General features: G+C 40.3%; 2 protein-coding genes and 1 long non-coding RNA gene across 16 annotated transcripts; 1 reads left to right on the forward strand and 2 right to left on the reverse strand.

Moving 5' to 3' along the window:
* Positions 1–33,265: 33,265 nt before the first annotated feature.
* On the forward strand, positions 33,266–159,732 carry L3MBTL3 (L3MBTL histone methyl-lysine binding protein 3). 9 transcript variants are annotated; one of them, XM_023254343.2, is made up of 23 exons: positions 33,327–33,406; positions 36,995–37,060; positions 58,083–58,199; positions 64,916–65,027; positions 65,400–65,474; positions 66,962–67,121; positions 68,486–68,618; positions 70,692–70,776; positions 72,918–73,009; positions 75,148–75,252; positions 80,823–80,958; positions 82,894–82,985; positions 85,496–85,647; positions 96,956–97,032; positions 101,751–101,836; positions 104,106–104,216; positions 114,882–114,996; positions 116,326–116,428; positions 126,793–126,942; positions 139,167–139,246; positions 153,318–153,490; positions 153,709–153,771; positions 158,832–159,732. In XM_023254343.2, the coding sequence occupies exons 3-23, from the start codon at positions 58,098–58,100 to the stop codon at positions 158,973–158,975; spliced, it is 2,346 nt and encodes a 781-aa protein (XP_023110111.2). In that variant the 5' UTR covers positions 33,327–33,406; positions 36,995–37,060; positions 58,083–58,097; the 3' UTR covers positions 158,976–159,732. The 9 variants fall into 9 exon arrangements, with proteins under 9 accessions (XP_023110115.2, XP_023110111.2, XP_023110112.2 ...); XM_023254344.2 differs by lacking the exon at positions 33,327–33,406 and adding an exon at positions 34,155–34,238; XM_023254345.2 differs by lacking the exon at positions 33,327–33,406 and adding an exon at positions 34,375–34,495.
* On the reverse strand, positions 85,566–106,758 carry LOC109499892. 5 transcript variants are annotated; one of them, XR_006598282.1, is made up of 5 exons: positions 104,705–105,149; positions 97,692–98,588; positions 95,879–95,986; positions 91,736–91,906; positions 85,566–85,701 (listed from the first exon to the last, which is right to left on the reverse strand). It is a non-coding gene; the product is annotated as an uncharacterized LOC109499892 (long non-coding RNA). The 5 variants fall into 5 exon arrangements; XR_006598283.1 differs by lacking the exon at positions 85,566–85,701 and having other exon boundaries at positions 91,186–91,906; positions 104,705–105,148; XR_006598284.1 differs by lacking the exons at positions 85,566–85,701; positions 91,736–91,906 and adding an exon at positions 93,107–93,163 and having other exon boundaries at positions 104,705–105,148.
* Positions 159,733–163,099: 3,367 nt separating the features above from the next.
* On the reverse strand, positions 163,100–218,737 carry SAMD3 (sterile alpha motif domain containing 3). 2 transcript variants are annotated; one of them, XM_045058032.1, is made up of 11 exons: positions 218,624–218,737; positions 218,265–218,364; positions 217,402–217,591; positions 213,948–214,055; positions 196,614–196,799; positions 196,280–196,364; positions 188,011–188,178; positions 168,343–168,543; positions 164,624–164,795; positions 163,813–163,895; positions 163,100–163,585 (listed from the first exon to the last, which is right to left on the reverse strand). In XM_045058032.1, exons 2-11 carry the CDS (start codon positions 218,341–218,343, stop codon positions 163,301–163,303), a joined length of 1,557 nt encoding a protein of 518 aa, XP_044913967.1. In that variant the 5' UTR covers positions 218,344–218,364; positions 218,624–218,737; the 3' UTR covers positions 163,100–163,300. The 2 variants fall into 2 exon arrangements, with proteins under 2 accessions (XP_044913967.1, XP_023110117.2); XM_023254349.2 differs by lacking the exon at positions 218,624–218,737 and having other exon boundaries at positions 218,265–218,617.
* Between the last annotated feature and the right edge of the window lie 69,621 nt (positions 218,738–288,358).

The following is a 288,358-nucleotide window of genomic DNA, read 5'->3' on the forward strand; positions in this document are numbered from 1 at the left end:
CAAAGTTTATTACCAGAGATAAAGAGAAATATTTCATAATGATGAAAAGGACATTTGGTTAGGAAGAAACATATGTGTACACACCCAATAACTGGACCTCAAAATATATGAATGTACAAAAATCTATGGTGTGTTCATGCGATGTAATACTACGTAAGAATAAAAAGAAGATGTACGGATGGCAAACATAGGAAAATTCTCACCATCATTAAGCATTAGGGAAATACAAACTAAATCATAGTGTAATAGTACTATACACACATGCCCTGGAATAGTTAAAGTGATAAAGATTGACCACAGCAAACATTTAGAAAGATATGAAACAAATACTGCTCTCAGGAAAAATTGTACAACTGCCCTGGAAAACAGTGTGATAATTTCATGATCTCGTGGCTGGTGGATTCAAGCCCCGCATCAGGCTCTGTGCTGACAGCTCAGAGCCTGGATCCTGTTTTGGATTCTGTTTTCCCCCCACCTCTCTCTCTGCCCCTTCCCCACTCACACTCTGTCTCTGTCTCTTAAAAAATAAATAAACATTAAAAAAAATATTTAAAGTACGTGGCACAGAGAGGAAATGAAAGAAATGATTGCCTCCTGTTTTAGAAGAACCAGATTTTCAAAACCAAGCTTGATTCCCCACGTCCCATGAAACCTATACAGGTTTACCTTGGAGATATTGCAGGTTCAATTCCAGACCACCATAATACAGTAAATATCACAATGAAGAGAGTCAAGTGAATTTTTTGGTTTCCTGGTGCATAGAAAAGTTATGTTGATACTATCCTGTATACTATTAAATAAACTATCCTGTATACTATATAATAATAGCATTATGCCTGAAAAAAGAAAACAACACACACACCTTAATTAAATGATACTTTATTGCTGAAAAGCACTCACCATCAACTGAGCTTTCAGCAAGTCATCTTTGCTTGGGGATGGTCTTACCTTGATGCTGATGGCTGCTGACTGATCACCAAAGGTTGATGTAGCTGTAGCAATTTCTTAAAATAAGACAACAATGACATTTGCTGCATCAATTGACTCTTCCTTTCAGGAATGATTTTTCTGTTTGATAGCATTTTGCCCACAGTAGAACATCTTTCAAACTGGAGTCAATCCTCTCGACCACTGCCACTGCTTTATCAGCTTAATTTATGTAATATTCTAAATTCTTTTTTTTAATTTACTTATTTATTTTGAGAGCGAGTGAGGAGGGGCAAGAGAAGGGAGGGAGGGAGAGAGAGAGAGAATCTCAAGCACGCTCCACACTGTCAGCACAGAGAATGACATGGGACTCGATGTGAAGCTCAACGTGAGGCTCGAACCCATGAACCATGAGATCATGACCTGAGCCTAAGTCAAGAGTCAGACATTTAACTGACTGAGCCACCCAGGTGCCCCCTAAATTCTTTTGTTGTCATTTCAACAATTTTCACAGTATCTTCACCAACAGTAGATGCCATCTCAAGAAACTACTTTCTTTGCTCAACCATCAAAAGCAACTCATCTATTTAAGTTTGATCATGGGAGTGCAGCAATTTAGTTGTATCTTCAAACTCCACTTCTAATTCTAGTTCTCTTGCTATGTGACCTCACCTGCAGTTACCTCCTCTGCTGAAGTCTTGAATGCCTTAAAGTCATCCACGAAGGTTAGAATCGACTTCTTCCAGGGGCGCCTGGGTGGCTCTGTTGGTTGAGCATCCGATTTCGGCTCAGGTCATGATCTCATGGTTCATGAGTTCGAGCCCAGCATCGGGCTCTGTGCTGACAGCTTGGAGCCTGGAGCCTGCTTTGGATTCTATGTCTCCCTCTCTCTCTCTGCCCCTCTCTGGCGTGCACTCTGTCTCTGTCTCTGTCAAAAATAAATAAACGTTAAAAAATATTTTTAAAAAAGAATCAACTTCTTTAAAACTCTTGTTAATGTTGATATTTTGACTTCTGCCCATGAATCACGAATGTTCTTAATGGCATTTAGCATGGTAAATCCTTTCAAGTCTTTGATTTACTCTGCCCAGATCCATCAGAGAAGGCACTGCCTATGGCAGGTATAGCCTTACTAAATATATTTCTTAAATAATAAGACTTGAAAGTCAAAATTACTCCTTGATCCTTGGCCACAGAACAGATGCTGTGTTAACAGGTATGAAAACAACATTAATCTCATTGCCCATCTCCATCAGAGCTCTTGGGTGACCAGGTGCATTGTCAATGAGCAGTAATATTTTGAAAGGAATCTTTTTTTCTGAGCAGTAGGTCTCAATCGTGGGCTTAAAATATTCAGTAAATTATCTTGTAAGCAGATGTGCTGTCATCCAGCCTTTGTTGTTCCACTTACAATGCACAGGCAGAGTAGAGTTAGCATAATTCTTAAAGGCCCTAGGATTTTTGGAATTGTAAATGAGCACTGGCTTCAACTGAAAGTCACCAACTACATTAGCCCCCAACAAGAGAGACAGCCTGTCCTTTGAAGCTTTGAGGCCAGGCATTGACTTCTCTCTACTATGAAAGTCCAAATGGCAGCATCTTCCAATCTCAAGCTGTTTTGTCTGTATTTAAAGTCTGTTGTTTAGTGTAGTCACCCTCATGAATGATCATAGCTAGATCTTCCGGAGAACTTGCTGCAGCTTCTACATCAGCACTTACTGCTTCACCTTGCACTTTTCTGCTATGGAAATGGCTTCTTTCCTTAAACCTCATGAACTAACCTCTGTGAGCTTCAAACTTTTCTTCTGCAGCCGCCCCACCTCTCTCAGCCTTCATAGAATTGAAGAGAGTTAGGACCTTTCTCTGGACTGGGCTTTGGCTGAAGGGAATGTTGTGGCTGGTTTGATCTTCTATCCAGATCACTCAAATGTTCTCCCTATCAGCAATCAGGCTGTTTCACTTTCTTATCATTAGTGTGTTTATTGGAGTAACACTTTTAATTTCCTTCAAGAACTTTTCCCTTGCGTTCACAACTCGACTAACTGTTTGGCACAAGAGGCCTAGCTTTTGGCCCATCTCGACTTTCAACATGACTTCTTCACTCAGTTCAGTCACTTCTAGCTTTTGATTTAAAAGGAGAGACGTGTGACTCTTCCTTTCACTTGAATACTTCGAGGCTATTGTGGGGTTGTTAATGGGCCTAATTTCAATATTTTTGTGTCTCAGGGAATAGGGAAGCCTGAGGAGGGGCAGAGAGATGGGGGGCTAGCTGGTCAGTTATCCAATGGTGTCCCAAAACAATTACAGTAGTAACATCAAAAATCACTGATCGCAGATCACTGTGACAAATATAAGAATGAAAAAGTTTGAATATATTGTGAAAATTACCAAAATGTGACACAAAGACACGAAGTGAGCAAATACTGTTGGAAAAACAGTGCTGACGTGCTCAATGCGGGGCTGCAGCAAAACATTCATTTGTAAAAATCACAACATCTGTGAAATGCAAGAAAATAAGGTATGCCTATAATCTCATTCAGACTTCTCATGCTATGCATCCTGGGATTTTTGTTTATTTATTTGTTTAAGAAAATAGGTGACTATGTTTATGAAGTGAGAAATTTAGGGTTTATTTTAGTTGTCACTAAATTTGTCACTCAGCCAACAATATTTATTAACCACCCAGTGTGTAACAAGCACTTTTCTAGTCTCCAAGGATACTGTTGGGGAGTAGATAGGGAATAACTAAAATGTTTTTAGTTAGTGGTATGTATATCATTGTATGAATCCATCTATCTATCTATGTATCTATCTATCTATCTATCTACACACAAATCAAGTATAGTGAACTGACACACAATTTTGAAACATCTTGGAGTATTCTGCATGGTAACAAGACCCTAGAGTTCTACTTTCAGTTCTGCCAAAATTGATGTCATATTGGACATGTGAACTAATATTAGCTTTCTCATCTATAGAACAAAAGAGATTTGAACTATGTCACCTTTCAACTCTGAGACCTTCGGATGGGAAAATGTCTAAAGTCCTTTCCTGTTTTTTAAAATCATTAATTACATAGAGTATCTTTTCCACTAATTCTGGGTGTGCATTATTAATCAATTATAGGTCTGCAGGTTAGAAGAGTTTGGATTATGAATTATCATCTCAAACAAAAAAATTATTCATTCATTCACTCATTAAATATTCACTGAGCATGTCTATGTGTAAATAACTATGCTAAGTTCTAGATATAAAGTGAAAATCAAAACAATCTTGGTCCCTAAAAATAAAAAACAAGCAAACAAAAAACCAATCTTACTCCCTGACCTCATAGAATTTACTAGGTACAGGAGTTAAGAAAAAAGTCTTTCGATTTTGGAGGAAAATAAAGAATTCCATTTTTATAGGTGATGTCTGAGATACAGCCCAGTAGAAATGGCATGTGAGATAACCCAGGGAGATATCACCAGAGAGATATTCTTTAAATGCACGAGGCTGGATGTGGTTGAGCTGAACGAGCACATACAGTGGGAGGGAAAGAAATCACGGTCTAAATTTTTATGAAAGTTTTAAGATTTAAAGATTGGGCATTGGAAGAGTTGCCAACAAATCAGACTAAGAAGAGATGGGAAAGACAGAATGAAAACCAGAGTGTAGCATACCAAGTAGAGGGAATGATCAACTGTATCAGATACAAATTAAGTGAAAGAAGGACCCACTGAATTTGGGGAAAATTAAGGTCATTGATGCACTTGGCAAATGCACGTTTGGTGGGCGGGTTGAAGCAAGATAGAAAAGTGTTGAGAAGTAATGGGGGGTGAACAAGTTGAAAACGTAGGTGGACAATATCATAGAGAAAAGTGGTAGTTGGAAGGAAATATACGTTTGACAGGTTTTGTTGCTATTGTTTATCTGCTCTTTAGTGTGACTGTCTTTTGTGATATCAGGGCTAAAGGGAAGTTGATGATGAACGAAAGAGAGAATTGATGAATGAGAGCTCATAGACATTGAGCAATGCAACCCAAAGGAGAGTGGAAGGATTTGTCTTTGACACTTTAAAGAGGCTGAAAGTAGTGAAACTATGCAGTGGGTTTGTAAAGAATGGATAAAGGAGAGAGGCAGCATGATAGAAAGTTTAGGGGCCAGACTATGGGACAGGCTCAAATCCAACCGCTTCCATTTACTAGCTTGCTCAAGTTATGCTTTTCTGGACTTCCAATTTCTTCATCTCTAAAACAGAGGAAAAGTATTACCCCTGTTATAGATTTGTGAATTTATAAGTGAGTTAACATTTATAACAGCCCTTAAAAAATATCTGGCATAGGTGGTAGTTATTGTGGGGATGATAAAGAAGGTCCTGTTGACTTCTATTTGCTCCATGAAATGGGACAAAGACAAAAACAGTGTTAACCTCTCTAGGCTCAAAGTCATGCAAATAAACAATGAGACGATTTTTTTTTTCCTGTTAACTTGCTACAGATTTAAAAACTGTAATACCCAGTATTGGCAATGGCGAGTGAATCAGGCCTATACCTCCATGTCTGGTGAAAGCAGAACATATACATCATCTCCAGGAGGTAATTCGGTCATAGGAATCACAAGATTTTATGATGCCAGTAACACAGAGGTCCTCAGAGGAGGCGTGTGTGCTGTAAAGGGGGTAGAAAGTCCTGCTAGTTAGTTACATTTGACTCCATCCTCAGTTCCCTGATTGGTGAAACTCCTGGGTCCTCCCCCTGGTTCCTATTAATTTCTAGGTTTATGCTCTGTGGTGTAACTGGCCTCGGGCTCCTGTGTTTGTATGCTGTCTTTGTTTCTCTTTCCAACAATTCAGCTTCGTCAAGAGTCTCCCAAAAAAATCCACTAAGAGGGAGGGGGGGGGTCACATCCTTGGAGTACAGTCTTACATCTTATTTCTCTCTCTTATTCCCCACCACCCATTACCTCAGGGGGTTTAAAATTCTTCTCTATTGTGCAGAGCATTCCAGCTCTTCCATATTTTCCAGTTCCATAGTTGCATATTAAACCCTTCGGCGCAGGCGCCGAGAGTATTCTAAGACCTACTGTTACTGGAAGCATCATTATCAATGGCAAATTTTACTACTACCTCAGCAATTTCATTCCCAGAACTAAATAATCAGTATCATAATCGCCCAAACATTGTAAACAATTTAAATACTCAACAAAAAGGGTTAATAAATCATAATTACGTATCATATAATGGAATTTTAAACAACTATTAAAATATGATTTTGGAAAGAATTTAATATGGGCAAATTCTTGCGATGCAATTTTTTAATAAACTGAGGTACAAAGAATAAAACAACCAAAATGGGGTAGCCTTTAATCTCCCTTCCCATCAACATTTTAATAAAGAGTAATGCATATAGAAGGTTATAAAATTTAGGCAGTGCAGAAAGTTACAAAATGGAAAGGGAAAGCCTTATTTCCCTCCTTCCTCTCCCCTACTACCCTCTCCATATGAACAATTGCTTTTTTACTTCCTAATTTTAAAAGGCATAAATCTGCATAAATTCACATCTATCTTTATTTTAATTTTACACAAAGGACTATACAGTTTACATTGTGTTATAACTTTTTGTACTTATGATACGTTATAGAGCTCTTTCAATAATCAGCCTATATATGTATATGTATATGCTATATACACATTTTAAAATATGACATAGATAATATTCCACATTGTTCCATCATATTGATATATTCTAAATTATTTGACAAGTACCCTATTTTGGGAACTCTGGGTGCTATATTTGCTTCCAAAAATTGTTCCAATTTACACTCCAATTTATAGAGTTTTCCCACATTTTTATTGCATCCATACTGAGTGTCATTAAAATTTACACTATATATTTAAAAGGGAAAAAAAGCCCAATTTAAAAATGTAAATGAAGTCATTCAACTTCCAATTAATGAACAAGTACTAGGTGAACTTAAAAATCATGACATGGTAGGGGCAGCTGGGTGGCTCAGTTGGTTAAGCATCTGACTTTGGTTTGGGTCATGATCTTACAGTTCATCAGTTCTACCCCTGCATAAGGCTCCGCACTGATGGTGCAGAGCCTGCCTGAGATTCTCTCTCTCTCTGCTCCTCCCTCTCTCACACTTTTCTCTCTCTCAAAATAAGTAAAGAAACTTTAAATAAAAGAAAAATCACGACATGATACTACACTTTGTATAACAGAGAGCAGTAAGATACGATTCTCAGCCTCTGCCTTCAATCTAATAATCCAGAGGAGAGGAGGAAGATGAGAACAAGACACAATAAAACAAAGAGGGAAGAAAAAGAAAAAGAAGGAGAAATGATTTCCATGCTAAAACTAAAATGAAGAGCAGAACATGGAAGAAGAAATGATGTGTTTCCACTGGGCTTAGGAAAGCCTGCACAATACAGGTGCCATTTTACTTGGGGTTTTAAAAACAAACAGCTCCAGTTTGTTGATGCTTACTATGTACCACACGCTATGCCGATTTACTTTAAGTGCATCTTCTAATTTAATCTCCATCACCATACGAGGTAGATAAGAATTGCATAGTCCTTTATAAATAAGAAAATGGAACCTGAGCAAGCTTAATTGCTTAATGTCACACAGTTGTTGCCCCATACCTTCCATGTCCAGCTCATTTAAATCTCATAATGTTCCCCTGACGTAAGCACTGCTATTACCCCTTTTACAGGTGATAAAAATAAGACATGGAGGACTTAACTTATTTGTTCAAGGTCACAGGACAGACAAGTGGCAGAGCAGGGACGCACAGGGGGGCAATCTGATTCAGAGCCCCTTTGTCGATTCCTGTGGGAGGGAACAGGATGGGGGGAGTCACCGGAAGAGGAGAGCACTGCTTGAGCCTCAGTGTAAAGGATGGCTCTCGGATGGGCCAGACTCTGGAAGCACAGTGACCAGTAAGGGAGTTGTTCACGAGGGATTTAACAGGGCCAGTGTGGGTGGGAGCCGAATGAGTGTGCAGGAATGAGACACATGGCAGGGGTAGAATAGAGAAGACCCAAGGACTAATTAGGTGCCTCAGTCACAGCCTGCTCAGCCTTCACCTCCCTAAACTAAAATCACAGCTCACAGGTAGCCTTACATTCCTCTCCTCTGGGTTATTTTAGAGGCCTGTTTCCGGATGCTTCTGTTAGCTTTGCAATCACTCTTGTGCAGCGTGGGCTTGAGAAAAGACAGTGCTGGTGAACTTTGCAGATCAAATAGTTCTCCTCCCTCTCTCAATCACACACCAGTCATATGAGGTCAGGGTGGGGGGTATCGAGCAGGTTGCAAGAGAAATAGCCTCCTACCCTCCAATAGTTTCTAACAAGAATGAAGGGGTGGGTCCTAGTGACATATTTTCCAGATATCCTAACACTTGTTCTGCAGCATTTGACACGCCGGATTATTCCGTCCTTGAAACCCTACTAACTTCTACCATACTAGTCTTACTGATTTTCTTCTGTGGAGAGCAAGATGGGGTCACTCACGTCAAGCAGTGACTTATGCCAAGCTGTGACGTAAGCAGCCAAGGGCATTGCAGCTAAGACCTGATATCGCTGAAAGCGTCACAGGCTGATGACATCCAGAACTGATAACCAGCAAGCAGAACGAGAGGACGACTGCAAAGGCCCAAGACTGATTAAACCCCTTTAAAAAGGGAGGATTTTTGCAGCAAACTGTCAAGTCTCTCCAGACGCTGACCCTTTTATGTCTGATGACATTAAAAAAGCAACTGCCACCCAAGATTCTGCGCAACTGATCTCTGAACGTAGCAGAGATCTTCCACTGCCTCAACATAATAAGCAGCACACATCGAGAGCTGGCCTGGACCAGACCCAGGCCTCATCCCAACTGCATGCTCACTGACTGACTTCGCGTTTGGTTTGTTAACTCCTTACCCTTCGTTGTCTCTTGTTTGTCGTATGACTTTGTATTGGGCTTTGCCTGGTATGACGTGTATGAAGCCAAGTTAAATGTGTAGGGAAATGCCATTGAGTTTGGAATCCTGAACCTGCTTTACATTAACCTTGCTTTATGATTGAATAAAGCTGACACCGTGGAAAGACACAACTCGTGTGTGTGCCTTCATAGCGCGCTTGTGACATCCTCTTGCCTCTCTAACTTGCCTTTCCATTCCACTTAAACATGGTCTGTTCCTTCACCCGCCTGCCTCTTAAAGGACCAATGTGCCCCACGGTTTGTTCAGCATCCTTCGATTCTCCCTTGTCTGCTTCTGGTACAATCTCAAATAAATTCACTTAGAATCTTTTCATCATCAATTTACAGAAATAAGAGGACCTAAACTTCTTATTTATTTCACTATGTTCCTTCTGGAGAACATATTAAGCTTGTAATACTCATATAGCTTTGGCTAGAACTCATTTCTGAGAAGGTCACATGGGTCAACTTTACCTACTTCCTTTTCTCAGCGGGTCTGATGATTGGCTCCTTGACTACATTCATGCCTAGGCTTTTGCACTGCTTTCAGCTACTATGCATAAACACTTTATGTAGCCTAATCTAGTTATTAGGAATCTATATCAGTAGTTCCCAGATTTTACAGCCTATTGGAATCACTTAAGGATTCTTAAAAAAAAATACTGACACTCTGTCTCCACCCCAGACAGGCTGATTTAATTGGCATGTGGTGGGACTTAGACATTGGACTTTAAAAAAGCTTACCATATGGGGGTGCCAGGGTGGCTCAGTCAGTTGAGCATCTGACTTCGGCTAAGGTCTTGATCCCATGGTTCATGATTTTGACCCACGTTGGGCTGTGTGCTGACAGCTCAGAGCCTGGGGCCTACTTCAGATTCTGTGTCTCCCTCTCTCTCTGCCCCTCCCCTGCTCACGCTCTGTCTCTCTGTCTGTCTCTCTCTCTCTCTCTCTCTCAAAAGTAAATAAAAAAATAAAAAAAAAATTTAAAGCTTACCATATGATCCTAATGTGCAACAAAATTTGGAAACTACTACCTCCTTTGGTGGTTCTCACACCCAGTTACTCAATGGAAACACTTAGGAAGTTTCTTAAAAAAAAAAATGTGGATTTCTGAGTCCTACCTTAGGCCTCAGCCAGTGGTACTCAGCAATCTTGAGTTTGTAGAAGTCTTCTGGTGAACCGATACTGAGACTGACTTCCTGCCATGCATGCAACTTGGAGTGGGCCTTTATGGCTGGATTACTACTGTCTTCATTCCAGTTTTCTGAATGGCACCATAACATAACTGGCCCCTGTATCCGGAGAATGGTCTATAGCTTCTGTTCTGATCCATGTTTTTGCATTCAACTCATGTATATAAGATCCCGAAGACATTTGGCTGTCATCTCATGTACACTTCATTTTCAACTATGGCCATAATTGGATTGATAATTTTTTGTTTTGTGTTGTATTTCTCTTCTCTGCCTCATCCAGGTGAGTATCACCCTCATCTACACTGCTGTACAAGTCCCAAGTCTAGCCACCATCTTTGAATTCTCTTCTCTTAAGCCCACAGCTAATAGTAACTAAGTCTGCTGCACTAAATTCTATCCTGTTGGTTCTCTCCATTTTGCAGATTATAATCTATTTTAGATCCATATTATCTCCCAACCAGAGACCTTTTAATAACCTAGCTGATCTTTCTGCCCGCTGATTTCCTGACTGCTAATCTCAGCTTTCTTCAAATCTCAGCTAGATTCAAATCTAGCATACAAAGCGCTTCATGAGTTTTGCCTTCAGCCTCAGTTTCTCAGGACAAAGTTTCCCTTTCGTGTGAGTCACCTGGGACCCCTCTCAAGACCTGAACCAGATTCCCTGCAGGAAGAGCCCCAGCTATCTAATATTTAACAAGCCTTAGCTGATTCTGCTGGTCTCACAAGATGGAGAAACCCAGCCCTCAGACACTCCCATTCCTCTTGTCATTTTAGAAAGCCAATTTGCATGAGGTTTCCAGAATAAACTACACTGTGTCATGTCTACTGTGTCATTTGTCTGTGCCTTTCCACCTGGCTTACTTCTACTTATCCCGAAGGTCCTCTCATGGGGTGGAAGTCTCCTGACTCTTCAGGTGCCACTCTTCTGTGCTCTTCTGTATTTCTGCAACACCTCGCACCCATCCGTATTCCACCATTTGCCACCTTGTTATTTTCTTATCTAACTTCCCCACTAGAATTTGAATTCTTTGATGATACATACTACATCTTGGTTTTCTTTTTCTTTTTATCCCCAGATTCCAGCACAACGTTTTGCATAATAAATGTTTGTTGTATGCATTACTAGAAAATGTAAACAGAGGAGTCCATTATTAAGTAAACAGGGTTGTCAAAAGCCTGGGCAGATTTAGCAATACAGACAACTATCCGAATTTGAATTTAAGGCTGGAGGTCGTATACTAACAACAATTTAAAATACAAGCAGATATACACAGAGAGAATCATAGCGTAAGTACAGTGTCAGTCAAAATTTTAATTGCAAGTCGTAGACACTGATACAGGCTGATTAGAATGGAAAAGAAATGTATTGAAAGGTTATTGGGAAGCCGACAGAATTTCCAGGAAGACTAAGATGCCAGCTTTTGGAAACAGGCAGGAACAAAGGGAGGCTGAGCGGCTAGAATCACAGCCACTGCTGAACAATGGAGGCTGCAGCTCTTACACCTGTCTCTACCAGCACAGGGCACGATTATGCCTTTGGCACAGCTTCCAGAAACTGTTGCTGAGGCCGCTGCTGCTAAAATGAATTCTCCACTTCTCCTAGTCCTTGCCTCCCTCACTCCAGATTCAAATCTCAGAAGGGTTCTGGTGACTGGACAGGTTTAGGTCGGGGGGTGTGTGACACAGGGTGCAGCGAAAGCATACTTCTGGACTTCGTGCATGTGCAACAAAGGTTCAAACCTTGGAGAATTCTTCCAATAAAGGCAGGAGTTCAGATGCTGGGTAGACAATTAAAAAATTCATTTCTAATTTTATACAATATTATAAAATGGTAAAATTAATTAAAATCCTAGGGTTCTGTTAAATTAATTCCTGAGTAAAATAACAACATTCACTACATACTGTGACAACTGACTCAAGTCTTCAAGCAGCAATCACTGCAGCATAGATTCCTTCCAGAACTCCTGGAGAAGGAATAGGAATTCAGAGGAAAAAGTTAGGTTCCACATACTGGGAAGAGAGAGGACAGGGCTGGGCTAAAGGGTGTGGGTCAAGAGTTTTGTAACGGGGCAGATGGAACTGAAGCCAAAGAGTGTGGAAAAAAAGCATAAGTTGAAGATGATTGCCTCATACAGGGGGAAGTATTCAAGGTTAATTAGTTCATTTGCAATTTTATTTCTTTGTTTTCACTTAAAGAAAGTCTTCTTTGTCAAAGGGTATAGAACTTTAAAAACGTAAGCAATATTGAAAAATGCAAACAAGAAAGTTAAACATTAATCACTTCAAATCCTGCCCCTATGAAATGGCCATTAACAGTAGCAGAACATCATTTTAACCAACTCCGTACATGTGTTTACAGATAGAAGCGTCTGGACTGCCACATTACACTGCTCCAGAGGTCACCATTCATATAGAATGCACATTACAAAGGTAGACGACTAGATGGACGGATGGATTGATGGATGGATGGACTTTTGTTAAATGGTCTCATGTTAATAAAAGTAACAGTTTTGATTTTAATCAATACAGAAAAAGTTAGATCAATGACTTCAAAGATGTCTCTTCATCACAAAATACGTAATTTCCTCTGTAAAAAAAAAACCTAGCATTAAAAAAACAAGAGATGAAAATTGTTATTAAAAATATTTTTGTAATATCTATTTTTGAGAAAGAGAGAGAGAGAGAGTGCACCCATGCTAGCAGGGAAGGGGCAGAGAGAGAGGGAGACACAGAATCCTAAGCAGGTTCCAGGCTCTGAGCTGTGTCAGCACAGAGCCTGACGTGGGGCTCGAACCCACGAACAGTGAGATCATGACCTGAGTTGAAGTTGAACGCTTAACCAACTGAGCCATCCAGGCGTCCCCCCAAAAAATTGCTACTTTTTTGTTTCAACTAAGTGTTTGGTTTTAGACACTATCAGTAGACTCAGTGCTACGAGACATGAGAACTTGAGCACTCTTAAACTTCTTGTAACCTGCTCCTCTCAATTTTGTCATATCTGTGCATTGTTTTCCTTCTATCCTGTCAAGACTTCTGGTAGTTATGTTTGGTTGTCATTTTCCAGTATTCTGTAATGGAAATGGACTAATTGCTCAGCACATGTCCTTTTGCCATCTACTTATCCATTCCTTGGTTTTTTATTTTGACTCATTTTGTTATACAGTTCAATTTTTGTCATCAAATCAGTATATTTTTCTTTACAGGGAAAACTAAGTATATTCCCTGAAGTTTTCCTTGTTTAACTATGTTTTTTTTTTTTTTTTTTACTTACATGACACCATGCCTGGAAAAATGTTCTCTGATCCTGCTTTCTTTACTTCAGAACTTTTTACATTTCTCCATGGTCTCTGGTATTGATTATTGCTGTGGACAGAAGTGAGATGCCAGCCTTTTTTGTTGTTGTTGTTGTTGTTTTTCTTTTGTCGATTATTTGGGTTTTTTGCCTAGATATTAGATTATTTTTTAAATTAATTATTTTTATGTAAATTTTAGTTAGTTAACATACAGTGCAATATTGGTTTCTGGAGTAGAATTCAGTGATTCATCTCTTACATACATTACCCAGTGCGTATCACAAGTGCCCTCTTTAATACATATCACCTATCTGGCCCATCTCCAACCCATCTCCCTCCATCAACCCTAAGTTTGTTCTCTATCATTAAGAATCTCTCATGACTTGTTACCCTCTCTTCTCTTTCTACTCCCTCCTTCCCATATGTTCATCTGTTTTGTTTCTTTAATTCCACATATGAGTGACATCATACAGTATTCATCTTTCTCTGACTGACTTACTTCAGTTAGCCTAATACATTCTAGCTCAATCTATGTTTTTGTAAATGGCAAGATTTAATTCTTTTTGATGGCTGAGTAATATTCCATTATATATATATATATATATATATATATATATATATAACATTTAATTGTCTATTATATTATATATATTATAATATATATTATATATTCCCTGACCCTCAGTCAGGGAAAAAGAACTACTGCAAATTAAAGGCATTATAATGCATTTATAATGCCTTTATAATGCATTATAATGCCTTTAATTTGCAGTAGTTCTTTTTCCCTGACTGGGGAATTCCCAACAGGGAATGAGCTTCCCTGATGAAAAGAAACAGGTCAGCTGCAGGGCACCTGGGTGTTCAGTTGGTTAAGCGTCCGACTTTGGCTCAGGTCATGATCTCGAGGTTCGTCACTTTGTGCCCTGCGTCGGACTCTGTACTGACAGCTCAGAGCCTGGAGCCTATTTCAGATTCTGTGTCTCCCTCTATCTCTGCCCCTCCCCCACTCACTCTCTGTACCCCCCTGAAAAATAAATAAACATTAAAAAAATTAACAACAACAACAACAAAAGAAACAGGTCAGCTGCAATGGAATCCTTATAATATATAGTTATAATCTATAATATAAATACACATGTCTTCTTTTATCCATTCATCTGACTATTCGTTTTTATACTTTCCATACTTTCAGATTCAACAAGTAAGCCAGAAGTTTCCTGGAACGGAGAATTCCTTATCTAATTATTTTTATTCTTATTACAATTTGAGGTACAATTATTGCTATCATGACTTTGGCAGTCCTGAGAAAGAGTTTTCCAGCAACTTTGAAAAGTTAGGGTTATGAGTGTGGCAAGAAGAATGCCAGATGCTGTCTCTGATTCTGATTTTGTTTCTAGTTCCATTCTCTTTGTATTTTGTTCTTTTTCATGTTCAAGTAAGTCCTGTAGCTCTTCTTGGGTAGCTTGAAGTAATTCCCTGCACTGAACAATTGCTGAAAAGATGATGTAAAGAAGTAACAGGAGTAGAAATTATTGTTACTAGGGAGGAGAGTGCTCTTGGTGGAGGGTTGTAGCAAGTTCTGCACATAGCAAGTGTGGTAGACCAGATGTATTATCTGGAAATGAGTTTTGTGAGATTCTTTCTGCCTGGCCAATGGTCTGTGATTTGCGATAGGTAGATAGATAGATAGATAGATAGATAGATAGATATGGATAGAAGGATCTGAACAGAATTTTCTTTCTAGAATGAGTAGATGAGGTGGTTGGGAGTCCATGAAGGCAAAATACTTCTGCATAGGCCTCCCATGCAGAAATAATTTCTGTCATTTTGTTGAGGGAATCTACTTCCACCAAGAGGATTTGTATCTTAGGAAAGAAAAGGGGAAGATCCAGTAATAAAATAACAGGTGATATTGTGCCAGAGGTGCTTGTGGGTCAAGGGGCTTAAAATAATTATTCCAGATCCTTGCATCTACTTTGCCTGTATGCATGTGACATAAAAGCGTGTACACTGGACACGGATTTAGCAAAGTTAGAGTCATCAGAAATTCCAGAGGATCATTTCAAATAGTTTTAGTGGGCCACAGCACCTGTACATGGCGGAAGGATCGCATTTGTGGGTGTGTGTCTTATGCCAACACACGTATCTAGTTGGTTTGGTTAAAAAGTCTCTCACCTATCACTGGACCATACTGCTGGAGGCTCTGGATCCTGAGTAAGTGCTGTGCATATAAGCGTTGGTCGGCTTCCCTGGATTGTCTTCCTCAGCTCTGACAGAGGCTGAAAGATCACAAAGGGTTTGCATTAGAATATTTCTTGTGATAGGCTGGTCTTGTGCCTTATAGAGCAGTGTCTTTGTGGTTGTTGAGGCTCCTGTCTCTCATTAGCAATACAGAGCTCCCCTCTGCAGAAGCAAGACCAGTTCTCAAGTGTATAAGAGCTACTCACAGCTTGTAAGTGAGGCGTGGATGTATCTCAGGGTACTGAGCCCCTTTAATTTAATTCAAGAATTCTTAAAAGTTAGTTACCTATGGAAAAAAATTAGCAAATGGCCTGTAAAAGTTAAGATTTCCACCTTTTCTTGTAAAATGAGATATGATAGTCATGCCAAGTGTACATTTCCAACGGCATCACCAGATCCAGAGGTGCTAAGGAGAGCGGAGAAGTAGGTGTCTTTTTGACATGGGGCTGTGCTCCCCAGTTCACCAGGGTCCCCACCAGTTTTTATCGTCGCGATACAGAGGCCAGTGGTCAGTTCCCAGTTACGGTTACACTGGAACTTTTATGTCTCTTGTAGTAAAGTCAAGAGGAACATGACCTACCTCCTAGGCTTTACCTCTACCATAAGTGAAGACACTCAAGATAAACTGAGAGGATAATGGATTTCTTTTTCATAGCCTCCTTCACTTATTGATATTACCTGATGGGAAACTCTGAGCACCTGAGTTTATGACTGTTGCTTTAGAAGGGCAAGGTGGATCAGGTAGGTCAAGATCAGGATATACACAAACATGATGGTTAGATGTAGAAAAGGACAGTTCCTCCCATGTCACCAGTACTTATCTTTGTCATGTAGGAGTAAGGATGCTTAGGAGTAGGAATGAGACTCCTGGGGGGAGAAAAATCCTTGGTAATAAGGGACCATTGGATGTCTTTAGTTGTTTGCAGTCACATATAGCTTGCTGACTTTCCTCCCTGAATTCTACTCTTATCAAATTATGATGTGATTTTTTTTTAATTTTTTAAAAAAAATTTAACATTTATTTTTGAGAGAGACAGACAGAGCTTAAGCAGGGGAGGGGCAGAGAGAGAGGGAGACACAGAATCTGAAGCAGGCTCCAGGCTGTCAGCACAGAGCCTGATGCGGGCTCGAACCCACGGACGGTGAGATTATGACCTGAGCCGAAGTCAGATGCCCAACCAACTGAGCTACCCAGGTGCCTCTCTGATGTGATTTATTGTAAGTTCCCTGCTTAGTCTCCATGCCTCAACTACTATGCCAATTAGCAGTTTGTGTGTGAGCTTCACCGGTGACTCCAGGCTAAGCATCCTTATAAGCCGTGGTTCCAAAATCATCTGAGTTCCATACCAGCCAGCCACTTTGCAACTACGCAGTTATGTGAAATATTATCCTTGTATGAGTTGTCACCTCGCTTTCTTTGGTCCAGCTTTCAACTTCCTTACAGTTCTTAAAATTATTTTTAAATTTATCTTGGAATGACTAATACATTCCCTTGGTTCACATTCAAAAAGTAAAAAGGGCATATAGTGAAACGTCTTCCTCCCACACCTGTCCCTCAATCATCCAGTGCTCTTCACTGAAGGGAAATAATACCACCAGCCTCTAATGTATCACTTCAAAAATTATTTATGCAAATATTTCTCGAAGTGTGATCTGTGGACCCCTGGGGGTTTCCACGTTGCACTGAGGGAGTCTGTGAGATCAAAACCACTTCGTAATGGTAATGAGACATCATTTGCCATTTTCACCGTGGGCATTTGCCCTGGTGGCGCAAAAGCAACGGTGGACAAAATCACTGGAATTTTGACATGAACCAAGACGGTGCACTACACTGTACCAGGAACCATTGTAGTGTGAGCCACATGCTCACAGATGAAAACATTCAAATTTCACTTAATGTCTTTGCTGAGCAAGAAAAGCTAATAATTTTATTAAATCTTGACTCTTGAGTCAGTCTGATGCAAAAGCGAAGTACATAAAAAGTGCTTTTGCTGCATAGTAAAGTACTGGTTTAGCTCAAGGAAATGCATTTGCTGGTTGTTGGATTTGCAAACCCAACTGGCTGATTTTTCATGGAACGCCATTTTTTACTTGAAAGAATGACAAACTATGGTTATTCATACAAGTGTTTGGCGAACATTTCCTTGCAAATGAACAAAATGTGCCTGTTACTTCAAGAATAACAAATGATGGTGTGAGCTGCAAATTACTAAATTTGAGCTTTTAAATAGAAATTAGAATTTTGGAAAACTTGTATCCACCACTGTGAGCTCCATAGCTTCTCAGTATCTATAAACTGTTCTGGTGGAATTGCTGGTGAACTGGCAAATGCAATTTTTTGATATTGTAAAATGAGATGTATTAACATTTAAAAGATCTGTATAACTCAGAGGACTAATATTTCCCAAATGACCAATGCATAATCTTAAAAAAATCATGCATGGGTAAAAGAACCATCCAAAGTGGAAGGCAGACAATGGATTTCAACATAACCGGGTATGAATAGCTCTTTGATAGAGTTTCAGATACTAGATTGCAATTAACCTTTAAGAAACTACTAGTTGTTGAGTTTTGGTATAATATCAAAGAAGAATACCTACAATTATCTGGAAAAGTTGACAATACTTGTCTGCTTTCCAACCTCTTATCTGTGAGAAACCAGATCTTAATCCATATCAGTACATATATATCTTCCTTATTCTTTTTACGGCTATATATTATCTCTTTGTAAGAATAAACTATAATTTTTTTTTATTTTTTTTCAACGTTTATTTATTTTTGGGACAGAGAGAGACAGAGCATGAACGGGGGAGGGGCAGAGAGAGAGGGAGACACAGAATCGGAAACAGGCTCCAAGCTCTGAGCCATCAGCCCAGAGCCTGACGTGGGGCTCGAACTCACGGACCGCAAGATCGTGACCTGGCTGACGTCGGACGCTTAACCGACTGCGCCACCCAGGAGCCCCTATAATTTTTAAAACTACTCCCATACTGATACATTTTTTGCAACTTATTTTGTTCTTCTAAACAATGCTGCAGTAAGTGACCCTGTACCTATGTTATGTCACACACGTAGGGGCAAATCCATAGGACAAATTAGAAATGCTGGTCAAAGATTTAAGTGGATTTGTAATTTTGATATATGTTGCAAAACTTACAAACTCATGCTTTTTTTGAACAAAGTAAGTAATTTATGACAGCTTTATAAAAATAGATTGCATCAATGTTATATTAAATTGTGATCAGGTAAATATAACAGAATGGCATGTACATACACACATATGCAACTTACATGTTTGGGAGCAAAAATTGATTTAAAAGAATAAAAATTAAGAAAGGTGTAAAGTTGGGGCACTTGGATGGCTCAGTTAGTTAAGCATTCAACTTCAACTCAGGTCATGATCTCATGGTTTGGGAGTTCAAGCCCTGCATCGGGCTCTGTGCTGACAGCTCAGAGCCTGGAGCCTGCTTCGGATTTTGTGTCTCCCTCTCTCTCTCTGCCCCTCCCCGACTTGCACTCTATACCCCTCTCAAAAAAATAAAAAATTAAAAAATTAAAAAAAAAGAAAGGTGTAAAGTCTATTACAATATACAAAATATATTGTTGATTGTCCATTAATCTCCTATATCATGAAAGTAATTTGGGAGAGGCCGTAAGTTTTGGGCATTTGTTCAGTATTTAGCTGACATAATTTGACAACTTTTGCGTGAGGCCTTGAGGCAGCTGACACCAGTGAACTGCACCAGTGAACACAAGGCCTCACCATTTCTAAATTCCAAGTTCATGGTGGCCATGGGAGGAGATAGTGCTTGTCATTACAGAGGCAAGATTTCAGAGTGGGGTGGAGCTGTATTCCAGGCAAAGACTGATGGAGACAGACAAGGTGAGTTCTTGGGTTCTTGCTTGGATACTACAGGTGTTTACAGCTCATAGATATGGGCTAGTAAGTGATATAATGAAATATCTCGGGGGGTGGATTTTTTTAAAAATCTTAACATTTTCAAATAGTTTACAGAAATGAAAGTTCTTAGTTCCCTCCCCTCTGTCCCCAAACTAACCATCACAATTTTTCTTTTGGCATTTATTGATCTTTTGCTCATTACAGGGTGCCCTATATCTTCCATTCCATCTTCAGATATCAACTTAAATGCCATCTCCTCCAGCAAACGTCCCAAGTTTCCCTTGAACTCAACAAAATTATTTTTCTTCATACTCCCATAGGACTTTTTACTTTCTCTGCCATAGCATATATTATGATGTATTATAACTGCCTATTTATTTACAAGATTTACACTACATCTTACATCCTAATGGGAGTGCTGACATGTGTCTTATTCAATGCTTTTTTCCTAGAACCCAGGATAGTGCGGCATATAGTAGGCACTCAATAAATATTTGTCAAATTAATGAATAAACAGAAGGATTAATTTAGCTAGAACATGGGCTCGACGTATCTGGAAATTTTCATTTAAAGGCCCCAAATCTCCTAGCAACTATTGTATTTTATTAGTTCATTATTTTATTTTATTTTGGAGAGAGAGAGAGAGTGTGTGTGTGTGAGCAGGGGAGAGGGGCAGAGGGAGAGAGAGAATCTTAAGCAGACTCCACGCTCAGCACAGAGCCTGAGGAAGGGCTCAATCCCACAACCCTGGGATCATGACCTGAGCTGAAATCAAGAGTCAGATGCTCAGCCGACTGAGCCACCCAGGCGCCCCTCATAGCAGCTACTTTAAATAGCAATATTTTCACATCATTTGTTTTACTGTTTCATGTAAAATTCTAGCAACATAAATGCACATGATATCTCTAATGTGGATATAATATGGTTTGGTACAATATAGAAAGCTGTTTTTGGGGCACTTGGGTGGCTCAGTTGGTTATGCTTCTGATTCTTGGTTTTGGCTCAGGTCATGATCTCACAACTCGTGAGTTCAAGTCCCCATCAGGCTCTGTGCTGACAGCGTGGAGCCTGCTTGGGATTCTTTGCCTCCCTCTGTCTCTGCCCCTCCCCCGCTCTCTCTCTTTCTGTCTCTCTCAAAAATAAGTACACATTTTTTAATAATTAAAAAAATAAGAAAGCTATTTTTTCTCTGTTGTCTCTACTTTTCCTAGTGATATTAGTGCTATTTGCCTTACTTGCCATCAATGCAACTTTGAGCCAAAGAAGAGGAAAATGAATTCTCCACAAAGCAATAGGATAAATCACTTAAGAAAAATAGCAAACAATAAGTTAGTATAATATGCACATAACAGCCCGGTGAAAGCAGTCTTTAAATGGCGCTATTAAGTATGAGATTACTTTTCCATATTGACCAAAATTGATTTATTTTCCTTGGTTTGGTTTCTAAACTACCTTAGGCCAACCAAAGCAAATAGAATCTCAAGATATGGGGTAACTTATTATCATCTTTTAATTCCAAAAAAGCTTCCCATGTGTCAACTTACTGTGATCAAGGATCAAGTGAGGAGAAACTCTTGAAAAGACGAAGTGTCAGGAAGATGCTCCTTGCTACCTCTCCACTTTTCTGAAAGGCCAAATCCTATTCGTTTATTCTGAGAAGACTTCTCCCGTGCTTCCATTCCAGCCAGAACGTATTATTCCCTTTCCTGGGTTTTTCACCTATGTCCCTAGTTCTGTGTTTGATCTTGTGTCTTTGGGCAGAAAATGCACTTCTTGGGGGTCCATCCTGAGTTTTCTTGAGCGATCCAGCACAGTGACTCACATATGCTGATGGTCCGTAGGTATTTGTTGGATGCCTTACATCTCTGCGGTGACTTGCCCTATTGTCTATGTGGACATCTGATGTAGAGAACCAGGGCATTCAGAGCAGGTGGAAATATGAAGCCAAACTCTTAAAAATACAGAAAGGTTTCAGCAAGTACAAGAGGATTTAAATGAAGAGGGTAAGAATCATTTCAAGGACATCACAGCTTAACTTAAGCACTGGGGACAGACCTGGTTCAAATCTTGACATGAACATTTGTCAGTTTGTATTCTTTGCTAGAGGACTTAACCTCTCTAACCTTTAGTGTATTCATCTGCAAACTGAGGATAATAAGAGCAACTACCTATGTTAGGCAGAATTCTGAGATGGCCCCAAAGGTGTCCCCCAACTGGTACCTACACTCCCATTATAATTGCTTCTCCTTGACTATGGGAGGGACCTGTGATGGAATTTTACTCTGGTGATTAGAGCATGGTGTGTGATGAAAGTGAAGACATTTTTCAGATGAAATTAAGGCTCCTAATCATTTAACTTGGAGCTAATCGAAAAGGGAGATAATGCTGGGTGGGTCTGACCTAACTAGGTGAGCCCTTAAAAGGAGAGTCCAGGGTTTTCCTGAAGGGAAAGAGATTTTGCTGCCCTGCTTGAAGAAGCAAAATGCCTTGTTGTGAGAGGCCTAGAGATAGGGTCATGTAACAGAAACTGCAGCCTCCAGCTGATAGCCAGCAAGAGAAGGGAACTTCAGTCCTACAATCACAAGGTGCAGAATTCTGCCAACAACCGTGCAAACCTCAGAGGACTCCAAACCCCAGATGAGAGCTTAGCCCTGGCTGACATATTGACTGTAGCATTGAGAGACCCCCAATCTCAGGTATGCCTAGAGCCCTAACCCAAAGAAACTGCGATAATAAACATGTGTTATTTGTCAGCAGCTACACTCATGGCCATTTGTTATACAACCGAGGGAAACAAATAGGCCACCTTATGGGGAAAGTTTTTAGGTTATAAGCAACTGATTCTGGCTAACATTAGATTTTTTTAAAAAGCAGAATATATTGGAACACAATTTGGTATGTCAAAGGGTTGAAGGAAAAATTAGATGATCGGGCCTTGGGGTAACAGGGACCAGAGCTACTCTGAGGTTTGTATTCAGGAATTTTGGGGGGGGGTGTAGTTTGAAATAACTTACCTCCAACCACCATACCTTTGTCACTTGGCCCATGAATCAGATTCACCTGACAGTGTAATTGGCCTCACTTCCATTACCCACGCTTCCTTGAGGTCAGGACGTGTTAGAACTGACAGACCCCCCCCCCCCAAGACCACAGGGAATAAGACTGGGAGTTCCCTGGGAACCATGTGGTGATGTTAACGAAAGAAGAGGAAGGGAATCTGGGGAAGCCACAAACAAAATAAATGCCCCTTGGTCCTTATAGCGTTGTTGAGAAGACATGAGATAATACAGATAAAGTGCATAACACAGTTCTTGGCGCCCCGTAATCACTCAGTGAATTTTAACCGTAATTATTAAGCATGAGGGGGCCTGAACTTCATGTTGACAGTAAAATTAAGAACACTGTCTCTGAAGATGAAAAGAGAAATCCCATCCTGATGAGGGAAAAATTTCCCTAGCACTCAAGAAGACAGGCTTAAGTGCCTGTTGCTACCTTGATGATTTATAATTAAAGGGTTATCAGAGGATAGAAAGTTCTAGATTCCTAAGTGCTATTTGTGCTGATTATTGCCATGTACTCAAAACCAAACCAGCTATGAGACAGACTGCTTCAGACTCTGTGGGTCAGGGAGGGAAGCCAACTGATGGTGGCTATATGTCTTCTCACAAAACTCTTAATGGTTGGCTCACGGCTCTGCTTGTAAATATGCCGGACAGTGTCTAAGCCCAACCATCCATGTTTAAATTACGGCTTTCAATTTGAAATTTTAGAAAATTAATTCCAATATGAGATGATAGCCATGTTTACTAAGGACCATAAATAAAATCTGTATCAGCTGTGAGTACCTGGTATTGAGGGATGTGGTAGTGTTTTTGAGGTGGGCTTTCCTTTGACCTTTCAGTTGGTGAATGCCATTGGTCAGTAAACCCCTTCTGAGAGAGGCCCATCTAATCGGGTGGTGTCATTTCCAGCCTGGAACAGCACTGACGGCTGAATTTAACTTCCGTTCCATTCTGTTCTCCTCCGTAAGTATTTATTGAGCCCCCGTTATGCACAATGAACTGCATTAAGGGCTATGCTAGATTAAAAAAATGAATAGATGAGACAGAGCTCCTGCCCTTAGGGTATTTTATTATCTCAAAAGAGAGACAAAAGTTTACAAGGACCAGACACAATATGGAGCAGACTGTGGCAAGTGCTAAAATAGATACAGAGACAGAAGAAACCTTTAAATTTCCAGTGTAATTACCTGGACTTTTTCATGGTAGAGGTAGAATTTGAGCCTTTTTCAGTTTATATGTCCCTCTGGGACAGTTAGCACTTTATTTATTTATTTATTTATTTATTTACTTACTTACTTACTTTTTGAATTCCCAGTATCCAGAATAGTCCTTGACATTCAATATATGTGACTAAAAATATGAATTAGAAAAAAATTTAAATTGTAAAATACACGTAACATAAAATTGACCATTTCATTTTATTTTTAATGTTAATTTATTTTTGAGAGAGAGAGAGAGAGAGAGAGAGAGAGAGAGAGAGAGATACAGAGCACGAGTGGGGAAGGGACAGAGAGAGAGGGAGACACAGAATCAGAAGCAGGCTCCAGGCTCTGAGCTGTCAGCACAGAGCCCGACGCGGGGCTCAAACTCATGAACCACGAGATCATGACCTGAGCTGGAGTTGGACGCTTAACCAACTGAGCCACCCAGGTGCCCCCAAATTGACCGTTTTAACCATCTTTAATTGTACAGTACAGTGGTATTAAGTAAATTTGTACTGTTGCAAAACCATCACCACCATCCATCTTCAGAGTTTTTTTCATCTTGTAAAACTGAAACTCTGTACCCATTGAACAATAACTCCCCGTTTCCCCTCCTCCCTGCTCCTGGCAATCACCATTCTACTCTCTGTCTCTGTGAATTTGACTACTCTGGGTATCTCATAGAACTGGAATCCTACAGTACTTGTCCTTTGGTGGCTGGCTTAAGTCATGGAGCCTGTCTTCAAGGTTCATCCATGTTACAGCATGTGTCAGAATCTCCGTCCTGTTATAAGGCTTACTGATATTCCATTGTATGTATATATCACATTTCATGTATCCGTTCTGTTGATGGCCATTTGTGCTGTTCCCACCTTTTGGCTATTGTGAATATGCAATATGAAATATCTGTTCAAGTGAGTTAGAAATTTTGATACGTCATGGGGGAGCAGAGACAGGGCATTTTAAGCTTAGGAAATAGCATGAGCCAAAGCAAAGACAAGTAACAAGGCATTGGGCTTGCTTTGCATGGCTTCCTCGTGGTTTTGTGGGGTGTAGTACCTGAAGATGGAAAGATCCATCTATTCCAGTGCTTGAAGGGCACTAAGATGAACATTTTCTAAAGTTATGAGGAACCATTTAGGGATTCGGAGCAGGGGAGTAACATTACCTACTTTATACCTGAGGAAAGTAATTGTAGTGGAAAGGATATGGGTAGAGATACAGGGTAATAATCCTGGCAGGAGACAAAGTAGTAAAAGGCGGGAGAGGGTGTAGAGGAGAGATTATTACACAGGAACAATCAATAGGATCTGTCGACAACTGGACTTGGGTGGCAGGAAGAGGAAGTTGCACTTCAATCAGTGACTGAGAGAACAGTGACATTATAAACTGGGATGAAGAATGTGGAAGGAAGAAGCAGGCGAAACAATAGTTACCCTTTATTAAGCTCTTCTGAGTTAGGTGCCTTCCATGCATTATCTCATTTAATCTTGATAATGGTCCCTGAAGTAGGGGTTATTATACTTGGGGGGAACTCAGTTTGGGTAGATTAAGTTATGAAGCTCTGGTTAAGTGATAGAATTGGGACCCTCACTCAGTTGGAATTCCAAAGTTGAAGGCTTTGTTCTTATAACCCCCACACCATTCCATTGTCTTCAAACACATAGAATATACGTGTGGATTCATCTCTCAAGAAATCATAAATGTAGCTCAGTAGAATGATCACATACAAAAATAAAGTCCAGGAGTTCTTTACACAGTGGTGAGTTCTTCAAATGATGCTGGGTGAGTACATGAGTTCACTCAAGAGAGAATGTAGAGACAGAAGGGAAGGCCAGAAGCTAATTCCAGAAGCACTCATATTTATCAAGTGGGAGGGGGAAAAAGGACGAAGCCTGAGGGACAAGAGAACATTGAGAACAGTGAACTGGCAACGAGTTCGAATGAAAAGACAGTTTCAGAGAAGGGATTAGTCAACACTGCCAAATCTAGAATCTTAAATAGAAAGTGGACTGTGGTCAGTAGATTTGACATTTAGGAAGTCATTGGAGACTTTACAGAGAAGAGGGAATATATAGCAACGCCCATGGATTGAAGAATGAATGAGAGGTGAAGAAATGAAGAAAGTGAATGTAAACTACTTGTTTAAGAAGTTTGGCAGCAAAGCAAAGGAGAAATTATGGCACAGTATTTGAAAGGGCATAGAGTTGACAGAAGGTTTTCTTTTTCTGGATTGGGAAGATAAGCATGAGTATGTTTTTTGGCTGTGAAAAAGCCAGGGCAGAATAACGGACTGTAAATGTTGGGAGACTCATGAAAATTCGTGAAGTACTAGAGACAGTGTGACCAAGAGCGCAGTTAGAGGCACAGCCTGGGGAAGGAGTAGGGAAGTTTTCCCCTGGAGATGGGAGAGGAAAGGAGAGAGATTTGGAAGTCGAAGGAAAGAGTTGAAGGAGCTTGTGTTGGGAGAGAACGCTGGAGCGGAGTCTGACCTTGAGATGAGTAAACAGCTGATTTGGCCATGAAAGACGGAGTCAACTAGAGACAGATGAATAAATTATCCAGCTTAGCTGGGGACCCCTCTGAGTTAGGATTTTTTGTTTTGTTTTATTATTGAAGTTTAGTTGATATACAATGTTATGTTAGTTTCAGATGTGTAACATACTGAGTTAGCAATTATATACACGCTGTGAAATGTTCACCATGATAAGTATAGTTACCATCAGTTGCCATACAAAGTTATCACAATACGAAATATTTCAGTAAGATCATACAATGTATTACAAAGTTAATACAACGTTTGACTGTAATTCTGTAGTCAGTCAACTGAAATAGAGACTAAAGCTCAGGATCTATTTTTGGGCCAATACATTTCAGACTTTCTTGAAACTCCACAGGGACACCTGATTGGATTTTGGTGTTTTCCAAATCTCCTTAGCCTTCTTGTAGACGCTTAACTTAGATTACTCTTGACGGATTTCATCAATGGCATACTGATTTTTATCCATTTCTGTCCTCACTTTCTACAAATTCTAAGGGCATACATACAGAAACCGTCAACACATTGACACTGGGAAAGAACCGCTTTCTTGCAGAGATTTTCACAGAAAAATAGAAAAAGATTGTGTAACTACTCAGATATTGTAAAATACTTCAATACTGAATTTCAAAATTTTGTTCTTTAAAGACTTCAAACCCATTGAGAAACCTCAGTTTAAAAACCTTCCTATTGATTGTAGTTTCTGAAAGAGAACCAGGGCAAAGGCATAGCTAGTGTAATTTAAGATTGTCTTCTTCTCAAACACTGCCATTCCGTTCGACATTCTCCATGAACCAAGTCATGTTCCAGATTTTTTTTTTATATACAGTTACACTTATTGTATTTATGTGATGAATTCAAGTCCAGATAGAGGTATTAACGATGGGAACTGTGCCTCAGTTACCTCCCTTATGAAAGATAATGTAGGGATGTTATAACAAATATTTAGTTAAAAAACTGAGAAGGGCTTTGAAAATGTAAAAGTGTAATATAAATGCTAAATAAAGATAATATATTCTGAGCAGCAGGCTCCTTTGAAATAGGGCCTATGAATTCCATTAGCACTCTCTGTTTACATGCTTTTAGGAACTTTTAGGAGGATGTTACCCATGAGCATGTCTGAGACATGACACCCATGGCCCAGTTACCAGCTGGGGAAGAGGCAAGTAAAAGAACAGGTGTACTAATTTGTGTATTAGTATTTCCTTAAGTAACTCAATACATATTTTTCTCATAGTTAATGGTGTGTCGACACAATTCTGGATGCTAGCAATACTGCAGGAAACAAAAACAGGGTAAAACCCCAACTCTCAAGCTCACATTTTTGATTACTAAACCATGTGCCAAGGATTAGTCTTACGTAAGTCCATGAAATCATTATAACAGTTCTATTAGCTAGGTGCCATTCATATCCCCATTTTACAGATCTAGAAAGTGAGGTAAAATTCGCCTCTAATTTTGCACGTCGAATGGGAACAAGTCATACATCTTGCTGTTGCTTGGGTTCCTCTGTTTATCTATGTAATTCAAAAAATGACTCAATTTTCCATAAGGGATGGGGAATTACTATTGTTTTTAATTTTTAGTGTTTATTTAGTTTTGAGAGAAAGACACAGCACGAGCAGGGGAGGGGCAGAGAAAGACGGAGACACAGAATCCAAAGCAGGCTCCAGGCTCTGAGCTGTCAGCACAGAGCCCCATGAGGGGCTTGAACTCACGAGCCCGTGAGATCATGACCTGAGCCAAAACCAAGAGTCAGACACTTAAGCGACTGAGCCACTCCAGGGATGGGGAGTTATTTTGACAGTAGCAGTGAAGACAGAAATTATAGCCATGCAGGTAGGTCTTCATGGTCACCACAGAGCAGCCTGGCCTCTCCAAGACTAGAATGACCTTTGGAAATACGAGGTCATTCAGAGCCCACTAAAGCTCTGGGAACTTTATCTTTATCTGGCTGGCTAACTTCTGCTCTGCTCTACCTTATGATTTCTATTTATGCATAGTTTCTAATGCCTAATAGCTAATGAGCCTGCACTCTACCTGGTTCCCTTTGTGAATCGTTTAGTTTTTATAATACCTATCAACTAACTTTATCTTCAGCATTCCCAGCTCATATGGCCAAGTTTAAGAACATGACTGGTCCATTTCATCACTTTTATTCATATGGGAAAGCACTCCCTGCTGACTCATAGGCCACCGCTTGCTACTCAATTCAGTCCTTGGATTAAATGCCCTTTCCTAGACCAATCAGCTGTGGCCAGGAGGCCAGGTCAAATGGAAAGAACATTCTAGAACCAGGCTCTAAGGGTACCAGGAACTATCATCACAGACATGTTCTGAAGTCTGGCAGGTGCCTTCTAATATGATTAGTTATAAGGCTTCTGGATTTAGGCTTTAAATGAGTTAGTGTATTATGAAAAATCATAAATTATCTTTTTCCTTTGAATTTACAAGGCAGTCTACCATTCCATATTATTCTACTTTTTACGATATGTCTGTCATATTTCTATCTTTACTTTTGTATCTAAACAAAATGATAATAAATATTCACATCTATCCAGAAGCTCTTTCTATATTAATTTCCTTAGGATATTGAGAATGTGATACACATTATAATCCCTTCCTTACCTGATGAGTAATATACCCTTTTGCTTTTACCCTCAGCATTTCAATTACACTTTATCATCACAAGCCCCGTGTTAAGGATGTATGCAGATATATCACAGTAAAGATAACCAGGATCCAAATGAGAGCCCGTAATAAACATTTCAGTGTTATCTAGAACGCTAACAAGAACATCAAACTCAGCTCTTACAAATATCAGTCATAAGAATCTTGGCCAAATCAATGTTAACGCCATTTTTATACTTGGGAAAACATGGAGCACACAGTTATGTAGGCTAAAAAAAAATCAATAACTTGACTCATACTTAAAATTAAGATAATACATTAAAAAGATGATTTCAAGTATTATTCATTTAGAACATTTCTATGGAAAGATTCAATTTTACCTCAAGACTTGTGACCAACGGCACACGTTACAACATGGAGGGCTGGTGTCAGAAAAGCAGTTTGTGGCCATGAAGCAGATCAAAACTAGCCATTAGGGAATGGAACTCATGACCTTTGTCTCATTAGTACCAGGCTTAAACCAATGGAATGAGCTATAAACTGATAACATTCTGATACCTAGAGGATGGATGGGATTTTCACTCCTTAAAATTCCCTTTTTGGTTCCATATTATTTGTGCCAAAATACGACAATGTTCCTGTTCTGTGGGAACGATGCGGAAAGGACATGGCTTTCAAACCATGGCTTTCAAAGAGGCCTCAGAATTCAATTACTCTGTTTTCTTTGTCTAACTAGTGACAGAATTGAAGCCCTGATTCGTGAGGTGACCTGCCTAATGGTTCCCAGTAGGCGGTGGTAGAACTGGATTAGAACACAAATCTCCTGGACTTGACTCCAATTTCAATTTGTGAGGGATTGGCCCATGGAGGAGGTGATCCTTGACCTGTTCCAGGACAGGAAGAGTGAGTCCTATCAATGCAGACAAGCTTAGTGTTAGGAAAAGGGAGTTTAGGTTTTTAAATAAAACTTTACACAGAGTAGAGGTAACAGAATAGAGTACAGTGAGAGAGGTTTTAAATGACCTCACTGGGCGGTAGTGAGAAGCTTCAAAAACTCTCTGAAGAACGAATGCAGTGATTTATTTAAAATATTTTCTCTGTTGGGGCGCCTGGGTGGCTCAGTCGGTTAAACAGCTGACTTCGGCTCAGGTCATGATCTGGCGGTCCGTGAGTTCGAGCCCCGCGTCAGGCTCTGTGCTGACAGCTCAGAGCCTGGAGCCTGTTTCAGATTCTGTGTCTCCCTCTCTCTGACCCTCCCCCATTCATGCTCTGTCTCTCCCTGTCTCAAAAATAAATTAAAAATAATAATAATAATAATAAATGTTTAAATATTTTCTATGTCAAATAACTTTAGCTTCAGAATATTTAGGAATGGAGCACCCTGAAGTCATTTTGGGGGAATAAGCCTGTGTTTAGATAAATCAATACAAAGAATACTAAAGGAATGAGCTGATACTTTAGTTTGAGGTGTGAAGGAAATTGAAATCTCATCGGAAGGATGGATTTGGTTTGCAGGTGTGAGAGAATAGAGCAGGGTGGTATGGGAAGCGGGGAATGGTGGAGGATGGTGACATTAAGTGAAACTGGAAAGAAAGGATTCATCGTGAATTATTCGCCAGTAGCTGAATGGTGGAAGGGTGAAGGAACGGCAAAGAAGCTTCTACTAGTATATTGCCATGTAGGGAGCAGATGGAGAGAGGTCCTTTAAATAGTACCAGTGTATACGAAGAATACCACAGTTATCTAGATGCTAATACTGCATTCTGCCTCTATCTCAGGTGGTGGCACTAAAGGATTCTTTGTAGAAAAATGTGGTAGCAGTCTTATTTTTACATGTGAGTACCTTCAAAATATCTCCTACCCTGCACTACATCTTGGGAACAACTGAGATGAAATTTTTGAGGTTTTACTGATGATCTCTGGAGGAGAGAGGCAATATATTGCAGAAAGCCTCAACTCATCTTTATTTTTGTTAGTGAACCTCAGTAAGTGCACAGGTCCCAGGCAAGCCTTGCTCTCTATGTTTATTATTATTATTATTATTATTATTATTATTATTATTTTTGAGGGGGGTGGCACACAGAGGGAGACAGAGGATCTCCTAAGCAGGCTTTGTGCTGACAGCAGACAACCTGATGCGGGGCTCGAACTCACGAGCCCTGAGACCATGACCTGAGCTGAAGTCAGAGGCTTCACCACCTGAGCCATGCAGGCACTCCCAAGCCTAGCTCTCTAAGCCTTCAGACTCCTCTTCTTGGATCATTTTCCCAGAGGAAAAGTGGAACCACACAGCAAGGATGGTTGTCCTTCAAGCATCAGCTTAGCTATGACTTTTCCTGGAAAGCCAGTCCTTATTGCCACAGGTGCTCCTCAAACGTACTTGCTCCGCATACCTTACTACCACACACCGTACTAGAATGCAATGCCCAGCTTGCCAGACGTCTCTCTTGCCAGACTGAATTCCTTGTGGCCTAGTTTTTGTCTTCTGTTATTCCCTAGCACCTTGCAGAGTGCTTAGCACAGGTAGGCCATTAAGATAAATTTACACACTGATGAACCATCATCTCTGAAAATATATGTGAAACAGAAATATCATCCAAAACTTATCCAGAGAAAATAAATTGAAAATGGGGTTTTTACAAAGAAAAATCTCAAATTTAAGATTTCTATTTATTTTATTATTATTATTATTTTTTTTTTTTTTTTTGTGGTCTTCGTTTTGTACATAGTTCATGGCCTTTTTTTCCTGCTCCTCCTATAGTCTGCCTTTGGCCATTTCACTGCTTATTATTCAAGGGCTAGGGAGAAACGGAGAGAAGCTGAAATTCAGATCAGTTAATTAGGCTGTTTGGGAGCAGCCCTGAAAAGGGTTGGATGTAGTGGGTGAAATCAATAGTTAACTGGCCGTCTGAGATTATCTATAGCTCTCACTAACCCAGCCCGCTGCACTTCACACCCCTAAACCAAGGACTGCCCAACGGATGAAGCATATTTTCTAAGCTCATTTTCACTTCCTGGGTTTGTTCCTTTGTTCTTGAGTACATGGCAAGCCACATGTCCTGATTTTCAGTTTGGAGAATTTAGTCACTCTACCAACGGAAGAAACTGTGGGGTGGTCAGTTTCTCTAGGGTAATTTCATGGTCCTAAAGAAAGAAATTAACAGTTTATTTTCTGAAACCGGTTCAAGGAACATTCCTGAAGTAAGAAAATTCAATCAAGAAATAATATTACTTACATTTTGAGGAAGGATTTTTAATACAGCATTTCCATCTGTGATATATTTAAATTCTAGGCCTCAGGCAGCAATTTTGGGGAAAGGCCTCCTTCACCTTTTACGAGATGCAAAATAAATAGTCCACTCTGAGGGGTGGAGCCTTTCCCTCACTTTCCCACCCGTGCAAAATGTAAGACTTGCCTCTGCCATTCTTGAAATCACACGTGCTACTCTTTCCCCCCCCCCTCAAACCGCAAACTGTTATTGACATGAAAATGGCTATCACAACTTCAATTACTCAAATTGTTTTGCAATACTTGTGTCTGGTAGAAGAGGGGCATGGTGAGCTGGCCGAAAGGAGGCCTGCAGTCAATAAGTGGAAGGCCATCAATACTGAAAAACAATACTCTCCCTTGATCTAGTTTTGACGCCTTAACAAAGACAGGTTTTGCTATTTAGGACGACTCAGCCATCTTGACGACGACGGGGTACGCGAAGAGGGTAAGTCCTCCATGGGTTTATTGCCAGGGTAGGGTAACACTGCCTTCTAAGTTGATGAACCAATTCCAAGATCTTTCACAACAGAGGCCTAACATGTTGAAGCTATCAATAAAGACCAGCACTTCAGGAACCGAAAGATCAAGCAAGTTTTGCACACACACACTTTCCTATGCATGCTTCCAGTCCCCAAATAGGGGGAGGTTCCACCGTGTAAAAGCTTCAAACTTTATTTCTTATTTTTCATGACCTGTAGCATGCATGTAAGCCTTTGGGTAGTGTTTGTATAAGACTAAGGCCCACTCTTTAATGGCCGAATGAATACATGTACAGTGCGTGCTGGATTAGCTGCTTTGAGAATTGCCTTCAAAAAAAAAAAAAAAGTAAAGTGAAAAATAGACAAAGAAATCTATAACCTGAGCAGTCTTTCATATTTGCTTTGACTGCTCCTGAACCAGCTCTGAGCCGGGGACAAGGATATTGAAAAGATGCACCTGAAACAGTATCTGCGGGCAGCTGCATTTGCCAACCGGCTTTATTGCTGCTTTCCAGCGGCGAAGGCGCAGCAGCAGTAACAGGGAAGCCAGAGCGAGCCTCCCCGGCAGCGGCGGCGGCGGCGGCGGCGGCGGCACCAGCGCAGTTTCCCCTCTCCCCAGCCCTGACTCTACGCGCACATGCGCACTGCGCCCGCAGCCCTGGACCATTTGTCAGGACTACTCGTGAGACGGAGAAAAAAAAAAAGAGAAAATTTGGGGGTAAGAAGCGGTTGATCGGATCTAATCTCTAATTAATCAGAAGATTTGTCCGTGCCAAAGCCATTCATTTATTTTTCTGGGTGCGGATGAAAGTTAAGAGACCTATAGAGAGAAGGAAGCGCACCCTCGTCTTGTGAAACAGATCAGGGGAGGGGAAAGGACAGAAGGGGTTTCTCCCCCACTTCTCTGCGCCTCTGGGAAACAGGAGAAAACTTAATCCCGGGGAAAAAAGTGGGCAAGTGACTCGGAAACGGCTGGAGGGGGAGTCTCTGGGCATCTCACTCTCAAGTAGTGAGTGCGAGTGTGAAAGAGGAACAAAAGAGAGAGAAAAGAGAAAGGAAAAAATGGGGGGAGGAGAGACTTGTATTTTTTTCTTTGCGCGCACACGGGGAAGGGTGTGGGGGGCCGTGCGGAAGGGAGCCGGGGCGAGGCGGCCGCGTCGGGCTCTCGCCGGCGCGCAGGCGGCGGGATGCGTGTGGGCCCCCTCCCCCGCGCCCCCCGAGCTTGTCACTTTGGTCGCTTTCATGACACCGGGCGCGGGGTGGGGGAGCGCGGCGGCGCCGGGCTCCGCCGGGGTGCGTGCCCGAGTGGGCGCCGCGGAGCTGCAGCCCCGGGCGGCGAGCGCGGCCGCCGAGGCTGGGGCGGGAGAAGGGGGGGGAGGTTGCCGGCCGGGGGGGGGGCGGCGGCGCGGGGGCGGCCGGGGCGGCGGATCGGTGCGGCGGGAGGCGCGAGCCCCGCGCGCCGCCCCTGCGGCCCCCTCCGCCCGTGTGGCCTTTGTGCCGGGCGCGCACCGGAGAGCGAGCGAGTGAGCGAGCGAGCGCGAGAAGTACAAGTACGGGAGACCGAGGCAGTGGGAAAAGAGGCCGGGCCACTTTCTCCCCGCTCGGGCTGCGGAGAATGGACTGGTTGAATGTGCAGGCGCGTCTCCCCGGCGTGTGCAGTGTGTGTGCGCGGCGGAAAGGCCTCCCCGACTCCCACCGCGCACACGCACACTCACACGCACGCACACACTCGCGGACCCGCGGCGGGGCTCGGCGGCCGAGAGTTTGCGTTTTCTTCCTCGCCGCCTCCCCCTTCCCGACCGACTGTGTGAGAATTTCATATAGATCAGCTCCAATTTCCGCCATTTTGGGAAAGTTGCACAAAAATAAACCCTCCGGTTTATTTCTGCCCGAGGCAGGAAAGTGCTTCGGGAAGCAAGGCGGCGCGGGCCCGCCGCGGCCGTCCGCGCGGGGGAGGGCGCGGGCCGCGGGCCGGGCCGGGAGCCCGCGCCGTCGCGGCGTTCGCCCCGCTCCGTGCCGAGCCGCGCCGGCCGGGGTGCGGACGCGGGCGTGTGTCGGGAGGCGGCGGCGGTAGCGGCGGGCGGCGGCGGCCGCGCCGGGGCGGGGTGGGGGGAGGCGCGGGGCTGCTTTTCCTGCAACTTGTTTACGCCGCCCTTATATTGGGGGGACACGGAGGGGTCCGGGGCGGGCCGCCGCCCGCCTCGCGCCGCGTGCGTGTGCCGTTCCGGAATAATGGGTTTTGCACACTCGCGTCCTGGGCCCGGCGGGCCGTCCTCGCGCCGCGGCGGCCGGGCGGGGGGGAAGTAGAGGCCGGCGGGGGTGGGGATCGGGAAGCGCAGGAGCCGAGGCATCCGCCGCGCGCCCCGCGAGCTGGTGTGTGGTGGGGGTGGGGGGGGAGGAGAGGGAGGAAAACTTGGGAGCCCTGGAGGCGGTTGGGGGGGGCACGGTGGTACGGGCGGGGGGGAGGACGCAACTTTTGTGCTGGTGGTAAAACTTTAATTACCTTTAAAGAAAAAGGCCTTTTGATTACCTTCTCTCTCCACCCCCCCCCCGTTTCTGGTCAAAGCATGGCCCACAGTGCGACCGTGAGAGAAAGTTTAAAAGCAGGCGGTTTCCTCCCCGCCTTCTCCGCGGAGGGGTGGGGGTGTCTGTTTGTCCGTCTGCGCTCGGAGAGAGGTGGGGGTGACGAGCCGCTCTCCGGGGTCGCGAAGACCGTGGCCCTTACCCCACCCTTCCACGGGGAGACGAAGGTAAACGTCGCTTCAGTTTCCCTCCTCCCCGCCTTCCCCCCCCCCCCCGCTTCCTTTTCCTCCCCCTCCCCGCCGATTTTTTGAGGGGACCCAAAAAACGGAGTCTCTTTCCTTATGCAACTTCCTCGGGCGCTGTGAGCACAGCCCTTCCCCCTCCCTTGCATCCCTTGGCCCGCTCCTTTCCCACCTCGGGTCCACCGCCAGAAAAATGCATTATAAATCATGCAAAGTCCACGGAAACAAAAATAGATTTTTTTTTTAATTGTTCTAAGTTTAAGTTAAGGGAAACTGAGATGAGAAATAAGATTTTGGGCGGGGGGGTGGGGGGTGACGGCTGGGGCGAGTGCGTCGAATTTTAATTTTGATTTTCCTGGAGCGTTGTTTGTGATATCTTTATTGGTTTTGGGAGCCCGAGAGTCTCTGTACTGGCAAGTCGGTCGCGTGGATTTTTGCGCAAGTTTTTAGAAAAACACTGACTCGAGTAGAGCATTTCTCCGGAAAGTTTCAAGTGCAGCAAAATAGCGAACATGCAAAACTGGCCAAGGGGAGACCTCTAGTGGTTAAACGCTTCTTTAAGTTCGGAAGGCCGAGAGCAAAGTTTGGCCTTTGCTTGTAGCTACGTAGTCCGTTCAGACGTGGAAGTAATTAGACGACCTGAGCGAGCAGCCAGATGTGTGTGAATGGATGCCGATCAGAAATACAAGGTTTTAGTATCGGAGAGCAGATAAGTTCTGACGACCCAGACCCGGTGACTCGGATCCCTATTTGTTTATATGGGAAAAACACTTAGCTGTTATCTGTGATTTGAGATGGGTCTATAAACTGGGTTGGAAACAATTGTTTGTTTTTATATATTTATCCTTGCCTTTACCTTTGATCAACTTTTCATCAGGAGTCACAACGGGTCGTTTCATTTTGAATATTAATAAAAACGCAAAGTGTTTACAACTCTGAAAAAAATGAAAAAGTCCTTTGGTTGAAATTTGTCTTTTATTAAACTGATCATTTTATTTGCCAGTAAATAGAATTAAAGGCTGGTATTTAGTTTTTTAACCGTGCAGTTTCATACAGTCACAAAATAAATAGTATCTTTTAGTTCTAGGAGTGTAATTTTGTTTCACTAAGATCTTATTTCAGAATACTTTGTATAAGTTGTGATTTAAATATTTACATATATGGGAAAAAACTGCTTACATAATATCTATTCATTTGTCAATGTGTGTTGTGCAAAGTAACTTCAATTTTAAACATAAAGGCACTGAGAGAAATTAAAGTTGAATTAAATGATCCCTGTAACTTTTACCTGTGGGCGGTACAGTGGGGGAAAACTTTAGTTTAGGAATTTAGGATAAGGGTATAAATATGAATGATAAAACCCACTTCATCTCATCCAGAACTATTTTGTTTTTAGTATACTGAATGGTATTGTGTGCAATTATGCAATAAGTCAGCGATTCAAAAATGCAACGTATTAATTGTGGATGTGAAGTCTTCTTTTTTTACGACAGTGCATTGATTTTACTTTTCGTCTCTTTAAATTAATGCTGGACCTTTAGGAGAAGTCTTGGGGGTGGACAGCAATCCCAAAGACCACCAGACAGTTATTTCTTCACTGCCACTAGGTAAGATTTGCTTGTTAAACAAATTACTTGGTATACTTGGCAGCTGTTAAAAGCTGCAGTTGGGGGTCAGGAAGGAGAACGTGGAACAGGGTTGGCAGGAAGATACCATTTTGTGGGTGCTGCTTTGAATGCATGAAAGTCTTGACATTAAGTGTGATGAGGCTCAAATAAAACATTACGAAAAGTTGAGATTGTCCTGGAAAATTTTTGGACAGGCCCTTTTACTAGACTCTTAATTTGCATCTCAATTGTACCTGTTTTCTATGGCAAGTACATAGTTTTATTCTTTGGAATTGAAAAAATGGGAAAACTAGAAGCAAGCATTTGTAATTTAATGTAACTGTTATCACACAGTGACACGGAAGATTCTGGAACTTGTTAAAATTTTGTCGGTGAAATTTACAGTGAGAGCTTTGGGGCATTTAAGTAATTTAACTTCGGTGGCTCAAATCCAACATGGGCCGACTTGTGCCAGATGTCACGTCAAAGGTTTGTAGTGACTTTCCAGCATGTTAGCACAGACGTGTCAACTTTTGGACATACCCCTGCAAAGAATATAGCTGTTGTCTAATAAGATCTCTTTGGTAATTTTGGAGGGTGCTGGTTTGTCTCCAGTCATGCAGGGCCTGCTTTCAGGACAAAGGTTGTCCTCAGGCAAAAGGGTCAGTCCTCGTAAATAAAGCATCAAAGTATGTCCGCGCTACTCTACTGCTTTCTTCTATTTATACTCTTTTTTTTTTTTTAATTTTAATTGTAGAGAGAGCACGTGCAAGCGGGGGGAGGGGGGCAGAGGGAGAGAAAGAGGGAGAGAGAGAATCTTAAGTAGGATCCATGCTCAGTGCCGAGCCGACGTGGGGCTCTATCTCAAGACCGTGGGACCATGACCTGAGCTGCAACTGAGAGTCAGATGCTCAACCGACTGAGTTACCCGGATGCCCCTGTTTCTACTTTTTGTTTTCTTTCCTCCTTTTAATTTTTTCCTTTCCTTTTTTTTTTTTTTTTTTTGCTTCTTTTCCTTCTGTTTCTCTATCTTAAGTAATAAAGGAGTCACTGATTCTTGTTTGGCAAAAACAGCACAGAAGCAGTTAGCCTTACTTTTTATGAGTAGGACTAATAACCCTCATTGGACTACCTTATAACCAGGATAGGCATGATCTAGATGTCAAAACGGAATAATTACTGATGTAAAAATGATCATTAACAGGAATTTATTGTCATTTTCTGCTTGTGGATAGTCTTGAACGGCGTAATTAGCAAAACAAGTAGTTGGGGTCCATGTATATGATGCAGTAGAGACAGCGAGGCAGGAACAACCCCAAGAAGATCATGTAGACAGAAGTAGAGAGCAGGCAGAGTAAAAGGTGATTCCTAGGATGGTGAGTTCAGGCATGCTGAGTGGAAGACAGTGACAGTTTTTCTTCATTTGGGGAGTCATTGTGGCTGTGGATAGAGCGGTAGAGTGGGAATCAGAAGGCAAGTTAACCTCTAAATGTATCACGTTGTGTAAGTCACTTTACCTCTTCCAGCCTAGATTTCCCCATCTGGAACATGGGAGCAGGAGTGCTTGTCTTGCTTTCTTTGTTGAAAGGATAAAATAAAATAAGGGTTTGAGAACTACACAGAGTTATTCAAATGTTTGGTAGTCGTATTACCATTTTACCTTAGTCAGGCTTTGTGAAGGGCAGGAAGGAGGTTGTCAAGGGCAGAACAGAGTGATTTAATTCCTAGCTGAAATTATTAGGTTAGTTGCTGGTGTATATATTATATGGACTTGTCACAGTATTTCCAGGGGATATTTCTTTTCTTTAGGAAAAAGGTAGTTTATCTTTAATAGCGTCGGCTCATTGCAAGAAGGGACCGTGTTTTAATATGGTGCTGAATATAAACTGAAATTTATTTATCCCAACCTAGTCATTTAATAGGTAGGAGTAAGTGAAATAAATCAAATTTAAAATGATGCCTAATTGTGGAAATGGGAGGGTGGTGATAGTAGAAGGGTTGGTGTGAAGGGAATTCGTGTGCTGTAATTAATATTTTAGTTGCATGAATCTGCTGGGAAATGGAGATGAGAAAATAGGTAACTGGGGTAGGGAGGATTTACATGCTAGAGGTGGGAAAATGGGTCCTGCACGTGACTGTGGATTTAGGGAAAGGTCCTCACAGGGCTTCCCTTTACCCCACTTATGTTTTCCAGCCCCCTTTGCCACTTTATTCTAATTATAACCAACTATTACCTAGATAGGAAAAAATAAAGTCACAACTACTCTCTGTCATTATTCTAAACTCGCTGATAGTGAACTTGACAAACGCTGACAAGTTTTTGTTGGTTGTAGTTCATCTTTCTTCTCTTGTAGACTCTCCAATCAATGTTCTAAGAATTCAAAAACAATACTGTTGGAGAGAAGAAATAGGTGTCCTGTTGAATTAGTCCTTGAATAGTTGAGGATTGATTCTTGAATAATTTCCACTGGTTTGTTTGGTAGTTTATTTCCAAGAAATATATATTTCAACCAAGGTTCTTTGTAGTCAGATAGGGTTAGGATGGGAAATTTTTAATAGAATTTGCTTCATGTGGTGTGGGACAAGTGTACCCTTGGAGTCCTAAGGGTGGGTATCCTTAGTGATCCCTCTTGCAGTGTTTCTACTAGTTAACCAATTTTTAGTGAGCTCTTAAAGTGCTGAACACCAAAAGACTAGGTCTTTGCCCATGAGTTCCCTAGATCCTAACCCCAAGGACTGGGCTTAATCCTAAACTCTGTTAATAAGAGTATAGCAGCTGCACTTGGTACCAGTAGGAAAAAACAAGGGACCCAGCACTCTTGGGAACCAGCGAGTCTGGAAACCAGATTCCTGGGTTTACTGATGCAGGACAGTGCCATATAATTGTATATACATGGCACAATATAGCTCATCCTTTCTTGAGTGAGATCCTTTAAAATGACAAAGCATGGAAGAGACTGTCTGCTCCAGTATGTTTGTATCCTTTTCATGCATATTAGGCTGATCGCCTTTGTTATTTCCTACTGAAATTCAGGGCATCCGTAGAAGATATATTTTGTAAAGGACTTCATTACCCAGTGGGAATATTTTCAGGTTTGTTTTTTTGTTTTTTTTTTTTTGTTTTTTTTTTTTACTAAGGTAAATTATTTCACTGACACTTGAGGATATGAGTAAATAGTGGCAGACTATGAACTAGTTTGTACTGATTGTAGCAATAGCTATGCAACAAGGGGAGGAAAGCAAAACACCAGGAAAGGTACCCTTGCAATGTAACTGAGTCGGATTGATGAAGTCAAATCGAGAAAGACGTTAAAAAACTCCCCATTTACGAGACAGGGTGCTTGGGGGGATAGAACAAGGATGTTTGAGAAGAACTTAAGCGAAATTGGTCGATCTTGGCTGAGAGAACTTCTCGCGAGTCTTGGTTTCCTCAGAAGTGGACCTAGAATTGGTGACTTGAACCGTGATTGGAAGAATTACTTGTGTATTATACATAGTAGCAAAATGCTTACTTTATTATTATTTCTGTAAGGGTTCTGTGTCCGTCAACTAATATTTATTGAGCACCTATTTTTTAGAAGACTCAGGTAGGGAGTGCTTCACATAATCAACACGTAGAACAGAGTTGAATGAATGAAGGGTTAGGGCTCCAAAGCAATCAGCAGTCCTTGGCCTCAGCGTGTTCATAAATCTGGTTGAGGGGAGAACCCACACACATACAGTGATGAACAAAACAAAGCTGTGGTTGAGTGCTTGGGAAAGGTCGAGGTGAATGTGGTAAGTACTGTGGTAGTACCACTGGGTGTAGTGTCCAACCTGTTGCTAAGGGAAGGACCTGGGAGGGAGGGTGTTGTCTGCAAAACAGTGTCAAGTGTTGGTATGTTAGGTGTAATTGTATGTTGAGTGCCTTCTGAATGTCAAGCATTGAACTGGGCACTTTTTATATTCATTCGTTCATGCATCCATCCATTCATGCATCCAACAAATACTGAGTGCCTTCTGTCTGCCCAGGTACTGTTCTAGGCACTGAGTACTGTCTAATATTTTCACAAACTTTGAGCATTTGGTATTATTATTTCACTTTTGGAGCAATCTGGTGCTCAGAGATGTTTAGTAACTTGTCTAAGTTCATAACATGCAGTTTGAAAGGGGTGGAGCCGTGGAAAATGATACTGGTTTATGATTGTTTTGTTAAGGTTTCCAGTTTTCAAAAAAGCAATTCTTTGAATAGTTTTAAGAAAACACGTTTCCAGATTAATGTATTTGCTCTTACACATTTGTTTACTAAGATAAGCAATAGCAAACAGGTATCACAATAAATAATGGGGAGAGAACTCTATCTCTTTCCTTTTCCCTTTTTTTTTTTTCTTTTTTAAACCAAGCATTGAGAAAAAGACCAATTATTGAGTTGTACTGAAAAGAACACCTTGGCCTAGCTCATGGCCTTGAAATGATCACAAACTGTTAAGAAAACATAACTCAGATTAGGTTGAGAATTACTGGGCTTATTTATAAAGAGGTTCACTTGTTCTTTGTAGGAAGAGATGGGATGCGGCAGCGGGGTTAGTTCTGAAAAAAATGTAGATCAGTCAGTAGAATGGGACTTACGTTTTTTAAAGTGAACTTGAAAGATGATGGGATTTACTCAGAAGGCAGGATTGTAGAAGGAAGGAAGAAAATTTAATTGAGGGAGAGAGAAATTGGTGGTGAGAAACTTGGGGCAGGGCTGAATGTAGCATACTGGAATCAAAATTAAAAAAAAAAAACAGGAAATATGACTAATAATATATTCAACAACAGTGCTATGGTTACTGTTCTACTCCTTAACCAGAAGAGTATGCTCATGTTTGCCAAATGAAGTGAAGAGTCTCTATTTATTCATTGGCTAGTTCTGTGTTGCAACAGGAGTCAGATAGTATCTCCAGTGTGTGAGTTACGGTCCCTCAGGCAGAGCTTTAGTCTGACTTAGAAGGCTACCCCTGCATGCATTCATGAAGGGGTGATGGACTGCTTCTCCTCTAAGGAAGCTCTATCACCCTTTAAATTTTTTTAAATTTGTTTTTTTTTAATGTTTATTTATTTTTGAGACAGAGAGAGACAGAGCATGAATGGAGGAGGGTCAGAGAGAGAGGGAGACACAGAATCCGAAACAGGCTCCAGGCTCTGAGCTGTCAGCACAGAGCCCGACGCGGGGCTCGAACTCACAGACCGTGAGATCATGACCTGAGCCGAAGTCAGAAGCTCAACCGACTGAGCCACCCAGGTGCCCCCACCCTTTAAATTTTTTTGAGCACTTACTACATGCCAGGCTGTTTTAAGATTGGACAGTAGCTTTACATTCTGTGTAATTTTGCAGAATTAAACTACTTCGGTAGGAGAACATTTTGAGTAGGATTGTTCAGGCACCAAAATCATTCGATCATTTGCCCCCATCTGTTACACTGACTGAACCCTGAACTCTGAATTGAAATTCCTAAGAGGTCAGTCTGGTCAGGTGGTTGAGATCCACTTTGTGTTCCTGTTAGCTAGATTTGAGGCCTAGCTGTTCAGTCTGTTGATATGGAGTTTAGCTACCAATGGTTATCAACATAAACCTGTAGACTTGACTTCTGTGAAAGAAATAAAATCTGGTCACAGCTACTTTATTAGATACAAAAGAGAAATCAAGTGTAAATCTTAATTTTAGCTCTGTGTTCTATAAAAAATACGAAGCAGAGTAAGAAAAAAGAAGGTACTACTTTTAGCGTTTAAAAAATTATGAAATGAAATAAGAGAAAAGAACAAGATACTACTTTTAGTTTTTCTTTTTTGAGTTCATGCATATTTTGCATAACCATGGACATATCTGTGTCAGACAGGTTCTTGTTCTTTTTATGCCCTTTGAGTCCCTTTAATGGGTGTAAAATTTGTATTATGACCCTATTAGTGTAGTGATGTTGATGATATGTTAGCACTTGTCAGGATGTTTTTGCCTCAAACTGAGATATCTTCTACTCTGTACATTGAAAATGAACTTACCAATGAAAGCATTTGATGAGAGTGTGTTAAATATGCCATAGGCCTGTTAATGTCAGTTTGTGATTTCGTTTTCTGTGTACATTTTTTTTTCTTGAAAGGCATTTTTCATTTTCTGTTCCTCCTTTAGAGGAAGTAAGTAGGTTAGGCCACAGAATCTCAAATAATTCATCCTTCTTACAGTAACAAGCGGGAAGGCAGGAAGTTGAGATTTTTGTCAAGTTTGCTTTCAGTGACTACCCCTTTGCATAGAATCTTCATGGCAGAAAAGGTAGCAAATCAGATAAACCATGGCTGCATTCATAGGGTCTTTCTCATTAAAACATGACCAGGACATACAGGTTTTGAGAAAATATCAGTAAGAAGGAACCATCCTAATAACCAGTTTCACGTTTGAAGGAAGCATAGATCAGGCATCTACTATATAAGGATAGATGTGGGCAGAAGACCCAGATTCTCGAGGATTTGTTCTTGATGGTACAGAGATTTCATTTCTCACATTGAAATGATCTAGAGTTTTGCCTGCCTCAAATCTATGAACTTGGGCCCTGGGGGCAAAATTTCACATCTCTCCACAAAAGATCTCAATTCCAGGATGTGTGCAATTCAGAGTTCTTATCAGGCGGGTGAGTAGGGATATCAAAGCTGGTATCTGTCATGCTTGATTTGAAAGGAAAATTTTTCTTTGTAGCAATATGTGTTTGTTGAGAGATGCTTCAAGTGTGAGTTTAGATTTTTCTCTTATCCTTATTGAATAATCCTGTTTAAGAGGTTTGAATTTAACTTCTTTTGATGTGTTCTCCACTGACACTTAAATAAGGAGAGTTTCTTGGAGCAGTAATGTTACGCTTCTGCCAAAGAGATAAATAAATACTTAGCAGCATAGCTGTTAGTTAGAATTTCACCGGAGAATATGAGATAGATGGACAAATAAAGATCTTTTTTCTGATTTCCCCTGTCCCAAATTTCCACCCACAAGTAGTCTGTTGCATTTTCCCCTTCTCTTTTTATTCATTCATTTGATAAATTTCATTGATACCTACAGTGGATATTCATAAGGCATAAGGAAATGAATAAAGCAGGGTCTCTTTCTTCCAAAGCCTCCTCTCAGTAGATCATCATGATACAGTGTAACAAGGATTGTGATTGGGGTATAGATTCTCTCTTCCCAGTCCCACTTCTGGTATGTCACTTACACATACTCCAGTACTTGTACAGAGAGAGACTCATTCTAGTCTCCTTTTGGTAGGGGTGGGGGGGTTGGGGAGGTGGGATCCCATCTCTAGTTTTCATCTCTCTTTCTCCTCCCAGCCTTTTGCAGGTCCTGGAACCGCAGTCGATATGTGAGGAAGCTTTTATACTTCCTCGGCAAAAATATCCTTAAGGTTGCCAATGGACTACTCTTGGGTCATTGTTCGGAGATTATGTTCTTCTTACGTTTTTTGGTTGTTAGAATGTTCTTTCCTTTATAAGAGTGTGGCAGAACTAATAGCTACTGACCTTGTGTCAGTTTCCCAGATTCATTTGGAAATTGTACATGTCCATGAAATCCAGAGCCTTGCCATTGTTCTTAACCTCCCATTTTACTTTACCTTCACCTCTGGACTCCTGAGAAATCAAGTAGGGCGTGGTGGTGCAAAGGTCTTGGCCCTTGCAGTTATCATTCCTCTGTGCTGGTATGCTTTAGATATTGGGTGAACTGGTACTTGGAGGGAATATGGACACTGGAGAGCAATTTGTTTTCTTTTCTTCAGAAAACCACAGTTCTGTGTATTGAGTGTCTGCCATGTGCAAAAACACTCCCAGCATGCATAATTTAATTTAATTTAACTTTATTTTATTTTTTTAATGTTTGTCTATTTATTTTGCGAGAGAGAGAGCGTGCACAAGCAGAGAGGAAGGGAGAGAAAGAATCCCAAGGGGGTTCCGCACTATCAGCGCAGAGCCCTATGCGGGGCTCAGTATCATAAACCACGAGATTATGACCTGAGCTGAAATCAAGAGCCGGACGCTCAACCAGCTGAACCACCCAGCTGTTCCTACTTAGCGTGCATGATTTGGAAAAAAGTTTTTACATCTCTGTAAAGTGGCTCTTCCCATTCCATTTTATAGATGAAGGTGCCTAAGCCTCAGGAGAGGTGAGGTACCCTACCCAGGAATATGCAGTAATTTGTAAATTGTGAAGCCAGGATTCAAACATGGGTACTCTGGCTCCAGAACCCGTGCTTGCCAGCCTAGATTGGCTTCTGTGTTGACTGAAATACAACATACTGGGCGCTGTGGTATAGTCTGAGGGACACTGTCTTAGGAGATAAAAGTTTGTTTCTAGGCTGGGTGACTTCAGTTTTCTTGTCTGGAAAATGTAATCAGTCATAAGAGGTAGTTGTGAGGGTCAGATTGGTTGGTATTCTTGAGATCCTTTAAATTTTTTTTGAACGTTTTATTTATTTTTGAGACAGAGAGAGACAGAGCATGAATGGGGGAGGGGCAGAGAGAGAGGGAGACACAGAATCAGAAGCAGGCTCCAGGCTCTGAGCCATCAGCCCAGAGCCCGACGCGGGGCTCGAACTCACGGACCGTGAGATCATGACCTGAGCTGAAGTCGGCTGCTTAACTGACTGAGCCACCCAGGCGCCCCTATTGAGATCCTTTAAAATGACAAAGCATGGAAGAGACCGGCTGTTCCAGTGTGTCTCTGTCCCCTTCGTGCACATTAGGCTGATGGCCTTTGTCCGATTACCCCTTTGTAGCCTTGTGTTTGTGAGTATGTGCGTTCTCCCCTTGCAGGCTGTGTACCTGTCTCATGTCACGGAGGTACCGGCCATCGGAGAGTGAATCAGAAAACTGTAGACAGGCCTTAGGAGTCAGAGGCCGTATCTTTCTCAGAATCACTTTCTCCAGCCTCGACTTCAAGGGCTACAAGTCCTGAGGGCATTCCCCCGTTGTAGATACTATGAATCTCAATACTCGAATGCCGGTTGGGAACTAGGTCAGAAGGTGGCATCTGTAGTGGAATCTAACCTAAAGATGAATACATTTTTATCCTGTAAAACACTACCTCCTTTCATGTCATTTCCTGAATTTATTTTCCATCGCTCAGCATTTTCCCAAAGGTCGGACGCAGGGGGGTGGGAGGGCTCCATGGAATTCGATGTTCTGTGATAATAGAGTCACAAGGCCAAGTGACTGTGGGACGCTTTGGCGCGCTGCTGCTGAGGTACTCTGTACATCTCCTGGAGACCCTGAGGGGATCCCACATCTCTTCCAACAAAAAACTTGTTATCACAGGGCAGGAATCAATGGTCTCCTAAAAGTTGCGTTTTGAGGGACAGACTGGGGTACGTTGCCCTAGCCTTTCATCAAGTTTTGTTTCGAAGCCTTAGCCTGGCCTGCAGTGTGTAGTCAGACCAGCCTGGTGGCAGGGAGAGCCTGGCCTTCAGGCCCAACCCCCTCTGCTTATGGCGGACCTTCTCCATCATTTCAGAGGTATTGTTCTGTTAAGAAAGGTAATAGTCACGGGAAACAAAAGCAAAAATAAACCATTGGGACTACAAATAAAAAGCTTTTACAAAGAAAGGAAACCATTAACAAAACAAAAAGACATCCTACTGAATGGGAGAAGATGTTTGTAGATGATATATCCAATAAGGGATATCCAAAGTATAGAAAGAATTTCTACAACTTAACAACAACAAAAAATCCCAATCTGATTAAAAAACGGGCAGAGGACTTGACTAGACTTTTTTCCAAAGCGGACATGCAGATGGCCATCAGACAAATGAAATATGCTTGACATCACTAATCATTCAGGAAATGCAAATCAAAACCACAATGAGATAGCACCTCTTACCAGTCAGAATAGCTAGTATAACAAAGACAAGAAATAGCATGTAGTGTAAAGGGAACCTTCATGCATCGTTGGTGGGAATGCATTTTGATGCCGCCACTGTGGAAAATAGTAATGGAACTCCTCAAAAAATTAAAAATATATGTCCAGCAATTCTACCAGGTATTTACCCAAAGAAAACAAAAACACTAATTTGAAAAGATAACATACACCCCTGTGTTTATTTGGGCCTTATTTATAATAGCCACGATACAGAAACAACCCAAGTGTCCATCCATAGATGAATGGATAAAGAAGATGTGGTATATATACGGTGGAATATTACCCGGCCAAAAAAAAAAAAAGAAAGAAAGAAAGAATGAGACGTTGCCATTAGTGACAACACGGATGGACCCAGAGCATATAATGCTAAGTAAAACAGGTCAGACAGAGAGACACAAATACCACATGATTTCACTTGTATGTGGAATCTAAAAACAAATGAACAAAAAAACAGTCTTGTGCAAATAGAGAGCAGAATGCTGGTTGTCTAAGGGGAGGACGGTGAGGGGACGGGCAAAATAGATGAAAGGCATTAAAAGGTTAAAAAAAAAGCTAGTTGTCTTTTCTGGAGCTATGTAAATATGAGATATTATTATTATTAACAATAAAATACCTACTTTGATGTAGTGATCTTGAATCTTGTGATGCAGATTTTGAGTAAGTGCTCTACCGTAAGAGCTAGTATAGAAATAAAATTCAATGAAAGAAACGAAAGTAATTCTAGCTTTTTTTAAGGTCACTTGAGTAGCTTTCATGAACTCAAACAATTGTTAAACCAGATAATTATAATAAAAAGACAACAGTTTATTGATTGCTTACTATGTGGGAGGCAGTATGCTCAGGTATTACCTGATGTATCTCGTGGAATCCCCACCCGTGCCCACTTAAGAAAGGTTCCTCCATTCCCCACACTTTATAGGTGGGGGAATTGAGACTTCCAGAGATGAACTGCTCAGGAGCTACCCTTAGGTAATTATCAGATTTTGCCAAGTGAAAGGAAGCGGAGGAAGGGAGGGAAGTGGTTGAGGAAAGGCTGAGGGATAGAAGGGGGGACTGGTGAGAAGATGGCAGGTGTTAAGGATGATCCATGAAGTATTTGATGAGCACCTGTGAAAGGGTGACGAGGAGCTGGGTAGGTGGGGTTAGGGAGGCTCAAAGCAGTTTCCTAAGCCACATTAAGAAGGTGTTTAGCAGTGGAAAGCAGCTTTTTAGGTGATGTTACCGAATAATGATATTAGGACTTTTTGTAGGTCACAGTGTGCCAGATAGAGCATTTGGTTAGCGACTGATGATTTCTACAAAGTAAACAAAAAGCCAGCTTCAGTTGATGGTATGAAAGTGGGCATCTTAGCAGCAAGGCATTAGATGGACTTTTCTCACTGATACACGTTGCTCTGTATCTCTTTGCTGTGTTTCTTCTGCATAGTTTGCATTTTTGTTTGGTTCGCGGTAATGATTTTAGGGTTAACATTCCTGACTCTTTACAGAAGATAGGTTGCTCTGTTAACCCAAACTGATCAACACCAGGTGCTGATATCTCAGTTCTGTCATCTGACAGAATTTTAATCCGATTCTGCTTTTGAGGTGATGTTTACCCTCATAAGCACTTCCAATTCATAGCCATATCATCTCTACGCCTTATTTTTGAAAAATGTGCCTATTAACTATAAGACTACAAAATACAACCCTAAAAAAAGCAATTGTAGCATTATTGAAACAATTTGACTGCTTTTAGTGAACATTAGCTAGCCATTCTTCTCGAAATAATATTTTGAAACTGTGGTTTGAGCAGGAATGGCCTGGCTATAGGTAGCTGCCTTTCTTCATAATCTTTATTTCCCACCTTATCTGCAGATTGAGACTTTTGGTTTATAGGCAGTGCCCACTCTTTCAGTTTATTTTGAGCATCCTAGATTGGGTGGCTTATCTCTCAGGACTGTTAATCTTGTCTTCATCTCAGCCCCAGGTAGGTTCATCACCTTGCCGGTGCTGTAGGAGCTCAGCACTGGGGGAGTCCAAGCCCCTCACTCAGAGCCTCCGCCTTATCCACTCAGGGCAGAGATGAATGAAGGGATTGTATGAAGGGGGGGTCATGAAGGACACGCAAACTCTGTTTATCTCTTGTCAAAATAAGATAAGGGTAGATTCTTGACGTCTGTGAAGAATACATCCCAAGGCAATCGCCAATTCCCAAATTGAAAGAAATCATTGTAACATACAATTCCTTCCTTCAGATTGCAAAAGTATAACTGAAAAATGTAAATGATCTCTCTAGACCTGAACTACTTATCTTGCTTGATGAGCAATTTTTGTACTGTCTGGAGCACTTATTGAAACAAATTCACACATCTTTTCTACTTACTTCCTTTTGGAGCATTTGGTAGTTTTGTTCACACAATGTGTCTGAGTCATCATTACATTTGACATTTCAGTCTTTAATTTATCTGAAACTTCTATTTTGTGGCTAGGGCCTATCACTTTCATAAACATTTCCATACACCCCTCATTCTGTCATCAACACTAGAATCAACTAGCAGTTAATTGTGTTTGTTTCATTTCTTAACAAGAAACAGAGTTTTATCTTTTTATTCACAGTGGCCGTAGTGTAAGACTGAGTGCTGTGAATAAGGGCCTACCTGGACCTTGGCTGACCCAGCGGCTTGTCCTCGTCCCTCAGCTTTATGCATGTCTCATTCAGAATTGTGGCTTTGCAAAATGACAAATTACTAAATGTCATGGGAACTTCAGATGCTACTCAGGAATGGTAGAAACCATAAATAGTCTGTGAATGCCAGGAATCTACTGTATACTTCTGATACCTGAATTGTAGAGAAGCAAACCCTATCCTTCCTCTTCTCATCCATCTGTAGAGCTGGTGCATTTGCATATGTCGTTAAATACCTGCTATTTAAATTACCCAAGAGCTTTGGGGAAGTTGACTTCCCTTAGTGACTTCTGTGCTAAAGCTTCTGTTGTTGGCAGCAATAACAAGCTAACTATTTTCATGGGAAGACATGCCTTTTATTACGTGGACTATGCTAAATAAACCTGGAAAAGGATTTTAAAACATTTTTTTCATTAATTTATTTCTTTAAAAAACATTTACACAGTCAATAGGTGTGAAAGAATGTCCAGACAGTTTCCTCCCATGGCAGGCTTTTCAGCAAAGTATTGCTCCTTCCTGGAGTCAGCCACTGTTAGCAGTTTTTGAGGAATCCTTACAGAGAAAACGTATGCGTATACAAGTAATACACACACGTATATATACACGCATGTATATACACATATATGTATGTATGTACACACACACACACACACACACACACACACACACACACCCCTCCCCTTTTGTTTTATAGAAATGGTAGGAGTGCCCGGGTGGCTCACTTAGTTAAGCGTCTGATTTGATTTTGGCTCACATCATGATCTTGTGGTTCGTGAGATCGAGCCCTGCATCAGGCTCTGTGCTGAACGTACAGAGCCTGCTTGGGACTGACTCTCTCTCTCTCTCTCTCTCTCTCTCTCTCTCTCTCTCTCTCTCTCTCTCCCCTTTCCCCAAAGTGCATGCACATGTGCTGTCTCTCTCACTCGCTCTCTTGTTCTCTCTCTCTCTTTCTCTCTCATTCTCTCTCTCAAAATAAATAAACTTACAGAAAAAGAGAAATGGTAGCACACAGTTTTTATACCTTGCACAAAATTAGAGTATTAGTAGTGTCGTGGAGCTTTTTCTGTATCAGAATGTAAAGAGCTTCCTCACTGTTTTTTCTAATGGCATTATATACTGTATTGATGTACCACAGTTGTCCTTAGTCGATGGACTTTTGGATTGTTTTCCAGTTATTTTAACATTACAAACAGGCCCATGTGAGTATCTATAGAATAAATTTCTGTGAGTAGAACTACTGAATTGGAGGATACGTTCTTGGAAATTGATCTCCAGAGAGGTTGTTTTAATTTATAATGCCACTATCAATACATGAGCGGGCCTGGTTCCCCATATTCTCGTAACAGAATTTTTGAAAATATTAACGAATCTCCTCACTGCCTGATGTTTCTTGCAAACTAGTGTTATATGGTAGGCCGAGAATTCCAGAGACTGAGGAAGTTCATCCATTAGATACAGTGTCCCAAGGGAAAGGCAAGTTGCACAGCTTTGGTTTGGAGACAAGGAATCCTGCAGGAGAAAGATACAGAAGGTAATTCTGAGTACAGTGTTGCATGTCATTTAATCTGTCCTCCAGCCCTTTTGTTGGAGGCTTAGGGCAAGAAGATTGTAATAAAAATGAGTCAAAGTGACAGTGAACTGTTTCACAGAGGGGGGCTTTGGAAGTAGAATACATCTGAATAGGTGCCAGCAGTAATGGTGTCTGCCTTCAGGAAAGTCAATGGCTCCTAACAATGGGTGGCTCCTAACAATGGGCGTCCACAGAAGCACATTGGACATCAGAAGCCTTGATTTTAGCCATTTCCAGCCATGATATGAAAGCTAGTGGGAATCAAAAGCTGCATTGGTGTATTTGCTGGATATGTGAACTCCAAAGTGGTCCTTTTTGACGTCAGCAGTGGCTGGAGATCCTTAGGATTTAGAAGAGGTTATTGGGAGGAAAGTGGTAGATCTTGGCTGATAGCACAGAGGATCCCTCATGGGGCACTTTTAAGGTACTTCTTAGGAAACCTCGGCATCGTTAACAAGAGATTTGGGATGAGATTTTCTGCAGAATGAGAAATGCTGTCTGACCTGCACTGTGAGTGACTCTATTACCTACCTGCTTTTTATGGTCCGTGGAATATAGTTATGCATGGGATTGTGGAATAGTGCCAGGTGACAAAGAAAACATAAAACCTGTGCTTCTAAAAAATGTGCTTCATTCTTAGGAACCCAGCTAATTGCAGTGAAAAGACTTTGTATATATGCAAGTGCACACGCTTATGGAGGCTGAAAACCAGAGAGGGAGACTTAGGCTGTCATGAAGAAGCAGCTTCTGTGAAAATCATGCTGGTTGATGGCTGTTCTGTCTGATGAAGAGATGATAGAAAAATACCTAATCTGTCCTAGCCTTTCACACTTCCTGTGGTAGTGCAAGTAGCCCTTTTGCTTCAAAATCAGATAATGGGAAGGACCACACGGTAAATATTCTTATGCGAAAATATTTTATACAAATATCCACAAACCTTAGAACAATGAAGGGAAACAGTTTTTTAATAAATTTTAGATATGTGTTTATACATAAGGTACACTGTATAGCATTACCAATGTTTTGTATTTCCAAAAACGTGTCATGAGCATTTACTGCAGGTTTTGTACAGTGCTGACTTTCCTATTTCTTCTTTCTGCTCCTTCTAGTCACAGACAGGATTTTGCTGTTGTGAATTTTATGCATTTGTGTTTTAGGTGGGAAATTCGATTCCCATTGCATACGTGTCTTAATGACAATTTGTTAACACGCATGTATTTGATAATATTTTATTGAAAGGATACACATTGCACTGATATACATAAATCAACCACTTTGACCCTAGTAAACTGGTTTCTGGATTTGTCATGCCTGAGTAGTTACATAGAGAAAAGTTGGTTTAGCCAGATTCTTAGAGGGATAAGACTGAGACAAGACAAGACAATGGTTGGGGGGAAAAAAGCCCAGGATTGGAATCAGACTGACCTGGATTCAGATCTTGGGTATGCCACCAAATATGCTTTTGGGTGAATTACTGAACTCTGCAACTCACTTTCTTCAACGTATACTGGAAGGATAATAGAACCCATCTTTTAGTGAGACAGAAATAAATGAAATAATATATATAAATTGTGCTTTGAATCCTTTTCTGGAAGGTGAAATGGAATTAATAAATTACAAAGTATACGTATTATGTCTGACACTGAGTACCTGTGAATAAATGTTATTGTAATTAAAAAAGAACAGTAAAACTTTTCAATGGATCATTTGGGTTTTACCCAGTTTATCCACCAAGGGAAAAATTATTCTGTCTCTCTACTGTCTATCAAGAAAAAGTTGCCCCTCCTACAGCACTTACAAGGGAAGTCAATTTTGTTGCTGATCTCAAGCTAGGTAGGAGTCCTAGAGACCATAAGGACAAGTCGTAATTCACTTACTAATTCACTGTTTCTTAAATTAATCTCCTTCAAGCCTTCACATCTTAGTTCCTCTTTTAAGGATTAAGTCCTAATGGTAGTGAAATCTAGTGCGTCTTCAAATTCGGACTGTATAAATTTTGAAATGATCAGAAATAGACTTAATATATAACATTTGACACTGGCTCATTTAAAGAGGACAAAGGAAGAAAGAATAAGGAAGAAAGAATATGTCTAATAAACTTCAACAAAAGATAGCTACAATTCAGAGAAACACAGGTTTATTTTTTTTTCTATTGACCATTTAAAAATAAATATATTCTATATCTAAAGAGACTGCCCTTAAAATGTATTTCTTTTATGGAATTTTGCAAGCACACACAGAAGTAAGATGTAGTATAATAAACTGGGTCCCTCACACTTCTTGAGAATTACCAGCACGTTGCCTCTTTATTTTACCACTTCACGCTCTTGACTGATTTATGGCAAATTCCTAACTTAATCATTCCATCTGTCAATTTCAGTTGACAAGCATGAAGTCTCCTTTTAAAAGTGCATGCCGTGATCATCCCTCTAGAAAAAGCAGCATCTTTGTATATCATCAAATAGCCACTGGCATTTAGGCTTCCCTTCCTGTCTAACCTCCTGTCTAACCATCATCTTCTTCTTTAAAAAATAGGTTAGGGATGCCTGGGCGGCTTAGTTGGTTGAGCATCTGACTCTTCATTTCAGCTCAGGTCATGATCCCAGGGTTGTGGCATTGGTTGGGTTCCACACTGAGCATGGAGCCTACTTCAGCTTCTCCCTCTCTCTCCCTCTGTCCCCCTCTTGCGTGCACATGTGCGCGCTCTCTCTGTCTCTCTCTCTCTCTCAAAACCTAAAAATTAAAAAAAAAAAAAAAGTTTAAATCAGGGTCCAAACAGATCTATAAATTATGATACTGTGATTTATTAATGTCTTTTAAATCTCTTAATCTAAATTTTAGATTTCCTCTTCCATCTATTTTTTTGTTTGTTTGTTTTACTCTGTGCCTTCTGTGCATGTGTGTATCCATGTGGCCAAAGCCAGTTTTTATCCTACATAGCAGTGGCTCTCACACTCTTTGGTCTCAAGTCTCCTTGACACTCTTAAAGAATGATTGAAAACCCCAAGGAGCTGTTGTTTGTATGGGTTATATCTATTAATATCTACTGTATTCAAAATTAAAATAGATAATGTAAACTATGTATTTACTTTTCAAAATAACAGTAGCAGACTGATTATATTAACATGTGTCTGCACAATTTAAATGAAATGTAATCATAGTTTCCAAAATTAAAAAATGAGAGAAATGGCAGTGTTTTACATTTTTGCACATCTCTTTAATGCCTGGCTTAATAGAAGAGAGCTGGATTTTCATATCTGCATTCAGTCTGCATTCAGTCTGTTGCAGTATGTTGTTCTGGTTGAAGTGTGTGAAGAAAATCTGCTTCACACAGATGTGAGTTTGGAAAAGGGGAGGAGTATTTTTTTTCATTTAATGGTGGACATTCTTCTATGATACTACACCAAAAGTTGACAAGTGGTAGTTTCTTAAAGGTAAGTTGCAGTGGGCAGTCTGAAACCCTAACAATGAACTTTTCATACTGTGTTATATTAAAATCCATCGGTCTGTCACGTACTTTGATTGGATCCTTTACTCATGCATAATTTTGTGACGTCAAGCATTGGTTATTTGGAAAATACTGCATCACTGAATTATGCAAATCTCCCAGATGTTGACGTAGGTCAAATATAAAATATTTAAGAAATCCTGCTCATCAATATCACCACCCATCTCCTTAGAAAATATGTAGCAACTGGGAAGCTGTCAGGCTCATGGTGGTGGATACACGTTTTCCGGAATCATGATTATCCCTTGAATGTTCAAATGGATCTTCAGCAACAAATGCTGTCAGTGTTTTCCTTGATGTCAACAGGCTCGCCTCGTTTATTCTTGACAAAATATTTGCCACATAGCCAAACCCGAAGAAACGTAGTTTGTTAAATAAAAATGCGCTCCATGAAAAAAGCAGCTTGTTCAACTTGCATCTCAGACAGTTCACAGGTGCTTTCCCTTGGTACTCTGACGCACCAGAGCGCTTTATGGGTGCTTTCTATTTCACCACACAGAATGTTAAAAAGATACGTATTCAAATATCCAGACTTAATGAAAGTTACTATTTTGCTTCATCAAGGATGCTGTTTAGCGAAACCAGCATTTGTTTACCCGTCAGTACCTGGCGGTAAAGGCTGCAATGACTGCTGCCTACTTGGGAGCCGCTACTCCGACACTTTCACCCACTGTTGCTTTTGTACCATCCGCACAGATGTCAGCATAGCGCAGAAGGCAGATAATGTGTTAGTATTTTTATGAAAATGATTCTGACTTCTTGGACCTTCTGAAAAGGTCTCAGGTCTTCCCAGGGTCTGTGGACCACACTTAGAGGAATGTTGCTGAAGAGTTTCTGACAGTCTGAATTTTACTTCTTATATTAAAAAAAAATTTTTTTTATGTTTATGTTTGAGAGAGAGAGAGGGAGTGCAAGTGGGAGGAGGGGCAAAGAGAGAGGGAGACACAGAATCGGAAGCAGGCTCCAGGCTCCGAGCTGTCCGCACAGAGCCTGACATGGGGCTGGAACTCACGAACCATGAGATCATGACCTGAGCCAAAGTCGGATGCTTTACTGACTGAGCCACCCAGGTGCCCCATTTTGTATATTTTTATGGTGTGATTTTTACGTGTCCCTTTGTCTCAGGTATTTCCTGCAAATGGACTTGATCAGATTAGGTTTGATTTTGTTTTTTCATGGCAAGACTACTTCCTGAATGGTGTTGGGTTTGTATTCTTAGTAGTCATTGATAGCCATTGCCTGCAGCCATTAATGTATCAAGGATTGAAAATGGTAATGTTTCAGTTCTGTCATTCCTTCTTTATTTATTAGCAGGATTCTTTCTAAACTGAAACTTCCTCTCGCCATTGATTTGCGTTACCCTGGAATACAGTTTGCATGGATCTCATGCAATATAGACAGGATAAATCCTTGTTTCTTTTTCCAGATAATGAGTTGGTTGCTGTGTAGTCTTAAAAGGTGATCAGTAGGTGTTCTTGGTTTGTTTGTTTGTTTTCAATGTCAGTATGAACTCGCAGATTTAAACTTATTTGATGTGTTTCAATTCATGCAGCTACTATTCTTTGGCCAGCAGGAGCCTCTTCAGATTGGTTTCTAAGTTCTTTTGATATGATCTCTGTTGTCTTTGATAGCTTCCTTGCTTTTTTTTTTTTTTTTTTTTTTTGACAAGAAGTTCCAGACTCATCTTGCACATTTCCTGCCACTGAACAGAAATCAGCCCCTTCTCTGGGAAGACCTCAGAGAAGTGCTATTTAGAGCCCACAGTCTGAGCACTTGGCTGCTCATCACTGTTGATTGGTGGTTGTTTCTAGATTCTGTCAGTGGGCAAGGCTAGAAAACATGCAAATTTTTTTAAGATTAAAATGCATTAAAAGATTAAAATTTAGGGACACCTGGATGGCTCAATTGGTTAAGGGTCCAACTTTGGCTCAGGTCACGATCTCATGGTTTGTGAGCTTGAGCTCCACATTGGGTCTCAGCTCTCAGCGCAGAGCCCACTTCGGAGCCTCAGTCTCCATCTCTCTCTGTTCCTCCACCACTTGCGTGCAAAAATCTGTAAAAAAATTTTTTTTAATGTTTATTCAGTTTTGAGAGAGACAGAGTGTGAGGGGGGGAGGGGCATAAAGAGGGAGACACAGAATCCAAAGCAGGCTCTAGGCTCTGAGCTATTGGCACAGAGCCTGATGCAGGGCTCGAACCCATAAACCGTGAGATCATGATCTGAGCCGAAGTCAGACGCTTAACCAATTGAACCACCCAGGTGCCCCTAAAAAAAAAAAAAAAAAAAAGTTTAAAAATGCATCAAATTTAGGACTTTAATCCATCTTCCATTGCTTATCAATGACACCAACATAATTATTTCTTTTATTCCATACCACATAGACAACAGTCTCAGAATAACAGTCTCAATACAATTACTAACAATATGATTATGGAAAACTTTTGCAGTTTAGAAAAATGAAAATTAAACAGATTATCACAGTTTAGCTAGTTGACTTGGTGTTCTTAACATAGCCTTATTATTAGTGTTTGCTGTATATTTTAAGACTGTTTTCCTATTTTCCAGAACCTCAAATTGGTGGATATCTCAACTGAATTCAAAAAATCAATTCACTGAGAGAGTCAATCACACCATGTATTTGTTGAATTGATACAACAAACTTAACTGACAAATTAGCATAGATGATAGTCCTAATGGACTGGAATTTTCTTGTTCTTTTTTATCATCAAAAAGGTTTCATTTTGCTTATTAACATTTAATGTCTTGTCCTTTATCCATACCCACTGTGTCATCAATATCTTCAAACAACAACAACAAAACCCCCTACTTAGTGGACAAGAAATTCTGTTGATATATATCATGACTTTTTGTTTTAAGTGAATGTGCTATGAAACGGTGAATTCCTTTTTTAAGAATAGAAACATTGACACTTTACAAATTTTAGGTATATTCTTTCCTCTTTAATTTACCAGGGATTAGGGGGTGCTTGGGTGGCTCAGTTAAGTGACTCTTGATTTCGGCTCAGGTCATGTTCCCACGATTGGCGTGATTGATCCCCGTGACTGGCTGTGCAGTGACAGCACGGAGCCGGCTTAGATTCTCTCTCTCCTTGTCTCTGCCCCTCCCCTGCTCATGTGCGCATGCACACTCTGTCTTTCTCAAAGTAAATATTTTAAAAAATACATAAATTTACCAGGGATTGTACTAGAAAAAATGTTAGTGATATTTTCGAAGCACTTAATTCTAGATCTATGGATATAGGATATTGTGATCAAGAAAATTATGTAATTAAGGGAAACCAAAGCAGTGACCACTAAAATAAAAACTGATCTGTATGTACGGTATTTAATGATCTGCCTTTTTCCCCCTTCCAGGTTCCAAAATAAATCATGACTGAATCTGCCTCTAGCACAAGTGGTCAAGAATTTGATGTATTCAGTGTTATGGACTGGAAAGATGGAGTAGGCACGCTACCAGGAAGTGACTTAAAGGTAAGCTGTCTTTATTAAATACAATTATCTGTGTGTGCATCTGTGTGCTATTTGTTAAAAGGAGTTTGACTACATATGTAAAATAAGAATTAAAAGCATTAAGCATAATGCTCTAGGTCTTATATGATACTTAGACCTCTACAGTAAATTTTCAAGACAATTTGGAATGTTGACAAATTGGCCGAAGTCTTTGTCACTTGGGGTGGTGGATGAGAATATTTTGGCATATGCTTATTTTGCAGAAGTCGAATTATAGCTTCCAGGGGATCACCCTTGGTTTGACTTTATCATGACGGACAATAAATATGGAAATGGTAGGCTTAGAAGACCTGGCTTCATATATTTTGTAATAATGAACTTGAGAACTTTAAATGAATAACCACATTCCCTGTGCCCTAGTTTTCTCATTTGAAAACTGGATAATATTAAAATATTGAATAGACAGGACTATTCTCTTCCCTTAAATTATTTATACGATAAATATGAATTTTTATATAATCATTTGTTCAAAAGCTGGTCCTTCCTGTAAACCAGGCTGCTTTTATATAGAGGAGAACTCTCTTCAGAGAATGATGCTTCAGTGTGCCTCTTTACTACGTGCTTATCCTGCCCCTTTTCCCAAGGCTTCCCGAACCCACTCTAGGCCCACCTCTGCTGCCCTATGAAACAGTTACGCAAGCACTCATCCAGGAAGCCAGTCCACCCCACCTCTCAATTCTAATTTGCTTTTGCTCTAATCCTATCTCTGGGACCTTGAACCTGTCTGTGGCCTTTTAGACTTTGTTTGTACTTGGTCACTCAGGTTTTTGAACCTCTAATCACCCTAACTGGCTGTCAGTTGGCTTTTCCCTCTAGTGCTTGATGTTCTGGCCTATCTCGAATAGAAATTCCTGCCCCCTAATAATTGGCTTCCTGGAATCCAGTGGCTACTTGACGAGTATTTCAGCCAAGCCCAACCTAGTTCATCTTCAGTGGTGAGATTTGGACAGTCTGTCACTGGAAAAATACCCAGATTTTAGTTGGGTTAGGTTAAATTAAGTGCAGTGTGCCAACATATCTATCTGTTAAGCTTAACAAAAATATCGCAGTGAGGTTCAGTGAATTCTGAAAAGGAGATACGGTTTTTAGTTTTAGTTCTGTATGTCCTTGAACTAGTCAGTCAATCTCTTCAGGCCAGTTTCCTCTTTGGTAAAATAAGGAATTAAATGAATGCTAAGGACTTTATCTGCTCTAACATTCTCCAAATGTTCATCTGGATTAGATATGATGGGAATTGAGTGCTGAAATTTTTCAGAAAGAAAAACCGTTCCAGACGCTCATAATGTCAGCCTCATAGTAGCTATATGAGCTTTGTCAAGTTATTTAAATTCCCTAAGTTTCAGAATCTTTATGTATAAAATGAGGAAATAGAATCTATGTCACAAGGTGGTTATAAGGATTGAAAAATATAACATATGGAAAACATTTAACAAATTGTATTTTTTCTGGCTTTGTGATATATTATGTAAATTGCCTTTTTAAAATTGCTTTATTCTCATATTTTGCTTGTACATTTTTGTCCCTTCTTCTCACTTGCTTTTTTTTTTTGATGTCAGGTGGATGATGAAATTTATAATTTTTGTTCAGTTAGGTTTTGAACTTTCAATCCCTAAGAAATTTAAATTGCCTGAAGGTTTTCTAAGCAATAGATCTTAGGAATTAGCCTATTACTTTTATTAAGGTAATCAGGTAATTAAGCCACTTAGTGGGCATTACAATCTGGTTTATTTTATTTGACTTTTAGGCTCATCTAATTATGTGGGTAATTTCCATGTATCCAGTTCACTTCATGTACTGTAGACAGTATGAAACCCCACTTCTAAAAAAAAAATGAAAAAAAATTTCTACTTCATAACCATTTTTATCTGAAGAGATTCAGATAGTCAGTTGATTGTGTTAATTTAGGATTTCTGAATCACTTGCTCCTAATATTAATATCTGAGTTGCTTCAGAGATCTGATTGAGAAATTGATTTTTCACAAAATTAAGATATTAAAAAGAACTTTGAATGAAGCATGAAATTTGCTCTTTCACATCATGCTTTGCCTACTTTACATTATTTTTTTTATTTTATTTTTTTTAATGTTTTATTTTTGAGACAGAGAGAGACAGAGCATGAACGGGGGAGGGTCAGAGAGAGGGAGACACAGAATCTGAAACAGGCTCCAGGCTCTGAGCTGTCAGCACAGAGCCCGACGCGGGGCTCAAACTCACGGACCACGAGATCATGACCTGAGCCGAAGTCGGCCGCTTAACCGACTGAGCCCCCCTACTTTACATTATTGAAACTACTTTTTTGTAGTGGGTGTAGGCATGTAGATTTCCTAATAAAAAAGGTGCTATCCTAAGACAAGAAGCTCAGGTTAGTTCAGCCAGTACAATCAACTACTACATAGAAGTCAGTTTCTTATCATGTAAACAGGTTTTTATATGCTTCGGTTTATTACCATTTTGAAAGTATGTTTCTCTGTAAAAGCCTCATGATTGCTGGCCAAATTATATCACTCTTCTGCTTAAAAACTTTTAGCAGTTTCCTGTCTTTCGTGGCAAAGTCAGTCCCCTTAAGTTTACCCCAGAAGTTTTTGGTGATCTGGCCCCTACTTCCCTCTAGCTGTGTCTCGTTTCACTCCTCAGTGCCATCTTGTTTCCTTTCCAGCCCGGCTGTCTAGTTGAAGGCTTCAAACCTTCGTTCCTTTATACTGTTTCCCTTGCCCCTTTTCAGGGAGGCTAAACAGCCTTTATATAAAACAGAGCGCAAAAACTTTTTCCATTCAGGTGCAGTAGGGGAAAGAATAGAAAGCTTACTCTCTGATGAACACTTTATCTGTATCCTTGTATTTAATCCTTTCATTTAATCCTTTTGAGGTAGTTCCTATCATTGTTGTCAGTTTACAGATGGGAAAACAGAGGCCCAGAATGGTTAAATCATTTGCTCAAGGTCAAGATAATTGGCAGAACTAGGTCTAAAGCCAGGCTTTTCTGATACTGGAATCGATTCTCTTACCACTAGTATACTATAGTCTAAAGAGAGAAAATGTTTTCATATCAAAAGAGATACAGAGAAAATGTTATAGCGATTTAGAAGAGGTATCATTTTAGCTGGAGGGATCAGGAAGGCTTCGGGGAAGTAGTTGTCATATGAGCTTCAGGTACCCGAAAATAGGTCGGCATCTATATGAAGACTTTTGTGGGTCAGGGACAGCAGGCAAGAAAGAGACGGGCATCGAAAAGAAGGACTAGCATAAGAAAGTATAGTGTTAGGGGAGAACAGCAAGTGTCCAGGGGCCTCCTTGAAAATATTATAGTCATTAACAAGACATTTTTGTTTAAGCAAGCTTTGGAAACTGCACCGTTGCCTAATTATTCTATAAAATGGCAAACTAGTATTTGTAGACTAATATCTCAGGGCCAGCCGTAAGAACAGGCAGGCAATGAGCGGTAGCGGGAAGGTGCATGCTGGGGCTCCCTGTCCCTAAGCAATCTCTCTCCCTGAACTTGTAATGATGTCTGAAACTTACCCACAGAGGATTATTCCTCTGGGTCATAAGGATTTAGCCATTTGGAATCCCTCAGTAAAATGCAGATATACTCCTGAGAGCGATAGCATCTTATCTAGTAAGAATAGTTGCCACTTAACTGAGAGCAAGACCCTGCGGCAGCAGGGCAGAAACCCAACTGGAAACACCGTGCTCATAGTGCACAGTTTTGCTCGTTGTGATTAATGTTCAGAAAACTTTAGTTACCAAATATCTTTGCCCTTAAAACAGATTGGTAAATAGAACTCATATTTCGACATTGAAAGTAATAAAACAAAAATACTAACCTCAGCAGTGCCTTTTAAGGATCTGTTCTTAAAGATAGGCAAAAAGCAAAGGATCCTTTGCCTCTACAAGCAAAAATAAAGAGAATTGAATCAATTAAAGGTAGTTCAAGCCAGGCCAAACAAACCTTTGCAATCCCTTGTATCTTTCAGGCATAATTGTTTTCTGATTGACTTAGATGTTTCCACTAGTAGAACAAATTACAGTGTCAGCTGATGTGTTTGATGTGCTTATTTAATAAATTTCTTTTGTAGAGTTTATAATTTTGATGTTCTTGATTTGGAATGGAGTCACTCAATAGATTTTTATGCTGCTTTTTAGATGTCTAGGTTAAAAGAACTCATAACTTTGAAAAAAGAAATAAAAGTGATTATTTCAAGTTTCCATGGCTCCAAAACCATTCATGAAAGCATTACCCATTTCTGAGTGTTTTATTGGGGGGAAAAATGTTAGGGAATGTGTCAGTCTTTCTGGAATGCTATTTGTGGAACTCCAGTAATGTTAACAGCACCTAACAACCTATGTTGTCCAGCATTTTCAGCAGTACTAATATTGTGAAAGACAGTAAATCCAAGTTGAGAAGCCAGAAAAAAAAAAAAAAAAATTGATCCCTGTGGTTTTTTTTTGCATATGACAGGATACTTTGAAAACACTTTGCGGTTAATTTTTGAGATAAAGTAACTTGGTTAGAGTAATGTTCTTTACTTTTTCAAGGTTATAGGATGCCTTTGAGACTATGATGAAACTGAAGAACCCTATTCCCAGAAAAATATGTATGTGTCCATGACATCATTCTGTATGAATTTCATGGGATTCTTCAATCCCCTAAAGTCCAACTATAGATACCTGACTTACAGGAGTTAATTGTGTCCCTAAGTGTCATGACATCTTTCATTTGTACTTTGGCTATAGGTCAGTTACTGGCAATAAACATTATAAGGAAAAGACAACTAGGATTAATTGTTGTATTGTGGGGATATTACCTTTTAACTTTGAAAGTATTTGAGCTTAAAGCTTCCAAGTGTCATAACTCTGGATTTTTATTCAAAGATTCCACTCGGTGGTGTTCTCTTTCTCATTGTTGGAAATGCAGGGTGGCTTACAGTGTAGCAGTAATTTGGAAACTTACACCACAGGAGATTCTCCATGTGATGAAAATGGTGCTATTTTTCACATTTTGTATTTTTCAAATAAGTATCAATTAATATTGGCATCTAATAAAAGTAAAATTACCTACCTGGACTGAATTATAAAGGTGATGCCTAATGCCTTTTTAAACTTTGATTCAGAATTGATTGTCTGTGTTCTTCTTTACTATCATTAATTAGTAATCATTATGGCTTGTTTTTTCTGTTCTTGCCCAGTAGATGGTACTGTCAGCTTTATTTTGAAATATTCTGTTTTCAGAGTGGATCATTTAAAAATTTATTTTCCCCCCCAAAAGTAAAGTTATATTTAGCTCCTTTCCTCCCACTTAACTTTTTGCCACTTCCTAGCCTGACATTTTTAGGCGAACACACTCAGTATAGTATACACATGTTACCTGGGAACTTGTATCTGAAATATGTAATAGAAGAAACCATTTTCACTTTCCTCAACTATTTCAACTTCTTCAGTCTAAAAAGCTTTTAATTATTGTACACTGTGTGCATACAGTTACTTAAGGTGCTGTTTTTATCTGGTGGAAAGAATAATTAGTAATTTTTGTTTCAGCTTTTTCTGACTTGTACTCTGAATCTAGTTTGGTTAAGTGAATGATTCTGTTGGCATGTTGACTAAATAGATGTTTTAGATTGCAAAATGGAAGGTCTTAAGCCTAACTGCTACATATTTGCATACTCATATATTTCTGTGAAAGCTCTAAAAACGTTAAGCGAAAAGTCGTATAATCCTTTTGAATTGTGAACTTTCCAGTTCTTCATCAACTGTCAAAATTAGTGGATCCCTAATGTCATTCTATTTTATGGGAAAACAGAGGAATATGGAAAACTTTGAACTTCATCAATAGGAGAGTACACCTAGTTGTTTCAAAGAGGATGGAGGGGTCCCTGCACATAGATAGTGGGTAAGCCTTCAACATGCACACACAGTACAGCCAGACTGTTAGAGAAACATACTAGGTTTGCAGCTTGCCATGAGGTGAGAGGAAATTTTCAACATTTGGGGTCAAAATGTCCATGAAGTCAAAACGCCTGTACTTTTTGGCGATAGAATTGACCTGTAGCTAGCAGATTTGTTCAGATCTCATAGACGTTACCAGTTGTTTGGAGGATTAGAGGTGAATGGGGTGGAGAATTCCAAAGAGCAGTGAGAGAAAGAAGTGGAGAGTTGGGGGTCACATGGCTCACACTTCAGCCTTCCTCACCTACCTCCGGGAATATAAGGATATAGGCGTGCAGGTCATTATTTCCGGAATAGAGATTTCCTTCTCTTGGACTTAGGTGAGCTCGGGTGAGATAAGTTGATTCCTGGGAAGATAGTAATTCTCCTTTTAGTAATTTTGGTTACTAAGGAAGTAGTAATATGAAGTAGGAAACAAAAGTCTTAGCAACAACTGGTGTTCAGAATGATAGGCCACATTAAGTGAACTGGCATCTCTATAGCACAGTGCAGGGCTGGTTGTATGGTGCCTTAAGAAGTACCTTGCTGCTTTGTTCTGTTTTTACTTCCCCGAATCCCCAAATCTGTAAAATGCAGAGGGCTTACTGCTGGTAGAGGGCTTACCTAGATACAGTTGCTCAAATGAACGTTTAAAGTATAACTAATTTGCTTAAAGACTTTCTGTGTCCACCATGAAATGACTACTGTCCTGAGCACCTTTGTAAGTTTTGCCTCTTTCTACCATATTGTCGCTAGTTTCGGGTAAACGAGTTTGGAGCCCTGGAAGTTATCACAGATGAGAGCGAGATGGAAAATGTTAAAAAAGCAACAGCTACCACAACTTGGATGGTCCCAACTGCTCAGGAAGGTAAGACTGGGTCGTCTGCATTGCCATTTTCTTTCCTTTGAGAGTTTTAAAATAAGAATTACCTAGGTTTTACAATAGGCTGGAACTTTAAAGATCCTGGGTGATTTTCATGTCACGTGTTCTTAGGTGAATTTCTATAACAAAACTCATATGGAACCAACTTTTATATTTTAAAATAACTGTAAACTGTCTTCTTTCCTAATGCCAGATCTGTAATAGCACAAGGTTAATTGGAAATTATTACCAAGTAAATCCAGTGTTGCAATAGCCTACCCAGGTGATTTAGCCAAAAGCCTGCCACTTTTTTCTCATCTACTCCGATGGTTGTAACTAACACCTATATGCTGATGACTCCCAAATCTATATCTCCAGCCCCGACCTCTCCCCCGAGTTCCAGGCCCGTATTTCCACCTGCCTACTGGACATCTCCACCTGGATGTCCCACAGGTACCTCAAACTCCACATGTCTGAAATGCGATTCATTTTCTATTTCTTTCTCCCCTTCCCCCAAACCTGCTCTTTCTTCTGTAACCCATATTTCAGTTGATGGTAGCACCATCCCCCCAGTGGACAAGCAAGAAATCTAGGAGTCATCCTAAATTCGTTCTCCCCCAGCCCCATGGCCTGTTACTCCATCCTGTTGGTTTTTATTTCCTAAATATGTCTCAGATCTGGCTTCTTCTACTAATGACCACTGCCACTGCCTTAATGTAGGCCCTTAGCAGCTCTCACCTGGACTATTGCAGACTCCTCCTAGAGAATCACTCTGCTTCTAATTTCACCTAATTTATCCCGCACCTTCAAGTCAGAGGAACTTTTGTAGATTGCTTTTCTGACACTTCACTGACTTCGTGCTGTCTCTTTAGCTGAGCCTACAAGGATCTGGGTGGCACGCGCCCACCTGCTTGCCTTGTCTCTTCGCTCTCTGTTCTGTTCTCTGTACACCGTGTTCTGGCAGTGCCAGCAGCACTGGGTTCCATGGAATTCTCTCAATGCATCATGTGGTTTCACACTCCCTTGCCTTTGCTCTTGCTGCTGCTTCTGGCTCAGATGCCGTTTCCCTCTTTGTCCAGTTGGTTAATTTCTCTTGGCCTTCCAAACCCAGTTGAGGCTTTATATCAGAAAATCCTTCCCTGACCTCACCCCAGGCCGAGTGAATGACTTCTTCCTCTGTACTACTCCTGGAACTTGTTCATGCTTTGATTACTGCATGTATCACATTTTATTATAAGTATTGGTTTTCTTGTCTGTCTTCTCCTCTAGACTGTGAGCTCTCTGGGGCAAGGTCTATACTATCATTATCAGTGTCTAGCGTAAATTGGCACCTAATGTTTGCTGAATGCATGAGGAGCCTAACAATTCAGGGGGAAGGAAGTGTGAGTTCCTAAATGATTTGGGATAATTATGATTTAGGAGATCTGCTACCTTCAAAGTAAACTAGGTGTCGATTTAACCAATTTAGTAGAAAAAACCCACTCCTCAGAAGGTTGTAAACATGAAATAACATACATAAGCCTTTTTTGTCGGATACATCCATAAAATAGGATTCTGCAGATTACTAACAGTTTCATCTTCAAGTATAGTGAAGTATAGTATACTGTACTTCAAGTATAGTCAAGTATAATGAAATTTTCTTTATTTTACTTTGAACTCTGTAGAAAAAGCCTTAGACAAACTTTTATCTTTCCTGCAGAGTATTTTTTGTTGAGTAAATGATTTGAGTGGTTCCTGCCAAGCCCATCCTCTTCTCCCTCCCAAGCACAGTAGGTTGGTCATTCATTCATTCAGCAAATATTATCTTTTATTGTGTTGCTAACAAAATTATTAGAAGGAAAAGTTTGACTGTGTTTTGCAGTGTTTTCTGTCATGGTTCTAATTGTTTTTTCTGTGTGTGTTTTTTTTGTTTTTGTTCTTTTCCCCTTTTCGTCTTCTAGTCTTTTCAGAGAAGACTGGGATGCCTTTCAGGTTGAAGGATCCAGTGAAAGTAGAAGGGCTTCAATTCTGTGAGAACTGTTGTCAGTATGGCAATGTAGACGAGTGTCTTTCTGGAGGAAACTATTGCAGCCAGAATTGTGCCCGGCATATCAAAGACAAGTAGGTTTTTGCCCTGTTCCATCTATAAAATGGTTTTTTTTTTTAATTTATTTATTTTTAATTTTTTTTTTAATGTTTATGTTTGAGAGAGAAGGAGACAGAGTGTGAGCAGGGGAAGGACAGAGAGAGAGGGAGACAGAATCTGAAGCAGGCTCCAGGCTCTGAGCTGTCAGCACAGAGCCCGATGCGGGGCTCGAACTCACAGTCTGTGAGATCATGACCTGAGCTGAATTCGGACGCTTAACCGACTGAGCCACCCAGGCGCCCCTATAAAATGGGTTTTAGAGTCCAAGGTGCTAAGTAATACAGAGGCTCCCTGACATCTGTCACACCTTCATGCCCCTTTTTTCCCCCAGAGACTTTTCCTTTAGAGATCTGTGGACCCTGATCCCGTTACTGGACCTCCTGACTTCAGTCATGTCTGATCTTAGTTGTACTGCTTAAGTCCTACCTACAAGTACAACCTCTGCCTCTTTCTTTAGCCTTTTGATTCCAGTGAGTGCCCCTCTAGCAAGAGAATATTTAAATTTCTCTGGGCTACGTACATTTTGATGGTGCTGATGTTTATGGAAACAGAGTTTTGTTTTTATGTTGAGGGGCGTTCTTCAGTAACTCAGCTAAAACTCCACAGGTTGGGAACCAGCTGACTGAAGATGGCCATAGAGGGTGGCTTAATGAGTCACAATACTGTAGATTTCTGTAGACTGAAGATTATGAGACAGGGACGTCTGCTGTGGCTGGTGGTGCTATGTGACTCGGCCATCTGGGGACTGTCTGACAAAGTTCAGCTTATCACCAAGGTGTATTTCTTCATATAATTGTATAACACAAATAAGTGACTTGACACTTACATTTTAGTGGAATTTCCCAGGTATTTTAGCCAGGGTAGGCCTGGGAATTGTCTGTTTTTGCTGGCCAACTTTTATTTTACAAAGTTATACTTGGCCTTTTTTAGTTGCACTTGTCATTGTTAATAATTGCTAGATCTTTGCATTAAAATTGCCCCGAATACTAAAATATCTCTAAGTAATTGATTCTTTTATTAGTATGGATGGCAGATGTGAAAGACCAGTCATTTTAAACTTGTTAGAATCTGTTTCACATATAGTACTGATCTCCTTTTGAAATTAATATATAAGCTAGTTTCCATTTTCTGCTTTGAAGAGTCATATATGATAATGGTTTTAGGTGTTCCTTAGGTATGATATCCTAATGCCTACACTCTTCTCCTGGTGGTTAAATGTTTTTCCTTCTCCTGGTGGTTAAATGACTTTTTTTTTTTTTTAAGTTGCATGATAGTCACCATGTAGATGTTTGACAGGTATTGTTTTCCTGTCATTATTTTGGGTTTATAAATACAACAGAGATCAGAAGGAAGAAAGGGACGTAGGAGAGGACAATGAGGAAGAAGATCCTAAGTGTAGTCGGAAGAAGAAACCAAAATTATCTCTGAAAGCTGACTCCAAGGAGGATGGAGAAGATCGGGATGATGAAATGGTTAGTATCTCTGATGCAGCTACCAAAGAACTCAGGGTACTTTTTGTTGTTGTTGTTGTTTATTTATTTCTGAGAGAGAGAGAGAGAGAGAGAGAGGGCAAGCTAGGGAGGGGCAGAGAGAAGGAGAGAGAGAATCTGAAGCAGGCTCTGAGCTGTCAGTGCAGAGCCCGATGTGGGATTCAAACTCATGAACCGTGAGATCATGACCTGAGCCAAAGTTGGACGCTTAACCGACTGAGCCACCAGGTGCTCTGATACAGGGGCACTTCTTAAGAGAGTAACACCATGGTCAAAGGTGCTGGCTCTGCAGCCAGTTATCTGACTTCCAGGGCTGGTTCCATGACTCTCTGTGTTACCATCAACAAATTACCTGTCTAGCCTCTTTGGTATGTCACTGTCTGCATTTCAAAATGAGAATAATAAATAATAATACTCCTTCCTTAGGGTGAGGAAGTAAGATGTGCTGAAATTTATTACTGGAGAGAAAAGGCAACAGAAAAACCTTCAGTTGTACAAATGAATCTTTAATTCCTCTTGATGGCAAAAAATGTCAATCCCATTTTGGTAAATTGCAGACAGATCTCATAAAACTATGTGAGTAGGTAGAAAATGGCATATAAATGTCAGGTATATTTAGGGGAAACTAATTCCAAATGTGCTAATTAAAACATAAATATTGCTAAAGTACATATTAATGGTCCTATACGAAAAGAGAACTTTGAGGTCTTGAAGCATTTCCCTTCAGATCAATATCGAGCAACCAATTATTTGCTAGTCATTCTTCTAGGAGCTGGGAACACAGGGATGAACAGCATTAGGAGAATAGGGTCTCTCCTCGCAGGGACATCACATTCTTTTAAGGGGACATATAATAAACAGGAGACCTGTCAGCCTACGATAAATGCTACGGTGAGAAGTACAGGCGGGCATGAGAATTGATTCACTGCTTCCAGTTGGGTTCTCAGGGAGGCCTCCCAGAGAAGGTGGTATGAACTGTGTGATCTTGATGATAAGAAGGAGCCAGGTTTGTAAAAGTAGGAGTGAGGAGCCCCCTGGGCAATGGAGTGGCTAGGGAAGAGTCCCTAAGGTGAGAACATGTGTAATATGTTTTGTTGAGGAAATAAAGACAATATGGTTGACCCTTACAGGTGAAGGGAGGGTGGAGTAAGGTGAAGCTGAAGAGGTCCAGCTTATGTAATGCTTTATGATAAACCAGAATAATGGGGTTTCATTCTGTTTTGTGTGGGCTGGGACTGGAAAGTTGAAGGCAAGGGAATATGTTGATAGGGTTTACGTTTCCAAGTGATGGCTCTAGCTTTGATGTGTGACAGAATGGAATCAAGGAAGGCTGTTAGTTTATTGCAGTAGACTAGCTGAAAGGGCTGCGTAGGGTAGAAGTCACTGATTTCAGGGTAGATGTTAGAGGCAGGGTCATCAGGAAAGAGGAGTCAGGAATAACTCAAGTTTTGGCTTGAATAGTCGACTGGATAACGATGCCATTTATTGAAGATGGGAAGGCAAAACTGGAGTACAGAAGTTAGAGTCCTTTGGAATCAGGAGTTTGAGATGCTCGTTAGGCTTCCAAGTAGAGATCCCAGGTGGGCAGTCGGGTTCGTGAGTGTGGAGTCAGGGACGAGGTCAGGGGATATGACTGTGGATATTTGGCAGACAGATGATGTTTAAAACCCAGGAAGAGGGGTTTGATAGAGAAGAGAAAGGGACTGGATTGGAGGAGACATCAGCAAAGGGACTGAGAAAGATGGGCCAGTGGGGTGTGAGGAAAATCAGAACAAAGTGGTCAAGGAGCTACAAGAAGAAAGTGCTTCAAGAAGGCAGGAACAGTATCTGTGCAGTTCCAGAGTGTAATTCTTGGAAACGTTCTTATTTGGTAATGACCTCAGGCCAAAAGCAACACAGTTCTCATATGACCTATATTCTTACTTTCTTTAAAACTTACAAAGTGAAATTGAAGAAAAGTACAAAAAAGAATAATGCTTTCTGACAGCTCTCTAACTTTTCGTTGGTGCCAATTTCATGAGCTTGTAAAATCGTAATTCCCCTTTCTTGCTGTAGGAAAACAAACAAGACGGAAGAATCCTGAGGGGTTCGCAGAGAGCCCGAAGGAAAAGGCGAGGTGATTCGACTGTAATAAAGCAGGGTAAGTTGATGAAAGAAATGGTTTACTTGTGACTTTATGAAATGGAAAATATTTCACAAAGGTAGACATTTTAGTCTTAATTATAATGTACACAAGGGCCATTAAGGTATTGTTTTGGGTCTTTCTTTGATTAAATTTTGTCCATAAAAATCGGGGTTTGAAGAAGTAGATAAAGAAAAAAATGGAAATGAGTAACTTTTGAATAATGTCAGTGCAAACTTGAAAACGTCTTCCTACGTTTTTCTGTTGAGTAGGTTTTTTTCTCCTTCTGTGCATTTTCTAAAACCTTTGTCCTTATTTCCTAAGATTTTAAGGTTTTTTTTTTTGTTTTTTTTTTTTTTTTTTTTAAGTTTACTTATTTTGAGAGAGAGCACAAGCAGGGGAGGGCAGAGAAAGAGGGAGAGAGAGAATCCCAAGCAGGTTCTACACTGCCAGCGTGGAGCCCGATGCAGGACTCAAACTCACAAACCATGAGATCATGACCTGAGCCAAAATCAAGAGTCAGACGCTTAACTGACTGAGCCACCCAGGCGCCCCTAAGATTTTAAGTTTTTAATGTTTGATCTCAAACTTTAAACTCCTGATGTGGAACCTTTTTTGCTTCTTTCATTGTTCCTTGGGCAGCACTTTGTTTTCATGACAAATCCAGTCCTTGGACCCTTTCCTTTTGTACTTGACTGGATGAACTTGAACTCCATGTGCATCATGGCCCTTTGGCCACTTCCATGGAGGCCTCAGCAACCTCCACCAGGTTTTGTCTTGCCTTGTTGACTCATAGCATCTGCCTGCCAGCGTGTCACATGAGGTCACGCCACTCTATGCAGCCCCACTGCCGACCTCTCTGTTCATGCTGTCCCTGCAAATCGGGGCCGTGAACCCAGTGCGCCTTTCACTGCGTGGACGCCTTCCTGTCTTGTTCATCCCTCCATTTCTCAAATAAAGCGTGAACTACTCCCACCTGCCTCAGGCACACAGCCTGGCGTTTACATTCTCGGGGGACGTGACCTTCTGTTTTACATCACTGAGATTAGAGGGGGGTAAATTTCTCACTCTGCTCTCTGCCTCACGAGTGTTTTAACCTTCTTCTCTTCTACCTTCAGGGCCCTGACTCTTCTGGAACCTTGTTCCTTTAGTCATTTATTTTTCCCTGTTAGGTATTCAGATTTTTTTCTCTTCGAGCTCCATCTTAGCCCGTTCACATCTCATCCCCTAAATACCTTTCTCCCAGTTTTGCTACCCATCAAGCTATTATACTCTTCCCTCATTTCTATTATCTGTTAAATTAACCCAGAGTAAAAGTGATACTGGCTGGTTGCATGTCTTTATCACTTCTGTATTCTTTTGCTGCTCAAAATCTGGCCCTTGCTAAATTGATATCCACCCCCACCTCCCCCCGCCACCCCCAGATTAGCAGCCATTCCCTAAGTACTCAGTGCACTGCCCTCTTCCCAGTCCTCAGCTTCTTGATCTCAGGAAACTTTTTTTTTTTTTTCCAAATGTTTATTTATTTTTGAGAGAGCACTTGCAAGCAGGGTAAGGGCAGAGAGAGAGAGAATCAGGGGATCCAAAGCGGCCTCTGTGCTGATAGCAGCGAGCCTGAACTCAGAAACTGTAAGATCATGATCTGAGCCAAAGTAGGACACCTAACCAACTGAGCTACCCAGGTGCCCCAGGAAACATTTTTTTTTTAAAGTTTATTTATTTTGCGAGAGAGAGAGAGAGAGCGAGCGCATGCTCTCAAGTTGGGGAGGGGCAGAGAGAGAAGGAGAAAGAGAGAATCCCAACGCAGGGCTCAAACTCAGGAACCGCGAGATCATGACCTGAGCTGAAGTCAGACACTTAACCGACTGAGTCACCCAGTCGCCCCTCAGGAGGCATTTTTTGATCATCTCGTTTCATGATACTGTTCTATCTCGGTTTCCTGCTGTGTCTCCTTCTTTTATTCTAGGTTCTTCTGCAGCTACCGTTGTAACTGGTTGTACACCACAGTTTACTTCTTAGCTCTCGCTTCTTTGGGAGGCCTGGGAAGAGGCTGAGAAATACTGGGCATGGTAGTAGTCGGGGAAGTGAGACTTCACAGGATACCCCTTTGACTTCCTAGATTTGGAAACCCTATCATCTTCGTCTCACTTGCTTTTCAGGCTTGCCTCCTAAGGGAAAGAAAGCCTGGTGCTGGGCGTCCTACCTGGAAGAGGAAAAAGCTGTGGCAGTGCCAGCAAAGCTGTTCAAGGAGGTATGGGCGCTTCTAGAAAGCATTGTCTATAAGAGAGAAGACTCTGGAATTCTGATCTGGAATTAGCATTGATGTTTCCAGTATGTGTTTGGGAAATGTGACTTGGGATCATTTCTCAAGCATACGGTTTTCATGAGTGTATTTACACAGAGGAGTAACTCCAAGGGCAACTGACGTGCATGTGTACTCACAAGTCCTCCAACACACACGGATGGGCCCACATACAGACGCACGTGCTCTTTCGTCTCGACATTTACTGGGATTTCATTCATGACTTTTAAGAGGGATACCTCTACTATTGCTGCAAAGCTAGTAGATAAAGAAAAACCGGCATGAAATTTCGTGTCAACATTATGGCTTTGGGAGAAACAAAAACAAGTGACTGAGGTTTATATAATTTCTCAAGAAAAACCTAAAAGCAAGTTACCGTGTTACATTAACTGTAGTAAAAACATTTTGTCATAAGTGATTTAAAATCAGTTCGAATTATAGACACCAAGTGAAGTTCTGAGTAGGGGCTGCTGCCGCTGGGCTGAAGGGGCGGGGGGGGTCAGCAAACTTATTCTGTGAAAGAGCCAGAAGGTGTGTGTGTTAGGTTTTGTGGGGCATCAGGTCTCAGTTGCAGTGACTCAGTTATGTTGTTGTAATGAAAGCAGCTATAGACGATATATAAATGAAGGGCTACGGCTGTAGTCTACTAAAACTTTACTTACAAAAACAGGTTGAGGTTTGGAGTTGACTGAGAGAGGATAGTTTGCTGAACCCTGATTTAAATTATTTAATTATATTTAATTATGGTACATAATAAATCTGCTGATACCTTGGTATATATGCATTAACATAGGGAGTTTTTGTTTTGTTTTTAAATTTTTTAGTGTTTTATGTGTTTTTAAGAGAAAGTGAGCGAGCCTGGCGGAAGGAGAGGCAGAGAGAAAGGGAGACAGAATCCGAAGCAGGCTCCAGGCTCTGAGCTGTCAGCACAGAGCCCAAAGCAGGGCTTGAACCCACGAACCACAAGATCATGACCTGAGCCGAAGTCAGCCGCTTAACCAACTAAGCCACCCGGGTGCCCGGACATGGGGAGTTTTAAAAAAGTGAACAAAGAGTCGATGTTATAATGATTACATCTACATTGAGAATATTATTTAAACATAACTGTAATTACATATGAACTTGTTCTATATAATTATTTTCTGTAATTTTGATTCTTTGTCGACTAGACCTTTTTACACGTAAAAAAAAAAAAAAAAAGCTTAAATGCAGCTAATTACTCGAATCAGTAACACAGTCATGTAATCGACACTATAAAAGTACCAGAAGAATATGCAGTTTGTCCCTCAGAGCCCTGCCCTCCAGGTCCCAGGTCTGCCTCTCCTGAAGTGATTATCATTGCTTGCTCTTATATTCCCTTCTTACAAAATTCTGTGTCCAGATCAGCACAGACAGACACAGATCCTGTCCTCCCTGTCGTCAACCAAGGGGTAGCATATGTCACACATACTGTGTGTGTTTTTTTAGACTTTGTTTTTTTTTTTTAACTTAGTTTGGAAATCTCAGTTCGTTATGCCTTTCTTCATTCTTCTATAATAGTGCATCGCATGGCATCTTAGGTCTGTTCCATAACAAATTAAGCTACTCCCTATTGGTTGGCTTGTGTGTGTGTGTTAGTATAGGACACATATATCACACACACACAACACACACACACGTATGTTTTAGTGAATAGCCTTGTACACCTGTCATTTTGCACACACGTGGATATCGCTGTGCACTAATTTCCTAGAATTAGAATTCCTGAGACAAATAGAACGTCCTGTTTTATAGATATTGTGAAATTGCTACAGGTTGTGCCACTTTAATCCCTGCTCGTGATGTACGTATGTGCCTGTTTCTCTAGAGCCTTGCCACCACTGTGTAATCAAACATTGTGATCTTTATGAATCTGATTAGGTAACATATATTTGAGTGTAATTTTACTTTGTATGACTCTTACGAGTGAGGTTGAAAATCCCCCTTCTTTTGGGTTTTTAAGAGTTGTTTATGTATTTGGTTAGTCTTTATCTAAGAACGTTAATAATTCACACTTTAATTAGGCCTTCAGGAAAAAATACTAAAACTGCTGTCATTTTGCATTTTAGTATCAATCCTTTCCATATAACAAAAATGGGTTTAAAGTTGGCATGAAATTAGAAGGTGTGGACCCCGAGCATCAGTCCGTGTACTGTGTCCTCACTGTGGCTGAGGTAAGTTTGCTTTGTCTTTATTTCTGCAATAAAATGGTGGTTATGGGATTTTATTAATGGGGACAAGTGCCTTCTGCTGAGTACTTCTTTGCACCAGGCATGATGCTTATTGCTTTGTACGTGACCTCATTGAATCTTTGTAAGATTCATTTATAAGCTTTGCAGGTCCTGTTTTTTCATCCCTGTTTTATTGATAAAGGAACTGAGGTTCAGAGAGGCTAAGTGACATATACAAGGTCACACAGCCTCAAAGTGGTAGAACCAGGATTTGACCCCACGCTATCTGACTCCATAGCTTTGGTCATACTGTGGTTCCTTAATATAAAAAAACAGACCAATAGGTACTTACAAACTTTTAATTTTTTAATTTTTTGGTTTTTTTGTTTCAAGTTTTATTTAAGTTCCAGTTAATTAACATATAGTGTACTGTTAGTTTCAGGAGTAGAATTTAGTGATTCATCACTTAACACATAACACCCAGTTCTCATCCCAACCAGTGCCCTCCTCAATGCCCATCACCCATTTATCCCATCCCTCCACCCTCCTCTCCTCCAGCAACCCTCAGTTTGTTCTCTACAGTTTGCCCCTCTCTCTTTTTTTCCCCTCTATGTTCATCTGTTTTGTTTCTTAAATTCCACATATGAGTGAAATCATATGGTATTTGTCTTTCTCTGACTGACTTCCTTCGCTTAGCATAATACTCTAGCTCATATACTTTTTTTAGTATTTTGAGGTATCTCTGTGAAATTTTTCAGGAAAAATTGCCCAAGTCTATTTATATATAGCTTAGTCTAGTATATTCCTGAGAGCACTTCTTAGAATTTGTTTTTTTCTTCCTGTGCTAGTGTCCGACTTCCTTCCTCCCTTGAGCCAGGGGTATGTATCACTTGAAAATTCCCCCCAAAAGAGTAAGGTGGTCTTGTGTGTGTTAGTTTCAGTTATCATAGTATTCCTATAGTAGCTTAGGGAATTTGTAAGAAGCGTGGCTCCTGTGGAACACAGTGACATCTCCTACATGGACCATGACAGTTACAGTAAATAATGATACATAGTTACGTAGAGAGTACCATAGGACAATACCGTGCTTAGTATTTTCGCTAGTTCCCCACAAACAGTTGAGACAGCATTGTTCAGTAAATGTAGAAGCAGATTCAGTAAGTGTGGACTGCTTTTGAGACGTTTAGTTGTAAAAAAGAAGGGGATCTTTTTAAGGGGTGTGTGTGTGTGTGTGTGTGTGTGTGTGTGTGTGTGTTTCAACTCTTGATTTTGAAGGAGATCTGTTTTAGTTCGTCCAGTTTTTTTATTATAACAGTAATGTTTGCTCATCATGAAAACTTCAACTAGTGTAAGAATATATATAAATATATAAATATATGTATTTATTATAAAAAGTAAAAGTTCTCTATCACACCACCTTCTTTTCCTTATTCCATATCCCAAAGTTAATGACTCATGTTTCCTGCGTTCCCTCCAAATGTTTTCTCTGCTTGTAAAAATATGTACATTTTTCTCTTTTTTACATATAAATTGCACAACAATTCTGAAGCTTGCTTTTATGACGGTGTATCATATATTTTACATGCATATTGTTTTCCACCATCGAGTAGTAGTGCATTTTACTTATTTTCTGTTATTCATTTAATTTCTCTCAGATGGATGAACAATTGAGTGGTCTTTACTTTCTCTTTGTTCTCATTATTACAAACAGTGCCTTGTGAGCATGATTAAAATGGAAATTTTTGATGCACACAGCTACTTGTTGTTCCAAAAAGTTTATCAGTTGTTACAAAAAAAGTTTAACAGTTGTATGAGAATTTGTTTGCCTAAGCCTGAGAGATAGTCTCTATTTACTTTTCTTTGTCTTCCTCCCCGCCCCCCCCCCTTTTTTTTTTTTTTTTTTTTTTTTGCAATGGGAAGAGATTGGAGAGTGAATTCTGAAAAAAAAAGCAACTAGGGAGCAGAAGATTGGAAGGTTCAGAGAGAGCAGATCATTGATAAGGAGGGGATATGGGAAGATGAAATCCAGAGTACATGAGGAGGCCCACCCATTAGCCAGGAGCAGGACTCTCCTGTTGGGTTCTAACAGGGTGGGGGGTGGGGAGGATGTGCACATGCACGGGCAGGTCTGCTAGTTCGGAGACAGATGTGTGAGGGAGCTTCTTTGTCACGGAAGGTCCCGTGAAGGTGTACCTGAAGGAGGGTGAAAGGGCTGTTGTGAAGAATGGGAGAACTGGACAGGGCCATCTAGAAGGATTGCTACACAGCAGGGATGGAACAGGGAGTGTCTGCCGTCCAGGTGCATGTGATTCTCGTTTGTGGTAGTTGTAAGCCATGAATCGCAAATCCTGACCGTTGCCTCAAGGATTAGGTTCCCGGGAGCTTCTGGTCACATTTCCATCAGCCAAACGATATGTAACCTTGTTCATGTATATTTATGTTTAGTGACATCTTCTTTAGTATCTGTTGTTGGTTTATTAACATGGGGCTCAGCCAACAGCACCATAACTCAACGCCTGATGAAGCTGCCCTAACACACATCTTCTCCTTAAGGCGCGTCATCGCCTTCTTGCACTTAGGAGCACCAGCCAGTGCTTCGGCACTGTGCTCGGGGGCCGTTCCAAATAGCAGAATCACCCACAGGAAGCACAAATGTGAAAAACATAGCAGTAAGTAGATTGTACACAGGGTGTTCGGCGTACAGAATGAGATGTAAAACAAGAAGGCAGAGAGAGCATTGCCTTCTTCGACCTGAGCCGGGAACTCCAATGATAGGAGGCTCACAGTTTTCGCCACTCTGTGCCTGCATCTGTTCCCAGACACTGTGGGTACAGATGTTATCACGTAGGTGAAATCGCAGCTAGGAAGTCACAAATAATAAGGGTTAAGTGTATGTCTTCTCCCCCTCCCCGCCCCCCAGCAACATTCCCTAGACCAGGTATAGGTGCAGACTAGGTGGGTACTTGGGATAATGGAATTTTGTCAGGCATGTATTTTGGGAAGGAGGGAAGGACCTCGGGGCAACAATTTAAAGATGTTGGCAAGAAAATGTTTTCCGTGATTGCTAAGGACGGAAGGCCCACGGTGACAGGGGGATGCTAGGGGAAAAGTTGAAGAATCAGCGTGAGATGCTGAACTTCTCATTGAGGTTGAGGAGGAAGTGTATAGGGAGTAGCCGGGTTAGCCAGCTGAACAGGAGGATGTCTTCACAGGGCTGGACGCTTCCATAGTTGAGAGGCAGTGTAGTTTCTCCTGGGACAAGATTCATGAGAGTGTTTGAAGTGGAGAGGAAATGCAGGGAGCAGAGGAGCCAAGGTAGAGGATGAGTCATCCATTGTGTATGGCAGAACCACTCAGGATGGAGACGAAGAGAGTAAGCCAGAGCTTCGTGTCTGATGAGTGAGAAGCGATGTTGGGGAGGACAGCATGTGGGCTGATAAGGACGAGGTGGTGCAGCCACATTTCAAGGTACTCAGAGGAGCAGAGACCCTGGAGTGTGGTGCGGCCCGAGGCAGTAACCCCGCCTGGGTCTCAGAGGGAAGGAGGGGGAGAAGGAGCAGTCTCCACCTGAGGGAAGCCTTGACAGGGATGTGTGACATACGCTTTTGAACAAGGAGGCTGAGGATGTAGGAGGTTGTGTACCAAACCAGAGGGTTCCAGAGAGCACAAGACACAGTGGAGAGATTGTGGGGCCAGGAGGGAGAGGTTGACTCGGGAGGTGAAGCTCAGAGCAGTCGAATCCAGAGGGACTAGAGGGTTAAGGCACTCAGGAGGCTTGTTTCTTGGGCATTGACCAGAGTAGGTTGGCGTAGCTCTGGGGCTGAAGAGAGGAGCAGCCGCCGAGCTCCTTCTGGACGCGGGGTGGACATGGGCGGGGGCCATTGCTTACTGTTTATGAGAGATTGTACCTGCCTGGAACCCCACCTTGGCTGTGCAGAGGGACTCTAGTCTCCCTGGAGAGGAGTCCGCTCACTCGTAAATCTTATATATGTAACGTATCAAGACATTCCAATTGAAAAAATACTAACATATGAGTTAAACTATAAAAAGCCCATCATTTCCTTTTGACCTCTCCCTTTTCACTCCCACTTCTCAGAATAAATCATTGTTAATATTTTGGCATATATTCCCAGATGTTTTACTACTGTGAATTTACATTTATAGGTGTACGTGTAAGTACATACATAAATGTGCATGTATAAATACATATACTTACGTATATGTATGTGCACACGTAATGGCACGTGTACACATACACATAAAAATCTACATAGATTCACACAGAAGTAATTTTTCTCATAAACTGACTCATCCTGTGCAGTTTGTTTTTACCGCTTGAGGTTTTGTAAAGTTTACTATTTTGAGAGAGAGAGAGAATGCGTGTGCATATGTGTGCCCACGTGCACATGCAAGCGGGAGAGGAGGAGAGAGAGCAGCAGAGAATCCCAAGCAGGAACCACCTGACAGCGCAGAGCCTGACTTGGGGCTTGAACTCACAAACCTGTGAGATCGTGACCTGAGTTAAAATCAAGAGTCCGATGCTTAACTGACTGAACCACCCATGTGCCTCGCCACTTGAATTTAACAGTATGTTTCAGAGAACTTGCCATGGCAGGAAATAGACAGCTGCCTTATTATCTGGGGGTTGTTAATTGCCCTGGTTCTGTGCTCTAGTCTCAAGCTTCTTCTTCCGGCTTCTACAGGGCCAGGTGCTCCTGGCGTGTTGAGACGTCTGGTGCGTTGTGTGGTTCCACTTGAACACATCTGCTGTGCTAGTAGGAAGTAGATTGAGAGGCTGAACTTCTCATAAGAGCCCAAGGCAGAGTGTGACCCAGCTGAAGCCTCAAAAACCCATGTGACCTTTTTAAGTCAGAACTTCCTCAAGAGGGACCCTTTAGGCAGATGTATGGCCTCAGCATTCAACCCACATTCCGTGAAGTGGGTTCTTACTGGCATTCCAGGGAACCTGTGAATTGAGGAAGGCTTTTCTTTCTTTCTCCCAACCCAGCTACTGGTGGAGAGGAGAATCTGTTGATATCCCTCCGTGTACCGCCTTGGTCTGGCTGCATATCCCTGTCTGCAGAGCTTTATACAGGATAGGAGCCAGCATTCACACGGTGTATGGCAGGGCGCCCACCCCGGGACTCTGCTGGAGCTGCGCACCCGTGCTGGGCTGGCTCCATCCCGGCCGGCTCACCTTGGTGACTTATGCTGGTACAATATCAAGAATGGAGGGAGGACATGTACATGTGGGAAAATCATTCTTCTCCCAGGATCTGTGTGCTCCTGACACAACTGGGAATGAGGCCAAAGCAATGCGGCTCAGCTCTTCCCAATGCGTTGCCTTTGCCTTTAGAGGTTGGCAGTTTGTTCACTGGATTTTGTGGCTGTTAGTGAGCGTACTTTGATTAACGTAGGCCGTGTCATACTTGATGTCCATGTTAGTTTCTTTTTGCACTTAGATTAATACATTTTATCTTATTTTGTGAATAAATCTTGTACGCAGATATTCTGGGTATTTGGCGGGGGGTGTTGTTTGCCTTTTAGTCAGTCTTCGTGCTTCCCTATTTCAGGTGTGTGGATATCGGATAAAACTGCACTTTGATGGATATTCTGATTGCTATGACTTCTGGGTAAACGCGGATGCTCTCGATATTCACCCGGTTGGGTGGTGTGAGAAAACTGGCCACAAACTCCATCCTCCAAAAGGTGGTGTCACTTTTTTGTTTCATACTTTAAATTATGCAAAAACTTTTTTTAATTTATTAGTTAACTTATTTTTTATAGTAAATATAATTTATTGTCAAAAAACCTTTTTTCTTACATGGTGATTTGGAATTTTTAGGAATTCAGACTTTGTTAAGATGCACATAGGCCCAAATTCAAGCTCATTGTTCATGAAAAAAAACCCAAAAACGTGTATTAAAGTGACAGAAATGTAAAAAGTAGAACCCTACGTAAGAGAGTAAACTGTGTCCATGTACTTATTTGTATACAAAATAACATTTGACTGATACTTAATTTTGAGTATAAATTTTAGTTACAGATTTTTTTCATTTAGTCCCCCACCTATCGGCTCTAACCAGGGCTACACACAGTTGATCCTCGAATAACCCAGAGGTTAGGGGTGCCAACCCCCAGCAGAGTTGAAAATCCACATGTAACTTTTGACTTGCTAAAAACTTAATTACTAACAGCCTACTGTTGCCCAGGAGCTTTACTGGTATAACAGAGTCAATTAACGTATGTTTTGTAAATTACATATATTACACACTGTATTTTTACAATAAAGTCAGCTAGAGAAAAGGAAATGTTATAAAGAAAATCATAAGGATGAGTGGGCCTGTACCGTGCAAACCTGTGTTGTTCAGGGTCAAAGATACATATCCTTGAAAAAACAGATTTGAAAACTTTGTCCCAACGTGTTTACACGACTGAGCTTATCTACTGATATTTCATTATATAGAAAATCTTGAGAAATTATGAATTGAACTTATGGACCTTAATATTTAGGCACTTAGGAAGGAGAATGTAGTGCTAAAAGTTGATTTAGGTGGGGATTGAACTCATAGCAATTACATTTTTATTGCTGAGTTCTTTGTAATACAGTCTGCCAGTGGTTTTGCCTGTTTTGTGTTTACATAAAGATCCAAGAATAACAGATCCCATCTTTTTCAGCGCATCCTTAATGTATTTAATAGTATCTTATTTCCTTCCTTTTCAAGGGTTACATTTGGTATTGTTTACTTGATGTCAAAGATCCAGGTGACTGGTTTGATATTTTTGGCCTGTCTCGGGGCTGTTGCTTTTTAATGGACTAGCCGTCCTTTGGTTTTAAGTGAAAAATAATGTCAGACTAGCATTTTCAGACGGCTGAGGAAAAAATGAGAAAAAATGAGGGTGAAAAAGAAAATCTGTAAGCCTTTGTATAAATTGACCTCTTGTATACGGCGAATTATTAGCTATTCTTTTCATGCTGCCTTCCGAACTGTAACGGAAGGAGAAGAGAGCACATGAGCAGATAAAATAAAATGCTCAATTTCCTTTTTAAAGGAAATGTTGGCTTTAACAGCATTAAATGTGAAATTGTGAGCATTAAGGCAAGCACATTTCCATTATTGTAATTTGCCAGCATGCTTACTTCATAAATCTTGAATTGTCATTCTTGTGCTGATAGGCTGAAAAGATTTTATCTCTTTTATTACTGTTTTCTCCAGCTTCCCACTTGTTCTGACAAGTTAGTCTCCCAAAATAGAATAGGTGAGGGAAAAATAAATTTCCCCAGATTTTGACTCCTCCAGTTCACTAGTCTACTGCTGAGTAGTTCTGCCTAAGTACTGTTAGAAACAGCCTGGCAATGAGAAGTGTACCAGGGTATGATACATATTTGCTTCCTTTTGCCTTTTCTTTGTGTCTATTATCATTCATTCAGAACGGAAAATATAATACAATTTGTTGGGAATAAACACAGCCTGTGTAAGAAAAAAAAATCCACAGTTCTGAATTATGAGTTCAGTTTTGTCTGTTTAAAAAATCGATTATTTGATTTCAGCATGTTGGAGTTGTAGGTAAAAGTGGGAATGGAAACTTAAGTGTGAATTATTTTGATATTTTACTCAATCTGTATATATGTGCTTATCCAAGGTTATAAAGAAGAAGAATTTAATTGGCAGACCTATCTAAAGACATGCAAAGCCCAAGCTGCTCCCAAGTCATTATTTGAAAATCAGAATATAGTAAGTACATCCAAGATACTTTTCCTTTTAAAGGAGGTGACTTTTGAGTGTTTCATAGGATAAAGTATAAATGATAACAAGAGACTAAATATATTTTATTGCTTTGGTAAATAGAGCACTCTTCATTAAACTTTAAAATTAGCTTAAAATCATTGTGAATCAATGTTTTTTATAGGCATATCATGGTTGTTGTGTTTTATTGAATGGTAGAAGGCTACAGAGTTTGAAACCCAGGTGTAATTTACAGTCAAAGTGCATAACAGATTAAATTGACTCGGATATTTTATTGTTACTGTCACATGTTTCAAGTACTTTGAAATGGGATTCATGTGGTAGATGAATGTAGCCCAGTTCGGATTTGCTGCTGGGGAAGAGGATTTACCTTCACCCCGGCTTGTAGCTTTATTTTGCCTGTAACAGAAGCAAAGTCTGAATGTGTATGTATTTCCTACCTTTTTTGACCTGTATTCCCACTTTCCATTGCATGTTCCCTGTTGCACCTCTGAAGAGGCCCGTCATGTTCCACTCTTCTTCCTTGTCCAAGGTTTGGTCTAATTGGAATTAACAGAGAGCAAGCAGGTGCAAAGCCAAAATGTCCTCTTTTATAGCGGATAAAGGCTCAGTTGGAGTACCCGCATGGCCTCTGTCTGCTGACGAATGAGCTTCTTGATTCTGAGACCTAGAATTAATGAGATGTACTGGCCCTTCCGCCCCATCACCCAGGCCCAGGAGCACTAGAGCAGGGCAGGCCTGCACTCTTGCAGGTCTAGAGCATGCCCCTAGAGGAGCACAGTGTAAGCTCCATGCCCTCTAGGCCAGCTTACCCTTAAGAGTACGATGAGTTCCTCCTTTCAGATTCACCAGTCAGGTAACAGTGAGTGAGACTGCAGATAGAGACGATCTTGTTTCAATAATGGGATTCTCTCCAAAAGGAGATGAATATCAGGGGTGGGCAAGACCATCTCACCCACTCCAAACACCTTCCATTTGGGAAAGGATTTTAACCAGTTGTTTTGAGCATCTGTCTAATGGCTGAAAGATTCTCTGATCAAATTAGACATAAGCCACGTTGAATTAGAGAACTGAAGGGGTGTGTGTGTGTGTGTGTGTGTGTGTTTAGGTAACTAATAGAGCTAATGAGCCAGATTATTATTTTAAAATCTCATAATCGAGAGGAGAGCTTAATTGCCGAAATGTAAATACTGCGTTGTCAGCAGCTATTCTCTGTCAAGACAAGGGAGGAAGGTCAGTTAGGTGGAAAACTTAAGTGGCCCGCTCCACGTTTCCTAATCCCTGTCTGGATCTCTGATGTTGAGATCAGTCAGGGATTTGATTAACTGCCTTGAACCATCATCTTCAATTCTGTGCATTGCTAGCACATAACTGAATCTTGGGCTCTGTGTTTGGTATCCAAGAAGCAATTAATTTTTCTATTTCTGGATTCGTCTACCTCAGAATATTCAAATACCTGTGGTCAGAACCCTGGTAAATAATTTCAGGACTAAAATGTACTGTCCCAGTGTCTGTGCAGCATTAACGCCTGCTCCTTCTATTCATGTGGGATGTATGCTAACATTTTCAGTACGTGGCTGTCTACATTTTTGGAATGATAGCTGCATAATTATAGTAAAATGAGAGATAACATCTGTTCTGCTTAAAGTAGTTAGAATAGTATCTGTATACTTAAGTCTGGACAGAGCTTTTTCTTAAGAGGGATAGAAATAACACTCGTGTGTTATGATTGGCATAACTGATCCAAGTACATTTCTCCGAGTTCAGATAGATTTCCTCACACGAGATTCTAAGGAATGCTTACATTTTACTGCACCTCAAGCACTAAATCTTATTGAGCTATATTATTGTCTTAGTTCCACGTCCCAGATGGCTGGTAATGTTTGGCTTTCCTTATATTACCAACTGTTTTGAATGGCTGTATGTATCCAGCCAGTTCTTTTGGTGCTATTGTGAATAATATCTGTAGTGTTAGGTAAAAGTTGTAATAATTTGCAGCCTCTCATGTATGAAGATGACCTACTTTCAGTAGAGTACTCTTTTGAGAGAGCATTTCAGAAATGGGAGTGAACTTGTACTGACTCATACGCATTTCTAGCTTGATGAAGTGCATATTTTGCATGAAATAATTTTCATTGTTAAGTCTGTAATCAAGAACAAGAAAAACAAAAAGTGAACTAAATGGCGAAGAAAACTTGCCTAACTAGTATAGCTGTCTAACTGCGGTCCAAAACACATATTAAATTTAATTAAACTCTGTGAGGTTGTGGGTGTCTTAGTCTTGAGGTCCAGATAGTTATTTGGATGTACCAGTGAGGCATTTTTTCCCCCTTCTTGCTGCTTGTTGGAAATTGACCTGGCATAAAACTGGTACATGCTCTTTAAATTACGTGAACATAGCTGATGCATGCCAGGTCCTGGAGCAGGACGTGTAGAGAGGGTGCAGATCTTGCTGTTAAGTGTGTGCTTATCTCTAATTAAATCTGCACGTTTCGTAGACAGTGATCCCATCAGGCTTTCGAGTTGGAATGAAGCTTGAAGCCGTAGACAAAAAGAATCCTGCGTTCATCTGTGTTGCTACGGTGACAGATATGGTGGACAATCGTTTCCTGGTACATTTTGACAACTGGGATGAGAGCTATGACTATTGGTGAGACCTTTTCCATTGCTGTGTGCTTTGGTTCGCAGGTGTATTCAGGTCAACCTGGTACATGGTTGGAAAACAAAGATGATGCAGAGCTTGTAACAAAAAAGAGCAGTGGTCTGTCCCACTCTTTCACATTTCAGATTTTTCACTCTTTCCCTATTTCACATGGCATGTATTTCTAAATAGCAGCCTTCAGTTTAACTTTGTGCCTTGTATTTTCACTCACTTCCTGCTGCGGAAGTACAGTGTACCTTCCTCCCAGCACATGTGCACGTACAAGTGCATGCAGGTGCGTACCTCCCCCCTCATCCTGGGTGTCGTTTATTGTTTTCTGAGAAGACATGTTAATTTTCCTTCATATTTTTATTCCCCGTAGCAATTTTAACCATTTATAATTGCCAAATACAAACCTATTAATTGAGGAATATTGTTTTTAATCCTTAGAGTTTTAGGATATACTGCATTAAGTAATAGGAACAATATATTATAAACTTCTATAACTGTACTTAAAATAAAGTCATCATATTTTGATTAAGCAATGGGAATAATGATTCCCATATCTAATTCATGTTGATTGATCGTTACTATTCAGTTTCCTGGTGAAAGGCATTTCTGAAGTGTTTAATTTCTTCCTAGGACACTGGCGATGAGAACATTTTAGAGCAGTGACAGATATCTTTATAAAATATGGCTAACATTACAGTATTAACTGAATATTAATTTGTATAGGTATTGCTACATTTGAGGGAAGCTTGTTTCCTAACCTTACTTTTTAGCATGCATACGTTTAAAAATTGAGTAGAACCATCAATAATTAACATTACCCCTCAAATTGGATTCTTAGACACTCATCAGTTTTCCTTACACTGTTTTAAAAAGGAGAGGCATTGAAAGCCATTTGCCATTCACATTTTTAAAATGCTTTCTATTATGCATTATACATACTTTTTACAGATTTTTTTAAGTGTAGACAAGTAGTTCCATGATTACACCACACAGAGTCGAGTACTTTTGAATATTTTGGTGTGTTTTTCCTCAGCTTTTTTCTGCAAAGCATAATCTCCCGATAAGATGTCTTTTTACTCAGTTTGCCATAAACATTTTTATTGAAATATAGACCATTTCAAGCATGTACAAAGGTAGAATAAAAAAATGTACCCACACCCATTATACAACACTAACCGTTACCAATTTAACACAACCGTTACCATTTGTGTTTCTCACTCTTGTTCTCTCTGTATTCCTTCTCCTAAAATCCTAACTCCAGGATTGTTCTGAAGCAGATTTCAGTATCATAGCACTTCATCTGTGTATATTTCAGTATGTATCTTTTAAAGATAAGGATTCTTTTTCTTCAAATATGTAATGTTATGAATGCCATAATGTCACTAAATACTTAACCATTCTTCCCAATTGCCTTAGTTTTGTTTTTGTTTTTGTTTTGAGGTTTGATAGTTTTAGGTCCTATATAAGGTATACACTTTGTGATTGTTTTGATGTTTCACTTGATCTCTTTTAATAGATTTCTATTCCTCTCTATCCCTTCCCCTTGTAACTTTTTTTTTTTTAAACATTTATTTATTTTTGAGACAGAGAGAGAGAGCATGAACAGGGGAGGGTCAGAGAAAGAGGGAGACACAGAATCTGAAACAGGCTCCAGGCTCTGAGCTGTCAGCACAGAGCCTGACGCGGGGCTCGAACTCATGGACTGCGAGATCATGACCTGAGCCGAAGCCGGACGCTTAACTGACTGAGCCACCCAGGCGCCACTCCCCTTGTAACTTTTATTGAAGATATCACATCGTTTGTCCTGTTGAGTCTCCTATAGTCTGGATTTGCTAATTGAATTCTTGTATTGCTTACCATGTTCATCTGTTCCTCATAGTCCTTTTTCTTTTTAATGTTTATTTTTGAGAGAGATCGAGAGAGTGTGAGCGGGGGAGGGGCAGAGAGAGAGGGAGACACAGAATTTGAAGCAGGCTCCAGGCTCCCAGCTGTCAGCACAGAGCCCGACGCAGGGCTCAAACCCACAAACCGCAAGATCATGACCTAAGCAAAGCCAGACGCTCAACTGAGCCACCCAGGAGCCCCTGTTGCTCATAGTTCTTCTTGGTGGTTTTTGTTTCATTCAAAATTATCTATACCTAACTTGAATGAGTGAATGGATGAGAAAACTTTAAATTTAGTAACACTGCAAATCTGCTCTGGAGTCAAATGTGTTTCTCCCCTCCGGTGTTGGATGTACTGTGATGTTGGCAGTCCCAGAGTGATGACCAGATCCAATCCTGTCATTAATAAGGGACACTTTAGAGGCTCCTGGCTGGCTCAGTTGGAAGAGCTTGTGACCTTCTCAGGGTCATGAGTTCGAGCCCCATTCTGGATGTAGAGATTACTCAAATAAATTATAATTTAAAAAAAGAATGATACTTTAAAGCACTTGTTGGTTAAAATGAGCACTTTTGGTTTTAAAGTTCTGATTCATTTAGGGAGATTTTTGTTTTTTAGCTTTTGTCTGATTTAAACAAAATGGGTAAATGTTAGTGTGTTATTTTTGTGGTCTTAGAAGTATTAGAGAGTTTTAAAAGTGTAAGTCATTTATTTGACATGAGGTGTGTTTCCTTTAAAAACATTCTTCTAAAAAAATAAAAAATAAGTAAAAATAAAAACATTCTTCTAGAAAAAAGTAATGAAAAGCATGGAAGATTTTGTCACATTCAGTTTTCTTTGATTCCAAATGCCTGGGGAATAGGAAAGATCCTGGATTCTTTTTTTAGAAAGAGCAGAGAAGAAAATTGATCTCTTTTAGTACTGATTTTTATACTTTTATGAGCACAAACTAATTATTTTTAGGACAGAATGTACTTTGAGGAATTACTTATACTATTGACATGAAACCATATTTTATTAATTGTCAGAAGAAGAGTACAGTGTGTTCTCTTTCTCAATATCCAATTAAGGCACATTGAAAATTGCTAAAGTGCACTGGAATTTCTCCAGCTTTAGTAAATAGTATATTCTTTGATCTTTGAATTCTGGAATGGTTTTTATCTGCATAAATTACTTGTTTAGGTATGTAATTGAGGTTACAAATTGGATCGCTTTCCCAATTTAAAATAGTTGGGAAGTGAGATTGTTTTTTTCCCTTTGAAGTTTCTTTCTTTATTTTGAGAGAGCCAGAGAGTGAGAGTGGGGGAGGGGCAGAGAGAGGGGCAGACAGAGAGAATCCCAAGTAGGCTTGAGTGCAGAGCCTGATGTGGGACATTAACTCATGAACCATAAGATCATGACCTGAGCCGAAATCAAAAGTCAGATGCTTAATCGACTGAGCCACCCAGGCATCCCCCCCCCCTTTTTTTAAAAAGTTTATTTATTTAGATTTTTTTCCCCTTTGAATTGGATAGCGATCTTACCTCTTTTTACCTTAGTGGATATTGAAAACATATACAGTTGACCCTTGAACAGTGTTGGGGGTAGGAGCCCTCACCCCCAGTGCAGTCACAAATTTGTGTATAAGTTTTGACTCTCCCCATACTTAGCAGCCTACTGTTGACTGGAAGCCTTACTGATAACATAACCAGTTGATGAACTTGTATTTTGTAAAAGTATTATTTACTGTATTCTTACAATAAAGTAAGCTAGAGAAAAGAAAATGCTAGTAAAAAAATCATAAGGAAAACACATTTACAGTAGTGTACTATATTGAAAAAAAATACGTTAGTGAGCCCGTGCAGTTCAAACACCTGTTGTTCAAGGGGCACCTGTATAAGTCTGGGTACATTTGTGGTAAAACATATTTAGTTGCAATAAAACATTTTTTCCCTCCATAGAGGAAAATGGAAACTTAATGCAGGATTGAAGTCATTTTTTTTTTTTTTTTTTTTTTTTACGAAAGGAAAATACTGTATCTTAGAATAAAACTTGCTTTACCTCTAGGTTTCCTATGTGCTTTTATTCCTGGTAATTGTTAGCGGCTTAATTCTATCCCCTTGACAGTCATTAGACTAATTAATAATCCTAAGTATCTCAGAATAGACCTAGAAAGGGCTTGAAAGATGGGGAGGAAAGCAGCCATTGAGGTGAGGATGCCCCTGTGCGTAGGCTGTCCTCAACACCTGCTGCCCGAGGACTGGACTCCACGACAGAGCATGCTGTGTGAAGGAGCACCCCTCTCTTCCCCCAGGCACTGGCAAGGAACCTTCCTTGGGGAATTCTTATTTGCATGTGATCTGGTCTTTTGGGAACTGGGAAGGCATGGCAGGACTTAGCAGATGATGGAGTAGAATAGCTGTCACAACGGAATTACAGCTTCAGCTTTCCCTGAATCTCAGTCCAGTGTCCCAGTGAGGCAGGGCAGAAAAGTCAACAAGTAGATCAATGAAAACGAGAAGTACTGAGTTACTGAAGTAGAACAAGCATGGGGCTAGGACCTTTTCCTGATTGTCTCTAAGTGTACTCCAAACTTCAGTTTAATTTTAGTGATGGAGTTCTTTTACCTTTATAAATTGAGAGCAATAGCAATATTATGTGTCTCCTCAAAGTAGTGTTGAAGAGTTTGCAGCGTGTTGTTAATTTCTCTTTTTTTAAATACTTTTTAAAAATTTACTTATTTATTTAGAATAGAGAGCAGAGGAGGCACAGAGAGAGGGAGAGAGAGAATCCCAAGCAGGCTCCATGCGGTCAGTGCAGAGCCCTACTCGGGGCTTGAACTCACAAACCATGAGATCATGACCCGAGCCAAAATCAAGAGTCAGACGCTTAACACACTGAGCCACTCAGGCACCCCCTGTATTGTCAATTTCTGAGAGCAATGTCAAAGTTAAGAGTTTTGTCATCGTTGGGGAAGCATGGTTTGGTGGAGGTAATGAGTTAACGGAGATGAAAGGAATGTAGGTAGCTCTACGCTTCTGCCCTGAGGGGCTCAGGGTCTGTGGAAGGGTAGAAACACAAACACCACTGTCTAGGCTGCAGGGTAGGTGGTTTGTGCTTAGTTATTAGAACCCACCACTTCCCGTCTGAGGGGGCACGTGGAAGGAAGGACTGACTGACTCGCTGGAGGGTTCTTGGGGAAGGCTTATTGGAGGATGTAGGATTTGAGCTGGAGCATGAAGGATGATAGGAATTGGTACTTAGATGTTGGGATGGAATAGTCCTGGCCAAAGAAAGTATTTGCTTGTGTTTAGGCCCCAAGGGAGCAGACAAACGTATGTTTGGGGAATGGCAGCTAGTCTATTTGAGTGACTTTGTAGAAGGTTGAAGAGATGACTGTATGGGACTTCAGGCAAAGAGGTTTGGCCCTGAAGGTGAAAATTGATTATTGCTTGTTGGGTGGGTGGCAGGGTGGAGGGAGTCCACAGTCAGAGCAGGGTGTTCTGCACAAGGAGACGTTTGAACTTGGTTTTCAGGCTGAAGAAATGAGGCCACCGTGAGGATGGTAATTTGGGATACATGGTCCTGTAGGAGGGGCTAACGGGGAGAAATGAGTTCCCTTCCCTCTCAGCCCAGAGAAAATGAAGAAATGACAAAAATTTGAGTAGGGTAATGAGGTGGCATGTCCTTTATCTTTTCCACGGAGTCCGTGTGTTAGTGAAGAATCAGGTTTTAAGCTTGAAGCAAATTAATAATATTAAAACCAGCCACTGTGGGGAATGGGATTGGACATGAATTAGGGATGAAAGGAAGAACCAGATAACTCAGCCCTGTGAGGTTTGGGGTTTAGCAGTGAAACACAGAGTAACGGAGGCCCCTAAGAGTTAGCATATTGGAGCCAGGAAAGTGTCCCTGGGAAATAAGTTGACAGTCATGCCCTGGATTTAGGGAGCAGGCAAGGCCAAGTGTCCTGTATTTCTTCAAAGAATCGAAACCATTATGGCTTGAAATGAGGACTTGGATATTTTCCTTAAGGAAGCATCTTGAACTGTTCTTGTTTGACTCTCTGCCTAGATTTGCAGAACCCAGCATGTGTGCATTGTGTTCAGCTTTTGGCCAAGACTTGATAAAACCAGGATCTCTTTCTTTTCACCTGGAAGGCTTGGCAAAATCACTTATCCTCTTTAGATTTCCATGAAATGAATATATTTTAGCATCTGCTCACCTCATCCTTATAAACATGGGCTTTTCATGATTTCTTTCTTTGGTTTCTGACCTTTTTCAAAGTCCTCCAGTTGACTGACTGGATCTTTGCAGCCTTCATGAATAATTCGCACGTACTTGTGAAATGGACTTAAAAAAAAATATGTTTGACAGGACTTCTTTGATGATATACCTAAAAACCCAAAAGAAAGGAACAGTGATCGACTACCGAACTTTTCACCATTAGTTGTTCTTCTGTAATTACAATCCTTTCTGGTTACATTTCTGGTTTTGAACACTAGATGGGACTAAGAGATGACTTATTTTACAGTATTGGTAGCAGAAAGGATTTCCCAGCCTTCCAGCTTTATTCTAAATGAAGTGTTGTTGGCTGATGGACAGAGTAGATGAAAACAGGGCTATTTCTCTTTTCTCTCTTGAGACGGCTTCCTGTTTATTTTAAATGGTGCCTTTGATCGATATTTAGGCAACATTAAAACCTTAAAGATTCAAGTAGTACAGGAGCGTGTGGCCGAGATACACCACGGTATTTTCCTAAATTGCGATTTATAGAGAAACACAATAAAATCAAAGGAATTAGCAATGTCACATGTTCTTACTTTAATCACCACAAGCCTGGCAGGTAATTATAAAAACTATTTGATGGCTCTATTAGACTCCGAAGAAAAATATTAGAAATGTTGTATATGTTTTTTTTATTATTATTTTTAATGAGCCCTACGTGAATTACCACCTTTCTCTAAAAGAAAAACAATCTCTCTGAAGTTTATGCAATACATGATGAGTAATAATCCATGAGTGATTGTCTCCGAAAAGAATAGAATAGCTAGAAATAGAGCTTTATAGCCTTGTTTATACAGTTTATAACAGAATACTTTTATTTCGTTTCATTTCATTTCATTTCATTTCATTTCATTTCATTTCATTTCATTTCATTTCATTTCATTTCATTTCATTTCATTTCATTTCCAGTATAGTTAACATACAGTGTTATATTACTTTCAGGTGTATAATGTAGTGATCTAGCAGTTCTACCCATTACTCTCATCATGACAAATGTGTCCCTAATCCTGTTCACCTGTTTCACCCATCCCCTCACCGGACCTCCCCTCTGGTAACCATCAGTTTGTTCTCTAGTGTTAAGTCCATTTTTGGGTTTGTCTCTTTTTTCCCCTTTGTTTTCTTTCTTAAATTCCACATTTGAGTGAAGTCATATGGCATTTGTCTTTCTCTGACTTATTTTGCTTAACATTACACTTTCTAGATCCATCCATGTTGTTGTAAATGGCGAGATTTCATTCTTCTTTATGGCTGAGTAATATTCCATTGTGTATCATGGGATACCTTCTTGATCCATTCATCTTTTTTATCCATTCATCCAGTGATGGACATTTGGGCTACTTCCATAATTTTGCTATTGTAAATAATGCTGCAGTAAACAAAAGGACACATATATCCTTGTGAATTAGTGTTTTTGTATTCTGTGAATAAATAACCAAGAGTATGATGACTGGATCATAGGGTAGTTCTATTTTTAATATTTTGAGGAACTTCCGTACTGTTTTCCACAGTGGCTACACCAGTTTGCATTCCCACAACAGAATGCGTTTTAAGGAATTATATTAAAAAACATTTTATGAAAATATATCATTGTAAGAAATGTACCAATTGCTGTATGAACTTTGCATTGACCTAGCAGTGCTTGCTTTCCTTTCACATTTCTAAAATAATGACATACACAGACACACATAACCCTAATACATAGATTAAGAAAAATAATAGTGTGAGGAAGGGTGGTAGGAGAGAACAAGTGAATAAAGGGAGAGGAAAGAAGAAACCTTTATAAATATTTAAAGATATTTTTCAGTGAAATAATTCCGAGAAAAATCAACATTAAATTGGAGCTATCTCATCTCACTTGTTACTTACTGTTCAGGGCTACTAATGTGTAAGTTGGTTTGAAAGAGGTAACTATATCCCATTCACCTAGAGCATTTTTTAGAATGTTCTTTGTTTTTCACTAGTCATAAGATGTTTTTTATTCACCAGAAACTCTAACCACTGTGTTATCTTTCTGGCTTTCTATCTGTTAGTTTTCCATCCAGAGGGCTGTGTTGAGACTTGCTGATCTTTCAGGGTAGACTCAACAGATCTGGTTAAAAGAGCAGCACTGGACTCTTTGGCATCCATTAGACCACTGTTTTCCAAAGTGTGTTCTACAGAACACTGGTGTTCCACGTGATGTTAATGGATTGCCCACTAAAGCAGTGTTTCATAGTTAAGTATCTTTAGGAAATGCTAGGTTAAATAATTTGAAACTTGTTTGCTTATAGTATAATTTCACAGTCTTAAGGATGCTAATGATGCATTAAATATTTTGACCGTTTGGCCCTGATTTTCTTTTTTAACTTCATTACACCCTTTATGTTTGAGGACACCAATGAGGATTGTTCTACCAACTTTTTTTTTCTTTTTTTTTTTCTTTTTTTTGTCCTTTACAGATTTTAATTGTGATCTGTCTCTAGATACCTCTACATTTATTTTGTAGTATTGTTATAACTATTCCTTTGTAACTATAGCCTCCACTGCCTTATGTTGTGTTTGCCTGGCAAAACCCCAACCCTGGTTCAACTAACTTTGTGCCTACCTCATGCTTGTGCCTGAGTGGTTGAATGTGGCTAGAGAAAGGCACGACATGCTCACTGGTCTGACTTCACATTCATGACTGCTAACCTCCGGTGAGCCCTAAGGCCTGCCCCACAATCCTACTAAACAGACTCCTGTCTGTTCTTCCATACCACTCAGTTCCACTCCTTTTTCCCTCAGACGTCTCTTAACATCCATTTCCCACCCTCCCTCTCCACTGACAGCCTTGTGTCCTGGTCATTGAAGAAAAAGACAGTCAGGGGAGGCGTCCTCGTGCTCCCACTGTTGTCTGGTGGGTGTATTCCTGATCTCTACCCATCGACAGGACCCTCTCTGTGACGGTGGGTGTGCGCAGGGGCCCAGTCTCACACACAGGGTTCCATTTCCTCACCAGGTCATCCCTCTTTGTTGATTATTTCTACCAGTATCCAAACAGGAGAAAGGATTTGGCAGGTTTTTTTGATAACTGGGGAGCCCTAGCACATAGAACACTACCCTGATCATGGTAGTTGGTCAGCATGTATTTCTTGAATAAATGAAGTAATACTTCCCATCTTTTAAAAAGAGTTTTATTTTAAAGTAATTTTAAACTTAAAAAATAGTGTAGAGTGCGGTGCCTGGCTGGCTCAGTCGGTAAAGCATGCGATGCTTGATCTCACAGTCATGAGTTTGAGCCCCACGTTGGGGATAGAGTTTACTTTAAAAAAAGTAGTACAGAGAATTTACATATATTCTTCACTCAGCTTCCCCCTGAGTATCTCCCAACTTGAAAAAACAAAAACAAAAAACAAAAGTTTCCTTTGGCTAGCTAATGTTACAGGTCTCTGTTTCCTTTTAAAACAGCTACTTGAATGAATATGTTTTCTGTACCAGCTGACTCTGTCTGCTGTCCTTCCATTTTCTCTTAAACCCACCCTCTTCCAGCTTTTGCCCTTTCTTATTTCCAGCTCCACCAGAACAGCCCTTGCCAAGAATGTTAATGAACTTTACATTGGTAAATCCAGTAATCAGTTCTTGTTCTTTGATCTAGCGTGAGCATTTAACTTAGTTGATTTCTTTCTTCTTGCTTTCCTTCTCTTATTTTCTAGTCATTTCTTCTTGGGCTTCTTTGCCTCCTACTTCTGTTCTCTATACTCGTTCTCTGGATGGCCTCATCTCTGTTCATGACCTTAGACATCATCCCAAATGCTGATGCTCCCACAGTTACATCTTTACCCTTGATCTTGTGTTTGAACTCCAGATTTTCATGCTCATTATCTGTTTGACTTCTTTACCTGTTTGTCAAACATATTAATAAAACAAAAAGCAAAAACCTCTCCATTCACCATTTGGAATGCCATAGACTGTGTCTCTAGTCTTCCTATCTCAGGAAATGGTCCTACATTCTTCTGGTGGCCCCTGCCCCAAACCTTGGGATGTTCCTGACTTCTTCATATCACTCACATTCTGTATCAAATCTACCAGTATATCCTGTTGGTGCTTCCTTGAAAATACAGACCCAAAAACATGATCGCTTCTTATTATCTTCACCACCAGCACTCTGGTTCAGGCCTCCATCGTCAACTCTTGCAAAAGCCTCATCTCGGTTTCCAATGTGGTTAGCTGTCTGCAAAGCAGTCACAATAATTACTTTAAAAACATGAATTAGATTATGCCACTCTTCTGCCTAAAACCCCCTACATGATACTGTAGTAAACATCATTTTTCTCTGAATAAAATCCCAAGACCTTACCATGCCTAAAGGCCCTTCCTGATACTATTTCCTGTTCTCTGCTTCCCTCAGTGTGTTCCTGACCCATCTGTGAGACTCCCGCCCCACACACAGCCTTTGTACTTGCGTCCTCTCTGCATGGATTGGCTTTCTAGTGTGCATTTGAGTGGCTCAGTTCTTTCTCCACTTTCTTCAGGTGTCACCTTATTTGAGAGGCCGCCGTGACTGTGCCGTGTAAAGGAGTATCTTTCCATGTTTGCTCTCTGCTTCCTTCTTCCACCTCTTGTCTGCATCGCGTTGTGCCACCAGAGTATTTATTTTGTTAATTTGTTTCCTATCTCTTCCCGGAATACCGCAGACTCCACAAAAGCGGGAACTTCGTATGTGTTTTATGTGCTGCTGTCTCCTCAGTGCCTGTCCCAGTGTCTGGTGCATTATAAGCACTCAGTGTTTGAATGAGTGAGTGAGCAAATGAATGAATGAAACAAGTTGTGTGTACGATGAGGAATACATGGAACAAGTCTGATTAGGAGCAACGAATCAGATGCCAGATAAGGCATAGTGATAAAGAGGTCTTGCAAAAATACATGCCTGACTGAAGGAAAGACGAGAGAGAGGAGAAGAAAGAGGTGAGGAAAGGAAAGGAATACCTCCTCTTAATACCTGGCCGCTGCCATTCTAACAGATGATAGAAGCGTGTTTGTTTTTCGAGGGTGATCGAGCTTCGGGCTTCTCGCACGTTTGCCCTTAGAGATGCTGAAATAACTTTAGCTTGCCTGTGTATATGATTATTTATGTACACATTTATTTGTATTTGAGAATTGATCCTGATCGTTACAGTTTTGTGATTTATATAACCTACAGGTGTGAAGCATCGAGCCCACACATTCATCCAGTCGGGTGGTGTAAAGAACATAGAAGGACACTCATTACTCCTCCAGGTTTGTGTTTATTATGTGTCTAATACTATTCTTCATATGCATCAGGAGTCTGCAAACTTTTTCTGTAAAGGGCCAGATAGTACATAACTTTGGCTTTGTAGGCCACACATCTCTGTCACAACCACTCAATTCCAGTTTTAATGCACAAAGCAGCCCAGACGATAAGAAATGAATGGACATAGTTGCGCTGCAGTAAATCTTTACTTGCAAAGAACAGGCAGCTGGTCAGATGGTAGTTTGCTGACCCCTGATACACCTGAAAGTGTATACATTGGCTTGGTCCATAACAGAGTATCAAAGGTTGTCTTCTTTGGAAAATGAAAAGTTCTTTTTAAAAAGATCTTTATTTCCCAAGTTGTCATTCATTTCTAGACTTTTCGTTCATACACATTTAAATATATTATCTGACCACAGAAGTCAGGTGTCTAAAGCTTTAGTGAATGTAGAGAAGTGGACATAGGGGACCGCATTTGTGGGTGGAGCCTTGACCCACATGTCACAGTCAATTGTGACAAAAGTACAATGTTCACATTTAAGTGAGTACTTGAGGCTTTAGATTTTTTTTTTTTAACCTGGATCAGAACTTAAACATTCAGTTTTCCTTTTTCTATTGGAGTGTAGTCTCGAAAACAGATTTTGCACCTTTATGCTGGTAGTACCTCTTGTTCGTTTTCTGCAGTTTCCAGGTACTTCAGCCGTCTGCCTCTGGCCCCGCGGCCCCTTCTCAGCTTCGCTGTCTCTGTGATGGAGAACAGTGTACCTGCTGACAAATTGTTTCTTTGTTTTATGTCATGTTGAGTTTATTTTCTTATGCCAAAGAACGGATTCTTTGGCTTCATCATAACCAAGACAGTGAGTTTCCGAGTTGTGTCGCTGTTGAAGGTGCCAGGGCTATCACTGGGTGAAAAGACAGGGCCATCAACGGATACAGAGCATCAACTGCCCTGTTGCTTATGGGTACTCACGTGAGTGATGCAAACTTCCGTCATCACAGGCAAAGGGTAGCCCCTCGGCTGGCTAAGAGCTAATTTGTGGATGTTGCCGGCAGCACAGATGCATCAAAGCCTCAGTTTAGAGCTTCCGATACTTGTCTCATTCCATTCGAAAAGCTGATTTCATGGGGAAGCTTGTTTCCAGTTCCGTGGTGCTGTGTCTTTGTGTCTGATCACTTCCTCAGCCAGGGGACCAACCATCCCAGGGATGCCTGAGATGAGTCCCTTCGGCTTCCTGAGTTTTCTCCTAGGTTAAGGAACCAAAGCCCCTGTCCCTCACTGATTTGTAGAGCTGTTTTGAAGATGAAAGAGCTTTAACTTAAACCATAAAGTGTTAGTAAAGCAAGACATTAACAGTTGCCTGGCTCAGACATGGAGCTGCCTGGAAGGTTTTCCTGGACAGCTCTCCTGTGTCCTGTGCTTCACACACTGTTAGCAGTCAGTGAATGTCGATCGCACACTTACCTGGTGTCAGTGTTACCATCGGAGTTGCTGTAAGGATTTCCCAGTTTGGTATTGGTCCATTTTTTTTTCTTTACCACCTTTATGGTCATAATCAGAAGTCTGGTAAATAAACACAGAACCAGTGAGTAACAGTGCTTGGTTATGTCGTCACAGCAGTGGCTTAAGTACCGTGGGAACGGGTGGTGTAAGGCATGATTGCTGACTTCCAATGCGAAGCCGATCACCAAGTCCTCTGTCTCCCTCTGTGGACTTTCATATCAGCGGAAGAGAAGAAAAACATAGCTTTTTGACACATTTAAAAAATCTAAATTTCATGTTCAAAAGTGCCAAACACAGCAATATGAGTAAACACCACTGATTGTACACCTAAAAATGGTTAAAATCATATATTTTATATGCTGTATATTTTACCACACACACACACACACACACACACACACACACACACACACACACAAGTTTAAAAAGAAACTGTCAAATAACGGTTTGTAAGGCCTATGCGGATATTACCTTGGTGCTATGACAAAAAAGATGCCCTTTGTCCAGTCCCTGTCCCTGAGGGTAGCTTCCTGGCAGGGTCTCTGATGTCCCGTCTGAGAAGGACCCTAGTCACTTGCTGTTCCTAGACAGCAGCTCTTCTGCCCCTCCTGTTAATTCATGGATCAGCCCTGCTGGACTCCCCACGTTCATGTTTTTTTCCCAAATATGTAGCATTGTCTCCTGTTTCCAAAATTAAAGCCTTTATGACTTTTTAAAATGATTTTTATCTTGAATTATGCAATTATGCATTAATACATGCTTGTTTTTAAAAATTTAGAACGTTTGGGACACCTGGGTGGCTCAGTCGGTTAAGCGTCCGACTTCAGCTCAAGTCATGATCTCACAGCTCGTGAGTTCAGGCCCCGTGTCAGGCTCTGTGCTGACAGCTCAGGCTGGAGCCTGCTTCAGATTCTGTATGTGTGTGTCTCTCTCTGCCCCTTTCCCACTTGCGCTCTGTCTCTCTCTCTCTCAAAAATAAACATTAAAAAATTTTTTTAAATTTAGACTGAAAGTAGAGACAACAGTTGTTCTGTCTCATAATAGTTTGAGTTTGTCCTTGTATCTCTCCAGAAAAATCATTCTGCCTCTGTTTATACACAAACACCCATGCGTGTACAATCAGCTTTAATATTATTTAAACTGGGCAAGATACATTCCTTAAAAATATGTTGTAAAATATTTGTATTTATAGAAATATATTTGCATACTTTTTAAACTTTTATTTTGTGGGGCGCTTGGGTGGCTCAGTCGGTTAAGTGACTGACTTTGGCTCAGGTCATGATCTCACAGTTTGTGAGTTCGAGCCCTACATTGGGCTCTGTGCTGACAGCTCAGAACCTGGAGCCTGCTTCGGATTCTGTGTCTCCTCCTCTCTCTGCCCCTCCCCCACTCGCGCTCTGTCTGTCCCTCTCAAAAATAAATAAAACATTAAAAAAAAGTTTTAAGCTTTTACTTTGAAATAATTTCAAATGTACAGAAAAGTTGAAAGAATAGTATGGAAGTCATCGATACCCTTGACCCAGAGACTCATTCAAGTTCATCAGTTGTATCAGTGATGCCATTTGTAGCAAAAGGATCAGACATTGCACTCGGTTGTCATATCCCTCTACTCTCCTTCAGCTAGGCTCTCCTCGACTTTCATGACGTCAGTGTGTTTGGAAATTAGAGATTAGTCATTTTGTAGAATGCTGCTGAATTTGGGTATGCTTGGCGTTTCCTCATGATTGGATCCAGGTTCTGTATTTGGGCAGGAACATCACAGAAACAGCACCGTGTTCTCCCTGCATCCTGAGCGGATGTCAGTTTGTCTCACTATTGATCTTTTACTGCTAATTGACCAAGATGGTCAATTACTTCTTCACTTCTCCACTAACATAGTTATTTTTTTCTCTGTAAGTACTAAGTATTTTGTGGAGAGATACTTGGAGATTGTGTAAATACCCTGTGCTTCATCCCCATGTCACTCACTAGTTTTAACATCTGTTGATATTTCTCATATGAATTATTATTCTGACAGTTGCTAAATGCTAATTTTTTATACCATCATTCCTTGTACATAAGCAGTTGTTATTCTGCAGAGAATAGCTTTTTCATCTTCCTCTTTATTCATTGGTTAATTTATTTCTGTCTGCATGGATTCATATATTACTGTTTTCATCAAGGGGTTATAAGCCATAACCAGCATTGCTTACTTTCATGTCCCGATTTTCCCAGATTTGGTCCGTGGGAGTCCCTTTAAGTCAGTTACCATGTCCTTTGACATGTTCTTTGAGAACTTCATTCTTTCTGGCACAGCAAGGCTTATCTCGTACTTTCCCTGATTCAAGCTAAAATCTAAACAGTGGATGTGGTGATGGCTACGGGGTGACGCTGCCTCTGTTTCTCGGAGGATATAGTTAGGAAATACGTTCATGTAAAAAAGTTATATTTATGCACATTTCTGTACCTATTTCGACATTGAAAACAAAGAATTATATCCTTAGCTCCAATTCATATCCAAGACCACAAAGTTTATTCTAGTTTGCTACTTTCTCTATTTTTTCAGTCAGTGAGAAACCTGCCTTCCTTTATCTGCAGTATATTTACAAATTTTTTCAGTCCTTTTTAAGTAGCCAGTTTCCCACCACACTGAGTCACTATTAATTCCTGCTCATGTCTGCCTAATGGATTTTGGACTCTGGAGGAAACAAAAGGGGGCAGGAGGAAGGAGGGATAGTTCTTTCTGCATATTTTATTTTATGAATAGTGTTCCATGACTTGATTGTGCTTGTTTGACCTAACAGTATGATGACATATCTGGAATATTTCACATATTAGTGTATGTAAGTCTGCTTTATTCTTTTTAATAAATGCTTTCTATTTCATATGTACTATATATATATGTGCACATTTTCTGTATTATTATTAAACTTATTTTTACACTTTTTCATTGACAGCTGTGCATTTGTCTTTGTGTGCATGAGATTTTATATTAGTAGAAGTAGAATTGCACATTAAAGGGCATTTTTGTATATGTTATATTTTCATTAAAAGATAGAAGAGGAGTCATGATCAAGATGAAAGTAATTATTACAGTTAGGTCTGAGTGTGTTATTCACTGTAAAGTTATTTGGAACATGAACGTAATTTCCTAGATTATGGTAACAATATCTCATAATTTTATAGGTCAGTTTGTGGTTCTGTCGTTCTGGTTAAACCTAACAGGGTTTGCTTTTTTCTTAGGTTATCCAAATGTGAAACATTTTTCTTGGGATAAATACTTAGAAGAAACCAATTCTTTACCTGCCCCTGCAAGAGCTTTCAAAGTGGTGAGTTAATACATTTTGCACTATTTCATTCATTTGTGTTGGCAATAGTGTTCATTCATTGAAATTGCAGAACAGAGACGGTACTACTGAGCCAGAAAGAGGAAGAGGAGGGAAACAGACCACAAAAGATGTTTTTGACTTCTTACAGTTTTGAAAGTCAAAATTATTACAGAGATTTTTTTGTCGTTGGCCTCATTTTGAACTTGTCTCCATGGAAAATAACTGCTTGAATTGGTGTGGAATGAGTTGTGATCTTACAGCAAACTTCTGTTTTTCCAGCTAGATACTCCGAAAAACCGAAACAAGGCAGGACATTGTTTTCTAATAAAAATTGTGTTTGAGAATTCCTTTGGATTTGTTTGTGGCAAGCTGACATGCTGTTTTTCTTTTTATTGCTATTAATCAGCATGTTTGATTATCAAAATATAAGGCCATTTGCTTTTATTGTAGTATGTTTCTAACCCAGAGTCCTTGCATCTTACATATAACTTGTTAAGATTCAAAGGAAACCTCATTTCTCGGCAAGGGAAGAATAAGTGATGAGAGGCATTTTAAATTTTTTTCGTTTTTCTAACAACTTGCTTAATCATTTCTATTTTTTCATAAATTTAAAGAAGAATATGTTAAGAATTTTAAGAATGTTTTTAATGTAGCATAGTCTATCATAAGTAACACTTTTTAAAATGATTTATTGTGTATAAATTGCTAGGGTTTCTAATGATAGAATTAATTAGGGATATGGGCCCAAATAATAGGAAAAAAAAGAACATGAAATATTTTTGAGAAAAGAAGTATATTATGTGAAGAAAAGCCATGTAAAAGAATGTGTATGGTTCCATATGATAGTAAATTTAGAATTTAAAAATGGATAATTAGAGTTCTGCCTTACTTAGGAATTTTTACCCGACTCTCTAACTTTATCTCAAGCTATACAAAGAACCGCATTGCTCTTTGCTTGAACTCGATAAAATCGTATCGAGATCAGTCTGCATGTCTCGTGTCACACTGAGACCTGAGAGAAAACTACGATTTCCTTAGTTTGGCCTTTAGGTGCCTGGCATTGATTGTTTTTTATCCTTTGCGTAATTTTCACACTTAATTCTCGGAGCCACAGTTTTGTTACAACCACTTCACAGAACAGTGGTGTGAGGCTCAGATGGTTTAAGCAATTTACCCAACATACCCTTGAGCTTGCCTTCGACATCCTGCCACTTTTCCGGAGGTTTACAGGTTTCTGCTGAGTCCTGAGGTGGAGCTAGCTAAGGTGTGGGAGGAGAGGTCTTCCTTTCTCATTCCTGTTCTTACAAGAGTGATTTCATCCCATACGTTTTGATGGCTAATTTTCTTTTTCTAAAGACGTCTCCTGCTTTTTGTTCTCATGGCCATTTCTAGTCTCTGTCACATCTCTGCCACTTTAATGTTCTTTCTTCTGTTTTCATAAATAATTTTTATGCTTGTTGATTTTTGCCAAGATGCCTCCTCCTTTTTTTTTTTTTAAATTTTTTTTTCAACATTTTTATTTATTTTTGGGACAGAGAGAGAGCATGAACGGGGGAGGGGCAGAGAGAGAGGGAGACACAGAATCGGAAACAGGCTCCAGGCTCTGAGCCATCAGCCCAGAGTCTGACGCGGGGCTCGAACTCACGGACCGCGAGATCGTGACCTGGCTGAAGTCGGACGCTCAACCGACTGCGCCACCCAGGCGCCCCAACCTCCTTTTTTGTAAAAAGAATTTTTTTTAAAGTTTATTTATTTTTGAGAGAGAGACAGACAGAGCATGAGCAGGGGAGGGGCAGAGAGAGAGGGAGACACAGAATCCAAAGCAGGCTCCATGCTCTGAGCTGTCAGCACAGAGCCCGACGCAAGGCTCAAACTCACGAACGGTGAGATCACGACCTGAGCCAAAGTCAGAGGCTTAACTGACTGAGCCACCCAGGTGCCCCTCAAGACTCCTCCTTCTAACTAATGAGAAAAACTTCTTGCCTTCCCTATGCCTAATCAAATATCCACAATATTTTGCATTTTCTCTTAAGGTCTTTTGCTTTCTGTTTCCTCCGGCTGGGTGCTCAGGCTGTTTCTCTTGCTTCAGGGTTTGGCCGTGTGATTTGGGATTGTGTTTTTTTGATAAGGACAATGAGGTCCAAAGCTACTGTAGGAACTTGGGAGTTTGAAGGTCAATTCTGTAAATAGCTTATTATTCTGTCTTTGTGACACAGAGCCTACTTTCTCTTCCTCTGAATCTTACCATGTAAAATTTTCTGTATGGCAGAAACCTCCACATGGATTCCAGAAAAAAATGAAGCTTGAAGTCATAGACAAGAGAAATCCTATGTTTATTAGAGTAGCAACAGTTGCAGACACGGATGATCACCGAATAAAAGTGAGTGTTCTCTGTTGTGGTTCTGTTTTGTCTTTTGTTACAAGATAACTTGGATGGAAACTTCGGCAGATACTTAATTTGTGAAGTCCTAGAATTAAATCAGTAAGACTACAGGAATATGAAAATAAAGTGGCTGTACATCTTTGTCAGTATTTATCCAGTGTTTTCCTTTAATCTATGCAAGAAGTTCTCTTTAGTTATGACTGACATTTAATATGTCGTATCTACTTTCTTTTTCCGAGCACACACTCAGAATGTGAAAAGTCATAGATAAGAAAGGGATTTCTTCTGAATACAGTGCATCATTCTCCAATACAATGCTCTTTTTTTGAAAACTTGAAGATTAATTTTGATGGGGCTATATTAGATATAGAATTTTCAGAAGAAAAGTAAAGAAGGATAGCCCTTTCATATAGGACAAGGAAAGAGAAATGATTGTATAAGAAAGTCAGGTTTTAATTAGATTTGGATTAATAAAAGCGAAGTACCTCTCAGAGGGTAAGCGAATGTTCAGGAAGGTGGCTTCGGTCTGTCGTGTCCTGGGTGATGAAGTGAAGTGTAACAGCGGTTCCAGGTGAGCTAGAAGTTATCTCTGGTTCTGGCTTCTGTGTTTCCTTTGTCCTCAAACGAGAGCCCTGTTCATTCCACTTACTTCACTGTGAAAACAGCAAGATGTTAGATCTACGTGGTGTCTTGCCGGCCCTTACCAGCTAACAGCGCTCTTCCACTATTCAACATATGTGGTGGTGACAGTGCAGGGGGTTTATGTGACAACCACGATTTTATCTGGGAAGCGGAGGCTCAGGAAGAGTTGATGAATTACTTATTAATTCTGGCAGTGGCAGAACTAAGTCACAGCCCTAAACTCTAGGAGTTGAAATTTATGCTCTTTAAAAAAATAAATATTGGGGCGCTTGGGTGGCTCAGTCGGTTAAGCACCTGACTTCATTCAGGTCATGATCTCGCAGTTCATAGATTCGAGCCCCACATTGGGTTCAGCGCTGGCAGCTCGAAGCCTGGAGCCTGCTTCGGATTCTATGTCTCCCTCTCTGCCCCTCACCCCCTTACGCTCTCTCTCTTTCTCTCTCTCAAAAATAAATAAACATTAAAAACTTTAAAAGCAAATAAAAAATAAATCACATATTCAACTATCTGTAATGAGATAGTATATAAAAAATTATAGAAGAACATGGAAAACGTGTATCAATGTGGTTTTGTATAAAACAGAAATTTTAATGTTTAATTAGCTATTTTTAAGATTATATAATCATGCAGTGGTTTGGAAGTTATAAACAGTGCAGAGTCTGTTAACCTTTTTCAAGTGTATTTTCCTATTAATTGTCCTTGGTGTGATAGTAGAAGTCATAAAGCAATCAGAGTATTTTAGGACTAGAAGTATTTTTTAGATAACCTAGGCTAGTGATTCAAAGAAATGTAGAACTAAGCAAGATACTATTTTTAAAAATCAAATTGGTCAGAATTGAACAAAAAATAAGTGTTTTGGTTTAGGTTCCAGAAAAGTTTATTTTTTTCGTGTATTTTCTTGTATTTTTCTGTATTTTTTTTCATGTGTAGCTGGTAGGAATAGAATGTGTCTCGGCCACTAAAGAGCAGTTTGGTGAAACACAAAAGTCTTGAAGCTTGTTTACCCTTTAATTCAAGAATCTCAGTCCTAGGAATTTATGTTAGGAGAATTAACCAAAGGGAATATGCAAGGATAAAAACTATAAGGAAAACATAGCAGTTTATCGTATTTAAGATTGCAAACAAGCACAGTAAGCTATAGGTAAAGTAAATTACTGTATATGATGGTAAATATTTAAGAAAAATATTTAATATTGGCAAGTGAAAAAACTCAGGTTTACTATTCTGTATGATGTCTGGTATTGTTTTTTAAAGAATATTATGGAAAGAAACTTAACCAAAATAATGACAGTTCTTCTCTTGGGGTGCTAAGATTATGAGTGATTATAAATGATTTTTTATAATTCTAAATGAATTACAAATGATGAGGTTTTTGGTGTGGTTTTTTTGTTTTGTTTTTTTGTTTTTGTTTGTTTTGTTTTTAGTTACCTGGCTTCAGGAACACATATTAATTACTGTAATAGTAAAAAAAAAAAAAATTTAGATTAACTCTGATTTTACATGTGAGAACGTTTTTGACCCGGAGAGGTCAAGTACTCTAAAGTGGGTAGTTCAGTTAGTTAATAGGAAAAGTGTGGACTAACTTTTTAGTTAGCCAAATTCTCTTTCCAATACAACATCCTCGTTGTTTAACACCCAAAACAGAGCTGGCTATGAGGCGTGTAGTTGACAATTATCTTTTCACTGTTAGTGGTATAAATTTCATAGCTAAAGGTGAACCACTGAGCAAGTACCTGTGTGTTTATGAAGTCCTCAAAAGATCAGCGAACAGGTGACGATGACCCAGTTTCAGGATTCATCAGACTTCTGAGACTATAAAAAGCTTTCATTAGTAGGAGTTTTTCTAATGCTGTGGGAGATGACGAAGCAAGAATGTCTATCTTTATTATTCAGGAGGAGAAAGAGTATATAGAGACTAAGTCCTTAGCGCAGCTTAATATTTTAAGTTTCTTGGGTATAGAATCAACTCTTCAGCTAAATGAGATAAACCTTTTAGGCTACATGATGTAATATATTTTATGCCATAAGTGATTACAGGTAAACATTTTAAAACACTCATGTATTTCACCAGATGCTGAAAGAAAACAAGCAAAATGTTTTTGCTCTCATCTGTATGTTCTGGGGAGAGTTAGAACATACTACAGGCCCCGTCCCTCCCCACACTCACTTCTGCTTCCTCACAAGCAAGAACTTTCCTTTTTTTTTTTTTTTTTTTAGCTGCTGCTTCTGACATTTTATTCCTAATTTTCTGAAATAATATCTGTGTTCTGCTGTTTTCTCAGCCGCATCAATTTAGGTCCAGTGTATTTCCTTCCTGTTAGGGTAGTTCTGGATTAAGCTCTTACCATATCCGTTCCTTCACTGTATCTTTTCACTAGCGACTTCACATGTTTCTAAAATGTTTTCTCAGTCTTCTGTATTCATCTTTTCATGAGTAAATAAATCCTGTTGGCTGCTGAGCAGAACAGTTTTTTTCTTATGACATTTTTTTTTTCTGGAGTCAGTAATTTCTTGTGTTTTGTTTTTTTAAATTTTCTGTGCTCATAGAATCAGACGTTTACAAGTGCTCCAGTAAATCTGATGTGTCTTTCTATCAAAAGCCCAAGTGTATTTTTTTTAAATGGTATTTTTTTTAAATGGTTATTTATTTTTGACGGGGGGAGGGAAGGAGAGAACGAGCAGGGGAGAGGCAGAGAAAGAGAGGGAGAGAGAGAATCCCAAGCAGGTTCCACACACTGCCAGCACAGTGCCCAACCTGGGGCTTGAACCCACGAACCTTGAGATCATGACCTGAACCAAAATCGAGTCAGATGCTTGACCAACTGAACCGCCCGGGCGCCTCCAAGTGTATTTTTAATAAGCCTTCTGTCTGTATCTTTTCTTTCTTGACTCTTTTTCCTACAACTTAGCAGTCGCCTATGCTGCTATCTGGGTGGTTCTCTAAGCCTTATCCTGAGCTTTCATCCTGAGACTGCTCTTTGCTGGCAGACTATGTTGTGCTTTTCTTTCTTTATTTCTCTTTCTTTCTTTCTTTTTCTTTTCTTTTCTTTTCTTTTCTTTTCTTTTCTTTTCTTTTCTTTTCTTTTCTTTCTTTCTTCTGTTATTTCTTTCTTCCTTTATTTCTGTTTTTTTGAATCACATACTTGTTTTTCTTAGTGTTCTCTTATCATGTTGAAACACATCTTTTTGTAACCTTCTAAGAAAGGGTATATGAAAAGCATCTGCTTTTGGCTCCTTGCACATCTGGAAATATCAATATTACTAGTCTTACATTTGATTCATACTATGGCTAGGTGTAGAATTCTAGGTAGGGAGCCATTTTCCCTCAGAAATTGAAAGCCTTGTTCTGCTGTCTTTTCACATCCATACCGACTGACCTTAGACCTCTAAGGCCATACCAGTTGTTCTGCTCTGGGTGAGTACTCATGCAGAGTACTCGGGCTTTTTACTGTGGAGTTTCATGTCCTCCAGTTTTTGCACATGTTCCTTGTATTACTAGTTGATGACTCCCTGTTGTCATCCTGTGTCTTCTCTTTCTGGAAGTCCTGCAGCTCTGGTTGTTAAACCTTTTGAATTGACCCCTTGATTTTCTTATACTTTCTTTTTATGCTTCTCTGATTTTTTTATTCTACTTGTTTAGAGAGATATCTACTCTATTTTTCAAAACCTAGGTTGCTTTTTTTAAAAACTTTTTTAATGTTTATTTATCTTTCAGAGAGAGAATGTGTGAGTGGGGAGGGGCAGAGAGAGAGGGAGACAGAGGATCCAAAAGGGGCTCTGTGCTAACAACAGAGAGCTGAAGCCGGCCACTTAACTGAGCCACCCAGGCACCCCATGTTTTAAAAAATATTTTTATGTTGCATTTTTAATTACAATTCTGATTTTTTTAATTTTTGAGAGTTTTTTCCTATTTTCTAGCCTCCTCCCCCTTTTAAATGGCATCATCTTTTTATTTCTTGAAGCAATATTGTTTCTTATCTGAGGATACTAGTGATGGTTTTTCTTCTGTCCTCTGCTTATTTCCTCCAAATTTCCGCTGTCGTATTGGAGCCTCTCCTCAAATATCAAGTCCTTGACTGACCGTCTGCATTAAGAAAAGGCACTCATAAAGTTAACTGTTTTTCGTGGGTGGGACTTACAGACCAGCAGACTTCACCGTAAGAAAGCAAAAGAGCCTGCTTTTTCACAGGGACGTTCCTATTTGTTGGCATCTGGGTCCTTCTCTGGAGCCTGTCAGTTTCTTCCAGAGTCCTCCCTGGGGAAGAGTGAACCTGGCGGTCGCTGTGCGAGAAAGAGAAGGGCTGGGTTGGAATGTACGGCTCTTGGTTGTACAAGTTCCTGTGCTTTCTATCCAGCCCATTGCCCGTTCAGGTCTGTTCTAGAATTGAGAGCCTTGGGAATTTTTTTCTCTACAAGATAAATGTCTGCTCTTTGCCTGGGTTGTTGAAGGGGCAGTTACCATGGTGGGTGGAGTGGGGGAGCAGCCCGAGGGCGTGTAACTACTCCATATTGACTGTGAGTCAGTACTGCTGTGTTTCAGGACCCTTCTCTCCTGTGTGCTGCCTCCAGAGTGAGTCCTCCTTGGGGTCTGCAGCCAGTGGGCTCCAGGCCTGTTCTACAGACCCCTGGGCTGTGACCCACCCACCCTGTCCTGTAGGTCAACACTCTTCCTGTTTCCGCCCTCCACACACATCACTGTCACTTCTCACCCGTCAGCCACTTTTCTTCTCCATTGGTCCTTCTGGCTTTATACCTTTTCAAATATAGCTTTAATTTCAGAAGAGATTGGAGATAAGCCCCTGGGTCTAAAATGTGTTTTACTGAGTTGCCTTTCACATGAAAAGAAAATCCAACCAAATCTTTTTTCTCTTTCCTTTTTTTTTTTTTTTTTTTTTTTTTTTTTTTTTTTTTAAGGAATAGTGTGCTTTCTAAAATATTATCTGTCTCATTCTTGGTAAGCTGTCAGGAACATGTATTAAGGTTTGATAAAGGGTCCAAATGATGCTTCTGGGTGAAAATGTATCCAATTTCCTAAGCTATAATTTTAAATATGCGTGAGTTAAGTCTTTTTCACTATACTTCGATCCATTGCTGAATTGCTTTTATGTATAAGTATATTTAAAGTGGAACATTTGTATTATAAATATTTTGTGTGTCTTTTTGGGGTTTGTAAGATTTTTAAATATTTCATGTTGTATGTTTATCTTCCTTCCTTGTTGTTGTTTATTAGGCATTTGATTTCTTTTCAAAATAGTCCCCAGCAAGAGTAAAACTATCACTTAACATTACTCAAGTGTCTGATTTTTTGTTTGTTTAAAACTTCTTAATATGTCAGTGCCTGAAAAGTAAAAGTTACAAAAGATGAAGTTTAAAATTTTTTTTAGCGTTTATTTTTTTTTAATTTTTTTTAATGTTTACTTATTTTTGAGAGGGAGACACAGAGCATGAGTGGGGGAGGGGCAGAGAGAGAGGGAGACACAGAATCTGAAGCAGGCTCCAGGCTCTGAGCTGTCAGTGCAGAGCCCGACGCGGGGCTCGAACCCACGAACCTGGAGATCATGACCTGAGCTGAAGTCAGATGCTCAACAGACCAAGCCACCCGGGCACCCCGAATGTTTGTTTATTTTTGAGAGAGACAGAGACAGAGTGTGAGTGGGGCAGGGGCAGAGAGAAAGGGAGACAGAATCCAGAGCAGGCTCCAGGCTCTGAGCTGTCAGCACAGAGCCTGACACTGGGCTCGAACTCGCAAACTGTGAGATCATGACCTGAGCCGAAGTTGGATGCTTAGCCAACTGAGCCACCCAGATGCCCCACGAGAGATGAAGGTTTAAATCAATTATTTCATCTGAGCTTCTACAGTGAGAATTTCGATTAGGATTAATGTCAATGTTTGCATATATTAATTTTTACATAATTTCAAATAGCATTTTAAGTGTATTTGGTACTTCTCAGAATTTTATTGTTACCTCTGTTCATAATATCTAAACTAAATTTTATCTCTGAAATTGAACCCTTAAACTATTATAGTTCTCCAGATTGTCTACCAACCTAGATTATAGAAGGTATTAGATTTATCTATAGTATCTAAAGTGTATTAATCCTAGATAGATGACTTCTCATTGCCAAACTGAGATGTCAGTTTTAATGAAAACTAGGAAACATTGTGGCATCATCACCAGATATGATAGATCTACCATAAACATTTTTAAAGGTATGTGTGAGGAAACTTTAAAAAGAATCCTTTTATTTATGATGATATCAACAGTTTTAGGGACTATATCGATGTACAATAATGTACTATTTATATACATTGGATGCAGAACCAATTGAGCCCCCCAGAAAAGTTGGATGCAGAACAGATTGAGCCCCCCAGGTGCCCCAGTAGTATACAATTTGATATCCATGGGTCTCAGTTCTGAGTGCACACCAGAGTTACTTACAAGTTGAGTAAACGACCTCTGTGTGCATAGAACCCAAACCAAAGCTGTGGATTAAAATCTCCTAGGTAAGCTCAGCACTTTTTTTTTCTTTTTCCTTTATTTCTTCTTCCTTTTCATCATAGGTAATTCTGAAATGTATCTGGGGTGGAAAACCATTTATTTCTTAGGACTGAGTATGTTTGCTGTAGGAAGATACCTAATTTTTAAAAATTTAGCGGTTTATATACAACAAATGGAACATAGGTTATGTGAAACATTGATTCCAATATAAAAGAAATGGAATTTAGGAATAGTAAGATCGGAAAACATGAGAGTTTCACATTTCTAGTAAAATAATCACTTGATTAGCTGAGAATTAGAACATTTAAAACTTACTAAACACTCTAAGTTGTGTCTGCTTATTTATTGATGGCATTGATAGCATAAATGGATATTTTTACAAAATTACCATGAATGTCATTCTCACTGTTAGTTGAACACTGTTTTTGATCAGGGGAAAGGAAAGGGTTACTTTGAGTTAAGCACTTTTTTTTTTATTTTCAAGTGTTTGTTTATTTTTGAGAGAGAGAGAGAGAGAGAGAGAGAGAGAGAGAGAGACAGAGTGTGAGCAGGGGAGGGTCAGGGAGACAGGGAGATACAGAATCCGAAGCAGGCTCCAGGCTCCGAGCTGTCAGCACAGAGCCCGACACGGAGCTCGAACCCATGAACCGCGAGATCATGACCTGAGCCAAAGTCTGATGCTTAACCAACTTAGCCACCCCAGCGCCCCTAAGTACTTTTCTGTAAGTGCTGCTTTTATATTCAGTGTATGGGAAGATGATCAATTTTATTTGGGTCCTTGAATTTTAGGTTTGGTTACTCCTCCTAACTAGCTGTGTGAACTCTTCTTCTCTTTAAGATAATACGTATGGTTTCTTCCAGGTGTGGAATTCAGTGGGCTTTGATTCTAGGATTAATTGATTTCTAAGCTTGAGAAAGTGGATTCATTGCAAAGGATGTTATTTTAAATACACACACACACACACACACACACACACACACACACACACACACTTTAACAACTCTGTTCTATTCTGTCATACAAACATGCCATAATTTAGTTAGCCAGTCTCCTCATGATAGATACTCTGGTTGTTTTCTACTACAATGAGTTGGGTATTGAGGTTATTAAGTCAGAAGTGATATATTTTAAGTGACTGTTGTTGCAAATAGCTCTCTAGAAATACTTGCCAGTTAATACTTCTGTCAGCAGTCCTTGAGAAAGCTTTTTATGTTCATACTCTCCAGCTCTGGGAAACACCAAGATGGAACATTTTTGGCAGGTTGAAAGAATTGCATCTTGTGGTTTTAATTTGTAGGGGTTTTTTTAGTTATAAGTGAAATTGATTATCATTTTATATGTTTACTAATCATTTATATTTAGTTTCTTATTTATGAGCAATTTATATCTATTTTTCATCTTTCTATTGGGCTTTTAATCTTCTTATGCTGATATATGGTATTTGGATAAATTAAAGAACAGAGTACATTGTGACATATATAATAACTGTGTTTTTGAAGTTTCTCATGGATCGTCCTCCTTTTCTGTGGTAACATTTGCCACTGTGAAGTTTTAAATGTTCATGTAGTCAGGGGCGCCCGGATGGCTCAGTCAGTTAAGTGTCCGACTTCAGCTCAGGTCGTGATCTCATGGTTCATGAGTTCAAGCCCCACCTCAGGCTCTGTGCTGACAGCTCAGAGCCTGGAGCCTGCTTTGAATTCTGTGTCTCCCTCTCTCTCTGCCCCTTCCCCACTCACGCTCTGTCTCTCCCTCTCAAAAACAAACAGACATTAAAAAAATTTTTTTTCAATGTTCCTGTAGTCAAATTGAGCAGTCTTTTATGAGTTTTGAATTTGGTATCTTGCCTACTATGGTTTCCTACTCTTGAGATTACATATACATTCACTCCTGCATTGTTCTGGAACTTTTATTCAGTTTTACACATTTGTATTTTTTATCTATCTGGGATCTGTTGTCTTGTTAGTAAGGGATTCACAGACTTAAAAAGGTCTAGCTGGCAAATTTGATGTAATAGTGAAATATATATAGCCTTTCAGTATATCCTTTCATCCTAAAAAATAAAATACATGTAATACTTAAAAGACACATAGCTGATCCTTAGTGACCCTGCCTGAAAGACCAATAGCTCTTTCACACGGTGGCTGATAAAATGGCTCCGACCACCATATAAAACTTCTTTGAGAGATAGTGTAATTATTTCTGAGAGAAAAAATGATACTTAGACATGCATTTGATGGAGAGATATTTTATAAACCAGGTGTATTTCTAATAGGACATTGAATTTGTTTAAACAGACTTAAAAATATATTTTTTTAATGTTTATTCCTTTTTGAGAGAGAGAGAGAGAGAGAGAGACAGAGTACAAACAGGGTGGGGGGGGGGGGTAGGGATAGAGAGAGAGGGAGACGCAGAATCCGAAGCAGGCTCCAGGCTCCGTACTGTCAGCACAGAGCCTGATGCCAGCTCGAACTCACAGACCGTGAGATCCTGACCAGAGCCAAAGTCAACCACCCAGGCGCCCCTGTTTAAACAGCCTTTTCTTATGTGGATCCTGAGAAACTTAACAGAAACCCATGGGGGAGGGGAAGGAAAAAAAAAAGAGGTTAGAGTGGAAGAGAGCCAAAGCATAAGAGACTCTTAAAAACTGAGAACAAACTGAGGGTTGATGGGGGGTGGGAGGGAGGGGAGGGTGGGTGATGGGTATTGAGGAGGGCACCTGTTGGGATGAGCACTGGGTGTTGTATGGAAACCAATTTGACAATAAACTTCATATATTGAAAAAAATAAAAATAAAAAAAATAAACAGCCTTTTTAGCATAATTCTGGGAGAGTTGACATTTAAGTGAAAGGTACTCCTGCCTTTCTCCTCTCCACTCCCATCCTCCCTCCCTTCCTGATTTATTCGTTACTTAAGTAATATTTATTGGCTCTTTGGTGTGGCTCCTATGAAGACGTTATGTACTCATAACTCGTGTGTGTGTGTTGGAAGACACACATATCTATAAAAGTACCGCTGGAATGATGTCTTTGGCAAGACATTTATTGATGAACAGATCATTTGAAGATAGGTCGAAAGTCCCTTTTTTGGCATAGGGGAAATGAAGCAATTTAAATAAATTTTTAAAAAATGTTATTTGGTATTGAATCTACATACTTTTTTTTTTTAATTTTTTTTCAACGTTTTTATTTATTTTTGGGACAGAGAGAGACACAGCATGAACGGGGGAGGGGCAGAGAGAGAGGGAGACGCAGAATCGGAAACAGGCTCCAGGCTCCAGGCTCTGAGCCATCAGCCCAGAGCCCGACGCGGGGCTCGAACTCACAGAGGGCGAGATCGTGACCTGGCTGAAGTCAGACGCTCAACCGACTGCGCCACCCAGGCGCCCCACCGACTGCGCCACCCAGGCTCCCCTTGAATCTACATACTTTAGAAGAAAATAAAAATAGTTATATGGTGACTAGAACTTTAATGGTAGGAATCTTCTATGAATTGTACTGGTAATTTCCTTTTGTTTCCAGGTTCACTTTGATGGCTGGAACAGCTGCTATGATTACTGGGTAGATGCGGATTGCCCTGATATTCACCCTGTGGGCTGGTGTTCAAAAACCGGGCATCCTCTTCAGCCTCCTTTGAGTAAGAGACACAAGGATAACTTAAATTGAATGTTTCCATTTTCTTATGTAGGGTGCTTAATATTTTCTTTGCTCCTATCATTTTCTTTCTACTGTTTTCTCCCCTGTACGTTTGTTCTCCATGAATCCTGTTCTTCTTCCCACATTTTCCATTATGTGGTAGTCACAAAAACATAAAAGAAAAAAAATAATGTTTGAAAGCACAGTTTATGTAGATTTTTAAACTTTTATTTAGAAGGACTCATCACCTTTCAAAATTGGTACTGAATTTTTGGAAGACAGTTCTCTTAGGCTATTAAAGTCTAATGTATCAGTAGTGGCTTTATACTGTAGTTTTGCAAAATGTTACCATTGGGAGAAACTGGACAGAGTGTAAAAAGGCTCTCCCTATCTATTGTTGCTTAAAACTGCATGTGATTTACAGTAACCTCAGGGCAGAGTCCCTTTAAGTTCAATTTTTTTTTTTTAAATGTGCACTGCGGATTTGACATACTATGATTTCAACTTTGAAGGAAAGCCTATACATTGTAGCAGAAAATATGTAGAAAATACAGTAGATTATCGTGGGGTTTTTAAAAGTTTAGTGTGCAGTCCCCTGTTTTAGTGGCTTCACTTGTTTCCAGGTTCATGTACAAGCTGCATAAAAGTAAAGAAATCCACATGCATGCTGTTTGTTGCAGTATATTTAAAATAACAAACCTTGGAAACAAAGATTAGTTAAATTCTGGTGCACTCATGATACAGACACTGTGCAACAATCATAAAGAATATTATCATTGAGATGGAAAGATTTTTAAGACATGAAGTTAAAGACCAAAGAAAAAAATGTTTCAGAATAGTGCACGTTGGTGCTATCCCTTGTATGCGACAAAATGATACAAGACCAAATGATACAAGACCAAAGACTTGATACATGTGTATATATATATATTCATAGAGGTATATATGGGAATGCTTAGAACAGAGTCTAGCACATTACACAGGGACATAAGTGGTCAGCATAAGGGAGCATTATAAAACACGGAGGGGGTAGCATGTTTGAAATTTTCAGTGTACAAGTATTCGTAAACTAATTATATTATTTACTTGAAGATTGTTTAGCATCTCCTCATTAATTCATAATTAGGTATTTCTGGAATTTATAGCACTGATAGAGGGTTAGATCAAAGTGTACCATTTCGCTGTTGAAGAAAGATCAATAGTGTGAACAAAAGCATAGGGAAAATCTTTAAAGACTTTTAAGATATTTGTAATTTTTGTTTCACAGCCTTTGGTTAACTTTATGCCCCTTCCTTTCTCTTCTCTTTTTCTTCCCCTTGCTTTCTTATAGGCTCCTTAGAATTAATGGAAGCTTCAGAACATGGCGGATGCTCAACCCCAGGATGTAAAGGGATTGGTCATTTTAAGAGAGTGAGACACCTGGGCCCTCACAGGTATGTGGTGCTGCCACTGAAGTGGGAATTCCTTACGTGGTCAGATAGAAGGTGCCTGTCCCACCTGTGTGTAAGATCGTGGTTTCCATGCATAGTAAATACATGTGAGGTAGTTTTCTATAAAAAAAAAAAATGTGGTTACCATGGTGATCCTGGAAAAATGAGGAGTATGTCTTTAGTTAAGTGTTTCTGGGAGAAAATGCATTCACAGTTTAAAATAGGTTTGCTCTAGCTATTTGCCTTTTCTTGATAGCCAGACTAGTTGTATAGATACTTACCTTCTGAAAGAGTCACTCTGGGTTGACCGTTAATAATGAGAAGAGGGCAGGCCCTGTTTGGTAAAATCTGGTATGATTGGGGGACACAACAGTTTGAATAATGAGAGTTGAGATTATCACAGATTATCAGCACAGATCACAAGAAGCACAGATATGAATAGTCAAACTATGCACTGATTCAAAACAATATTTTTCAATATTTTTCTCTGACCCCCTCAGGAACTTCAAAAAGAAACCAAATTTATACATTAGAAATTTGATATACTGTTTAGGCAATGTGGGGGTCCTTGCAGACATTTAAAAATATATTACTGAACACTGAGGTTTTCAAGGAACAAAAGCATCACCTGTTTAGAGATGTATTAATCCTTTGTCAGTGTAGATGTTCTAACTGCAAGTTAATTGGATTGCCTAGTGAGGAAGGGGATCCCTTGTTTATCTAGTTTGTGCCCATTGTGAATCCAGGTCTTTTGAAAGATCTGAAGATTGTGCTGCCTGTGCCTCCAGGAGTTCATAGGAATTGTAAAATGGGTGTAATTATTTTCTCCTCTTTCTTTATTTCATCTCTGCATCCTCAAATATTGCTTATCTTCCTTCTGCAACACTCCTTGTGGGGTTTATATGGGATTCAGTCTGTTCCAGAGTAAATAGTGTGAACATAGGGTCCTGATTACATTTGCAGATATCCATTTAAAAATCCTTTTCAGTGTTTGTATAACTGCAAACCTGGAGTTACATGATTAGCTGGAAGAGTGTTAAAAATATCGTGTCTTAAAAGTTTGTTCAGTATTGCTGAGTGAAGGTGGCTGGATTATTTTCAGACGTGTTTTAAGTCTACATGCCAGAAATAACTCATTAGCATGCTAAATTTCCATTATATACTAATAAATTATTTCCTGCAGTAAATACTTTCGAGTTTTTTTCAATAATAACTCATGTTTATTGAGCATGTATTTACTCCACACGGCATACTGCTCTAATTGTTTTACAAGTATGAATAACCTTCAAAAAACCCCTATTAGTTTTAGTATTATTTTCTTCCAGTTTTTTTTATGTTCATTTATTTGTTTTGAGAGAGAGAGAGTGCTTGTGTGTGCAGTGGAGAGGGGCAGAGAGAGGGAATCTCAAGTAGGCCCTGTGCCCACAGCACAGAGCTTGATGTGAAGCTAGAGCTCACAACTGCGAGATCATGACCTGAGCCGAGATCAAGAAGTCATACAGAGAAAGACAGATACCATATGTTTTCACGTTTTCACTCTTGTGTGTATCCTGAGAAACTTAACAGAAGACCATGGGGGAGGGGAAGGAAAAAAAAAAAGTTACAGAGGGAGAGAGCCAAACCATAAGAGACTCTTAAAACCTGAGAACATGGGGCACCTGGGTGGCTCAGTCGGTTAAGCGTCCGACTTCAGCTCAGGTCATGATCTTGCGGTTTGTGGGTTCAAGCCCCGCGTCGGGTTCTGTGCTGACAGCTCAGAGCCTGGAGCCTGCTTCAGATTCTGTGTCTCCCTTTCTCTCTGCCCCTCTCCCGCTCACACTCTGTCTCTCTCTCTCTCTCTCTAAAAAATAAATAAACATTAAAATTAAAAAACAAACAAACAAAAGTGAGAACAATCTGAGGGTTGATGGGGAGTGGGAGGGAGGAGAGGGTGGGTGATGGGCATTGAGGAGGGCACCTGTTGGGATGAGCACTGGGTGTTGTATGGAAACCAACTTGAAAATAAATTTCATATAAAAAAAAAAAAGTTGGATGCTGAACTGACTGAGCCACCCAGGGGTGCCTTTTCCAAATTTCGATGAGGCCACTGTGGCACTGGAGAGACAGCTGGTGTGAGGAGAACAGGGAATGGCACCCAGTCTATCTGTGCTGTTGACCACTGCCCTCTGGCTGCCTCACAAGGCACTGCTCCATGAATTAGTTATAGACCCAACCTTCAAAGAACTCAGGGACTAATGGAAATATGAAAGCTACACATAATTTAATTTAAACATAAGATACAAAGCAGTAACTAATATTGAACCTTTGTCAAATGTACCTTTCTACTGCACAACCCCAAGATGTTCATTGGAGTGAAGGTAGTTTGCTCAAATTATGAAGGAAAAGAATAAAGAAGTCTTAAAATTGCATGAAAATTGAGATCACGCTATTGGGGTTCAGTTGAAAATTACAAAAAGAATTGTTTTGGCCTTCTGGGAAGGAAACCCACCTTACAGCAATGTCCATCATCTCTTTAGTAGTGCTTTAGGTCTGAGCAGAGAGGTTTGCTGTCACGGCAGGGTCTTTGGTGACAATCCTGTCCCCTGCCTGTTGGGCTGGCGCTCATTATGGCCACCTTTTCCCAACGGTGCCACTGACCTCTGGGGGTTCCTCAGCTGGGCCACAGCCATTTCACAAAGTTTAAGTGATTATGTTTGGAGCATTTCTTTAGAGATATGCAGTATTGTATTTGTGAAAAGGAGGGGGAAATTACAAGGAGAATCATGGAAGATTTTTATGGAGAAATGTGGTAATGAAACCTTTCAGTGGGGGCACCTGGGTGGCTCAGTCAGTTAAGCATTCGACTCTTGATATCAATTCCGGTCATGACCTCGCAGTTGTGAGATACAGCCCCACATCGGGCTCTGCACTGAGTGTGGAGCCTGTTTGGGATTCTCTCTCTCCCTCTCTCTGCCCCTCCCCAACTTGCACTCTGTCTCAAAGGAAAACAATCAACATTAAAGAAAAAGAAACCTTTGAGTGGAATTGGAACCAGTCCTTCTTCCACTCAAAGAAGTTGACCTCATGGCTTCAAAGACATGTGTTGATAAAGAAGCAGCGTTTGCTTCTGTGCCATACGGAGGGCACAACTAGCAGTTCTGTGGGTGAGTCCAGGCCAGAGTTATTGGTTGACAAGAGCCTCGGGATGCCATTCAAAGCACCCAACAGCCATTGTCAGGCCCTGCTGCATCGTCTCTTCCATTTTTCTTGGCCCTTTCGGCTGGCTCTCCTGAGTCTCCCTGGCTGTGCTGTCCGGTTTACAACACTCAGAGCTCTGTATGTGGAAGGATATTAATCCTTCACAGGCACAGCCGGTTTTCCATTTCATTAGTAGACTGTGGAAGAGCTGCAACATCATGGATATTCTTTGAAAGGTTCATTTCACTGGCACTTATTTTTGTCCTTGCTGAGAATGCTGTGTTTAGGAAAACATAATGAGAAAATTCTCTTTGGATTAATTTACTGAGAGACTACATAAATCAAAACATGCATTCTTTGCTTAGATAACAAGGAAAGTTGCTCTTTTAGCAAGAATAATCCATTTTATGAACACGTAAGCAAAAGGCTATGTTTTGACTAGCAGTTGTTGTTTGCCTCTCTGAAAAATTATAATAGTTGAATTTGATGTAAGAGGTGTTAGAAATAGAACATGTGTCTCGGCAGTGAAATTTGAGAGTGTTATGTTTTCAGATGTTGAAATGTAAATAATCAGTGAGTGAGTTGAATGTGGACATTATTCTTATCCCCAGGGATATTCAGTAGTCAGATTGCTTACTCCTGTCTCTAGCAAGGGAGCATTAATCTGGGTTTTATCATGGTGTTTCCCTTTGGTGATTCATTCATTTGGGCTACTGAAAGGTCAAAGAATGGGAAGTGATGAAAAGACAACTAACGTTATATGAAAGCAGATATTCTGCATATCTAGTGCCTTCAGAAGTAAATCTTTTCTACATAAGATTTGATCTTGGAGAAAATAAACAAGAAAAAAAAATGGAGAGTATTTCCAACAGCTTCTAAAAGGTACTGGTAAAGTCCATGGAAAGTTTTAAAAGTTAGTACCTTTGGACACACACCTGCACACTCTAAACAGCATATTATTTCAGCATCCATCCATCCATGCATCGAACATACACTTACTGAGTGCCTGCTTCGTGTCAGTGCTCAGTTAGGTGACGGGCTGCACAGAGGGAGGGTCCCTACCTCTAAGGAGGCCAGTCTGGTGTAAACAGATTTTTGTAGAGGTGTGAATGGAGTAGCACCCTTTTCCTGTAGGAAGCGGAGAGGCTTCACAAATGAGTCGTGTTACAGAGCTCTTAATGTTGTGGTTTATTTTTGCTGATGCACGTTTACGTCGTAGGGGTTAAGTGTTACTCCTCTTCTCCTGTTTGAGTAATCGTAACAGGTGAGGTTCATTGAGGACTTCCTGTGTTCCAGGCTGCGTGCCACACTTACCTGTGTGATCTCACTAAATCCTCACAGCAGCTCTGTGAAGCAGGTACTCTTGTCATCTCTGGTTTACAAGTGAAGACACAGGTTTGGAATCGTTACGTGCACGCCCAAGGGTCAGACAGTGGCAGAACCAGGATTCCACCCAGGCTTGTGTGGCTCTTAAGTCTCTCCTTGTAACTCCTGGACTCTCGCGTAAAGCACAGGGGCCTGATAGAGCCTGCCTCATGTTTTTTACAGGTTTTTGTCATGACAGAGTGTGACAATGACTATGCGATCATTTAGAAAACCTCAGGTGTTACCTAATTGTTTAAATAAACGTATTCTCAATGAAAAGGATTTTAAAGGTGACGTGGGGAGCAGTGAAGAAGACAGTCCTTCCACCTTTCCTAATAAGCTGGACCCGTCTTTCCTGGGAAAAACTGCCTCCTTAGAGGGGTTGGTGGGATATTTGTATGTAGAGCTGACAGGGAATTGTTTGCTAATAGAACAGGGTGTACTCTAATACAATTCGATGGTGGATAGTTGTGTAATCCTACGTGAATCTCTTCCTCTGCTCCCTGAGGAACTATGTAATGGTAAAGAGTTGCGTGTATATGTATACATGTGTGTACCCATGTATACGTGACATACGCTGCTTAGTACATGAGAAACTGGAGATGATTAGAAGCCTGGTGGGAACCCACTGTCTCCACAGAAGTTTGATCGGCACTGGTGAGTTGTGAAGTTACTGGCTTTTAAAACTGTATGAACTTTGTAAATGTGAGAACACGGAAACTGGCCAAGAGGTTAAGTATTGGCAGAATACATACTAGCTAGAGGACAGCAGCATCTGGCTAGAAGATGGTACTGAGATGGCTTGGGTTGTCACAGATTAAAGATAAGGACATTCTTTGCTACTGCAGGGTACTATCTGCCCCCATCCAGTGTGGCAGGGGACAGCCAGAGTTCAACATCTGACTCTGCCAAGAGCCGATGGACTGACCCTGAGCAAGTTCCCTTTTTTAAGCTCCGTTTCTACATCTGCAAAACGATCATTAGACAAGGAGCAGCTTCCTGGGGTTGTGGGAGTTAAGTGGGAAAGTGCAAGAAAAGCGCCTAGCGTGTGTGTGTGATGTGCTCGAGCCGCAGAAATTGCTGCTGTTAGCATCCTCATTTTACGAGTGAGAAGACGGAGCCTCACAAGTTGTGCTTACTCATCAGCCAGGAGTGGATGGAGCAGCAGAGCATGTTTAGCCCAGGTTCCTGATTTCTGTCCAGGGCACTGGTCACCCCTCTGGATGGTCATCCCTTATCCCTGGAGCACACTTCAGTTGCGTTTTGTGGCATCCCCCCACCCACCTTGTTTTTTATCTTCTCCCACTTTGGGAACCCACTGGCTTCCCCCTTTATCCCATAGCAGGTGTAAGAATGCTAGGTGTATAAACCCACTTTACTTCTCTCAGGGTTCGAGACTCAAAGAGAAGGTGTTAATGTAAAATTCGTAACTGATAGATCCTGCCTTGATAGATCCTCCTGACCCATTAGTAAATCCCTGTGTGGAGGGCTGCGATCACTTCCTCTACTTCAAGTTGAGAGTTTCGAATTCCTCTCTGGCCCTAAAAATCAAAACAGGCAGATTATGTAGACAGTAAGTCTTCTCCTGGTCTGCAGTCTTGCCAGTCTGTGAGCTGTCCAAGTTTCTCTGTGGGGATCTCAGAGAGAGAGAGAGAGAGAGAGAGAGAGAGAGAGAGAGAGAGATTCTTCCTTCACTTATTCAGCAGATAGGTAAAGGGGCTGCTCTCCTGGATCTTACATTCCAAGACTTGTCAATTATGACTCTAGTCTGTAGTTGGGGACGTAGCCCATCTAAGAATACCATGGATCTTCCCAGTGTGGGAGCGGGCGGGGTTAAGAACAGGACTCTATCATTTTCCTCACTTTCTTCATGTCTGATAAAACCTTAAGGTAGATGTACAGATAGATATTCAGTAACTGGAAAGCCAGGTGCTTCACTGTGAGGGAAACATGACGGTTACAGGATTCTAGGGATAGCAGTATACTGTTTGTTTGCCAAAAGAACTCAAAAGATTTGTATGTGGATTTTTCCCCCGCTGTCACAAAATGCTAAGAAGACAAATTTGCAATAAAAATACACAATGTGAAGAAAAAAGAATAGAACAGAGTTAAAGATGACAATGTGAGGCTTGGCTACTATGTTTCCTTTCTCGGGAACAGAGATTTGAGAATAGCGGGAGGAGCTGGCTGTATTTCTTTTTTCTTCAGAAGAAGGGAGTTCATTGAAGATGATGAATTTGGTTTTAAATTTTTTTTACGTTTTTATTTATTTTTGAGACAGAGAGAGACAGAGTACGAGCAGGGGAGGGGCAGAGAGAGAAGGAGAGACAGAATCCGAAGCAGGTTCCAGGCTCTGAGCTGTCAGCACAGAGCCCGATGCGGGGCTCGAACTCATGGACTGCGAGATCACGACCTGAGCGGAAGTCGGACGCTTAACCGACTGAGCCACCCAGGCGCCCCAATGATGAATTTGGTTTTAAACGTATTTATTATGAGGCGACCCTGGGACGTTTATATTTGGCCTGAAATCTGTTAAGAGTTTTATTTTTTTTATGTTCTGTTTTGCCTGAAATCAAGGTAAAAGTAAGGCAGGGCTCCCCCTCCCTCAGGGGAGCCTCGGGGAACAGGGCTTCTCCCCTTCTTCAGGCCTGTGGCAGTTACAGTGTGGACAGAAAACCCGAAATGTCCCTGAGCGGAGGCTGTCACCTGGGTCTTCCATCAGGACGAGTGATGGGAAGGCAGATCACACCTGCTGTGAAATTGGGGGTTGGGCGGGACATAGAAGACGGCTGGGCGTCTGCGGAGAGAGTGAGGGCCTCAGTCCCAGCAGCCCCATCGTGTGCAGACCGTGTCTGGGAGCAAGTGCTGGCTGGACCTTCCTTCCTGGGCAGGCCTGACGGCCCAGCCTTCCTGTGATTGGTCTGATGCCCTTGCGGTAACTTCACCTCGGCTCAGCGTAGGCAGAATCGGTTTTTGTCGCTTGTGTCCATAAACACGACTACACATAATCCCACGAAGGGGTCCATGAAGTACTCGAAGGATTATCGTTCCAAAGAGACGTTGGTTGGAGCTGGATTTTCCTTCCCATCACTTCTAAATGAATAAAAATGAGTTACAGCCGTGTGCCCATGCTGAGTAAGACGAATGAAATAGTATGCTTATCTTACCGAGCTACTAAGCACCATGTCTACTTGATTGTTTAATAAACATGACACGGTACTTGATCTCGTCCCCAAATCTGCCTCTGTCCTCGTCATTCTCATCTCAGGGGGGAAGAAAAAGAAAAGAAAAGGCGTTCCTGTTTCCATCCAGTTCCTCAAGCCAAAAGCCTAAAGGCCATTCTTAAATCCTTGTTTGAGGTCATTCCCTACTTCCCATCTACACACTGGCTCCCTTGAAGGGATCGCAGAGGTACCGTGACTGGCCCCTTTGCCTCTGTTTCAGCCACCCAAATCGAAGTCACCATGGTATCTTCACTCTTACATAACTTTTCTTGCTCCGATTCTGGCCCCTTGAAATCTTCTCTCCACAAAGCATCCTGAGGGATTGTTCTGAATTGTACATCAAATCATATCATTTCCTCATTTGAAGGTCCTCCAGCGGCTTCACCTCAAACTTAAACTAAGCATCGGAACTCCTGACCAGGGCCTACCGGGCCCTACACAATACTTCCCTTGCCTGCCACGAGTGTGTGCCCTCCCTTTGCTCACGCACCCGGCCATCGCTGGCCTCACCCCAGGCAGGCCGAGCTCTCCCTGTGTTGGCATTACCTTGCTGTTTCCTAGAATGCTCTTCCTCTGTGTTGACAGAGCAGGCTTCTTCCTGACCTCGAAGGCACCACTCAAAGGCTGCTGCTTCACAGAGCCTCTTCCTCCTGTACAGCCCTGTGACCCCTGTGACAGCCCCATGTTCTTTCTTCGGTCATACTCAGTGGCGTTTGTCACTGTGTAAAGTTGTCTGCTTTATATCTGCAATTGTGTAGTGCCCAACTTCCCCTAGAATATCGGCGACATGAGAGCAGAGATCTTGTCATTGTATTTTCCGTTGTGATTCCAGTGCCTAGAAAGATAATTAGCACTTAATAGATACTTGATAAATACTTGTTGAACAAATTAATGAAATAATTAAAGACAAGCCACCTAAGCATTTTAAGCCTTAGTTTGTCTCATGAGAAGCCCTCCTCATAGGGTGTCGTGAAAATTAAGTAAAACACTGAACGGAATGTACTTAGCACAGTGCTTGATATATAGTAAGTGCTCCATAAATATTACTAGTTATTTTTTTATTGTTGGGTTAGCACTATATACATTTTTGTCAACACGTGAGCATATGTTATTTATTTTTGTCTTTTGCATAGGTATCAGTGTAGCAGAATGTTTAGTTAAATAAAATTAAGATTGTATTTTAGCTTTCAAGATACCTGTGGTAGGTTTCATAGGCCATTATCAGAATCAGGAGCATTTTCAAACTCTTCCCTCCTTCTCCTAGGAGAGTGTATCTGGTTCTCTTGGTGGAAATAGACATACATAGTTTAAAATTTTTCCCTGGGTGATTATCACCTAGAGAGAAGAAAAGAACATATAAGACACTAGAATAATTTATCCAAGATCCAAACCACTTATAGATACAAGGAGACTTCCTAAAAAACAGAGGGGCAGGATGGGCATTTAGTTGGAGGGGTTCATTATGTATTGGAGGCCTGAGATTCAGAGGTTGCCCAGTTGTTCTGAAGATGGAAAGCTGAAGCCTACGCAGAGGATTATACTGACAATGTTGATTTAACAATTAGTGACCTAGATTTCCTTTGCATGAATAACAGAAATGATCCCCACATGGGACCTGAGAGACCAACCAGGAGTCCAGGGGTCACCGATAGAAGGGAAGTGAGATAGATGGGTCATTATCCAAGTTGGCATCTGGTCTCCTTTCCTGTCAGAAACAGGATTGACTACAGATAAATATATGTATTGCTTAGCGTATCAAGTGTACGTCTGGGCTTGGAGACAGGAACATGGGGGAATCCCCTTCCTTTGGAGGCCAACAGGAAATGAAATGAAGGAAATGAAATGGCCTATGGTGACCCTGAGCCTGAAGGATCACTTTAGGAAGCAGATCCGCTCCATCTGTCCATCAGTCTTTCTCTGTCCTACCTCTGACACCAACCCTCCCATGATGTCTTAAGCATTTGTCCCCTGGGGCTGATTGTTCCTACAGATACGCACAGCCTCTGCCCTTGGACCGTATACAGACAGAATCCTTCAGTGATCATTGCACAGTTGCAAAGATTTCATCAGGTTGTGTTCTGAACATCTAGTGCAAAGACATATTTTCTATCAGAATAGACTTAAATTATGTCTCAGAGATAAAATATTTCATACACTAGGGACACCTGGTGGCTTAGGTGGTTAAGTGTCCAACTCTTGATTTCAGTTCAGGTCATGATCTCACAGTTTGTGAGTTTGAGCCGCACGTTGGGCTCCTTGTTGATAGCAAAGAACCTGCTTGAGATTTTTTCTCTCTCCTTCTCACTCTTTCCGCCCCTCCCCCACTTGCGGCCTCTCCTCTCTCTCTCTCTCTCTCTCTCTCTCTTTCTCTTTCTCTTTCTCTTTCTCTTTCTCTTTCTCTTTCTCTTTCTCTCATTCTCAAAATAAATAAATAAACCTTAATAGAAACAAAAATATTCACAATGTATGTTTAATTCTACATATATACATATGTAAACATAACAGTTAAGTTTTAGAGTTGTATATTCTGTAGCCTGTCACTTTAATTAAAGTATGTTCTAATGGATGTTCTAAGAATATGCTTTTCTTTTAATATTTTAGTGCTGCCAACTGTCCCTATTCAGAAATCAATTTGAATAAAGACCGAATTTTCCCAGACCGCTTAAGTGGTGAGATGCCTCCGGCTAGTCCATCATTTCCAAGAAATAAAAGGGCAGACACAAATGAAATCTCTTCATCTCCTGAAATCAGGTAATTAAAGTGATAATATTAGTGATGTTTAGAAGTACTCTGGTTGAAAGAGGTTTTCTATCTCAGATGCTGTGTACTCTGTGGTTATCTTTTCTTGGGCATTATTGAAAATGCATTTCATTTCATGTAAAATGGTGGAGATAAGTTGTTGGACTTAAAAAATAATGGAGAGTTGATACAAGCATATGTAAATCAGACAGGCTTTCTTATTTATTCATCTTTTAGTCACACTTTGGGGGTGTTAGAAGTTTGGAAATTCATGCCAGTTCATGTTTCTGAATGAACTGATCGGTATATAGAGCCATCCTTTATGAGGAAGATGTCCGATTTTTTGTGAAAAATGGGTGTTCTTTTTCATGCCCATGCCAAGTACTCGCATATATGTTATTGCTTTTAATTATTAAGATGTTAATTGTAGTACAGTTGACCCTTGAATGACATGAGGGTTAGGGGCACTGACCCCTTCCCCCACACAGTTGAAAATCCAAGTATAATCTTTGAGTCCCAAAGAAACTGAACTACTAATAGCCTACTGTTTACTGTTGACCGAAAGCCTAGCCAGTTATGTAAGCAGTTCATTAACATGTATTTCATATGTTATGTGTATCATATACGGTATGCTTACAATAAACTAAGCTAGAGAAAAGAAAATGTTAATAAGAAAATCATAAATAAGAGAAAATACATTTACAGTAGTGTATGTATATTTATTGTAAAAAAAAAAAAGACATGTATAAGTGGACCTGCTTAGTTCAAACCCATGTTGTTAAAGGGTCAACTGTATAAGCTCAGGCATTTAGTTTTGATTTCACTTGTAGAGTTGAGTTAGTATGTTTTAAGCTCTAAGTAAGGTCTGTGCCCTTACATTAACTGAGGACACTACTCAAAAAATACAAAGCAGGGGCGCCTGGGTGGCGCAGTCGGTTAAGCGTCCGATTTCAGCCAGGTCACGATCTCGCGGTCTGTGGGTTCACGCCCCGCGTCGGGCTCTGGGCTGATGGCTCAGAGCCTGGAGCCTGTTTCCGATTCTGTGTCTCCCTCTCTCTCTGCCCCTCCCCCGTTCATGCTCTGTCTCTCTCTGTCCCAAAAATAAATAATAAACGTTGAAAAAAAAAAAAAAAACAAAGCAGATTAGTGGAAAGATATGCCTTAGTACTTAGGTTTTGGAAGTTTCTTTTATGGAGTATTTTAAAACCTAAGGCTATGTAGTTTTTTATTGAAATATTTTGTAACTTCCATTCTTATAGATGATAGATATAGGTGGACATTTTAATTAATAACTGATTCTAAATTCACAGCAGTGCTGTTGGAGTAATGGCATTTCAAGTCTCAGTATTCTCAGAGAAAGCAATTTTATCCTCTGGATGGCGGGGGGGAGCTAATTAATTAATAACAAGAAGAGGATTTTTTGTTTTTACCCTTAAATCCATGACTAATGAAACATAAACTCATTTTACCCAACCCAGCACTCCAAAGTGAGATCATATCATATATAAGGAACTTTAAGACAAATAAAGTACGAATTCATATAGTAACAATTACAGATACAGAGTTCATTGATTCTGACTCACAAGATGGTGTTTTTAAGAGATGCTTGCAGACATTTTGATATTTCAACCTAAATGCTTCATTATGCATGTTTGAAAAAACAACATGTTTCAAAATAACACAGATTTATTTACTTGTTTAAATTTTTAAATTTCTTCTTTAAAATTCTTGAAAAAATTGGCTTCAGATTATTTTGGTTTTTCCTACTGCAGGCAGTCACTAGTTCTCCCAGCAATCAGAATGGCACTTGGTATTTTAGATACAAATGATCATGAGATGGCAACATATAGTAGGTGTTAATAAAAGAAAAGTTGTTAACAAAAAGTGTATCTCGTGGCTTGAGGGTGGTTGATTTAAGGTAGAATTAACAGGGTAAAAGTTAGCTGGCTTCTCAGCTGTAAGTGAATCTGTATGAACATATTTAATATATTTTTTTCATTTTAAAAGTAAATATAAAGTTTTCGGATTATGATTTCTTTAACCTGGATTTAGGGATGAAACAGGGAACTGTGCAATGCTAAGAACTAGTAAGTAGTTCTAGTAAGTACTAGTAAGTATTACTAAGTAGTAAGCCCTCAGTAAATGTTAGTTTGTATTCATGTTGCAAGAAGAATAGGTTACTTAACTTGTTGCACCATATAAGAACTGTAAAAGAGTAGGGGCGCCTGGGTGGCGCAGTCGGTTGAGCGTCCGACTTCAGCCAGGTCACGATCTCGCGGTCCGTGAGTTTGAGCCCCACGTCGGGCTCTGGGCTGATGGCTCAGAGCCTGGAGCCTGTTTCTGATTCTGTGTCTCCTTCTCTCTCTGCCCCTCCCCCCGTTCATGCTCTGTCTCTCTCTGTCCCCCCCAAAAAATTAATTAAACGTTGAAATAAATAAATAAATAAATAAATAAATATAAATAAATAAATAAATAAATAAAAATAAAAAAAAAAAGAACTGTAAAAGAGTAAAAGAAAGGCTGGCCATTTCTTTGACATTCCTAGGTTAAACTTTGAATACGGCATTCAAGACGATTCTCTTAATACCAGGTTATGTTCTCTCTTCTTTTCCCATATTCGTCGCTCACATGGATGGAACTTTTTATTCAGGTTTTAACACATTTTCTTTGCATCCTTGGTAATAATTCACCAAATTTGGTAGCCAGACTGCACTGTATTTTTTCTTTTAAATGCACTTTGGCCCAGCGGGAGACCGTTTGCATGCCTAGAAGATGACCCTGAGACAAAGATTCGGTTGCATGTGGTTTATTTGGGAGGTGAGGCAGACATCAGGAGGGGAGTGAGGAAGTGAGATGGAGAAAGGAAGACGGCCAGTGAAAGCCTTGTCATCTCACCGATGACGGCTTGGAGACAGCAGGAACGCGGGCCTGCTGCGAACACTCTGGGCGTCCGTGTAAAGCACACATCGAGTCTTCCCAGCATAGGGATGGAGGAGCTGAGCTATTTAAGCCCTGGTTACCTCCAGCCGCAGAGTGAGGCTGCCGGGGGAGGGAGCACACGGCGATTCCCCCAGCACGACTGTCCTGACAGCATCTGCTCCGCCATTCCATTCACCCGTTTCGGATGCCAGAGGGTCACCAGAATGAGTGCTCTGCTGGCATTGCTTTTGATCTGGAAGCTGACGTAGCAAGGCCAGATAAATTAACAATGTGAGGAACATGTGTTCCTTTCGTGCAATAACCTTTATTATTTATTTATTTATTTATTTGTTTGTTTGTTTGTTTATTTAGGGGTGAGTGCAAGTGGGGGTGGGAGAGAGGATCTGCAGCAGGCTCTTGGCTGACAGGCTGACAGCAGTGAACCTGATGTGGGGCTTGAACTCATGAACTGCAAGATCATGACCTGAGCCAAAGTTGGACGCTCAACCCCCTGAGCCACCCAGGTGCCCCGTAACTGTTATTTTAAGGGCTATTTCACAGGCTGTCTGCTCAGGCTGGGCCCATAGATGACTCGCTCCACAGCAGTAGCTCCTAGACTTTGCATCGGATTCCCAGAGACCTCCTCAGAATTCAGATTTGGGAGCCCAGGTCAGCCCATGAAGAATCTTCCGGGCTAGAGCCTAAGAGTCTGCGTTTAAAACAGTTCTTTGGAAGTCTGTCTCCCTGCTTGACACTTTCAGTGACTTCCTATTACTCCTGAAATTGAGACCCTAATTCTGAATGTGGCCTGCAAGGTCCTGTGTTGTCTGGCCCGTGCCCAGCTCTCCAGCCTTGTCTCTGCCAGGCTCCTTTTTAAACTTAATGCTTCAGCCACCTCGGTTCTCAGACATCCTTTCTCTCTGCCTAGAGTCTCCGTGCCTGCCATCTCCTAGCTGGTCTCTCGTTTTGCAGGCTTCAGGTTCACTGTCATTTCCTCGGGGAAGCTTTGTCTGCTCTTCTAGAGTAGTTCACGTTCCTTATCACATACCTTCACAGCACACATCCCGATGCTGTAGACAGTTTGTGTCGATACTTCTACGTCTGCGTGCTTTGCTTGACAGTAAGCTCCACAAGGGCAGAGTCCACGTCTTCTCTGGTCCTGAGATATCCTCAGCACCAAGCACGCCACCTGGCACACAGTAAGGATGCAGGGTGACCTTGAATCATCCACCAGCCTTCAAAGGAGACCTATCAGTTGTATGACCTAAAAGGCAACAGCTGTGAAATGTTTTTTGTTCTGGTGAAACACCTGCATTCTCAACTTTGTTAGATTCCCGCACCAGATTTCTGTGGGCTGATTATTAAATGATGAGATGAATCCCCCAAATACATACTGGCATTCTTTTACGAATGAGGCAGTGCTTCCAACACTGTTGTCGTTTTAACTCCTGCCTCACGTAGAAAATACCACAGAAGTGACGACGCTTTTATATGGCGCACCAAGGGAGTGAACGGGGCTGCCTCTGGATGACCAGATGGTGGCCTTGGCTTCTGGGAGGGCTACAGGGAACTTGTAGAACTCAGAGCACTTGTTCTCAGGGATTCACGGTATCCGAGCTGGGAAGCTCTGCCCCACATTAAGATGGCATCACCTTGAGTCCTTTTGTAGGCACGCTGAATATTTAGGCCCGTTTTCCTGTAGCAGTTCGTCAAATGGATGGTTGGGTTATGAGTGCATTCCCAGCGTGGAGAGTCTGCAGTCCTTTTCAGTTGTATGTTGGTTCGTCAGAAGTGTGAGGAGTGTGTTGTGCCTCGTGTTTTCAGTGGGAAGAGGTTTTCCTCGCTGCGGGGGCCAGGGGGCGGGCAGCAGCTCATCTCTGCCCTCACAGCACTCCTGGCAGCCAGATGGTGAGGCAGGGGCCTCCCAGTCCATGGCGGACCTTGCCTGAGGACTGGTAACCGTAACCTGCACGTCTACCGCTCGGTAAAAGTATGTGTACATCTCTCTGGATCTTCATAAAACCTATGGGTTTCAAACTTCGTTTTGCATCAGAATCATCAGATGTTCGTTAAAATGCAGCTTTCGAATGATCACCTCCAGAGATGCTAATTCAGGAAATGTAAGGTGCCAGTCCCAGTTCATTTTTAACACGCACACCCAGGAGATGGGTGCAAGTGATCGATATACTAGGTTTTGAGAATTATTACTGAAGATAAACACCTTTCTCTGGAGTAATAATTCAGCATGTTGCCAATTGGGGAACATCGGCATCTATCCCACATGGCTTATTCTCATGAAATCTGTTCTGCAGCTGCTTGTAATTGCCTTTCTAAATTAGGTGCTATCTCTATTAAAAATCATGGAATGTTTCAAGCTCCCGTGTTGTTTAAGCCTGCTTAGACATAACCCCAGAAACATAATAAAGCATGCTTTAAATATCTGCCAAATGCTTGTGTTACCTTGCAAGGCAAATGCCTGTCGCTAACCTGAATCCCCTGAAAAATTTCAGTCTGTTCAGTTCATTATAGGCCATTAAAATGGGTTCTCAAATTGTAGGACCAGCGTTTCTACTCAGAATTACATTGAGCAGTTGCAGGAGTTGCAACTGTTAATCTGATTTCTGTTTCGAGGCTGAATCAGGTTTACGAGTCACGCCAAGAGCTAGTCTGTCGCTGAGGAGCGCTTCGTTATACAGACTGGGAAACAAGCTGACATAAACGTGAGACAATAAGCATATAAAAATCTCTTTACTTTGCAGAACCGCAAGATCAAGGAGAATAGCATCAATTTGGAGCCAAAAGTCCTAAAAGATGACAAATGCCGATTAGGAATCTTTACGAACTTTGTTTTGCTTTCTGAGACTTTCTGAGCCCGAGGGTTTGGCGTCAGCAACTGGAGAGAGTCCTTTTGGTGACTTACCATTACCTGGCTACGGAAAGCCTGTTTCCCCTTTCAGTCAGTGGGCTTTACCAGATGTGGAGCAGGAGCTGTGGAAATTCAAAAGTATTCCAGCTCTTGGACATCTGAGTCAAATCCGTGCAGTTGTGAGTGCGCACCAGAGAGAAGCTCATTTTGGGTTAAAACACTCACAGTTGTTAGTGCCAACCACTGCGATGCCAGGGCAGCCATTCAAAGTGTAAGGTGTGTGACTGTGTCATTGTTGTATGCCTGCGAAGTTGCTGGAACAGTAGTGTAACAGGGTCTCATTTTATCTCCTCGAATGGCATTGATTCCTGACTCAGGAAACTCTTTTACATATAGTGGAAAAGCAATGACATCTGTTCTCTTTTCTATGGCAACATGAAAGTAAGGTAGGCTTGCTCTTCCTATAATACAGGGTCTTTATTCCATAATGCTCACCTTACTGGTTAGGGCTTTTCATTTCATAAGAGGATTGATTGATTGATTGATTGATGATTGCTGAATTGTTTTCCGGAGGATTTTTCCTTGGCATTTTGGTAACATCCACTGTATTGATTCGTTCTATTACTTTTCTTCACCAACATATGTTCCTTATACTAAATAATAATTTAATAGGCTTATTAATCAAAATGTTTTATTTTTAGTCATTAGATAAATAGTAGACCATGTTTACCTCTCTTAGGCCATGTTTATGAAAACACTATTAAAACAACTGCTAATGTATCATCTCAAAAGGAATGAAATCTTGCCATTTGCAACTACATGGATGGAGCTAGAGTGTATTATGCTAAGAGAAATAAGTCAGTCAGAGAAAGACAAATACATGATTTCACTCATATGTGGAGTTTAAGAAACAAAACAGATGAACATAGGGGAAGGGAAGCAAAAATAAAAACAGGGAGACAAACTATAAGGATATCTTAAATACAGAGAACAAACTGAGGGTTTCTAGCAGGGTATTGGGTGGAAGGATGAGCAGTAAGGAGGGAACTTGTTGGGATGAGCACTGGGTGTTATGTTTAAGCGATGAATCACTAAACTCTATTCCTGAAATCATGATTACACTGTATATTAACTAACTTGGATTTAAATAAAAGTAAATAAATAAGTTTAAATTAAAAAATAAAAACCACTGCTAATGTATAATCTCAAAAAGAACTTAAATTTATTTATTTATTTATTTATTTATTTATTTATTTATTTATTTTAAATTAATGTTTATTTATTTTTGAGAGAGAGAGACACAGAGTGTGAGCAGGGGAGGGGCAGAGAGAGAGGGAGACACAGAATCTGAAGCAAGCTCTAGGCTCTGAGCTGTCAGCACAGAGCCCCATGTGGGGCTAGAACTCACAAAACACGAGATCATGACCTGAGCCAAAGTTGGATGCTTAACTGACTGAGCCATCCAGGCATCCCAAAAGGAACTTAATTTTAAAGACTATTTGGGGCACTTGGGTGGCTCAGCTCAGTCAGTTAAGTGTCCAGCTCTTGATTTCGGCTCAGGTCATATCTCTGGCTCGGGTCATGATCTTACCATTTGGGATGACAGTGTGGAGCCTGCTTGGGATTCTGTCTCCCTCTTTCTCTGCCCCTACTCCCCCCCCTCAAATAAAGAAACCTAAAGTAAAATAAAGACTCTTTATTCAAATCTTAACATAGACATAAAAGTTTTAATCCCGCTGGTTTTATTTGCCACCTTTTCTGAGTTGAAGATGGTAACTTCTTTGTCCTGAAGCTGTGCACGCACACACGCTTCTTCAATTGTAGGAGGCATTTGGAGACCGTTCAAGTACTCTTAGGAATCGTCTAAAGTACAAACCCTAAGATTCTCTTTCTCTGATTTTTTTTACCTGTGAGTGACCTCGGTCCAGAAATTTAAAAAAAGCAGAAGAATGCTGGGGGCATGCAAAGAGACCTCCTTTTCACGTCCAAAACAGAAATCCCTACATTTTTTATAGCTCCTGCTACTTTCCTTGTGTCTCCTCTCTTACTGGGGAGTACAGGTACTTTTCAGCTCTAACAAAACCCCTGTGCGACTAGAATGAACTCTGCGGAGAGAGAAGGCGGGGTTATTTCAAGCTAGGAGCCAAACCAGACTCATGCTGGATTTAGAGAGATGGCTGAAATCCCTGAATTGAAGCAAAATCATCGGTTCACATTTTTTTCAATATTGTTTTTTTTTTAACTTACTGGGGACTGACAGGCATAATTGGCTAGGGATTGTTTTTAAATGAAAAATAAACAAACTAGAAATACAGCTATTTGCATTCACATGCCATCCTCTTACTGTGTATTTACCCTTCTGATGTTTGTTTTGCTAATATTACTACAAAGCATATTTAGAGTAAGATAGACGGCTAAAGCATGACACGTTAATTACAGAGAAAAAGAGGATGCTGACTCATAAAGAATACATTTTTTCACTTGAGTGGATTCCACTGTCTTAATTAAAAGCCTAAAGAGTGTTCTTGAGTAGGGTTTTACCTATGATTGTATTTCAATTCAAGCTAAAGAAATGTTGAAATACATTGGTTCTCCACAGTTCTAAAATCTCAAGAGAAATTGCTGTATTCCAGGTACTTTTCTAGGTGTTTTGAACCTACGTTAGCTCACTTACTCTTCCTAGCACCTCACGTGGGGTAGGTGCTATTATTACACACCCATTCTACAAAACATAGAACCTCTCTTGGTTGCAGATTACACAGCTAACAGTAAATAACAGTAACAGACCTGGATTACAGTCTGTTACTGGATTACTGGATTACTGGATTACTACAGACCTAAATAGCAGACCTGGATTACAACCCAGGCAGTCTGGCTGCTGTCTGGGTGGTAACTGTTACTCTAAAAGCTAGTTTAAAACTTGAAGCAAACAGGTTACTTAAAGAAAACAAGTGACAGTAGATAATTTTATCACCAAATAGAAGTAATTGGTCAATAGTGGAAGCTGCTGTGTGTGCAGCACTTTCTGTCCATTTATTGAGTCCTTAAAATGCCTATGAGGACAAGGATGGATTTTCCTCATTTTACAGTTGGTGCAGCTGAGAAGTAGGGAAGTTCAGGAACTTGCTAGAGATCGTTTAGAATTAAGTAGCACAGCTAAAATTGCAGCCAAGCCTGTTCACTTCCAAAGACCATACGTGTACCCACGCTTTCTCCGTGTTACGATTCACTACCCCCATGCCCAATCAGCTTGTACCTCCTTCCTGAATAAAACTGTTGGCAATAGAAAGTGTTGATCAAGAGGAGAAAATAGAGGAGTTTTTATGTAGAGCAAAACAGTGGTATTAAAATACAGCAGAAAAATATTTTTGGTTGTCTTTTTTTTGAAGAAAATCTGTCAAGAAGCATATCTTGTACCACGTTCCAGAGAGTATTATGTTATCACAGAGCGTGGATGTTCTACTGTGGAAGTACCTTGTCCATAATTGGAAGACCTGTACAGCTAGAATAACTTTGTGCTTAGGAAACTGAATCCTAGATCAAGGATTTCATTCTTGCACAGAGAAAGAGCTCCATCACAGCACCTAGTCAGTCAGAATTAGCAATGAAAATCCTAACCTTGTAGGAGAGAGAAATACTGGTTGCCCAATTGAGAAACCAATTTTTATTTTAAATAAAATACAAAAAAAATAAGAATAAGATTCTTCATGCCTGACATTGTCAATAGGAGACTGATGTACTGTATTCTGGAAAAATGCAAGGGTAGAAACCTTGACTCTACTTCAAGGTAATTGAATTTAATTGTGGATTTTAGTGTCAGTAAGACCTGGTATGATACTTGCTCTACAGATTTGGCATGGACTTCTTTAAGTTTCAGTGGTTATAATGTTAACAGAACCTTCTTACAGTGATTGTTATGAAATATTGGACATAGGAAGAGCTCAGCCAGCCTTTGGTGCATAGTATGTTCTTAAAATTTTTCTTATTATTAACTTCTTCATTTCTGGATGTGCTTAATTAGGGTTCTGTTTACTTCAGTGGTTCTGTTCATCCATTTATTTTATAATGCTTGTTCTAGTAGACTGCTCAGATGACCCCACTGCCCCACCCCTCCAACTTTTTAGCTAAATGAAATATCATGTAGAACCCCCAAGGGACTTTTAGTCATTTTTAATTTTAAGGAATTAGCAGAATCAACATATTAAGTAGAAATAAAAACATCCAGTAAACGTTTCTTCTACAGGCCTTTATTTGAACTGTGTTTGGTAAAGATAAATATTCATGTTTATATATTCCCAAGTTTTATATAGGTTCAATTCAATGAAATATTATGAGTTAAAGTAGGGAAAATGGAAAGCGAACATCCTTCTATAATGAAGCAACATAAATGATGTAAGAAAATAGATAGCTTCCATTTTGCTTCTGTTGGGACGGATTATGGCAGATCCAGGCATGAAGAAATATTTTGGGTCAAAGGTCTTATTTTCTTTTTCTCTCTCTATGCTCTTCTAGAAAATGGTCCTTTTCTTACGTTTCATAAAATAAATCATTGGCATTGTATTTGGGCATAAGAATACAACAGAACTTTCTTCATACTTAAGTCTTATAACTTCATTTTAATAAAATTTACTTTAAGGAAAACTGTGCTTTATTGAAACCACAAAAATGTAAAACTATCATTAGTGGGCAATTCTGATCAGGAAAGCTGAATTACTCAGAAAATTCTGAGACTTAATGTTAACCTTTGACCTCAAAGCCTAAAGACAAAGAAGTTTGTCTTATTTTTTTTTCTTTTTTTCCTTTTCACAAACCATTCGTTAAAACTTTTAGGAAATCTACAGTAATGTAATTGGGATTTTTTTTATTACTTTGAAAAATGCCAATTTTAAACTATGCCACAGCACTGTATGATTTTCTTCCTAATAAATATTAATATAGTTATGCACAAACAACTTTTTTCAGTGGTCACAATAGATAGCTAGTGGGATAGATTTATGGACTCAAATAATATTATTTCTAATTTAGCATAAAACAAGTTTAGAAGATCACATAAGCTAATTTAAGCATAGTAAGCTGACTTTGGCATGTTCTAATTACCAAGTATAACTTTAGCACAGTCTTTACAGAGAAGGCAAACTTTTCTATTATCATTTCAGTTAATGTCCTATCTGCAATCATCAGTGGTATACCTCCTCTCCCAACTTTTATGGAATAAGAACCTCTATGTCTTTTAATTCTATTACTCTTGGGAAATGATTTGTTTTTATTTTGTAATAACAGTAATTCTTCCCCATTCTCAAATAAGCAGTATTCTTTAGCATTTGTGATAAGTTGTTTTTAGTATGAACTTAGCCAGGGAGTTCAGATCTCAATGAAATTTTACATGTGTCACTGGAAATGATCTTTCTAAGAAGTAGGGAACATGTATTTATTGCAGACTTACAGTGTGTTAGCATCATTGTGTTATCACCGTTCAGCTAGAGAATGAAATTAGTGCCTTTTTAATTAAGACAATACAACTTCTTTATATTTTGTTGGGACATTTGGTTTCGTGTGTATTTGCCTTTTTCTTAATTAAAACTTAACAGAAGTATGATCAGGGTCTTTAAGAAACTCAGGATATATTTATAAAGGTAACAACACATAAGAAACAATACGACATAAATATAGAGTATTATAAAGCATTAAAGTGTGTAAACCAGGTATCATAGCCTAGATAGTTCAGGAAATTGGAGAGTGGGATATATTTTGAACTCTGAGAATGGAATAGATTAGGTTGAAAAATTTCAAATACTTCAAATTTAGCTTTAAAGAAAATAGAGTTAGTTAGTCTGTGCTTAGTTCCCTTTAACGCCATTTTTGTCCCTGATTTAAGGATAAAGCTCTGAATTAAGATTGTAATGGTTCCATTCCATTTTACAGCATTGTTGGGATGTTTAGATTAGCATCAGGTCGTTCCTGGTCAGAAAGAGTCGGAATCAATACAGCCTACACATTTGACCTGGTTAAGCCAGGAAGAGCTTCCCAGAATTGAGTTTGCTTCTCCTGGGCCAGTCTCAGTGTCAATCCCAAATCCCAGAGCTAAGGTAGTTTGTATGCTACTTGATTAAATGGTAGGGGTTTCAAAATATTTTCTTTCCTTAAATTGTAGTTCGGTAACCAGTGAAACTCTTCATGAAAACATGCCCCAATTTGAAGTTGAATTATTCAGTAGCTACATTTGCTAACACGTAACATAGTTCACCTTAATACTGTTCTTAGCTTTAAAAATCTCTTTTCAGAACAGTAAATGAAAATTGGTAATAAAGAAAATGGATATTTATAGATGTTATTAGTAGGAGTTACATCTTAGTAGAACTAAAAATCCTTTCTCACAGTAGTGGTAATGTTTGTTTTTAAATTAAGAAAGACAATTGGTGAGATGCAGTGCTGAACACCTATTTTTTTTCAGAGACCAGCATCCTGATGATGTCAAAGAAGACTTTGAAGAGAGAACAGAAAGTGAAATGAGGACATCACATGAAGCCAGAGGTAGCCATAATCATCTTGTATTAGGGATGCATATTACTATGAATACTCATCAGAATCTAGTGGAATATAGCAGTCACTTTTATATTAAAGATAAACTTCATTTAGTTGATTTGTTGTGTTATCACAGGCTATAAAAGTTTACTGTTCAGGGTAGACAGTTGACCTTGAACAACATGGGTTTGAACTATGTGGGTCCATGTATACACAGATTTTTTTCTTAGTAAATACGGTACAGTCCTGTAAATGTATTTTCTCTTCTTTATGATTTTATTAATAACATTTTCTTTTATCTAGATTACTTTATTATAAGAATATAGTATTAGATACATATAATATACAAAATATGTGTTAATCAACTGGTTAGGTTATTGATAAGGCTTCTAGTCAACAATAGGCTATTAGCAGTTAAATTGTGGGGCAGGGGGAATCAAAAGTTACACACAAATTAAAAAAAAAAAGTTATACACAGATTTTTGGCTATCCAGGGGTAAGTGTCCTTAACCCATGCATTGCTCAAGGGTCAACTGTTGTATGTAATTTATAATGATATGGATTCATCTGTGATCTGTATTTACAGCTTCTCTCACATACTGTACAATATATATTATATATAAACTTTGGGTAATACTACATTTGGTTCTTGTCATATATTTCTATCGGGATTGTTGATGTCATTTGCTTCATATGCTTAAAGCTGATCTTAGAATGTGTATTGAAATCCAAATGGAATTAATATGGTCTTAATCTAATACCACAAAATGAAAAGAAAATCATTTGAACAAATATTTTAGGTCGTATTGGAGAAAATAATTTGTCTTACATCTTTGCTAAAAGGACATAATGATGGCTTAACTAAGTAATGAAATCATAATGACTGGTAGTCATAGTATAGATTGTATTTATAATTTACACAAAATTATTATTTTTTATGAGAAAGTGTTAGCCTGACTGTGAGTTTAATGATTGTCCCTGGGGACTTTGCATTTCATATGTATTTTTTGCTTTAGATTATTATGTAAGATTTGAGAATGGCACCTAATGACTGTTTGCCCGCTGTGTCCTATTCCACAAGTGATGCTTTGATTTCCATGTCTGATTTTTAGAAGGCAGTAATTTGTGATTAATTTAAAAGTTCCATCTCTGCTGTCGTCAGCATGTGCTGGTGTGTTTAATGTAGCCCTATATACAAACCCTACCAACGGCCAGGGTTTGAATCCCTGCCCTGCTACCTGCTAGCTGCGCGATTGTGGACATTTCACTGAAAACCTCTCAGTGCTTTTGCTTTTCTTTTCTTTTTTTTTTTTAAACTTTCTCAGCTCATTTATTAGCAGGTCATGATGACAAATCAAAGGTTCCCAACCAAATAGGAGTGCAGTTTGAGCCAGCTAAAGACAAAAAAGTCCAATTCTAAACAAATCTCAGTTGTTTCCATGCATTCACACTCTTAACATTCAAACTCTTCCTACGCTTATCTCAGAGATGTCTGTCGTGGCACTCCTGCCTGCATCTACCATCTTCTAGGAGCAGTAGTTTCTGTCTCTCTGAATCCTGGTTCCACCATTGAGTTTCAGTGAAATCTGCAGTGAAAATCAGTTCAACGGTTTCTTTTTTTTTTTTTTTTAATTTATTGTTGGTAATTAACCAATTCAATAAACACATGTAGTCCTTAATTCAAAAAACAGACACTAAGACGGACCCAGGATTAAATATTGGAGCTTAATGACTCTTTCTCACTCTTCTATGTGGCCATATTTTCCGAAACATTTTTCTTTTCTTTTTTTTCTTTTCTTTCTTTTCCTTCTTTTCTTTCTTTCTTTTCTTTCTTTTCTTTTCTTCTTTCTTTCTTTCTTCCTTCCTTCCTTCCTTCCTTCCTTTCTTCCTTCCTTCCTTTCTTCCTTCCTTCCTTCCTTCCTTCCTTCCTTCCTTCCTTCCTTCCTTTCAATTTACATCCAAGTTAGTTAGCATGTAGTGCAACAATGATTTCAGGAGTAGATTCCTTGGTGCCCCTTACCCATATAGCCCATCCCCCCTCCCACAACCCCTCCAGTAACCCTCTGTTTGTTCTCCTTATTTAGAGTCTCTTCTGTTTTGTCCCCCTCCCTGTTTATCTACCCAAAAGGATAATAATGATGGTAACTCCCTCCCACTTGTCATGACAATTAAGTGCATTTGCAACTCGCTTCAAACGGTGCCTGGCACATAGTAAGCACTATGCAAGTATTTGATTATTTTAAATGTTTCTGGCCACTTAGAAAGGAAGAAAAACATTTACTTTGTGAGGGTTGTGTCATCAAGGTATATTGGATTCTGGAACAAAGGTTTGTCTTTCCTTGTGGTTGGCGGTTAGGAGCACAGCCTTAATTACTGTCAGGGCTCCACCACTTACTGGCTGTGTGGCTGGCTCTCTGTTTCACTTTCCTCCTTTGTAAAGTTAATGTAGTAATAGTAGCCACATCATTGGATTGTCATGAGGATTAAATGCATCAGCTGCTGCTGCCGCTGGTAGGAGGGCAATAGTATTGCGATGACTGTTTATTGCATGGAATTGTCTCATTGAAAATTCAGATAGATTCATAATAGAATCTTAGGCTCTGAACTTTTGGAGAGAGTAATAATTTAATAAGCTCTTCAGTCTCTTCCTAACTTGGTGATTGAATTAACTTTTTATTTGATTTGCTGAGCTGATTTTAATAATTGTTTTCTGGAAAGAGTCTGGAGAATTATTTTTCTCTAATAGAGAATTTGGCTCGATTAACATATGATACGCATGGTGATCTCTCTTTATCTTTTCAAACTTTGTATATTTTCGTCCTGTTTTTCTCTATTTGAATTGCCTGAGTTTTTCTGTTTTATTCTTAACAGAAACACTACTAGAGTTCACATATAGCTCTTAATTATTGCTGTCACCTACAAAAGCTACAGTGCAATATGCATATGTTATTTACGATCTTACTTTTTCTTAGTAAAAGGGGCCTGATAAAATAAATTGATTTGAGAATTTTTTTTAAGTTTATTTATTTATTTTGAGAGAGAGAACACAAGCAAGGGGCAGAAGGAGAAGAAGAGAGAGAATCTCAGGCTCCATGCTGCCAGAGCAGAGCACAACTCGGGGCTCAGTCTCACAAACTGTGAGATCGTGACCTGAACCAAAGTCGAGAGTCAGATGCTTAACCGACTGAGCCACCCAGGCATCCCACTTTGAGAAATTTTGCTCATATGTTCCTAAGTGAGATTTGACTATTAATATCTCATCCATTTTTAGCCTCTTAAAATGAACTTGGTATCTTTCTTTCATTATCAAATTTTTGAAACATTTTATATAAAACTTTCATAAAACTAATTCCATCTATAGTGAAATCATGTTGTGATTATCAGCTGGTCTTTAAATCCAGGAACTTCTTTCAGTTCTAATTTTGGTTATTACTTATGCTCTATGTTTTCTCTCTGTTGACTGGTAATACCAATTATTCTTGAGTTAGAGCCAAGGGATTATATTTGTTTTCAAAATATTTAACCATTGGTTTTTGCACAAGACAATTAGCATCAACACTGATCTTAGTTCTGGAGGAGAGTTCTGGAAGCTCTCCACTATACCAAGAGTTATGCTTAGTTGCTGGATCTTTCGGAAGTCCAATAAGGACATGGCTGCATTGGGGGCTGGAAGGGGGCACTCTACCAACCAATATGGAAGTATTTTAATAACAAATATTTTTTGATGTTCTACTCATGTTTCTCAAGTTGAAATATCTTACTCAGCTTCTTGCTCTATCAAGTCTACTGCTTACTGCCTTTAACATGAATTTTAGCAGTGGCAGTTTTTATTTCCCTTTAATTTGCTACATTGACTTGTTCCCTTTCATAGCCTTTTTTTTTGTTTTGTAGGGGTCATATCCCCTTGTGCTTCACTAAAATCATGAAATTCCTCTGTCAAATAAATCAGTGCTCCTCTTCCGATGTTTTTGTCAGAGGCCCCATGGTGATTGTTCCCTATTTTAACGTTTTTGAATCCAGAGAATTTTTCCCAGGTCTTTTGTGAAGAACACTTACGACACTCCCATTTGGGTACCAGTAGAATTCTTCTTTCAAACATGAGCCTAGAGGTCAGGTAGCTATACCCCACCCCGGGTCTACATTCTTGAACCTCATAGATGCTCACCAGCAGTCATTCCCAGTCACATCCCTCCGGTGGCGGAAGGAGCCGTTCCCAAATCTAGCCTGTCTGGGGGGTGGTGCAAGGGATAGGAGAGAGCCCAGTGCAGTTTGTGTATTATTTAGGATAGAGGAGACTGAAAAAAAGCCACCTTAAGTTTCTTTATAACGGCAACAGGATTTAAGACTCAGTAGGTCCATGAGAACTATTTTATTTGGAGTCTGGGAGCAAATTGATATTTGAAAAAAAAAAAAAAACTTCCTCCTAAAAAAATCCTCCCACCCTGTTTCTTCAGTTAACTCAGGTTAATTCCTTGCAATATGTGTAATTATGAGCCCGTTTGTTTTTTTTAAGTTGATTTTATTTGGATAGAGAACAAGCACGAGTGGGAGGGGGCAGATAGAGAATCTCAAATAGGCTCTAGGCTCAGCACAGAGCTCGATGCAGGGCTCGATCCCACGACTGTGGGTGATCATGACCTGAGCTGATATCAGGTGTCAGATGCTTAACCAACTAGGCATCCCTGAGCTCTTTTATTTTTTTGTGATTCTCACCATGCACCTGAATTTGACCTTTGGGGACTTTCACTGAATATAATTTATCACTTTTTTCCTTTTTTTAAACTTCTATCTTTTTTAATAATTCATTCCCATCATTGTAGGAAAGACCTTTAATAAAGGATTCTATAAATTGGCCTTCATGTTTAAACTCTTGTAATCCTGGGAAAGGTACAGTTTTGTTTTCTCTCCTGCAAGTATTCTTTCTCTTGGGCTGCTGATAATGCAGAAAGAGTTGAATTCTATTTTGTAATGTAGTGTGCTAGATTCTCTCATAAAAAATCAGCCTTGCTTTTTGCTTCCATAGCAGTTGGTTTTTTATTTTGGTTGTTAACCTTGAAACGACCCTCAAGTATCTTTCATGCCCGAATTAAGTATCTTGGAGCTAATTTTACCTCCATTCCTTGATGCTATGATCCATTTATCTTACCCAATCACTGCTGTTGTTCATCTTTTTATATTCAGTCACCAGTTAGTAACTCCATTAAAAAAAATTGGGGGGCGAGGGAGTTGACAGATGTATTTCATTTCTTTTGTCTGGCCATATTCTTCTCACAATTAAGAGCATTATAGACTCATGGAATATTAGCCTGAAAGCATATTGACTCCTTTTCATTTTTGCTTTTTATGTCAAATGCACTCTCCATGATATGCCTTTCTTTCAAGATAGGAATAATTTCTCTCATTTGCGGACTTTACTATTTGCCAGACATCGGGATAAGCATTTTAAAAATATCATGTAATCCTCACAGCGATCCTGTTACCTTGATTTCACCAAGATAGAGCTCGCCAGTGGCAGAGCAGGAATTTGAATCCACATTTATCAGACTCTTAAACTCACCCTCTTGACTATAACCCTAGGAGGCGAAAGATCCACGCTGCCACCCTCTCACAGGGTGGCTTTGGGATCGTTCCTCACCTCACCTCACGGGTAGTTACCTCCTAGCACGGTTTTGAAACTAAAATGAAGCAAAGCATTTGGAGATTTTGGTCTCAACTTCTGTCGCTGGCTTAAAGGAATAGGGATGAGTCAAGCAACAGGTCAGTGGTAGCTTATGCTGTTGGCTTGTCAATTTAGCATCTGCAGAGTTGGAAGTAGGAACCCCACTCAGAGTATAGCAAGTAGCAGAGTCTGAAAGTAGCAGAGAGCATGAGTACTTCCTTTCTCCAGCCCACCATATAGTGGTTCTACTGGGTCTTAATGGAACGGTCCTGTAGGAAGCAGGTTCTCACACTCTGTGGTGGGGAGGACACCATAGTGGAAAGTAGTCTCTTTATACTGGGAGACTTCATGGCTGGTTTAGATGATGTTCCCATACTGAAGATTTATTATCTTGATTCTATGTGAAACATCGGAGGATATTTCTTTCAGGATCACCTTTATCAGAAAGGTCTTCTTACAAGGATTAATCTTTCACTTCACTTTTTCCTACCTTAAGCCAAAGCAAGGCTTTGGCTGTGCCCTCAACCAGAATTGAGAGGAGAGACATGGTGGGCAAATTTGTCGTTGCAAGTTCCTGCTTTGGGCAACTACATTATTATTTACTAAACTCCATTTCAGGGAAGTCTGCAAGGTGGGGCACATGAGTGGCTCAGTCGGCCAAGCACCTGACTCTTGAATTCGGCTCAGGTCATGGTCTCACAGTTCGTGAGACTGAGCCCCATATCGGGGCTTAGGATTCCCTCTCTCCCTCTCTGCCCCTCCTCTACTCGGGCTCCCTAGCTCTCTCCCTCTCTCTCAAAAGAAATAAACATTTTTTTTTTAAAAAGAAAGAAAGTCTGCTAGATATGCCGTATTGGCAGACTTTTCACAGTTTCTGATACAGTGTAAGTGCTGAATATGATTTCCATATAGTAAATTGTGACGTGAATAGAAGAGGCAGGCCTTTCTTTCCATTCTCCAGGTAGCAACCTATGGAAAATATTCCTCATTTGATAATTGTCTAGACAGATGCAATCACAGTAAAACCATTAATTCACCAAGTTATTTCTCTGGCACCACGGCCACGTAACATTTTCTTATTTCTGATATTAAGGAAGCCCAGCAATTGATGATGTTTTCACAGTACTTTCCCCAAAAGGCAGTAAATCGCTTTCCAAGTCACCAAAGTGGCTTCTGGTTTTTGTTACTTTTTTTTTAGTTTATTTATTACCAGCTTCTGGTTTTATATAACTTTCATTATCAAAATAACATGTTTATTATAGAATAACTAGCAAATACAGGGAATTAAAAAGAAAACCAAAATCACCTGTGATTTTATTTTCCAAGATACCAAAATTTCCTGAATTTTGGTATCTATTTTGCGGGACATTTTATATCTGAAGTAATATACAAACTGCTTTACAACCTGTGTTTTTTTAACTTTATAATATCCCAACCATTTTCACATAAATATTTATACTAATTAAAAGATAACATCAACTATTTCCTCGGTGGATAAATATAGCATCATTTAATGAACCCCTCTCTGTTGGGTATCTAGGCTAGGAGTTTCCCCTCTCTCACTGTTATAAGACAGTGTTGGAGTAATAAACCTTAGTCTTGATTAGGATTAGGTCTGTGTGTGAGTGTGACATAAAACATTCATAAGCGGGGGCGCCTGGGTGGCTCAGTCGGTTAAGCGTCTGACTTTGGCTCAGGTCATGATCTAGCGATCCGTGGGTTCAAGCCCCTCATCGGGCTCTGTGCTGATGGCTCAGAGCCTGGAGCCTGTTTCAGATTCTGTGTCTCCCTCTTTCTCTGACCCTCCCTTGTTCATGCTCTCTCTCTGTCTCAAAAATAAATAAATGTAAAAAAAAAAAAAAACCACTCATAAGTGACTTATGTCCAGTAAGAGCTGCTTATTTCTGTCTCACATAGAGCAAGTTCAGAGGTAGGTGGGCCAAGACTTCATGGTGCTCCACAGCACTGGGAAATCAGGCTCCATCCAGTTTTGTTGTTCCGTCCTGCAGAGTGTCTACTCCCAAGGCCATATGTTGGTCAGAAGTGGTTCTGGAGAGCTAGTCATTCAACCACCGTTGTGTCCAGGTGGAAGGAGGGTCAGTTCACGGAAGTAGTAGTGGGCGCCCTTACCGGGCTCTTATTCTTGAACGGCATTTTCTGTTTATATCCCATTAGTCACGTGACCGCATCTGGCCACAAGAGTGACTGGGACACGTAGTCTTCATTCTGGATACAGTTATGTACCCAGCAGAGAACCTCCATAGTGACTTTCTTACAGAGGATTGCCTAACATTTACACTTAATTAGGTCCTTACGATGAACTCTGAGACTGGGAATTGTCGAGTCAAAGGATAGGAACTCACAGGGAACCTGTTTCAAGTGAGAGAAAAGACTTGCCCCAGGTTCATCAGAGCTGAGTGTTTTGTAGTTACTTCACAGTGATGGTGATGATGAGAACGGAAAGCATCCTTCTGGCTCACCAAAAGGTGCGATCTTGCTGACGCACAACATCCTGCTGACCTTGGGGGTGCAGGTCCTGTGCAGGGAGTGAATGTTTGACATTACAGTGTACTTGGAGATCCTAACAGTACAGCCCCGTACTGTGCAATGTCTATGGCTCGTTGAGTCAGGAATCTTCGTGCTGCTGTGTTCTAAGACTGACAGCTACTTGCAGCTGGCCCTCGTGTGATTTCTGCCTACATTTCACTCTTCAAATTTGGCATTACAAATCTTCTCCTTTTGCCTCTTTTCTGATGGAACATTCTGGTCCTAATGCCTCCTCTACATGACCAGGAGGTCTTCAGTGTCTGTCTCAATCTGATTCTCATACATATATACATGTTTCACTTAAAAAATAATAATAATAAATAAAAAGAAAAAATAGCGATCATTTGATTGAATATGAGAATAGATTGATTTGTTCATGAACATAGTGAATATTGTTATTTATCTCTGCCTTGAACTATGTTTCTCATTTTAATGTACCGTAAGATTTCTCTTAATTCTTACCTTGCTACTTTTGAGGATGACACCCCAGTTCTGCAAATAAAATGTATCAATTATCGGACCAAGGATCAGGACAAATTAAAATTACTACTCTATAGTAATTTAGGCATTTTCAGCCAGCTTAAAAAATTTTTACCTTACATTTGCTTAAATATTTCTGTCCTAATTTATGTATATTCTAAGAAAACTAGAATGGAAACATTTTTTGAAGAAAGAAAAAAGATGTTGCTTTTCATTGGAGGGGAGATATTGATGGCCTTACCTTCCTAAGAGCCACTTTGAAGATATTCAGTATCCTGTTTATTTTTGTTGAGAATACTCCTTCTTTCTTTTTTTTTTTTTTTAATATTTATTTTTGAGAGAGAGTGGGAGACAGAGCACCAGTAGGGGAGGGGCAGAGAGAGAGGGAGACACAGAATCCGAAACAGGCTCCAGGTTCTGAGCTGTCAGCACAGAGCACGATGCAGGGCTGGAACTCATGAACTGCGAGATCATGACCTGAGCCAAAGTCAGACGCTCAACCAACTGAGCCAACCAGGTGCCCCTTTTCAATTCTTTTTTTTTTTTTAATATTTATTTTATTTTATTTTTTTATTTTTTAAATATTTATTTATTTTGAGAGAGAGAGAGAGTGAGCAAGCAGGGGAGGGTCAGAGAGAGGGAGACAGAGAATCCTAAGCAGGCTCCATGCTGACACAGAGCCTGACACAGGGCTCAATCCCACAAACCATGAAATCATGACCTGAGCTGACATCAAGAGTCGGATGTTTAGCTGACTGAACCACCCAGGTGCTAAAAAATAATTTGTTGAATCCCAAATTAAAAAAAAAAATTTATTGACTTAAGTAGTCTCTGTGCCCAACATGGGGCTCGAACTCACGACCCCAAGATCAAGAGTCACATGCTTTTCTGACTGAGCCAGGCACCTCCCTGTTCATCCTTCCTTCACTTTCTCAGATTATACCAGAAATACATATCCTTGATAGTCATAAAACAATAAAAGCCATTTAGACAATTTCTAAACAAAGTATAACCTTTCCTCATAATATTTTACTTTTGCAAGGATTAGTGAGAAATAGACTTGGAAATCATCCCCGGGCAGTTCTGTGCCCAGTGGTATAGAATTGAGTAGCCCTGAAGAACTGTGGAAGCACAAAACCAAAGGGGAGGGGGAGAAGGACGTTAGATCGTATGCCTTTGGGAACGTTTCATTTCAGGGAACTTCAAACATACAGAAAACTCTTGTAAAAGTGTTATTTTTCATGCAGATAAATAGTTTGAGAGGAGGGCGGTAAGAAATATGACCCTAGTGATAAAATGGTGGTAGCAGAAATGTCTTCTGGAACAAGGGCTTCGTTTTCTGGAGCACATTGTGCACGTTCAAACCTCCTCTTCCTTACTCTTGGCACTGGGCCGCCTACTTGAGCCAAAGTCTTTCACATTTATTTCAGTCTGATCGCATGTTAAAATGAAAACCTGGAGTCACATTTGTGTGCCATTCAAGGACTCAGATACACATTCACTTAAGTAAAGTTGTTTCTCTCTTTTTGGGACTGGGATCATAGCTAATACACTGTTATTTTCAGAAGAGATGGGACATTCTATATAGCTGGTAAACACTAGTTTTGCCTCATTCATTGGAAAACACCATTGGGCCTCAGGACATCAATCAGCCTGAAAGAATCAGCAAAAGGAAGGAAAGTCTTAAGTGAAAGATGCAGAGTTGGGTTTAGGTTTAGAATGATGTATGCGTCTAGACCTGTTTATATTATCTGCTTCAAAGACATGCAGGAGCCACCAGAAATAGGGGAGCTTTATGGTTTTTAGTCATTTCTTTAAGAATGGCTCCGTTGTTTTTCTAAAGAATAATAATGTAGCAACATTAGAAATGAACCGCGAATAAGACAACTTTAGCAGCAAATAGAATGGAGCTGCAGTGAAGGAGGGAACAGTGGCAAGTGTTAATAGAATAGAAACAGTTATATAATAAATGTGTCGCTTTGGAAAAGACCGACACTTATGTGGCAAGCAATCAGAGCACAAACCATAGAGTAGGCTCTACGGTTTTACTCTGGTGTGGAACTGGAAATCTTACCATTTCACAGTAGCCTGCCTCCTGAAAGATGCACAAATATTATATTTCAAATAATTAGCTGAACTCTTGGGAATGTCTGAGATTAAGCAATGTTTTTAAGTTACCCTGTATTTATATATGCTAAACAAAAGCATCTTGAACTCTGGGAAATTTAAAAATAATATATATATATATATATATATATATATATATATACACACACACACACACACACACACACACACACATATATACATATAATTATATAATATATATATATTCATGTGGAGCAGGTAAATTTTTCTGTATGAGCTCAACTCAGGTAGAGAGCGAGGACCAGTGGCTGTTAGCTTCAGTAAGATAGATTTTTTTTTTTTAAATAGTTCTAAGTTACTTCCTAATAGAGCAATTCAAAATTCAGATTAGGCTAGTTTAAAAGTTTTTGAGGAGCCACAATAGAACAATAAGAAAAAAATTTTTAAGAAACTGAAAACTTGAGATACAGAGGAATAAAATTAACGAAAGATGAGCAAGACCTCTACATGAAAATGGCAAGAGATAAAAGAGAAGTCATAAAGAAGTTCCAAAGCAATGGAGCGAAATACCTTGTTCTTGGATTGGAAGACTGGATATTGTGAAGAAGTCATTTTTCAAAACCAGATTGGTCTGTATTTAGTGGTAATCTCCATTTAAATCCTAGCGGGTTTTTTTTTTTCCACAAGCTTATCCTAAATTTTATATGGAGGTGCAGAGAGCTAAAGATAGCTGTGGCAGTCTTGAAAAAGACCTAGATCACAGACATCAGGACACTTATCAAGTGATAGTAATTAAAACCTATAGGTTGGTGTAAAGAGACCAGTGGGACAGAAGAGAGGATCTGAAGACACGTATTTATGTTAAAGCTGGCACTGTGGTACAGTGGGAACAGGGTGGTCTTTTCAATAAATCATGTTTGGGCAATTAGAAATCCATGTGGAAAAATAGATTAGGAATGCCAATCCTTATCTCATACCATGTCAGAATAAATTTCAGGTGGATTGAAATTTCAAGTGAAAGGTAAAACATAAAGTACTTAGGGAAAAACAGAGGAGACTAACTTTAGGACCTTGAGGTAAGCAAAGATTTCTTCAGTAGACCTACAAAAAGCACTAACCATAAAAGAAAAAAAGTAAGTTAAACTTCACTTACACCTAATTTCCAACAAAGGATTGTCGTAATACCTATTTCCAACAAAGGATTCCTATCCAGAGTGTGTGTGTGTGTGTGTGTGTGTGTGTGTATCTTCTACAAATCAGTAAGAAATAAGGCAAGATGGCCCAATGGAAAAAACGGGCATAAAACATAAATAATTCACAAAGGAGGTTCTCCATATGGCCAATAAGCATAGGAAAAGATTGTCAACTTCATTAGTTATCAGACAACTGCAATTATAACCACATGTGATACCACAACAAATTCACCAAAATGGTTAAAGTGTAAAAAGATAGACAATACCACATGTTATTGAAGATGGAAAGCATTTGTAACCCCCTTACACTGTTAGTGGATACATATTGCATAACTGTTTTTGGAAAACTGGCAGAATTTGTATATATATATATACACACACACACGCATGCACTACATATACATATACACATACACATACACAACAGAAATCATACATGTGTCCAAGAAAAGACTGGTACAGGTAATGTTCAAAGCAACACTGTTGGTAATAGCCAAAAATTAAAAACAACTAAAATGTCCATTAACTCCCAATTACTTGTGGAATGTTCATAACTATTGAAAAACCATACAGCAAAGAGCACATTCAACAAGCAATGTGGATGAATCTCATAATCAATGCTGTTGAGAGAAAGAAGCCAGAAACACCAAGATTTTCGTCTGAATGTAATTCAGAAGCAGGGTAAAGAACCTGTGGTGTTAGAAGTCAGGAAGGTGGTTGTCACCCTTGCTGGCCGGGGTGTAATTAGAAGGGGACACAGGAGGCTCTGGGTGTGCCGCCATGTTGTTTCTTGATCCTGGTGTTAGGTACATTGGTGTGTTCACTTTGTGAAAATTCTTTGAGCTGTACACTTAACGATTTGTCTACTTTTCTGTAAAGCTTACTCTTAAAAAAAAAAAAAAAAAACCTTAAAATAATCTTAGAGATACAAGCCAGTTTGAAATAGTCTCAGTGACACAAAAGCCTAAACTGGGTAACCATTTGGCAAAAACTTGTGGTGGAATTGAAGTTGCATTGTTTTTGTTTTTTTCATTGTTTTTAATGTTTATTTATTTTTGAGAGAGAGAGACAGAGTGTGAGAGGGGAAGGGGCAGAGAGAGAGAGGGAGACACAGAATCCAAAGCAGGCTCTAGGCTCTGAGCTGTCAGCACAGAGCCTGATGTGGGGCTCAAACTCGTGAACTGCAAGATCATGACCTGAGCCGAAGTCAGATGCTTAAGTGACTGAGCCACGCAGGCGCCCCGAAATTGAAGTAGCATTGTAACTGAGATGGTGTAGGGGTGGAGGAGAGTAAATGTAGAGGAGGAGTCTTTCTTCTGATGGGCTTTGAGTAAGTAGTTTTCAGAAAAGTTTTCTTTTCTAAAGGATCTTGAGATAATTACTGACAAACTCTAGAAGTCCCAGTGACATAAAATCATTTGCTAAGAAATGGCTGTTTTAGGAGAGCAGCAGTAAATATGTTTGGATTCAGAAGATCTGGCAGATGAATGGAATATTCTGTAGCTTTAATTTTGATCTTCACAAATACAAGAATGACAAAAGCATTTGCCTTTCTGTTTTATTTTTATTGCAATAATTTCATATCCCTTTAAAAAAATTAAGTAGGCTATTTAAAAAGCCAATGGGATTGGTAAACAGAAATTGAAAGATGAAACCAGGGCTGAGCTAAAAGGAAAGAACAGGTCTAGTAACACAGGGTAACCACAGTGGCTGGACTCCAGCATGTACAATTTGGTGGTTACTTTTAGGACATCCACAACTGAAAGGGACACAAAACCATTTCCTGAGGCTTGGATAGTCCTTTTCCTTGCCACTAAAGCTGGGAGGCAAGTATCTTTCATGAGACATTAAAGAGGCAACATTGTTAACATGACACATCTTCCATAAAGGGTAATGTAGCAAATGTGTAAGTTGAATTTACAGGTTGTTTCTTACCGTGACCTACCTTCTGTAAGGACAAAGGAGAGTGTAATTGTTCACTGGCAATAATGTTGAAAGGAAGCATGCTTTAAGTAGGTGCCGCCCACCAACTCATTATTTGGGGGAGACACCTGGCACTTGGGGCTGTCTTTGCGCCTTTTCAGAGCGTGAGTTCCGGTTTGTTTCAATCCAGCAGGTGCCCGGGAAGAACCTAGCCTACAACAAGCACAGCGCCGGTCGGCTGTCTTTCTGTCCTTTAAATCACCAATTCCATGTCTGCCCTTGCGCTGGGAGCAGCAGAGCAAACTTCTCCCCACCGTAGCTGGAATTCCTGCCAGTAAAGTTTCCAAATGGAGCACAGATGAGGTATATTTCATTTTCTTTGTCTGCCAGGAACTGGATATAGCAATTCTGGCTTCAGGAGCAGATACAGTGAATGTGTGTGGGGCTTAGTCTCTCTTCCTGAAAGGGAAGAAATTGTTCTGAGAGAAACAACTAACGCATGCAGGTTAAACATTTTGAACCTGTAGCACTTAGATTCGGGCTTCTGTTTTCAACTGCAATTGTTACCTTATTTTTGACAGGTGTCAGAGTTCATACAGAGCTTACCTGGCTGTGAAGAACACGGAAAGGTATTTAAAGATGAAGTAAGTGTCCCACTGAAATGCAGTGAACGGTTAGATGTTTTGAATTGGGAGAGGAGGGAAGAGAGCGCTGGTGTTGAAATTGACAGATTGGCTTGATGTTGTCTAACAAGCAGCATTCGTCATTTGTACACAGATGTCTTTCTATGAGATCGGATGTAACAGAAGTGTTTGTACCATTTTATGATGCTCCACAGCAGTAGCACCAGACCCGTTCCTAAAAAACAAACCACACACAAAAACCTTAATAGCATGCATTTTCTTATAGCACAGAAAGAAACCAAAGAGAGAGATAAGCAACATTTTGTTTTTAATACAGTGAAATTAGTTCCCATTATTTTATTTTCAAACATTACTTTAACAACACCAAGATTAAATTCATTTAATGTTATACTAAATATTACTGTTACTGCTAAAACAACCCCTTAGATCTTATACCTATCTCAGTAATGTTTATAATAACTGATAGTCATTACCGTCTGCATTTGGGAGATTAGTTTATCCTCTGCCTGCCCGAAACATCAAGATAAGAGATGCTTAATAATGTTATGACCTATATTGAACATTAAAACAAAAAAGAAATTGGCTTTAACTACCGTGCATGTAATGCTATTTGAGTATAGCAGACTCTGTTCTCACTAGAGCCCTTTAAAAATAAGCCCCTAGCCTGTCAGCGCCTCCAAGCAGAGCAGTCTGTTTTCACTCTCATCTTGGCTACCAGAAGGTCGAAAGAAGACCCAAGTAATCTCAGAAGGTTTTTCTATAGTTACAAGTATATATGCCTTCTTTGCCTCTGTGTAGCCTCAGCTGCTAAGAATAGCATACTTTCAATTAAGAGCCTTGCAAGATAAGCCTGGGTGGCTGAGCCGGTTAAGCGTCCGACTTCGGCTCAGGTCATGATCTCAAGGTCCGTGAGTTCGAGCCCCACGTCGTGCTCTGTGCTGACAGCTCGGAACCTGGAGCCTGCTCCAGATTCTGTGACTCCCTCTCTCTCTGCCCCTCCCCTGCTCATGCTGTCTCTGTCTCTCTCTCAAAAGTAAATAAACATTAAAAAAAAAAAAAAAGCCTGGCAAGAGTATCAAGACAGCTAAGGATCCAGGCATCGTCAGCATCATTACACTGTTAGTATTGTTTTGCTTTAGACAGAAGCCTGCTAAAGTATACGAGGATCTGATTTTCAGCATCCTTTTTTTCTGATTTATGTTCTTGTTTCAGGAATGTTTCATCTTCTTTCTAGTTGGTCTTTAATTGATAGTTGTTCAGATTTTGAGTTTCTTTCCTTAACTCCTAAATTCTAAGTGTCTTCACGGATCACACTCAGTTAATTTTCAGTCCCTGAACAGATTTAGACACCTGCAGGGAGCTGTTGTTCTCTCTGTGGGGAAAAAAAAAAAAAAAAAAAAAAAAGTCATGTAGTTGTTACCTGAGATAATGATAAAACATTTTTTTAAATAAGTTTATAGTACATCTATATTAGAACTGTTTTTCGTTCTGTTGATATCTAGACAATCCATATGGATTTGCTGTTATTTAGTTTCAGTAAGATTCAAGTTCAAATATGTTCTTTCTTTGAATATGCTTTCATGGCGTAGAAAAATGTATTCAAAGAAAGAACATATTTGAACTTGAACTTGAATCTTACTGAAACTAAATAACAGAGCAACAGTGTTCTCAAAGCCAGATCCTCTTTGTGAGGAGCGAGACAGTGATTGTTTGCATAGTCCTTCATTCCTCTATTTATTCATCCTATAAATTCCTGTGAAATTCATGTCTCACAAGGTCAGCAGGTGTTGGTTTTAAGGCCTAGAAGTAAACCATAAAACAAATCTAACTAAACCCTGGTAAGTCATCTCTAAGAGGCAAAGTACAGGTGTTAGGACGGGCTATGATTTGAACCATGCTTGACGTCACTTTCTCTTACACATTCTGCATCTACTCTGTTGAAAATCCTATTGGGCGTATTTTGGAAACATACAGGGATTCTGGCTGTGTCTCTGCCTTCATCACTGCCACTATGCTCTGAGCCCCTATCCTCACTCACCTGGATCAACACTGTAACGTCCTAACCAGTCTCCCTGCTTCTAATTTTGCTCTTCTACAGTCTGTTCCCAGCCTACCCAGAATGATCCTGCTCAAAATAAGTCAAATCATGTCACCCTTCCATTCGTAGCCTTCCAGTAAATAAAGCAGAATAAAAGCACAAATCCTCACAAGGGCCTGCCGTGACCTCTAGAGAGGCGAGAACCTCCTGACCTCGGCTTGCTCCGTCCTTGGCTTACCCTGTTTGTTGCACACACTGACCTTCTTGCCATTCTTCGTATTGTCCAGGCGCCTTCTGTGTCTGCCCTGCCTGGGATGCTGTTCCTCCAGACGTTCACATGCCGTGCTCCCTCTGCTCAGATGCCACCTTCTCAGTCATCCATCCTTGCCCCTGCTGCGCAGCCACCTCCCCACCCAGAGGTTTTCTTCATAGCACTGATCACCTTTTAGAATTTATTACTGTCAGCTCGTTACTAATTAACTTGCTTACCTATCATACTTTTTGATTACAGTCTCTCTTCCACTACTAGACCATAAACTTCACAGGGAGTTTTGGTTTACTCATTTGCTTGGTTTTGCTTATGTATCTCTTTTATTCTTTGCTGTATGCGCAGGCCCAAGAAGAGTGTCTGGAATGTGATGGGTGTTTAATAAGTGTGTGTTGAGTGAGCACGTTCATACCTTTACCCTCTGAGAAAGACACGCACACAGCATGTCACTGTGATTCGCAGAGTTAAAACATGGGGAGCAGAACCAGGAGTGCTGGAAAGAGTAATGAAATGGAAGGCCAGAATCCTGAGTTCCAAACCCTCCTTCAGAGTTTTGGGCCGTTAGCGAGATACTTAATCTCTAATCTCTGGAGTTAGAGCAGTTTATATACATCACAAAGGCAAACAGAAGCAAACCCAGTATTACACTGTGGTGATCACTGTGCTTAGAAAGTGCTTTCTCAAATTTAGTTTACTTCCTTCCAAATGAGGCTTGTCCATATGGTCACACGTTGGAGCAGCCTGTGTGAAATATACTGGCTGGCACCCGCCTCAAGCTGACTTTTTCTTTCCAGTGTAACCTTAAAAATAATCTACCAAAACTTCACCTTCTCACCCCACTCCTAGCTTTCAGGTTCCAGCCTTGCCATTCTCTAAATGTTTCTTTTCATCAGTCATCTGTCATGTTAAACTCTTATATAATCTCAAGAGACTCAGTAGGGCCCGAGGTTATAATAAATAATTCCATCTTTGCAATGAGCTCCTTGGGAACCGGTGTGTTAGTTGACCTTTTCATTAATGACTTAGAAGACTTCGATCAGACCGTTTATGCTACTAAGGTCTGCCTTGGTTGAGTGAAGTGTTAATAGATCTGCCTCTCTGCTTGGCCTTGCTTGACCCGAGAACTGTCAGAGCACAAGCAAATGAGACCAGAGCAAATGCTCCCCAAGAAGCAACAGAACATTTCTCTTATCTGCCACTGAACTTGTCTTCATTCGGAAATTTACGTGGGAGTGCCTTTCCTTCTAGGGTATGACAGACACTAAGATGCTTCCTTGCTGAAAATTGGGAAACTTCTTCCAAACAATCATTGCTTAAAGTTGCATAAGATGACCCTGGTACTGGTTAAAAGGATTTACAGGTTTGCTTTGTTATTAGAGGAAAGAGGAAAATCTTAAACAGCAGCTTAATTGTTTCAGCCTTTATTTAGTAAACTGTCTACAGAATTTAGAATGGTATGAGTTTGCTGAGGCTGCCATAACAAAGAACCACAAACCAGCAGTTTAAACAAGAGAAATGTATTGTCTCCCAGTTGTGGAGGCTGGAGGTCTGAAGAAGGCAAGAAGGCAAGGTTGTCAGCAGGATAGCTTCCTTCTGAGGTCAGAGGAAAACCTCTGTTCCAGGCCGCCCTCCTTGACTTGGAGATGCTGTTAAACCTTTTCCTCACAGTGTCTTCCCTCTATACGTGTCTGCCTCTGGCTCCAGATGTCCTCTTTTTTTTAAGGACTTCCATCATCTTGGATCACCCTACTCCAGTATGATCTCATCTTAACCGATTGCACCTGCAGTGACCCTGTTTCCAAATAAGGTCACATTCTGAGCTTCTTAGGGCCCTGTTAGGACTTCAGCAGGTGAATTTGGGACAGACACCATCAACCCAAAACAGTACATTGCTGTCAAGGTTTGTGATGTACTCTGAGGCAGAGAGCAAAAGTGTTTTACTTTTCTTTCACTTGTGGTGTAAAACGGAAAAACCGAAAGAGAAATGAATGATTGTTTTTGAAGGTGGTAGAATGTCCCCAGACCTGAAAATTTTTACAAAAAAGACTATTCTTTTGTTCTGTCCACTAAACCAGAAGTTTAGTTCTGGTAGAAGCACAGAAGTTTAGTCTTGGAAGAGAACCAGGGGGAGGAGGGATGTTTCTTGTGGTCACCCAGTCTACAGCTCTCCACACCACGTTCATCACCTTCATTTCCTGTGTCTCCATCTACACTGTTGATTGCCCTTGTTAGTAACTCCTTTTTTTTCTGCATACAAAGAATGGTTGTAGCCACTCTAAAAATGAATGTTATCACTGTTTTTTTTTTTTCCTTCACTGGGGAAAGCTAATAAAAAAAAATGTTAGCACACAGCTGACATGTTTGCCTGAATTCCTTTGTTTATATCCACAAACATTTGTGTGCTTAACTCGCATTTAAAATCTACCATAATGGGAACTGGATCTAAGTCACCCCAGATTTATCCAAATTCTTATGGACTCATTGCCTAAGTCAGAGCAATCCCGGGAAAATACGGGCACCTTCCATTTTCCTGTGGGCTGATTTTTCAGAGGACCGAGTTTTATGTTTGCTTCCAGTCCACATTGCTTCCAGTTTGGTTATTGTAGATAAGAAAGGTTCATCAACCAGGAAGTGTTTGCACACATGAACTCTTGTCTGCTCCGCAGAGGACAGCTGGTAACTTAACTTTGGATATTTGCCACAACACTACATCTGATCGATTCATAATCTTTTTGTCTGTTCCTCCCCTTTTAGCAAATTGATGGAGAAGCCTTTCTGCTCATGACCCAAACAGACATTGTTAAAATTATGAGCATTAAGTTGGGACCTGCTCTCAAAATTTTCAATTCTATCCTGATGTTCAAAGCTGCAGAGAAGAACTCTCACAATGAACTTTGAAGATGGTGAATTTTGAATACCATCAGCTTTCTGCTTTAAAGCTCATGTTTTATTCAAAGCACAAGGACAGTTATAACTCCTAAGCGAGAAGTCTCCAAAACTCAAAAGAGCAACGCTATCAGATTATTTATATTCCTCAAGAGACAATATATATGAATCCTTATGAAAGTGCTTCAGCTTTTAACCAGGTACTGTCTAAGAGCACTCATCCTTTGGTTCTGTTCACTGAGCTAAATTTATCTTTGTAAATCTTTTTGAGGCTGGGGGAGGGGTGGGAGGGAAAGGGAACTTCATTAATTATTTATGGTAAAGGGGGGGTCAGGATAAGAACTTTTGGCATTTTGTAAACATTGTTGAGTCCTCTTTCATGTACACGGTTTCTTTTTCAGTACTTTCAGAAACCTTTTTATATAATCCAACTTCAACTTAAACCAAATTAGTCAAGACCTGGCCAAGTTTAGCCAGTGGGACTGTTACCTGTATTGTTAATTCTGTGCCATATTTTGAACTGCAACATTATGCTAAGTATAACTTTGCAAGTCATGATATTGCCTAACTGCTTGTCATAATCTGTTGGGGCTGAATAGATGTAAAAAATTACTTTTCTCTAAATCAGTGTTTTTACTTTTGCACGCATTATGAAATGTTAAATTACTTTTCACCAGCATCATTACTATAATTACCAAAAACGTGTATATAAATAATGGAATTGAAAAATAAAATATATAAATAAATTAGGTGATGTATTTGAATGGCATCCAGGCTTCTACATTGTGGTGCCCTGTGTATCTACAAGAGTCCAGTGGTATCCAAGGAATATGCAATTATATTGGGGGCGGGGTGGGGGGAGGGGCTTGTTTGTAAGGATCTTGAACTATTTATGAGATGATCTTAAGCTTCTCTCCGATTGTCCATGACGTAACTGTAGTGCTTTTCGGGGGCCGAAGGGCTCATTCTGTTGATGGAAACACTAATCCATAAAGAGCTCTGTCCCAGATCTTCTTCCTCCAGACCCAAAGGTTTTCTTAGAGTTGGCCGAAGAGAGAGTATGTGGATTTTAGTGAAAGGGCGGAGTGTGAGAGAGCAACACCAGTCAGCACAAAGATTGTAAATGCTTACAGATCCAGGAGGGGGTTTCCCAAAGCAGTTATTCAAGAACCTCCGTTTTGGAAAGATTCTCTGTAGAACAGTTCCCCTAAGTTCTGTAAATGTACAGATGCACTTTAAATGAAAGCCCTGGATTATCCATAAACTGCTAGCTGTAGTGTTTCTTTCGTGACACTGCCTTTCCAACACAAAAGGTAAATTATTAGCCTTTGGAGACAATGTCTGCTTCTAGGATTGGCCATTTATTCAAGGGCCAAGGTAAAAGTCGGTAGTCAGTTCATAGCATGCTGTCTGAATTCTGGGGCAAGTTCCACCTCTCTCCTTCCTTGCTCTCATTTTTTCTGATGTGGGACTTCCTGGGACGTCCCCCGCTGGGAGTCTATTAGTGGTCCTTTGCATTTGTCAGCATTCAAAAGGCCATGGTATCTGCAGCCTCCCTTTTATTTCTTTGCATGAATTTGCTACAATAAGTTTTTCGTTGTTTTTTTTTTGTTTTGTTCAGAATTTGTACATTCAAGTTGCACTTGTTATATCTGACACGAATGAAATAAAATCTTAATTGCAGATACTTTTTTTACACATGTATGATTTTTTTTTTTTTTTTAGAAAGCTTGTCTGACACATGAGAGCAGGAACAGTGTCAAAGATTTGGGCATTACAAAGCTATGGGGGATGTATTCGCAGGATTCAAAGTTGTCAAGTTATGTCCCAGATGATGCAAAGAATGACAATAAATAAGTACCTAAGTAAATAAGTAAGTTGTTTGGTTAAGTAGGTTTCACACCTATTGGGGATTTTTTTCTTTCTCATTTAAAGCATGTTTTAACAAAGAGAATTTTAAGTGTTATTTAAAATATTCATTCTAAGCAGCAGGTTTCATATGTTAGAGGCAAGGCTTCTAAGCATCCTTAGGTGGAACAGTGTACCTCAAGTAGGGGAAACCTTTTCACCATTCCTTCCCTGGGATGTAGTCTAAGGTTTCACACAGGAAATAGGACCATGATGACAGGGAGGTCCCTGAAGTGAGAGACACAGGCTTGGGCTAAAGCAAACAAAGGGATAGGGAATGTAGAAATTGATAGGGCCTTCCCATCTAAAGACATTAAAAAATTTCACTGTGTAAACCAAATGAGACCTGTCTGCAGGTTGAAATATGACCACAGGCTGCCATTTTGCAACTTCTAGATTCAGTAGACCCAGGCTCCAAAGAAAATAGGGTTGTGTTAGTGAAGCAATATGAAAATTTACCAAGTGGCAAGGTCATGCTGGGCACTGGGGATCGATGTACCAATGAAACAGACAATAAAGCTTAATGTGGATTTGCCCTCATGGTCAGCTCATGTCTGTCACGTTTAGAGCCAGACCTCACTGCAGTGTTCCTGTGGCTCCACCCCCTACCTGTCTTCCCCAGCCTGTGGAGACAAAGAGAAGTTTTCATTGACCTTTAGCCACAGACACTGTGTGCTCCTAAGGAAAGGAATCTTTAAGAATTTGGTAAATTCATTTGGGAGAGGAAGAATAAGACAGCTTGTGAAACTAAAAAAGGTTGGGGGGGGGGAGGTTTAGGGAAATAAAGTTCGTAAGGAACTAAAGGCACATTCCAGTGAAATGGAATAAGTGGAAGCCATGGAATAGGGATTAGTTTATGTGAAAATGACATCTATCAAATTGGTCCTCTGCCTGTCCAGTCTCATGGAAGCAGTTGGTCAACAGTCATCGTAAAGGGGGGCAGCTGATTGAAATTTCATCTTCTGTCTCACTGACTTAAACATTGTAATAAATAGAACTTATAGAGAAAAAGATATTAGAATAAATATTTGCAGAATAAATGTATTTCCAGAGATGTAGGTCATAAAAATATTTTTTGAATAATTCATACAAACCCCTTCTTAAGCTTTAAAAAAAATAATTTGATGAAGTAACCCCAGAAATGCTCATCACATTGCCAAGTATTAGCACACTTAGATCTCTTCAGTCTCTAAATCAATCTGTTCTGTCAAAACTGATAGGTTATGATGATACTGTGGTGATGATATCAAGGGGCAGGCACCTTGAAATGGTAGTGTTATCATTTTTCCTTATAAAGTACTTGAAAAGAGTACAGCAAGTCTTGCCAGACCTAAGAAGTACTTACTTAGGCACCATCTTTAGGAACAGAACAAATGGAATTATAACATGGGACTCTGGGCTGGATGGATGAGGAACCAGGACCTGGACTTCTGAGACGGGCAGGAGAGCGAGTCCAGAAACTGGTGCCCACGAGGTTCTGGCGGAGAAAGGCCAGGTCCATATTATAGACCCAGACAAACCTGATCGGCAGCCAGGACAGACACCAACACCGGAAGTCAAAGCCAGAGAAAAGGGGAAACTATGAGGAGACCAGAACAGGGCCATCACTACATGTCAAGAGAGGGGAGCAGTGGAAGGCTACACAGGTCACAGGTGATCAGGACCCGTGCCAGTGAGCTCAGCAAGCAGTAAGAAGAGCCCAGGAATGAAGCAGCCTTGGTTCTCAATACACGTGGTCGAAGGAAACCAAAATGCCTGGAGCCAGGCAGGTCAGCAGGGGGAAAGAAGTGGGGAGTATGCGCCCACGGGCCACAAATGTACAGCTCCTGAGCATTAAGTCTTCCAAAGTTGGGCACACTGAGCGAAGGGTAAGATGTCATACCCTAATCTGAAGGACTTGAGTGTATCTGAAACGTAGGGCCTTTCAAAAACTAATGCCCCCTTGAAAGTGTAGCTTGGGGGAGGGGGGCGCCTGGGTGGCTCAGTCGTTGAGCGTCCGACTTCAGCTCGGGTCATGATCTCACAGTCTGTGAGTTCGAGCCCCGCGTCAGGCTCTGTGCTGACAGCTCAGAGCCTGGAGCCTGTTTCAGATTCTGTGTCTCCCTCTCTCTCTGACCCTCCCCCGTTCATGCTCTGTCTCTGTCTCAAGAATAAATAAACGTTAAAAAAAAATTTAAAAAAAAATGTAGCTTGGGCTATGGAATTTCTTAGAACTCGAATCAAAGAAACCACTCTTAAATAGTATTTTATTACAGAATTTCACAAAGAATTTCAAGTGTCTAAGTATATAGAAAGAAGGTACTGAAATTCATTTGCATCCTTTGACACAAGATAATACCTACCTCTACCATAACCCTAGGTCAAAACAATTTTTTGCAAAGTTTTAGGTTTCCCTAGAAATCAATTCTGATGCAATATTTGGCCTCTCATTAGGTAAGTGGGTGTTGAAACGCTATTTCCTTTTCCTTTTCTTTCATAGAAGGAAAATGGGAACTGTGCATGTCAAAAATCAACGTCTCTAGGAAGTTGAGGGTTTGGGACAGTCCTCTTGGACACTCAACTCCAAATACATGGAAGGCAGCTATGAGAGCAGCCAAGGCCGTAACACAGTCATCCACCTTCGTGAGCTTCTCTTTTTCTAAATACAAAGAAAATTCACAGACATCAGTGTTGAAAGGGTTCTTGACTTCTAACACGGGTGTGGACACTTGCACCTGAAAAAAAATAGATAATGGAGTCACCACTCTGTGATATGGAAAATCACTAAGTCATAAAGGTGCCTCAATTTAACCGTGGTGTTACAATAAATGAGCTTGTTGCTGTGCAGCGTATTGGTAAATATGACAAAACCGTACTTCAAAAGGGGCCACCACCCTGCGTTAGAATAAATGATCACATGAAGACATGACCTTTCAAGCCCAATCATTGACATACTACATACCTTCTCATTCACGATGACAAAAAGACTGGGATCATCCCCAAAAACATCTGGTAGGAGCAAACATGTGGCTGTCATCTTCATATCTGCCAAAGTAAACATGCTTAAAGTCCAAGTAAAAATAAGCTTTTGCCAATTATAAGCAAAGCCAGTCTTAAAATGTGGATTTTTTTTTTAATCATTTGCTTCTACAGAGAACAAACCAGTCTTCTTGAACCAGTGTTTCACAAGCATTTAACCAACATCCTTTTCAAATAAACATCTACGTCTCATGTCCCGCTCTCCAGATCATGGCCAGGAGAAGATCAGAGTCCTGTACTCTCTGTCCATCACCCAGGAAGATTTTAGCATGCTTTACCTTGTGATTGTATTATGAAATTAACAGGTTACTGGTTCCCTAAATAGGATTTTACCAAATCAAGTGTACTTTTTTTAAAAAATATTTTTTAATGTTTATTCATTTTTGAGAGAGAAAGAGACAGAGCATGAGTGGGGGAGGGGCAGAGAGAGAGGGAGACATAGAATCCAAAGCAGCCTCCAGGCTCTGAGCTGTCAGCACAGAGTCCGATGCAGGGCTCGAACCCATGGACCGCGAGATCATGACCTGAGCTGAAGTCAGATGCTTAACCGACTGAGCTACCCAGGTGCCCCTCAAGTGTACTTTTAATTCTGTACCTAGGGTCCTCCTATTTGAGAAGTTCTTTTTTCTATCCTGTGTGTTGTTTCACTGAATTACTTATTTCCAAAACAGAGCTTCTCTATCCTGAATTAAACATGTAACTGACTAGATTGCCCCACCCCCAGGTTTACTAACGTTTCAACATGTCTTCATCTGTGTGCTGTTTCAGTTTTTCTTGCAATGCAATATTGATTGGATTGTGCACCACTGAAAAAGAAGTCAGTATATTTTCCGAATAGGATTCCAAAATGTGCCTTGTTTTCTTATAAATATCTGTTCTTGTAAGAAGCTGGAATTCTCTGAACATCTAGAAAAAAGAAGAAAAAGACCACAAGAAAAGCTAATGTACTGACTATAAGGAAGTAAATAACTCCTTAGGATTTTATTGAACTTTGAGTGCTAGTTTAAAATCTATACAAGATATATGAGTAGCTTTAGTGGAGAAATAAAGACGTAATGACAGGAGGAAAAAAGAAAGCAAGGCTGAAGTAAATAGGAAAAGATAAATAATGGATATGGCAAATTTCTATGCCCATAGAATTAAAACTTTGCATGCAGGCTCAACTAAATGAGGGCTCCAACTTTATGCATATTTTGGCTATTCGATCAGCTAAGATTCTAGGGTCTTCTTTCTTTAGGCAGTACCCAACAAGAGGCAAAATAAGAAAACTGTTAGATTTTAGGAAGCAAACCTTCAAAAAATACCTAACCATAGCATTCTAAAGGGAAAGGGAAGAGCTTTAGAAACAAGAGTAAGTGGTGAATAGTAAGTGTAGGAGATCTGACTACAAAGTGACAGCAAAACCAGTTTACCTATATGGAAACCCCTTTACTCAACATCACCTTTTCCTGCCACTGCCTAAGTACTCTCCCTCTGAGAATTCCACCACCGCTGCCACCTCCCTGCTTTTTTTTTTTTTTTGACAGCGTGGCATTATAAGACCATTTATCATCATTCACACTAGTAGGAATTAATGTAATCATCACTCTCCCTAAAACTCTGTAAAGAATAGTTACATACTACCCACAAATGTTCATTTCTTGAACATTTTGGTAGATCATCAGTTGCCCAAAAATTTGGTCCAGAAGTAGTTATCAGAAAACTGGAATGTCCATTAGGCTCTGTTACCAGCCAACCCTCAGTGGACCACTAAGCTAGGATGGTGGGGAACATGGTAAGACCAGCGAATTTCATATCATGTCGTGGAGCATCTCAGCAGAGAAACGGGATATAAATCAAAAAAGAACCAAATTGAAATCAGAACTGAAAATAACATTTACTGAAATGCAAACATCACTGGATAGGGAAATGCATACTGGAAAATGCAAAGAAAAGGTTCATGAACTTGAAGACTGATCAATAGAAATAAGTAAATACATTGAGGGTAATAGGTGTCAGGTTTCTCACTGTTGAAGAGAGTTAGAATGTATGGAAAGAGGGTAGGTTAGAATAAGCCCTGTGGTTTGGGTTGGAATTGAAGGCATAAATGTGAACTCATGGTGTTTAATACTTATGTATAGATACATAAGCAGATGCAGATGTGTGTATGTGTGTGTGTGCACACGCACACATTTTTGCAAAGGTATATATCCTCGCTTTGTTCAGTGAGAAATTTTAGAGCCATAATACCTCTGTAGCAATGAGCAGACCAAGGGCTGAAATCTTAGTGTCTAACTAGCATCCCACTTTCTCTTGAAAGACAGTGTTTTCACAGGAGGAGATTGATGAGTGCAGATGGTGATGAAGGGTCCATGTAAACTCCTTGGTCCAGTGTCCTACACTGGCCACTTCTCTTCGGCCATACCTGTGCCATAAGCTCCCTAAGCTCATAGCACTACACAATGGTAGTATCAGTAGCAACAAGTGGTGGGAATAGTTTGGAGCAGGAGCAGCTGTCTGGCTATAGGGACTGTTCATTAACTGGGTATTTGTAAGTAAGGTTAAGTTTGCTTTTATTTTAGGAAGCACATTAAGGGTTTTACAAATTTTGTAAATCCCAGCTGGCCACACAAGGCTTAGTTTGGGAGGTACTCCCTGAAGAAAGCTAAAATGTTCAACTCTTTTTTTTTTTAATATTTATTTTTGAGCGAGAGAGACAGAGTGCGAGCAGGGGAGGGGCAGAGAGAGAGAGGGAGACGTAGAATCTGAAGCAGTCTCCAGGCTCTGAGCTGTCAGCACAGAGCCCTACACGGGGCTCAAACCCATGAACCATGAGATCATGACCTAAGCTGACGTCAGATGCTTAACCGACTGAGCCCCCCAGGCGCCCCCCGTTCAACTCTTTTGTTTGAAAAAATAGTCAACTTTATTCATTAAGTAGTATAGTCATTACAAAAACCATATCCCAATCCATATTTTGGATATAAAGGGTGAAATGCCTGAAGGGTTGGGAGAAAAAGAGACTTAAGACAAAGCATGAAAGACCATCTCAGGTCTAAAATCCACTGTCCACTCCCCACTCAGACTCACTCTCATCTATCGTTCTTTGAAAGGATGCTGAACCATAGCTTAGGTATTTTAATCACAAACCTGCGCAGGCTGCACTCCAGTGAAGTCCTGTAAGGCTGCAACTCCAGCGTCCACAGCAGCCTTACCAACTGCTATGGACTGAATGTTTATCCCCCACCCCACAAATTCTTATGTTAAACCTAATGCTCAGTGTGATGGTATTAAGAGGTGAAGCCTTTGAGAAGGGCCTGGTTAGGAGGATGCAGCCTTCATGAATGGGATTCCCAACCTTACAAAAGAGACCCCAGAGAGCCAGATTGCCCCTTCAGCCACGTGAAGTTAGAGAAGCTAGAGAATGCCATCCAGGAACCAGAAAGCAGGGTCTCATCAGACACCAAATCTACCAGTGCCTTCATCTTGGATCACCCCACCTGCAGGACAATGGGGAGTAAATTTCTGCTGTTCATAAGCCATCTAGTCTATGGTGTTTTGTTATAGCAACCCAAACAGACCGAGACACCAATCATCCAATTCACACAGCATTCAAAAAAATCAACTTCTCATTTGTATTGCATGGAGACTGTTCTGCTGGGCACTTGGAGAACTTATACGAAGATGTTTAAAATATGCTGCTTACATTTAAGAAGTTTATAGGCTCTCAGTTGGAAATGGTTTTGATTTAAAACAATATGCAGGTTGTCAATCTGGCATACTCTTCTAATAGCCAAAGCCTCCTGGCTATTACTCTGAAATAATACTGGCTAAAATCTTGGGTGAATCTTTCATTATGTACTACAGATAAAATTACACTAAAATTGTAACAGGACCCTTTAATGGGCACCTTAGGTAAACTAAATGGAAGGTTATTGGAGTTACCTATTAAACTTTATGTATTTTAAAACCACTTTATGAAATTATTGGGAATCATAAAGGAAATAGATATTGGGCAAAGCTGCATATTAACAGTTCCTTAGTAAACTTTCTTGATTGTCTAACTGCATGCAAAGGGTGCTATATGTAAGTGATGAATCTCTAAATTTTATTCCTGAAACCATTAAAAAATAAAATACATTAAGATTTTTTAAAAAATAAATAAATACATACATACATACATACATGCAAAGGGAAAATGTTTCACACTGTCAAAGTAGCCCTAAGTAGTGGTCTCCCAGCCTCCACAATATGTGTAATGACAGAGAGATCTTTGAAGCTGAAGGCAGGCAGTGCATGTTCCAGAAATTCTTACCTAGTTGTAATGGTCCTAGTTGTAGCCCGTGGAGCCTTACACACCCTACCAAGATTCACACCCACCATCTTGCTACATAGTTCTGTTACACTCCAAAAGAAAAGAGAAAAATCAATTTGGACATTAAAATCAGAAGGTGTTGTAAGCAAATAAAGATACCTGATAAGGGCACTTTAAGAAAGGAAACATTTTAAGAATGTCCTTCAGAGGTGTTCTGCTGCTAATCAACTTTCTTCTTATTTCCAAAGTCCGGCTCATTCTCTTATCGATTTCTCCCCAGTCCTTTTCTGTCTTCATATATTCTTGCTGGAACCAGTTAATATGTTCATCTGCCTCAGAATCTAAACAAACAGTTTCTTCCTGCAAAATATTTTCAAAATATCAATATGCTCCATTTTTCAAGTGGCAGTTTAACACTTCAGAATTATAGGCTGTTATTGCACACTCTTAATGCACTCCTAAGGTGAGTGTTACCACTTGTGGTTACATGTGGCCTTGAATGTGGTTAACAAGTGGACAATCTTTAACAAATCAGATAGTTCATTACTTATGGGACTACAATCTGTTCTCTTGACAGATCTAAGAGTTAACTTCATTTTCTACATAGCCTTTTCATGGAAACCTAGATTATCCAGAAGGTTCACACTTAACAGGAATTTTTTTTTTATTTCTACTCATATAAATTTTCAGAAGACAAAATATTAAAAGAAAAATAGATTTTAAATTAAGGTTTTGTTGTTGCTGTTTGTATTTTTTGGGTTTTTTTTTTAATTTTTTTTTAACGTTTATTTATTTTTGAGACAGAGAGAAACACAGCATGAACGGGGGAGGGGCAGAGAGAGAGGGAGACACAGAATCGGAAGCAGGCTCCAGGCACTGAGCCATCAGCCCAGAGCCCAACGCGGGGCTCGAACTCACGGACCGCGAGATCGTGACCTGAGCCGAAGTCGGACGCTCAACCGACTGAGCCACCCAGGCACCCCAAGGGCTCACATTTTTAATGGTGAAATGTTAAAAGAATTTTCTTAAAAATCAGAAAGTAGATAAAGATGCTCTACTCTACTCTTTATCAGCCTTTTACTAGAGATCCTAGCCAGAATAGTACGATAAGAAAGAGAAACAAAAGGCATAGAAATTGGAAAGGTAGAAACAAAATTGTTGTCATTCATAGATGATGCGATTTGACCATTTTAGAGAAAACTCAGAATGATGTACATATAATTATTAGCATTGATAATATTCGAGCCCCTCGTTGAGCTCTGCTCTGACACTGGGGAATCTTCTTGGGATTCTCTCTCCCTCTCTCTCTGCCCTCCCCAACTTGTGTTCATTCTCTTTTCTCTCTCACTCTCTCTCACTCTCTCAAAATAAATAAGCGTTTAAAAAAAAGAATCGCCAAATAAATTGTATTTTGCTATCATAGTAGATTTTTAGGCCAATATAAAAAGAATGAACTATACAAGTAAACTGCACTTGGATGAATCCCAGAGACAATAATATATTGAGTGAGAGAGAAGTTGTGGATGATATACTGTCTCCGTATCATTGTGTAAACTGCAAAAAGAAGCAAAACTAAATAACATAAGATACCTTGCATATGTGGTATCATATGCAAAACATAGATTTCAAAAACAGGCAAATGATAACATTCAAAGTACAGGGCAGTGGGGTTAGAAAAGTGGGTGGTGGGAGAGGAGAGAAAGGCAGATACGAAGGTGTAGAGACAGTGTTCCAATTTTAAAGCGGAACCTTGGCCTCGTGGTGTTTCTCTCATAAATTATACATAATGCTGTGCATATTCTTCTGTAAGTCTCAAATGCCTATGATGACAAGTTTTTAAATAGAAAGAATCCTCCTTTTTAAAAAGCACAGGAAAAAAACTTAACTCTATAAACAGCTTTCTTTTTATTCAAATGTAGAAGTTCTATAATTGCTAATATCGACATTAAAGAAATTTTTTTTTACATTCATTTTTGAGAGACAGAGAGAGACAGAGCACAAGTCAGACGGGCAGAGAGAGAAGGAGACACAGAATCTGAAGCAGGCTCTGGGCTCTGAGCTGTTAGCACAGAGTCCGACGTGGGGCTCAAAGTCACGAACCACGAGATCATGACCTGAGCCAAAGTTGGATGCTCAACCAACTGAGCCACCCAGGCGCCCCTGCTAATATCAACATTTACAGACAAGTATACACATAATGTCCTGTGTTCCCCTAACACCCGCACCCAATCCATGAAATGTTACAGAAAGTAGAGTTTCTAGAAAGCTCCTACCTGATTGGGCTAACATAATGTTAGGAGGGCATATCCTAGACTGGAGTACCTTATTCAAAGGAAGAGCAGGCTGTATTGGAATTTAAAATTTCACCTTTTAATGATGATGTATTGTTTGAGCCAGAAGGAACCTAGAAATCATCTGCCCCGTGCTTCTCACTTCACTGATGAGCAAACTGGGGCTGACTTCACAGCAAACTGGGGCTATCAAAGGGGAAGTGACTTTCTCAAGCACGTGGATGGCCAGGTGCCAGGGGTCCTGTCTTAGTGTAGCCCCTAATCTCTGAAAAGACGGATGGCCTTGTACTGACAGGCTGGTTTCCTTGGCAGTCCACATTGGCAAGAGGGAACCAGTGAATGAGAAAAGTCTGGATCGTCCAGAACAGCAGCCAAGGAATTGGCTGCTAGGTGTCTGTCTCGGCAGGCAGAGATAGTGGGGGGTGGGGGGACGTGCTCAGGAAGTAACGGAAAGTCACGAAGCAGGGAACGGATCGCACCTGGCCAAGCAATACATTGAAGGGAAGCGTAGCGGTCATGTGTTGGACTTGTGACTTCAGCAGAATCAGAGTAAATTAACCAGAACATGAGTTGGCTCCAAACAAATTGGATAATGAACTTGTGCCACGCCTCCTTTGACCACACCAGTCCCGGCAACTCCACTCCAATACCAGCCACAGTCACCTACAGCCCTACAGCTCCTAGGGAGTTGGGAAGAATAGCAAAGAGCTCATTTACCTAAGCTGACACCTGCAACGGAAATAAGGACAGGATTTCTTTTCTTCTCTCTTAGTGTTTTATTTATTTTTGAGAGAGAGAGTGCAAGCAAGGGAGAGGCAGAGATAGAGGGAGGCAGAGGATCCGAAGTGGGCTCTGTGCTGACAGCAATCAGCCGACGTGGGGCTCGAACTCAGGAACCATGCGATTTTGACCTGAGCCAAAGTCGGAAGCTCAACCGACTGAGCCACTCAAGGTGCCCCAAGGACAGTATTTCTAAGTTATCTATGGATGGAAACTTGAGACTGCTTTTGAAGTAGTAAGACACAGTGGTTCAAGATGTAATTTTAACTCTTTCTGCCCAGAGATGCATAAAAACTCACTTCAACTTTTACTAAACATAATTTTGTTCTGCATCCTGCAATCTGAGTAGGTTTACAAAGAAAGTATCTTGTTATATAAACTTAATAATTCTTGTAAGTACATCATTAAAAAATCTACTTTAGGGACACCTGGGTGGCTCAGCCGGTTAAGCGTCCAACTTTGGCTCAGGTCATGATCTCCCCTGTCCCGAGTTTGAGCCCCGCGTCCAGCTCTGTGCTGACAGTTCAGAGCCTGGAGCCTGCTTCAGACTGTGTCTCCCCCACCTCTCTCTCTACCCCTCCCCTGTTTGCACTCTGTCTGTTCTCTCAAAAATAAATAAACATTAAAAGAGATTTTTTAAAAAATCGACTTAAAGGCACTATGTAAAGGTGCTATACCTAAGATTTGGGGCTGTAGCTCTGAACATCATTAGCAAATAGGTGGCCATGTTCCCCGGTAGCTATGGTGTTCCCTATAGAGTGTCACCTCACCTTCCAATTCCTGTAAGGGTGTGTTTGCCTGAGTGTTCCAGTCTGGTGGCCCCAAGAGGCTACTGAGCACTTGAAATGTGGCTAGTCCACACTGAAATGTATGCTTTGAAACACTGACTTTCAAAGACTTCGTCTACAAAAATAAGTAAACATCTCATTAACAAGTTTTCACAATGATTACATGTTGAAATGATAAATCTGTGGATACATTGCGTTACATAAAATATACTAGTATAACAATTCCATCCGCTTCTTTTTACTTTTTTTTTTTTTTTGACGTGGCTACTAGAAAATTTTAAATTACATATGTGGTCCCTACGGTATTTCTGCTGGGCAGTGCTATGGCTAGATGTTAGGGTTTTCTTCATATCAAATTCCACTCATCCCTGTTTTCAGTTCCATTGTGAACAAATTGGCTTTGGAAATGATGCTTCTCTAAGTAACTTGAACAGTCTCTTTGCTTGGCATTCAGTCGTGTGGCTCAGTCAACCAGCAGAGAAATGGCAGCAACTTTGCCCTGTACTTCCAATTGCACAGCTGACTTGTAAAACTTCACGTTATTAGTGCATTTGCCACCTGCTGATGGCGGTAATTGCATTATATACAGAATGCAATTAACTGTCAACATTTTTCTTCGACTTTGGCTGTTTTGCTCAGTTTTGCACCATGAGAGAAACATCTGTGCAAAAGCCTATAAAAATGATTAGTATTTGTTCAATAAATCATTATGCGTCAGGTGCAGTAAGAAGCAAACAGTAAATGCCATAAAAGAAACCCAAAGAAACCTAACTAGATATTCTTAGCATTTGGCTGTCAGTAGTTTCTGCATAACTTTCGATTCCATTTCACTTCTAAGCCAAGGAAAGCTAACACACAAAACGACTTCATGACTTTGAAAGCTATGAAGTACATGTATACCTAATAAGGGGGAAAAGAAAAGGTTTTAAGATAGAAATGAATTATAAGTATAGTGTTAGTAATTGAACACCCGGAAGTTTGTTGATTGATTGATTTACTTGGCAAATGTTTGGAGGACTTTAGGACATAAGGACACCCTACAAGATTTATTAAAACCCGTCACTGTCCTGCACATCATGCAGTTTTTCTTAAAAAAGAACAAGTTGGGGCGCCTGAGTGGCTCAGTTGATTAAGCGTCCAACTCTTGGTTTCGGCTCCAGTCATGATCTCAGGGTTTGTGAGATTGAGCCCCACATCGGGCTCTATGCTCACAGCATGGATCCTGCTTGGGATTCTCTCTCTTCCTCTCTCTCTCTGCCCCTCCCCCGCCCTTTCTCCCCCCCTCCCCCCACACACATACACACACACACAATAAACATTAAATAAACATTAAAAAAATAAAAAGCAAACTATAGAAGAAGATGGCGGCATAGGAGGATGCTGGGCTCACCTCATCCTGCTGATCCCTTAGATTCCACCCACATCTGCTTAAATAAACCAGAAAACCGCCGTAAGACTAGCAGAACGGACTCTCCCAAGCCAAGCGCAGACAAGAGGCCCACGGAGGAGGGTAGGAAGGGCAGAGAGGCGGTGAGCGCTACACGGACTGACAGGAGGGAGACAGGGGGGTGGAGGGGCAGCCCACTGGGCAGGGCAGAGCCCCCGAGTCGGGCTTGCAAAAGCGGAGGGGCTGGACTCTGTGAGTTCTGACAGCCAGCGGGACTTAACATCTGGAATGTTAAAAGTCAAAAGCTCTGCTCAGAGAGCAGAAGGGCTAGAGGACAACGGGAGGGAGAGTTGTTGAGCCCCGGAGGACAGAGCTCAGCTCAGCGGAGGAACAAAGGCGCTGGCAAGTACCATTTCCCTCTCCCACCCCCCAGCCGAAATGCCAAAGGGAATCAGTTCCCGTCACCGAACTTGCACTGCACAAACGCCCAACACTGTGCTTCTGTGGATCCATCCCTCTGACAGGTCTGCCTCCCTCCCAGTGCTGCAGGGCCCCTCCTGCAGGGGACCACCATAGGCAAAGCTAGCTAAGCCTGTCCCTTCCGCCTCTGCGCACCTTGCGGATCCACCCCATCTAATACACCAGATCCCATCGAAGCAGCACCACAAGCCTGGCGGTGTGCAAGTAGCCCAGACAGGGGCCACACCACTCCACAGTGAGTCCTGCCCCTGGAAGAGGGGAAGATAAAGTACACACCAGTCTGACTGTGGCCCCAACGGTGGGCTGGGAGCAGACATCGGGTCTGACTGCGGCCCCGCCCACCAACACAAGTTACTCCAAACAGCACAGGGGAAGTGCCCTGCAGTTTGGAGCTACCACAGGAACTACTAAAAATGATGAAACGGAAGAATTCTCCTCAAAAGAAACTCCAGGAAGTAGCGACAGCTAACGAATTGATCAAAACCGATTTAAGCAACATAATGGAACAAGAATTTAGAATAATAGTCATAAAATTAATCGCTGGGCTTGAAAAAAGTATACAGGACAGCAGAGAATCTATTGCTACAGAGATCAACGGACTAAGAAATAGTCATGAGGAGCTAAAAAATGCTATAAATGAGGTGCAAAATAAAATGGAGGCGACCACAGCTCGGATTGAAGAGGCAGAGGAGAGAATAGGTGAATTAGAAGATAAAATCATGGAAAAAGAGGAAGCTGAGAAAAAGAGAAATAAAAAAATCCAGGAGTATGAGGGGAGAATTAGAGAGCTAAGTGATGCAATGAAATGGAACAATATCCATATAATAGGAATTCCAGAAGAGGAAGAGAGAGAGGAAAGAGAGAGAGGGAAAGAGAGAGAGATTGAACAAATCATAGCTGAGAACTTCCCTGATCTGGGGAAAGAAAAGGCATTTAAATCCAAGAAGCACAGAGAACTCCCTTCAGACGTAACTTGAATCAGTCTTCTGCATGACATATCATAATGAAACTGGCAAAATACAAGGATAAAGAGAAAATTCTGAAAGCAGCTAGGGATAAACACACTCAAACATATAAAGGGAGACCAATAAGACTAGTGACAGATCTATGTACTGAAACTTGGCAGGCCAGAAAGGAATGGCAGGAAATCTTCAATGTGATGAACAGAAAAAAAAATGCAGCCTTTATCCTTTATCCAGCAAGTCTGTCATTCAGAATAGAAGGAGAGATAAAGATTTTCCCAAACAAAAATTGAAGGAATTCATCACCACTAAACCTGCCCTACAAGAGATCCTAAGGGGGACTCTGTGAGTGAAATGTTGCAGAGTACCATTGCACAAATGTTGCACAAAGTACCAGAGACATCACTACAAGCATTAAAGCTACAGACATCACCATGACTCTAAACCCCTATCTTTCAATAATAACACTGAATGTAAATGGACTAAATGCTCCAAACAAAAGACATAGGGTATCCAAATGATAAACAAATAAGACCCATCTATTTGCTGTCTACAAGAGACTCATTTTAGACCTAAGGACACCTTCAGATTGAAAGTGAGGGATGAAGAACTGTCATGCTACTGGAAGTCAAAAGAAAGCTGGAATAGCCATACTTATATCAGACAAACTAGACTTTAAATTAAAGGCTGTAACAAGAGATGAAGAAGGGCATTATATAGTAATTACAGGTTCCATCCATCAGGAAGAGCTAACAATTATAAATGTCTATGTGCCAAATATGGGAGCCCCCAATATATAAAACAATTAATCACAAACATTAGCAACCTTATTGATAAGAATGTGGTAATTGCAGGGGACTTCAATACTCCACTTACAACAATGGATAGATCATCTAGACACAAGATCAATAAAGAAACAAGGGCTCTGAATGATACATTGGATCAGATGGACTTGACAGATATTTATAACTCTGCATCCCAAAGCAACAGAATATACTTTCTTCTCGAGTGCACATGGAACATTCTCCAAAATAGATCACATACTGGGTCACAAAACAGCCCTTCATAAGTATACAAGAATTGAGATCATACCGTGCATACTTTCAGACCACAATGCTACGAAGCTTGAAATAAACCACAGGAAAAAGTTTGGAAAACCTCCAAAAGCATAGAGGTTAAAGAACACCCTACTAAAGAATGAATGGGTCAACCAGGCAATTAGAGAAGAAATTAAAAATATATACGGAAACAAATGAAAATGGAAATACAACAATCCAATCGTTTTGGGATGCAGCGAAGGCAGTCCTTAGAGGAAAATACATTGCAATCCAGGTCTATCTCAAGAAACAAGAAAAACCCCAAATACAAAATCTAACAGCACACCTAAAGGAAATAGAAGCAGAACAGCAAAGACACCCCAAACCCAGCAGAGAAGAGAAATAACAAAGATCGGAGCAGAAATAAACAATATAGAATCTAAAAAAAACTGTAGAGCAGATCAAGGAAACCAAGAGTTGTTTTTTTGAAAAAATAAACAAAATTGATAAACCTCTAGCCAGGCTTCTCAAAAAGAAAAGGGAGATGACCCAAATAGATAAAATCATGAATGAAAATGGAATTATTACAACCAATCCCTCAGAAATACAAGCAATTATCAGGGAATACTATGAAAAATTATATGCCAACAAACTGGACAACCTGGAAGAAATGGACAAGCTCCTAAGCACCCACACACTTCCAAAATTCAAACAGGAAGAAATAGAAAGCTTGAACAGACCCATAACTGGTGAAGAAATTGAATCAGTTATCAAAAATCTCCCAACAAATAAGATTCCAGGACCAGATGGCTTCCCAGGGGAATTCTACCAGACATTTAAAGCAGAGATAATACCTATCCTTCTCAAGCTGTTCCAAAAAAATAGAAAGGGAAGGAAAACTTCCAGACTCATTCTATGAAGCCAGCATTACTTTGATTCCTAAACCAGACAGAGACCCAGCAAAAAAAGGGAACTACAGGCCAATATCCCTAATGAATAAGTATGCAAAAATTCTCAAGATACTAGCAAATAGAATTCAACAGCATATAAAAAAAATTATACACCACAATCAAGTGGGATTCATTCCTGGGATGCAGGGCTGGTTCAACATTCACAAATCAATCAATGTGATACATCACATTAATAAAAGAAAAGATAAGAACCATATGATCCTGTCAATCAATGCAGAAAAAGCATTTGACAAAATTCAGCATCCTTTCTTAATAAAAACCCTCGAGAAAGTCGGGGCAGAAGGAACATACTTAAACATCATAAAAGCCATTTATGAAAAGCCCACAGCTAATATCATCCTCAATGGGGAAAAACTGAGAGCTTTCTCCCTGAGATCAGGAACATGGCAGGGATGTCCACTCTCACCACTGTTGTTTAACATAGTGCTGGAAGTTCTAGCATCAGCAATCAGACAACAAAAGGAAATCAAAGGCATTAAAATTGGCAATGATGAAGTCAAGCTTTCACTCTTTGCAGATGACATGATATTATTCATGGAAAACCCAATAGACGCCACCAAAAGTCTGCTAGAACTGATACATGAATTCGGCAAAGTCGCAGGATACAAAATCAATGTACAGAAATCAGTTGCATTCTTATACACTAACAATGAAGCAACAGAAAGACAAATAAAGAAACTGATCCCATTCACAATTGCATCAAGAAGCATAAAATACCTAGGAATAAACCTAACCAAAGATGTAAAATATCTGTATGCTGAAAACTATAGAAAGCTTATGAAGGAAATTGAAGAAGATATAAAGAAATGGAAAAACATTCCATGCTCATGGGTTGGAAGAATAAATATTGTTAAAATGTCAATACTACCCAAAGCTATCTACACATTCAATGCAATCCCAATCAAAATTGCACCAGCATTCTTCTCGAAGCTAGAAAAAGCAATCCTAAAATATGTATGGAACCACAAAAAGCCCCGAATAGCCAAAGGAATTTTGAAGAAGAAGACCAAAGCAGGAGGCATCACAATCCCAGACTTTAGCATCTACTACAAAGCTGTCATCATCAAGACAGCATGGTATTGGCACAAAAACAGACACATAGACCAATGGAATAGAATAGAAACTCCAGAACTAGACCCACAAAAGTACAGCCAACTAATCTTTGACAAAGCGGGAAAGAATATCCAATGGAAAAAAGACAGTCTCTTTAACAATTGGTGCTGGGAGAACTGGACAGCAACATACAGAAGGATGAAACTAGACCACTTTCTTACACCATTCACAAAAATAAACTCAAAATGGATAAAGGACCTGAATGTGAGACAGGAAACAATCAAAACCGTAGAGGAGAAAGCAGGAAAAGACCTCTCTGACCTCAGCCACAGCAATTTCTTACTTGACAAATCCCCAAAGGCAAGGGAATTAAAAGCAAAAATGAACTATTGGGACCCTATGAAGATAAAAAGCTTCAGCACTGCAAAGGAAACAATCAACAAAACTAAAAGGCAACCAACGGAATGGGAAAAGATATTTGCAAATGGCATATCGGACAAAGGGCTAGTATCCAAAATCTATAAAGAGCTCACCAAACTCCACACCCAAAACACAAATAATCCAGTGAAGAAATGGGCAGAAAACATGAATAGACAGTCCTCTAAAGAAGGCATCCAGATGGCTAACAGACACATGTAAAGATGCCCAACGTCACTCCTCATCAGGGAAATACAAATCAAAACCACACTCAGATACCACCTCACGCCAGTCAGAGTGGCCAAAATGAACAAATCAGGAGACTGTAGATGCTGGCGAGGATGTGGAGAAACGGGAACCCTCTTGCAGTGTTGGTGGGAATGCAAACTGGTGCAGCCACTCTGGAAAACAGTGTGGAGGTTCCTCAAAAAATTACAAATAGATCTACCCCATGACCCAGCAGTAGCACTGCTAGGAATTTACCCAAGGGATACAGGAGTGCTGATGCATAGGGGCACTTGTACCCCAATGTTTATAGCAGCACTCTCAACAATAGCCAAATTATGGGAAGAGCCTAAATGTCCATCAACTGATGAATAGATAAAGTAATTGCGGTTTATATACACAATGGAATACTACTTGGCAATGAGAAAGAATGAAATATGGCCTTTGTAGCCACGTGGATGGAACTGGAAAGAGTGTTATGCTAAGTGAAATAAGTCATACAGAGAAAGACACATACCATATGTGTTCACTCTTATGTGCATCCTGAAAACCTTAACAGAAGACCATGGGGGAGGGGAAGGAAAAAAAAAAGAGGTTAGAGAGGGAGGGAGCCAAAACATAAGAGACTCTTAAAAACTGAGAACAAACTGCGGGTTGATGAGGGGTGGGGGGGGGGGGTGATCGGCACTGAGGAGGGCACCTGTTGGGATGAGCATTGGGTGTTGTATGGAAACCAATTTGACAATAAATTTCATATTTAAAATAAATAAATAAATTAAAAGCACAGGTTAATCTCTTGAAAGAAACTGCCAAGACATGTTTGATAGGATATTCCACATCAGATGGGGCAATATTACTTTGTTTCCTCCATGTTTCAGACTCTGAGAAATGCCCTTAACAAGGTCACAATGGGGGCGCCTGGGTGGCGTAGTCGGTTAAGCGTCCGACTTCAGCCAGGTCACGATCTCGAGGTCCGTGAGTTCGAGCCCCGCGTCGGGCTCTGGGCTGATGGCTCAGAGCCTGGAGCCTGTTTCCAATTCTGTGTCTCCCTCTCTCTCTGCCCCTCCCCCGTTCATGCTCTGTCTCTCTCTGTCCCAAAAATAAATAAAAACATTGAAAAAAAAAATTTTAACAAGGTCACAATGGAGATGATCTGCTCTGTATTGAGGAACTAGAAAGAATCTCCAAATGGATTCACTGAATATGTGAAAACTAGGTACTTTTTACATAAAGCAAAGTTTCCCTATGTTGTAAGCACTTTTATTATGACATATGGTAATACTTCTCATAGATCTCTGAAATCCGGATATAGAACAAAGATACAGACTATGAAATCCCTGGGAAGGATGGCAGGATCAGCTGGATCCTCAAAAATGCCTGTCACTTCATGAAGCCAACACAGAGAGAATCACTGCGATGTGGATCCAAAGCCTAACATTCTATGCTGGGAGCCCCCGAGATCACTCAGGATAGGCACAGTTATGCTGCTGTGCCTAACAGCGGCCGAACCTTAAAGCAACAGAAGTTTATTTGTTACTCCTGTGATATGTCCATATTGGGGCCCAACTCGTCATCCTCCTCACCCAAGGACCTGGCTCCACAACCTAGAATGTTGTTAGGCATCGCACATAAAGAAAAAGGGAGGAGAGGGGCACTGCACACTGGATCGTCCACGAACATGTCACTTCTACTCATATTCCTTGGTTAAAGTCAGTCTCGTGGCCACACCTGATTTCCTGATTTCAAGGGAGTGGAGAAGTAACAATCGTTCTGAATGTCTGGAGGAGACAAGATGGTTAAAATGGTGAGCAGTCATAATGCCCGCCCTCCTCTACCTCTGAGTTTTTTATAATGTGAGAGCATAGCTGTCCTTATAATATGGGCCGGTTTTAGAAAGGATTTTCTGTTGGCTACAGTCAAAACCACTTAACTGAGATATCAGAACATCCAATACTCAAACCAGAAAACAATAAAGTACAAGAATTCTATATTCAGCAGAACACCTTTCAAATATGAAGGAGAGATTTAAGACATTCCCAAAAAAATTAAAACTGAGAGAATTGGTCACTAGCAGAAAAATGGAAGAACATTAGGCTATGACTTAAATCCACATGAAAAAATAGAACATTGGTAAAGGTCATAAACATAAAAGACAATATAAATGCATTTTCTGTTTGTAACCCTTTCTCCTATCTTAATTTAAAGATAATTGCATGAAGCTGTAATTATAAACCCATGTGGTTGGGTATACAATGTATAAAATGTTATTTATGTGACAATAACAGCACAAAAGGGGAGAAGGATGGAACCATATAGGGACAAAGATTTATATGCTATTATAATTAAATTGATATTAATCCGAACTAGATTATTGAAATTTAAGGTGTTAGTTCTATTTCTCCAGGAAACCACTAAGGAAATAACTAAAAATGTATATACACTAAAGTAAACAAGAAGGGAAATTAAATTATTACACTAGAGAATGTTTACTTAACACAAAAGAAGGCAGTAATTAAAGAATGAAATAATGGAGGCACCTGGGTAGCTCCATTGGTTAAGCATCTGACTTTGGCTTAGGTCATGATCTCATAGTTAGTGAGTTCAAGCCCCGCGTTGGGCTCTGTGCTGACAGCTTGGAGCCTGGATCCTGCTTCAGATTCTGTGTCTCCCTCTCTTTCTGCCCCTTCCCTGCTCACATTCTGCCCTCTCTCTCAAAAATAAATAAACATCAAAAAAATTTTTTAATTTTTTAAAAATATTTATATTTTGAGAGAGAGAGAGAGAGACAGTGTGAGCAGGGGAGGGGCAGAGAGAGAGGGAGACACAGAATCTGAAGCAGGCTCCAGGCTCCAGGCTCCAAGCTGTCAGCACAGAGCCCAACACGGGGCTCAAACCCACACAACGTGAGATCATGACCTGAGCTGAAGTCAGCCGCTTAACTGACTGAGCCACACAGGTGCCCTTAAAATTTTTTTGAAAAGAATAAAATAACAACAGATGATGAATAAAACACAAATATCAAAACAGGAGACACAAATTCTATCTTATCAGCAGCTATATTTAATGGTTGGCAGACAAGATTGTAAAAATGATTCAACTACATCTCGTCTACTAGAGACTTAATTGAGATTTAATGACACAAATTGCTTAAAGATAAAAATATGGGCAAAGGTATAACATGCAAACAGAAACCGAAAGAGAGAGGGAATGGCTACTAATATCAGACTAAATAAACTTTGAGACAAAAATTGTTCCTAGAGTCAAAGGAGGGTATTTCATAATGGGAAGAAAGCCAACCCATTGGGAAGATACAACAATTATAAACTGATACACCCCTAATAACCAAGTCCCAAAACTCATGTGGTAAAAACTGACAGAATTGAGGGGAGAAAGAGACAAGTTAGTAATCATAAAAGTTGGAGACTTCAATACCCCAGTTTCAATAATGAACAGAACTACAATAAGCAGATGATAAATGAGGGACTAGAAGTCTAGAACTGCTGCTATTCCTGGAGAAGATAACATGGATTGTAAGGACTTGGAACGGGATATAACAAGTACATCATAAAATGAGGACCCCTAGAAGATGATATTGAAGGGAGTTTTGAAGAAAGTGATTTATAGAATTAAGTTATTTATTGAAAACTATTAAAAAGAAACTAAAAGCAGGTTAAATTAACTAACAAAGATAAAATAATTTATGCACTTAAAGATCACATTCCCGAACTGAGAAAACTTCATTGCAATTTTGAAAAAATTAGAAAGAGAAGCAAAGCTCCTGTAGAAACTTCAGAGTCCTTTCTATCCTGCTTCAAGAACACAAAATAAAATTTCACCAACTATCCAATTTAGAGTTAATCTACCTCACAAAGATAGAGGAGAAGATTTTCAAAGTAAACAAAAAGATCAGCCATAAAGGTAAAGAACTGGACACCGGAAAGGGGGAAGCCATTTTTTTTTAAAGAAATTTTGAAAGAAGCATTGGCTATTATCAAAGTTGCTTATATCCCATGAGAAAAAGTTTATAATAGTTTGAGGGCTCTGTTGGCTGAAAGAAACCTCAATTACTTACTAAAAGGAAATGCATGCATTGGTCAAAAAAGCGGTAAAGAAGAATTGAAGCATTTTGAAAGTTTATTGACATCCCAGTGTCTCAAACGGGGCATTTGGCAGAGGCCCAAGAGGACTGCCAAGAAATCCTCTGGCATAGAGATTTCAAGAAAGGATGAGCATCAGGCTGTGACCGTGTAAGGATCCACACTCAGTGCCTCAGGCAGATCAGATGCCGCCGCTACCTCCATCCCAGGAAGACAGGAGCAGGGTTCCTCCAGCTGGGAATCCCCGTCATGTCACAGAAGGCTTTCCCTGGAGCTGCCTGTGCTGACAGATGCCCAGAACCTTCTTTTGGCCCAGCCTTCCCACTTGAATGTGGCACCACTAGCCCAGGCTCTAGTTCTCCTGTGGGAGGGCAGATGTGACAGAGGAGTCCCAGGGACTGGTTCCCGAGAGAAGGATCTCCTGTCCTTCCCCTTATTCTGAAAAATAACGATGAATTTGATCAGAAGCCTCTCTACTGAGGGACTTCCCTGACCCAACACATCTTCCACAGGGAACAAAAAATGTCTGGACACTAAGCATTAAATGATACTAAGTAATAAACACGAAGTCATCAAAATGTAATGTGGCAATGGCATTAAAAACAGACTGATAGACTAATGGAATAAAGAGATAGTGCCCAGAACATACCCATGTCTATTTGGGAACTTAATATACAATAAAAGTGTCACCATAAACTGATAAGAAAAGGATGGATTGTTTTGTAATTGGTATTGGGAAAGCGGCTCATTATGTGGTGATCCCTACTTAATAGTGTATAGAAGATGGACTCCAGATGAGTTAAAGGTCTGAACACGAAGGTGAAAACAATAAATTTAATAGAACAAAGAGTAGGAGAACGTTTTTGTGGCTTAGGGCACGGGAAGGACTGCTTCCTACAAATTAACAAGAAAAAGATGCTAACTCGTTTAAAAAATGGGCAATGGACCTAAAGAGAGAATTTTCTAAAAGAAGAAATTCACAAGGCTAATAAACATGTGGGGAGATGCTCAGACTCATTAGTTATCCAGGGAAATGCAAATCACGGCAAGAATGAGATTACCCTTGATGCTTCTTAGACTTGGCAAAGTTTAGAAGGCTGAATAATGCCAGGGGTTGGCAGGAATACAAGGGGACGCATGGCTGTGGTAACAAGACAAAGTCGTCTGGCAAGGAAGTGGTCAAATGCAGTAAATGCACACCCTCCACCCCGTCAGCTCCACTTCTGGGTACACAACCCAGAGAAGTAACACACAGGTAGGGCCAGAAGCAGATATGTATGATGGTGTTCCCTACCACACAGCTCCTGGTGGGGGAGGAACAGGGCTTGAGGTAAGCAGTACGTTATAATCACTGCAATCATGGGCTAGAATACACTAATGTGAACGAGTCTCAGAGAGTATTAGTGAAAAAAGTGAAACAAGAATGAAGTCTAGAATACCATTTACATTAAGTCATATATATATAAACCCAACTGGAACACTTACAGATAAAAAGATGCATACAGAACACTTTGGACTGGTGGCCCAAGGGCAGAAGTGAGGGAAGAGCAGATAGGGAGGAGAACACAAAGAAATGTACAGAACAAGAGCGAGGCTTACACAGGACAATGACCATGATACACCATGGACTGAGTTTGACTCCCTCGACTCTAATTTACACCTGAGATTTTTCACACACACCCAAATACTACAAGGTAAAATTCCACTACCCTGCCACGCAGCTCTATACAATTCATGTAAGCTTTAAAAAAATTTTTTAAACATTTATTTATTTTTGAGAGACAGAACACGAGCAGGGGAGGGGCGGAGAGAAAGGGAGACACAGAATCCAAAGCAGGCTCCAGGCTCTGAGCTGTCCGCACAAGAGCCAGACGCGGGGCTCAAACTCACAAACTGCGAGACCATGATCCGAGCCAAAGTCAGATGCCTAACCGACTGAGCCACCCAGGTGCCCCAATTCGTGTAAGCTTTTAAAGCCAGGGTCGTCGTCATTTAAACAAGATGTCAGCAACTTATGTAATTACTCAGTTAAGTCTGCCATTTTGAGAATCTAATTATACCTCTGTTTATAAACATAAGACAAAGTACAGTCAAAGACGATTAAGCAAAGGAAATAGATTTATCAATTCACAGGGCTGCAAATTGCTTAGACCTAAAACTAAAAGTCAGATGTGTAAGAGCGATGACACAGCTGTTGAGTTTGGCTTCATGACCATATAAGCAGCCGTGACATGAGGTCATGGGGTTGGGAAAAGATTTTTAAACATTGCAAAATGCGCAATATATTGTAGGATTGGTCTGAAAACAGTCTGGGATTCTCACAAGTACAGCCATCCATACAATGTGGTGATAAGTCTTAGCAGCAGAATATGAGCAACCTGGGCATATTTAGGACTCATGGGTGGATACTTTTAACACTGTGGATGCTCTGGGTTTCATAGTGTAGTTTAAGCAGCACTAAACTGGCCTGGGAGATTGGGATGGGAGGAAAGTTAGGGATAAAACGTCCGTGGCCAATACTCAGACCCAAACAAACTCAGCAGCTGCCTGGGTTATCTGCAGAAGCCCATGAGACAAAGGTAAGAAAACCACCTTCCTTCACAGAGACATCTACCTTCAGTTCTTTGTAAATTTCTCCCAACCATAAAAAGAGAAATAACAGAAATGAAACAAAACAAATGAAAATCTCTTCCTCTCCTTTATTCCTTTCCAAAACCGTCCTCTATTTCATCCAAACCCACTTCCCTGCCCTTGAGAAAATAGCCTGACTCCTGACTTCTTGCGTCCATCAGCATTTTCCAGCTCTGTCGCACAGGAAATAACTGTTTTCTGTATTATGGAAATATTATGTCCGGGCAAGAGAGTTTAAAAGATGTGAAAGTTACCAAAGTATCTTAATCCAAATGTCTTTAATTTTCAGAAATCTTAAAGATATTGAAAAGGAGCTATCAGAAGTTCAAGCTGGAGATGGGAAGTAATTTAGGCAATTTATCTGAAGTATAAAATTCCACGAGATAAGTGGTATATTCAGTAGATTTGTCTTTCCATTCTTCTTAGGGTTTTTCCGTTTGCTTAATCACTGTTCGGGGTAAAAAATACAGAAGCACACTGTTTCTGTAATATTCGAGTGTAAAATTTCTCCCATTCCTTAAAGGTTTGGGCTTTAGAAAACAGCAGGTCACAGACACGGATGTTACAGTCTTAGAAAGAATCAGCCATCTGTGGCTCCATTTGTAAGAAGGAGAAAAGTAAAGCTTGACCGATTAGATATGTTTGCCAGAAAAAACACTGTGTCTTCAGGTGTGAACAATGACCACTTTAGAATCTCTTTCTGCCCTAGCTGGCTGGTAGGAAGGTCAAAACTAAATTCTGTTGTAACTTAACTCATCTCGGACCCTGGTACATTCATCTGTGTTGGGTGAGTGTGTGTGTGTGTGTGTGTGTGTGTGTGTGTGTGTGTTGTAGCAAAATCCCCTGCATGGATCTTAGCAGGATTCATCTGAGGATTCAGGCTTGTCTTGGGGGCCTAGGGGAGGAGAAAAGAAAGGAAGATTCGCGAAGGGTGTCATCACATGAAGTGTTGAGAGGGAACTGAAAGAGAAGTGTAGAGATTGGTTCAGTGATGATGTGTCAACAAAAGAGAGGAGCTGCCATTTGGTTTGTGTGATCCCTGACTCCCCCGAATGTGCCCTTGAGTTCCAGTGCTAGCGACAATTGCTCATCTTCCGATTTACCATTAATTCATTCCATTGAATTTTGGTAGGCCGTGCATCATAGAACAAAAAGGAAAACTGAATTTGCAAACCTTTAATTTATTTCGAAAGGAGCTCTATTTTTCTTATACTGAAAATCAAATTTTGTGAAAAAGCCAATCTATGTGTAACATAATTATGTCCCTTTACAAAGTGACTTTTTATTTTTAAGAGGATAAAAGATAATTAAAATAAATCTAATTCTGTGTTATCATGAGTATTATTTATTTATTTATTTTTTTAGAAATAATTATTTATTTTGGTGGGGAAAGCACAAGCGAGGGAGGGGCAGAGAGAGGGGGGCACAGGATCCAAAGCAGGCTCCGCGCTGACAGGCTGACAGCAGCGAGCCCAATGTGGGGCTTGACCTCATGAACCATGAGATCATGACCTGAGCTGAAGTCGGACGCTCAACCGACTGAGCCACCCAGGTGCCTCTATCATGAGTATTGTTTATAACTGGAATATTGCAGTCAAAACTTCTAAAAAGTTACACCACTAAATCTTTACCTTTCACCTGTCTTTTCGTGGAAGAGCAGGCATAGAAGTTTTATTATCTTAACTGGCCTATGACTTGGAAATCTTACTGAAAATTATAAGATATTTAAAATGTACATACCTTCATCTAATTTTTTTTCTTTTTTATGATGTGGGGATGAATGTTTTGCAAAACATGTTTAAAAATATTCCTGCTCCCTGGAGCTTACAGGTAGTAGTAATAAAACTGAGACAACCAAGATCGGCTACTCTAGTTCGATCAAGTAAATATACCAGCTAAGAACGAAAATGGAATATTTACACCAAGTACAATCACTAACATCAATGCATCTGTGGCGAAGAGTAAGGATTACATATTCATGTTGGATTGGGGTGGAAACACAATTGGCCACCATGGGATTTGACTTCTTCTATACTTGGTAGTTTGGACATCCTTCCTTAAGGAGTTCATTCACTTTATTAGCAGAGACCATTTTTTGTTCTTGACCATATTTGGGGGCCCTGAGGTAGGGATATTTATAGAATCTCAATAATTAGGACCTGCATGCACATTACTTACAGCAAACCCCCCTGCTGAGGGATAGATCTACAGGCGCTGCCTGGCCCTTAGGCCTGGGGCACTGCAGGGTTGGCACGGGGGACTCTCTGGGCAAGGGAAGAGCCAGATGGGGTTTATATCCATGCACGTGGCCTACCTTCCTCCCTGAAATCTTGGGGATAGAGGCTACCCCACGAGATGAGTCTTTAAAACTGTCTGTAGCCATAAGAACAGCCGGAACATTAGATATTTTATGATGAGAGGAAGAGAAATGTTTCAAAGACCCAGAACATAAGGGCGTTTCCAGGTTTTTCGAAGGTTGCGAAAGAATAAACATGAGATGATAAATAACACACTCTGCTCAAACTGTTTTTAGAAGCCCTCTTTTGGAAATATTATCATTCATATTATTAGTCACACAGAACAGATTTCCCTACCTCCAATTTTCAAAAAGAATATCTGATTTTGTTTTAGTGATCGTAGATGCTGTTACTTAGTAGCCTTAATCACCAGTCAACAAATAAACAGAATATTTAAATATCCAATCTTACTTTTATCCGGACAATTTTAATCTCATCAGAGTTTGTATCAGGAAGAAATTTCTTGGTCTGGCCTCTTCGGTGTCCAAATTTACATTTATTTCTCACCACCTGTTCATCATCTTCTATGGGTCTTCGAACATATTTAAAGCGATCTTTGAGAGCTCGTTTCCACAAAAACTGCATAAATTAACAAAACAAGACAGTTACTCTTCAAGGAGATTGGAATAATCCCACATAAACAATACAGTCTTTGTCACTCTTGGGTTTGCAATTCTTTTCACCTCACAATAGTAAAATTAATAGAACTATCCTTCCATTTATCTTCACAACAATCTTGTGATATTGCCATAAAAATTATAATCTCTAAATTATAACTAAAGAAACAGAGTCGAAAAAATAATATATCCCCCAATGCCACACTGGGGTTTTCTAATTCCCAAAATTGGATGTTTTCTTTTTTTTTTAAATAATGAACTAAATGGATTTATTTCTGATTTTTCATTCTTTTAAATATTTTTTAATGTTTGTTTATTTTTTGAGAAAGAGCACACAAGCAGGGGAGGGAGAGAGAGAGACACACAGAATGTGAAGCGGGCTCCAGGCTCTGAGCTGTCAATGCAGAGCCCAATGCAGAGCACGAACTGTGAGATCATGACCCGAGCCGAAGTCAAATGTTTAACCAACTGAGACACCCAGGCACCCCAAATTGGATGTTTTCTACCATACTTTGCTGTCTCCACGACACATGCCACTTTTCCACTGGGTTCGAAGAAAGAACTGATACTGGCTTATGCAGATATGAATTGATGCATTTTCTTAAACATTTTTTCTGTCATCCCTTGAAATTCACATTGGTGAATACTATTGGCATTCATTCCCCAGATATTTGTGGAGCATGTGCTCTTTCAAACACAAAGACCAGGTTTCTTCCCTGGGAGAGAGGAGGGCTCAGGCAGACACAGCATTCAGTCTAGCAGAGGGATGAGTAATTTCAATTCAGAGTGAACAGTGTTATAACAGGGGAAGAGACAGCATTATCTTACATTGTGCTAGGAGACCACAGAAACCTTCCTGTAGGAGGCACATGTGAGCTGAGGTTTAGATCTCAGTGTCAGAAAACTACACCAGGGGGTTGGAGACAGCAGGTGGGATGCCTGGTAAGGGGTAGACAGAAGTTCCAGGCAGAGGAAGCAGCCTGTGCAGTGGACAGAGGGATAGCTCGTGCCATTTGGAAAGCTGCCAAGAGCTATGCATGACCGGGAAGCAGAGGTCACCATGGGGAATGGCAGAGAATAGGCCAGGAAATAAGGCAAGAGAGAGAAGTGAGCTCAATCCTAAAAGGCAATGTTACCCCATAAAGGAGCTTCACGGTAATCCAGAACCAGATCTTTTCAAACCCGTCAGTGGATAGGTTACATCGGCATCTCATAGGGAACTTTTGTCCTGGGTTCTTCCTCTAAAGCAATGGTTCTCGAACTTTAACCCGAATCTCAATTCCAGGATGGCACAGGTTGCTGGGGCACCTGGGTGGCTCAGATGGTTAAGTGTCTGACTCTTGATTCCAGCTCAAGTCATGATTTCTCACGGTTCCTGAATCAAGCCCCATGTTGGGCTTTGTCCTGACAGTGCAGAGCCTGCTTGGGACTATCTTTCTCTCCCTTTCTCTGTGCCCCTCTCCCACTCATGCTTGCTCTTCCCCCACCCCTCTCAAAATAAACACACACACACACACACACACACACACACACACACACACACACAGGTTGCTGGGCTAGTCTTTCAGAGTCTGTGGTTGGGTATGTCAGGGTATGTAAGAATCTGCATTTCTTACAGGTTCCCAAGGACACTAATGCTGCTGGCCCAGACCCTAGAGATTCTGATTCAGTAGGTCAGAGTGGAGCCTGGATGTCTGTATTTTTCAAGGCTTTATAGGTAATCCAGCTGCAAAGCCAGGCTAAGAAGTCCTCCTAGGCCACATTGAGGGAGAAAGCAGATGTTCAGATCTGAGCTCTGAGAGAATCTGTCTGCCATGTGCAGTGTTTGGGAGATCAAAGACATGGGCAACAGCTGAGGGACACAACTGGGCTTTCTCAACGAGCCAACATGCTCTTCCTCTGCTGGGCCTTTGATTTTGGCCTGGAAAGCTCTATCCCTGTCCTCCCTGACCCTGCTAGTATCTAGTTAACCCTGCTCTGCCTCCAGATCTCAGCTCAGCCATCACTTCTTTATGGAGACCTCTCAGGCCCTAGAAGCTCATTTCCCTTGGTCATCAGCGCTCACCTTTCCTTGTCCACACTTACCACACTGGGGCCTTACCTTCATCTTTGTGATGCTTTTCTGTTCTGTTCTTTTCATTCTTCCTCTCTTTACTTTCCCCCCTTCCTTGTCTTCTTCCTTCCCTCCCTCCTCCCTTCCTTCTCTCTTTCCTTTCCTTCCATTAGGCTGTAAGCACACAAAGGCAGGTTCATGTCTGCTTTGCCCACCAAGCCCAGCACAGTGCCTGATGCATCTTGAAACTACAAATATTGGACACCTTGTGTCAGTCCTCTGTGATGCAGAGGGACCCAGGTGTCGAAGGAACAGACTAGAAGCAAGACTCAGAGTTTTGGACTTGCTTGGTGAAGAACTTAGTGCGTGAGGAGTAGCCCAACACTTAAAACCTGAACCTCAAAGCTGCTTCTAAGCCCCTTGACTTCCGACAGTGCACTATGCTTGAATAGGCCCAATACTGGGTGACTTTGGGCACATTTTCTAAGCTCTGTTTCCTCACAGGCAAATGGTAATGCCACTGAAATCACATTAGTAGCGTGGCTAGCACTTAGATTTTGCCATTCCTTGTTCCCTGGCTTAAGTTTCTATGGGTTATTCCCTACCCTTCAGAAGAAAGACTTCCATTGGGAGGGCCCAGGGTCTAGGCCTTGTGTGTATTAGCCAAGAAACCCGTCAGCAAGTAACCTTTGTCTTAGTTTCCACAGATATAAAATAGAACAACCAGACCAGTGCCGTAAACTGCACTGGGCTTTGGGAGACTGAAATGAATTGCTACTCATGGAAGTTATTTGTAAAGTAAAGTGCCGTTTGTTCATAAAACCTTCCAGGCCCTGGAGAGGAGTGCTGTGGGTTGAGGTCAGCCGACAGCTTTGACTCTGATTAAGCTCCTAGCTATGTATGAGTCAGAGACTCTTCATCACCTCCCACAAGCTTGTGGGTCTGCCCTCAGCCACCACTGTTTTACAACAGCACAGAAATAATGGATAGTTTATATTCTTCCTAGCCTTAAAATATGAAATAATGCAAACACACTTTTCCCCTCATGTTTCCTACAGCTCTGAAGTCCTTCTAAACCTGCTGATGTGGTGGGAAGTATTATAGCACTCAACTGTTAGGATTTTTTTTCTTTTTTTTTTTTTTGGTTTTTAAAATTTTTTTTAATGTTTATTTATTTTAGAGCACGAGCAGGGCAGGGGCAGAGAGAGAGGGAGACACAGAATCTGAAGCAGGCTCTGGGCTCTGAGCTGTCAGCACAGAGCCTGATGCGGGGCTCAAACTCACAACCTTGAGATCATGACCTGAGCCAAAGTTGGACACTTAACTGACTGAGCCACCCAGGCGCCCCCAGGATGTTTTTCAATTGCCAATTTCTTTTTCCCAGCCTCTCCCCTCTCTTCTTATTAACTGTCTGATAGGAACAGGGAAAACACAAATTGGCAAGTATTTACTGAGCATCTACCATTTTTATACCTAAGAAAATTAGCAATAATTGCATAATATCATATACGTATATACATAATATCATATACATGCCTGGCACCATGAGTTCCTTACACAGATGCCTCAGTAGAAAATCCCATGTCACTGAATAATCATCCTCCTTAGCCATACTCTTCTACCTGGGGGCTGCGGTGGGGGTGGGGGGGGTGGGGGGGTGGGGTGGGCAGTAGAGTGGAAAGAGCTATATGGATATAGCTCTCCTTTAATTCCTCTGAAATAAAAAATAGTCCTGGGGGTGCCTGGGTGGCTCAGTCAGTTAAGCATCTGACTTCAGCTCAGGTCATGATCTGGCGGTTTGTGAGTTCGAGCCCCGCATTAGGCTCTGTGCTGACAACTCAGAGCCTGGAGCCTGCTCCGGATTCTGTCTCCCTTTCTCTCTGCCCCTCCCCTGCTCACAGTCTGTCTCTGTCTCTCTCAAAAATAAATAAACATTAAAAAAAAATTTTAAAATAGTCCTGACATTATGGGCACCCAATCTAGTACATGAAATAGTCCCTGGCATCACCAGCAGGTTTTGGCTCCACATTTTAAACCCAGATATAATGTTTAGGAAACTTTCAGACAAACTTAGAATATGAAACATCTTACATGGCAACTGGACTAGACTTGTCCAAAAAATAAGTATCAGGGAAAAAAATAAAAGAAATTAGAAAAAAGAAATTAAAGGGGCGCCAGGGTGGCTCAGTCAGTTAGGTGGCCAACTTCGGCTCAGGTCATGATTTCGCAGTTCATGAGTTCGAGCCCCACGTCCGACTCTGTGCTGACAGCTCAGAGCCTGGAGCCTGCTTCAGATTCTGTGTTTCTGTCTATGCCCCTCCTCTGCTCATGCTCTCTCCCTCTCTCTCTCTCTCTCTCTCAAAAATAAATTTAAAAAACATTAAAAAAAAAAGAAATTAAAAAGACATAATAAACAAATGCAATGAATAATCCTTGACTAGATTTTATAGTAAAAAATCCATTCCAAAAACATATTTTGGAATAATTGGAGAAATGGGAATATGGGTTATATATATTATTATGTAATTATTATATATCATATTATGCAATTATTGCTAATTTTCTTAGGTATAAAAATGGTATCGTTCTTGTAGAGGAGATCATCCGTATCCTTACAAGATACATGCTGAAGTATTTAGGAATGGTGTCTGAAACTTGTTTTTTGTTTCCAAATGCCCAGCCAAAACAAATAAAGAAATATGAGACAGGAAAAATAAATGTGGCAAAATATTAACACTTACTGAGTCTAAATCAGTGATTCTTTTTAAAAGAATTTCTTTTTCTTTGTAGAGAGAAAGAGAGTACACAAGGAAGAGGGTGAGAGAGAGAGAGAGAGAGAGAGAGAATCCCAAGCAGGCTCTGCACTCAGCCCACTGCTCAACATGGGGCTCAAGGGCTCAATCACAACCCTGGGATCACAACCTGAGCCGAAATCAAGGGTTGGAGGCTCAACCAACTGAGCCACCCAGCTGCCCCAGTGATTCTTAATTATCAGGATTTTGTCCTCTTCCCAGAATGCACATGGCAATGTTTGGAGACACTGCTGTTGCCATAATGGTTTGGGTGAGTGGGGGGGCTACTCAGGGATACTGCTAACTAACCTACAGTGCAGAGGACAGCCCCCACCACAAAGAATTATCCAGCCTAAAATATAAGTACTACCAAGGTTAAGAAACCTTGATCTAGATAAAAGGGTATATGGGTGCCCATTGTAGCATTCTTTCAACTTCTGTCTGGACTTACGAAAATAAAAAGTTGCAAATAAAGTTAGCCCTAAAAATGACAAAGAGCTTGCTCACTTGTGCTCACTCTCTCTCCCTCACTCTGTCTCAAACACACAGACACACACACACACACACACACACACACATTAACTTTCTCAGAAAATTTCTGTCTTCCACTGTAACATTAGAAACATAACCTCACGCACACTTGCAGGGAGAATTTGGGTAAATATCTACCATGCACCAGAGTTTCCCCTTTCATTCTATGTAACATGGGCTGTACATGCTAAGCAAACATGGGCTGTAACATGCTAAGCAATTTTTCAGGTCTCATATCAGTTCAACATCTTTCATTAATGCCACTGGGGACGCAGGTGGCTAAAATGCACACAAAATTGAAGTAAGCATTATTCATTACTTTCTATTTGACTCACTTTCATAATCATGAAACTAAAGGTCAAAATGTAAATAGATAAATATATATTTGCTTACATGAATGCAAATATTCTCTGGATGGAATCTTTGATAGCATTAGTTACTTCTGGGGAGGAAAATTAGGGGGAAGACAAGAGGTGGGAGGGAGACTTTTCCATTCATAGCCTACTGTAGCTTTTGAATTTTGAACTCTGTGAATATATAATTTATTCAAACAGCATATTTAAATTATTTCTAAAAATGCAACTAGCTCTATGCACAGTAACACTGATTAATCGGTAGATAGTATACTTGAGTGTAGAAGACATTCTTAGAATCAATTTTGTTAGCCACATCAGTGTGATTATCAACGTTAGGACTCTGGGTTTGTTTTTTTTGTAGTTTTTTGGGATTTTTGTATAGAGTTTTTTTTTAGAGAAAATTAGGTTTATTTTGCAGTATGCTTTTATATGCAGCAGCTTACTTTAGAAAGGATGTCATACGAGAACCAAAAATACCTCAATTCCAGTCTGGGCTTCAATAGTTACTAGTTCCAGACATGGAATCCAATCTCTTTCCTGAGACTGGATGGTAAAAAAAGAATATATATGGCACTCTCCCACTCAGAAAATTCTGATTCTATCCCCACATAATAAACATTTCTTGAAAATACGGGAAGAAAATAGAAGGAAGGAAAGGAGGAAGGAAGGCACTTCCTTCTAGTGATGATAGCCCTGGTATAGGTGTCACATCCTTCTCTCTTTTTAAAAAAATTTTTAATATTTATTCATTTTTGAAAGACAGAGACACAGCGTGATCAGGGGAGGAGCAGAGAGAGAGGGAGACACAGAATCTGAAACAGGCTCCAGGCTCTGAGCTGACAGCACACAGCCCGAAGCGGGGCTCGAACTCACAGACCGTGAGATCATGACCTGAGCAGAGGTAGGATGCTTAACCGACTGAGCCCCCCAGGCACCCCACATCCTTCTCTTTTGGGGTATTACATCTCTCTTTTTTTAAAAAACATTTTACTTTTTAATGTAGTTTTTAGATTATTCATTTCGAGAGAGAGAACACAAGCAGGGAAGGGGCAGAGAGAGAGAGGGAGTGAGAGAAAGAAAGAAAGAATCCCAAGCAGGCTCCACACCCAGCACAGATCCTGACATGGGGTTCAATCCCACAACCCCAAGATCATGATCTGAGCTGAAATCAAGAGCTGGACGCTCAACTGACTGAGCCACCCAGGTGCCAGTTGGGTATTATATCCCTTAAAGACCCTTCCTAGAGACTCCACATTACACATGTTTTGAGGAAGAGACAGAAAGATGCTGATGGAGAGACAAAGAAGACAAAGGAAGTGGATGGGGAAGGGAGGAACAGGTGGAGCACAGGGGATTTTTAGGTCCGTGAAAATACTCTGTAAGATACAGTGATGATGGGTACATGTCATTATGTATTTGTTCAAACCTTTAGAATGTACAGCCACGAGCATGAATCCTAATGTAAACTATGGACTTGGGTGATAATGATGCATCAATATAGATTCACCCATTGTAGTAAATGTACCACCCTTGTGGGGGATATTCATAATGGGAGGGAGGCTATACATGTGGGGGCAGGGCTACATGAGAGATCTCTGTACCTTCCTCTTGCTGTAAACCTAAAACTGATCGAAAAAGTCTATTTTTTTTTTAAAGAAGACAAAGTGTGGGGGGGGGCATCGGGGTGGCTTAGTTGATTAAGCATCCAACTTTTGATTTAGACTCAGATTATGATCTCAAGGTTCACAGGATCCAGCCCTGCATCGGGTTCTGCACTGACAGTGCATCCTGTTTGAGATTCTCTCTCTGCATCTCTCTCTGTCCCTCCTGTGTTCACTGTCCCTCTCTCTCTTTTGCTCTCTCAGAAATAAACATTTAAAAACTCCATTTAAAAACACTTTTTGAAATAATTGGAGAAATGAGAATATGGGTTACAAGTATTATTATCAAAATAAATAAATAAAGATTAAAAATAAAAAGGCAAAGGAACACAAGAGAGATAGAGAAGGTTTTAAAAGAGAGCAGAGCCAGACAGAGAGGTGGGGGAGGGAGGGAGGGTGAGAGAGAGAGAGAGAGAGAGAGAGAGAGACCAAAGCTAAGAAAAAAAACAGGGACTGACAGAATGAGACAGAGCCAAAGGAACAGAATCAGAGAGAGACCAAAATAGAGACAACTAGCCAGAAAAGACAGAGAAAGAGAAACAGACACAGACACAGATGGACAGACAGAGACTGAGGGAGGGGGAAATGGGGCATACAATGACTGGACAGTACAAAGCTATTATTTTGAGATGGGTTGAGATGGATGGAAGGGCCCCATGTGGTCACTTACAAAGCCACAGCCATCCTCGTCCAAGAAAGGGTGGGCTTGCAGCAAGGCGTTGACCACGTCATTGTATTGCTGGGTGCTGGGATACCTGTTCAGTGCAACAAGAAGGACATTTTTCACTTCAAGCAGCCCAATTTCCTTCCTATGAGTCCAAATTATACTCACTTTTCTTCCAATCCTTCTGTATAATAATGTAGACATTCAAATATTGGGCAATGTTGGACTTATTACTAATATGTCATCCAAAGTCTAAGGAAAATTGGTTCCAAATGAATTCTACTCTACTCCGAAAACAGACCCTCTCCCAGAGCACGAAGTCTGGCCTATTATTACTCACAGTGAGCCTTCCAGATACTTAGTCATGTCGGCCTGGAGAAACTCAATGATCCTTATCCTCATGCTGTGATCGGGACACTTTTGTTCTGCTAACATGCACTTGACATCATAGGGAAACTCTGGTAAAACATACGACTTAGTCCATTGCAATGCTTTATTCCTTGCTAGAACATGTTTCACATTCCTTCTGTTAAATAAAAACACACAGAGTGAAATTCTATTTCAAATAGATGCAACTTATGAATTCTCTACATCCCAAGAAATGTGGAATTAATCAATCCTTCTCACACCCGTTCATCTATCCACAAATGTCTGGGAGGGCTCATTAGCTATCTCTGTTTTCTTTCCCTTTGCACACACATAAATAATTTGTAGTTCTGGGGGAAAAAATCTTAATAAAATAGACTGTGGAATAAAGCCTAAAGTTGGAAAGAAGATTGAACCATATATCTTGAAGATATGTGATGCATAGCTCAAAATTGAACAAGATACCAACTAAAAGAGAGTAAGCTGCAACTCAGCAAAGCAAAAGAGGCACACAAATAAAGTCTTGGTGCCTGATTAAGAAAGTTCTTCTAATTAATTTATTCTGTTACTGTTTATAGTGAAATACAGGATCCACTTAATTTAGTTGGTCTTTGGCTACTTTTTAAATCTATTTTTATTTTTTAATTTAATTTTATTTATTTTTTTCTTTTTAGAGAGAGGAAGAGTGAGCTGATGAAAAGGGTAGAGGAGAGGGAGAGAGAGAGAGAGAGAGAGAGAGAGAGAGAGAGAGAGAATCTTAAGCAGACTCCACACTCAGCACAGAGCCCTACAGGGACTCAGTCCCACAACCTTGGGATTATGACCTGAGCCAAAATAAAGAGTTGGCTGAGGCACCCCAGTCTTTGGGTATTCTAATAAGGTAAACGTAGTTTCTGAATTAAAAGTACATGTCAGATACTTACATTCAGATGAAGTTTCTACAAAAGGCTACAGAAAACTATAGCTACAGAAACCAAATCAAGCTCATCAGTGTTTACTGGGGGCTGCAGGTTGGAGTGGGGACTGACGGCAGAGGGGTGTAAGGGGAGTTACTCAGGGGGATGGAAGTGTTCCAAAATGGACTGTGACAATGACTGTGCACCTGTACAAATGTGTTAGAGTTAACTGAGCTGTATATTTTAAATAGATGAACTTCATGTTACGTAAACGATACTCCAATAAAGTTATTTATAGAATTAAATATGAGAACCACTTGAAAACCCTAAAGTCAATAACTGAACATTAAGTGTGTAAAAAGAAGAATCTATAGGAAAATTTCCACACAACTTCTCAGGGGCAATAGGCTTGCTTTGGGATGGAAGTGAAGTAGGAGAGGCGAGCCAAGTAGAAGACAAAGAACAGAAGGATTTCCTCAATCAGCCTAAGTAGATTTATTTTCTGGCACGCCCATGGAATCCTTAGCAGTCCAAACAAACTTCTGATGAGTTTTGAAAGGCCGGGCTTCCTTTAGAATGTGAGGTCATATATTATAAAAGTGCATGAGCTATAATGAAGCATGGGGGATAAAGAAAAGAGGAGAAAGCACTGTCCTCTCTTTTCATGATAAGCTCTCTGCTTGTTTCCCCTCTTTGGCAGTCCTGTATCAGTGGTGAAAATATGTCCTGGCAGAAATAAGCACATGGATGATTTAATACTTGATCCAACGCAGCAACAGGCAATTCCCAGATGACATTTTGCTTCAGCCCAAACTATTTCCAGTATGTTTTTCTCTGATTTCATTCAATCATTTAACCCAAAGTAACTGGGGGAGTGGAGGGGGAGGGGGTGTCTATGGTATGCCAATTACTCTTCTATAATCCTGATTTCCTTTCCTATTGTAACAACTTGTTTCTTTTTCCCATGATCTCTCCCTTACCCACTCAGACCAAGAGTGTAAAGAAAGGCAAGTTTTGTTTGCTGTATTTTGTGCCTTCCCTAAGTTTTTTAAAAGGTGCTGGAACTGTGCAGGTGTTAAACTTGGTTTCAGTACATTCTATCTCCTTTGCCCCAGGAGTTTCTGGTAGCTGAAGTGGCTGCATGACGTCTTTGGGCTTTTCAGGTTGCGATCTCTTGTTTAGTACTGCATCAGAGGGTAGCTTCAGGATTCCAATGCTAGCAGATAAGGCTTGCTACAATTTTTACCTTCTTGTTCTATATATTTTTTTTCTATATGTCTCTTTTCTTCAAAATAAGGGTAGGGACTACATACCACGGTATTATTTTTGTCAAATGCCCTAATTGTCGCTAGGTATATGCAAGCTCTATCAAAGCTAGGTATTACATCTTGCTTTTAATAGCATTCTTAGGCAAAATCAGAGGCATCATTTTGTTTTCTTTACATTGAAGCGATTTAACAAGGTATTCTGGAAGTGAGGGGAATACAAGTTATGCGATCTAATACAAATCCAGACAAGTATTACACAAGTAAAGGGACTCATCAGAAATTTAACATACACTCTAGGGGCACCTGGGTGGCTCAGTCGGTTAAGCGTCTGACTCTTGGTTTCGGCTCAGGTCATGATCCTGTGGTTCATGGGATTGAGCTCTGAGTTGGGCTCTGGGCTGATAGTGTCAGCCCAGACACTCTCTGTCCCTGTCTCTGCCCCTCCCTCACTTCTGTGTGAGTGCACAAGTGTGTGTCTCTGTCTCTCAAATTAAGTAAATAAACATTTTTATAAAATAAAAAGAAAAAAAGAAAAAAGAAAAACACACTTTAATTTAGAAGCAGATAATGGCACAATCGTTTCCCATTCATAAAATGATATTTTCATTGAACCAAAAAAAAAAATCTTTACTCTGAAGTTAAGATTATTCGTAATATCTTCATTGAGGCAGAGTTGAGCAGAATACCAGTGGAAGTCACCCTAAAGCAAGTGCAAAGAGCAGAAAGCAATCCCAAACTGAGCGGACACTAATACTTCTATCCCCACCTCAGTGCCAGGGCTTGTCAACAAAACACCACAAAACAAAAGACCTCTGATCCAACGGATCTCAATCCTGGGTATGCAATAAAATCAACTGAAAAGCTTATAAGACTTTTAAGACAATGTTAGTGGCTAGGATTGATCCCAGTCTAAGTGAATCGAAGTCTATTGCACTCAAGAGTTTATATGTAGAGTTTATTTTGTAATAAAAAAACTTCCAATTAAGTTGACACATTTGATAAATGGCAATATCATCGCTGCAATATGCATTAATTTTAAAAAAATTATGAAATGAGGTTCTCATGAAAGAAAGTTCATTGGTTTTGAAATGTTGTTTAACTTTGGGGTGAAAAATCATCTAATTTTGCAGACAGTAGGGGGCTCACCTATGGGAAGGAAGATAGCTGTATTAAGAACAGGTCAAGTTGAGCTCCAGCTCTCTAAGGAAAAATTTCAATGCACAGAAGACAGAGCCTGAGCCTTGGAAGTGAGCAAAAAAGGTGTATGTGTTATCCGGGGCCAGGGACCATTTCTTTTATCTCCAATATATATAATTTTGCTTAGTAGAGTTAATGCACAACAACTTTGATGGGAAGATGAATGTGGTCAACTGAAAGGAGTGGTTATCTGAGCAGGGCTGAATTCAGTTTGGTCTCAACAATATATCTAACCTTTCAGCGGTTCCTCACTGCATTTGCTACCCTGGTAATCCAACTCACCATTTATGCTCCCAATATGTCCCTCATATCACTCCCATCATGCCTTTCCTTAATCTCTTGCACATTAACCTCCTCCCAATCTCTTTATTAAGACTGCCTCCTTGAAAATTGATAATTATTTCCTAATTTACAAATTCAGGACCTTCAGGCAATGGCTTTTTCAAGATCCTTCTAACCACACGTAGTACAATTGACCACTTTTTCACAGTCCTGTTTTCGTTCTCATTTTCCTATATGCTATTTTACTTGCTTCCCCTCTTCCCATTTCTCCAAGAACTCAATAATCTCTTTTCCATGTTTTGCCCTCCATCTCCAGCAACTTGTACATTATTCATTTCATACTCAACATGTCCAAAATGATTTATAATCTTTTCATTTCAAAACCAGTTTTCCATTTACTGTAGACTGATTTGTGTCTCTCCCACCAACATTCATACAATTGAAGCCCTAATTCCCAATGACGCTGTGGTGAGAGGACTTTTATAGAAATAATTAAGGTTAAATGAGCCCCTGATATATAGGATTAGTGTTCTTATAAGAAGAGACATCAGGGAGCACACTCTCTTTCTCCATCATATTGGCCATTTGCAAGCCAGGAAGACAGCTCTCACCAGAAATTGGCTGACACCTTGATCTTGGACTTTCCAGCCCCCAGAATGTAAGAAACAAATTTGTTTTTTAAACCACCCAGTCTATTTAATTATGGCAGCTGGGCTAAGACACCATTCCAATTTCCATGTTTCTTTCATTGTATCGCTTTCTCTTAGCAACTCAGACTTAACACTTCACTGTCTTTTTCATCTTAATTCTTTACATCTGGGTATCATGAAAATTTCCCTATATCTTATCTCTTGTATTTGCCTACTTCTCTCCATTGTTCATGTTACTACATTTACCCAGGCATTCAAATGTGGGCTACTTCAGCAATTGACCAGCAGAGTTCTGCTTCTGGAATGGCCTAATTAGCTCACACTGAACCAGCTATCCCTCGAATAATAACTATTAGCACTAGACAAAATACAAAAGCAAATAAACAAGCAAACAAAAATGAATTGAAATCACTGGCAAGTAGAAAAAAAAACAGGCAGATTCTGAAGAGGAGTCTACACTTGGAAAAAAAAAAAAAGAAGACATGGAATGAATTTCCTTTTTGTGACTTTTGGCCTGAAGGCAGGCCTCAGGCAGGGCTGCTAAAACTCTAAGAGCAAACCCACCATCTTTCTGGACTGCTGAATTAGTGGGCAGAGTCTGGGCAACCTCATCTCTGGAAAGGGAGAGGAGAGTCTCAGAAAGGAAACATCTAATGAGAGGGAACTACAAATTCTGTGTCTAAACGGTCCAAATCTTTGGCTGATCTGGAACCACACATGTGCATAGCTCCATTGCAAATAAGAGAACTAAACTTGGATTTGAGCCGATCCCCAAGAGACAGTTTTAAATGTGAGCCCAACAAATTTTGTTGTTTTGCTAAAACAAACTAACCAACAATCAACACTCTTCAGGTGAATAAGCCAGAATCAAGAGTCTCCACACAGTAACATTCACAATGTCTAGGATATAATCCAAAATTGTGTGACATAAACAAAGTCCCAGAAAAGTGTGACTCATTTTCAAGAGTAAATGCAATTAACAGAGTATGATGTTGAGATAATCCAGATGTTGATGAGGACTTTAAAATAGCTAGCATAACAATGTTCAGTGACTTAGAGGAAAATGTGCTTGAATGATTTAAATAGTAGGACATTTTAGCAGTGAAATAGAAATTATTAAAAAGAACCAAACAGAAATTTTAGGAGAGAAAATTACAAAATTTGAAATAAAAAAAATGTACTAGCCAGGATTAACAGTAGAATGGAGGTTATATATTATATACTCTATACAGAGTGAGCTTGAAGGCAGAACAGTAGAAATAATCCAGTCCAAAAAACATAAGGAGAAAATAGATTGAAAAAAAATAGGGTAATAGTTCACTTTTTAAATTCCATGTTGCCATATTTTATCCCCTTAGAGAGTCATAAAACCTTCTCCTTTTGACCTTCTATCTAATTTTACATAAACACTGATATCTTCATGTCAATCTGTAGAAGAGCCAGGAAGAGCTGGCTAATGACTTCCAAGTGCTCTTTGACCCAAGACATAACCCAGGTACCCAGTACATTAAACCAGTCTTGATTGACATGGTAACTATGCCCAAGAAAAAGAAGCAACTCAAGTTCTAGGCCCCTGGATCCTGGTCTGATTGAATGACCATATCAAACTATGCCAATTCATACCTGTCTATCTGAGGTCAGGACACCTTAAGAAAGCTGTCAATGAGGCTATTCAAAAGTAACATCTCTCTGTAGCTTGCCAGGCTCCCGGGTTCCTATGGAGAAGCCCTTCCTAGGACTCAGTTGCCCTGCCATGATAATAAAGCGGATACCCAGGACTACTGTCTCTAGAGAGAAGACAAACAAGATGTATAAACACAAAACAGAGCTGGACAAGAAACATATTGCATGGACAGTGGACTGTTGCTGGCCTCCTATGTTTGTCCTAATCATATAACAAATTTTGCCTTAATTTGATGAACACTTGGGCTACCGCTTCAACTGTTATCTTTTGGAGCAGTTTATTCTGAAGAAACACTCACTGGTTACCTGTCTTTGTTTCTATGACTGGAATCTACAGAGGAGCTCAGCTGTCTCTGGGTTTACGTGATCTGATAACTGTATATCATGTGATGTGATCTGATAACTGTACATCACGTATAAGCCACATGCAGTCCAAACACCCAAGAATCCAACATTTCTAGGGACTATTCCCAATGTGTTAAGGAATTTTTAAAAAACCTCAGGTATTGAAAGATTGCTGGAATTAGACAGAAGCCACTGTGGAAGTTTCACTGCAAATCTACAAGTCCCATAGTTTAAAGACCAAGTGTATGGGAAAGCTGAAACTTTGCCTGCGATACTGACTGTACTAGATGTTTTGACTTTTGTGATTCATCATGTGAACTTCACCCTTTTCCCAGTTGTAATAGGCATGATAATCTTCCTTTTTCCTTACAAGGTAACCCACATGTTGAGTGACATGGGTGATTCAGGATTCTCCTGTCCCTAGCCATCATGTACTATGCATGGAACACGGTAGATAGGCCATGAGGGACCCAATGTGCTGTGTTTACCTCTTCGACCAAGAGCATCTCCAGTATCTGGTCTTGCTGAGAATAGTCCTATTTCTAAGGGCAGCCTGAGCCAGGCCTATTCTTAAATTATCAGCCCTGTGGGTTCCTGGAACTCTCCAAGAAGAGGAAAATAACTATGATTTATTAACATATTTGAATGTAAAAAATGTATGTTTGGAAGGAAAAACCTGGAACTATTCCCTGCAATAAAAACCCCATTTAGAGCCATTGAGTGTTGGCAGTTATTTTATCCCCATGAAAGCAGACACTCTTGCTTTAGGGAGACTGTAAACTCTTGAACCTCCAGACCAAAAAGTGTCAGCATTTCTTTGTGAATTAAAACACCTTAAGAGTCCAAAGCTTTTGCTTCCAATTTAGTGGACTCTCATATTTAAAGAAATTTTCCCATTCTCCCTTTACTTATCTCCACAAATAAAGCAGGTGATAAGGTTTTTAGATTCTATAAACAAAAGCAAAATTCATGGTGTGTAACTTCTTAACATCCCAAATTTGAATTCATCATACTTAATACTTAGGACAATTCATAACATGGTCCAATTTTGTGCTATCTTATTATCAGCTATTATCCAATGTGAATTCTCAGATCCAGCCAAAAATCAAGCCTTCTATATTTGCAGAACACCCTATACATGTATCAGTAGTTGCTTCTCTCACCCAGAAATCCCTAAGCTTTCCTCATACTCCTAGGCTCATCTTAAGCACTTCTGGTGAACTCTCCTCCATTCTCCTGGCTCTCAGGCGGTCTCCCTTATCTGAATCCCCCACATGGCCTCGTCCAATGTTGGCCCCATGGGTACTGAGCTAAGTCTTGGCTCCTCATCTGTTTTGATTTCCCTATGAATTTGCTGAGTGGAACAGTTTGTAACAAAAATGTAAAAGATTTAGGAACATTTGAAAGAGATATAAAATATTAAATGTAATATTCTATGACAGATAAAGACGGTCTTTAGTTCCATACGTTTTTGTTTTCACACATAAAATCGCCATCTTTCCAGAAGGAGAGTTCTGCTATATTAAAAACAGCCCACCTACCTCAAAAGAACCATCGACTAGCAAGGCATCAAGCCAATGTGCCAGCAAAAAGAAGTGCCACATCACTAAGTCCTTATGTTTGAGATATGCAAACCAGTGGGACCCAAATGCTAGAGAGGCAGATCTGGGACTGGAGTGGAGTCTTCTGTATGCACAAAAGGTATCCAAGAATTAGACTGGCTGGGGAGAATTGCAAAATGATCAATGTCCTCTCCTCCCCCTCCCCAGTAAAGCCTCCCCAAAAGGAACTTTCTCAGTGTCTCACCAAGCTTCAGCTGCATCCCATGTGTCTTCGCTACAGAACCAGGGGCAGACTTCCCATCACACTCATCTGAATCCTGGTTGACTTCTAGAGCCATAGTCATTTCATGTATCATCCCTGCTATCTTAAACTTCAGAGAACAAATGGCAACTTTCTCCAGGAGCATCTATTTAGAGATAATCTACTACTTCAGGGACTGTGATGCTTTTCTAATTTTATAAAATAGTATAGCTTTCTGGTCCTCCAGAAAAAAGAACCAAGGACAACTGGATCACGTGGCTGTGAAGAATGGCCATTCAGGCCAAAGGGCTTGGTCTTCACATCTGAAGTAGCACAGGGGTAGTACTGCCATCATGGGAAGAGAAAGTTGTGACAATTGCAATGCTCTCCAGGGAGTGGACTGAAAGATTGTGTCCCACAAACCATTTTATTTTGAGATCTCATTTTCATTTTCTTCTTCTCCTCACCCAAACTTACAGACTTTATCCACTGAGAATGGTATAGATTGGCAAGCCCAGTGTTACATGATCAACTCTGAAACTAAATACATGTAACCACAGCAACATCTAAAAGCTTAAATGTTTTTGGAACATAGAAGAAGAGGGAGGAAGCTATAGCAGCTTAGATATCCGTTTAAAGAAACTGCTATCACTTTAGCCTAGAAAAGAAAAGGATGTTACAATATATATCTTCAAAATAGTGATCAAATTTGACCTAACTACAAGTTAAACAGAAATATTGCTCTGTGTTCTATGCCAGTACTCTGGCAATTGCCTGCTTTACTTTACCTAGGCAAGACTTTCCACTGTTAAGAACACAAGATGAACAAAAAGTTTGGCAAAACTCTCTAAAGAGGCACATGCCAATGAGCAAAGTGAGACGCCACCTCTGAAAACAGTGAACAGTGTCACTGCAAGACATACATGGACTGTGACGGAAATGTTCTTTTGTTGCCGGAAATGATGGTACCTACCACTAATTCAGAAAAAGCTTGCTCCACACTCTCAGCATTTTGATATTTGCTTTTAATTTATGTTTTATAGTGGCAGGCTTTCACATCTGCCATTTAATCTGTGAGTCTTCCAGAAGAATTTAGTTTCTGAAGTGCATGTGTGAACACATACTCAGATACAAAAAGGGGGTAGAGATGTGAATGGCATCAGGCATGTGCTGTAGTGTAGACACACTCCTCTCAAATTCTCCCTGTCTTTGGTTGCCAGTGTGAGTGTCAAAGACCCAGGAGCCTTTGGGGCCTTGACTAATCACAAAAAGAAGCCAATATAAATAATTATTTTACGTCTTCCTATTATCCAATTCCTCTTGGTATTGGCAGCCCTACAAAAATCCAGGAACTTCTAGCTTATACTTTCAATATTTATGTTTTCTAGCATGATAGTCACAAAAACCATAAATAGGTCTCAGAGCTATCATGCATGAGTCCCTTTTTCATTTTTGTTCCTCTTTCATACATAAGCAAAATTAATGAGACATTACCTACTTAGTTGTTGCAAAGTGGTTCAGTACTACTATTTTGTAGTTTAGAAATGTCAAAATATGATCACTTAGGATTGAGTGGATCCAGGGCAGCTTTTTAAAAAATCCACCTTCATACGACTAGACCTTTGGATCTGGACCTCCCCGAGAACAATATATGTCATGTTCTTACAGCATCTTTTTTTGGGGTGGGGGGGTGTGGTGTGCAGAGTATTGTGCAAATTTCACTTCTCAAATCTGATCAGAGTGCTTGTTTCATGTGCCTCTTGGGCAAGACCTTTAGTGACTTGGTCTTCTCCCAGCAGCCCTGTTCACCTGCTCATCTAGCCTGGGGTTGGCCAATTCCTCTACTATGGAGCTTCATAAAGATCACAGTTTTACATTTGTAAGGATTCAGGTAACCTGATTTGTCACTGACTGTCACAGTAGTTCAGGGCATTCAGTGGCTCACTGAGGAATGTAGACAATTCTGAACAAAGATAGTGAGTCCCTCTCTTTGACAGGCTGTGTTATTGAACTGGCGTTCAGGCTCACTCCCATCAGGTGTGTACTTCCATGTAATGTTAATATGTAAAGTAGTAAGAAGAAGCTCTGGACTTATCTATTTTTCTTCACTCCATTGAATTCTATTGAATACACTGTTAAGTATCTCCTTCACGATGCAATTCTGCCATAATTTGGATATGGCACCACCATTATTTCAGGCTGTGAAATACAAGGAAAAACTTACCACCTAGCAAGACTCTTCCCTCCACCTGCATTAATTAATCAAGTCCTCTTGATTCTCTATTTAAATATCATTTTCTCTATTACCACTGTCTTAGTTTGGACCGTCACCATCTCTTGCTTAAACTTCACCCTAGCATCTTCCTTCTCTCATGCTTCTCCAGTCCCTTCTCTACATCACTGCCTCAATACATGATGAAACACCCCTGTAATCCATAGCAGTAGTTTTCAATTCTCATTATATATTAGAATTGGGTGTGTAACTTTAAAAAATACTGATGTACAGGTCCCACCCTGTCTTTGTTTGGGCTGCTGTCACAAATTAGACTGGGCGGCTTAAACAACAAACATTTATGTCTCCCAGCTCAGGAGGCTGGAAGTGTGAGATCAGGGTGCTGGCACAGCTCGGTTCTTGGTGATTTCCCTTTTCCTGGTTTACAGAAGGCAGTCTTCTTGTCCTCACATGGTGGAAGGAGAGCCAGCAAGTTCTCTGGCCTCTTCTTACAAGAGCACTAATCCCATCCATGAGATGGGATTCACCTTCATGACGTAACTACCTCCCAAAGCCCCACTTCCAAATACTATCACATTGGGATTGGAGTTTCAGCATATGAAATGTGGGGGGACACAAACATTTAACCTATTGTACATCACCAGAAATTCTTCTTTTTTTTTTCTTTTTTTAGAGAGAGACAGAGCAAGCAGGGGAGGGGCAGAGACAAAGGAGAGAGAGAATCCCAAGCAGACTCTGTGCTGTCAGCATGAAGCCCAAATGGGGCTTGAACTCACCAACTGTAAAATGATGACCTAAGCTGAAACTAAGAGTCAGATGCTTAGCCTACTGAGCCACGTAGGCGCCCCAAATCGTCACCAGAAATTCTTATTGGTCTAGTGCTTTGCTACTCAAGAGTGGCTCTCGCATTGGCATTCCCTGGAAACTTATTGGAAATGCTGACTCTCAGGCCCCACTCCTGACCTATTAAATAAGAATCTGCATTTTAACAAAACGCCCAGGTGATTTTCAAGTACAGAAGAGCTTGAGAAGCAGTGGTCTAGGGCGCTGATATATTTTGCTTAAATCTTGCAGGTGAACCTCATATACAGTTGCTCTGCTCATGGACACAGCCCGGAACCTCCTTACCTCTTGAATGGCACCTCCACCATCTCCACCAACTCCATTGTCTCCACTGCTACCTCTCACTGTCCAAAACTACCGACTCCACAGAAGTCCCTATACGATTTCAGGTGTTTGTACCTTGGCGCGTGCTGTTTGCTTTGCTCTGAATGCCCTTTTCCTTTCCTGCCCTATTTTCCTTTAGATAAGTTTCTAGTCAGTGTTCGAAATCCCCACAGAGGCCTTCTCCATACTCACTTCCCTGGAAGTCCTATTTCTCCCTCTTTTGTGCTATTTCTGTACCCTGTGAATTTCTACTTCTTCATCCCTTTCCCAATATTGCAGTTATTAGCTTCCCTATCTCTTGCCTACTAGACTCGGAGGTCCCCTAGGTAAGGACTAAATTGCCCTCCACCTCACCCACAGTCTACCTAACACCTAGCTCATGATGTATATTCAGTAGCTTTTGGACTGAACAAAGAGGGAAAAAAGATTAGAACTCAAGCTTACTTTAGCTCTCTAAAGACTTCATATTAGATTTAATGGGAATGCGCAGGAGTCGGAGAATTATTTATCAGTGTGACAGCCCAATTTCCCCTGATTCTGTAGTTCTTGTTTGGCTGGGCCCACAGATATCCTCCACTGAAGGAAACTCACCAAGTCCTAGCTTAGTGAGCCAGTATCCCTCACTTCATTTGAGTCTCTGCTCCAGCATCACCTGGTCAAAGTCAAAAGACTTCCCTGAAAGTGCTGAGATAGAACGTTCCTGAATACACGCGTGCACACACACACACACACACACTCACGCCACTCACTATCTACCCCTCCCTTTCCTTTGTATTATTGGTCTCCATAGCACTTAAATATATTATAATGTAGTGTCACTTTTTTTTTTTTTTTTTTTTTTTTTTTTTTTTACTTTTCTTCTCCATTAGACTGTGGGATAGGAGGTTTGGTCTGCTTTGTTCACTACTGTATCCTCAGTGCCTAAACAAAGTACCTGGCACAAAAATATTTACATATGAAATGAACGTTGGCTTAGCTAAGAAATCTTTAAGTCCGTATTTCCTAAGGTGTTTTTTGTAATATTAACAGATGTTGCATGGAGAAAGAATTCTGGGTCAAACAAAGTGAAATGAGTTTTCTGTCTATAGGACTCCTCATAGCATTTACTGTCTCAGTGCACTGTGGGAGTCTCCAATTAAGGACTAAAGTTAGAATGTAATACTTACAAAGCACAGATGCTTTAGGTACAGATTATATACACCTTGTGGTGGGAGATGGTGCGATCCTGCATTTCCCTCTGACGGGTCCTTGCTCCACTGACGTGGGACAATTTATCACCTGTTGTCTTTGGTGCGCTTCATTGAACCTCCTTTTTTTTTGTGCACTGGATAAGAGGCACATATGACCGTGGTGTCCTTATCTGAGCTGAATGATAGAGCCGACGGACGACACATCAAGTGTGGACCCACTGCCATTTGCTTTACTGAGCTTAGGCAGATGGGTAAGATCACTGAGCATTTCCAAGGAAATGTAGACCAAGGAAAAAATCATTAAGATGATTTTTAAATATGCTTGAAACCATGACTAATTTATAATTATGCCCTAAGGGAGAAGCAAAACATCTGCACACATATGCTTAAAGTTTAAGCAAAGTGTTTTTAAAGTAACATTTAAGAAACCTCTACCTCTTTATTTGATTTCATGCCTTATTAAGTACTAAAAGGGAAGCAAATTGTACAAATGAAAAACAAAGGATGGCATTGAAAAAAAAATCTCTTTCCAAAGGGTCACGAGCACATCTAAGATGGATCCTCATAATCCTTTCCTTACATCAAAGACGCGCATTTAAGCAATTCAGGAAAGAGCGTGGTATCACCTATCACCAGAAAAACCTGCACTATGTCACCGCACCCTAGTGTTTCCCTGGGACACACACATCTCTAGTAGAGACTTAGCCAAGGTCAGGTGAACAGCTTGACTCTGGAGCCTTCTTTTTCTTCTTGTTTGCAAATAATCTGAGTGGAAAGCACGTGTTCATGGAAAAAATATCACAAGAACGACAGCCACCTTGTACGGTGTGTTAATAGATGCCAGGTACTTGAATATGTTATTCCATTTGGACCTCACGAACTACACATGCAGGTGGATGTTCCCACCCTCTGTTGTGCTGAGACCACCTGGCAAGCAAGTGGAGGCAGGATTCCAGAGCAGGTGCATGCCCAAAGTGGGCACTTGTTCCACTGTCCCTCCCTGTCTCTTAAAAGCACGTGGCTTCACGAAAGCCTTCGAGCCAAACAATGTAAGCTTTCTAGCCTGTTATGTGTAAGTGGCTTATAAACTCCTGGAGTTGAACCCTGTGAAAAAGTCAGCATATTTAGTATGAATTGTATCAACAGATCGCAAAAGAAATTGACGTTATTCAAACATTTATCCTGCCCCACGAAGATACATTCAGTCTTTCGCTGGATCATACATACCCTCAGTTCAATTTAAAAACTCCTACGTAGACTCTGCGTGCCAAGGACTGTGCCAGCACTGTTTATAACGACAAATAAGGCATGGTCTTTGCCCAGAAGGTGCTTTCAGTCTAATGAGAGAATAAAGACTTTAAAGCGACCAGTTCCGTTAACTACTTTTAAAAGTCACGCAAGAGACACACAGAGGATACTACACAGATGCAGGGCTCTTTGCCCGGCCTGGAATAACAAAATGGAAGGTTCTTCTAAAAGAGGGATTTTGAGGGGCGCCTGGGTGGCGCAGTCGGTTAAGCATCCGACTTCAGCCAGGTCACGATCTCGCGGTCCGTGAGTTCGAGCCCCGCGTCAGGCTCCGGGCTGATGGCTCGGAGCCTGGAGCCTGTTTCCGATTCTGTGTCTCCCTCTCTCTCTGCCCCTCCCCCGTTCATGCTCTGTCTCTCTCTGTCCCAAAAATAAATAAAAAACGTTGAAAAAAAATTTTTAAAGAGGGATTTTGAGCAGAATCTTCAAAGATGAGCAGGTAGGGAAGGGAAGGGAACAACACAGCCTAATACAAAAGCCATGCAACAGCCCTTAATCAACCCCTGTTGAATGAATAACATGCTAGGCAGATGGGCAGGAGGAAGGGATCAAGGGTGGCTCCCTTGATATGGAGCTGGATGATGGAGCCCCTGTCTGAGATAGGCTGTGGGAAGGGAGAAAATCTGTGCCATGCCAGGCACGGCTCTAGATAAAGGGCAGAACTGGAGTGAAAATATTTAAACTAGGTGCATTGTCTTTAATCTGTCTCTACCCACAACACAACTGATTGCCCAAGAGGAGACAGCTGATCCATGCTGGACCCCTTAGTTTCCCTTCCCTGGGTACCGAACTAAGCAACACTGAAAGACTGAATCGGTTGACTAGGATAACCTGAGCTGTTTTCAGGGAGAATTTAATGTGGAGTCAGTGCTATGGCACGGTAGTCATATGCCAGCCAGTCTGCACACGGCAGAGCAGCCATGAGTAGTAGGACAAATCCACCCTCCTAGGGAGAAGCAAGGGAATGAGGCAGACAAGGAAAGCAGAACAGAGACAGAGATGGCCATCGCATGGCTCCGTGAGTGCAAGGACAGCTTCCTCCAGGCCCAGAGAATTTACATGTTTTGCCTCTGTGTGTTGTGAAATGTTTTTATTACAATAAACCCCCCTTGTCTTATGTTAGTTTGAGTGGTTTTGTGTCTCTTGCACTCAAATACATACTAAGGCAGGGGACACGAGTTCATTTTTTGAACATATGTAACTCTGAGGTGCTTGTGGATAGTGAGGGGCAGTCACATAGCTTAGGAAACACTTACTGATTACAGAGAAAGGTCTAGGAATATTGGCTCTGGTTTCCAAACCCTCCTATTTCTTTCCATTTCTCAGCCAGGACTGTTTTTTTCTCTCCCTTACCGAGTTCTATGAAGAATGAGAATTACCATGAGGTCCAGGAAGTTTTCCTTTGACCAACCGTGTGAAAAAAATGGCAATAATCATCGTGCCCTGCAGGTATCACAGAACCATTATGAGGATGAAATGTCACGAGAAGGCCTAGAAAAAGAGAAAAGACCTACAGAACCCATAAAAGGTTATGTCCTCACCTCCCACTGGCAGCAAGTAGGGAGAGAAAAGTCCTATGGCAAGTGGCAATACCACCTGGAACAGTGCTCCCGGAGCGGTGATAGTGCTACACTGAGTATTTCCCATGTGTTTCCACTGTGCTCAGCACTTGGCAGGCTTTATCCATGGTTAGATGATGGTTCTCACGAAAGTACCATGAAGAAAGTATTATTGTTATTATTCCCATCGTGCAGATTTGGATACTGATTCACCGTGGTACTAGGGTCACACTACTGGGTCTAATCATCTCTCCTCTTCTCTCTACTCACACCTGAACAGTTACAGAAGGGACTGGCTGCTGCTTTTGGGGGCTAAAGCTAACGGAAGGAGTAGTTGAGAACTCATGGCTTATTCCATACACCCAGAGCCACATCAAAGGAAAGCCCTTGAAATCAACAAGCACCCATGAGCAGAAAGCAGGAGAATGAAGCCACCTTTAAAATGGATTTACATCTTCTGAACCATAGGAAGACCATCGGGACTAAGTCTCACCTAGGTCATTGCCTTCCACCTTCTTGTTCACCACCCCAGACAGGAGGCGATGGGCCCTAACACTGAGAGATCTTCAGGAGCTGGGGTCTCTGTGCCCAGGGATGGGACGCAAGGTTGAAGACGGTGAAGAAGGAAAGAGGACAGAGAGGGCACCCCAGATCCGAGGCTCATTTTGCAAGCGCTCCTGATCAAAGATGCAGCTTTTTCCTGCCTTTGAGGAATTACTGGGACCGGGCACCTGAGGTCTGAGGCTGCAGCCCTTCGTCCCCTGAGGTCCTGCCCTGATGGCCCTAGATCCTGCCTGAGGTGAGAATAGCATATTAGGGAAAACTCTCCAGAAGCCTCTTGACTTCTCTAAATCTCAGTTTTATTGATTTACAAAAAAGAGAGACTAACGGCCACCCTGCAAGACTGCTGTGGACTAAAGAAGTTAGTAATGTAAAAGTTTTGTGAAAACTATAAAGGGCCACACCCCGGCTTGATTATTGCCTGATTATTCTCCTACGCAAGTTGACATCTTCTCCCTTCAATGACAGTACATTTAAAGGAAAACATTTGCTGGTCGGTGGCTGAAAACCATATGCATCACGACTAGTGCATGAACCACATAGGCCAGGAACCGGAAATGCTGTATAAGCTATCATGACTTTTGCACCACATCTTACCTGCAACTGCCCCCAGAACTTTGTCTGACTTTCATATTCCTGGGTCTAGTTCTCTAGGTCTATAGTTTCCCTTTGTTCCAACGTAGCCCATATATTGAAATACACTACCACATAAAATCCAACGTAGGAATATAAGGAAGTGTTTACCAAAGCAGTGTCTCCATCAAGAGCAGTAAAGTTAAAAACAACCACAACTACAAAATTCAGAGCCAAAACAAAGACTCCACAAAAGGCATACGCTAGAGGACACGATTCACTAAATAAATTCCGTTTTCGTGGCTATTGCCAATCACCCCAGTTTATGACAGAGAAATCTTCTTTCTCCTTAACATGTACTTGAAAGATGCTAGGTATCATTTCAAAACTTCACTTTTTCAATATAAAGCTCATAAATTTTCATCGTCACCTTTTACCAAATCTCTTCATCACTTGATAAAAGATTCCCTTGCAGCAAAACGAAAAGTTTCCGCTTTCGAAATACATCGAAACAGATGAAATCTCAAAATATAAAGACAAATATTATCATTTGGCTTTAAAATGTTTAAATGTTTAGAAGTTAGCAACCCCACCTCTGTTTCAGTACTCTTTGGTCAATTAGTCCATTATCAAGGTTTTCAGCTGGATAGAAAGATGGTGTGTGCTTCCCACGGTTGACTGGGCTAGAGGACTGTTCATCCCTGTCACCAAGAAAGAAGAGTTGGGTTAGGAGCTGTTCAACGGGAGCCACAACCACTGGATCTCATGGCAGCTCGGAGGGGAGAAGACAGCCCGTAACGACACCATAATCTGTGTCCACCTCCAAGCTCCACGTTAGGGGTATGACTAAGAGAACGGAAAAAAATAAAAAATAAAAGTAACACGGGAGCACTGGAGTCATCTCAAGCAGTGGTTCATAGGCGCCAGGAGGTAGGCTGACACCACTTCCCAATGCTTTTCTCACCAACTGGTCATATTTATAAATGGTCTTACGGCAATCTAGTCCTCTTTGAAATGATGGCGATAACTGAACATATCCTTATGGGTTAATATCCTTAGCCTGCAAAAAAAAAAAGTGATTAACTCCATCCGATTACTTCTCCACTCTCTGCCATTTTGGGAGATGGTGTATTATCTGTGAAATGTAACACCTTTCAAACCACAGTCCACTAACTCCCTCACTTTATGGGTGATACAACTGAAGCCCAGAAGGAGAAGCAAGTTGTTCACCACAACAATCTACTGAATAGCAGAGCCGGGAGCTGAGCTTGGTTTTCGAACTTTCTGGCGGCCTGTGATTCTTCTTCCAGCTCCAACAAGAACAACAACCAAAGAGCAACTGTAAATACTCCTACCTAGCACATATTCCTATGATTTGCTCACATCTAAATAGGATGCCAAATATCCTTTCCAGATGTGGCCTACAAATACTTTTCAAAATAACATACTAGACAACCATTAGCCACTAAAAGAAATCTGTACTCACATCGAAACCCATCTGCAATCTCCAATATAAAATGCCACTATAGGCTCTTTAGAAGGAGTCTTGAGCATTATTCATTCTGCCCACTTCATTTTGCAGTTGAATCTAAAAAAAGCCAAGCATGTTTATAGCAGCACTCTCAACAATAGCCAAATTATGGGAAGAGCCTAAATGTCCATCAACTGATGAATGGATAAAGAAATTGTGGTTTATATACACAATGGAATACTACGTGGCAATGAGAAAGAATGAAATCTGGCCTTTTGTAGGCACATGGATGGAACTGGAAAGAGTGTTATGCTAAGTGAAATAAGTCATACAGAGAGAGACAGATACCATATGTTTTCACTCTTATGTGGATCCTGAGAAACTTAACAGAAGACTATGGGGGAGGGGAAGGAAAAAAAAAGTTAGAGAGGGAGGGAGCCAAACTATAAGAGACTCTTAAAAACTGAGAACAAACTGAGGGTTGATGGGGGGTGGGAGGGAGGGGGGGGGTGATGGGTATTGAAGAGGGCACCTGTTGGGATGAGCACTGGGTATTGTACAGAAAACAATTTGACAATAAATTTCATATTAAAAAAAGTCTTTACTCCAAAAAAATAAAAATTAAAATTAAAAAAGCCAAGCAAATCTCCAAGGTTAGAGGAGTAGCTATCATCAGAAGAGAGGTTTGAAATCAAGTGTTTTGATACCCAGCTTTAGGGTTCTTTCTACTGCACCAAGTTCCTTTCTTTATTTAGCACTGCCTGAAAGGGTTTAATTAAATAGCATATTCTCATGCCACTCTTCATTATCATGATTCCCATGTGATAATACATTTGTCAAATGACAACATATTTGACAATAACCAAATATAGCCAATAAGCGTTTAAACCAAATATAACCAATAACCCCACCAGCAACTGTGGTTTTGTACCAGATTAATTTAACCAATCCTTAAAGTGAATAAGCTACTTCCTGGGTAGAGTGAAAAGCCCCCACTCAAAAATCCCTGGACTACCAGTGTTCCAAGTCTTGGCAATATTTGAAACTGGCTTCCTTGACCAGGTTAACAAAGAAATGAGACTATTTGAAGGAGGAAAGATTTTCTCAAAGCTTAGGTTACAACCAACATCAGTGAATTAACATGAAGTTAGGTACTGAATTACTTTTCACAACCTACAGAAGAAGCAACAGGAGTATCAACATTTAACTTAATGCAAGGCAGTGGTAGAACCAGGAATTAAGCCCAGATTTCCTGGAAGTCCTGCTAGTTCTCATTTACTAGAGAACACTGTAAACTGCTTTGCAGTGGAAACAAGGCTGTCTGTTTTCTTCCAAGCTGTGCCTAAAGCAATATCAAGATTCCAGTCAACTGAAGGGAACTTCCAGCTCAGAAGTCCAACTCATCCAAGAATGCTGGGAATTACTGTGAGAGCTGTTTGAGGTTCACACCCACGCTTTGCTGGAAAGGAATAGAAGCATACAATGGGAACTTCATCAAAAGTCACATATTGATGAGTGTGATTTTACATAGATATGTCAAAAGAACGTTTAAGAGAAATCCTTCAAATAAATCAGATGGTAGAATCTTCAGGCTGATCGTGGACCATTCCTTCAAGACTACCTTTTCCCCTCCATGTTCCAAATAACCAAATGTTCTAGAAATAAAATTACTTGGGCCACGTCTCCCTAACATTGTATTCCCTATCAAAGAACAAGACAGGAATACATATTATTATAGATACGATCTGAAAAACTAAAGACATAGAATGGTATTCATCAACATCATAATCTTCTGTTAAAAATTAATGAATAATTATTTAATACTAGAAACTGCAAAAAGTCTCAAAATATGGGGAAAAAAAAACAAGTCAGAATGCTTGAAATGATCCTGGGGTGTGGATTTGTAAAGTGAGCATCTTAATTTTGTAATTTCTGCTATCATTCCTTTTCACTGCATTAGTCAGTGATAAAAACAAACAAACAAACAAACAAAACCATCCCTGAACCTCAAAGGCACCACAATTTTTTCCACATGATTTTTGTGGGATGTGATCTTAGCATTTAGCATTCTAGGGAGAAATTAGAAAGCTCATTGTGGCAAGAGTCTTTAGCAAATTATACCGTGCAAGCCTCTAGAGGAGATTATAAATTAGTCACTATAAGAAATCCTTGGCAAATAAATAAATACATAAATAAATAAACAAGTTTGGGGAAAAGCAAAGGAACAGTAAGAGATACCTTTCCCCAAACCTGATTTTAAGACCCAAGCTTCAGGAGTCCATTCGCACTCCTGCTGTATGGACACTTCAACCACCTGCTACAGAGCCTTCTGTATAGGAACGCCCGGCTTACAGGACTTCCCTAACAACTGGAGTCAGTGTTTAAAAGTGGTGCATTAAAAAAAAAAAGGATCTTGATTCATAAAACTTTGCAAAAGTGTCCTTGATGCAGATATTAGAAATACTGTACACACCATCTAGCTGAAAATGGTCCCAGTTTTCAGAGTTTTAAACCCCAAACGTTGTGCTTGGGGAAAGCACAGCCTCAACACGAAAGTCATTCAGGACCAGACTTACGGTGAGACAGCTTTTGCTCGCTGGAGAGGGGCTGTTTCTCTAGGGCTTCCAGGGGGCTCCAGTCTTGGACTCTTCTGCTTATATTTTTTAATTAAATCCATCAGAACAGCCTGGTGCCCAATTTTCTTTACCAGTTGCTGAACCATCCGATCATTAAGTGCTAGAAGAGCAGCCCCACTTATTTCTTCCTCTGGGAAAAAGAAAAAAAAAAATGTTTCTGCACGCTTGCCTGGTAAAGCATTGTAATAACACACAGCACTCTGAACAAGCAAAATTGTATCTGGGGTTAAAAGGATCCTCTAAACCTGTCCTCTGAAGTTACAATATTATCTCTATTTTTACAAAGATAGAACACTGATACCGCATCATTCCCAGTTGCTCTCTGCTCCTAAGAAAGTCTCAGAACATGGAGTCGCGATAACACTTTTTACTTCCACATTAAGGCCTGCCCCTTCCAATTTCTCTGCAACAGGCATTGTTTTTATAAGGAAAAAAAAAATCTTTCAGAGAATCATTCTTACTAGTACCACCCAGGCAATATCCAAAACTTGTAAATCCCACACCAAACAGAACACATGCTGCATTAAAGATACAAGCAATTGCCAAATGCATATATCAAATATGTATTTTAACTCTTAATTCTTTGTCTTATTTGAGCTCTTTTTGAAATACTCCATTCTCCTCTGGATGCTAGGTCAAATGCAAACTCTACCACGGTCAGTAGAATAAGGAAAATTCCCTACTGCAAGGACTCCACACCCCCATTCACATGCATTAGGCACCGAGAGTAATTAGCAGTTAAGAGAGGACACTCAATATTTAGGCTGCTGTGTTAAGATTTTTTCAAAGTGTAAACAACTCACCTTGAAACCTACGAACTAGCTCTCCTAAGTTTTTCTCCACCAACCAACTGCAGACCTGATCAACTGACCAAGTTTCCATTGCTGTGTCCTGTAAATACACCTGTAGAATAAAAGGTCAGAGAAGGATTCTTCAGTTTTTCTCTCTGATTGTTGTTCTTTTATTTTTATTTTGTTTTCCAATCAGCTCTCTAATCTCAGCTCCTCCCTCTGCCAGACTCTTAAACTCTCAATATTAAGCTTCTTGAAAATTACTCTTTTCCGAATACGCATCTAAAAGTTACTAATAAAACAAATACTCTCTTAAAAAAATGAGACCGGTTTGAACCTATTTCCTAGTCTCATTTCTCAAATTTCTTCACCTTCTCCTACTTTTTTTCCACAGGCATCCCTCAGCTTTACTAACAGACAGCCAAAGCCGTACAATGGTACCCAATCCTGTACCATTAACACCCAGGTTTCTTCACAAAGAAAAGAAAGGTGTGAAATTCACCACTACTAGGCTCATCAGGAAGTGGTTGACATTTACAAAAGGGGTGGGCAGGGGAGGCAGGGAGGAAGGATCAGATAAAAGCCTGACAAGATTCTTAGTAAACCAAGATTGTTTAACCCCTTGATGTTCCCAGCTAGGAAAGAGAGCTAGCTTGTAGTGTTTCTGAGGACTTGGTTTTAGCAGGAGGAGGAAGTAGAAGCCAGATTTCTCAGAAGAATCTGAATGTTTCTTTCCTTCCTTCCATTAATACTCTTCTATATTCTATTCAGTGCTAGAACTTTATGCTTGGTAAGATAACTGGGAAAAATGAGCACATTGATTGAAAACTTAAAAAAAAAATTGTGTCGGGCAAATTCAAAGTGGGAAAATAACTAAGTGTGTTCATAATCAGAAATGAGTGTGTGTATACAAAGTTTGCAAGTTATGTTCCTTTACTGTTCAGTTATTTTTACAGGCCACTCTTCTTCTGCAACTGCTTAGGAAACCTCATAAAAGTATAGCAATTTCAATAATTTTTTAAAATTTCTCTTAACAGCTCATTCCCTGTGTTTTATAATTCAATCCAAATTACTTTAAATGGACTGGGGAGGAACAGAAAAAACTTAAAACTTTTCATCTTTTAACATTACTTCCTATTTTAACTCTTGATCTAAATGAGGTAGGTGTTCAGTAAGACCCTGGCTCTTCCATAAAGACAGGACAAAGCTTCTCTTAGAGAAATTGGAGCCTTAAGGAAAGATAGAAATTTTTATTAGATCATGCATGTCAATTTTATCGCTAGAAGTTCTCAAAATTGTTATTATTGTATTTTTCATGTTTGTGCATTTGAATCAGTTATAATTTCCAACATCGCAGTTAGCATGGTGGAAAGGGAAAACATGTTTACCTTCCATACTCCGCACAATCTGAAAAGGTAACAGCCTTCAAAATCCATTTCCTAGAAGACAAGTCCACTACAAAGTAATAAGCATTCACAAACACCAACCTGCAAAACCGAAAACAAGGGTTAAATATAGAAGGATGTCTTGCTGAATTACAGCAGTGGATTTAATTTGCTAAGACAACAGTAGCCACAAAGCTCCTCCCCTAGGCTAAGCAGCACTAGCTCGGTGTGAAAAGTCATTATTTGCGAGACTCTGGTGTAAATTAAAAATCACACCTTCTTGTCACACTTCTGACTTCCTTGTGAAGAGTAAGACTTAAAAAAAAAATAGAAAAGGAAAGGAAAAAACCCACAATTCTCTAAACTCCAAGATTAAAAGGTATGCCAAGCAGAAGGCACTGTCCGTTGATGGCTATCAATGGAAAAAAAAAAAAAAAAAAAAAGGAAAATAAACTAAGTACTTGGAAATCTTCTCATATGTGTAAATTCCCCGATATTTACCTAATTCTACCTCCGGGAAAAACAAAACAGTTCTCAAATTATAATCTCTTACGTACATCCTCAGATTAAAGTATAGTTTTTGATCATTAGTTTTTCTAAATATTTAAGAAAATAATATCTCTTTGGCAACAATGTAACATCTTTAAGTAGCAACCTTGCAACTTCTTCTCACATAAACAATGGATGTATTATTTATGATCTTAGACATCATAAGGAAGTAGAAGATACGTCAAATGAGAAAATATGTATCCAGCCGCTTTACTGCGTATCCAGCAGTTTCAGAAACATCTGAAAAAATTTCATAATGTGAGGCACGTGTGATCACTAAATATTTTAAAGCACGATAATAAATAAAGAGTAAGACAACATTATGTGTGAGTACTCTGGTCAAACCATTTTCATTATTCGATTAGATTATAATTCAATAAAATAAATTTCCATTAAATATTACAGGATCGCATCTAATTAAAGCCAGGAAGAGGTAAGCTAAAGCAACCTAAGGGCAAGTTTTATTTAATAAATTTGTTAAAGCTCCAAAGGAAGATAGTGCAAACTGCCGTGAATGTGGCGGTCAAGAGTGATGTGGCATATAACAGCATCAACCACAAATAAGCACTTTTAAAGAAAATATGAAAACGTTTCATTTTTCTTGCCGTTTGCACTCTTCCTTTTATTTTCCCAGAGGCCCAGAGCTGAGGCAATAAAAAGACTTTTTGAATGTTTTTTTAAGTTTTATTTATTTATTTTGTGTGTGTGAGAGACAGAGCACGCATGAGCTGGGGAGGGGCAGAGAAAGAGGGAGAGAGAGAATCCCAAACAGGCTTCGAGCGGTCAGCACTGACCCTGATGCGGGCTCCATCCCACGAATTGTGAGACCATGAGCTGAGCCGCGATCAAGAGTTAGACGCTTAAACGACTGAGCCACCCAGGTGCCCCCATAAAAGGATTTTTAAAAGCTTTGCTGGTGGTCTAAGTCCTCTCCTGGATCAACATCTCATACTGCTCTGGCAAAGAACATCTCTTACTGTGGCTGTACTTGAAGGAACAAGCCATTTAGCAAAAAATCAGATCCCGTTCATGAAAAAGAAGGAAGGTGGAGGAACAAAAACAGGTATATGGCAGTCACCTGGGGCAGTGTCCAGGCAACTCCGTCAGTGGAGCCTTGCCATGGCACCACTGAACTCCAGTGAAATGACACCACTGAACTCCAGTGAAGCAGAACGTCTCATCCACTCTGTGCCATTGTTCATTCCAGCCATCACCAGACCAGAAGGTATGAAAACTGGAATAGTCAACTGGAATACATAGCCTGCCTTAGTCATCAAAATGGTTACTGCCTAGAGAGCTCAGAGCAGGGTGGTAAAGAAGTTAGAAGCAGGGTGGTAAAGAAGTTAGAAGCCCCACCAAGCACAAGAACATAAGACGTGTCTGTAAGCAGGATAGAATCGAGAGCCAATTATGAGAGTGCCGCGAAAAGCATTATAGGCTAGATTTCCCCACTCTCTGGAAATGGATTGAATGAATCTTAATTTGGAATCTGAACAAAATGTACAGTTTAGATGGTGAAGGAGGCAGAGAAGGTGGAATCAATAGAATACACTACAAGTAAATAGCCAAAACAAGTCATGTCTTGGGACCTGTGAGTGGACAACACATGGAAAGAAATAATAGCGGACAAGGTCTGAAAGATCACTGGAGAGCTGGGAATACTGAGTTCTCAGTTTACAGGTATACTTAAGCTTGAGGAAGCCATTGACTTGGTTGTGTATTCCTGAACCAAAAGCAAGAGCCAGGCGCTTAACCGACTAATTCACCCAGGCGCCCCTCCAGTACTGTGCTTCTACATTTATTGTAATTTTATAGGAATTTTGAATATCGGGGAATGCGAATCTTTTGCCAAGAATTTCTATCTCTTTTTGCCCACTTGTCCTTCCAGATAAACACTAGTACCATAGTTAAGTAAAAACATATGACAGTGTTTGAACATTAATTGGAATTCATAAATTAATTCTGAAAGAACTGACATCTTCAGACTAGCCAGTGCTTTCAGTTACAAGGTAACAGCTTCTGTTACAAGTTAACAGCCAGAGCTCACAGTTTGCATCTCTAGCAAGAACCCAGAAGATCACAGTCTGTGTTGCTGACCCATTAGCTCTGACAATCAACTAGGCAGAAGCAAGGATAAACCATAAATTTGACCCAAAGGCAAAAGACCTGGGTGTTTGTGACTCAAAAGTCCCCAAAGTGCGGGGATTCTGACTTATTGCTATGTTTTCATCAGTTTGATTAACCTCCCAGATAAATTGCTCCTAGTTAAATAATTAAATATAAAATTTAAATAAAATAGAATTATAATAATCTAAAGTAGGATTATAAAATAAAAATAAAAGATAGATTTGACTACCAAAAAGTAAAAATTTTATGTATACATATATAATATATAATTATAAGGAATATAATGTTTTTATGGAAGTGTCGAATCACTAAATTGTACACCAATATTACACTATGTTAACCAACTGAAATTTAAATAAAAACATTAAAAGAAAGTTAAATACGCCAATACAAAATAGGAATGGGCAACTAATGGGCAAAATTTTAAAGAATTAAAAACCTAAAAATACTCAACATTCTTACAATAAAAATGATTAAGTTTAATTTTAATTTACTCTATTGGAAAAGGTAAAAATTAAGAAAAAATAGATTAGCAAGAGTGTGAGATCTAACTTTCTCATACATATTGCTCAGGGAAGTATAAATTGCTACAACTAATTCTGTTGTATTATTCCTATTTTACAGATGAAACTGCTGAAGTCATTTATAGACGTAGTGTATAGAAGTAATTTGCCTTAAAGTCCCATAGCTTGTAAATGGAAAGAGTGGCTTTGAATCCCAATTTCTCCAACCTTAAGGCTACTAAGATAAATAAAAAATCATCAAAATACTCCTACATTTTGACCCCAAAATAACATTTCTAAGAATTTACCCTGAGGACATTACCAGAAAAGAGGACAAAAATGGGCACCCTGGCAATAGCGAGAATAGCAAAGAAATTGGGCATACTGAGTTTCCAGAAATAGGATTGACTACTGAATTATGGTAACTTGTATTTAAAATGGGATACTATGCAGTCATTAAAGATCATGTTTTAGAGAAATAGCAATACAGAGAAAGTCATGAAATATAATTAAGTGAATTTAAGTTTATAATACAATATAAGATATATAAGTATATAATACCATATATAAATTATAATATAATTTATAATAATATAATACTAGGAACTATGAAGTAAAAATATAACTAAATATACAGGTAGCTCAAAGACTGGGAAAATGTGTACCAAAAGGTAAAAGTGGTTTCCTCGGTTTGATGGAATTAATGCATTTTGTTTTCTAATTTATGACTCTCAACATTTTCTCAATGAAGAATTTTTCTTTTATTTTCAGGAGAGTTAGGGTTTTAAAAATAAAAGGTAAAAAATGATATACCCATGTAAGTCTGTATGTAAGTGTATGTGCACAGTGACATCTCCTTGAATATGTTTAATTCCTTATTAACATTTTTGTAACTCCTAGAAGAAATTATACTCATCAGAAAAACACTTGCCATAGCAAGTTTCAGGCAGAGATGATAACACACAGAGTAGAATTTAGGTGTTGATTCAAAAGTCAAGGACTCAAAGCTTTGTGTCTAAGCCCTCACGGGTGGGGGAGGAGCGTGGGTGGCTCAGTGGGTTAAGCGTGGGACTTCTGCTCAGGTCAAGACCTCACTGGTTGTCGGTTCAGCCCTGCTCCAGGCTCTGTGGCTCAGAGTCTGGAGCCTGCTGCCGATTGTGCCTCCATCTCTCTGCCCCGCCCCCTCTCAATCTCTGTCTTGCTCTCTCTCAAATATATATAAACATTAAAAATAAATAAATAAATAAGTAAATAAAAATGCAAAGTCCTCGTGGGTTGGGGCTTTTGTTTTCTTGGTAAGTACATTCTGGAAGGAAAATGCACAAACCTTTATTGAGCATAGACACTGGCGTAGTGAACTATTTATTACATAGTTCAATGTGCATGTGATAGCACAGGTGAGAATTGCTTGTTTTGTAGTTCTGAATGAGGGCAAGGTCTTCTGTTACTAAAAGATTGTGGTTATTAGACTGTTTCTTCAGAGCCACTCATCTGTTAGAGCACATGACAGCGAATTATAGCACCCTCCCTTAAGGCTCAGCTTGTGGGTCCAGCTGGGCTGTGTTCAACTGTGACACAGAGTATCAGTCTGACTTTGGAGACTCTTTCTGGCAGGAAAAGACACAAAGGTGGTGGATCTTCTTAATGCAGTGGAACTCAAACCGTGCACGGGACGTGTGGGGATGAGAAAGCCAAGGGACCCTATAGTTCTCCTACAAGATTGGTACCGAATGACAAATGTTCCTCCTTCTGTCAGCCCTGGGTTTTTCTGAAGACAAGGCAAGGATGTTCAAACTTTTCATTCATACAAAGCTAGTCTTTTGGGGGGGGGGGATAATTGTTTCCATCTTTTAATTTTTTTTTAAATTTATATCCAAATTAGTTAGCATATAGTGCAACAATGATTTCAGGAATAGATTCCTTAGTGCCCCTTACCCATTTAGTCCATTCGCTCTCTCACAACCCCTCCAGGAGCCCTCTGTTCATTCTCCATATTTAAGAGTCTCTTTTGTTTTGTCCCCCTCCCTGTTTTTATATTATTTTTGCTTCCCTTCCCTTATGTTCATCTGCTCTGTGTCTTAAAGTCCTCATACGAGTGAAGTGATATGATATTTGTCTTTCTCTGACTAATTTTGCTTAGCATAATACCCCTCCAGTTCCACCCACATAGTTGCAAATGGCAAGATTTCATTCTTTTTGATTGCCAAGTAATATTCCAATGTGTATATATATATATATATATATATATATATATATATATACACCACATCTTCTTTATCCATTCATCCATTGATGGACATTTGGGCTCTTTCCATACTTTGGCTATTGTTGATAGTCCTGCTATACACATTGTGGTGCATGTGTCCCTTTGAAACAGCTCTCCTATATCCCTGAGAATCTTCTTCCTTTTTAAGTCTGGATAATATTCCTTTGTATGTTTATATGGAATTTTGTTTATCCATCCACTTGTTGGACATTTGGGTTGTTCCCACCTTTTGACTGTTGTAAATCATGCCAATATTAACATGATTGTACAAATATCTGTTCAGATCCCTGCTTTAATAAGCTGATTTTCATGGTTATAGAAGTCAGAGGAATTATTCAACAAACTCAGATTTCCTGCTACATCATCAGTAGACATGGAGAGCTTAAATGGATCTTCCAGATCTGGCAAAATCCTTTCATTTCTTTGATGAGAAAAAGAGAGCCTTAGAAATGCTAAGTGACTTGCCCAAGGACACAGAGCTAATTGAATGAGAATGCACTTTTCACTAGGCTCAGTAAAGTATTGAATGATACTGGCCTATAAGACACCTTCATCCTAATAGAGACTAGAAGCCCTTGCATGATGACAACAGTCTTTTCATCTTTGCATTCCCTGTGCTGAGTGCTAGTGACACATAGCAGGACCTCAAAAGTTATTGAGCAAATATCCCAATTCAGAGACACATGTATAATACACATGTGAATATGCTTTGAGGGGAATTATATACAGGTGTGTACTGAGGGGCAGATGACTATCTTTAATTTTTTTTTAACGTTTATTCATTTTTGAGAGACAGAGGGAGACAGAGCATGAGTGGGGAAGGAGCAGAGAGAGGGAGACACAGAATCCGAAGCAGGCTCCAGGCCCTGAGCTGTCAGCACAGAGCTCGACGTGGGGCTTGAGCTCACGAACAGCGAGATCATGACCTGAGCCGAAGTCAGACACTCAACTGACTGAGCCACCCAGGCGCCCCAGGGGTGGATGCCTATCTTAATCCAGACTTGCCCAACCCCAGTGGGCACACTGGTTGCCTCCCACCCATTCACAGGTGATAAGAACTACGTTCCTCCCTATGGTGTACTAGAACCTCTTCTAGGTTACAGAGGCTTTAGGTGGTTTCGTTCACTTAGGCTATTGTGCACATGCGTGCACACACACACACACACACATACACATATTTCTCTGCATGATGTAATGTGAAAAGTTTGAGAAGCAAAGGGCCGGGATAGCAAGATGGATCTTGGGGGAACCAGGACGGATGGGTGCAGCAAGGGTCCAGTGGTTACCTCTGGCTGAATGCTCATCTCTGAGGAGCTTAAAATAATAAACCAGTGGCCAGCTTCCATGACAGTCCGATTAAATGAGAATTTCTGGAAGGGGGATCACAGGCATCGGTATTTTTTTAAGTTCCCCCGTAATTGCGATGTGCTTCAGGGCTGAGAAGGGACAGTATAAAGCGAAGCAGACAGAACCAACATCCAGAAGCAAGGAAAGACTGCCGTGGAAGCACCTCCTTTTTGAGGCTCCTCTTGGCTGTAGGCAGTCAGCTCAAGGGAGGCTCTCCTGGAGGCCTGCCAGTGGGAGGTGTGAGCCGGCAGTACTCAGCAGAGTATTCCCATATGTGTCTGGGACAGTTCCTCCTCACTGCCACCCCTTTCCCAAGTAGACTCTGGGCTTGTTGTCACTGGGGAGAAACAGCAGCGCAGAAACCAGAAATGAGTGTGGTGTTTCTGGTTATTATAAACACAAGGCCGTGCTCCACGGTCCTCCTTGGGCCTAGAGAGAGTATCCGGGTAAGACAGAAAGGCAGGAGGACTTTTTCAGGCTAGAGAGAGGGTCCTCCAAGGAGGTACCTGTGCCTTCTCAATAGCACCTCTGGGAGACAGCAACACCTGAGATAGCAATGCTATGCTGTGATCGGCACAGATGGGACCCTAGGAGGCTAAGGTCAAGTTTCCTGTGCTTAAGCACAGCCCAGATGTAGTAGTGAGTCTCTGGACCCAAGGACCGTGTCAACAAGACAGTGGATATTTTGATGGAAAACTGTGTGTCCAATAACCAAACGCCAGATGTCACCTCTCTCCCACCATCCAACCTTAGTACTTTAGCAATGCCCCTGTCGTGGAATCGATTACAGAGCCCTAGGGAATAAGAGTGGGGGAAATTTAGGAAGAACTGAGCTTGCTTATCTTTCTCCTTACTCTTGTGGAACAGGGACTCAGAGACTGATATATAACTGCTATGAAAAAATGACAAATTGATATATGACACTGTTGATTTATTGGACTGAGATTTATACCTAGTGTGGACACTATTTAAAAAATTAATTAAGTTCTAGGTGTTAAGAGAGACCAGGGGTGGCAGAACATGAGTTCAGTGCACCATGGCATCATGTTATGGTTCTGCTATGACATTCATCCCAGAGAAATATGACTGTTTGATTATAAACCCGCGCTTTCTCCACTATAACGTCTTTGAGGCTAGGGACTGTATCTTATCCAACTTTATAGTTCTAGCACTCACTACTATGCCTGGCACAGACCAAGCCATCAATCAATGATGAGTACATGAAGAGCTCCTTATGGCCAAATTCATAGCTAGTAAACTGCATAGCTGGTAAACTGCATAGCTCTTTATGAGTAAATGAATTGCATAGCTGGTAGGGGAGGCGTTCAAAGCAAAAGAGTCAGCAAACCTCAGCACAGTGACAGTGTTAATGGCTATCAGACAGATTTACTGTAGACTCTGAAATGGAGGCAAGTTTCATACTTGGAGAAGTTCTTTTTTTCTACTTGTGATTCATCAGACAAGTACCTGCTTGTACAAATGCTATCGTGTCATTGTGTTTAAGAAGTGAAGTCTAAAATAAAGAAAGACTCGGGGCGCCTGGGTGGCGCAGTCGGTTAAGCGTCCGACTTCAGCCAGGTAACGATCTCGCGGTCCGGGAGTTCGAGCCCCGCGTCAGGCTCTGGGCTGATGGCTCGGAGCCTGGAGCCTGTTTCCGATTCTGTGTCTCCCTCTCTCTCTGCCCCTCCCCCATTCATGCTCTGTCTCTCTCTGTCCCAAAAATAAAAATAAATAAATAAATAAAATAAAATAAAATAAAATAAAGACTCGATGGTATGGTATTCTTGCGCACGTAGTATAAGCTGTGATGCAGAACATTGTTGATTAAATAGCTTAAAAAAAGGATGCAGATTTATTTCCTCCAAGTTCCCTGAAGAGATCCTGAGAGCCTAAATGCTGAAGCTGTTCCTTTGAGCCCGTCAGGAGAACACTATTCTATTGACACTCTTTGCACCTAGAGCATTTGTGTCACAACCCAGAGGACTTTCTGGTGGGAACATTCAGTAGGCTGGAACCAAGCAGGGACAGGGGACAAGGGACAGGGAGACTGTTGGGCTGTCCTACTCGTGCCCAGGATGCGGCATCTGCTGAGCTTACGGCTTGGAGAGATGTTTGTCTACCTCTTGTCTGTTTGCACACCTGGGGGACCCTGCCTGCTTGAGGGAGGATGGCGCCCCACAAATGTTTGCTGAATAAATTCAATGAACAAACAAGTTCAGTCCTGGTTAAGGAAGTCTTGTTACCATCTTGTGGTCAAGATAAAGAAATATGGATTAGGTACTAAGATAGGAATATTTAAAATTGGTTGAATAATCAAACCTGAAAAATTCTGGTAAGAACTTGCGGGGGGGGGGGGCAGATCTTCAGTGTCTCACTTCTCAATTCAGCCCATACTCATGATCCATTCAAGAGCATTATCAGTGACCTAGATAAGAAAATAAAGATTTCAAAGACTTCAAAAATTTTGTGTATGTGGGTACTTTAAAAAATTTTATCTATGACTGTAGGGGTAACATGATCGGTATAGGAAATGTGTAAAATATGTAAGTGATAAAAATATTTAAACTGTATAATAAATGTTTTAATATAGTGCACGGTTATTTTTATTTTTTACTTCTGTCATTTCTCCTGATACTGGTTATGCCCAGAATTCGTGATCCCCAAAGACCACCAGGGAGCCGAGTCCGATGCAAAAGCAAAAGAGCCTTTATTCGAGCTAGCTCGAGCTCAATCTCCTACCTGCACTGACGCAGCAGTGACATACCAGAGAGAGAGAGCAAGTTTCAAAAGCACAAAAGTTTTATAGGGATCATGGCCTTACCTGATTGGCTGGGGAAGGGTGGTGGACTCAGCCCATTGGCTGCCGAAGTGTGGTCCCAGATCAGCAATTATCAGCATCAGCTGGAACTTGTTAAAAATGCAAATGTTGAGCCTGGTGGTCACAGACCTACTGAATCAGAAACTCTGGGGGTGGGGCTCAGCCATCTGTGTTTGAACAAGTCTTCCAAGAGATTCTGATGCACCTGAAGTTTAAGAACCACTGTGTCTGAGGATCTCTAACATGTTTGGCCTCAGTGTATACAGAACGTTTCTCACTGGTCACCTATTAACCATTGGCTGTCAGCCTTGCTGTGCTATATAAATACCTAGCACCACACTCCATCCCCAGAGACTCTGATGAATTGGTTTGGGGAGGGGTAAAACGCTCCCAGGTCATTCTAAGCCTGGACAGGGTTGAAGGCTCCTGCCTCTGGCCCCTACCTGAGAGAAGCCCTCCCTCTTCTACTCACACTTTCCACGCCTCTCACACTCCCCTTCCTCCCACCTCAGACTTCGGAAGAATGCATCAATCGGTAAGTTACTTAAGGGGAGGAGGTGTGTTCTGAGGTTTAAGCAGGAACTTCTTTCTGCGGCCATGTCGGGGACATAGTCATTAGTCAGCGGGCCTAGGTCTGCTCTTTCAATACCAAAAGAATTTCTCCACTTCATTCGACTTTTTAAAATCTAATTTTTAATGGGTAGCATTCCAACTTATGGAAGCACAATCTAGCCCACCCCAAATGTTGGGTATTTAAATTGTTTCTGGTTTTGTATGTATGTGTTATTAGAAATAATGCTACAGTGAATATCTTTGCTCATAGATGGCTCATAGATAGTTCAAGGATTAGTTCCTTGACCAATTAGGGTTGGTCAGTCAAAGGTATAAACAACTGGGGCGCCTGGGGGGCTCAGTCAGTTGAGAGTGCGACTCTTGATTTTGGCTCAGGTCACGGTCCCAGGGTCATGGGATTGAGCCCCATGTTGGGCTCCATGCTGAGTGTTTCTCTTTCTCTCTCTCTCTTTCTCTCTCTGTCCTTCTGCCCCTCCCCCCCACTCACTCTAGCTCTCACTCTAAGATAAAATAATAATAATAATAAAAAAAACAATTACAAGGTTTTATATATGTGTGTGTGTGTGTGTGTGTGTGTGTTGCTAAATTACTTCCTAGAAGGGATATTCCCCAAACCCTCTTACATAACAGCACAGACTAGTGCAGAACAATAGAACTTTTATCATTACTGCAAATGTTCTATATTTGTACTCTCCAATATAGTAGTCCCTAACCACATATGATTGACAAACATATGAAATGTGGTTGAGAAAATGAATTTTTAATTTTATCTAATTTTACTTAATTTTACATAGTTCCATGTGGCTCCTGACTACTGTGTTGGACAGCACAGGTAGACCCTTTCTGTGTCACTGAACCCTTAACCATGAGAAAGGGGTCACTCAAGTTGTCAGCACCCCCCAGAACCTCTCAAGTGTGACCACTCCAATGGAGGGAAGGCTCTCTTCCACTGCCCATGGGCTCTGTTTACAATTAGATCCCATGATGCCCAGGGCAGGCTGGAATGGAATGTTCTTAACAATGGACTGACAGGATTTGGTGTCAAGATACCCCTGTGAGGTCGGAGACAACCTCTGTGGGTATCTCAGAAGTTGTACTCCAACTTCAAGAGTTGCCAGGCAGGATCCAGTTCTATTACCTTTGTGGTGACAGGCTAGTTAGCCCATGTTACGGGCTGTCTTACCTGCCCTGATTCATCTCTCCACCTCTCTCCTAGTGTCTCCTTGTACCCGAGTTCCCTCAGGAACTGCTTCTCGAAAAACCGAAACTGAGTGCGGTTAGGTTCCAGAAATATACCTTCTTGTGGGAATGATTGGAGACACTATGATAGGAAAGCATTCAGCCTGAGAGTTCAAGTAGTGGAGTCAGACAGACAAGGTTTAAAGCTTGGCCTTTCCTTTCTCTGGATGTATGACCTTGGGCAAATTATATAACCTGAGTCTCAGTTTCCTCTTCTGTAAAAAGGAAGGGAACTGTGCCTGTTCATAAGACGGTGATAGTGCACGAAAAGCAACTAGCAAATGTTGGTGCTCAGCACTTACGGTTATCTTATTCATTTATTTCAACATTTATTTATTTTGAGAGAGACCAAGAGAGTGCGCGTGGGGGAGGGGCAGAGAGAGAGAGGGAGACAAAGAATCCCAAGCAGGCTCCTTGCGGAGCCCATCATGAGATGGGCAAACTGTGCGATCATGACCGGAGCCAAAATCAACTGTCAGGAGTTTAACCGACTGAGCCACCCAGGAGCCCCTATGCTTATTTTATTAATTGTGTTTTTAATAATGGCATGGAGCGCTATTTCCTAAGTGTGCCCACTGGGTTTACAACAAACTGGAACATCTTCCAAGATGCTCACCAGAACGGCTGGCAAGTGGGAAGACAAAGAGGGCATTTCAGGTGTGACACATGTCTCAGGGCATTTCCTGTGACACAAGCTGAGCTTATGGTGCTAAGTTTCTGACAGGCAAAGGCAGGCGTGGTTGGAAGGTTCAGAACGGTACAGTGCATTTGTCAGACCTCCACAGAACTGACCTCACTTCAGAACCAGTCGTGTAGGTAGAGGTCCTCAGAGCTACCCTCCCTTCTGACCAGCCAACTGCAAACACGGAGGTCCCACAACCATTTTGGGTTCAATATTTCACTAGGAAGACTCACAGAACTCACTGAAAGTGCTATGTACTATCAGTTTTATTATCGTAAAGGGAAGGGATACACATTAGCAACAGCCCAAAGAAGAGACACATCGAAGCAAAGCTTCTGCCACACTCTCAGGACATGGTCCCCTCTAAGTATCTAAGAGTGACAGTACTCAGTGTATTGCCAACCAGAGAGTTTCACTCAATCTTCGGCGTCCAGAGTTTTATTGAGGGTTCATTACACAGGCAGGCTTCCTGACTGAATCACAACAAAGACAATTCTATCACTTGGCAAATTCCAAGGGCTTAGAAGTTATCCTCCAAGGACAAAGGCCAGCTGGATCCTTTATGATCCTGATAGTCATTGGGGTAGAGTACAGTGAGTCCGTGAGACCCGCAATCGCTGTGGACATAGAGCATGGTGTGTGGGCCCCGTGCCCTCATTCCCTCCGGTCACTTGCGAAGCTTTGGGTTTCAAAGCCTAAAAAGGAAATAACATAAGGAGAACTCAACCACAGTCGACAGCAGACCCTAGTCATGGAACTCTTCATAGACTCCCCCAAATGATCTGATTGTGCAACAGCACTCCGGCTGACTGACCCGGCTGCAGGGCTGGGGAGATGCGACAGCCGTCTTTTTATGTTCCACTGCCCAATTTTGACTTTGCTTCTCTGCATCCAAAGGAGAAAACAGACAAGAAGAGAAACAGAAAGAGGAAAGAGCAAAATAGGAACTTTTCCTTCCGTCTGACTTCTTTCCGAAGAACAAACCCCTGCAGCCAAATTCTGTCTATTCATTTCTAAAATCAAACTGAGGTATCAGCTGAGTTAATGAGGCATTTACCTTTACACGTCATCCCGGGGCCACTCGTCCCTTTTGGGGGCTAGGACCCATGTCAGCACAAAAATTGTTATCAATTTGAGGCGCCTGGGTGGTTCCGTCGGTTAAGCATCTGACTCTTAATTTTGGCTCAATTCATGATCTCACGGTTTGTGAGTTCCAGCCCCTCACCAGTCTCTGTGCCGACAGTGTGGAGTCTTCTTGAGATTCTCTCTCTCTCCTTCCCTCTTTCTGCGCCTCTCCTGCTTGTGCTCTCTCTCTCTCTTTTTCTCAAAATAAATATATAAACATTAAAAAAAATATAAAATGTTTCCTGTACAAAAAAAAAAATTATTCTCAGTTAATTTTGACCTACTGTGGAGATGACACAAGCTGGTTAGGAGTTTTGATTTGCACTGTGAGAGCTGCTAGAAAGGGAAATTGTCCCTAAATGGATTTGTCATCTTGTATAAAGTCCCTGATTATTAGACAACCTTAACTCTCTGACTTGATTGTTAACGATCATTGACGCTTTAAATTTCGAGCTCAAAATGGAAATGACTTGATTTAATTTTCAGACTAATGAAAGCTTCACCCCGTCCTCCCAGTAATCCAGCGATATGAAAGAAAACTAAATGAGGCCATCAAGGATTCTGAGTTGAGTGGAAGGATAAATGTCAAGCATCTGCTTGAGTTTCTATTCAACAGCCATTTCATAGGAAGGAATCACTTTAAAAGGCGAGACTGGCTGAAAGGTGACCTTGGCCTTTGGGGGTTGCTGGGTTTTCTTTTTTAATCAAAACACTGAAGTAGAATCACTTGATTGCTATCACTAGGAAGCTGACTTGCTGAATACAAGATTAATCTAGTGCTTGAGGTGTAAAAAATCCTTTATTTTATTTTAAACTTTTCAAAATTTAATTTGATTTTTTAATGTATTTTTTTATTTCAACTTTATTTAAAAAATTAATTTTATGGAACATTACTCCCTGGTATAAGCTAATTGCTTCTGCAGTTAAGACCAAATTACTTACCTTTAAAAGCGGGGTTTGGGGCACCTGGGTGGTTCAGTTGGTCAACCATCCAAATTTGGCTCACCGTTTGTGGGTTCGAGACCCACATTGGGCTCTGTGCTGACAGCTTGGAGCCTGGAGCCTGCTTCGGATTCTGTTTCTCTCTCTCTCTGCCCCTCCTCCTCCTCTTAAAAATAAAAACATTAAATTTTTTTTAATGGGGTTTGTGGGTAATCTTTTTATAGCATGAAAAGATATGTATATCTTTATATACATATCCTCTATGTATATCGTGTATATCTTCATGGATATTTTCTGTAACATGAATACACCCCATTCATTCATAGGGTCATTTTAGGATAATTTGATAGGTTTTTTGGAAATAAGTTTTGATGTTTAATTACATTTAGATAGAAATGCAGATATGTTCCTCAAAATACCTAAATTCTTAGAGTTTCTTTGGGAAAGAAATCTCCCATTAGAGATTGCGATGAGGCAGATTTTGGACCACTGCTGATCAGACAATGTGCCCTGCTTATTGACAAATCCAGGTGACAAACATATGACATAAAAAGGCTGACCAGGGTGTTTTTTGGTTTTAGATAAATAAGAAACATACTCTAATATTTTTGAATTAGAAATGCATCCACTTAAAAATTGAAATAATTTTAAAAGAAAGATAGAGAAATCTTTTGTTCCCATTCTTATCTCCCTCTACCAAATTCCCCCTTTCTGCAAGTGACCTTGTTTATTTTATTCTACTCTTGCGTTATTTTTGTATGCAGATATATAATCTTATGTATCCTTATTTTGGTAGAAACAGTACATCAAATACCTTGCTATTTTCATTAAAAATAAGTTTTGGAGGGGTGCCTGGGTGGCTCAGTCGGTTAAGTGTCCGACTTCAGCTCAGGTCACGATCTCACATACCGTGAGTTCGAGCCCCGCGTCGGGCTCTGGGCTGATGGCTCAGAGCCTGGAGCCTGCTTCCGATTCTGTGTCTCCCTCTCTCTCTGCCCCTCCCCCATTCATGCTCTGTCTCTCTCTGTCCCCAAAATAAATAAACGTTAAAAAAAAAAAATTAAAAAAAAAAATAAGTTTTGGAAATACTTCCCTATCACAGCAGAGAGCATCCTTATTCTTTTCCACAGCCATGTAGCACCATTGTTTCATTGGTCAGTGTCATAGTGATTCATTCACATGGGCTGTTCCCAAACTCTTGCTAATAGATAACAATGTTCCACTTTATATAATTACTAATTATGTGTATAATATTAATGTATAAATGGTATACATTTATTGTGAGCAAAGGAATCTGTTGAATATATTCCCCAGAGAATGATTGCTGGATCAAAATTAAATGCATTTGTCATTTTGTTAGAAATTTTGGGAGAAATTACCAAATTGCCCTTCATAGGGTTTTATCATTTTTTTTAAATTTCTCTTAGCAATGTGGGAGAGTGGTTCCTCATCCTCACCCTTTCTTACCATTGTGTGTTGCCAAATAGTGGGAATTTTGTCACTGTCGTGTTGTAGTTAGTTGAGGCTTAATTTGTATTTCTTGTATACGTATAATCATTTCTTCATATGTTCAAGATGCATTTGTATTTATTATGTGAAGCTCATATTCCTCTATTAGATTGTTTGACTCTTTCCTCCCAGTATCAAAGAGGTTTTTTAAAAGAAACTTTATTAAAGCTTAATTGATATTTACTAAATTATTTATTAAATCAATTGATGTTTCTTAAAGTTTAATTAATAAACCACACATATTTAAAGAGCACCACTTGGTGGATTTTCACATACACACACATACATCTATGAGTGTATGTCACTATATGTATACATATACACACATTAGAGAGAGGTATACTCTATAGATACATGTATATGTATATGTATATGTATATGTATATGTATATGTATATGTATATGAATGAAACATCACCATAATCAAGAAAATATTTCCACTATCCCGAAAGTTTCATGTCCCTGACTACTACCAAATCTGCATAACGGATGTGACCTAAACTAGAAGGTGGTTGTTCCTGATCACACAGGAGAACCCTGCTTGGATTCTACCCTCCTCCTTGTTCTCTTATCCTAGATGAGAAGGGGTGATCCACGTCTCAGATTCACTCACTCTAATAGGCCTGAAAGCTTGTTTTTCTTGTCTGTGTATATTTTTCTAAACTGTTCGAAATTTCAGTAAGTTTAAAAACAATTTTTTTTAACATTTACTTATTTTTGAGAGAGAAAGACAGAATGTGAGCAAGGGAGGGCAGAGAGAGAGAGAGGGAGACACAGAATCTGAAGCAGCCTCCAGGCTGTCAGCACAGAGCCCGACTTGGGGCTCCGAACTCACCAGCCATGAGATCATGACCTGAACCAAAGTCGGATGCTTAACCACCGACTGAGCCATCCAGGTGCCCCTGAAATTTCAGTAAGCTTTAAAAAGAAATGGAGGGGCGCCTGGGTGACTCAGTCGGTTGAGCGTCCAACTTCGGCTCAGGTCATGATCTCACAGTTTGTGAGTTCGAGCCCCGCATCGGGCTCTGTGCTGACAGCTCAGAGCCTGGAGCCTGCTTCAGATTCAGTGTCTCCCACTCTCTCTGCCCCTCCCCTGCTCACGCTCTGTCTCTGTCTCTCAATAATAAATAAATGTTAAAAAAAAATTAAAGAAAATAAATGTAGAAATTATAGTTCTTAAAATAACAAATTGAATTTCTATTTTGCCAATTTATTATAATAAATATGGAAATACCAATGTTTTTCTTTAATAGTTAAATGAGCTCCTGTTGGCAAGGTATGTATATATTTATGCCTGGCAACAATGTATATGATGCCACAAAAGGCAATTTCTATGCACGCTTTCTAACTTTCAGTACTCTCATTATTCAACCTTAATATAAGGCTGATATTTTTACAAATGCTTTTTACAAACCAATTCCAAGTGTTTGTATTGAGTTTGAAAACAGTAATTTGATTTCCTACTGGGCTTGCACATTGTGGTGAGTTTTGAATTTAATAGTGGCTTCTTTAATGATATAATCTTTCTCTTAAATTCCTATTCATTGATCTAAAACTGAGATCTGTTAAGTATAAGGTCACTGTTAGAATGAACACAAAATATCAGTAGTCAAAAAAATTAAAAGGAAGATTTTTCACCAGGACTGTGTCCTGCGGTTTACAAAAGATACAGCTAAAACTACATGCCTTTAGACTCCCAAACAGAGAACATTCTAAATGAATCTAAGTCAGTTTCCTCAAAAATTAAAGAAAAAAGTAATTACTCCATGGTATTTGAAAAAGTCTGTAACATAAGTAAATGTAAATTTGGTTAAAGTTCAAATTATGCAGTTGAGCCTATTTTTTTTTCAGTTCGTAATTAATAATGGTAACAGTAATAAGGATACCATTTATTGAGAAATGTCTAGGTTGTAGGAACAGCGTAATGATTTATAGGCATTATCTCATATAATTATCAGCTTTATAGTACTATTATTATGTTCATTTTGCAGTTGAGATGTAGATTTGTAAATAGCTTAATAGCCAATAAGTAAAGTTGCTGGCTTTCAAACTCAGAGGTCAAATTCTAATGCACATAATATAAACAATTTTTAAATTATGCGATTTTTTTTGAGGGTGGTGCTTAGAGAGGAAGCGAGACCATGAAACAGGCTCTGCACTGTCAATGCAGAGCCCGATGCAGGGCTCCATCTCACCACCCTGAAGTCATGACCTGCACTGAAATCAAGAGTCTGACGCTTAACTGACTGAGCCACCCAGCTGCCCCAAATTGTGGGGTTTTAATTATACTTTCAAAATGCTCAAAATCAGCGATTAGTTACATATACTATGGAGTTTTAAATGAATGCATTGATTTCATTTCTCTAAGTCTATGTAAGCAAATTATTTATAAATTTAATGCAATAGCAAACCATTTTTAACCATTTAATTGTAAACGTTATGTTGCAAACTTTGAATTAAATATGGTAGATTACACATCTGTGTTAACCTTTGCTGCCTTTGGAACACTCAAAAACTAATAGTAAGTAAAGAAACAGGCTTAAACTCAGGAGATCAAAGAAAACAGAAAAGTAGACGGTAGAGGACAGAGGATATGCTCGCTCACACATTCTGAAGGATGGAGACGCGCAGTGAATGGCAACCGACTTTGGGGAGGAGAAGAATCAGAATCGAAGTGTCTGCAGTGTTTGTGTGTTAGGACGAGAGGACAGCAAGAAGCCAGCTGCTGGACACGGCAGAAGAGAGGCAGGTTAGAAGCTGGAGTTTCTCTTGGAAGGCAGACATAGAGCTGAAAATAGGGGACCTGCCGGAAATCTAGAAAGTAGAAGTTAGATCTCAGGTCTTTTTCCCCACCCTAAACAAATTACAGCTAAGAAGAAACCAAGAAAATGATTGCGTTTAAAAATTACCCCAATGAGAAAGAATGAAATATGGCCCTTTGTAGCAACGTGGATGGAACTGGAGAGTGTTAAGATAAGTGAAATAAGCCATACAGAGAAAGACAGATACCATATGGTTTCACTCTTATGTGGATCCTGAGAAACTTAACAGAAACCCATGGGGGAGGGGAAGGAAAAAAAAAAAAAAAGTTAGAGTGGGAGAGAGCCAAAGCATAAGAGACTCTTAAAAACTGGAAACAAACTGAGGGTTGATGGGGGGGTGGGAGGGCGGGGAGGGTGGGTGATGGGTATTGAGGAGGGCACCTTTTGGGATGAGCACTGGGTGTTGTATGGAAACCAATTTGACAATAAATTTCATATATTGAAAAAAAATAAGAGGATAACCAGTAAAAAAAAAAAAAGAAAAAAATTATCTTCCTAAAATAAAATAAAATAAAATAAAATAAAATAAAATAATAGAAAAATAAAAATTACCCCAAGCATTATGGCTGGGTTACATGAAATCAGTACTTTTTTTTTTTTAATTTTTTTTTCAACGTTTATTTATTTTTGGGACAGAGAGAGACAGAGCATGAACGGGGGAGGGGCAGAGAGAGAGGGAGACACAGAGTCGGAAACAGGCTCCAGGCTCTGAGCCATCAGCCCAGAGCCTGATGCAGGGCTCGAACTCACGGACCGCGAGATCGTGACCTGGCTGAAGTCGGAGGCTTAACCGACTGCGCCACCCAGGAGCCCCTGAAATCAGTACTTTTGGTTACCTGTCTATTTTATTGGATCAAAACATTGGTGTTCTCATTTACATAACCAATAATGGTAGCCTGATACCTTTTATGTATTTTTTAAGTCTTGTGATTTTTTTTTTTGATGTGACGTTATTCTGGAGGACTTTTCCCTTGTATAAATTTGATATGAACACAAACAAGAATTTGACTAAGAGAAGATTCAGCCATTAGTATTAATATAGAGATTGAAAAAAATATTGCCCAGTTTTATCCAGTCCTAATAACAAGGCAAATCAAATAAATTCAATATTAATATAAGAAATCTTCATCATAATTCTTAATTTTACTATGGTTTTATTATAGTTCCTGGCTAACATGTATCCCATTAAATAAAAAATAACCTATATTGATTTTTTTTCAATGTTTCTATCCCCAGCAGTTTAGCAATAATCTGTTGATTATGGACTATTGAGGTCAAGAGGTGTGGTTAGTGAGGGTAAAGTAAAATAATGTATGCCAAGAGTCTACTACTCTGTTTGACGTGAAATTTCTCACTGGTAGCTTGTGCTATTATTATCCAAATTACTTTTATTATTTATTTATTTACTTACTTAAAAAAAATTTTTTTTAACGTTTATTTATTTTTGAGACAGAGCATGACGGGGGGGGGGGGGGTCAGGTCAGAGAGAGAGGGAGACACAGAATCTGAAACAGGCTCCAGGCTCTGAGCTGTCAGCCCAGAGCCCGACGCGGGGCTTGAACTCACCGACCGCGAGATCATGACCTGAGCCGAAGTTGGACGCTTAACCGACTGAGCCACCCAGGCGCCCCCCAAATTACTTTTAGATACAGGTATTAGTGGCATGTTGTTAGATCACCTCCTGCCCTGTTGTACTGCACCAGCCCTGTGTATCATTCTTTCCTGATTGTTCCTTATTCTGGCCTCCCTACTGTGTCACCAAGCACTTGGCATTTAGTACTTGGGTGAATGGGGGTCGATGTAAATTTCTGAGTGGTTCTGAATTGCCTACTTTTACCAGTGACCATACACGGGATAGAAATGATACAGATATGTTTTGATGGGGGTCAGACTTTTGGACTGCTTTAAAAACGACTAGTAGCTAAGCAACAAGAATAACGGCATTATTGATTGCCAGATGCTTCACATACATACGCATTTACACTTTACCATAATCCTTTGAAATCAATGCTGTCATCTTGATCGTGTAGACAAGAAAGGCAAAGTTCAGAGAGGTAAAACACTTTTCCAACACAAACAACTAATACATGTCTTGAACCAAGATCTGATTCTGATCCCTACAAGGCACTACCTATAAAAGCAAACACAACCCCCAAAACACTGATTTGGGTGATACTTCAGGTTTATTAGTTGTGAAGATTAGAGGATTTAACTTTTGTAAAAATGCTCATTACATGGAATGCAGTTAAGTGCATAGAAACATTTATGTAATAAGTTTCGATTCCAAGTCTACAAAGCTTTAAAAAAAAAAAAGAAATCCCAGTTTAGTTGATTTTTCCCATATAGGTCACAATGGGAATTAATTAGCATTAAAGGTGCAAAACATTCTAAATCACCACTTTTTTATTTCGTTTTATAGCATAAAGTCCACTATAGTCATATATATGACTATATTTTACACATATATATACAACCAAATTGTCAACAATCTCAGTATTTTTTCAAATTAATCTTACTCAGCTAAAACCATATGCACAGAAACAAAAGCCTAACAGTCTTCAAATTAGAGACTCAATGTTAATGTGATCAAAGTTGATAGTTTAGGCAAATAATCGATATTAAAAATGGAAATATTTTTGGAAGATGGCAGGTAGTTTATTATATCAGTATTTCTTCTTCTCTCCTTATAAAAAATAGTGTGTAATGATGCTTGGAAATAAAAAATAACTACTTTTGGTTCCATCAAATCAGTTCTTTAACTAAAATAATTAATGTGAGTAAAGAGGCACAAAAGCCAGAGACCATGTTAAAGTCTTTTTTAAAAAACCCAACAGGGGGGCGCCTGGGTGGCTCAGTCGGTTAAGCGGCCGACTTCGGCTCAGGTCATGATCTCACTGTCCGTGAGTTCGAGCCCCGCGTCGGGCTCTGGGCTGACAGCTCAGAGCCTGGAGCCTGCTTCAGATTCTGTGTCTCCCTCTCTCTCTGACCCTCGTCCACTGACACTCTGTATGTCTCTCTCTCAAAAATAAATGAACATTTAAAAAAATTAAAAAAAAAACAGCAGAGGAAATTACTCTTTGGCATTTGTGAAGAAAGAGCAAAAGATAGGAAAAAGGACACACACACAAACTTGCTCTAAAGACTACAAGGTTGTAAGAGGACTCTAGGGAAGGACATGGGCTGGAGGGGAACCTGAGCAGGTGCCGTCCTCATGCCCCTGTGGACGCAGGGAGCTCATGACTGACCCGTGGTGTCTGGGCCAGGAAGAGGTGTGAGCTGGAGGTCAATGTGAGGAACGTTCTCCCCTCGGTTTCTCAGGTAGTAGGAGGCGGAGGAGAGTGGCTGGGAAACCCCTAGCAGAAGATGCCCGAGACTGTTCTGAAGCTGCACAGCTCCCTTGCAGCCTTCTATGTCCTGATTCCCACTGTCTCACCCTTTCCACCTTATTGCTCGGTGGTGTGGAGTGTTGCAGGGTTTGTTTTGTCATCATGACTGAGAGATGAGCAAAAGCCATAAACCAGCTACAGCAAGTATCTGTCAGTAGGTGCACTGAGGTACATTATAAGCTATTCTTTTAAAAAACAATTTTTTTAAATGTTTATTTATTTCTGAGACAGAGAGAGACAGAGCATGAGTTGGGGAGGGACAGAGAGAGAGGGAGACACAGAATCGGAAGCAGGCTCCAGGCTCCGAGCTGTCAGCACAGAGCCCGACGTGGGGCTCGAACTCACGGACTGTGAGATCATGACCTGAGCCAAAGTCGGTCACTCAACCGACTGAGCTACCCAGGCGCCCCTGTTATAAGCTATTCTAAGACTAGATTGATTTAATGTAAAACTCTGGAAAGAAAATTTTAAATATTACATAATTAAAGAAAACTTAGGGGCGCATGGGTGGCTGAGTCAGTTAAGCGACTGACTCTTGATACTGGCTCAGGTTGGGATCTCTCGGTAGTGAGTTCCAGCCCCACATTGGGCTCCTGATGGAGCCTGCATGATATTCTCTCTCTCCCTCTCTCTCTGCCCCTCTCCTGCTTGTGCGTGCACACACTCTCTCTCTCTCAAAATAAATAAATAAAGATTAACAAAAAAGAAAAGGAAGGAAAAGAAAACTTAGCCAATGGAGGTATTTCAGGGTTTGTCCATCACAGAGCTACAGATTTAAAGGAGCTAAGATCAAAAGGGGCCTAAGATTTATCGAGTCCAACTAACTTCTACTATAGGTGAGATTACCGTGGCAGAGACAGACAGACAGAAGGAAAGAGAGCCTGACTTGTCTGAGGTCTCACAGTTAGTGGCAGAAAAACATGCTACCAGCCAGCACATCCCACTGTCTAAGGGAAAAACCACACATTTATATGCAAAGGTTGGTTTAAGTTTTGAAGGGGAAATTTTGCTCTGAACTTCTCCTCTCTTCTTTACACAAAGCAAAGATTTGGGCCCTGGACCTAAAAAAGTACAACATGACACCTTACATACTGACTGTCGGACTGGCTATATGACGAGCTAGCTGGGACCAGGGGCCCATTTGCTTAATAGGAGGGGTTGTACCCTAGTTTGCTCCCCAGAGCACGACTGGCTTCCTCTGGTGCTGGGCAGCTGTCACCCTGAATGCAATTAGCGTGCAAACGCCTTCTCTATAAAAGGTGTTCTCACATTTGCTCTGTACGAAGGCAGAGTGATTCTCCTGCACTGCAATCCCACGCTGCCTGTGTTACCAGCACAGCGCCTGGCCTTAGCGTGCCTCTCCATGAGGAAATGGGAGGAGAAAGAGATTCTCTCGGCATTGTCTTCTCTTGCTGATCTGGGCTCCTGAAGTTTCCTCTTCCCCCAAACAGTGTGTTCTTCCACTCATACTATAGGACGCAGGGAATCTTCCAGAGCCCTGGGACTTGGATGCTGATGACGCTAGCTGGTATAACAGGCACTATAACTCGCACCTAATGAACAGTGTCCCAAAGTGTCTTAACAAAATAATCACGTGACCAAAGAGGGTCAGAGAGGGACTACCTGGCATAAGCTATAACGCTCAGAGACGGCAAAATGTCAGAGAGGTGAGTGATCAGAGACATCTGTGGGCTCAGAGGCAAAGGAAAATTCTTTCTAGCATTTTAAATCATTGATTCTCACATCAATTTCAAAAGTAGTCTAAACTTATTTGTGAAGAGTGGGGCGCCAGGCTGGCTCAGTCGGTAGAGCGTGCTACTCCTGATCTCAGGGTTGTGAGTTCGAGCCCCCATGATGGGTGCAGAGATTATTTAAAACAAACAAACAAACAAACAAACAAACAAAAAAACAAAAAAAACTAACCGTTTGCAAAGAATTCACGGTAACAGACAATAACTTTCCAACAAAGCATCCCATAAAAAAAAAAAAGAAACTTATTCATGAAGATGTATAACAACATCGTACAGTGGACATCTGTCTGTCTGCATTCCTTTCTCTTCTTTTGGTAGCATCACCTCGGAGTCTTGGGGGCACACTTCCTTTTTCCTATCGTATTCACCCTTGGTGAACTGTCGATAAAGACAGCCAGGTGCCCAGGCAGGTCTGGGAGAGTGGGAAGGGGCCTTAGAACTCCTGCTGGGCCAGTCAGATTCTATTGGTCTAGAATTGGAACATTGATCAGAGTGACACAAGACTAGAAACAGCTGCAGCTTGAAGACCCTGTCCTGCGACACAAATTTCCCTTTGATTCTATTTGCTACCCCCGTTCTTTCTAATGCATTTCATTTTTTACTTAAGCCCTGTTTCTTTGGTCCTGAGGCTCACAACCAATGAACCCTCCCTAATGCCGCACAAAAATATTTTTAATTTTAAATTGAAAATCAGGGGCGCCTGGGTGGCTCAGGCGGTTGGGCGTCCGACTTCGGCTCAGGGCATGATCTCGAGGTCCATGAGTTCGAGCCCCGCGTCGGGCTCTGTGCTGGCGGCTCAGAGCCTAAAGCCTGTTTCAGATTCTGTGTCTCCCTCTCTCTCTGACCTTCCCCCATTCATGCTCTGTCTCTCTCTGTCTCAAAAAATGAATAAACGTTAAAAAAAATTAAAAAAGTAAATAAATTGAAAATCAAAGCAGAAAAATGTTCATATGAATATAAATACAACTTTGAAAAACTTCTCATATTTGGAATAAAGACTGCAAAGGAAAGCATTGATGCCGTCCGCATCTGTCCTTTGAGAAATGGGATTGAGGTAATTTTTTCCTCTTCTACATTTTCAATAATGGATATACATTATCTTTTAAAATAACTTTAGCTAGAGGAAAATAATTATGCTTAATGAGCCTGATATATTCCTGGATCGAATCCAATGATTTTTAATGTAGCTCTGAAAATATAATAGGAACCTTAGTCTTGATTCCTACCAAACCACCACCAACAACTATAAAAAACAGTGGAAAATAGCTTTAAAAAGAAATGTAAACAGTATCTGCTATGATTCTTCAGCTGCTTACATTACTGTGACCTTTCGATGCAACAGCATCGAAAGCCTTCCAAGGGGAAAGTTTTTCCCTGAAGCAGGTGCCCTCACTTCTCTGTCTAGTGCTTATTTATTTATTCATCAAATATTAATCAGTGCCAGTTCTCTACCAAGCACTGTTGTATTGCAAGAACAATGAACCAAACTACAAGACAGCAAACTTTTTCTAGAAAGAGCCAGAAAACAAAAATTTTAGACGTTCTGGGCCACACAGTTATCTGTCTCAACCACTCAATCAACAGTTATCTGCTGTTGTGGCACAAAACTCCAACAGATGATGTGTCAATAAATGTGTATGGATGTACATCAATAAAGCTTTATTTACAAAAAAAAAAAAAAAAAAAAAAAAAAAACACCAAAAACCCAAAACAAAACAACCAGGCCAGATTTGGCCTGCAGTAGGCAAAGTCCCTGTTTTGCTAGAGCTTGCTTTCAGGTGGGGGAAAGGATACTCATAAATAAGCAAACAAATAATAGAAGATATTTTGAATAGTAAAAAGTGTTATAAAATAAATGAAACAGGCATTCTGAGAGAGAATGACAAGCAAATGAGGACTCCTGTCTATCCAGGAATAACAAGAAGGAGCTGGGTCAGTAAAGATCTGGGAAGCACAGTCTCCAGGCTGAGTTTCCGGGAAGGGCTTGTAGAATAATGCCTGGAGCTGCGCCCCCTCCACCCACCCCACCCCCACCCCCCACAAAGAGCACTCACTCCATCTGTCCAAATCAGGAAGCTGAGGCATAAGGACACGGACTACACACTGTGAGGAGTAAAATATGGGAAAATGCGGTGGAGATAGTTTTCCTTCATCTTGGGTGACACACTTACCTCTGGTGGCTAAGCAAGCCTCCCTTGAGCTGGTGTCAGGCACTTTGGGGTGATAGGTCAGGGGCAAAACACAGCAGGCTGTCAGTATGGCACCAGCGGGGCTCCTTCAGGTCCTGGGGTATCTCAGTACCGTGGCACTGAGGCATTTGTTTTGTTCCGTCTCATCACAGAGGTAAAGAACAATCGCCTCCCCACCAGTTATTCCTTCCTGCAATTTCAGGAACCTAGTTTTGCTTCACAGCTCCCCCCATGGGAAGGGACACATTATGTCTCCACTTGAATCCCGAACTACTTTGCTGTCCTGGTGAGTTGGGTTGGATATGTGGAGAGACATTTTAAAGCCCTCTTTTCCTCACTTCCTTAAACTTTAGAACCTGAGGTCTCTGCTTTCTGCTTCCTCTTCTCTGAGCCCACCAAGATTGGCTGGGTTTCTTCAGAGGCAAACGTTTCTCCCAAGTAGGAGGCCCCTCTGTCTCCAACCTGTACTCCCACGTCCACCACTCCTTTCTAAGAGATGACATGAGAATACAAGACAGAGGGGAACAGAACATTGGAACTGACATTTATCAAGTGAGATGCTGTGTACTTTACATACATTACTTCACTTAATCTGAACTATTTACAAGATAGGTACTATCCTCTTTTTTTTTTCAGGTTAAGAAACTTAGGCTCAGCAGGTTTTAATGATTACTACAAAGTCATGAAACTGGTAAGTATAGAACCAAGATTTGAACTGAGTTCTTACCAAATTCTGGGCTCTTTCAACCTTGGAAAATACGGACTATGTTCTTGACATTAAATAAGCCCACTAATTCTTTTATTTATTTTTTTATATGAAATTTATTGACAAATTGGTTTCCATACAACACCCAGTGCTCATCCCAAAAGGTGCCCTCCTCAATACCCATCACCCACCCTCTCCTCCCTCCCACCCCCCATCAACCCTCAGTTTGTTCTCAGTTTTTAACAGTCTCTTATGCTTTGGCTCTCTCGCACTCTAACCTCTTTATTTTTTTTTCCTTCCCCTCCCCCATGGGTTCCTGTTAAGTTTCTCAGGATCCACATAAGAGTGAAACCATATGGTATCTGTCTTTCTCTGTATGGCTTATTTCACTTAGCATCACACTCTCCAGTTCCATCCACGTTGCTACAAAAGGCCATATTTCATTTTTTCTCATTGCCACGTAGAATTCCATTGTGTATATAAACCACGATTTCTTTATCCATTCATCAGTTGATGGACATTTAGGCTCTTTCCATAATTTGGCTATTGTTGAGAGTGCTGCTATGAACATTGGGGTACAAGTGGCCCTATGCATCAGTACTCCTGTATCCCTTGAATAAATCCCTAGCAGTGCTATTGCTGGGTCACAGGGTAGGTCTATTTTTAATTTTCTGAGGAACCTCCACACTGCTTTCCAGAGCGGCTGCACCAATTTGCATTCCCACCAACAGTGCAAGAGGGTTCCCGTTTCTCCACATCCTCTCCAGCATCTATAGTCTCCTGATTTGTTCATTTTGGCCACTCTGACTGACGTGAGGTGATACCTGAGTGTGGTTTTGATTTGTATTTCCCTGATAAGGAGCGACGCTGAACATCTTTTCATGTGCCTGTTGGCCATCCGGATGTCTTCTTTAGAGAAGTGTCTATTCATGTTTTCTGCCCATTTCTTCACTGGGTTATTTGTTTTTCGGGTGTGGAGTTTGGTGAGCTCTTTATAGATCTTGGATACTAGCCCTTTGTCCGATATGTCATTTGCAAATATCTTTTCCCATTCCATTGGTTGCCTTTTAGTTTTGTTGGTTGTTTCCTTTGCTGTGCAGAAGCTTTTTATCTTCATAAGGTCCCAGTAATTCACTTTTGCTTTTAATTCCCTTGCCTTTGGGGATGTGTTGAGTAAGAGATTGCTACGGCTGAGGTCAGAGAGGTCTTTTCCTGCTTTCTCCTCTAAGGTTTTGATGGTTTCCTGTCTCACATTTAGGTCCTTTATCCATTTTGAGTTTATTTTTGTGAACGGTGTGAGAAAGTGGTCTAGTTTCAACCTTCTGCATGTTGCTGTCCAGTTCTCCCAGCACCATTTGTTAAAGAGGCTGTCTTTTTTCCATTGGATGTTCTTTCCTGCTTTGTCAAAGATGAGTTGGCCATACGTTTGTGGGTCTAGTTCTGGAGTTTCTATTCTATTCCATTGGTCTATGTGTCTGTTTTTGTGCCAATACCATGCTGTCTTGATGATGACAGCTTTGTAGTAGAGGCTAAAGTCTGGGATTGTGATGCCTCCTGCTTTGGTCTTCTTCTTCAAAATTCCTTTGGCTATTCGGGGCCTTTTGTGGTTCCATATGAATTTTAGGATTGCTTGTTCTAGTTTCGAGAAGAATGCTGGTGCAATTTTGATTGGGATTGCATTGAATGTGTAGATAGCTTTGGGTAGTATTGACATTTTGACAATATTTATTTTTCCAATCCATGAGCAGGGAATGTCTTTCCATTTCTTTAAATCTTCTTCAATTTCCTTCATAAGCTTTCTATAGTTTTCAGCATACAGATCCTTTACATCTTTGGTTAGATTTATTCCTAGGTATTTTATGCTTCTTGGTGCAATTGTGAATGGGATCAGTTTCTTTATTTGTCTTTCTGTTGCTTCATTGTTAGTGTATAAGAATGCAACTCATTTCTGTACATTGATTTTGTATCCTGCAACTTTGCTGAATTCCTGTATCAGTTCTAGCAGACTTTTGGTGGAGTCTATTGGATTTTCCATGTATAATATCATGTCATCTGCAAAAAGCGAAAGCTTGACTTCATCTTTGCCAATTTTGATGCCTTTGATTTCCTTTTGTTGTCTGATTGCTGATGCTAGAACTTCCAGCACTACGTTAAACAGCAGCGGTGAGAGTGGGCATCCCTGTCGTGTTCCTGATCTCAGGGAAAAAGCTCTCAGTTTTTCCCCGTTGAGGATGATGTTAGCTGTGGGTTTTTCATAAATGGCTTTTATGATCTTTAAGTATGTTCCTTCTATCCCGACTTTCTCAAGGGTTTTTATTAAGAAAGGGTGCTGGATTTTGTCAAAGGCCTTTTCTGCATCGATTGACAGGATCATATGGTTCTTCTCTTTTTTTTTGTTAATGTGATGTATCACGTTGATTGATTTGCGAATGTTGAACCAGCCCTGCATCCCAGGAATGAATCCCACTTGATCATGGTGAATAATTCTTTTTATATGCCATTGAATTCGATTTGCTAGTATCTTATTGAGAATTTTTGCATCCATATTCATCAGGGATATTGGCCTGTAGTTCTCTTTTTTTACTGGGTCTCTGTCTGGTTTAGGAATCAAAGTAATACTGGCTTCATAGAAGGAGTCTGGAAGTTTTCCTTCCCTTTCTATTTCTTGGAATAGCTTGAGAAGGATAGGTATTATCTCTGCTTTAAACGTCTGGTAGAACTCCCCTGGGAAGCCATCTGGTCCTGGACTCTTATTTGTTGGGAGATTTTTGATAACGGATTCAATTTCTTCGCTGGTTATGGGTCTGTTCAAGCTTTCTATTTCCTCCTGATTGAGTTTTGGAAGTGTGTGGGTGTTCAGGAATTTGTCCATTTCTTCCAGGTTGTCCAATTTGTTGGCATATAATTTTTCATAGTATTCCCTGATAATTGCTTGTATCTCTGAGGGATTGGTTGTAATAATTCCATTTTCCTTCATGATTTTATCTATTTGGGTCATCTCCCTCTTCTTTTTGAGAAGCCTGGCTAGAGGTTTGTCAATTTTGTTTATTTTTTCAAAAAACCAATTCTTGGTTTCGTTGATCTGCTCTATAGTTTTTTTAGATTCTATATTGTTTATTTCTGCTCTGATCTTTATTATTTCTCTTCTTCTGCTGGGTTTAGGCTGCCTTTGCTGTTCTGCTTCTAGTTCCTTTAGGTGTGCTGTTAGATTTTGTATTTGGGATTTTTCTTGTTTCTTGAGATAGGCCTGGATTGCAATGTATTTTCCTCTCAGGACTGCCTTCGCTACGTCCCAAAGCGTTTGGATTGTTGTATTTTCATTTTCGTTTGTTTCCATATATTTTTTAATTTCTTCTCTAATTGCCTGGTTGACCCACTCATTCGTTAGTAGGGTGTTCTTTAACCTCCATGCTTTTGGAGGTTTTCCAGACTTTTTCCTGTGGTTGATTTCAAGCTTCTTAGCATTGTGGTCTGAAAGTATGCACGGTATAATTTCAATTCTTGTAAACTTATGAAGGGCTGTTTTGTGACCCAGTATATGATCTATCTTGGAGAATGTTCTATGTGCACTCGAGAAGAAAGTATATTCTGTTGCTTTGGGATGCAGAGTTCTAAATATATCTGTCAAGTCCATCTGATCCAATGTCTCATTCAGGGCCCTTGTTTCTTTATTGACCGTGTGTCTAGATGATCTATCCATTTCTGAAAGTGGGGTGTTAAATTCCCCTGCAATTACCACATTCTTATCAATAAGGTTGCTTATGTTTATGAGTAATTGTTTTATATATTTGGGGGCTCCGGTATTCGGCGCATAGACATTTATAATTGTTAGCTCTTCCTGATGGATAGACCCTGTAACTATTATATAATGTCCTTCTTCATCTCTTGTTACAGCCTTTAATTTAAAGTCTAGTTTGTCTGATATAAGTATGGCTACTCCAGCTTTCTTTTGGCTTCCAGTCGCATGATAAATAGTTCTCCATCCCCTCACTCTTAATCTAAAGGTGTCCTCAGGTCTAAAATGAGTCTCTTGTAGACAGCAAATAGATGGGTCTTGTTTTTTTATCCATTCTGATACCCTATGTCTTTTGGTTGGCACATTTAATCCATTTACATTCAGTGTTATTATAGAAAGATACGGGTTTAGAGTCATTGTGATGTCTGTATGTTTTATGCTTGTAGTGATGCCTCTGGTACTTTGTCTCACGGGGTCCCCCTTAGGATCTCTTGTAGAGCTGGTTCAGTGGTGACAAATTCCTTCAGTTTTTGTTTGTTTGGGAAGACCTTTATCTCTCCTTCTATTCTAAATGACAGACTTGCTGGATAAAGGATTCTCGGCTGCATATTTTTTCTGTCTATCACCCTGAAAATCTTGTGCCAATTCTTTCTGGCCTGCCAAGTTTCAAAAGAGAGATCAGTCACGAGTCTTATAGGTCTCCCTTTATATGTGAGGGCACGTTTACCCCTTGCTGCTTTCAGAATTTTCTCTTTATCCTTGTATTTTGCCAGTTTCACTATGATATGTCGTGCAGAAGATCGATTCAAGTTACGTCTGAAGGGAGTTCTCTGTGCCTCTTGGATTTCAATGCCTTTTTCCTTCCCCAGTTCAGGGAAGTTCTCAGCTATTATTTCTTCAAGTACCCCTTCAGCACCTTTCCCTCTCTCTTCCTCCTCTGGGATACCAATTATGCGTATATTATTTCTTTTTAGTGTATCACTTAGTTCTCTACTTTTCCCCTCATACTCCTGGATTTTTTTATCTCTCTTTCTCAGCTTCCTCTTTTTCCATAACTTTATCTTCTAGTTCACCTATTCTCTCCTCTGCCTCTTCAATCCGAGCCATGGTGGTTTCCATTTTGTTTTGCATTTCATTTAAAGCGTTTTTCAGCTCCTCGTGACTGTTCCTTAGTACCTTGATGTCTGTAGCAAGAGATTCTCTGCTGTCCTGTATACTGTTTTCAAGCCCAGCGATTAATTTTATGACTATTATTCTAAATTCACTTTCTGTTATATTATTTAAATCCTTTTTGATCAGCTCATTAGCTGTTGTTATTTCCTGGAGATTCTTCTGAGGGGAATTCTTCCGCTTGGTCATTTTGGATAGTCCCTGGCATGGTGAGGACCTGCAGGGCACTTCCCCTGTGCTGTGGTGTATAACTGGAGTTGGTGGGCGGGGCCGCAGTCAGACCTGATGTCTGCTCCCAGCCCACCGCTGGGGCCACAGTCAGACTGGTGTGTGCCTTCTCTTCCCCTCTCCTAGGGGCGGGATTCACTGTGGGGTGGCGTGGCCCATCTGGGCTACTTGCACACTGCCAGGCTTGTGATGCTGGGGATCTGGCGTATTAGCTGGGGTGGGTAGGCAAGGTGCACGGGGGCAGGAGGGGCAGGCTTAGCTCGCTTCTCCTTAGGTGATCCACTTCAGGAGGGGCCCTGTGGCAGCGGGAGGGAGTCAGATCCGCTGCCGGAGGTTTGGCTCCGCAGAAGCACAGAGTTGGGTGTTTGTGCAGAGCGAGCAAGTTCCCTGGCAGGAACTGGTTCTCTTTGGGATTTTGGCTGGGGGATGGGCGGGGGAGATGGCGCTGGCAAGCGCCTTTGTTCCCCGCCAAACTGAGCTCTGTCGTCCGAGGGCTCAGCAGCTCTCCCTCCCTTTGTCCTCCAGCCTTCCCGCTTTCCGAGCAGAGCTGTTAACTTATGTCCTCCCAGACGCTAAGTCGCGCTTGCTGTGGGAACACAGTCCGCCCGGCCCCTCCGCTTTTGCAAGCCAGACTCGGGGGCTCTGCTTGGCCGGCGAGCCGCCATTCCGCCCCGGCTCCCTCCCGCCAGTCCGTGGAGCGCGCACCGCCTCGCCGCCCTTCCTACCCTCTTCCGTGGGCCTCTCGTCTGCGCTTGGCTCCAGTGACTCCGTTCTGCTAATCCTCTGGCGATTTTCTGGGTTATTTAGGCAGGTGTAGGTGGAATCTAAGTGATCAGCAGGACGCGCGGTGAGCCCAGCGTCCTCCTACGCCGCCATCTTCCGCTAATTCTTTTAAAGACCATGAGGCTCAATGAATCTTAGTAATTTCCTCCAAGGTCCAATAATTGGGGAGCAAGTTGTCTCCTGTCCATGGTACATACATACAAATACACGCACACACACACACACACACACACACACACACACACGTACTCACAAACTACACCACTCACGGTGTAATAAGAATTTTAAAAATTCATCTGCTGCTACTTGTAATGTTGTTTTATTCTCTAACAGTCTCATGAATATATGTTGTCTGCAACTTGATTTTGGATTCTTTGTTTATGACCTTAGATAAAAAGAGTAGGTAACCATGAAATTCTCATTAGATAAATGACTAACAAAATTTTAATCAGTTTGCAAATGCAAAATAGGAGATAGATTTTGAATAGTGGTTCTTTCCTGTATAAATGAGGCTGTTAAATTTGCTCCTAATACATTGGAAGTATATTTTAATTTGGTTGCAAATTTAGTTTTATTGGATGATTTGATTCAGAGGGAAATATTTCATGCCTTTGACAAAGGATAAACCTTCTATACAACAGACAATTTGAAGCCTCACTGACCTCATAAGATGTGTCATAAAAACATAGAAATGATTGAGATGCTCTCTGGTAGCATTTTCCTTTGGAAGGCGGCAAGTGTAGCAGTTAAGAATGGCCTCAAAAGTCATTATGTCTACGATGGATTCTCGGCTCCCTCATTTACGATATAATGTACACTCAGTTATATAGTACTAAGTAAATTATTTAATATCTCTGTGCCCCAGTTTTTTCATCTGTAAAATAGTACCAATTTTATAGGATTGTTGTGAATAACAAAGATGATGGTGTAGAATGAAGCTACAGAACTGTGCTTGGCGCCTTGTGAGTCCTCAGTAAACATTCGCTATTTTTACATCCACACCAGTTTCTAGGGGGGCGCTGATATGAAGAATGTTAGCATACGTGCTTGGAAGGCAGCATTGTGACTAAAATGCTCTGACGTGCTCCAGGGATGTGTAAATTCCCATACAGGGTAAACAAAGTCTTCCGAGAAGTTCCCAAATCCATGTGATTTTGGAATGGTTTGGGTGCATGCCTACGAATGCCTTCAGGAAAATAATCCACAGAACATTGGGAATTACAGCCTAAGGCATAGGCGTTTTCTTTGTCTTTTTTTTAATTTCTTTTTTTAATATTTATTTATTTTTAAGAGACAAAGAGAGTGCCAATGGGGAAGGGGCAGAGAGAGAGAGGGAGATACAGAATCCGAAACAGGCTCCAGGCTCTGAGCTGTCAGCACAGAGCCCGACACGGGGCTCGAAACCACCAGCTGTGAGATCATGACCTGAACTGAGGTCCGACGCCCAACTGACTGAGCCACCCAGGTGCCCAGGCATAGGCATTTTTCTATAAAAACTAAAGTTGTGTGGAAGCTGCTAGAGTAACTTGAAGAGTAGTTAAAAAGTGTTTCTGTTAGCAAAGAACAAGTAGAAAATATACACCGTGATCAGAAATGCCTAGAGATGTGCAGGACTCTTAGCATGGAAAGAGAAAGTAATGCCATTTTGATAATAACATCTGTATATTTCTCCATCAGATCCAATGCATAGTGTTCCAACCTTCCCCTTTTTTCAGTGTACCATGTGTTCCTAAGTATAGATGAGAGAAGGTGCCTCTCTCACAGCTTCTCTGTGGTAACGTCTCAGTTCAGACTTAACACTGGACTTGAAGCAAGCAAGTGGTATTCTATTTAGATCGGAGGTCACTGTCACCTGCCAGGAGGAAGGGCACAACTACACAGTAAGAGAAGACTCTTGATGAATATAAGCTTCTCAACCTTCCTTTGGAGCAGAGCCATGAGGAAGCCTTAGGGAATATGATGAGCCTGTTAAAATGTGTGTAAAACGGTACCTGATAGAGTGAGGCAGGAATTATATAAGGAGACAAGTGAGGTGAATACCTCAAACTTAGTCCAGCGTCTCCCGTGTCTGGACTCCAGAGGTGGAGTTCAAAGTTATCCTGAAACATTTTTTTTCTGTTTTGTGGCAAATCACTTGAGTGGGATCCCCTAGTTACATGAATCCAGGACAAGGTAGGAGGTTGGTAAAGGTGTAATAGGCCCTTGAATAACTCTCCGTACCGACACCTACGGAGATTTTGTTCGAGCAGAGTTAGTCTCAGGGAAGTACGAATCAATCGCAAATGGAGCTGGTTGCTCTCCTAACCGCCATTCCCCAATGTCAGGCGAGGTTTTTGGTTGCAAGCAACAGAAGTCAATTCTAGTCGACTAAGCAGAAAAAGAGGTTTTTATTTTTAATTTATTTTTAATGTTTATTTTTGAGACAGAGAGAGACAGAGCGCGAGTGAGGGAGGGAGGGCAGAGAGAGAGGGAGACACAGAATCCGAAACAGGCTCCAGGCTCTGAGCTGTCAGCACGGAGCCCGACGCAGGGCTCGAACCCGCAAACAGTGAGATCATGACCTGAGCCAAAGTCAGACGCTCAACCGACTGAGCCACCCAGGTGCCCCGAAAAAGAGTTGTTTTTTTTTTTTTAAACGTTCAGTGGCTTATGGAACCACTGAGAGTTTTGGAGAACCATGATCAAGGCTAAGCTTCTAGAAACTACACAAGAAATCATTATACACAGAAGTATTTTAAGTACATATATACTATGTTTTGTAGATTTAACTTTGAAACCATGTAATTATGTTATGTAATTATGAAACAAAATAAAAAAAAAATTTAAGCCATCCCTAAAAACTCAAAACAAAATGAAACAAAGGAACACAATAGTATGTCAAGTTGGTTGCATAACTACACACAGTGGAATTATTTCATATGGCTTTAAAACACCTTAACTGGAGGGTGCCTGGTTGGCTCAGTCAGTTAGGCATCTGACTTTGGCTCAGGTCATGATCTCATGGTTTGTGAGTTTGAGCCCCGCATTGAGTGAGCTTGAGCCTTGCTTCACGTGAGCACAAGCCCCGCATCGGGTAAAACGTGATCCCCACGTCGAGTGAACCCCACTTCTCTCTCTCTTTCTCTCTGTCTCTCTCTCTGACCCTCGTGGGATTCTCTCTCTCTTTCTCTCTTTCTCTGCCGCTCACTCACTTGTGCCCTCTCTCTCTCAAAACAAAAACAAAAACCAAACGCCTTGATTTGACCATACAGTATATCCACCACTAGTGGAGATGCTCTAAGAACAAAAAAATTTAAAAGAAGAATAATGTATAAACTGTTTTCAGTAATCATATCTTTATTGGCAGTGTTGGTATTGTTTTTTTTATTGTTTTTTTTTATTTTTTTTTCAACGTTTATTTATTTTTGGGACAGAGAGAGGCAGAGCATGAACAGGGGAGGGGCAGAGAGAGAGGGAGACACAGAATCGGAAACAGGCTCCAGGCTCTGAGCCATCAGCCCAGAGCCTGACGTGGGGTTTGAACTCACGGACCTGGCTGAAGTCGGACGCTTAACCGACTGCGCCACCCAGGCGCCCTGGTATTGGTTTTTTTTTAAAAGACCATTATGTTTCTACTAAATGGGTAACTACGTTGCTGTTGGAAAGTAGGATTTCAAGTGTGTGAAAGAGCAGATAAAAACATGAGATTGGAAAGGTTAAGTAAAACCCCTCTACTTATAAATTTGAGTGAGAAGTTCCATTATGAACTCACAATTTATTATATTTACATATAATTTTGACCACTGTAAAGGCTTAGAAACATTGAGCACTCCTAGAACCCAGATTATTACCTCTAAGAATGATTTCCAAAATGGGGCACCTGGGTGGTTCAGCTGGCTAAGCGTTCAACTCTTGTTTTCAGTTCAAATCATGATCTCATTGGCTTCGTGGGTTTGAGCCCCGCATCGGGCTCTGCCCTGGTAGTAGGGAGTCAGCCTGGGATTCTCTCTCTCCTCTCTTTCTGCCCCTCCCCCACTTGTGCTGCCTCTGTCTGTCTCAAAATAAAAATACATACATACGTACATACAAACTATTTCCAAAGGAACCAGTTCTCCTTGAGGAAATGACTGACTCCCAGCCTAGGGCATGAAGTGAATAAAATGAACCTGAGTCATCCTATCATATCAGAAATTGAAGGAGCTATTAAAAATTGTTGTTGTCCTATCAGAAGGACTCAGGAATCAGCCTGAAAATGCTCCCAATGAACAAAGATGAGGCAATTTGAACATTAGTATGAATAATACCTAGAATGGATTGAAACACATCAAGTATAATTAAAACCATAAATTCTTTTTTTTTAATGTGTATTTATTTTTGAGAGAAGAGAGACAGAGTGCAAGCAGGGGAGGGACAGAGAGAGAGGGAGACACAAAATCCAAAGCAGGATCCAGGCTCTGAGCTGTCAGTACGGAGCCCAACACGGGGCTCAAACTCACCGACTGAGAGATCATAACCTTAGTTGAAATCAGGCACTTAATGGGCTGAGGCACCCAGGTGCCCCTAAAACCAAAAATTCTTAATGACAAAGAAAACCCCAGGGAGTCAGTCACCTTTAGAAGATGCTGAGGGAACAACCCAATGTTTTGAAAACTGGTAAATAAGAGAACAACAACAAAGTCAGGTATGTATCTCATCTTTCTTGTATGAAATACACCTCAGGATAACAGTGTAGTTGATAAGTTTCTTTTTATAGAAATATTTGGCTAGTACCTGAAGAATAACTTCTAGCCTCTTCAGCATTTCCATGTCTCTACTTATTTGTTGACCACTGTATCTATCGTAGTATGAGTGGGTGCATCACGATTGTCTATCTCTGGAGTGTGTCTGTACATTTCTGCTTGTATCTCATTTCTTTTATGATTGTTGCTGCTATAGTATTTGATTCAAAAGAATTCATAGTATATTTAGCAGGAAGTAAGTCCTGTAGTATTATCAACTGTCCTTCATAATTTAATATCTTGGCCATATTTCAACCTGGCTGACATTAAGATTTGTAGATAGGTTTTCACTTTGTTAGTGTTCGTTTTGGTATGCTTTTGGTTACCATGTTATTTTGAACTGCTATGAACCATTTTGTTTTAGGTATCTTTTATGATGCAATCTGAAGGCTTTGATTTGTTTGCTTTTTTGCCTTTATTAACAAAAAACACAGTATTTTAAAATTTATTCAAACGCCATAACAGTGGTCCCAACAAGTGACCACCTAATGCCTGGATCAAAGTTGTCCTGCAGGGAATCATCTCCCCTCCGGTTCTTCCTCTTCAACGTCTTAATCTCTTCTTACATCTCACGAATACCCCTGATAGTTACAAAATGTGTGGAAACAAAATCAACGGAGAGAAGTTGGGGCCACTTTGTTAACAAGGAAAATGTTGGGTGTCTGAGGTATACACAGGAAGTACATGACTTCTCACCAGGGGATGCCGGCCTACCCACTGCCTCTGTCTGTCCCACGCTCAGCCTGTTCATCACCAAGGGCCTGGCAGGGACTCACTACAGAAGAAAAGGCAAGGAAGAGACTCCAAGCATGGCAGTATTTGGCACTGAGAGATTAAGGTTGACTTGACCAATGGACAGAACTCTGCAGTAATAAGTCAGCCTCTCCTTGGGGGAGGGGGTAAGGGAGTGAAGGGTTTAGAGAAAGAATCTGGGCTTCATTAATAAGCTGTTTGGCTAAGATGCCTTCTAGAAGCCTTAGCAATGAATCCTGCTCTTAATCCTGGAGCATCAGGAAATTTTAAGTTATTAGGTGGCCATCAGGGTAAAATTTGATTAAAACCAGCCCTCAAGGACAAAGATATCATCTATGTCTGGCTCACAGAGCATCTGAGATAGAACTAATACCAGATTTTTTATAACTTTATTTATTTACTTATTTAGAGAGAATGGGAGCAGGCGAGGGGCAGAAAGAGAAGGAGAGAGAGAATCCCAAGCAGGCTCCATGCTGTCTACACAGAGCCCGACATGGGGCTGAATCCCACAAACTGTGAGATCATGACTTGAGCCAAAATAAAGTTAGATGCTTAACCGACTGAGCCCTCAACACCAGATTTTATATATATGTATGTGTATGTGTGTGTGTGTGTGTGTACATATATATATATATATATATATATATGTATATACATGTATATACATATATATGTATACATATATGTATACACTAGTTTATTTATTTATTTTGAAAGAGACAGAGCATGGATGGGGGAGAGGAGAGAGAGAGAATCCCAAGCAGGCCCTGCTTTGTCATTGCAGAGCCCAACACAGGGCTCAAATTCAAGAACCTGTGAGATCATTACCTGAGCTAAAACCAAGAGTCGGGCACTTAACTGACTGAGCCACCCAAGCGCCTCTTAGATTTTAAAAACCAGATTGTACTGGGGACTTTTGAAAAGACAAATTGGGACGCTAAATCTTGATTTTGGCTCAGGTCATGATCTCAGGGTTCATGAGATCAAGCCCCATGTGGGGCTCTCTGCTGATAGTGTGGAGCCTGCTTGGGATTGTCTCTCTCCCTCTCTCTCTGCCTCTCCTCCACTTGCTTTCTCTCTCTTGCAAAAATAAATAGATGAACATTAACAACAATAACAAGACAAAATAAAACTCATCCAGGAGCTAATTGTTCATATATCTGTCCTTGCAGACCTCCTTCTCTTTCCTGGAACACTTGGTGATACAGCTTGGGCAGGGACCAGATGCATGCCTTACAGCCATGTCTGGATCATGCTGGTTATCTGATGCCCCAGGAAAGGAAATAAAAAGGTTAGGGCCTAGCTAATAGTGTGATTTAGACATGAGGCCCTGGATTTAGGTCTTCCTTGTCTTCATGACTTTAATATTACATCCTCTAATTGCCCAAATCGTATCTCTTCCAAAGCCATTTGTCTTTTTCTGGTAAAAACAGATTTTTTTCAATAACTTTGCTTTGACTTGTTTTTTAATACTTCAGAACCTCATTTATGAGGAGTGGTGTCTGGGGCCTCTGAAGAGAGGCTCAATGATGCTTTTACTCTAGCTTATCATTTTGCCGCTGTGAACGTCCTGAGCACGGCTGGAGTTTTGCGACCCCAGCATCTGTACTTTCAGCGGTTCGTGCACATGTATGTGCAGCAGACCCACCTGTACCTTAAGGTATATGTTTTGATCCTATTAGACAGGGTGAAGGAACAAAAGTGAGAAAGCAATAGAGGGGACGCGCTGACTAGGCAGTAATATGATAAGCTCAAAAGATACGTGACGTAGTCTATACTAATTTCAAAAAATTATGAGTCTTGACCCATATTGTAAGCCCATGGACTGTGGGACATGGAGAACCATTGATTTAAAGGTGTCCAGGAGGACCAGTTTAGGGGAAAGTCCGTTATCAAAGAAGCGATCCCAGAGAGGTTATACCTCCGGGTAGAATTTTATAGAACACTGAAGGTTACCCAGGAAAAAAAACAAAAAAAAAAACCACAAAAAACGTCTCTGGTCATTTCATGTTCAAAACGGTTTCACTGAGACCCATAAACTCTGAAAAGAAGTCCAGATACAAGCTCTGTGGTCCGAGTGTAAAGGAGGGCTTCCAACTTACATCGCCCAACTCTGGTTGGGGTTTGGTACTAAAGCAACGTGGCGCTCCTGGGGGTGAAGTAATGGGCCATGGGGGTGGGGGTGGGGGATGGAGATGCACATGAGTCCTCAGACTGCTCTACAACATGTACCTACAACTATGGGTGCAGATTAGAATCACCAACACCTCACTGAGACAGGTTTGGCTAAGATTTGAAATCAAAGAGGCGCGAGCCTAGAAAGGTATTTACAAAGGCAGATACGGAGGTGACACTGCTTTTGGACATAGCGATGTAAACCATCTGACACCTTCCCAGGCTTCCCCCATCCTGCTCTAAGCTATCGACAGAGAGTCCACCAAGTGCCTTTACCCTTGGTCCAGCGCAAAATGACTGGGGAGAGACGGGTGAGGAAAAGCTATAGAAGCAGTGATAACCACTACATAAAAGCCTCCCTCTTTCGCACCTTTATGGAGATAAATTTCATATAATATGAAATTCACCCATTTAAGTGTATAGTACAGTGGTTTGGGGTCTACTCACAGAGTTGTGTTACCATCACCACACATAGATTTTAGAACACAAAAGAAACTGCACATGTATTACTGGCCACTCCCCATTCCTCTCTCCCCATTGCCCAGCCACAGACAACCACTAAGCTACCTTCTATCTCTGGATTTGCCTACTCTGGACATTTCACATAAATGGAATCATACAGTATGTGGTCTTTTGTGTCTGACTTCTTTCCCTTAAAGCATTATCATGGTTCACCCATAGTGTAGCATGGATCAGTACTTCATTCCTTTCTATGACCACATAATATTCCATGTATTAATACACCATATTTTGTATATACCCACCCATCACACCAGCATAAGCTATATTACCTTTGTTTCCCCCACACAATGGAGAAAGTCATATTAATCAGTATGAAGTCTGTCTTTCTTCCACTGCCTTAGAGACAGATTGCTTCCTGAAAACATGGCTGCCTGTGTGAATTTGCCATTTTCCTCTGCCTCTTCTGCTCCTCAAAACCAAAAGGGTTCAGGGATCTCCTGTCAACAGCTATAGGCTTTCAGTCGGTGACTTTTGTCTTTAAGAAGTAAAACTCTCTGGCCCTTCTGACCTGAAGGTACTGAGTTTCCTTGCCCCTAGGTTATTTTGTGTGATATCTTCTCTCCACTTCTTTCTTTACACTTCTTGATCTCCCTGTTCAACCTCAGCTACTCTCAGTAACACTTACCTCTACTTTAAAATCTGGAAAATTTAGTTTCTCCCAGTTTCATTTAAAAAATTAAAAAAATAAAGCAATGTGGATTGAAGCTCTAAGGCGATTTCCAGGAGCAAAAGGGAAGAATTTTGAATTCATGCCATCATGTGTACACCAGAAGCCAATTAATAACATTACCCATGTTTAAATCAGTGTTTTGTTCAAGGCCATCATTCTCCTTGAAGTGCAATATCTAGCTGCTAGCAGCCATAGAAAACTTACTTCGCCTACTGGACTTGACTCATTCACTTGAGGTTATTAAATGCCTACTATGTATTAGGTCCCCTCTTAGTAAAATGAGGCTTTTAATTTCTAGCACAAATATTTTGCCATGCTTTGCCATTCTTTTTTTTTTATTTTAATTTTTTTTTTCAACGTTTATTTATTTTTGGGACAGAGAGAGACAGAGCATGAACAGGGGAGGGGCAGAGAGAGAGAGGGAGACACAGAATCGGAAACAGGCTCCAGGCTCTGAGCCATCAGCCCAGAGCCCGACGCGGGGCTCGAACTCACGGACCGCGAGATCGTGACCTGGCTGAAGTCGGACGCTCAACCGACTGTGCCACCCAGGTGCCCCGCCATTCCTGATCTTTGTACTGATCAACTGATCTTAGTTTATAGACATTTTTCTATATAATTAAACAAGTTAATGCATAACAGTCTATAAAAACATTCACCCTAGAAATGAGGAAATAAAAGAATGTGAAGGCGAACCTATAAGGAATAAGAAAGCATTGAAATGTATAATTGGACAGAAACCCTACCCTGTTAGTAATAGTCATGCGCTAATAGAACTGCTTTACTATAATAATGAGCCTCATTTATCGAGTGTGTTCTATGGATCAGGCACCACCCAAGGCCTGTATATCCTTTGTTACTAAAAATTTTGTGACTTATGCATTATTTATTCTTTTTATGGATGAGCAAACTAAGAATCAGAATGGCTAGCCTAAGCTCACAAAACTAGGGTATGGTACAGAGCCAGGATTCTAACAAATTCTGGGAGATACCATACCCGTGCTCACCAGTTCCGCTATGTTCTTTCACTCACCCCCTCCTCCAATTTTTACAGAGAGAGTGTAGCAGTCATCACTCGTCTTACACCCAACAGTTCCTTATCTAGAGTTTTCCTCTGACGAGTAAGGCTGACAGTATCAGATACCCCTCTTGCGAAGGACATGGAGGTGTGCCATAATCCTAGTCCAGGGGACTGAGTAGGAATCGGCTGGGAACCTTCCAGGAGAGGTTTTCTACTTCAACAAAAACAAACAAACAAACAAACAAACAAACAAACAAACAAAACCCAAAAAACGATGCATAGTAGAAAGTAGTTCTATGTTCTCAGCCACATTCGTGTCTACATGTTTGGGGCTCTGGTGGCCATTTTGCAGCCATGAGGGCGAAGTGTCGACATCAAGCAGGCACAATCGGGAATGAGATCCTTACACCAGCTTCTCTTTCGTAGCTAGTAGCTGTAACATGATAACAAAGAAGAATTTGCTGTTTAAACCGTTACATGCCCTTTACACTGGAATCCAAGACAATAATTTATAATTGTACTTCAGAAATCTTTCAAGACCAGTGATGACTGCACTAAATCTTCACTATTGGCTGTCGTGTAAAGATGAAGGACTGTTTTTTCTCATGAGAACCCATTATCATGTTTTAAGCCACTTTTTAGAGGCAAGACTGGCATACAAAAAGCTGTACATATTTAATTTGTACAGCCTGACGAGTTTGGAGAAAACGGCACGCCTGTGAGGCCATCACCACAACCAAGGCCCTAAACTCATCCATCACCTCCAAAGTTTCCTTCTGTCTTATGTCTGTATATATTTACTTACAATATTTTTTCCTTTTGCTGTAAGAGCAGGTATGTTAGAATCTACCCTCTTAGCGAATTTTAAGTATACAGTACAGTATTTTTAACTATAGGCTCACTGCATAATCCCGCTTTTATGAGGAGTTTAAAATAGTCCACCTGAAGGGCAACTGGCCAGCTCAGTTGGTAGAGCAAGTGACTCTTGATCTCGGAGTCATGAGTTCAAGCCCCACAGTGGGGGCAGAGCTTACTTTAAAAAAATTAAAGGGGTGCCTGGGTGGCTCAGTCGGTTAAGCATCCGACTTCGGCTCAGGTCATGATCTCATTGTGAGTTTGAGCTCCGCATCGGGCTCTGTGCTGACAGCTGAGAGCCTGAAGACTGATTCAGATTCTGTGTCTCCCTCTTTCTCTGCCTTCCTCCGCTCACTCTCTGTCTCTGTCTCTCTCTTAAAAATAAATAATAAACATTAAAAAAAAATTTTTTTAAATAGTCAAACTGATAAAACCAGAGAACAGAATAATAGTTCCTAGGGCTGGAAGGGGAGCCAAAGGAGACAAAGTTGCAAGGTGAATCAGTTCTGGAGATCTGTATGTCATTATCATTTTTTGTAGAATCTTTCTTTGCCTGCTCTCATTTCTTTTTAAATCTTCTTGCTCGTGTCCCTCTGGTTTTTACTGCTTCGTGCCATTCCATTTAGAGACCAGGGGAGTCTTGGTCCCCTGACTTTCTGTTTATGATTGCATGCTTTGTCTATAGGCACACTCCTCTTCCAGTGATCGTGGAGACAGATGTTACTCCCTATGCTCTATCCCCCATGTAATGAATGAAACAGGATTGGAATACAAAGCAAAACATTTCCCATTTCAAATTTATTTTAAACACCCAACCAGATCTTCCAGTTGATGCAGATGTCATTAAATGGATGGGCTGGTTTTTCTATCACGCTGTAAGATGTTTAATTTAGCTTTATGAAATGGCTCAAAACAAAGGTATTTTACAAGTACTCAAAAAGCATTATTTGGCCAGCTCACATTTTTTTTTTTTTTTTTTTTTTTTTGGAGATAGCTGCTCTGTAAATAATTCTCTATTTTTGTTTCTTTGTTCTAGTGTGCAAGTTCCCACAGCTGCATTGGCTTCATCTAAAGTACTTTAAGACTAATAGAGAAATTGGGTTGATATAAATAGTTGCCAGTCATTTAATCTATTTTTTAAAATAAATTAGAAGTGGGGCACCTGGGTGGCTCAGTCGGTTGAGCGTCCGACTTCGGCTCAGGTCATGATCTCGCGGTTTGTGAGTTTGAGCCCCGCGTCAGGCTTCGTGCTGACAGCTCGGAGCCTGGAGCCTGCTTCGGATTCTGTGTTTTCCTCTCTCTCTGCCCCTCCCCAGCTCAGGCTCGCACTCTGTCTCTGTCAAAAATAAATAAAATTAAAAAAAATTAAAAAAAAATAAATTAGAAGACTAATTTAACTGCTGACAAATTAAGAAAAACAGTATTTTATACGCCTCAACTACCATTCCCACCACCTCTCAACACAACTCTACCTCCAGTTGGATCAAACTTTTTTTTTAAATTTTTTAACCTTTATTTTTGAGAGAGAGACAGAGTGTGAGTGGGGGAAAGGCAGGGAGAGAAAGAGAGACCCAGGATCTGAACCAGGCTCCAGGCTCCAATCTGTCAGCACAGAGACCGATGCAGGGCTCAAACTTATGAACCATGAGATCAAGACCCCAGCAGAAGTCTGATGCTCAGTTGACTGAGCCACCCAGGCACCCCTTGGATCAAACTTTCTAATAATCATTCATACCTAATTTATTCAAAATGTTATAGAATTATTAAATTTTTAATTTACAAAATCCTACCAACTTTTACAGTATTCTTATTGAAGTCATACCCAGAGCAAAATGTATACATTTAAAGTGTGCAGTTGGGGCATCTGGGTGGCTCAGTCGGTTAAGCATCCCACCTCGGCTCAGGTCATGATCTCGTGGTCCACGACTTTGAGCCCCGTGTGGGGATCTGTGCTGACAGCTCAGAGCCTGGAGCCTGCTTCTCATTCTGTGTCTTCCTGTCTCTCTGTCCCTCCACTGCTCATAATCTGTCTCTCTTTCAAAAATAAATACACATTAAAAAAAATAGAGGATACAGCTCGATGAATTTTGATATAATATACATACCCAGGAACCCAGCACTCAGATCAAGATGCAGAACATGTCCAGCTATCTAGGGGAATCCCTTGTGCCCCTTACTGCTGCTACCCTTGATGGGACCATTATTCTGACTTTGTATGATCACAGACTAAGTAGTTTTGCTTCTTCCTGAACTTCACATAAATGGAATCGTACAATCTATGCACTTATTTCTGTGAGTTTCACCTATGTTGCTTGTAGAAATACACATGATTGCTTGTTCACGTTCATACATGTTATTGCATTGTAGTACTTTGTTTTTTTTTTAATTATTATTGTTGGAATTTCATTGAATATAAACATAGCAATTTATTTTTTCATTTGGCTCTTAATGGTCATGTGGGGTTTCTAGTTTTTGCCTATTATGATAAAGCTGTTTTGAGCATTCTTGTATATGTCTTTTGATCTACTTTGATATTCTTTTTTTTAATGTTTATTTATTTATTTTGAGAGAGAGAGAGTGAGCAGGGAAGGGGCAGAGAAGGAGAGAGAGAACCCCAAGCAGGCTCCTTGCTGCCAGTGCAAAGCCCCATGTGAGGCTTCAACCCACAAACTATGAGATCATGACCTGAGCTGAAACCAAGAGTCAGATGTTTAACCAACTGAGCCACCTAGGTACCCCATCTACTTTGATATTAATAGAGGCATGCCAGCTTTCTTATTATTCATTGTTTTCATTCTTTCCTATCCTTTTACTTTTCATTTTTTTCTCCCTGAATATTTAAAATTTCCCTCTATTCCTAACTCTTTGAGAATTTTTCTCATGAGTGGGTGTTTTATTTCGTCAAACACTTTCTCAGTGTCAGTTGATATAATCATATGATTTTTCCTCTCTGGCCTGTTGATACAGTAAGTTACACTGATTGATTTTTAAATGTTGAATCCAATCTTGCATACCTGGTGTAATTCCTTCTTGGCCATGGCACATAATTCCTTTTATACATTGTTGGATTCAACATGTTAATATTTTGTTGGAGATCTTTACATATAAGTTTATAAGAGATATTGGCTAGAGTTTTCTCTTATTATACTGTCCTTGTCTGGTTTTGGTATCAGGGTAATAGTGGTCTCATAAAATAAGTTTGGAAGTTTTCCTCCTCTTCTATTTTCTGGAAGAGATTGTGTAAAATTGGTGTTAATTCTGTAAATGTTTGCTAGAATTCTCTGGTGACACCATTTGGGGCTAGAGATTCCTTTCCTGAGAGCTTTTAAAAACTATAACTTCACTTTTGAATGATCACAGAACTTTTCAGATTATATATTTAATGTTGGTTGAGTTTTATAGTTCATGTTTTTTTAGAACTTGGTACATTTCTATTAGGTTGTTGAATTTGTGATTATCAAGTTGTTTGTAGTATTGTCTTACCACCTTTTAATGGCTGAGGATTGGTAGTGACATCCTTGGTTTCAATCCTGGTATTGGTGATTTGTGCCTTGTCTCCTTTTATTTCGTCATCTTGATAAAAGTTTATCAGTTTATTGACTTTTTTAAAGAACCAGCGTTTTGTTTATATTATTTTCTCTATTGTTGTCCTGTTTTCAATTTAAATAATTTCGGTTCTTAACTTTATTATATCCCTCCTTTTGTTTGCTTTGGGTTTATTTTGTTCTTTTTCTTCTCTATTAAGGTGGGAACTCTTATTGTTTATTTGAGACCTTCCCTCCATTCTAATATAAGCAATTAGTGCTGTAAGATTTCCTCCTGGTGACATTTTAGTTGCAACTCATGTATTTCCTAATTTTCACTGTGATTACTTCTTTGACCAATTGGCCATTTACAAATATGTTGCTTAATTAGCAAACATTTGGCCATTTTCTATTATCTTTCTGTTCTCAAGTTTCATTTTAATTTCATCATGGTCCAAAAATAAATTCTGCATGATTCCAACCTACTGAAATCATAATTACAGAATTTTTTAATGTTTATTTATTTTTGAGAGAGAAAGAAAGAGTGTGAGCAGGGGAGGGGCAGAGAGAACAGAGGGCAGGGAATCCAAAGCAGGCTCTGTGCTGACAGCAGAGAACCCGATGTGGGACTCAAACTCATGAACTGTGAGATCATGAACTGAGCCTAAGTTGGATGTTTAACCAACTGAACCACCCACGTGCCCCCAGAGTTACAGAATTTTTAAGGCTGTGAAAATACTCTAGTTTTTAAATTATTTATTTACTTATTTTTAATTTAAATCCTAGTTAGTTAACATATAGTGAAATATTGGTTTCAGGAGTAGAATTCAGTGCTTACATACACCACCCAGTGCTCATCACATCAAGTGCCCTCCCTAGTGCCCATCACCCATCTAGCCCATCTCCTACCTATCTCTCCATCAATCCTCAGTTTGTTGTCTATCATTAAGAGTCTCTGTGGTTTGTTTCTTCTCTTCTCACCTCCCCCTTCCCATATGTTCATCTGTTTTGTTTCTTAAATTCCACATTTGAGTAAAATCATTTGGTATTCACCTTTATCTGATTGACTTATTGTACGTAGCATAATATATTCTAGCTCCTTCCACGTTGCTGCAAATGGCAAGATTTCATTCTTTTTGATACGCTGAGTAATATTCCATTGTGTGAAAATACTCTTAACTAATTTTGTGCAACTCCTCATTTTAAATTGAGGTACCCCACTTTTATAATGAAAACGATGGAGATAATAACAAGAGAGACTAAAATAGAGGTTAGGTCATTTTTTGAAAGTCTCACTAAATGGATAAAGTTGTAATCAGATCCAGAGAGCAAATCTCCTGAATCTTTCGCCAAAACACTTTCCATAATCCCATGCTTCATGGGAAGCATGCTTCATGCTTCTCACTGGTTGCATTCATTCATTGATTTCTTTGCTAATTCTAGTCTCTCCACAAAGCTATATGCTACTAATTCATACTATGCTACTCATCATACTATGTATTCACTATTGCAGTTTTTGTAATTACCATGTGGGTTAACTCTTAGTTATAACTATTTTTTTAATTTTTAAATTTAGTTATATCTATTCTATATTTTTTGAGAAGAACTGGCCTCAGGTGTTTTAATTATTTCATTTCTCTCTTTTTTTATGTTTCTTTTTTTGTTAATTTTATTTTTTTTAATTTACATCCAGTTAGCATATAGTGCAACAATGATTTCAGGAGTAGATTCCTTAGTGCCCCTTACCCATTTAGCCCATCCCGCCTCCCACATCCCCTTTAGTAACCCTCTGTTTGTTCTCCATATTTATGAGTCTCTTATGTTTTGTCCCCTTCCCTGTTTTTTTTATATTATTTTTGTTTTCCTTCCATATGTTCATCTGTTTTGTCTCTTAAAGTCCTCGTATGAGTGAAGTCATATGATATTTGTCTTTCTCTGGCTAATTTCACTTAGCATAATACCCTCCATTGTATATATATACCACATCTTCTTTATCCATTCATCCATCAATGGATGTTTGGGCTCTTTCCATACTTTGACTATTGTTGATAGTGCTGCTATAAACATGGGAGTGCATGTGTCCCTTTGAAACAGCACACCTGTATCCCTTGGATAAATGCCTGGTAGTGCAATTGCTGGGTCATAGGGTAGTTCTATTTTTACCTTTTTGAAGAACCTCCATACTGTTTTCCAGAGTGGCTGCACCAGCTTGCATTCCTACCAACAATGCAAAAGACATTCTGTTTCTCCACATCCTTGCCAACATCTGTTATTGCCTGAGTTGTTCATGTTAGCCATTCTGACAGGTGTAAGGTGGTATCTTATTGTGGTTTTGATTTGTATGTCCCTGATGATGAGTGATGTTGAACATTTTTTCATGTGTCGGTTGGCCATCTGGATGTCTTCTTTGGAGAAGTGTCTATTCATGTCTTTTGCCCATTTCTTCACTGGATTATTTGTTTTTTGGGTGTTGAGTTTGATAAGTTCTTTATAGATTTTGGATACTAACCCTTTATCTGATATGTTGCTTGCAAATATCTTCTCCCATTCTGTCGGTTGCCTTTTAGTTTTGCTGATTGTTTCCTTCTTTCATTTCTCTTTGAGTAGTTTAGTGCTGGGAAGATAGCACTCTGTATATATTTATTAATTAATTAAATTCCCATGCAATTGTTTTCATTTTTCAAATCAAACAGCTTACTTTTAAATTTAGTCATAACTAGGAATTTACAGTTAAAGTTTTGTTACAATTTTGGATCAAAAGTAACTCTCTTAAAAGTTCTTAAAATCAAATGTAGATGAACACAGTTATTATTTTCCTAGTTATTCTATAAGTTATTATAGAAAGGGATGCAGTAAAAGAAATTAAATGTCACCAATAGAAGTACTTTTAAAAATGTTATCAAAAGAAATTTATATTGAACATATGTAAGATAGTAACATCATCTCAAATGGGCCATACAAATATAATAAAAAGTACTATATACTACTGTTACTACTATGAGTTACCACTAGGCAACATTCATTGACTGTTTTCAATGTCTCTGTAATTGTTTTAAAATTTCAACAAACCTATTGAGAATATTGCAAAACATTACAACAGTCTCATGATGTGGGTATCACTGTATGCATTCTGTGCTTACTAAGGATTTCACTTTGAGCATAGGCTGTCTACAATCATATTTGGAATATATGACAAACTCATTATATGGACCAACACAGTTCTATTTTAATGGAGCTAAAGTGTGCTCTGAAACAATTTTCTAAAGGAAGGAGAAGCCAAGCATATAGAACTGAACCTGGAATAAATACAGTTGACCTTTGAGCAACATAGATTTGAACTGAGCAGTTTCATTTATACACAGATTTTTTTTTTGCAGTAAAAATACATACAGTACTGCGAATGTATTTTCTCTTCCTTATGATTTTGTAATGATATTCTTTTCTGTAGCTTCCTTTATTATAAGAACATATTATATATTACATAAAATATACAAAATGTGTATTGACTATGTTACCAGTAAGTCTTCTGGTCAATAGTAAGCTATTGGTAGTTAGGTTTTGGGGGAGTCAAAAATTATACATGGACTTTTTTGACTGCATGGGAGTTAGCACCCCTAACCTCATCCCCACATTCTTCAATGGTCAACTGTTGTTAGTTAGAAGAGGAAAAGGAATTCTGAATCCAATATGAGATTCATCACTTGAGACTAACTTCTAGCACAGCCTCTGTTGAAGCCTTAGTCTTACAGAAAGCAGGGGATCTGTAAATTAGAAAAAGAATGGAGGAATGGGGGGAGGTGGGGAAGAAGGAAGGAAAAAAGAAAGAAAGAGAGAAGGAAAGAACTTTGTCACCGGCACACAAAAGCATCACGTTTGGGGGGACTCTAAAAAAGAGAGTACTGCTCTGGAGAATACTTTGTTACAGGTCACCAAGCAGCTTTGAGCCCCTGAGCACCATTGTCCAGAATGGCACCTGGGGTGGGGGGCGGGCAGCAGAGGTTGCTGCTGGGACCAGAGATGGAGTGGTAGCAGGGAGAGTATGCACAGGGGACTTACTAACCCGGGTGGGATCACAGTGTTGCTGAGGTGCTCAGAGCAGACAGAAGCAGGACTGATGCTCAGGGGAGCAGTAGGGCCCAATGCAGAACTGCAGTGCCCATGGAGCAAGGCGGCATCCAGAAGGATCAACCTGGTATGTGCCATCCCTTAAGGGTTTCTGGAAACACATAGGGAGAAGTGTACAGGACACTGAGGTTATAAAGTTTTCTGGTGGGGAAAATGAGCCAGTGAAATTTGAGTGATTCTTGTTAATGAAATTTCATTTGTGCCCAAAATGGCACAGAAAAAAAGTTGGCGAAGCCTGGGGAAAGAGAGTTTATCCAGAGAAGAGAAATCCAGCTTGTTCTAAATCACCACAGCCAGTGTGTATAAGAGCCAGAATTGGGGTCCAGTCCGTCTCACTCTGAAAACCAAAGTCTTTCCACTTGATCGAGTCTCCTCAAATAGTTAATCAATTCTGGTATTTATGGAGCACCTATTACGAGCAAGATTACATATTAAACTCTGTGAGAAAAGTCCCAGTCTTTGAGAAGCAAATGATCTGCCCTGTGGTTTTGAAGGTTTATTTGTGGTCCTAAATGGAAACAGGTGGGTAGGATAGGATGGATTACTTCTATCAGTGCCTTCAAAGCATAGGTTTCTCTATTTACAGATATCTTCGTGATCTTGAGATTCAACTTTATCACTGTGATGCACAGAAAAAAAATTTTTAACAACTAGAACAACCTGGACAGTATACAAAACACAGTTTCCATTTTGTTCAGAATAGCCTGTAATTGTGATTATTATCTGATTATTAAAACAACTCTTCTTCAAAGCGTTAATATCATTTCATAACAAAATGCAAATCATTCCGTGAATTATGCATGTGGTACTGCCTTTAAAGTTAAATTAAAATTACTTAATTTTTAAAAATATTCATTTATTTTTGAGAGAGAGAGAGAGAGAGAGAGAGAGAGAGAGAGAGCTGGGGAGGCACAAAGAGATAGAGACACACAATCTGAAGCAGGCTCCAGACTCCGAGCTGTCAGCACAGAGCCCAAGGTGGGGCTCGAACTCACGAACCGTGAAACCATGACCAGAGCTGAAGTCAGATGCTCAACCGACTGAGCCACCCAGGTGCTCCCAAATTACTTTAAAGTATATCTCCTTTAAGATATGTTAACACTCTATATAATATGCAAATGAGCACCAAATATTACTGGTTCCATAAATATTCTTGGACTCCCAGTTAATTCTACATCTGTAAAGCCTGGAGGTATAGTTGGATATTTTAATAGTTCCCATGAAACTATGAGGCAAACATATAGATTGTCTCAAGATCTCATGTTTTCTGGGACTTTTTTGGTCTGAAGCAACCTCCTCTTTCTGTTTCAACTTTGAGCATTCCTCCCAAGGATTTTAAGAGGGTTAAAGAATCTGCCTATGTAGTTACACCTAAACCAAGATGTGATCACTTGCAAATACAAACCATGGATAGTCTAAAAATCATTTTTTCACAAAGTCCCTCCCCCAAATATTTCCATATGGCCCTCATATGATCTCGTAGATACATTAATACATAAGCTTATCTTACTCACTTTAATAGCTACATAACATTCCATTGTATGAATAAATAATAATTTCTTTGACCAGTCTTTTACTAATGGATCTTAAGATGTTCTTGGGGTGTTTTTTTTAAATAAATAACACTGCAAGAAATATTCATGCACATATTCCTTAGAACATCTGTACGAATGTATCCATCAAAAATTCCTAAAAGTGGAATTGCTAGATCAAATATCATGAGCATTTTAAGTATTGTTAGATACTACCAAATTACCAGCCAAAGAGGGTAATTTGTTCCTGTCAATAGTATATGAGAATTCCTGTTTCCCCTCTAACTCACTAATACTGTGTACTATCAAACTACTTGATGCTTACAAATTTGATTGGGTTAAAATAGTTTCTTATTTTAATGACCATTTTTTAAGATTACGAATGAGCATCTTTTCTTGTTTTAAGACTTTTTTGTTCATGTTCTTTCCTCCAGTTTCTATTGAATTTTGTTTTTTATTACTTGGGTTGGAAAAGATCTTCATATATTTAGAAAATAACCTTTAGCCTGTCATGTATATTGCAAATATTCTTTCAGTTTTTGTCATTTGTGTTTGATTTTGTTTGTGGGTTTTTCCCCCCTGAGCAGAATTTTAAAATTTTACATGGACACATTCATCCATCCTTCTCTTCACAGTTTATTGAGTTTTGTATTTGTCTTTAAAAAGTCTTATTTTTTCCAAGATTATAAATAATTCCCTTGTTATGCTTTAAGCTTTGATCCTCCTGTAATTTATTTTTGTGAAAAGAGTGAGGGAAAGGTACATTTATATTTATTTTCCAGACGGCTGACCATTATCCAATTTTTGTTTATTAAATAATCTATCTTTTCTCTATTTTGAAATGCCATCTTTATCATATTAAAACCCATCTCAGAATCAAAGTATCCAATTGTCTCATTGTTTTTTTAACAGTTCATTTGTTCAAATCAGGATCCAAACAAGTACTACTCATTACATTTGATTGCGGTGTCTCTTGAGATCCTTTTTTTTTTTTTTCTAAGTTTATTTATCTATCTTAAGAGAGAGAGAAAGAATGGGGGAAGGGCAGAGAGAGGGAGAGGGGTAGAGAGAGAGAATCCCAAACAGCCTCCATACTGTCGGTGCACAGGCCGGCACAGGGCTCGAACCCACGAACTATAAGATCATGACCTGAGCCAAAGCTGGACACTTAACCACCCTGAGCCACCCAGGTGCCCCTCTCCTGAGATTCTTAAATTCAGTTTCTTACCTCTCCCACCTTGCCTTTTTTCTTCATACCATTAACTTGTTGGATAAATCAAGCTGGACTCTTGCTTCTCAAAATATTGTCTACTGGCCAGTAGTCGTAGCATCACCAGGAAGCTTATCTAATATGTAGAATTTCAGGTCCTACCCCAGACCAGCTGAATCAGAAGCTGCATTTTCACAAGATCCCCAGGTGAGAAACCCTGCTCAAGGATGCTTTTCTTTCTGTATTTGTCTCTTTGCTTCCTTGTAGGTGTCATTTCCTTATTTCTCTGTTCCCATATTTCCTGTAAGTGGAAGATGTCTCTATACCACACTTATCTCCATGCAGGACTAAGGCCAGGTGCTTGATTCCTGGACCTATTTTGAACTATAGTTGTATTAGTTGCATTATTAACTTAACTTCGTGTTGTTTTGTTCCCTAACCAAATTATGTTTTATGCATCTCTTAACTTCAAGCTTAATCAATCGCTAAGTTTGCCTTTTTTGCCCCTGTTCCCTGTTTACCCCCACTGATTGTAGAAACCTACTGATGGTAGCATTTGTTTTGGCGTATCTAATCTGATTATACCAGGTCCCAAATAATGCCTCGTTGTCTGGAAGAATGCTGACCTCCAGATTGTTTCAAGGTTTCGAGAACCCCCTTCCCCTCCTCTCATGTCTATAAGCCTCCCCTAAAGTCAGCAGGGGAAGGCAGTTTTGGGAGTGATCCCCTGCCTCCTTATTGGGCTGCCCTTCTAATAAATGTTTTCTTGGCTTCAAAACTGATGTCTCAGACATTGGCTCACTGTGCATCAAGGCAAGTGGGCATGTTTGAGTTTGGATAAAGTAATTCTCACCATGGAATGCAAAGGTTTGCTTGCTGGCTTTTTGTGTTTTTTTCAATAGGCCCAGGTCCCACTGTCAGTGTATTATATAGCACTGATATGATGATAAGCCATGTATAAAGAGCAATAGAAAGATATTTTACCGGCTTACTCTGTCAAGTCTAGGTTTTAAAATCTTGACCAAAATACTCAGATAAAGCCCAAAGAGTTCAGAAATCTACCTATCTGTCTATCTATCTATCTATCTAGCTATCTAGTATTGTGGTAGGCTGAGTACTGACCCCCCGGTGATGTCCACATCTTTGTTCCCAGAATGTGCAACTATGTTACTTTACGTGGTAAAAGCGACTTTGCAATGTGATTAAATTAAGAATTTTAAGATGGGAAGATTATTCTGGATTATCTGGGTGGGATCGATGTAATGACAAAGGTCCTTATAAGAAAGAAGCAGGGGGATCAGAATGGGAGTGAGGACAGAAGCAGAGATTGGGCTGGTATTCTTTGAAGCTGGAATAAAGGGCCAGATGCCAAGGAGTATAGGTGGCCTCTGGAAGATGGAAAAGATGAGAAAACAAACTCTGCCCACAGCTTCCTGAAGGAATTCAGGCCTGCTGATGCCTTGATTTTAGCTCACTGAAACTGATTGCAGAATTCTGACCTTAAGAGTGGTGAAATAACAAATTTATGTTATTTTATTTATTTTAAATATTTATTTTGAGAGAGAATGTGAGCTAGGGAGGGCAAAGAGGGAAGAAGAGAGAAAATCTCAAGCCCAACGTGGGGCTTGATCCCACAAACCACGAGATCATGAGTTGAAATTAAGGGTCAGACCCTTAACCAACTGAGCCACCCAGGCTTCTCAAATTCATGTTTTTTTTAAGTCACTAACTTTATGGTGATTTGTTACGGCAAGAATAAGAAACTAATACAAGTAGAAAGCTTTTATCAATTTACAGATTTTAGCTCCTAAAGTTCCTCTCAAAAAAGAAATGAAAAAGTATAGTTAAATAGTAAGTGAAATAATAAGAAAGAATGTCTCATAACAGGTATTAAATGTATCGTAAAGCTATCATAGTGAAACAAATATGTTGCTCAAACAAGTCTGGACACAAATAAATGAAATAAATAGCATAGAACAAGAACCAGGTGTGTATACACATTTATTTTATGATAAAGACAATGTCCATTGACACCAAATGACCCTCCACATTCTTCTCTGAACAGGCCATCTTCTTCCTCCATCTATGGTATCCCCTTTGCTTGTTCTTCTTGTTCTATTTATTCTGTTGCCTATGTAACCCCTGTCCATCTTTCGGAATAAATGATCATTGCCTATTTCAAGAACCTTTTAATGAAGGTCCCAGAGATAGATTGGGTGTTCCTCCTCAGTTGTGCTGTAGCGTAAGTTTGGTTGATAACATGGTAACAAGCCATCCCTGAGCATTAGTGGGTTCACATGATACAGGAATATTTTTGGTTCACACAAAGTTCACTGCAGCTCCTGGCCGGCTCTTCAGAGCCACACAGCGAATGAGTGATGTAGTCTGTTTCAATCTTTTGGCTCTACAAGCTCAATTTAAGACCTTCCTCCACAACTGGCACCATGGCAGAAAGGTGAAATAGGATAATCATGCTTTTCACTGCCTCAGCCCAAAAGTGCTGGCTTACTTTTTTTCCCAGTTCATCTGCTTGGACTTTTCTCATAGCCCTGCCCAACAACGGGACTGGTATGTGTAGTTCTCCATGTGCCTAGGGAGGAAGGAGGGCTGACTGTTGGCGAACCATGGTAATGCCCACTACATGAGCTGAACTTAGCATCACCGATTAGAGAGAAGGTGGGAAAATATAGACATGATTACATTCCTTGCAATTCTACTGAATATTCTGCCTCGTTAGGATCAATCTAGCACAGGGGTTGGAGAATGAGTACAAGAGTCCAGTTAGATCTGACTTGCTTCCTAGCCCCACCACTTAACTTGCTATATGGCCATGGCAAGTTACCTTATCATTCTGAGTCTCAGTTTCCTACATCATAAAATGAGTTTGACAATATCTCTTTAGTTGTGTTTGTTGTAAAGATTACATTATTTAATATATGTAAGGTTTCTAGCATTCTACGTGGCATACAGCAAGCACTAACTAAAAAGCACCATTTATTATTATATGAGTCCAACTCTCAGGGGCCCTATTTTATTCTCTCCTTCCTTCTCAAATTTAAATCTCTCTCTTCTGGGGCTCCTGGGTGGCTCAGTCAGTTAAACATCTGACTTGATTTTGGCTCAGATCATGGTCTCACAGTTCATGGATTCAAGCCCCACATAGAGCTCTACCTTGACAGTGCGGAGCCTGCTCAGGATTCTTGCTTTTCCTCTCTGTCTGCCTCTTCCCACCTCTCAAAATGAATAAATAAACATTTAAAAATAAATAAATAGATGATAGATAGATAGATAGATAGATCTCTCCTTTGTTGACTCATCTATAGTTGTGAACCAAAATTATCTCCCCTAAGTTAAAAATAAAACCACACCAGTCAAAACAAACTAACAAATCTTACTCTCGGACCCATTGGCCCTCTGAGCCATTTTTGCATTTCCTCCTTTCTTATCACCAGACTCCTCAAATGTTCTCTTTTGTGAGGTATTGGTTTTCATCAGTGGCTTCCTCTTTCCAATTTCCCATTTACTACTCAACCCACCATAATCTTCCTTTTCTCTTCCTATTTACTGAAGCTATTCTCTTGCAGATCATAACCAGCCTCATCAAGACCAAGTTATGAAACTTCACAAGCATTTTGCATCGCAGGCTTTCCATCCACCTTGACACTCTCATTTCCCTTGCCTTTGATGACAGCACACAATCTCACACCTCTTTCCCTTCTCACCATTCCCAAACCTCCTTTTCTGACTGGCTCCTCTTCCTGTGCCTTCTAGGAGCACCTTCCAGAAGGTTCACATCTTGGGGTTCCCTTCTGCTTTTTTACCTGCTTCTCCTTGGCCCTCATATTTACTCTCACAGCTTCAAAATATCACTTTTAGATGGGCAACTGCCAAATCTAGCCTCCAACACCAGCCTCTCATCTGAGCTCTGTTCTCAGTTACCTAATCAAATTTGTACATGAATTTTCTTCTTGCCCCTCTAATTTAGTGTGTCCTAATTTGGATTCTGTACTGATTCGGCAATTGTTCATGCTCCCATTTTGACACCTATCACACGGTGTTCTATATTGTAGCTATTTGGAACATCGTATTGCAGATTGCAGACTCCTTGGGACAGTAATTGTAATTGTATAGTGTTTATCCTCTTGGCTCATCTTTGACGTCTTTCCTTATTATTCTATAAAGATTCTATAATCATCCATCTCCATGACCATCAAGCATCTCTTTGATAATTATAATATGCACAATAATATACTTGGCTATAACTGTTTGCACTAAAAATGTAGCCTAACATAATTCGGCACAGTGGGTATCAGCACCATTCAAACTGACAGAAAAAGGGCAAATCTCTACCATATTGACTTTACAGTATAAAATTATGATTTCTCCTTTTTAAAAAAATTACAGGGCTAATCAGGCATGCACCACTGTGGGTATTTAATTAGGGATAGAGATGCATTGCTGCCAAGATAGGGGAGACACAGCTTGCGTTTCCCAAAAGAACACAAAAGCTAGATAAAAGCAGTTGCCTCCCTGGAGCAAGACCAGTTAGAGCTCATCATCTGGGATAAAGTGGGTTTTGTTTTAAATTTGGAATATCACATCGTCCCGCTGTTTCCCTCCTGTTGGAGGAGGAATAGAGTGATAAACACCTGCCAGGCATCTAGGGGTTTGCCAGATTCCTCTTACAGAGAAAATGGGAAATCAAGACAGCCCAGATTGTTTCTTCCGGCGGGAATACTGCCACCTTGCCCCACATGATATTTCCATCTCTGTACCCACGGAGATACAGCTATGGCTACGTTAAAGAGTTATTTCTCTCTAGTCAAAGCAGTGTAATGCATGATCTACATATCATTATGTTTTGTCATTCTTTTTATTGTCAATTGTATTTAAGAATGAATTTTCAGTGATGCTGATGAATCAGGGACTCAATAAGAAAGAGAGTAACACGAAGAAGGAAGCATGTCCACCTGTTATATGAACCAGGGAAAATGGACATATCTAAAAGCTTTACCATTACTTAGCAGAACATCCCATAACTGATAGCATCAAACTCTCATCCTTGTTCTCACCATTTAATCTAATTCGGTCTGTATCTTCCTGGCCCAGATTTCTCTGCACCTTCACCAAACTCGGTTACTGGCCTCTAATCCAGTTTTGGACACCCTCATGAATTCTCTTCTGACTCTCTTGAACTTCAAACCCTCTGCCCAGACCTCCTGATCCTTCTTTTGGCTTTTGTGTCATGGTATCAGGTATCTATGTGTGGGACTCTTTCTTTGCATTTCCACCCTCTCTCAATACCCTGACATCCCCTGTCCCTAGATGACCCTCTGTAGCATGGAGAATCAGACATAAAGATTGGTGCAAGGATCTCCTGTCTCCCTGCATCTATTCCTCATATTGACATTGTATAGAGGAAATCAGATCATGTCGTTCTTTTGCTTGGAAGCTTCAAGGGCTTTCAGTTGTCTTTCAGATAAAATCTAAGCTTCTTACCATGGAATTAAAGTGGGTTTCTATCATCCAGTCTTACACATTGACCATTTGTCCGCGTTCCATTTGTGGTCCCATTGAATGGACCTACAGATCATTCACAGATCTCCAAATAATCTATGTTCCCTTATGTCCTTGAGCATTTGCATGTGCTGTGGCTTCTGCCTGGAACAGACTTACTGTGCCTCTCTAGCAAACTCTCTTTCTTCCTTCAAGACACAGTTCTGCAGAAAAGTCTTCCCTGACTGAGGCCTATTTTTATACACCTAACACATTCACCCAAGCCATACTTGTATGCACACACACACACACACACACACACACAGGCTCGATCTTGCTTTTTGCCCTAAAGTTGGCTTCTATAACTAGGGAAATGGCCTTGTTTTCTAGCCTTACAGAGATTACAGTAGTAGAGATATAACAAATGGAGAACAAAGAGAAGCAGAAATTCTCCTACTACCAGCACCTAGTAAGTGCTAGACGTATGTTATTTAAAAAGTTTTTTTAATTTAAAAATCTTTTTCTTTAATGTTTATTTATTTATTATTATTATTTTTTAATGTTTATTTAATTGTTTTGAGAGGGTGAGAAAGAGAGGGTGCATGCACATGAGTGAGGAGGGGCAGAGAGAGAGGCTCAAGCAGGCTCTGTGCTGTCAGCACAAGGGCCCAAGGCAGGGCTTGATGCCACAAACCCTGAGATCATGACCCGAGCTAAAATCAACTGACTGAGCCATCCAGGCACCCCTATTTTAAAAACTCTCTTAAATACATAGTTTTAAATGCATAGTTGAGCATATAAGGAAGAGCAAACAGACTGCTCTGGTGGCAGAGAGATGTGAGACCAAGAGCTACTGTGGCTCTCCTGCAGTATCCTCGGTCTCTGTAATCAGAGGCTCGGGAGTTTATCATTCTAACAGGGAAGGAAATTGGAGCTTTGTATTCAAAAGAGGAAGGGGTTGAAATTGAGAACTTGAATAAATATGGGACCCTAAAAGCCCTAAATCCCAGGGAACCCCTCAGGGAAAGAATTCCTTAATAAATCCATGCATTGGTGTAGAAGACAAGGAGGCTGAAACAAAAGACCATTTTCTGTGAATCCTACTCCCAATGTTGTGTTTCATGAAGGGTTAGGGTTCAAAATAATACTTTTCACAAAGCCCAGAAATCTTGAAAGAAAAAAGTTTGCATAAATATTGGACCCAGCAGGGTGATACCCTTGGGGCATGTGCAAGAAACAAATGCAAAACTGCCGGAGAGGCAACCCTCAATCTGTGCCAGGGGGAGACAATTCATCATGAGCAAAAGCCACCAGACTCAACAAGCAGGAGGAGTGGAACCCTAAGAATTTCAGCTCCTGGAACTCTCTAGTAGAATCTGTAAAATGTCCAAAATGGATAACACATAAAATGTGGATAAATTATAAGAAAACAATAAGACACTGAAAAAATGTAGATTTGTAAAAGAATAAATAGAAATTGTAGAAATAAAAAACCAATAGTTACACTAAGTAGAAAGTAACTGTTAATCTAGACTAAAGTAGCAAACTGTCATTTAAAAAGGAAGGTTAAACAACACATTTTAGACAGAACTCAGAGGATTTACTACTCTCAGATAAATGATGAATAAAAATATTTTAAAGGATGTAAGTAAAGAAAAATCCAGGAAGAAATACAGACTTCAAGTATCAATGGTAAGCAAAGAAATTAGTAAAACTATGGGTCAATATAAAGAAGCAGTTCTTATGTAGAATAATAACAAAGCTGTGTCTCAGTGGCTATTAATTTAAGTAACAAAAAAAATCCCAAGATATAATAAAACTCCAAATACCAACCGCATTAAATAAAGAATCTGGGTAATTATCGTTTAGGAGAAGGTTAGAATATATGTTAGCAATTTCAACATAATCACTTTTAAAGAGAAAGCAAGAAGAGAGAAAAAAGAGAGAAATCTAAAAATTTTAGTAATCACCAGAAATGTCAATGGACAAAATTCTACCGTTGAAGAACAGAGGCTATAAATTGAGTTTTAAACATCCAGCAAAACTTTCTTTATATAGGAACATAAACATCATGACACAAAATAATTCACTGTAAGGGGAAGAGAAAAATCGCCAGGTAAATAATAATCATAAGCAAGCTAGTGTAACTATTAATATGAAAAACACACATTGAGGGAAAAGCATTATTAGGGTTACAGATAGTAACTGCACACTGTTCTAAGGTTCAAGTCATAACTAAGTAATACCATTTCAGATGTATAGGCCTCCAACAACATCCAGACAGAGCATTTTACACAATTGAAGAAGTGAACAAATCAACAATTACGCTGGGAAGGAAATGCTCCTTATTCCATAATAGTAGATCAAGCAGACATGTTAAAATTCTTTATCTGAAGCTCTGTTTGAAAGAGCAAAAAGTAGAAATTGTCCCAGGTCAAGGAAACAGAGAGCAAAACTGCTTTATTTCCACTTTGGATTAGTATTCAACAGTTAAAACTGGAAAAGGTCTCATAAATAACATAGATAATTCTGAAAAACATGATTCAGAATGACAAAAGGAAGTTGAAAAAGATTATGTATAGTAGGGCGGCAAGTGCAGATATGAATTGAATACATGAACATGATGCTCAGAGGTGAGATTTGGACTGAAATATAAAGTTGGCGGTTGTCTACATGTATCTTTTCAAAGCATGAGAATGTATAAAGTCACCAAGGAGAGTAAGTAGCAAAGAAAGCCATTAGAGCTCTGGGGCTTTTCAACATTTAGTAGCAAATTGAGAGGAAGAAAAACAAGCAAATGAAATCCAGAAAAGCAGCCTCACTGATAAGATAGAAAGGAGACAAATAAGGAAAGCTGTTTTGTTTCTTGGCCTCAATACTTCCTGCTTTGAAGGTGGTCATAGGAGGTCCTGTGATACCCAAAGTTACATACCCATTTTGGAACCATGAGGGAGCAAGCCTGAGGATGAAAAGCCAACATACTGAGGCTCATACTGAGAAAAAGAGAAAGAATTTGACATCATATATTCTCTTGGAAATCTGGAAACTCACTGCCTCTAGAATTTGTTATTGGAGATAGGCATCTATTTCGTAAAGTTACTGCTACTTATATTTTCTGCTACTTGATTCCAAAAGCATCTTAGTCTATCCTAGTGCAATTGAACAAGTCGGTCTATTTTCCAGATAAAGGAAGGTTGTGTTGAATAAATGAATTAAGCTGTTCACTGGGGTTGCAAAGATGACTGAGACAGGTTCTTGGCCCAGAAGATCAGTCTAGGAGAAAGAAATTTACATTTAAATGGTAAGAAATAGCAGGTCCTTGAAAGCTTTTGGTCACAGATGTAAAATAATAAAGGCAGTGTTTTAGGAACATTAGTTTGGTATCATAATAAAAATGATGGAGCACCTTGAGTGCATGTAGCTGTCTGTATAACAGACTTTATTTCATTTGAACCTTATATCGAACCAATAAAGAAGGTATTGTCTATGTTTTATGGATGAAGAAACTGAGGCCCATGAATCTGAAACGATTTACTCAAGATCAGAACCAGGTTTGTTCAATTCCGGAGGCCACACTCTCAGGCTCTTTCAAGCTACACTGTCCCTCCTGTGTTACCTGCTGTTTTCTCCTCCCCATTCATCATTCACACTGAAGGGCCTGCAGGGAGGAGGAATGGGAGTCAAGGAGACAAATTCAGGTAGGAGAGAGGTAGGTGTAGGAAGGGAAAAGAGGAATCAAGATGGGAGGCATCCGCAAGAGGAATAGTGATTGGCGGATAGGGGATGGGGAAGAGCGAAGCATCATGGGGATGTAGAAGTCCTGCTTGGGTCCCCCCCCCCCCCCCGCCGTTGAAAGAATACATAGTATTCATTGCTTCCAACCCTTTCCCTCTTCCTTAACACATGATAACCCAGCTTCTGCTGGAACTATTTCCTTTGAAACTATTTTCTATACGTTAACTCTTGGCATATGTGTGTGTGTGTGTGTGTGTGTGTGTGTGTGTGTATAGTTTTTTTTTCTACTCTTCTTGTCACCTCATAACTTTCTTTAAAATTTCTCCTTCATCAGCCTCTCCGTAAGACTAGATTTATGCCTAGTTTTCTCTCTTTAAAAATTTCTGTCTTCCCCTACTTTTGACTCCATCCAGAAGTGTTTGTGGTTGCCTCACTTCACATCTATCTACTTGGGTGGCTCTAATTTTTTCTTCTGTCTCCTAAATGAGCTTTTGGAATGTATCCTTTACTACAGTGATCTTTATCTAAGTTTTATCTCTTTCTAGAAAAAATTTCTGAAGAATCTCCCCCGTTTGATGCTTTGTCCCCATACCTCCTTGTTTATACCTATCACATGGCATTATTATATTATATTATATTATATTATATTATATTATATTATCATATTATACCGTGTTTAAGGAGTAATTTTTATATTGTTATATTTTTATTTTGTTATATTTTGATAGTCTAGAATTTTTGCATCCAGAACACTCTCCATTCATCCATTTTTTCATTCATTGAACAAATATATGAATGAGAGGCACAAAAAGCAAAATAGAATGAACAACTATCAAAAGTGTGAAGCAGAAAAGAGAATATGGTGGTGATTTGAGGATGCTATGGAAATTCATATTCTATTTTTTTGACTTGATAGCTTGATCTTATTTAAAAGCCAAGAAAATGTAGAATGTACAAGAGAGAGAAGTAAGCAAAGGGGAAGACAGGGATTCCCTTGAAGGGAAAAATCCCCTTGAAGCTGAAAATTACAGGTGTGCTGAAGTCATGATGTTTTCAGCTTTGGATGGCAAACCTTCCAGCTATGAGAAGCCAGTGTGTTATATAACTATTATTATTTTTATAAAGGACATTTTGTAGAAAATATAGGGGGATGTGTATTAGTCAGAAGCCGAATGAAATAGGAAAGATGAGAGGAGGAGAGACACAGAGAGACAGCAAGAGAGAGAGAGAGAGAGATTTTAAGGTTTTAACTCATGGGATTGTGGGGTTTTTCAAGTTTGAAATATTCAGGGCAGGCTGGCACCTAGAAATTCTGGCAAGAGTTGATGGTCTAGTCTTGAGTCTAGAGGCATAATTTCTTTCTTATCTGGAGACCTCAGTCATTTCTCTTAAGGCCTTTAACTTCCATTGGTGAGGTTCACCACATTGTGGAAGATAATCTATTTTTACTCAAAGTCTACTCATTTAAGTTCTAATCACTTCTAAAAAATCACTTTCACAGCATTGGCATTTGACCCCAAACTGGGTACCATAGACGAACCAAGCTGACATATAAATTTCACCATCACAAAATGGAAGCCAAAGAACCAGGTGAAGGTTTGGCCCCAGGTGGAAGGAGAGTCACCTCCTCCATTGTAAATGGGAAATAACAATGGGTACCCATATGGGTGGTCGGGGAGTTCCCATCAGATGTCTTCTATTTCTCTGTGAAGTAGAATGAGATCTTCTGGGATGGAAAGAAGGGATTGAAGTTTGGAAGACAGTAGCTAAGGTCTGCAAAATTCACTGAAGTGAGAGGGTGAGTTGCCAAATGAAACAGAATCAAATTGCTGAGCAGAACTAATCACAATCTTATGGGTAGTACAGTCTCCTTAATAAATACTCCTTGCACAGCCATTTCACTTTGCTTAAGATGACATCTTTATAAGCGTTTACACAGTACTGCTCTTTACTTTCTGCTGGAAAACACCACTCTTCAGTTAACCACGATGTACCCTACTTATTCCGTCTATTAGACCCAACTAATCTCAGCTGTGGTCTGCTTGTTTGACAAACTTGCTATCGTTTGCCTTTATCATCATGCATATAATAAATATTAAAATTTAGAGTGATGCAAAGGCGACATGGTGTATCAGCTTAAAGAGAAGGATACAATTGTTGGGATTAATTTAAATGTTAGAAAAACTATATAGGCTTTTAGTATAGAACCCCTGCTCTGTGACTCACTATTAACACCCCCCTTTTGCCATCTTTCAAAGGACAAACCTACATACTGGGCAATAGGCACTCCATAAATATTGGAATGAATGAATGAAGATGTTGATTGTTTGATTCTATTTTCTGCATTTTTGCCTGTTTTGCATACCATGTCCCAGAAAGTGGCCAGAAGCAGAATTCATCTAAAGCTTTTGATTCAATGTTCTCTTCTTCCTGTTTGTTTGAACTATCTGAGAAATGTACTTGTTTATCTGAGAGGTAGTGTGAGGTAGAGGAAATATTTTTAGACCACAGAGTCAGAAGACCTAGGTAGGTGGTGGCAAACTGAAATCCCTACAGAAATGTAACACATCTGTAGCCAAACATAACACATCTGCTGGCAGATCTTGTAATCTTCAACTCACATTTTAGTTCAGGCTTTATTCCTTACTAATGCTATGATTTAGATAAATAATCCGTTCTCATTTTCTTTATCTCTAATATGTCGATAATAACTTGTTTTACCTAGGGAATAAGGTTATATAGCAAGGATTAAACTTAAAAATGTTATAAAAGAGAACCTTCAGGTTATACTAATATATATGAATTAATCAATGTTCTCCATAGTAACTGAAATATAGACAGTGAAATTTCCAGAAGAGAGGAATTTCTATAAGACAGAGAGAAAGAGAGATTTGTTTTTTGAAGAATTGGTTCATGCAGTTCTGAAGGCTGCCAGGTCTGAAATCTGTAGTGTAGGCTAATCGTCTGGAAATTCAAGGAAGAGTTGATGCTGAGGTCTTAAGTCCCATACCTGCTGGCTAGAAACTCATGCAGGGTTTCTATGTTGCAGTTTTGAGGTAGAATTCCTTTTTCCTGGGGAAACCTCAAGTCTTTGTGCTCTTAAGGCCTTTGATGGATTGGATAAGGCCCACCCACATTATGGGGGATAGTTTGCTTTACTTAAAGTCTATTGGTTTAAATGTTAGGTCACATGTAAAAAATACCTTCATAGCAACATCTAGACTGGTGTTTTAACAAATAACTTGCCTAGCCAAATTGATACATCAAATTAACCATTATAATACAGCATGATGATTAATACTTGACTCTTGAGTTAGGCTGCCTAGATTTAATTCTAGCTCCGCCTTTTGGGAAACTCCCTTGAGCCTCCCTGTATCCTATGTACCCACTCTGTGATTCAGTCTCCTCATCTAACAAGCCATCTCCCAGAGTTATTTTGAGATTAGGTGAATCATGTCATGTGTTCAGAATAGGGTAGCACAGAGTAAAAATGTGCAGAAAATTCTGGTGATTGTTATTATCACTGTTTTAAAATCTGGAAATATAACAATACAAAAGCTTTCCATGGGAAATACATTTTTTTAAAAATTTTTTTTTCAACGTTTATTTATTTTTGGGACAGAGAGAGACAGAGCACGAATGGGGGAGGGGCAGAGAGAGAGGGAGACACAGAATCGGAAACAGGCTCCAAGCCATCAGCCCAGAGCCTGACGCGGGGCTGGAACTCACGGACCGCGAGATCCTGACCTGGCTGAAGTCGGACGCTTAACCGACTGCGCCACCCAGGCGCCCACATGGGAAATACATTTTTAAGGTTATTAGTCCTGTTGTTTTCCTTCCCCTCAGGGTTCAGGTAGTAACCAATCATCCTGGATTTACTATCACAGTGTCAATATTCTGCCCCCCCCCCTTTTTTAGAGAGATAGAGAGCACAAGGGAGGGAAAGGCTCAGAGGAAGAGAGAGGGAAAGAGAGAGAGAAACTTAAGCAGGCTCCACACTCAGCATGGAGCTCGATGCGGGGCTCCATCCCATGGCCCTGGGATCAGGACCTGAGCAAAAACTAAAAAAATCGACGTTCAACCAACTGAGCCACCCAGGTGCCCCACAGACCTTTCATTCTGATGTTTGGTTTACAAAATATTCATGCCATAAATATTGAAAACAACTGAACTTTTTAAGACGGTTGTTAAGCCTTACTATTCAGGCTCATGGTTTACTCTATAGTTTAATAGAGAACCAGCAAATTAGTTAGCCATCTGTCAGCTAAGAGGTCTCGCTGCTTTGTGGGCAGTGCCTTGGTGACAGATCCTTAATATCATGCAAAGTTATTCATTAATTTTTTGCCATACTCTCAGAGGGTTAGAGTTTACTTCTCTGCACCTGTACATATCAGTACCATCTAAAACAATTTGTTGATATGTGATATTATCTGCTAATACTCATGTGATTTTACCATTTCCAACGCTTATTGGCTTTTCAGAGTTGTTTAATTAACTGTGGGCTTTCCTTTAGTCACATAAGTGTAGACTTAATGAGTTCTCAATCCTATTTAAATAAATATATGTGGGAAGATCTGTGGGTTCTTAATGTGTCTCTGCAACAGTTCTGTTCATATGAAGAGTAATTTAGCTTAGGGAAAGAAAAGAGAAATTAAGAAAGGAATTCAAAATTTTAAAATCAGGTGAACTTTATTATTTTTTTGTCTCCAAACTTATCAGCTTTTGACACAAAACATTAAAATGAATTTACTAAATTATGAATAGGATGTTATTTTTTGCTGCATTTTACACGGGTGAGATGAACTGGCCACCAAGGGGGGGGGCTCTCACGGGTTGGCAGTGAGTTGGCAGGCCCACTCTGACCCAGGGGCTAGATCTTGGCTTTTCCATGTTTAGAACCTCAATTTCACCAGGTCCTTATTCAACTCAGTTCTCAGAAACAACTCTTATGAATCAAGCTCATAAATGATTGCCATATAATTCAGAATGTCTGTTTATTCATTGACACTGGAGGCTGTTTCTATCCAAGGATTAATCTACAGTACTGCCCTCTCCTGGTATCAAAGTCTTGAAAACCTGAAAGAGTATTTAAAATTATGTTTGGACTGGAGATGATGTGGAGAAACGGGAACCCTCTTGCACTGTTGGTGGGAATGCAAATTGGTGCAGCCACTCTGGAAAACAGTGTGGAGGTTCCTCAAAAAATTAAAAATAGACCTACCCTATGACCCAGCAATAGCACTGCTAGAAATTTACCCAAGGGATACAGGAGTACTGATGCATAGGGGCACTTGTACCCCAATGTTTATAGCAGCACTCTCAACAATAGCCAAATTATGGGAAGAGCCTAAATGTCCATCAACTGATGAATGGATAAAGAAATTGTGGTTTATATACACAATGGAGTACTACGTGGCAATGAGAAAGAACGAAATATGGCCCTTTGTAGCAACGTGGATGGAACTGGAGAGTGTTACGCTAAGTGAAATAAGCCATACAGAGAAAGACAGATACCATATGTTTTCACTCTTATGTGGATCCTGAGAAACTTAACAGAAACCCATGGGGGAGGGGAAGAAAAAAAAAAAGAGGTTAGAGTGGGAGAGAGCCAAAGAATAAAAGACTCTTAAAAACTGAGAACAAACTGAGGGTTGATGGGGGGTGGGAGGGAGGGTAGGGTGGGTGATGGGTATTGAGGAGGGCACCTTTTGGGATGAGCACTGGGTGTTGTATGGAAACCAATTTGACAATAAATTTCATATATTGAAAAAAAATAAAAAAATTATGTTTGGAGTCCACAGTTAGGGCAAAAGGAATCAGACTGTTGCATCTGTGGTAGGGGAACAGTTTGGTTTTATATTATATCCCCCACTTTATTTGCTTGAGGTGCTGGGT

The sequence above is a fragment of the Felis catus genome, chromosome B2 (genome assembly GCF_018350175.1).
Source record: "Felis catus isolate Fca126 chromosome B2, F.catus_Fca126_mat1.0, whole genome shotgun sequence".
NCBI classification, from domain to species: Eukaryota; Metazoa; Chordata; class Mammalia; order Carnivora; family Felidae; genus Felis; species Felis catus.

What these genes read in the sequence shown, in the direction of transcription:
- SAMD3 (XM_045058032.1), bottom strand. Translation starts at nt 218,343, where the DNA reads ATGGAAACTTGGTCAGTTGATCAGGTCTGCAGTTGGTTGGTGGAGAAA. An exon ending in ACGAGGATGGCTGTGGCTTT is followed by an intron (nt 188,179 to 196,279) that starts GTAAGTGACCAC and finishes TAATTTATGCAG; the next exon opens with TTTTTGTGGAAACGAGCTCT. An exon ending in TTGTCATCGTGAATGAGAAG is followed by an intron (nt 163,586 to 163,812) that starts GTATGTAGTATG and finishes ATTTTTTTTCAG; the next exon opens with GTGCAAGTGTCCACACCCGT.
- L3MBTL3 (XM_023254347.2), top strand. Translation starts at nt 58,098, where the DNA reads ATGACTGAATCTGCCTCTAGCACAAGTGGTCAAGAATTTGATGTATTC. An exon ending in TATTTGAAAATCAGAATATA is followed by an intron (nt 82,986 to 85,495) that starts GTAAGTACATCC and finishes CACGTTTCGTAG; the next exon opens with ACAGTGATCCCATCAGGCTT. An exon ending in CGGATGATCACCGAATAAAA is followed by an intron (nt 104,217 to 114,881) that starts GTGAGTGTTCTC and finishes TTTTGTTTCCAG; the next exon opens with GTTCACTTTGATGGCTGGAA.